The sequence below is a fragment of the Oryx dammah genome, unplaced genomic scaffold (assembly GCF_014754425.2).
Source record: "Oryx dammah isolate SB20612 unplaced genomic scaffold, SCBI_Odam_1.1 HiC_scaffold_17, whole genome shotgun sequence".
Taxonomy (NCBI): Eukaryota; Metazoa; Chordata; class Mammalia; order Artiodactyla; family Bovidae; genus Oryx; species Oryx dammah.
Genome location: NW_024070201.1, coordinates 65,830,398 through 66,118,755, shown reverse-complemented (window position 1 = coordinate 66,118,755; position 288,358 = coordinate 65,830,398). Strand labels below are relative to the sequence as shown.

The following is a 288,358-nucleotide window of genomic DNA, read 5'->3' as shown; positions in this document are numbered from 1 at the left end:
CCCATCACTTCATGGCAAGTAGATGGGGAAACAATGGAAACAGTGAGAGACTATTTTCTTGGGCTCCAAAATCACTGCAGATGTGACTGCAGCCATGAAATTAAAAGATACTTGACCTTGTAAGAAAAGCTATGACCAAGCTAGACAGCATATAAAAAAGCAGAGACATTACTTTACCAAAAAAGGTCCATCTAGTCAAAGCTATGGTTTTTCCAGTAATCATGTATGGATGTGAGAGTTGGACTATAAAGAAAGCTGAGTGCTGAAAAATTAATACTTTTGAACTGTGGTATTGGAGAAGACTCTTGAGAGTCCTTTGGACTCCAAGGAGATCCAATCAGTCAATCCTAAGGAAATCAGTCATGAATTTTCATTGGAAGGACTGATGCTGAGGCTGAAACTCCAACACTTTGACCACCTGATGAGTAGAACTGACTGATTGGAAAAGATTCTGATGCTGGGAAACAGTGAAGGCAGGAGGAGAAGGGGACAGAGGATGAGATTGTTGGATGTGATGGACTCATTTGAGTAGGCTCTTGGAATTGATGATGGATAGGGAAGCCTGGCATGCTGCAGTCCATGGGGTCACAAACAGTGGGACACAACCGAGCGACTGAACTGAACTCAGTATACTTTTCAAGGTACTTTACTGTAAGATTAAAAATGTTTTATTTTTTGTCTTTATTTTTATGTATGTATACATGTATCACTCATGCAAGAAGTATTGCAAACATATTGCAGTACACTGTGATATAGCTAGTTGTGTTAGTTGGGTACCTAGGCTAACTTTGTTGGACTTACAAACAAATTGGAGCTATGAATGCACTCTCGGAACAGGACTTGATCATGAGTACAAAACTTACTGTCCTTATCTTTGTATTCCCTTGGCTTAAAGTTTGTTCTGTCTCAGAGAAGATATTTGAGAAACAAAAATGTTGAAACAAATACCATGTCCAAGTAATTTCTCAGAACCAGGTGTATGCTTTCACTCCAATTAGAGAAAAACACTTGAAATATGTGCTTTGTTCACAGTTCTTTACCTTAATACACTGTGTCAGCTGAGAAGCACATAGCAAAACAGAGTTAGAAGAGCAGGAGGTTTATTGGGGTTAGTGGCTATGGCAGATAAAAGGGAGCAGGAATAGGAAGGGAAAGTCTTCAAACTATGATTCATGAAAGAAGAGAAGGAAGGATTAAAGAGGAATGCCCCAGGCTTTTATACAACTCAGAGAAAGAGAGAAGGTCTCAGCTAGTTCAAAAACGGCCTGAAGTAGAGACCTATGTTGAGTGAAACTGATGAGCTCCTAGTTCCTTGCCCACGAGCAATCATTGGTTTGGGCTGTCTTGAAAGAGTACCTCCTCAGCTCAAATACTACAGCAGAGACCACGTGGTAGCTGCATCTGGAAGCTCTGCTAACAACTCTACTTGTTACAAACTCTCTAGTCAAGAGAATTCTGAGTGGCACACCTCTATGCCCACAAAGTGTAACAACTTCAGTCTTTAAATGCAATATCAGAAATGCTCCTTGCTAAATTCTCTGCCTGGCAAACCCCTACTCTACCTACAAACTTATTTGCAATGTTACCTGTGTCTAGGGGCTTCCCAGGGGGCTCAGTGGTAAAGAATTGGCTTGTCAATGCAGGAGGTATGGTTTGATCCCTGGGTCAGGAGATCCCCTGGAGGAGAAAATGGCAACCCACTCCAGTATTCTTTTTGTTATTGTTATTATTATTATTTTACTTTACAATATTGTACTGGTTTTGCCATACATCAACATGAATCTGCCATGGGTGTATACATGTTCCCAATCCTGAACCCCCTTCCCACCTCCCTCCCCATACCATCCCTCTGGGTCATCCCAGTGCACCAGCCCCAAGCATCCTGTATCCTGCATCAAACCTAGACTCACAATTCGTTTGAAACCAGAATTGCAAGAGACACGTGTACCCCAGTGTTCATCGCAGCACTGTTTATAATAGCCAGGACATGGAAGCAACATAATAGATGTCTATCAGTAGATGAATGGATAAGAAAGCTGTGGTACATATACACAATGGACTATTACTCAGCCATTAAAAAGAATATATTTGAATCAGTTCTAATGAGGGGGATGAAATTGGAGCCAATTATACAGAGTGAAGTAAGCCAGAAAGAAAAATACCAATACAGTATACTAACGCATATATATGGAATTTAGAAAGATGGTAACGATAACCCTGTATGCGAGATAGCAAAAGACACAGATGTATCGAACACTCCAGTATTCTTGCCTGAAAAATCCCATGGACAGAGGAGCCTGGAGAGCTACAGTCCATGGGGTGGCAAAGAGTTGGATACGACTGAGTCTTCTGCTCTCTCCTGCGTCTATGTTCCTTTTCCTAAATTCACTAACATAATACGTCTTCTCTGCTTATCCTTTTCCATATCAATTTGTACTCATCATCAATAAGCCCTTGTTTATAGTGCATGGCATTTATAATTTAGAACATGATGCCAGTGCCAAACAACATCATACTGTAGAGTTTAAGACAAGGAAACTGTTTAGAAACTTATTTTAGCTATCCGAGTAAGGATAGCTTATTCAGGATTGAATGAACTGAATGACAAGAACAGTAATCACAGAAACATTAGAGAAAAGTATTAAAATGTCAAGTCAGTAGACTGCAAATCCCCCTAAGACCAAAGAATGTTTCCTCTTAATCACTTATATTCCTAGGAGCAATTGCACAGTATTTTTCACAAATGTATACTCATTAGGTATTAGATAGATGAAAATTATTATTTAAATAATGTATTATGTTTCTACTCATATGATCTCAAAGAAACATGTTTTGTGGAATGACTGCACACAGCACACTGAGTTTCTCATGGTCAGGGGTTATGCTGTCCCATTTTTCATTTTCCTTATGACTACGAACACTTCAAACAATGCTATTTTTGTTTGTTTTTTTTTGTTTTTTGCTCACATTATGTATGAAAGCAAACAACTTTATGAAGAAAAATATAACTAAAATGTGGTGAAACACAATATTGTATGGAATGTTGTTGTTCCATCACTCAGTTATTTCAGACTCTTTCCGACCCCATGGACTGCAGCACACCAAACTTCCCGTCCTTCACCATCTCGTGGAGCTTGCTCAAACTCATGTCCATTGAGTCGGTGATGCCATCCAACAATTCGTCCTCTGTCACCTCCTTCTCCTCCTTCCTTCAATCTTTCCCAGCATAAAGGTCTTTTCCAATGAGTCAGTTCTTTGCATCAGGTAGCCAAAATATTGGAGCTTCAACTTCAGCATCAGCCCTTCCAATGAATATTCAGGTTGATTTTCTTTAGGATTGACTGGTTTGATCTCCCTACAGATCAAGGGACTCTCAAGAGTCTTTTCTGACACCACTGTTCAAAAGCATCAATTTTTCAGTGCTCAGCCTTATTTATCATCCAATTCTCCCATCTATACGTGACTACAGGAAAAGCCATTGTTTTGACTATATATGGACCTTTGTCAGCAAAATAATATCTCTGCTTTTTAATACACTACCTAGGTTTGTCATAACTTTTCTTCCAAGGAGCAAGCATTTTTAATTTCATGGCTGCAGTCACCATCTGCAGTTGATTTTGGAGCCCCCCAAAATAAAGTCTGTCACTGTTTTCACTGTTTCCCCATCTATTTGCCATGAAGTGATGGGACTAGATGCCATGATCTTAGTTTTTTGAATGTTGAGTTTTAAGCCAGCTTTTTAACTCTTCTCTTTCACCTTCATCATTAACTAGAATGTATATAGGAAATTAAAGCTTCCCTGTTTGCTCAGATGGTAAAGAATCTACCTGCAATGCAGGAGGCCCAGGTACATCCTGGTTTGGGAAAATCCCCTGGAGAAGGGAATGGACCCACTCCACAAGTCTTGCCTGGAGAATTCCATGGACAGAGGAGCCTGGTGGGCTATAATCCATGGGGTGGCAATGAGTCAGACATGAATGAGAAATTAACATTTTCGTGTTCAGTTTTCTTCATATTGGAAATTATTTGGAAGTTCATAGACAATCATGTGGTTTGTATCCTGTGTGAAACATATGGGCCTGAAACTATTTCACTACTCTGAATATTATCTTCCTCATCTTTTAATCAAAAATAACTATAATACCAGCATTCATTCTAAATGAGTTAGTATGGATCTAAAAGGCATTATGGGGAAAGGAGGCTGCAGTAGCTGCTGGTTTGATTGGAGAACAGCATTCTTGGTTTACTGGTCTAGCAGAAAACATTTTCTTTTTGTCTTCATGGTAAAGAAACAAATGAAAATAATGAAATTAAGGTATTCAGTCATATAGTCATATGTCAAATACAGTATCTTTTAAAATTAGTATTTGGGGGATCTTACCATTCTATTGACTATGCCAAAGCCTTTGAATGTGTGGATCACAATAAACTGTGGAAAATTCTGAAAGAGATGGGAATACCAGACAACCTGACCTGCCTCTTGAGAAACCTATATGCAGGTCAGGAAGCAACAGTTAGAACTGGACATGGAACAGCAGACTGGTTCCAAATAGGAAAAGGAGTACGTCAAGGCTGTATATTGTCACTCTGCTTATTTAACTTACATGCAGAGTATATCATGAGAAACGCTGGCCTGGAAGAAGCACAAGCTGGAATCAAGATTGCCAGGAGCAATATCAATAACCTCAGATATGCAGATGATACCACCCTTATGGCAGAAAGTGAAGAGGAACTAAAGAGCCTCTTGATGAAAGTGAAAGAGGAGAGTGAAAAAGTTGGCTTAAAGCTCAACATTCATGTCCTGGCTATTATAAACAGTGCTGCAATGAACATTGGGGTACATGTGTCTCTTTCAATTCTGGTTTCCTCTGTGTGTATGCCCAACAGTGGGATTGCTGGGTCATAAGGCAGTTCTATTTGCAATTTTTTAAGGAATCTCCACACTGTTCTCCATAGTGGCTGTACTAGTTTGCATTCCCACCAACAGTGTAGGAGGGTTCCCTTCTCTCCACATCCTCTCCAGCATTTATTGCTTGCAGATTTTTGGATCGCAGACATTCTGACTGGTGTGAAGTGATACCTCATTGTGGTTTTGATTTGCATTTCTCTAATAATGAGTGATGTTGAGCATCTTTTCATGTGTTTGTTGGCCATCCGTATGTCTTCTTTGGAGAAATGTCTATTTAGTTCTTTGGCCCATTTTTTGATTGGGTCGTTTATTTTTCTGGAATTGAGCTGCAGGAGTTGCTTGTATATTTTTGAGATTAGTTGTTTGTCAGTTGCTTCATTTGCTATTATTTTCTCCCATTCGGAAGGCTGTCTTTTCACTTTGCTTATGTTTTCCTTTGTTGTGCAGAAGCTTTTAATTTTAATTAGATCCCATTTGTTTATTTTTGCTTTTATTTCCAGAATTCTGGGAGGTGGATCATAGAGGATCCTGCTGTGGTTTATGTCCATCAGTAGATGAATGGATAAGAAAGCTGTGGTACATATACACAATGGAATATTACTCAGCCATTAAAAAAATACATTTGAATCAGTTCTGCTGAGATGGATGAAACTGGAGCCGATTATACAGAGTGAAGTGAGCCAGAAAGAAAAACACCAATACAGTATACTAACACATATATATGGAATTTAGGAAGATGGCAATGATGACCCTGTGTGCAGGACAGCAAAAAAGACACAGATGTGTATAGCGGAATTTTGGACTCAGAGGGAGAGGGAGAGGGTGTGATGATTTGGGAGAATGGCATTGAAACATGTATAATATGTAAGAATCGAAATGCCAGTCTATGTCTGATGCAGGATATGACACGCTTGGGGCTGACGCGCGGGGATGACCCAGAGAGATGTTGTGGGGAGGGGGGTGGGAGGGGGGCTCATGTTTGGGAACGCATGTACACCTGTGGTGGATTCATGTCAATCTATGCCAAAACCAATACAGAATTGTAAAGTAAAAATTAAAAATAAATAAATAAATTAAAAAAAATTTAAGATTATGAAAAACTATGACTAAAAAAAAAAAAAAAAGCTCAACATTCAGAAAATGAAGATCATGGCATCTGGTCCCATCACTTCATGGGAAATAGATGGGAAACAGTGGAAACAGTGTCAGACTTTATTTTGGGGGGTTCCAAAATCACTGCAGATAGTGATTGCAGCCATGAAATTAAAAGATGCTTACTCCTTGGAAGAAAAGTTATGACCAACCTAGACAGCATATTCAAAAGCAGAGGCATTACTTTGCCAACAAAGGTCCATCTAGTCAAGGCTATGGTTTTTCCAGTGGTCATGTATGGATGTGAGAGTTGGACTGTGAAGAAAGCTGAGCACCAAAGAATTGATGCTTTTGAACTGTGGTGTTGGAGAAGACTCTTGATCATCTCTTGGACTGCAAGGAGATCCAACCAATCCATTCTAAAGATCAGTCCTGGGTGTTCTTTGGAAGGAATGTTGCTGAAGCTGAAACCCCAATACTTTGGTCACCTCATATGAAGAGTTGACTCATTGGAAAAGACTCTGATGATGGGAGCAACTGGGGGCAGGAGGAGAAGGGGACGACAGAGGATCAGATGGCTGGATGGCTTCACCAACTCGATGGACATGAGTTTGAGTGAACTCCGGGAGTTGGTGATGGACAGGGAGGCCTGGTGTGCTGCAATTCATGTCAGAAAGAATCAGACACGACTGAGTGACTGAACTGAACTGAAATGAACTATTCTATTTTCGTAAAAGTAGTGGTAGACTAACAATAATAACTTATAAATATATGACACACTGCAAGGAGATCCAACTAGTCAATAAGGAAATCAACCCTGAATATTCATTGGAAGGACTGATGTTGAAGCTAAAGCTCCAATATTTTGGCCATGTGATGAGAGAAGGTGACTCACTGGAAAATACCCTGATGCTGGGAAAGACAGAGGCAGGAGGAGAAGGAGGCAAGAGAGGATGAGATGGTTGGATGGCATTACCGTCAAATTCATGGACATGAATTTGAGCAAGTTCCAGGAGATAGTGAAGGACAGGGAAGCCTAACGTGCTGCAGTTCATGGTGTCTCAGAGTCAGATACGACTCAGCAACTGAACAACAACATGACACCTCACAGTTTGCATGTGTTTTCTTCCCCAGAGTCTCACTAAATCGTGTATACAATTTCTGTGATTTATATTATCTTCATTTTACAGAGGCCGTAACTGAGGACATGAGAGTTTAACTGAATCACTCCAGTTCACAGAGCAGCAAGTAGGCCTCAAATTAGCCAGGCCATTTGGCTTCAGTACCTTTGGTCTTCCCATTATTCCATGCTTTCCCCTCTCTTATCAGTAAAATTAATGATAAACATTCCTCAGGGGGAAAAAAAGATGTCAGCACATGTGAACAATTACATTTAACAGCTACTCCACCATAGTTATAGCAATACTAATGTCAGAAAATAAATTCTAAAAGACATATCTAAAATGAATCACCTGTTTCTTTCTCAGAAGATCACTTTTATGAATGTATGACACATTTATAATGCTTTATTTTTTTTAATGACCCAGCAGCTAGTTTAAATATCAGTATGATTTGAAATGAAGATTTATTACACACTGACGTTGTTAAAATATGATCCCTAGTTGCAGAAACCTCTATGTAAATCTTATTACCACTTGATCTAACTCGCGGGTTTTCCTAACAGGATATCATTAGAATTTGATTTGCCTGATTGGGAACTGCTTACAGATTAGTGGGTAGAATTACATGGTTGAGTAGCGAGTGATGCTAGAGAAAATGTATGGCTCCACTGGCTCTGGAACAGGGCTTACAAGTTATAAACAACTCCAGATAATAGTCTTACCAGCTGTGAGTGCTCTAAATCTTTGTTTTCTATCACAACATCAATGTTATCTCTAAGAAAAGCATGGCTTTACTTACCATTTGTGAGCTTCATAGCCAGAGGGATAAACAGCATAGACAAAAAAGTGTGAGAGAGAAGCTTGGCTGGATTTTAAAGAAGTAAATGCAGTATAATAAGTAAATTACAGAAATAACCAGAGGTCATAAAAATGGATGCCAAAATATTCCAAATCTGAGGATTACTGTCCTGCAAATGGATATGTTCCTTGATGAGTAATCAGAAGCCTTCTAAAACACTTATCTAACAGGCAAGATTGCACTTTCTTCTACCTTGCACCTGTAGTGACATGGAAAAACTGCCTAAATCAAGTTTCTATTTGTAGACATTAAACTGTTTTCAGAACTTCACCTTACAGGAAATGCTTTCAGGTTTTCACCATTAAGAATGGTGTTCGCTGTGGGTGTGTCATATATTGCCATTATTATGTTGAGGTTGACTCCCTCTCTGCCCACTTTCTGGAGAGGTTTTATCGCAAATGGGTGCTGAATTTTGTCAGCAGGTTTTTTCTGCATTGAGATGATCATATGGCTTTTATTCTTCTGTTTGTTAACATGGTATATCATATTGATTCGCCTATATTGAAGAAAATCTACTTTTGCTTTATTGACTATGCCAAAGCCTTTGATTGTGTGGACCACAACAAACTGTGGAAAATTCTTAAAGAGATAGGAATACCAGACCACCTGTCAAGAAACAACAGTTAGAACTGGACATGGAACAACAGACTGGTTCCAAATCGACAAAGGAGCATGTCAAGGTTGTATATTATCACCCTGCTTATTTTACTTACATTCAGAGTACATCATGTGAAATGCCAGGCTGGATGAAGCACAAAGTGGAATCAAGATTGCCAGGAGAAATATAAATAACCTCAGATAGACAGGTGACACCACCTTTATGGCAGAAAGTGAAGAAGAAATAAAGAGCGTCCTGATGAAACTGAAAGAGGAGAGTGAAAAAGTTGGGTTAAAACTCAATATTCACTTCATGGCAAATAGTTGGGGAAACAATGGAAACAGTGACAGAATTTATTTGGGGGGGCGGGGGCTCCAAAATCACTGCAGATGGTGGCTGCAGCCATGAAATTAAAAGATGCTTGTTCCTTGGAAGAAAAGCTATGACCAACCTAGACAGCATATTAAAAAGCAGAGACATTACTTTGCCAGCCAATACTATGGTTTGTCCAGTAGTCATGTATGGATGTGAGAGTTGGACTGTAAAGAAGGCTGAGCGCCGAAGAATTGATGCTTTTGAACTGTGGTGTTGGAGAAGACCCTTGAGAGTTCCTTGGACTGCAAGGAGATCCAACCAGTCAATCCTAAATGAAATCAGTCTTGAATATTCATTGGAGGGACTGATGCTGAAGCTGAAACTCCAAAACTTTTGTCACTTGATGCAAAGAACTGACTCACTGAAAAAGACCCTGATGCTGGGAAAGACTGAAGGCAGGAGGAGCAGGGGACACCAGAGGATGAGATGGTTGGATGGCATCACTGACTTGATGGACATGAGTTTGAGTAGGCTCCGGGAGTTGGTGATGGGCATGGAAGCCTGGCATGCTGCAGTGCATGGGGTTGCAAAGAGTAGGACATGACTGAGCTACAGGACTGAACTGATGCTAAAGGATCCTGCATCTCTGGAATAAATCCCATTTGTTCATGGTGGACATGATCCTTTTTTTGTCACCTAAGCTATGACAATGGAGGCAAGAACATGCAATTAAGAAAAGACAGTCTCTCCAATAAGTGGTGTCAGGAAAACTGGACAGCTACATGTGATAAAATGAAATAAGAACACTCCCTAACACCATACCTAAAAATGAACTCAAAATGGATTAAAGACTGGAATGTAAAGATGGAGACTCTTAGAGAAAAACATAGGTAGAACACTCCTTGATAAAAATCAAAGCAAGATCTTTTCTGACTCACCTCCTAAGGTAATGAAAATAAAAATAAATAAATGTAACCTACTTAAACTTAAAAGCTTTGCATAGCAAATTAAAATAAAAGCAAAAGTAACAGTCAGTCCTTATTATGCGGGAAAAATTGTAAACAAAGCAACTGATAAGGGAGTAATTGCCAAAATATTCAAACAGCTAATGCAGCTCAATTTAAAACAAACAAACCAATCGACAAATGAGCAGAAGACCTAAACAGACATTTCTCCAAAGAAGATATACAGATGACCACAAACACATGAAAATATGCTCAATATCACTAATTATTAGAGAAATGCAAATCAAAACTACACTGAGGTATCACCTCACAACAGTCTGGATGGCAATCATCAAAACATCTACAAATGCTGGAGGATGTAGAGAAAAGGGAACGCTTGGACCTGTTGGTAGGAATGTAAGTTGGTACAGACACTATTGAGAATAATATGGAGATTCTGTAAAAAACTAAAAATAGAGCTAGCATTTGTTGTTCAGTCGCTCAATCATGTCTGACTTTTTGCGACCCCATGGGCCTCAGCACGCCAGGCTTCCCTGTCCTTTACCATCTCCTGGAGCTTGGTCAAACTCATGTCCATTGAGTTGGTGTTGCCATCAAACCATCCCATCTTCTGTCATCAGCTTTTCTTCCTGCCTTCAATCTTTCCCAGCATAAGGGTCTTTTCCAATGAGCCAGCTCTTCACATCAGGTGGACAAAGTATTGGAGTTTCAGCCTCAGCACCACTCCTCCAATGAATATTCAGGATAGAGCTCTCTTTTTTTTGGGGGGATTGACTGCTTTCACCCCCTTGCACTCCAAGGGACTCTTAAGAGTCTTCTCCAACACCACAGTTCAAAAGTATCAATTCTTCAACTCCCAGCCTTCCTTATGGTCCAACTCTCCCATCCATACACGATTACTGTAAAAACCATTGCTTTGACTGGATGGATTTTTGTTGGCAAAGTAATGTCTCTGCTTTTTAATAAGCTGCCTAGTTTTGAAATAGCTTTTCTTCCTAGAAGCAAGAGTCTTAATTTCATGGCTGCAGTCACAGTCTGCAGTAATTTTGGAGCCCAAGAAAATAAAGTCTTTCACTGTTTCCATTGTTTCCCTATTTGCCATGAAGTGATGGGACCAGATGCCGTGATCTTAGTTTTCTGAATGTTGAGCTTTAAGCCAATTTTTCTCTCTCCTCTTTCACTTTCATCAAGAGGCTCTTTAGTTCCTCTTTACTTCCACCATAGGGTGGTGTCATCTGCATATCTGAGGTTATTAATATTTCTCCTGGCAATCTTGATTCTGGCTTGTGCTTCATCCAGTCTGGCATTTTGCATGATGTACTCTGCATATAAGTTAAGTAATCAAGGTGACAATATACAACCTTGACGTACTCCTTTCCCTATTTAGAACCATCCATTGTTTCATGTCTGGTCCTAACTGTTGTTTCTTGACCTGCATACAAGTTTCTCAGGAGGCAGGTAAGATGGTCTAGTATTCCCATCTCTTTAAGAATTTTCCACAGTTTGTTGTGATCCATATAGTCAAAGGCTTTAGTGTAGTCAATGACGCAGATTTTTTTTTTTTTTAATTCTTTGCTTTTTATATGATCCAACATATGTTGGCAATTTGATCTCTGGTCCCTCTGCCTTTTCTAAATCCAGTTTGAACATCTGGAAGCTCCAAGTTCAAGTACTGTTGAAGCCTCACTTGGAGAATTTTGAGCATTACTTTGCTAGCATGTGAAATTAGTGCAATTGTACGGTAGTTTGAACATTCTTTGGCATGTTTCAAAATTGCCATAGTTGGTAGTTCCTAAACTACCATATGACACAGTAATCCCACTCCTGGGCATGTACCCTGCTGCCGCTGCTAAGTTATTTTAGTCGTGTCCAACTCTGTGTGACCCCATAGATGGCAGCCCACCAGGCTCCTCTGTCCCTGGGATTCTCCAGGCAAGAATACTGGAGTGGGCTGCCATTTCCTTCTCCAGCATATACCCTGAGAAAACCATAATTCAAAAAGATACATGCACTCAAGTATTTTTTGCAGCACTGTTTACAAAAGCCAGGACATCAAATAAATCTAAATGTCCATCAACATAAGAATGTATAAAGAAGATGTGGTACATATATTCAGTGGAGCATTATTCAACTATAAAAAGGAACAAAATAGTGCCATATGCAGAGATGTGGGTGGGCCTAGAGATTGTCATACAAACTCAGTCAGTCAGAAAGAGAAAAAAACAAATATCATAAAATATTGCTTATATATGGAATCTAGAAAAATAGTACAGTTGAACTTATTCACAAAGCAAAAATAAAGACACAGATGTAGAAAACAAAGCTATGGATACCAAGGAGGGAAGAGGAGTTGGGAGGAATTTGAAGATTAGGATTGACATATATATAAATACTACAATGCATAAAATAAATAATTAATGAGAACCTACTGTACAACTCAGAGAACCCTACACAGTGCTCTGTAGTGACCTATATGAAAAGGAAATTTAAGAAAGAGGGAATGTACATATGTGTGTTTTATATATATATATATGTTATATACATGTATACATAATATATACATATAACTGAATCACTTTGCTGTACAGCAGAAGCTACCACAACATTGTAAAGCAACTATACTCCAATAAAAATTAATTTTAAAAAAGCACTGATAAACAAACAAAGCACTTCACTTTACAGACACCAAGGGCTTTTGCTTGAAGTTACTATAATTTAGATACTTTCTCGTGGATCTGTTTAATAGTTTATTTGTTTTTTCTCCCAAAGCAACTGTCTATCAAATATCAAACTCATAATAAGTAATAGTCTGAGTTTTCTTGTACACACAACATAAATTTTAGTCACTTTCTCTATGAAGAGTAAATTCATAGGAATTATTTTCTGCCTAATTAAATGTGGATTTCACTAATAATTCTTTTAAAAAGCAATCTTGTAAGATAAATAAAGGGAATGACTTTTGATGGTTCACTTATGTCTCTGAGGACAGAAGCAAACAAACAAAAAAACTCCATGGTGGCCTTTTTCTTCAAAACTCAAATTCAACTTCCAGAAAACTCTATTTAAAGTAAATTAAAATGGATAGTACATTATTTTGCAGAGATTCATAGTAGACCAACTACCTTTGTTCTGTGTGTCATGAAGCATTTTATCCTCCTGTTTGTAAATCTTACAGTCAATAAACCTGGAAGTGGAGAAATCGATTGTCCTTGCCTTTAAACTGTTTCCAGAATTATACCTCTCTGTGCAAGCTCCTTGTTTAGCAGTCCTTCTTCATTTGATTTTGTGAATTAAAAAATTATTAATTAGAAACTTGCAGTCCTTGGGTACAATTAGAAGCGGTGTTACATCTACAGCCTGATTCTCACTGCTGGTAAATAAGTTTTTGCCTAAATATGTGAATATAATGCCACACTGGGCACTTGTGGTGGGGGGAAAAGCATCTGTCCATACTTTGACCTTTATATAATATCATTATTTCCTGGGAAGAAATGAAATCAATATATTTTGAAACTCCAAGATAAATAATAATACGTGTGTGCGTAATCAGTTGTGACCCCACAGGCTACTCTGTCCATGGGATTGTCCAGGCAAGAATACTGGAGTGGGTTGCCATTTCCTCCTCTAGGGGATTTTTCCAACCCAGGGATCAAACCCAAGTCTTCTGCGTCTCCTGCATTGACAGAAGATTCAGGCATATTTTGCATACTTGTGTTAAATAATACTGGGGACAGTTAACAGAAATAGTTGGCCTAGTGCTCAAGAAAATACTTCTGGAAAATTAAAGTAGGAATCAACTAAAAGTCTTACTAATCAGGTCTAACATTCTGCGAATATTTAACATTAAATCTAGCTGTAAGCCTTTGCCTTATTGTACCAACGTCAATGCCCACATTTTTTTCCTTTCCATGACTGCAGTTACTCATGGTTATCTGCAGTCTGAAAATATTAAACAGAAAATTCCAGAAATAAACAATTTTTAAATTTTATATTACTCCCTTCTGAGTAGCATGATGAGATCTCTCTGTGTCCTGTTCCATCCTGCCCAGCATGTGAATCAACTCTTTCTCCAGGGTTCCTCCTGTTAGTCACTTATCAGCTGTCTCAGTTATCAGATTGGCTGTCTCAGTATTGTCATGCTTGTGTTCATGTCACACATTTTTACTTAATAATGACCCCAAAGCACAAAGGTAGTGATATTTGCAATACTAATGTCAAAGAGAAGCCATAAAGTGCTACCTGTAAGTGAAAAGTTAAAAATTCTCAATTTAATAAGGAAAGGGAAAAAACAAAGCAAAACACTGTATGTTGAGGCTGCTAAGCTTTATCGTAAGAACAAATCTTTCATAAAATTGTGAAGAAAGAAAAATAAATTTGTGATAGTTTCGCTGTCATCCCTCAAACTGCAAAAGTATGGCCACTGAGCATGATAAGCATTTAACTAAAATGGAAGAAACATTACATTTGTGCAGTAAAATATTTTGAGAGTGAGACCCATTCACATAACTTTTGTTACAGAAATTGTAATAATTGCTCTATTTTGTTTTAATTATTGTTAAACTCTCACTGTGCCTACTTTATAAATTTAACCTTACCATTAGTAAGTATTTATAGGGAAAAATATGTCAGTTCAGTTCAGTCACTCAGTCGTGTCTGACTCTTTGCGACCCCATGAATCGCAGCACGCCAGGCCTCCCTGTCCATCACCAACTCCCGGAGTTCACCCAGACTCACGTCTATCGAGTCTGTGATGCCATCCAGCCATCTCATCCTCGGTCATCCCCTTCTCCTCCTGCCCTCAATCTTTCCCAGCATCAGGGTCTTTTCAAATGAGTCAGCTCTTCACATCAGGTGGCCAAAGTATTGGAGTTTCAGCTTCAACATCAGTCCCTCCAATGAACACCCAGGACTGATCTCCTTTAGGATGGACTGGTTGGATCTCCTTGCAGTCCCAGGAACTCTCAAGAGTCTTCTCCAACACCACAGTTCAAAAGCATCAATTCTTTGGCACTCAGCCTTCTTTACAGTCCAACTCTCACATCCATACATGACTACTGGAAAAACCATAGCCTTGACTAGACAGACCTTTGTTGACAAAGTAATGTCTCTGCTTTTTAATATGCTGTCTAGATTGTCATAACTTTCTTTCCAAGGAGCAAGCATCTTCCAATTTCATGACTGCAGTCACCATCTGCAGTGATTTTGGAGTCCAGAAAAATGAAGTCAGCCACTGTTTCCACAGTTTCCCCATCTATTTCCCATCAAGTGATGGGACCAGATGCCATGATCTCAGTTTTCTGAATGTTGAGCTTGAAGCCAAAATTTTCACTCTCCACTTTCACTTTCATCAAGAGGCTTTTTAGTTCTTCTTCACTTTCTGCCATAAGGGTGGTGTCATCTGCTTATCTGAGGTGATTGATATTTCTCCTGGCAATCTTTGATTCCAGCTTGTGCTTCCTCCAGCCCAGCGTTTCTCATGATGTACTCTGCATGTAAGTTTAATAAGCAGGGTGACAATATACAGCTTTGTTGTACTCCTTTTCCTATTTGGAACCAGTCTGTTGTTCCATGTCCAGTTCTAACTGTTGCTTTCTGACTGGCATACATGTTTCTCAAGAGGCAGGTCAGGTTGTCTGGTATTCCCATGTCTTTCAGAATTTTCCACAGGAAAAAAATATATATACAGGGTTCAGTAACATGCACAATTTCAGGCATCATCTGGAAGTCTTGGAATTTATTCCCTGTGAAACTGGGGGAGGGGGATACTATAATCAAGAACACTTTTTCCTCAAAAAATTTTTTTTTTCATGTTAGTGAAAAGCCTGCCCCAGGATAGGTGATAGTGCCAGAATACTGTAATTTTTTCTCTGCAGTTTTTCTCCCCAGGGATTTGAACTCAGGCCTACTACTCTGTTGGCCTTTAAGCACAGGGTCACATGGAGTAGCCTTTCTGGAGGGTCTTATCAACATTTGTAGGGAGAAATTGTATATTTTGTCACTTGGCTTCTCTTTACCAATTTCTGGCTTTTGTTTTCAATATATTTTTGCTAAATGAATGATGCACTAAAAGCCAAGAACACGGTGCTGTCCAATATAGAACATATCTATGATTGCTACCACAGAGAATTTATATTCCAGGTGAAAAATCAGGTAAATAAGCATCATCTGTACAGGGACACTCATGGCATGGCAGAGGAAGTAGATTCAAATGTGAAAGTAGAGAACAAAAATCTGTAAATCACCTTGAAAACAAGAGTCCTTATTTTTATGTCATTACTAAAAATATACATGATCCCTGTGCTCATGTAGGGGCTTCCCTCGTGGCTCTGTTTGTAAACAATCTGTATTCAATGCAGGAGAACTCAGTTCAATTGCTGGGTAGGGAAGATCCGCTGGAGAAGGGATAGGCTTCCCACTCCAGTATTCTTCGGCTTCCATGGTGGCTCAGTTGGTAAAATATCCACCTGTAATGCCGGAGACCTGGGTTTGATTCCCAGTTTGGTACAATCCCCTGGAGGAGGGCATGGCAACTCACTCCAGTACTCTTGCCTGGAGAATCCCCATGGACAGAGGAGCCTGGCAGGCTACAGACCATGGGGTTGCAGGGTCAGACACAATTAAGGCACCGCATAGCACATGCTCACTTAGCTCAGCCCAGAGAAAAGGTTTAGGTGGGCAGCAGGTGACAGTTCTGTCTGAAGGAAATATTCAGTTCAGTTCAGTTCAGTTCAGTTCAGTCACTCAATCATGTCCAACTCTTTGCGACCCCATGAATCGCAGCACGCCAGGCCTCCCTGTCCATCACCAACTCCCGGAGTTTACCCAGACTCACGTCTATCGAGTCGGTGATGCCATCCAGCCATCTCATCCTCTGTTGACCCCTTCTCCTCCTGCCCCCAATCCCTCCCAGCATCAGAGTTTTTTCCAATGAGTCAACTCTTCTCATGAGGTGGCCAAAGTACTGGAGTTTCAGCTTTAGCATCATTCCCTCCAAAGAAATCCCAGGGTTGATCTCCTTCAGAATGGACTGGTTGGATCTCCTTGCAGTCCAAGGGACTCTCAAGAGTCTTCAACACCACAGTTCAAAAGCATCAATTCTTCGGCGCTCAGCCTTCTTCACAGTCCAACTCTCACATCCATACATGACCACAGGAAAAACCATAGCCTTGACTAGACGGACCTTAGTCGGCAAAGTAATGTCTCTGCTTTTGAATATGCTATCTAGGTTGATCATAACTTTTCTTCCAAGGAGTAAGCGTCTTTTAATTTCATGACTGCAGTCACCATCTGCAGTGATTCTGGAGCCCCCAAAAAATAAAGTCTGACACTGTTTCCACTGTTTCCCCGTCTATTTCCCATGAAGTGATGGGACCGGATGCCATGATCTTTGTTTTCTGAATGTTGAGCTTTAGGCCATTACCCTACCCAAAAGTGGCCTTTAGAAACAATAGGCTGTATTGCCACTGATCACAAAAGAATGCAAATAAGAGGACAGCCACCATCTACCCTGCAAACAGGCCCCTATACATCATGGTGACAAGCAAATGTGATTATGTGTTATCTTTGGATCTTGCAAGAAGGTCAAATTTATATTTTTAAAAAATGGAAAAGAAATGATATAGAATCCTTTTTCCACAAAAATCAGTAAAAAATGAACTCCTTGGAGAAAACTTTTGATATTTATAATATTAGCTAATGCTTACTATTTTTTTTTCCTTCAATGATTGTTCAGCATCATTGTCATTCATACCACCTTTCTTTCTGAACTATTGTTTCAGAGGCACTGCTTTTTTTTTTTTTTGTCATTTTTTGACAGGAAAGCAGTACTAACTGTGAACTGAAGGACTAACTAATACCAGTTTCTTATCTCCTACCTCTGGCTGTATTATTTATGAATTGCTAAAACTCTTTCCATGTAGGAGCTGTGCCTCTGTATTTTGTTAATAGCATTGCTTCTAGCAAAATAAAACAGAATTATTAGAATAAAATAGAATTTCTTATTCTAGCAATAAGAAATCAAATAAGATAATAAAAATTGTCTTTCTGGGTTATTGTCTTATTTTATATAGTAAAAGTGATGCTGAATCTAAAACTTTTCTATTTTGTCAATTCCAGACAAAGAGTTTACAAACCTGCTATATCATTTTACATGTTTTATTAAAAAATGAAATTTGCTAAGTATGATATTTATCAATTTCAACACTAGTTTTTTGAAATTAATCACTTTGAATTTGCAAATTTTTAAGAATCTGAACTTCATTGACAAAAATCTTTCAGATAGATGAGACAGAGAGATGATAGATGCACAAATGTGTTTACTCTTTCTCGATATGTTTGAAAAATAACAGTATTATAATATTATTGTACTATCTGATCATGTAGTACTTTTCCTGTCTCCTCTCATGCCATTAATAGTTATTATTATGAGGTGACAGGCTTCCCTTGACGCTCAGATGTTAAAGAATCTACCTGCAATGTGGGAGACCTGGATTCAACCCCTGGGTTGGGAAGATCCCCTGGAGAAGGGAAAGGCTACCCACTCCAGTATTCTGGCCTGGAGAATTCCATGGACTGTACATTCCATGGGGTTGCAAAGAGTCTGACACGCCTGAGTGACTTTCACTTTTCATGATGTGACAGCAGATTTTTGTCACTTCCTTATTTTTTCCCAATTTATTATCTTTAAAAACTAAGCTGATGCAGCACTCTATGGATCATGAATTCTAGGAGCAGATCACTTATTTTTGACACCATTAAGTAACTGGGTGAATTGGGGAAAATCACATTTTTCTTGTAACATTTTAAAGTTTGTTTCACTGCTTTTTAGCATACAGTTGAAATGTGCTATGCCAGTATGTGATTTTTTTTAAATATATACATGTAACTCATTTTTCCTTTTTTAGCTTTAAAATTATTTGTTGATAATTTTATTTTGTAATATTATTATATAGCAATTAATTTTTTTCTTATGTGAAATTTGCTTTTATATGTTTAATAGTCTAATGTGTGTAAAAATATCATTTGCAGTTTATATTAAAGCATTTTATGCTTTCTTTACAGGTATTACCTGTTTCCTCAAGGTATGTTATTTCTCTTTTTGAAAGTATTTCTCTCATAGTCCTTTTTCCTAAAATATGTTTTCATTCTTGCTTCTGATTCATTAGTATTTGCGATGGTTAATTTTATCCATCAGCTTGTTGGCCACAGGGTACCCAGATTAAGCATTATTTCTTGATGTGTCTGTGAGGGTGTCTCTGCGTGGGATTAGCATTTGAATCACTGGACTCAGTAAAATAAATTTCCCTCTCTAATGTGGGTGGGCATCATCCAGTCTGTTGAGGGCCTGAATAGAGCAAAAGGCAGTGGAAGGAAGAACTGGCTCCTTTGTCTACCTCACCGTTTGAACAGTGATATATAATTTCTTTGTCTTCTATTCCTGGACTGCCATGTATCTCATTAGCATCCCCTGCCGCCCTCCACCACACCCCCTGCCCTGCCTGCCACTGGTTCTCAGGCCTTTGGACTCAGGGCCTGTATTACACCCCTGGCTTTTCCGGGTCTCCAGGTTGTAGATGGCAGATCATGGGATTTCTGTGTCCACAGTTGAATGAGCCAGCTTCTCATGATTAATAAATACACACACACACACACACACGTATCAGTCGACCCTTTAACAATGGGGGGATTAGGAGCCCCGAGCCTCTGCACAGTGGAAAATTCTCATATAATTTATAGCTGGTCCTCCACATACACATTTCTTCTATATCTAGAGTTCCTCCGTATCTGTGGCTCTGCATCCTAATCAAGTGTGAATCGTGCCGTACTGCAGAATTTACTATTAAAACAAATCCTCATGTAAGTGTACCTGCAGAACTCAAACCTGTGTTGTTTAAGGCTCAACCGTACACACACATATTCCACTGGGGATTCTGCTCCTCAGTAGACCCCTAATACAGTATGATAGCTGGATTATATTTTGTTACTCCAAAAATTGACTATAAACCTTCTTATAGCTTCCTTGGTGGCTCAGATAGTAAAGAATCTGCCTGCAACGTGGAAGACTTGGGTTTGATGCCTGGGTGGGGAAAATCTCCTGGGGAAGGGCAAGGCTACCCACCCCAATATTATTCCCTGAAGAATCCTATGGACAGAGGAGCCTAGTGAGCCACAGTTCATGGGGTCCCAAAGAGTTGGACATGACTAAGTGACTAACACTTTCACTTCCTTATAGCCATCTCAATTTCTGATTTGAGAAGTCTGGCACTAGAGGTGGTGGCAAGGATTTGATGTGAAAAAGAAAAACATGGAAATGGGCTTTTACTCAAATGTAGTTGCCTATACTTTAATATGGTTTTTTCTTGTTTTTTTTTTGGGGGGGGGGGTGGTCTGGGGTGGGGTGGGGTGGGGTGGGTCTTTGGACTACTTTGGGCAACTTAATTCCAGGCATACAGTCTATGAATCTCCCACATCAACACATCAGTACTCCAAATTTTATTTGGACAATCACTTCACTTGGTTGCCTGTGCTAATCTGGCAGGCCATTGCTAACTTCTGTGCTTTAAAACAATATTTCATATAACTTCCATTCCTATGTGCTTCCCAGTCAGAATTTGCCAATGAGAGGAACTTGCTTAAGACTGAAAAGGCAGCTGGAAGCACATAGACTTAATTATTCTTTAGAGGTGGTGGCAGTCAGACACCTGGAAGACAGGCCCAGCAGCATCACAATAAGCCCTCAAGAAATAATCACAGGACAGAGTAAGATCTGGGAGCTTCTCAGAGATTCTTGAGATTTGCTGTACGTCCATGGCAAGCTTTTCAAGAATCATTCACTGTGATGATGCAAGCTGAGATCTTCAGTATCAAACATTGACTTTTGGAAGCACCTTTCAGGACCCTCATGTCCCTAGCTCTTCCAAAATCTTGTAAGTTCCCTCCTCTATTTTAAAGCATTTACATGCATAGTGGCGGTTACAAACATAGAGTGGTTTCTGTTTTCCTGACTATACCTTGATAAATTCAATCACAGTACTAGCTTGAAGGCAAATTCTTTATTTTTCCAATTGCTTCTTTAGAAACAAGAGACTTTTAATTAATTCTTAATTGACTACCTTAATGTTCAGACCATGCCGTGTACTCATACACCTGATCTTTCAACTATTTTAACTACCTACTGGGAAGGTAAAAAAGTATACATATACAATGTTTTTTTTTTTTTTTTCCTTAAAAAGTTTCTTTATTTGACTACATAAAATATCTCTTTCTATTTCCTTTGGATTTTTTTTAATGGGACCTTAACATATATTATCTAGGAAATCTCTATCATTCTCTTCTGTTCATGATGTTCTCCCCCAAAATTTGAAGCACGGTAACTGATAAATATTACTTTTATTAGATCATTTCAAATTAGAACATTTCAATCAGAGGGAGGAGCAATAAGGATGTGTTTAGTAAACCATTTTCAATGAGAAGGCAATCTTTTGGGGATAATCTTGCTTACTCCACAACTATTCAGAATATAAAAATATACAAAGGTGATTTAGTCAAATAAAGTTGGTAAATTTTCTGTCCTATTTCCTTTACTCTGAGAATTCAAGATGTACATTGGTATATTATAGACGATGAGAAGTCTTATAATTAAAAAAATCTATAAAATTTTATTTAATCCTCATTTGACTGCCTTATTTATCACAGATGGGGCATCCTACAAAATAACACAGTTCACAATATGTATTTTTAAGGTAGTATAGCATGACCAGCATTACAGCCCTCAGACTGACCAGTGTTAAAGCTCTTGGATGGGCCAGTGTTACAGCTCCGTGTGACAGCTCAGTTTTATTTAGAATGTAAAGGAAAATACATCCTTGAGGCATGAGGGAATGCTGACCCAAAAGACACAAAGATAAGAGAGGCCTCCAGCTCAATTTTGGCTCCTCTTTTTATTTATTTATTTTTTTCCTCCCCCTGGGCCTGCCCTGTGTAAATTGGACTAGCCAGGAGTGCTGTTTATTTTACCTGAGGTCCTCACTCACTATTTCCTTTGTTCTATTTTCTCCGGCTGTTCCCTTACTTATCTTTTAGCTACCGTCATTCTGAACTCTTTTTCCTATTCTAACTACCTAACAAAGATTACTTATGAATTGCTTCTTTTGTGTGAAGTCTGTATATAATGGAATTAACAGATTTTTTGCTTTAGTAATTTAGAAAGAACATTGGTACAACAAGACAATATAGCTGATGTATATCCATGTATACATGACAAGTTTTCACATAACGTATATGTTTATCCCCTGATTCTTAAAGAAACTGACATACTAATTACTAATGGAGAGAGAAGCACCAAAGAATTCTAAAAAAAAAAAAAGGAATGTTATTAAAGCACATCATCACATTCTTTTATTCTAGTAATTTTTGTTGTTGTTGTTCTGATTGTTTTTAACTGAATTTTTAGCTTTAATGATCCCAGGACACCAGTGCAGTTAATTATTAACTAAATTATGTAGAACCAACAGCTGTACCGATTAAAAAACATCAGAAGAAAACAACATGGAAATAGCAATAACTTCTCAATATTTTTAAGTTCCTACAATACATTAACAGAGTGAAAACTTATCAGTGTGACTAACTATGCCAAGTTCTGATATCCATGGGCTTCTCCCTGGTGGCTCAGATGGTAAACAATCCACCCGCAATGCAGGAAACCCTAGTTCGATCCTCCGGTGGGAAGATCCCCTGGAGAAGGCAATGGCTACCCACTCTACCCACTTCTGGCCTAGAGAAGTCCATGAACAGAGGAGTCTGACAGTCTACAGTCCATAGGGTCACAAAGAGTCGGACACAACTGAGAAATTTTCACTTTTATTTTTCTCTATACTATAAAATATATACATATTCTATACTATATAATATATATATATTTCATCTATACTCATAAAATATATAAAATATATATATTTTATATATTTATATATAAATATATTTAAATATATTTATATATATATTATATATATATATTCTATACTCTATACTATAAAACATATATATATTTCATCTATACTCATAAAATAACCTACCAACATGTACATAGATGAGCTTCCTATCAACTGTACTGCTATGTTTGACACTAAAACTACATATTTGCTTATAACTGAGTCACTAAGTAATATATGTATTCTATTTCTGTCCAACATTGCACCTTCTTAAGGTGTTGAAATTGGAGAATTATTTCATTTGTCCTTTCACTTAAAGAAAGTGTAACTTGTATATTCCTAGTCCATGAGACTCTTGTACAAGCAGTGTTTATTGACTGAAGATTCTCTTTATTTTTTCTTTTTCCATATCAAACAAATTATCATCTTGTTTAGAATTCCATCAAATATGTCCTGTTTTCTCATTTGCTCTGTTGCCTAGTTTCTGGGGCCCTTTTCTTTCAACTGCATAAATATAACATACTTTCTTGGTTCTCTTGGAGGTTATCTCTCATCATTAATGAGTATTCCATACTGTTAACAGGATTTTTTTTTTAAAGAAACTTTGTAAAACTGTCATTTTGCTGCCAAAATTTTGACTCTCTGTGAACTGATGTCAAACAGAAATACGGAGACAGATTTATGGAGGACAAAGAAAGAGTGGCTGTGTTTGTTTGCCAGCCAAAGGGGGAAGACAGTAGGCTCACAGGTCAAGAACTGTGCCCACCCCCCACCCCCTGCCGGGGAATAAGGTGGCCCAGTGTTAAGTAATCCACCTGCCAATGCAGGGGATGCAAGAGACACAGGTTTGATCCCTGGGTCAGGAAGATCTCCTGGAGTAGGAAATGACAACCCACTCCAGTATTTTGGCTTGGAAAATCCCATGGACAGTGGAGCCTGATGAGCAACTAAGGACACACACATACACATCTAGTCAGGCAGGGGCGCGTGACGAGTATCAAGGCAGTAACAGTCTTGCATTCCTCTTTCTTCTTTGTCATTTAGTCTCTGTCATGTCCAACACTTTCTTATGCAACGTTTGAAAAGGTTTCAAAAGGGTGGGGTTGCTGACAAGACTAAGGTATGTGTAGGGTCTTAGGTTCTCAGGTCTCCTAATCTTCACGAGCTTCTCTGGTCCCTTTAATTTTGTCTCAGGTGGTTTCTAGGCCACTCCTCTATTGATTAACAACTGTTCGAATCTGTCCCTTGGAACTCAGGAAAGGTCATAGGTGCTGGACTGTTGGCTACAAGAAATGAGGGACAAAAATGCCTCCATGCCCGGGAGCCCCACAGCCCCAGGGTCACACCCAATTTCAATTTGACCTAAAAATACTTTCTGATTTGCATTTGTTTACAGGCTATATTTCAAAGATCTCTGAAAAGCTTATAGGATGCCATATAGCATGACAGTTAAGTATTTATCTATTTAACAAATATTTTTGAGTTTCTGCTGTTGATTAAAAAAGATGCAAAATGTGAGAGTTGTGAGTTAAATTTTATTTGGGGCAAAATGAGGACTGCAGCTCTGGGAGACATCACCTCAGATAGCACTGAGGAATTAGCGCTCCAAAGAGGTAGTGGGGGAAAGTCAATATATACGATTTTGGCAAAGGAGGAAAAGCAATAGTTGCTTAGTCATGTCTACTCTTTGTGATCCCATGGACTGTAGCTGGCCAGGCTCCTCTGTCCATGGAATTTTCCATGCAAGAATACCGGGGTGTGTTGGTATTCCCTTTTCCAGGGGATCTTCCTAAGCCAGAGATTGAATCCAGGTCTCCTGCACTGTGGGCAGATTCTTTACCGTTTGAGCCAGCAGGGAAGCCCCAGTGAGGTTTTCTGCTAGTCACGAGACACTGATATCTCATTGAAGGGTTGGCATCAAGTGCCTAGAATGTCTGGAGATGAACAAATAGTCAGTTAGTGGAAGCAGCATAATAATTAAATTTTGGAACTCTCTCCATTACCCAGTTATGTGAAGTGCTTGAAAAAAGAAGAAAAATAAAGATTCTAGATTTATGTTGACCACTGCACATCTCCTAGGACTTGAGATTCTATGATGCTTATCATATTCTTCCTTCTTTTCCCTAAGGTTAAGCTGTTTTCCTGTATCTTCTAGACTAATGGCTATGGATTTTGATGGAGTTTCCTTCAATGTAAGTCTCTTTATGTCTCACAAAATATTAAACCTCTACTATCCCAAAGGCTGTGACCAAGGGCCAGGGAGTTTTCAATTTTTTGATTGTTAACACTGTGGGAGCATATTTATTTTCCAACCATGGCCATACAAATATATATTGTGATCCTGATGCTCGTTTTATACAGTGATACTGACATTCTTCAATGGAGAGATGGGAGTCCATGTTTAGCCCCCTTGGATCTCAGTGGAACGTTATAAATTTTTTTTGACTATTGGAATGTAATAGAAGTGACACTACATTACTTTGTGATTTTGGAGGCTAGGCTATTGAAAGCAATGCTGCTCGACTTCCTTGGTTGCCCTTGGAACTCAGCCACCAGCTTGGGAGGAAACCTCTGTCACATGGAGAGGTCACATCCAGGTGTTCTTACTGACAGCCCAAACTAGACTGTCAAGACATCCGAGCATCAAGGGCAAGACACGAGAGCGAGTGAGTCTTTAGGTGAGAGCCAATTTTAGTCTTCATGTCTTCCAGCTGAGGTCACAGACACTGTAGGGCAGAGATCATTTGTATTCTATCTGAATTTCTGACCATAGTAATTCTGAGAGATAATAAAAGATTACTGTTGCTCTAAGCCACTTAGTCTGAGTAGTGTATTAAAAGAATTGTAAGAAATATATTTTGCATCATGACCCAACACACACATACACGCACACACACACATATACACAAAAAAGCAAAACTAGTCACAACACAATCACTGTATGAAATGGATACTTTACTAGTGTTTTATTATATTGTATACATTATTATATAATTGTTATGTATACAATATAATAAAACAGTAGTAAAGTATCCATTACTTTATATTTTAATTTATTATGGCTATTTTGGATATTATTCCACTGAAAATATTGATTTCATGATACAATTCTGAGCTTCAACCTGCACCTTGAAAAATAGTTTTACTTAAAAAAAATGTTAACTTCTCTTTAAAGGAAAATTATAGATCAAGTAGTTTCAGGAAGGTGGAAAAATGGAGACACTTGCTATACTTCTATACCTTTCTCAAGAAAAAAAAATGTCTAAACTAGAACCATGATCAAAATATTCCTTCAGAAATATAAAAATAAACAGCTTGAGGTTTATGAACTCCAGGAGTTTAAAGACAAGCTTGGGTAGATTGGCTTTGACCTATGGATCATCTATTCTAGCTCTGAGTAAATTTACTTGAAGTAAGCATGAAAAAAATTGCCTTGTCTAATTCATTTTTAAGTGCAAACCCCGGTGCAAAATAAGGGATGACTTATAAGGAGGTTTATAAGACTAAGACCTTTTGCTCTCTAAGATTGACTCCTGTTATTGGTCAGGCACATCACAGCAAAAACATCACTAAATAGAATCAGGCCTCCAAGAATATTTTCAGCTTAGGGCCATTTATGGCTATCACTACCAAGCAGAAAAGGAAAAGCAATTGAATTTTTAATATAAGGTCTTATTACACTATTGAATAAAATGCTTTGAAAGAATGGAAGAAGGATTAAAAAAAGGAAAAAGAAAAAAGAAAAAAATCCTCTTCTTAAAGCTGCTGGAGACTTGAAAAGTTAGAAAACTTCTACTTAAAACATAAAGTCATGCAAGATCTTCTTATCTTGCCTTAAGAGGAAGCTATTTTGGCATTCTTCTTTTCCTTAAATTATCAGTGCTTAGTAAAAGTGAAAGGCAGAGACAATCAGTGGTAAATGTGCTATCTATCTGCTGGGTGTTACACAAATAGGAGAACTATTTGCATTGCAAATGAATGACTAATAATTTCATTCCTGACCAGGACCCTGTTTTCATTTCAACATTTTCCTTTACTTCTTAAGTTCTAGATATTTTTAATAAAGTCCTATCATCAAGATGATAATCATATACTTTTCAAGATATTTTTAGATGTGCTAATGAGGAAGCCTGGGATCAGTAAAACAGCAAGAATCATTAAAATTAGATTTATTTGGCAATATCCATGGTGTTTATTTAGATTTTTCATTCCATCAGTTTAAAAAATATTTTTTAAATGTTAATCAGTTTGCTTTGAGGATATCTGCACTTTCTTCCTCCATACATATTTTGTTGTTCAGTTACTCAGTTGTGTCCAACTGTGTGTGATCCCATGGATTGCAGCACGCTGGGTTTCCTTGTCCTTCACTATTTCCCGGAGTTTGTTCAAACTCCTGTCCATTGAGTCGATGATGCCATCCAGTCATCTCATCTTCTGTCACCTTTTTCTCCTCCTGCCTTCAATCTTTTCCAGCATACATAAACATGTACCCTTATACTTCTCTCTGTCTAATGCCAGAATAGCTGAGATCCTGGAATTTGGGGTAAATATGAAAACAAGTAAAATTTGATCACAGAAACACCAGGTTGAATTAAATGCCTCAAAAAAGTATTGACTTCTTATCCGCATAAATATGTAAGCTAATTGGGGGTGTGGGGAGTGATGGAAGCTAACACTTTTGGATAATTTTTAGGGAAGGAAATAAAGATAATAATTCATGAAGTGAGAGATTATTTAAATGCATAAAGTAGATACCAGAGCTGAGGTGGGGGTGGGGGTGGCAGAGAGAAACTGAGTTATCCATCATTCTCTTGCCCAACTCATTCCACCCATTAATGGTAGAGGGTGCTTCTGGGATTAAGGAATCACATAGTAGCAATATGGCTACCCAGGCCACCTCTACAGCAAAAGCTCCCAGATATATTAATATCTAGTACAGTAACAACAATACTTATGTCTCTATTATCACCAAGTATAGTGCTTAGGATATTTTGCATTCTCTGACCTCGTAAGACTCCTAGCAAGACAAGAAGGGGAATGTCACCCTCATTTTGTTAGGTGAGGGAATTGAGGTTAAATAAGGTTAAGGAATTTTTCAATGATATTATGGCTAACAAATATAGGGCTAACATTTCCTTTCATTTCTACACGGTAGCAAGTTTGCTTTTATATTAGGCCATAGCCAAGAAAGAATTTACTGGGTTTGGTAAGAAAGTATACTAAATAAATTCTAAGGTACTCTTCCTCTCAGGTTCTACAGATTCCCTGGATTCCTCTTGCATTAAAGATTTTTGGTTTCTTTTCCCAAGCCAGATCTATAAGAAGTTTTAAGACCTGTTTTCCATAGGATAAGTGAGAATTGGACAATCTGTATTTCTGTGTTTGATGCCTTCTGTTTTTTTTAATATGAGGTCTATATACTGACATTTATTTTATACCAGTATTATGGTTTATTCCTTCAGAAAGTTCACAGACCTTCTTGAATCCATATAATGACTCTGAAAGAAAGTGAAATCACTCAGTTGTGTCCGACTCTTTGTGACCCCATGGACTGTAGCCTACCAGGCTCCTCCCTCTATGGGATTCTCCAGGCAAGACTATTGGAGTGGGTTGCCATTTCCTTCTCCAGGGGGTCTTCCCGACCCAGGGATTGAACCCTGGTCTCCTGCATTCCAGGCAGACACTTTAACCTCTGAGCCACCAAGAACTCTAGGATCTTGTTATTTAGTTCAAAAACCTATTTGCAAAATGCTTTTGGATCTGTTTTGTTTGTTTTTTTCACAGTCATTTCCATGAAAAAACCTTCACTTCTTCCCTGGTCTATTGACTGATGTCTCATAACTCCTGGATCCTGCTGATCTTTCTAAACCATCCTTGCCACCACACCCTGACACAAACAAATGCTTAATAAATAGGCATTTGATGATGAGACATTCAAATTAAGTTTTAATTTCAAAATATTTTTGTTAAAAAAAGGCTCACAAATTTCACAAGTAGGCTCAAAACAACTGTGAGGTAGATTTTTTTTTTTTTTTTTTTTGTAGTTGTTCTTTAATCACTTAAGGGTGAAATGTAGGTTGAGCGGGCCCCATGGTCCTAGAAGAAATAGTGTGAATAAAGTTTGTGCTTAGTGACATCTTCATGAAGTTATTTAAGGACTTCTTTCAAAATTTTTCTTAAAGAGGAAATCTGGAGTAGGATTCTACCATTTTGAATTTGGCACATATTAATTCTTATGTAGAAATAATAAAATAAGATTGTAAATATAGAATATACAGGAGGAAGATTCAAAGAACTCTCAGCACATCTGGGAGTAGGATTATCTGCCAACAAATAAACATTGTAGCCTGAAGGAAGCTGGATGTGCCATCATATCAGTGGACATGCAAAGGAATTACATAGGATATAATTAAATAGTGACCTAAGGTACACCCAGGCTTCTTAGGTGGCACTAGTGGTAAAGAACATGCCTGTCAATGCAGGAGACATAAAAGATCCCTGGGTCAGTCCCTGGGTCGGGAAGATTCCCTGGGGAAGGAAATGGCAACCCACAGTATTCTTGGCTGGAGAATCCCATGAACAGAGGAGCCTGGGAGGGTACAGTCCATGGGGTCGCAAAGAATCAGACATGACTGAGCGACTAACACTAACGTGCTTTTGGCATTCGAAGAGGGGAGATGACTGCTTCAGACCGAATTAGTAGGTGCAAGGATAATTCTAGAGATGTCTATAGATGGCAGAAGATGATAGTCTTTTTGTTACTATGAACATAAGCAAAAATTTTAGAAAACTAGAAGATTGCTTCCTTTCAAGATTTGCACTTCAACGTCTGATATTACTTGTATAAATAAGTTTGAAAAGTCCAATATTTTATTTCTATCAGCAGTACCTATTGATCCTTTAATACTACAATGATTAATTATTTTATATTTCTTATACTTCTACCCAATATAAAACAAAAAACAATTTTAATTTTATATTATTTTTTAAACTTTTATATATAAAAATGCCTCATTATTTTTGCTAGCTTTATATTGTCTCCTTTGACATCAACCTAGAAAAGTTAAAAAAAAATCAGCAAATTTTCTCTGTATTCTATCTTTTAACTCTCTTTTAGTTACATAATTTCTAGAATATCACATAAAAATATTCATATTCTTTTCTGTCATATTTAATTACATTTATTTAAAAATTTTTACATTTTAACATTAACATTTAATGCTTTTATCCAAGATGAATGGATTCATTACTGACAGGCAAAACCTTTGCTTTATATATTACATCTGGGTTGGAAAAATTTAGTAAGTTCCTAAGATAGCACAATGTGAATAATTTTCCCTGAGTTCTTAAATACCAACTTTATTGTTCTTTTATTTATCTTATCTGTCTCACTGAAAAAATTGTGTAAGTATTGCACTATTGTCTTATACATTATAAAACATTGCAAATAAGTCTGAGACCAGCCTAATTTTTTATTCCACTTTAATGGTTTTGAAATTGGGGTATATCTCAGTGTCATCCATTTTGAATCAATATTTCTCAAACTAATTGCACCTTTTCAATTTATGTACTAAAGCCCTCTTTTAGTTTGTATTTTATTATTTTTTTCCCCTTGTGATGTTTCCTAAAACATTTGTTCTACTTTTTTCCCGCTTTTGTTGTTGCTCTATTGCTAAGTCGTGTCTGACTCTTTGCAACCCTATGGACTGCAGCACACCAGACTTCCCTGTCCTTCAGTGTCTCCTCGAGTCCAAGGGACTCTCAAGTGTCTTCTCCATTCAGTTCAGTTCAGTTGTCGCTCAGTTCAGTTGTCGCTCAGTTCTGTCCGACTCTTTGCGACCCCATGAACTGTAGCACACCAAGCCTCCCTGTCCATCACCAACTCCTGGAGTCCACCCAAACCCATGTCCATTGTGTCAATGATGTCATCCAATCATCTCATCCTCTGTCGTCCCCTCTCTTTCTACCCTCAATCTTTCCCAGCATCAGGGTCTTTTCAAATGAGTCAGCTTTTTGCATCAGGTGGCCAAAGTATTGGAGTTTCAGCTTCAATATCAGTCCTTCCGATGAACACCCAGGACTGATCTTCTTTAATTTGGACTGGTTTGATCTCCTTGCAGTCCAAGGGACTCTTGAGAGCCTTCTCCAACACCACAGTTTAAAAGCATCAATTCTTCAGCACTCAGCTTTCTTTATAGTACAACTCTCACATCCATACATGACCACTGGAAAAACCATATCCTTGACTAGATGGACCTTTGTTGGCAAAGTAATGTCTCTGCTGTTTAATATGTTGTCTAGGTTGGTCACAGCTTTCCTTTGAAGAAGTAAGCCTCTTTTAATTTCATGGCTGAAATTACCATCTGCAGTGATTTTTGGAGCCCAGAAAAATAAAGTCAGCCACTGTTTCCACAGTTTCCCCATCTATTTCCCATGAAGTGATGGGACCAGATGCCATGATGTTCGTTTTCTGAATGTTCAGCTTTAAGCCAACTTTTTCACTCTCCTCTTTCACTTTCATCAAGAGGCTTTTTAGTTTCTCTTCACTTTCTGCCATAAGGGTGGTGTCATCTGCATATCTGAGGTTATTGATATTTCTTCCAGTAATCTTGAATCCAGCTTGTGCTTTCTCTAGCCTGGCATTTCTCATGATGGACTCTGCATATAAGTTAAATAAGCAGGGTGACAATATACAGCCTTGACGTACTCCTTTTCCTATTTGGAACCAATCTGTTGTTCCATGTCTAGTTCTAACTGTTGCTTCCTGACCTGCATACAGGTTTCTCAAGAGGCAGGTCAAGTGGTCTGATATTCCCATCTCGTTCAGAATTTTCAAATGCATCAGTTCTTCAGTGTTAAGCCTTTACGGTCCAGCTCTCACATGCATACACGTTTCTCCCTCAGAAGTCTCATTTACATAAGATACTACCTTCACTTGTCTTATACTTCTGCCTTGTGCTTGTTCCAACGTCAACCTATTTTTCCACAAGTTTTATTTTTTCTCCCAAGTATTTCTTGTGCTTGGACAATTCATGTTTCATCTCTTTATATTGACTTCATCTTTTTTTTTTTAAATTCCCTTATCTCCTCTTTGAGCTTGTCTGTTTTTCCAGCTCATTTATAACATGTTTCTTTATTTGTTCATTAATTACATGGCCAAATATTCAGTCAAAATTTCCCTCTGTTCCATTATAATATCTTTCCTACTCATATTCTATATCTACCATCCTATATTTTTTCCATTTTGCTTGTACCATACATGTTAAATACTTTTAATTGCTCCTATTACTCATATTTTTCCTTAATTATACACTTATTTAAAAATCATTACTGACACATGATTACTAAAGTCCATCATTTACATTAAGGTTCACTCTTAGAGTGTACAATTCTACTGCTTTTGGTAATTGTACAATATCATATATCCACCATTACAGTATTAAACAAAATAATTTCACTGCCCTAAGCGTCCTTTATACTTTATCCATCCTCTGTCCCCTAACTACTGGAAATCAGTGATCTTTTCACTGTATCAATTTTGCCTTTTACAGAATGTCATGTAGTTGGAATCATTCAGTACACAGATTTCTAAGACTGCCTTCTTTCATTTAGTAATGTGAATTTAAGCTTCCTGCATGCTTTTTTTCATTGCTTGACAGCTCATTTCTTTTCAATGCTGAATACTATTCCGTTATGCAAATCTGCATGAGTTCGTGAGTCTGAAATCTAATTTTCCCTCCTATTGAACTGTTTTTGAAAAATTTCAAACTCTTTTTTATCCATTCACACATTAAAATACATCTTGGCTGTTTTCAATCCACTTTTTGGGCAATTTTGAATAAAGCTGATATATATGATTTTATATCAATTAGCTTTTTAAACAGAGAATAATAGTCTTCTACCAAGAAATGTCTATTAACCTAGATAATCCATGTAAAGTGGAATTGCAAGGATGAAACAAATATGTATTTTAATATTGCTCAATAAGCTCTTCACATATTTGAAATCATTTTTATTCCCATGGACAATACATGAAATATTTGCACAATATTTGAAACCTGTAAACATTATATTCTCATGTGTACATGAATGGCTAATTTGCTCAGTAAAAATATATCTTATTCCTAATTTAATTTGTGTTTACCCAACTACTAATCAGATCAGAAATCTTTAATGTGCTGATTATTCAAGAGGAATGTAAAAAACTGCAGCCCAGGTAGAGAGGATTGAGGTAACAATTCTCCCAATCCATGCTATTTTATAATTTTTGATCTATCTAAGGTCTTTCTGTACCTGGAACAACAGACTGGTTCTAAATAGGAAAAGGAGTATGTCAAGGCTGTGTAAATCCAAAAATCACTGCAGATGGTGATTTCAGCCGTGAAATTAAAAGAGGCTTACTCCTTGGAAGGAAAGCTATGACCAACCTAAACAGAATATTAAAAAGCAGAGACATTACTTTGTCAACTAGGTCCGTCTAGTCAAGGCTATTGTTTTTCCAGTGGTCATGTATAAATGTGAGTTGGACACTAAAGAAAGCTAAGCACAAAAGAATTGATGCTTTTGAACTGTGGTGTTGGAGAAGACTCTTGAGAGTCCCTTGGACTCAGGGAGATCCAACCAGTCCATTTTAAACAAGATCAGTCCTGGGTGTTCATTGGAAGGATTGATATTGAAGCTGAAACTCCAATACTTGGGCCACCTGATGCAAAGAGCTGACTCATTTGAAAAGACCCTGATGCTGGGAAAGATTAAGGGTGGGAGGAGGAGGGGACGACAGAGGATGAGATGGTTGGATGTCATCACTGACACAATGGACATGGTTTAGGTGGACTCCGGGAGTTGGTGATGGACAGGGAGCCCTAGCGTGCTGCAGTTCGTGGGGTCGCAAAGAGTGGGACATGACTGAACAACTGAACTAATGGCCTTTCTATTAGTTTATCTGCTAATTTACTCTTTTCTTTAATTTGGATTGCTACTGCCATTACTTTTTCTGAACACAGGCAGTCATTCAAGGTGTTTAGTGTATCTTTTTATTGTATTGCAAAATCTATATAGCTGCATTAAAAGCAATTTGATTTTAATTTTATGTAAAGGCTATTATGTTATATACCTAATCCTACTTCTTAATTGTCTCGTTTAGCACTTTATTTTTTATAACAGACATATATATTATGATCTACAAATCTTATTTTATACTGCATCTAGTTGAGAAGATTTTGATAATGATTTATTTAATACATCAACATTATTTAATTTTCATCTATTTATCTATTTCTCACATTAATATTAGAATTTTACGTTTTTCTATAAATTCACCAATTTGTGAATTCTTGATTTTGTATTCATTAAAAATACCTTCCTTAATCCAGGATTTAAAAGATAGATCTTTATATTTTATAACACTTTTAACACCCTCCATCCCAATTCATAGCAGATTGGCACAGGTGTGGATGGACCCCAAGATGCTTCCTTTTCCCTCTAGAAATGCTAGGTACCTGATAGGGTAAAGGTGGAGGAGATGGCTAGAGTACCTCACTAATTGTCTGCCACTCCAGAATGGGAAAAGCTGCAGATTTTCCCCATCAGCCACACCGTGGGGTTTGTGCCTGACTCCATCTTCCCTAACTATGCCCAGGTCTCCACAAGGCACAGCAGATGACAGCAGAATGGGGGCTTTCTTTCACCAGTACTACTAGGTCACTAGCCCAGCAGAGGTTAACATCAGTTCCCTGTTGGTGACAGCAGAGGGGAGGCTGGGTGAGCCCTGAAGTGCCAGGAGCCAGAGAGCTGAAAACCCATCTGTAGGAGCTGGGGAGGAGACAAGAGGTGGGATTCCGAGCGAACTGAAGCTCTACGCACTCCATCCCCAGAGCAACCTCCATGGTTCTAGAGGATGTTCCTTGTATGCACGTGTGCTCAGCCATGTCCTTCTCTTTGTGACCATATGGACTGTAGCCCAACAGGTTCCTACATCCAAGGGATTTTCCAGGCAAGAATACTGGAGTGGGTTGCCATTTCCTCCTCCAGGGGATCTTCCCAACCCAGGGATCAAACCTGTGTCTCCTGCAATGCAAGCATATTCTTTACTGCTGAGCCATTGGGGAAACCCACTTACAGAACACAAATTCAAAAATAAAATAATTATAAGTGCAAAAGAATGACTATATTAAACCTAACCGCAGAACCCTTCTGAATGTGGGGCATTGCAGGACTATACTGGTCACACACTCATGAAGCCATCCCTACTTAAAATCTTAGGATATTACTCAAAGTAAAAGCAGCATCTTCACAAGGCAAAACAGGGTATTGCACCTCCAGCACTTATTGATACACTTCTCTCACTCTACTCCAGCCACAGGAGTCCCGTGGGACTCCTGGAACACATCTAGCCCACTCATCGCTTAGGGCTCACACATTGGTCATCCTCTTCCTGAAATTCTCTTCCATTTTTCCCTGGGCTCACTTTCTCACCTCCACCAAGTCTCTCAAATCTCACTTTCTCAATGAGGTGTTTAGAAAGTTTAAGCTTTTTAAAGTGCCAAGATGTTTAAAAAGTTTAACACATAACCCTCTCTTTCTTGCTTTTTTTTCCTCTTTGGTTTTCACAGTCCTAAATATCTCTTTATTACACTAAATAATCGACTTCTTTATTTTTTTTTAAAGTGTTTATTGCCTATCTTCTGCTTCTAAAAAACAAGCTCTATAAGAGCAGAGCTTCTGATTTTCTTTTGTGGGTGTTACTGCCAGGTGTTTGCCTTCTGTTTCACTGTTGAAGTCCAGTCATCTACATATGTGCCTGGTACATAATAGTTACTGAAAAAATACTTGTTGAAATAATTAGTTGACATTATTATTTTCAAATATGTTTTTAAAAAACAGTCACAGTATGCTAAGTGAAAGATATAATAAAAAACTAGATACTGAATGATCTATATGATACAAATGATATTTGTATGTGTGCAGAAATAAATTTATACTTGTACATATGTGCTTGATGAGATGCATGTGCATGTGTGTGTATGTATATAAAAAACTGAAAAAGAACAATTAAAATATTTTTTTTCCTTTAGATGGTGAATTGATGGGTGATTTTATTGTCCTTTTAAATTTTTTTTTGCATTTTAATTACTCACAATAATATTAATTTAATGACTAAAGTAATAAACATTATTTTAAGTAATAAAATAGCAACACTTTCCAGAAACACTGATAATCTCTCTAATATTCATAGAATATTTCTTAACTTGTACCTGTAACTTTCTGAAATTGCTGAAAGTCAGTACATGGAAATGTAAATCACTTTCTTATGATAGCTATGACATGAGTGCACACTCAGTCGCTCAGTCATGTCCGACTCTTTGCAACCCCATAGATTGTAGCCCATCAGTTTCCTCTGTCCATGGAATTCTCCAGGCAAGAGTGCTGGAGTGGATCGTCATTTCCTTCTCCAGGGGATCTTCCTGACCCAGGATCTAACTCGTTTCTCCTGTGGCTCCTGCATTGCAAGCAGATTCTTTATCATTGAGCCACCTGGGAAGCCCAGCTAAGATGTGGGTCTCCTTATCTTCCCCCAATCAGCATAAAACATGTCATACATTTTATCATAACAAGATATGGATGCATTATCTTTGCTCTCTGTGGAGCTGCTGATTCTCTTTTCTCATTTATTAATAACAAATCTATTTTTGAATGATTGTTTTTCCAGTAACTATATATGGCACAATCAAGAATTGACAATAAAGGAAAAAGTCAGCTGAATTTACAGTGATAAAGTTGCTACAGTGATAAAGTTTCCTTACTGAAGATACAAGGAAATTCAGTGAAATAGAGAGTAATGTAGAGAACATGTGTATAAAGAATAAGAATGAACATAGATAGTATTTCCCATAACATTCAAGGCTAGGCACTGGGTGTTCCTTTTGGTCACCACCAACATTTTTACCTGGAAAAAGTCAGGTTACAATGAATATTATGGGAAGACTTGACGAGTGAACCAAGACATGAAATTGGTGAACATGGTGTAAAGGGAAATCTGATAGCTTGGTTATATAGAGCTGTATTAAGATCAAGGTTTTGCTTTTGCTTTAGTTTCAGCTCTCAGTTGGCAAATCCTTTTACTCACTCTTTTCCTATCAGCATATATTATGCCATACTAATTTTAAAACACATTTTAATAAACTCTCCCTTACTTTATATGAAGAAAAATGACATCAATTTGATTTTTCCTTTATTCCTCCCTAACTTTTTTTGAGTAAATTATCCAGCTTTTGTAATGTCAGAGGAAAACATAGCCCACAGTGCAGTATATTGAATTTAACTTAAATCACATGAGATGATATTCAGTACAATTCTCATTTCATCTCAATTGCACTTCTTCCTATTGGGTTTAAATTTCATTTACTTAGTAGCCCTTTCTCTTTTGTCTGAAATTAGCACTCTATTAAGAATATAGTAGCTCACTTTTGAATAAAATTGAAAGGAATAAGATATTTATTAAGGTCAAAGAAAATTGGACAGAAATTGCATATAAATCCACCTCCTCTCATGTTTTTAGCACATGTGCATTTCATATTTATTTAGTTCAAATTAAAGCTTCTCAGATTTTTATAATTTAATTAACCTCTTATCACTCTATGTTTCTATACAACTGCTTGATAAGATGATCTATTTCTTGCTCTATGAGAATAGAGAAGTCATGTTGATTAAGTTTCTATGTGCCAGTCACCGTGCTCCTTTCTTTTCAGAGGTGATCTGCATTTTCCCTTTGAACTAAAGCAGGAAAAATGTAGGGCTGATGCTAGTCATCTCCAGGTTATACTAAGTATCAGAGAAGTTAGGGAAGTTGTTTCTAAATCGCAGTCCAATGCGTAGCAGAGTTGACCTTAAAACCAGGCCTATCTAAATCCAAAATTCAACCTACAGGATCCATAATTATCCACTCCAGGCCTTCTCACTAGACTGTAAACTATTTAATCTCACCAGCATAGTTTTTTTTTTTTTTTGCTGAACACAGTATTGTCTTAGCAAATTGTAAATTCTGATATAAAATTAAAAAAAATAAATCAGACTGTACATTACCTCTATTAAAATGTATATAAATGACACATAGGTTTAAATAATATTCCACTTTTGTAATTTAAAAAATATTCATAGAAGGGGAAAATCATTTTACTTTCAGGGCTAACATGTGAGGCAAATAATAAATCAATAAATAAAAACAGCAAAGTGAAAGTGAAGGTCGCTCAGTCACGTCCGACTCTTTCTACCCCATGGACTATACAGTCCATGGAATTCTCCAGGCTAGAATACTGGAGTGGCTAGCCTTTCCCTTCTCCAGAGGATCTTCCCAACTCAGGGATCAAACTCAGGTCTCCCGTATTGTGGGAGGATTCTTTACTGAGTCACAAGGGAAGCTCAAGAATACTGGAATGGGTAGCCTATCCCTTCTCCAGGGGATCTTCCTGACCCAGGAATCAAATCTGGGTTTCCTGTATTGTAGGCAGATTCTTTACCAACTGAGCTATGAGCAAACAAACATCTAACCTAAACCACTTCCAATTTCTTAGGCAGAAATCTTATAGCAAAGAACACTGCTTCTTAGTCTATTCTTTTGTTCTCAAGTAAAATAACAATATATATTAGGAAAAAATCAACCAAAACAGATTAAAAAAAAAAAAAAAACAGATACTATACATAGAGAAAAAGTCAAAGCTTGATGCAAGTTATGGAAAAAAGTGATTTACTGAGACAAATTCCTGTTACTTATATTGATGTATTTAGATGTTCATTTTTCATAAAGTTAGATGAAGATTAAGAGTATAATTCTTATATCTTTTGTTATAATTCTTTAAAAATATTCTTTCTTTATTGCATTCAGTACAGAAACAATTTTTGTCATGGCAAAAACAAGCTGAAGTGAAATAAAACTCTAAATTGATTTCTTTAGAAACTTTAGAAAACTTTGAATAAACTTCAGAAAAATTTCATTCCTCTTAACCATGTTGCAAACTTTTAAAAAAATGTATTTTATCTAACTTTCATTAGAAAGGAAAAATCATTCTGTTTGTAAATCTACAAATACATCTTCCAGCAAATTAAGACGATATAACTTCTAATTTCCAAATACTCATTTAGAATTGATCATTAATTTTTATATAGGCATACATGATTGATAAAAGAGAGATGTATTTGAACATCAAATTAGCCATTTAAATGTAAGCTATTTCTTCATTCAGTCGATTTTAAAATCTGTGAATAAAAGTGACTGCAACTTCAGTTGATATTAATTGAATAACCTAATGACAGTAGGGAAAAATGAGCATGGGTTGTTTTTGACTGAGATGAATTTTAAAGTGAAGTTTTTCTCTCTACTTAGCTTTGCAGTTACCCTTAAGGCATTAATCTATTGAAAGGGATAAGATAGCATCTTTCAGAGGAAACATGTCATAAATATTTTGATAAAGTATTTGTAATCCTCAAAAACAGATGGCTGTTCTATAAAGATTGTCAGCTGAGAAGGTTTTGCTGACAGAATCGTATTAAACAACTGCAACTGGGTTCTGCAGTGCAAAATCATATGCATTCTTCTATTAATCAATCACAGCTGGCTGATTTTTCTGTCAGCTGGAAACTTGCAAGACCTCATTTGTACCCTTTGTGCCATTTCTGACTAATAAACCTTAAGTGAAGCAAAACAGGCTCTTGGCAGGGGGAGGGCATGCTTGTGTAAGGGGTATAATAACAGATTAATATGTCAAGAAGAGAAACATGAAGGTGATTTAACCTCATAAATATGGGGAAAAGGAACCATTACTAAGGACCTTAGGCAGGAAATTTATATCAGGGAAAGGACAGCCCATATCGATAATGATAATGTAATCAAGAGAAAGGTTCATTTCCCTCTGTAGCTTCCATTTGGCAATTGGCATACCATTCCCTAATTGATTTGGGGGTCTAGTTTTGTTTATTGACATTTGGATGATATAGTTGGGGAAGGATGTATCACTTTACCTTATTAAAACTCAAATTGTATTTTTTAAATGTTAGCATAATTTGTATGGAACATTAATATATTATTTGTAATTTTTTACTACTGAGAAGACAAGGAAAAGATATCTTTAACCAATTTCCCTAAAAATCAAAGGACCCAAGACACAGAAAGTATGATTACACATGACAGTAAATGGGTTTAAGTCACACTCTAGCCTATTACTGTGTGTTAAATTCCTTCCAGTGTTTATCACTATCTGAGTTTTCAGTTATTTCCTGACTCTTTGATTTTTATTTCCCCTCCAATACAATGTAAATCAATGAAAGCAAGGATTTGAGTTTCCATTGATCACCACTCCACTATATCCTCAGTGTAAAAAACAGGGCCTGCTACAGTGTGTGCTCTATAAATACATGTTGAAGAAATCTATAAATGACATTCAGTGGAACCATGAAGCTGTATTCACAGCATACATTCTGTGTTCTTGATTAGTTTACTTTTTTATTTACAAAAAATGATTCTTATCAAATATTCTGTACCTATTCCATCCGAGGTAGTATAGTAGGTATTTAAAAATAAATATGGATAGGATATCATCCCTGTCTATAAGGTTTTATAGACAGGTGGAAAAGGAAAAAGAAGTCAACCAAACATACGATAAACCTTTAGACATCTCTAGAACCATCATTTCTAAAATTCTGTTAAACACCTTATGCTGGATTGGGTGATCTATTTTCAATTATTACATTGTCTTATAAAGAATAAATTAATATTAATCTGATTTTTGGCCTCTCTTGAGGTTTTAAAAATTAGAGTTATTGGTCTTCAGAAGATTCTAGACTGCCTTCTCCAAACTGCACAAAAGTGGGCACATTTTCTCCTTTTTGTTCCTCTGAAAATAGTGCAGGCTGTTCACTGGTGGCTCCCTAGACCTGTGAAACACATGAGTTTGGGCTGGGGGAAATATGGTCTTGAGTTCTTAATTACAGTTCTATAAATTACTGTTGAGAAAAACCAGTGTCTCTTTGGTCTCAAATGAGTGGATTGAAATAAATAAAATTATAAAGAGCTTTTCATTCTCACACAATTTGGAATGCATACAGTTAATAACAGATGCAAATAACATATCTATAGTTAAAAAAAGAACACTAATAGAAATATTTTGAGGGATTGTTAATTAATTCTAATATTTCATTGTGAACTGTATGAAATACCCTCAAGATACCTTTTAAGTCATGGTATTATTTTGAATATGGGAAGAGAACATATGGTAAAGCTAGTACCTATAAGTTTTATGCAAGTGTACTCCACAGACTGCTCATATAAGATCAAAGGGTAATTTAAAAAATGATTTAGTGGAAAAAATGGAAATGAACAAGGAGGTTAGAATCATATATGTAAGATTAATTATTTTCATGGTATCACCCTGATAAGGCCCTGTGTGTATGCTCAGTCGTGCCCAACTCTTTGTGAGCCCATGGAATACAGCCCACTAGGCTTCCTTGTCCGTGGGATTATCCAGGCAAGAATAATGGAGTGGGTTGCCATTTCCTTCTCCAGGGGATCTTCCTGACCAGGGAGGGATTGAACTCGATTCTCCTGCATTTCTTGCATTGCAGGTGGACGCTTCACTGCTAGACCACCTGGGAAGCCCATGATATCACATCAGGTGCAAGACAATAGGAAGCCTCTGAGATAGTTTGGACTTCAAATTCCATGCCTTATAACTATGAGACATTGAACAGAAAACTATAAAAATATCCATTAAATAGAAACTGAAATATTAGTTCTTCTCCAGCTTCCTGTTTTTGTGTGCATGAAAGATTTCTCTCTATATGAAAGCTTAAATGGCTCAAGTCAGGGGGTTAAAACTAGCACCTCTATATATGCAGTGGATGTTTTGATAATTAAACCTTGAATATTATTGACATGGCTAGTAAAAGAATGAAACTATATTTTTGTGTGTGACAAAACTAAAGAGTTACATATTGCTTCCATCAAGAACATTACTCTTCTGTTATAGAAAGGTCATTTGAAATTATTTGTCATTTCTGCTTTTAATCATCAGTTTATAACTTGAATCAAATCTTCCCTGCAGGTTCTTTGGCAAAACTCACACTGGCCCCAGTATTAAATACTTATGCCTCATCAGCAAAGTTTGACCCATCCCCTGGTATTTTCATTCAATTTCAGTCTTCAGGTATCCCTGTAGTTAATCAGTTACTGTAAATGATTTTGGCAGAGATGCCCTGGAGTTGACTAATTATACAAAATGATTAGTTTTTCAGCCGTGAGGTCTGTTGCTAGAGACAGGAAAACTATAACATGATCTATAGTACAATGGCATATTACTGAATCATTGTACATAAATGTCCCCAGTGAACTCAATTATGTTAAAAAACAAGAAATGTAATTCTTTTGCAACTCACAAAGTGTAAAAAAAAAAGTAATATATATGAGAAAACAAAATGTTTGAACTTCAAAAAACGCCACCAGAGAATAATCAGGACCTCAGCATTCTAGTCCTGCCTCTTCAACTCATCAGCTACAGTTCTTCAGTCGCTCAGTTGTGTTGGATTTTGCAGCCCCATGGACTGCAGCATGCCAGGCTTCCCCATCCTCCACTATCTCCTGGAGTTTGTTTAAACACATGTCCATTGAGTTGGTGATCAGCTATAGAACCTTGTGTAAATAACTTCGTGGGAACATACTGATCACTGATAATCATTTCTTAATCTGCAAATTTCAGGGGGCAGACTAGGGGGGAAAAGGGAATTAAAAGAAGCTGAATATAACTTGGTTCTTTCTTATTGCATAAATAATTCATTCTCTGTATAGCATCACTGACTCTATGAACACAAATTTGATTGAACTCCAGGAGATACTGAAGGACAGGGAATCCTGGCACGCTGCAGTACATGGCATCACAAAGAATTAGACACAACTTAGCAACTGAATAACAACAACAAAGAAAAGTAGCCTCCAGTTGAAAGTTGGATTTCACTGTCCTCTATTTGTCTTCTGATTGCTTCTCTCTAATTCTACTCTTTATTTGGGATAATCATAGCATGGTGTGATTATATACCAGTTTAGATATATTTGGGTTACCTTGTGGCTCAGCTGGTAAACAAGCCCCCTGCGATGCAGGAGACCTGGGTTCGATCCTTGGGTTGGGAAAATGCCCTGGAGAAGGGAAAGGCTACCCACTCCAGTATTCTGGCCTGAAGAATTCCATGGACTGTACAGTCCATAGGTCTCAAAGTGTTGGACACGACTGAGAGACCTTCACTTAGATATATTTTACTCCTTACTTCTTTCATTTGGTTTCTAGACCAATTTTGCTCGACTGAATTCCCTTAGGCACCAAAAAGGTGACCTACAGATGACTGACTGTAATATATCTAACATTAGATCTGGGTATATCTACAGCTGTATCTATGTATAACTATATCTGTATCTATATCTGTATCATTTGTATCTGTATCTACCTTTATTCACAGCTATAGTTATCTCATCCTGCTCTTTGATTACAATGTTTAAACACAAGTAGTAAAAAGTAATATTATATCTTAGAAGGATTATGGGGTTAGACTAAAGTTTTGTGATACCTGAAAAAAAACTCATTTCAAGAGGCTGTCACAGTTTACGCTCCCACCAAAAGCTTTTGAATGTTCATTTCACTGCATCCTCATTAGCAATGTCTTTGCTTTAATTAAAATCTTAGTCATTTTGGTAGGTTTAAAAGAGAATACTTTAATTATACTAGGCTAATGAGAACTGAATCATTATTCAGTCTATTCAGACTTATGCAATGCACTTATAACAAAAGATGTGAAATATGGCACTCTGCTGTACTAATATTAATCTTAGTACCTAAAAGTAAGAGGAGATTTCAAAATATTTTAACAGAGATTATCAAAATGAGACTTGAGTAATCATAAGGGATTCAGTAAATCAGATATACCAAACTCAGATAAAAAAAGTCAAAAATCCTGATCTATAAGCCAGTAAGCCAGCTTATACAATGATAAACAATAAAAATGCCAAATGGAATGTATTATAGTCCACCTTATATGACTCATCACATTGGAAAGAAAACAGCATTTGGTATACATTATGTTTTATATATAAAGAAAAAAGTGATAATCAGAAGATTATATTTTCTTGTGTTAGTTATATCACTGTAAAGGCCAAAAAAAAGGTAATAATTTATTCCTATATCTCATATGAATATTTTCCTTTATTTGGATTTTGGAAGGCTAGTGGACTTTCTCCCTAAATGTTTTGAAATAGGCACAAAGTTTATCTTTGTGACTTTTTTTGTGTGTGTGTTTCTGACTTCATCTGCGTGGACTGCTACACCAGAATACCATAGATTGTGGGGTTTATAAACAACAAAAATTTATTTCTTATAGTTCTGGAGGCTGAAAAATACAAGATCAAGGCATCTGCCAATCTGGTGTACAGTGAAGGCTCACTTCCTGCTTCATAGATATCCATCCACTTTCTGTGTCCCCGCAAGGCAGAAGGGGTAAGTTAATTCTTTGAGCCTCTTTTACAAAAGCACTAGTCTCATTCACAGAGGTTCCACCCTCATAACCCATAACCCAAAGCCTGTCAGTGAAAAAATGTTGCCTACATATCAGTAAACAGAGGGTGTTGCAGGCATCAAATCATCACATTGCAAACCCCCCTACAGTGAACCCTGAGGGAACATGGATGCAAAGGAAATCCCTGCTGCCCTCAAGTCATCAGACACTGCAGTCACCCCTAAAAGATGCACCCTGAGGAGATTTAGGAAGAGAAAACATAAGATACTGGCCCCAGAGAGCTGACGTGCATACCAGAGAAATATCAGAGGAATGATTTCAGTGAACCCAGACTTTGGCATCTTCCCATACACAGAAAAGTGCCAAATGTATTAACTTGAGAGGTCTGGTTTTCTTTAATTAATAGTAATATTTTGATGTTCTGACTACCTGGTCTTTGTTGCAAAAATTCCTATATATTCTAGCCCCTCCCTTACCTATTCAGAGCAGTTCTTCAGGGTTATCTGAGAGGCTGCATCTTGGGCTTGTCTGCCAAATAAAACATAATTCTCAACTTTCATGCTGTGCATTTTTTTTCCATCCACCAGCCCTCCTCTCCCACCCCTACAAATTCTATCACAATGTACATTAGAATTAAACAACATTTTGGGAAAATACATATTAATCTATAGCAGTCTCTTTAAAAAAATATCTGCTGTAAAAAAATCCCCATTACTATTTCTTTATTATTATACTACTATTCTGTTAATTACTGGCTCAGTTATGTCCAGTTCTTTGAGACCCCATGGACTCTAGTCTGCCAGGCTCCTCTGTCTATGGGATTCTCCAGGCAAGAATATTGAAGTGGGTAGCCATTCCCTTCTCCAGGCTATCTTCTTAATCCAGGGATTGAAACCAGGCCTCTTGCACTGCAGGCATATTATTTACTGTCTGAGCCACCAGGAAAGCCATTTTTGGCTTTGAAGGCATTTTTTTCTTTTGGCTTTCTTTTAAAGGTATATTTGTCCATTGACTTATTTTGTATTTAATTTTCAGATAGTAATATACTTTTTATATTACTTCAAAGACAGTGTTTTTCCATTTTGCCCTAATATATGGAAAACAGTCTCCATTGGAGAGGTTCTGGAGTGAGAAAACTCTGAAAGCACTAGATTTACGTGACTTTGAGGAAGCCTCTTTCTTCTGACCTTTGTTTTCCTCATGTGAAAAGTGGATATAGTAAGAATGCCTTCCTAGGGTTATCAAGGTGGAAGGGGAGGGATAAACTGGAACATTGGGAATTGACATATACAAACTACTATATATAAAATAGATAACTAATCAGGACCTACAGTACAGCACAGGGTGCTGGGAGCCAGCGTGAGGAATCCCACCCATGACAAGGTCATGCGGAAGGAAGCCTGACAAAACGCAAGGATGTGATCAGACTTCAGGGGTTCCCCTGGAATTTCCTGAGCATCCACCCCTCAAAAAATAAGAATCTGCCTGCTTTTCCACTCTTCTGATATTCTCTGGAAAATGTCAAATCAGGGCTTTAGTCTTCTGCATTTGAAAGGGATGTTTCAGTTAAAACCCCTCTGATAACTCTCTAGCTTGCCTAACAGGTTCCCCCGGACCTCTTACAGCTTGTGAATTGTTTACAGCCCCCCAACCACGAGAGGCACAAAGCTTAAAGCATCTTAAAGATACAGAGCCTTTTCTAAAGAGTTAAAAATCATATTGGTAGAGAGTTTTCACTATTGACTCAATGACTGCTGCCAGGCCTCCATATTCTTTATCTATTAGGCACCTGGGAGGATGTTAATCAATGTAAATAGGATATGGAAAAAGATATATAGTAGTTTTGATGTTAGCAACACTAGACTCTTGAGTTAATTACTTTTCTTTGTTATAAATCACTGTACTCCTTTTACTTGTTATAAGTTGCTGTATCTTTGCTATGTAAGAAAGTAACTTTATTTAGTGCTTTCTGAGAGTGGCACCAGACTTTGGGAAGATCAACACAAATAAGTCTTCTAGTTAACAAACCTTTATCAGAAAAAAGGCTGTAAAATGTTAATTGGCCCTTTTTGGCCAGATGATGTAAATCACCTAAGACTTGTGTATACAATTAGGTATGCAGAGAGAAAAGCCTGGTTTTGATAACAGTCTGGACTGCTAACGCTGCATAACTTTGTGTTACCCATTGATCTCTATGTATAATCAAAAAGTATAAAAGGCCTTCTGAAGAATAGAGGACAGGCCCAGTCACCGGACTGATTTCCCCCTTGTATCCTCTCTAATTTCTGGCTGAATTCCCATCTGGGGCGTGGAGGCTCACCATGTCTACTTATTTGTCCTGGCTTTTAAGATCCATGCAAGGGGGAGCCCAAGGCGGGGCACCCCTTGATATTCAAGAGGATGCCGGTGGCCTAACGTAGATGGTGCAAGCTCCTTGTCTGGAACTTTATTGGCTTCCCACGTAAACCAAGTTATTCAGCCTTCTTTCTCCACTTAATTTTCCTAGTACACTATTTCTTCCTAATCTAATCCTATATTTCTAAATAAATAAATAAATAAGTCTTTCCTCGCCAACGCCATCCCCGCTCCGAATTCCCTGGATCCACCGGGGCTGGACCCCAGCAACAGGGAACTCTACACAATATTCCGTAATGACCTACATGGGAAAAGAATCTTAAAAAGGGTGGATATTTGTACATGTATAACAGATTCACTTTGCTGTACACTTGAAAATGACACATTATAAATCAACTATACCCCAATAAAAATTAAAAACACAGAATAAAAAATAAAGAAAGCATATCCTCACTGAATTTTGCTGAGAATAACTGATATGTTGTATGTCAGTGGTTTTCAAATTTCGAAGCATATTACAGTGATGAGATACAGGTGTTTTTATAACATCTTGTGTGTCTGTGCTAAGTCACTTCAGCCATGTTCTACTCTTGGTGACCCTAAGGACTGTAGCCCACCAGGCTCCTCTGTCCTTGAGATTTTCCAGGCAAGTGCTATTTCCTCCTCCAGGGAATCTTCCCACCCCAGGGATCAAACTCGCATCTCCTTCATTGCAGCCAGTTTCCTTACCACTAGCACCACCTGAGAAGCCCATTTTTTTATAATACCTTAGGTTATTTAATGCACTGCTAAGTTCCCTTTGAAGGACCATCTTGCAGAAAGATGTTAGCAAAACTTCTGGCTCTACCAGCAAATCAGATGAGATTTTGTCAGATCACCTATAAGTATTCAAATCATATATGCATATATTTTTGAATGCTGGATCTTTTATTTCTGGGGTAATTTGCATCTGGGGATCTTAATCAAGGCATTCTTCATTTTATGTCAAGATACAGATCATGTAATCATAGCCATTTAGCACAAAATGTGAAGTTCTACTCCTGGATGAGAGGAAATAGCTTTCATCGCCTGGAAGACTTGGTATACCCTGCTTAGCACTGCAGCTTAAACACAGAAGATGGTTGTTTCTAACTCAGGATTGAAATCAGGACTGGAGAAAAGCTTGGGCTATTCAGTTAGAATGGGCTACCTGATAGAAATGGCTTGATTTGTAAAGGAGATAGTGTCTGAATGGTATTGAGTGTTTAATGTATACAATGTAGCTCCCAAACCTAGCAAGTGGTATTATTATGATGATTTTATAAGATGGAGAAACTATTAATAAGTTTCAAAGAAGCGAGTATCGTACCTACATATGTGACAAATTTTTCAATTCTATCAGTTAACAGCTCTTTCCAATACCACATCATCCTATATTGAGTAATAAGGTAGAACTAGGGAGACAAAATTTACATAGAAAATAAAACATAGAACATGTTGTTAACGTTTCCAAAGGGAACAAACTACTTTAGCACGCATTAAGATTTATAAGATGAGTGATCCATAAACTGATGGTTGGGCTCACAAACAATTGTTTGGATCTCAGCAGATAAAAATTAGTGTTTTTAATAACCAAGCCCTGTGATAAAGAGAAGATACTATTTGCAATAAAAATTTATTCCAGTCTATATTGAGTATCAGAATTCCATCCAATGTATGAAATTTAATAACTGGTATTAAAGCAGCATCATTTCTCATGATAATTTAAGTAATACGCATGTCCCTCCATTACTTTAGGTAAAGAAAGGGTAACCTGTGCCACAAACTGTTGATTATAACCCTACTTTTAGGCTAATCACATTGAATTAGAATTTGAGTGTGATGATTAGAAAGCAGAAGCAACCATAACAAGCAAAAGTATTTCACAGACTAACAGTTACTGTAAAACCCTTTGAAAAGAAGCAGGAGACTTGGGTGTAGAAATCTGCAATCTGCCAGATAATATTTATCTCTTCCTTGAGCAACTGAATTTTGAAATTTGATCTCTGTTTGTAAGTAAGGATAAAAATCTCTGTTTCAGGGAACTATTTCATATCATATAAAGATTATACTTATTTACATAAATAAAGAACTTAATGCAAAGCTTTATATTATACCAAAATGATTAGCATACATAAAATTCTATTTTGAACATAGAGGATATACCTTCTTTTCAAGTATTGAAAGAATAATCCTCAAACTCATTTTGCTTTGAGTTTTAAAGAGAACATCAATGATTCTCATTCTGATAAAATATATAGTATAGAGGAAAATATAGTAAAACGAGGCTAATTCAAAATAACAACATACTGTTTTCAAGAAACAAACAGAACTTTAAACACCTTGAATATCTTAAACAATTATCATATCAAAAAGGAAATACAAACTAACCTAAGGATAATAAAAAACTATGCATCAAAACAAATTATATAGGGATAAAAATTTTTAAAGAAATTATGAATTTCATATTTTACATCATTAAAGTAATGAATATAAATTCAAGATATTATAAATAGAATGCAAATCTCTTACAGAAGTAGAAGAATCTGATTTTTAAAAAATTTAAAAGTGAGAATTTGTGAATAGAGAAACAAAAAGCAATAGAATTAAAAATAAACTTAAACATTTGTTTAGCAAAAAGGAAAATAAAACAGCTAAATCATTAAATAACTGACATAAAAGAAATAGTGCGGGGGGTGCTCCGCAGAAAGAGAGAGGCAGTGGAACTTCCCTCAGCAAAGCTAAGGGGTCCCGAGGAGAGGTGAGCCTGCTGTCCGCCAACCCAGCCCCTCAGCAAGCCAGAGACAATCAGACACGACAGGGGTTCCGTCTAAGCCGTTCTGCTTTATTGTTGCAAGCTCTTGGTTTATAAAGGCAAGCAGGGAGGGGTTTGCGAGGGACTTTCCATAGTTGCACCAATCACGTTAAAGGTCAAATAGTCATGTGCCATCATTATAACAGGAGTGTATGGTGATCATGCTGCTGTCTACATGCACAGAAATCAAGAGAGCCAATCAAAAGTTTTGACAGACAACTTAGGCCTCTTAGGCCATCTCTTCCGCCAGGCGCCATCTTAGCTCTAAACCTCAAAGCTAGCCCTTCTTTTTTAAGGTTTCCCATTTAGGGCCCCACAAAATAGGAGGAAAAAATTACACACACACCTTCAAGATAATGGGTAAACCAATCATAGAGAGGAAGATATTGTGTGGCACTGTTAACAATCAATTAACACAATAACTAATCACTATGACAAAGCAACACAATAAATCTTCAAATATAAATTTGGAGATACAAAATTTCTACAATCAATTAATGCAATAACTAATCACTATGACAAATTAAAGCAACACAATGAATCTTCAAATATAAATTTGGAGATACAAAATTTATACAGAAAAATAGTTAAAGACAAATAGTCCTTTCAAAAAGATTTCACGGGTGGTTTTTAACTAATTATTAAGAAAATAATTTGATGGTCCAGTGGCTTGACTCCTTGCTCTTAATGCAGGGGGCCTGAGTTTAGTCACTGGATGGGAAACTAAATCCCCCAAACTGCAACTAAGACTGCATGTTGCAACTAATGATTTCCAGTACCACAACTAAGACCTGGCCTAGACAAATAAATAAATAAATATTGTTAAAATAATAAAAATTTTAAAGTCACTTAAAGGGATCCAGAGCAAGTAGAAAGAGATGTTTCCAGTTATTTTATTCTGATGCTACTTCAGTACCAAAATCCCACCAGGATTGTGTATTCTCACACATAAACATTCACACAACACACAAACACTCACACACAGACACACCTATTTAAGCTTCCAGGTTCCAATTAGAGAATGGTTATATCATATGGAACAAAAATACAGAAAGCTCTATCACAATGGAACAGTACTCCTAGCTCAATAATAGTACATCTCTTACTTTCATGGCAGTATTTTACTCAGCAGGTAAGAGTGTGTTAGCAGGTTACCAAGGATACTTCCTCCATGAAGCCATCCAAAAATACAGGATATTGGTGACTTTGCCATTTCCAAAATTCATTTCTAAGGTCAGTCATCCAGAAGTGGAAAAGGTCCTAAGGCAATATCATGGAAAAGATTTGTACAGATCAAGCCTGGAATGGTTCCATATCCATCCCATTCACATTGAGTTGATTATGAAAATGCAGGCACATCACAAGCCCTGCCTGCAAGAGTGCCTGGGAAATGTAGCACCTTTATGGTCAGCCATTTTCCAGCAGTAACTTAATGCCAAGGGAAATTAAGCATATTTTTCTGGAGGAAATTTAGTATATTTCTCAGGGTAGTTGTGAGGGTTAAATAAATTAATACCTGCCAAATGCTCAAAATAACATCTGGTAGATGGAAAATTTCCAATCAAGTTAGGTTATCTTGCTACTTATTTCCAACCCCCCATTCCTACTCTTCTATATTGTCTTATTGCCTCACTTTGTGTTTCAGTTAGATTGTGTGCTATAAGGCAAAGATCTCAAATCCATCGATTTTAACAATATTAAAGTATTATAATGTCATTTAAATGAAGTCCTAAACTGTAGCAATTCCAAGGTTTTTGAATTCAACATCTCAGCAGCATCAATAAATGTGTAGTTCCTTATAGGTTTTATCTTCACAGCCCAATATGTATTAAGGTGCTGTCCCTAAGGTTTGGTCCCATCATAAATGAAAAATGGTCTGATATTCCAAGACATAAATCTATTCAGAAAAAGATTTGAGACAAGGTCATTTCTTTCTGTATCTTTAATCAAGACAGAAACATGAACTAGAAATCCTCAGGACATTTTTCTTAATTCCATTTGCCAGAACCAGTTCACATTTCTACTACTAAACTGGTTACAAGGCTTACCCAATTAAAATTTAAGCTTTAAGTTAGGGTTAGGCATCTTTTCTTCAACTATGGGATGGAGAACTATGGGAACTTCATAGTTAAGAACAACTTCAACTATGGGAAACACTCTATAAAGCTAGTTATCCCAGGAGGAAAAAGGGAAATAGAGCTCCTTGGACTCAACCACCCACAGTGTCTGCTACAATTTATCATCTATTGTCTAGGTTTCCATAAGGTCCTATTACTGTTTGTTTTTTTTTTTTTAATTCTACCTTTTTCTATTTTCACAACATTCCCTATGGTCCTGAAAGATACATTTTTCCAAATGAATAGTTTTCTTTATTCCATCTCAAAAAGCTTCAGTACATTGTATACCATTTGGGTCTCCAAGTACCTGCTGATTTTCTACTGACTTCTCACTGTAGAGCATAATTAATTTTGCATTCACTGAACCCTCTGCATTGCATTCTCTTTCCATAGCTATCTAAATAGCTGCCTTCATCACTTCATTCAGGTCTTTACTCAAATGTCAAATATTTCACTAAGTCCTTCTCTGTCTATTCTTATATAAACTCCAACTACCTCCAATCTTCTCTATCTCCTTTTATTGTTTATTTTCTTTTGTCAGCATTATCTGACATTTTGGGGGGACGTATAGTCATTTACCATTAAACTTTAAGCTATAACAATTTATCAAGTAGATTATAAACTATGAATGTGTGAAGGTCCTCATGACCTAAAAAAGTGAAAATGAAATCACTGATTAAACTTTGCTTTTAAATCTACTCTTTATATTTAAAATTTTATTATTGCCTGTCTCAATTGAATGCCCACATAGCTCAGCATAAATCCAAGGATAATTTTATTTAGCATTTCCAATTAAATCAATTTTTGCTTTGATTGTGCAAAATTTAAAAAAATTTTCATTGATCTTTTTATATTAATTTTATACAAAACTCTAAAAATAACAAATATTAAAATAATTGTTTAGGCAAATGCTATTAAACAAAGAAGGGAATGCCACTTAAAATTTGTTATTGGTTTAGTAGGCAGCACTTTCATCCAAAAAATTGAAAGTGTCTTCATCAGTAGGTGTTTTCTTTTTTTTCTTTACTTTGAAAGGGGGGATATGGGCAGTCAGTTACAAGGTAAAAATGTAAAAATGGTAAAAAGTAAAGACTCAAAATAACAAATCAAAATGAATACTTACAGATTTCTTTCAAATAGAAACATTCAGATCTTCATTTAGATCTATGCCCCATGGATTATCTATGACTGTTCTGAAACTTCCCCCAATATCTTCATTTCAAAATTTAGGGGATTGTCCTGTGGTTTCAAATAATTGTTTTTGATCAGTTATATGATATGTGAGTCGGCTTACAGACAACATCTGCGCCATTGTTTCAAAGAGGAGTCAAACATTTCTATCAGGTATCTTGCTCTTCACCTTCTACTATACAAAAGCTATCTTCCAAAGAAGGGCTGCCCATTAGCCTGGGTCCTAGGATGATAAGACATTGTAATAGCATCAGAACAGCTGTGGCAACCCCAAACTTGCAATACAGCAAATTAGTGAAATTAGGTCATGGTGGGGGGGATGCTTGTTACTAAGGCAAATAGATCCTAATGTGACCCACAGTGATTTCCCACTTCCTGGTGCCCACAACTCTGTGCAATCACCTGCTTTCAATGGAGGATGGACCCAATGACTTGCTTCTAATAAACAAAATATGGCAAAAAGAGATATGATATCATTCTTGTGATTATGTTATGTTATATAAACTGTGCCTTACCAGAAGAGGTCCAGAGATCTACTGTGAGCAACCTTGATGGAGAACTCCACATGTACAAGGAACTACAGGCAGTCTCCAGGGTCTTTAGACAGACCTTAAAATCTGAGAGCAGTCACCAGCCAAAAGCCAGCAGAAACTTGGGCTCTTAGGCATTCAACCACAAGGGAATGAGTTCTATTAATACCAACAGCCTAAGTGAGCTTGGAACTAGATCCTTTCCCAGTTGGCCCTCCAGACGAGAGTTCAACCAACCAATATCCTGACTATGCACGTGAGACAACAAGAAAAGGGTCTAGATGCACCTTGCCCAAACTCCCGACCTATTAAAAAAAAATGTGTGTGGTTTTAAGTTACTATATTTGGGATAAGTTTTTATAAGACAATAGAAAACTAAAACAGTTATTAGAGGTAATCCCCATCAATATCATATACTGAATCTCAAACTCCACTTTCAACAGGCAACCAGAAATGACTCCTCCCATTATTCACTTACTTAGCATTCTGTCCCATACTATGGCATGGAATACTTTTTAATCTATCCACTACTAACTGAGACAGTGCTTTTAATTTTTATTTTCTTCATCCTAATATATTACTTTTATATGAAATGTGTTAAAATTAAATAACTTGGTTAATTTAAAAACATGACAAATATTTTGAAAATAATAATTTTTGGCAGTCATTAATATGAAATAAGTATATCTTAAAGAAATAAAACCTTTTTAAAAAGATAATCCATATTTATTTTCATTATTTTAGACTGATCCCCTTTTAGGCTGAATTCGTAGAGTTTTCTTATAAATTAAATGAGACTATTTGCTTTTCTTATTGCACCTGAGTAAATGATTGATTGTGTAGCTTCCTTAAGGTGATTATGTATCAATCTATAAGTCCCTTCCACTTGGTTATAATTTCTCATTACGCATATATCTCCTTGTTACCATATATTTTCCACACTGTACAGACTAGTATTATTGAATATAGCCCACATAACTGTGGAGTAGGAAGACAATCAGGAACAGTACAGAAATATACACTTATAGGATATCCATGGGTACTGACAAGTAATCAATTATGATAAGTAATCAATTACCAGAATTACTCAATCTTGCAGTATGCTTGAGAGTAGATGTTTGCCAAGGTATACAAGTCCTCACAGATATATTAACTGACATCAGACCTTTGAGCTTGGATCCATTCCAAAAACTAAATTTAGGAATAGGCTAGAAGCATGGAAGTTTACAAACATTTTGTGTAATATTTCAGAGAACATGATAGATCTGATATACTCCATATATAAACATCAATTTCCTTATCATTCATCTCTGCATACTAGAAAGTAAGTTCCATGTGGATAGGAAATTTCATCTCCCATTATTCACCAATGGAAATCACAAGAACCTAGAATAGCACCTCATACTTAGTGTTTAATAAAAGTCAGTTGAATTAATGAATCATTTTATAGTATCTTGGCAATGAAAAAATAAGCTTATAATAAAGTTAATTTAGTAAACCTGACTTCTAGTAATGGTACTGTAATATTGTTCTGATGCTCTTGGCCTGCCCTCATCTTATATATAGAAAGTTCTTTTTACCCACATGTAGCACCAATTGGCATACTCAGTATCAATGTGGACAATATACAAATAATTACACACAATTGAACAGTTATTTTTTGTATAAGATAATTGGGCGTGCTCTTTATGATTTTGTGTTTTTCTCTGTTCTCAGAACACTTCTATTGTTGTTGATATGACAATCAGGGAACCTGAGTACTAAAAGGACCCTTATCTCTAGGAAATACAAATGATAACTTCCCTTTTTTGTGTATCCCTTCATGCCATGTCAAATGCAAAGTCTTTCTCCATGAGGGAAACACAAGAGAAAATTCACTGACATCCATTCAGCCATCATTACAGATACAGAAGGACTCAAGAGGAGAACAACTGTGCTTTTCTTATTTGTGACAGTCTCTCAAGACCGGAGGGAATCAGGGTGTGAGAGGTACACTTGTTATCATGTCTCGTGTTATATCAGTCTCTTATATCAAGGGCTTCAGTGTGGGAAATTGCAGTTCATTCTGCTTAAGTGTATTTAATACCCTCTAAAGGAGTCATCAGGGGTAAAGCAGCTAAAATGCCAGGAGTCTGTGACTTATAATCAATAGAATGTCACTCCAGTTCCTGGCAAGTTTAATAATGATAAGCAGGTAGTACTTTCCCAAAGTTTAACAAAATGCAAGGCAGACCATTGTTGAATGTGTAAGTAACACTCGGAAAATGCTATTTTCCTCTTAAAATAAATGGCTACTTCAATAATGAGCTCAGGAGAATGAGTGATGACCACTAGCTTTTGCTTTCCCCATTTAAAGTAAGCTATTCTTGAAGAAAAACATACTATCTATAGCTATTGTAGTAATCATGATTGATGTCTGAGTTATAAAGAAAAAATAATCCATTTTCTTCTAAGTGGCAAAACCAGAGCTCCCAGGAAAAAGTGGAAATACACAGGTATCATGAAGGAAAGATCAAGAAGAATAAAAACTGAATAACAGCTTAAGATATATCATTGAATATAGAGGAAGTCACTGTATAAAATATATTTTGATATGTCTTCTCTTTTTATTAATTAATCTTAAGAGCAAGATTAATTTAAAATTGATTTTAAATTATAGTAGGGCATTCTAAGCAATTCTAGCCCAATCTGCACCATTTCAATGTTTACAGATGTGAAATTAACAAGAGCATCACAGAAAAACATGTAAAGATCACATGAAAAGGTTACCACATTTGTAGGTGGACCCTGATCTCTTCTCAGCTTATATTAGTGAAGAATTAACCAGGAAATGGAGTGATCTTGGCAAACCTTAACTTGAGCTCAACAGACGGTGGTATATAGTATCACCTAAAGTCATATCCCACGTTGAAGGTCAGGAACGGTGGCGGTAAGGAGATACCCCTTGTCCAAGGTAAGGAGCAGTGGCTATGCTTTGCTGGAGCAGCAGTGAAGAGATACCCCATGCCCAAGGTAAGAGAAATCCAAGTTGATGGTAGGTGTTGCAAGAAGGCATCAGAGGGCAGACACACTGAAACCATACTCACAGAAAACTAGTCAATCTAATCACACTAGGACCACAGCCTTGTATAACTCAATGAAACTAAGCCATGCCTGCGGGGCAACCCAAGACGGGTGGGTCATGGTGGAGAGGTCTGACAGAATGTGGTCCACTGGAGAAGGGAATGGCAAACCACTTCAGTATTCTTGCCTTGAGAACCCCATGAACACTATGAAAAGGCAAAATGATAGGATACCAAAAGAGGAACTCCCCAGGTCATTAGGTGCCCAATATGCTACTGGAGATTGGTGGGGAAATAACTCCAGAAAGAATGAAGGGACGGAGCCAAAGTAAAAGCAATACCCAGCTGTGGATGTGACTGGTGATAGAAGCAAGATCCGATGCTGTAAAGAGCAATATTGCATAGGAATATTGGAATGTCAGGTCCATGAATCAAGGCAAGTTGGAAGTGGTCAAACAAGAGATGGTAAGGATGAACGTCAACATTCTAGGAATCAGCGAACTAAAATGGACTGGAATGGGTGAATTTAACTCAGATGACCATTATATCTACTACTGCAGGCAGGGATCCCTCAGAAGAAATGCAGTAGCGATCATGGTCAACAAAAGAATCCGAAATGCAGTACTTGGATGCAATCTCAAAAACAACAGAATGATCTCTGTTCGTCTCCAAGGCAAACCATTCAATATCACAGTTATCCAAGTCTATGCCCCAACCAGTAACGCTGAAAAAGCTAAGGTTGAACGGTTTTATGAAGACCTTCAAGACCTTTTAGAACTAACACCCAAAAAAGATGTCCTTTTCATTATAGGGGACTGGAATGCAACAGTAGGAAGTCAAGAAACACTTGGAGTAACAGGCAAATTTGGCCTTGGAATGCAGAATGAAGCAGGGCAAAGACTAATAGAGTTTTGCCAAGAAAATGCACTGGTCATAGCAAACACCCTCTTCCAACAACACAAGAGAAGACTCTACACATGGACATCACCAGATGGTCAACACTGAAATCAGATTGATTATATTCTTTGCAGCCAAAGATGGAGAAGCTCTATACAGTCAACAAAAACAAGACGAGGAGCTGACTGTGGCTCAGATCATGAACTCCTTATATCAAATTCAGACTCAAACTGAAGAAAGTAGGGAAAACCACAATAAATCAAATCCCTTATGATTATACAGTGAAAGTGAGAAATAGATTTAAGGGCCTAGATCTGATAGATAAAGTGCCTGATGAACTATAGAATGAGGTTTGTGACATTGTACAGGAGACAGGGATCAAGACCATCTCCAAGGAAAAGAAATGCAAAAAAAAGCAAAATGGCTGTCTGGGGAGGGCTTACAAATAGCTGTGAAAAGAAGAGAAGCGAAAAGCAAAGGAGAAAAGGAAAGATATAAGCATCTGAATGCAGAGTTCCAAAGAATAGCAAGAAGAGATAAGAAAGCCTTCTTTAGCGATCAATGCAAAGCAATAGAGGAAAACAACTGAATGGGAAAGACTAGAGATCTCTTCAAGAAAATTAGAGATACCAAAGGAACATTTCAGGCAAAGATGGGCTCGATAAAGGACAGAAATGGTATGGACCTAACAGAAGCAGAAGATATGAAGAGGTGACAAGAATACATGGAAGAACTGTACAAAAAAGATCTTCACGACCCAGATAATCATGATGATGTGATCACTCACCTAGAGCCAGACATCTTGGAATGTGAAGTCAAATGGGCTTTAGAAAGCATCACTACAAACAAAGCTAGTGGGGGTGATGGAATTCCAGCTGAGCTCTTCAAATCCTGAAAGATGAGGCGGTGAAAGTGCTGCACTCAATATGCCAGCAAATTTGGAAACTCGGCAGTGGCCACAGGACTGGAAAAGGTCAGTTTTCATTCCAATTCCAAAGAAAGGCAATGCAAAAGAATGCTCAAATTACGACACAACTGTACTCATCTCACATGGTAGTAAAGTAATGCTCCAAATTCTCCAAGCCAGGCTTCAGCAATACAAGAACCGTGAACTCCCTGATGTTCAAGCTGGTTTTAGAAAAGGCAGAGGAACCAGAGATCAAATTGCCAACATCCACTGGATCATGGAAAAAGCAAGAGAGTTCCAGAAAAACATCTATTTCTGCTTTATTGACTATGCCAAAGCCTTTGACTGTGTGGATCACAATAAACTGTGGAAAATTCTGAAAGAGATGGAAATACCAGACCACCTGACCTGCCTCTTGAGAAATATGTATGCAGGTGAGGAAGCAACAGTTAGAACTGGACATGGAACAACAGACTGGTTCCAAATAGGAAAAGGAGTGCGTCAAGGCTGTATATTGTCACCCTGCTTATTTAACTTCTATGCAGAGTACATCATGAGAAACACTAGACTGGAAGAAACACCAGCTGGAATGAAGATTGCTGGGAGAAATATCAATCACCTCAGATATGCAGATGACACCACCTTTATGGCAGAAAGTGAAAAGGAGCTAAAAAGCCTCTTGATGAAAGTGAAAGAGGAGAATGAAAAAGTTGGCTTAAAGCTCAACATTCAGAAAACGAAGATCATGGGATCTGGTCCCATCACTTCATGGGAAATAGATGGGGAAACAGTGGAAACAGTGTCAGACTTTATTTTTGGGGGGCTCCAAAATCACTGCAGATGGTGACTGCAGCCATGAAATTAAAAGACGCTTACTCCTTGGAAGAAAAGTTATGACCAACCTAGATAGTACATTCAAAGCAGAGACATTACTTTGCCGACTAAAGTCTGTCTAGTCAAGGCTATGGTTTTTCCATTGGTCATGTATGGATGTGAGAGTTGGACTGTGAAGAAGGCTGAGTGCCGAAGAATTGATGCTTTTGAACTGTGGTGTTGGAGAAGACTCTTGAGAGTCCCTTCTACTGCAAGGAGATCCAACCAGTCCATTCTGAAGGAGATCAACCCTGGGATTTCTTTGGAAGGAATGATGCTAAAGCTGAAACTCCAGTACTTTGGCCACCTCATGAGAAGAGTTGACTCATTGGAAAAGACTCTGATGCTGGGAAGGATTAGGGGCAGGAGGAGAAGGGGACAACAGAGGATGAGATGGCTGGATGGCATCACAGACTCGATGGACGTGAGTCTGAGTGAACTCCGGGAGATGGTGATGGACAAGGAGGCCTGGCGTGCTGCAATTCATGGGGTCGCAAAGAGTCGGACATGACTGAGTGACTGAACTGAACTGAACTGAAAGTCATATGCTTTTGGTTACATACTGAGGATGGATACTGTGTAGTTTTCCTTAGTATACCACTAGATCACAATTCTGAAAGGATACAATGTTTCCTTACAAGGATGTCAATAATCAGTATGTAAGGTTGGACCATGAAGAAGGCTGAGCACCGAAGAATTGATGCTTTTGAACTGTGGTGTTGGAGAAGACTCCTGAGAGTCTCTTGGACTGCAAGGAGATCCAACCAGTCCCTTCTGAAAGAGATCAGCCCTGGGATTTCTTTGGAAGGAATGATGCTAAAGCTTAAACTCCAGTACTTTGGCCACCTCATGCAAAGAGTTGACTCATTGGAAAAGACTCTGATTCTGGGAGGGTTGGGGGCAGGAGGAGAAGGAGACGACAGAGGATGCGATGGCTGGATGGCATCACTGACTCGATGGATTTGAGTCTGAGTGAACTCCAGGAGTTGGTGATGGACAGGGAGGCCTGGCGTGCTGCAATTCATGGGGCCGCAGAGTCGGACATGACTGAGCAACTGAACTGAACTGAACTGAAGGTTACTTACAAGGTTAAAAATTTGAAGCTTGGCACTTGCATACATTGGAGGAGAAAATGGCAACCCACTCCAGTGTTCTTGCCTGGAGAATCCCAGGGACGGAGGAGCCTGGTGGGCTGCCGTCTATGGGGTTGCACAGAGTCGGACACGACTGAAGCGACTTAACAGCAGCAGCAACAGACATGTCTTAGACTGGAGTAAGAAAAGAAAATGTTTTCTCTTTACCAGGGCACAGCGATCCTATGGGCTTGTTGCCCTAAGCATAAAAGTGTGTATGTATGTGCTTGGGTGTAGGGAGGTGATCTGTCTACAGCTGTGGAATTCCTTTGAAATTATTTTCTTTACAGTTTTTCTTATTTTACTTTTCAGTGTTCCATAGAAAGACAATTTGTAACATTCAACACTGAGGCAGCCTAAGTTGAATTCTGACCCCTAGTCAAGGGTAGAATGAAATGAGGACAACTGAGGTACTTCATGTACTTTGCTGAATGAAGAAAAGTATAAAAGTGAAGGCTTGCTGAATAATTCACTGTGAAACTATCACTGAGCACTGTGTCTACACAGACTGCCAATCAGCTCTTATTTCATACAGGTGCCCTCAGCTAACCATACCTATATATGGACTATATTATGCTATATTAGCATATGTAAAGCATAATTTATATATTAGAATATATAATTAGAAATCTATGGCCTCCAGTTGGTGCTGGTAATAAAGAAACTGCCTGCCAATGCAGGAAATGTGGGTTTGGTCCATGGTTGTCAAGATTCACTGAAGCAGGAAATGGCACTCCACTCCAGTATTCTTGCCTGGAAAATCCCATGGACAAAGGAGCCTGGCAGACTACAGTCCTTGGAGTCACAAAGAGTCAGACACAACAGAGCATCTGAACACATTGGAAACCTAAAGACAAGAAAATATGGACTATTACAGCTAGAAGGAACCTTAGAAATTATTTACTTTTAACCCTGGTTCACTGAACTGCTATGAGTCCAAAAGGCTGTGATGGTGATTCAAGAATTATTCTCAATATTTCAGGAAATCTAATGGAGGTCATAAATTACCATAATCAAAAAGTCTAACAGGATAAATATAATCATAAATGTCTTTGGGGGATGTTATGACTGGTTATTCCTTTCTTATCAAAGTTCTGAATGTATCAAGAATTAGTAAATGACAATTGTAAGTAATTAAAATGAAAATAAACTGTCTCCTAATCAATGTAATACAGCAGCTATATCTTTTAAATCATAAGCACACTAATGAAGAGGATATTTGGCTTGAAAAAACTACAGCCTTTAATCTGTCTGAACCATAGCCTCCTCCTACCTGTTTTCTCCACCATGCAACAGATCATAAATGTGAGGCTAGGAATAGTTGATCTACCCAAAATAATAGACTCATTAACATTAGAGGAGAGACGATATCATTTCTATTCCTCATTCATTTCAATAGTCTACAATATAATATGGGATATATGTGCACATTTGAGTTATAAAAAATCTACATTCAAAAAATAACACAAATTCTTATATATGTGTTCTCTCTTCATTAATTCAAAATTTAGCTTTAAACAAAGCAAAAATTATTGAAGAATAAAAACATACCTAATTACTGCTAATGGATAATGAAATAGATAAACTGGTGAGAAAGAGATAAGTAGATAGGAAGAAAGTAAACCATATTATCAATTAAATATACATGAAAGTGAAAGTGAAGTCACTCAGTCGTGTCCGACTCTTTGTGACCCTGTGGACTGTAGCCCACCAAGCTCCTCTGTCCATGGGATTCTCCAGGCAAGAATACTGGAGTGGGTTGCCATTTCCTTCTCGAGGGGATCTTCCCAACCCAGGGATTGAACCCGGGTTTCCCGCATTGGAGGCAGACGCTTTAACCTCTGAGCCATCAGGGAAGCATAATGTGTATAAACACACACATATTGCATATATACATACATACACATACATGGCTTACACAGATGTCCCATTATTCACTGAAGTGTAACATACTGTTTGATGCCAGATTTACAAAAATAATAAGCAGCAGATTGTGCTGTTTTAGACAGCTATTTTACACATTTCCCTCCCTAGCCCACTCACAGATTCCTTTTTTCTCGGTTTGATTTGTTTTGCATGTCTTTATTAAAGTTTTAAAGTTGACTGTAAAGGTAAAAATATGTCCGAATAATCATGTTTTTTTCTATTATGCATTTAGTTCTCCTCAGAGAAATATTTTTGAGTATTATTTACCTTCATCATGTACTTATTCAATCACCATTTTTCCTAAAGCAGAAGTGGATAACAACTTTTACTGGCAAAGCACTTAACATATATGTTTATTGGAGGTTTTGAAAAGCCTAAAGAGAGTTGACTACTTTCACACTGCAGGGCACAAATTAAATGGCCCCTTAACAGTACACCGGCCAATAAATAAATAAATAAATAAATAAATAAAATGATGATCAGGTATACTGATCTTGTTTTCATGTTTCCTTACGTTTTGCAATTGAGCAATTGTCTTTGTATCTTATTCAGAAACTGTTTGAATAAAGATATGGAAAATTTCAGATTTGCCTTTTCTAAAGTATCCAGGCCTTCGGTGATGCTTTTGGATTTCTCTTTCTCACGATCTCCTTACCAAGAGTAGCTTTTTCTACAGAGTAGGCCCGATGGCTTTAAATGACCCCAACCAAATCTACATCTATATCCTACTGGTTTATCAGTTTTAAAAGCATGTAGTCTTTACCATATGTTCAAGCAAGGAAATCTGTTTACAGCAAGGGGCATGGCCATCTGCCTCCACATTAAGTAGACGGATTTCCAAGAGTAGAGGTGTTATGGCATTAGGAAGAAGAATGTGGGCAGGGGCAGACAAGAGATAGGCTCTAAAGTACCCCGCACAGTAATAGGCATAATTTTGTGTCTCAGGGAGTCACATGTCTATTGAAATCATTTGCTACATAGTTTATATATCTATGCCACTTAGTTTACTAGGATTCTATGAAGCTTTTTTCAAAAAGAAAAACATATATAATTTGGACTTTCCAAAATTTAAGCCATTTTTATTTATTAAATGAATAATTACTGTACAAAATATTTAAATATATAAGCAAGTAAAATTATATGTTCAGCAAAATTAAATGATAATCATTGATGTGTTTCCAAAAAGGTTTATTCTTATAAATTTATCATGCCAAATTTATACATGTTAGTTTTTCCTCTTAAACAACCTTCACATTTTTTAAAATGTTGATGTATAGCAAAACCAATACAAGATTGCAAAGTAATTCACCTCCAATTAAAATAAATAAATTTATATTAAAAATTAAATGTTATCTTCCAGATAAATTTTTAAAACCATCTTTGGTCTCTTTGACATGTACCAGCTTAAATTATAATTTTAGTATATTTTGTTACCTTTAAAATCTTTGATTAATGTTAAATTGAGCTAACTAATAAATCAGAACAGGATTCCTGATAATGTCTGGTTAAGATAGAAATTGTAAAGCTCTGGAACATAAAAAATGGTGATCTATAGAGAGAGTATGATCATCAGTCAACAGGTTTAAAAGAAATAACCTGCATTTGCATATATTTAAGTTGAATTATTACACATGCTTCTTTAAAAAAAACTGAAGAGGTTGTATATAATGATGCAAGATGACTAATAAGTGAATGTGTATGATTTGTTGCTATTGTTTATCGGGGAAAAAGAGAGCAATCTTGTACAGCAAAATTACATGTTAACAGAATGTTAACAATTATAATGAAACACAAATTTTAGGATAGTAAAAGTAGATGTCTGAAAGATTTTTTTAACTTTTTTTTTTTTTTTTGCATAAACTAACTGAAAAAAATGAGTGGGAAAGAAAGAATAAAGTGTGTTGAACCTTTTCAGCAAGGTTGGTACTATAGTATGGGGTTATTCATATAAGGGACAGAAGCTGGTGATTCCTCTATTTCAAATAATTATAAGAATAGTAGTCATAGCAGATGCCTCTGGAAACTCCACACCACCTTCTCAATAGAAGCAGAAGCTAAGCTCCTGCTGAACCTGGGTACTGAAAAATCAGTGGGCCACCTAAGGACAATCCAACAGCAATGGAAAAGACCTAGTGGCTACACACTCCTCTCTCTCCTGTCAGCAGTGCATTCTGTATGTTTCCTGGAGGCTCTGATGACACTGAGTCCTTACTGCCTATGGCAGCAACCTTGATATTGGGTCCCTATTTTTTCCCTTGCTTCTCTCTCTGTTGCTCCCCAGTTCCTTGCTCCTGTTTCCTGAGATGTTCTCTCAGGAAAACTATCTATACCGAATCCTTGTGTTAGGCTCTGCTAGGAAAGAAAAAGAATACAATAATAATTGAGGACTTTTTAATAACAACGGGGCTTTCTTTGTGGCTCAGCTGGTAAAGAATCTGCCTGCAATGCAGGAGACCTGGGTTCAATCCTTGGGTTGGGAAGATCCCCTGGAGAAGGGAAAGGCTATCAACTCCAGTATTCTGGCTTGGAGAATTCCTTGGGGTTGCAAAGAGTTGGACACAACTGAGGGACTTTCACTTCACTTAATGACAAGAATAAATATCAATTTGTTAATATAAATATTAATAAAAATGATTATATATTTTGCTGAGATACTATAACTTTCTTCAACTACCAAATTTCATTGTACTGTTTATATTTTCCTATGACCTAGAAATTATGTTTTAATAAACAACTCTGATTTTAAAAGCAATAAGCTAGAAATCCCTAACAGTAAGTGCTGCTTATCATTGTATTTATCGTAAATAGTGCTTAGAGCCATTCTTATCCTTAGCCATTTTTCTCTGATGTTCATACCTTTTCTATGCTGATAAGTTTTTTTCAATATAAATCATTTTACATTCAGGACCTAGATTCATAACCATTAAAATGTTAAAATATCTTTTTACACTTAAACTCTGTGGGTTTTGTGAGAAAGCCACCAGGTCACACTGAATATGTGTTCCATCATCTTATAAAAAGAGGGATGCCTAATATGATTTTGTGGTATCAGGCACTTTCCAGATTAATAATTAGCTCAACAGTATGATGAGAGCTACTCTGTTTATCAGGCACATATTGTGAGAGATTATTTTGTCCCTAAAAGGGAAGCTCAATGTTCCTTGACTGATAATATATTAAAATGTTATTAGTATGAATGCATATATATTAATATTTTAGATTAGACAGGGAGACAATTATGTCTCTGTAAAAAGTCATATACACAAAACTTCTATATAGTATATTTTTATATCAAATATATTTTGCACAATATCTGTCAACAAGTCAATCCTATATTGGCATGCTTACAGATGATATAAATGGAAATAGCTACATAGCTTCAAATTTAAAATGCCTTCATGTATGTGTAAGTACATCTGGTCCAGAAACTCCATTAAATTAAAAATTCTTTTGCAGGAAAAACTCTAAATGTATTTGGTCAAATTCAAGCGTTAGGGGCAGATTCTTGGCCACAGAGAAAAGTCACACTCTGATCCTGCTGCTATGAATGAAAAGACATGGTTTATGACTCAGGGAATCCCACATTGTAGGTAGTATTGGATGTCACTTTATGGCAACCCAGAAAATTGATAAACAATAGGGATCTCAAAGAAAAGGATATTCTTACATTATAGGTGCTGCAGATGCAGATGAAGGCTGTTTCTGATTACTGTTTCACAGGGAGAAAAAGCTATTTTTTGCCCAGACATAAGCCAAAATTACAAGATCTAATTCTTTCCTAGTGTTCAGGATTCTTCAGTAAATGAACCTTGAGAAACTTCTGATGCTTTAGCAAAGTTCTAAAAGAATTGATCCTCCTTGTTAACAAATTTTATTTTGATAAATCAGACTTGTAAGTATTACCATGCTAGAAATATATCTTCTCTTAGTATGACAAAATCTCTACTAAGCAAAAGAGTATCTGTTACATGAACTGATAATTATAATAAAATATTTTTTAGCCCATAAAAGCAAAGTATACTCTTTGAAGACAGATCATGGCCTCTAAATAGCATTTCCCATTAAAGAAAGCTAAAGGGTTTCTAGAAGAAATAGACCAGTTTGGCTGTGAGATAGAATAGGATATACACAAGATGAGTCTTGTAATACCAGATAACAAAGACTTTTTCAAATATAATAAGGGTCAAATTAGGAGGTTTCAGGTAGACTTATAGAAGGTAACATGCAGAAGACAATTTCCTACAGATGTGATAATTTGAATATCAATAAAAATAGTAACTACAATGGATTAATACAAATCATAGTAACATAAAGATCATAGCTTAAATCATGAGATCAGGGAAGTCTCATCTTAATTGACTTAATAGTAGATTTATACATTTTCTCTGACTTGCGTGTTATTTAACATTATTAAAACCAAATCTTGGTCTTTCCACATGACTGTCCTCAAAGTGGTCTTGGAATTTCACATTTTCTAATGTTTAATTTTTTTAAATGAATGATCACTGTTACAGTGTATCTTGTCTTTTACCATTCTGCATTCTAGTGGTTTCAGCCTCTGTCTGATATCATTACTCTTATCTGAGGATGAGGCAATGAAAAGAAAGAATAAGTAAAAATCTATCATTTTTATGTTTCTAATCCTCAAAGAAAATATACCAGTGAGTCTAATCTGAGAGATCAGGGCTAAACAAATTAATAAAATAATAAAACTTTAGAAGTCAGTTTTCCTCTCACCACCAACATATAGGCAAATATTAATGATTAGGATGCAAATTATTAACTTCAGAAAATAAATGTTCCATTTTTTCCCCAAATTTCTATGACTGTGGGTGTATTTTTAAGCTTTCCTTCAGCAGCCTATATTTTATCTAGTCTTTTCTCATGACATCTCTTAAGAAAATAAGAGCTCTTCAAAGAGGAAATGAAATTATACTGAAACACTACTAAAGAAAAGGCTTTTTAAAGTACTAAACATAATCACATTTGACTAAGTCTTACAGAATCTAAAAGCAGATACTTCAAAGAGAACATATATTTGAGATAAAAATTTATCAAAATCCCTAAATTTATTTTTCTCCTTTTTTTTTTTTTTTGTCACCAGATTTGGATTGTGAAAAGTATCCCAAAACTTTAAATTAGGTAAAAATGGATATGTTCTTGCCCTTGTTGAGTACTAATAATTATCATCCTTCATTTAGTTTCTTTCTTTCTTTTCTCTCAATTAAACCATTAATCCTGATTTTCATAACAGTTCCTAGGTTTTCTCTCAGGAAGGAACTCTTCTCCACATATTACACATGGCTTGCTGGTAATACTGATTTTACTATCAGGATACAGAAGTTTAGCAACAAATGCCCTAGGCCAGGAGTCCCTAACCCCTGGGCCCCAGACCAGGACCAGAGCTTGGTCTGTTAGGAACAGGTCTGCACAATAGAAGGTGAATGGTGGGTGAGGTAAGCTTCATCTGTATCTACCGCCACTCCCCGTTGCTCACATTACTGCCTGAGCTCTGCCTCCTATCAGATCAGCAGTGGCATTAGATTCTCATAAAAGTGTGACCCCCTAACCCTAGAGTCAAGGTGGAATATCCTGAGATTGCCACAGAATAGATGATCCGGTATTCCCATCTCTTTAAGGATTTTCCCTAAAATTTGTTGTGATTCATACAGTCAATGGCTTTGCTGCTAAGTCACTTCAGTTGTGTCCAACTCTACACAACCCCATAGACGGCAGCTTACCAGGCTCCCCCGTCCCTGGGGTTTTCCAGGCAAGAACACTGGAGTGGGTTGCCATTGCCTTCTCCAATGCATGAAAGTGAAAAGTGAAAGTGAAGTTACTCAGTTGTGTTCAACTCTTAGCGAACCCATGGACTGCAGCCCACCAGGCTCCTCCATCCATGGGATTTGCCAGGCAAGAGTACTGGAGTGGGGTGCCATTGCCTTAGCATAGTCAATGAAGCAGACGTAGATGTTTTCCTGGAATTCTCTTGCTTTTTCAATGATCCAAAGGATGTTGGCAATTTGATTTCTGGTTCCTCTGCCTTTTCTAAATTCAGCTTGAACATCAGGAAGTTCTCAGTTCACCTACTGCTGAAGCCTAGCTGGGAGAATTTTGAGTATTACTTTGCTAGCATGTGAAGTGAAATAAAGTTGTTTAGTCGTGTCCAACTCTTTGCAACCCCATGGATAGTAGCCTGCATTAGGCTCCTCCATCCACGGGATTTTCTAGGCAAGAGTACTGGAGTGGGTTGCCATTTCCTTCTCCAGGGGATCTTCCCGACCCAGGGATTGAACCCAGGTCTCCTGCATTGTAGACAGACGCTTTACCCTCTGAGCCACCAGGGAAGACCTAGTGTGTGAGATGAGTGCAATTGTGCGGTAGTTTGAGTATTCTTTGGCATTGCCTTTCTTGGGGATTGGAATGAAAACTGACCTTTTCCAGTCCTGTGGCCACTGCTGAGTTTTCCAAATTTGCTGGCATATTGAGTGCAGCACTTTCACAGTATCATCTTTTAGGATTTGAAATAGCTTCACTGGAATTTCATCACCTCCACTAACTACTCCATGAAAAAACAGACTTCCATGAAACCTTCCCTGGTGTCAAAAATGTTGGGAACCACTGACCTAGCATAGCAAAAGACCAACAACAGAATTTCACACGTACCTTCCGCTAATGTGATATGTTAAGAAAAATCATCAAATCCACAAGTCAGGACAATCCACACCAATGCTGGAAACTTCTGTTTGCTAGTCAAGTTTATTAGTTTCAGCTCCATTCCCAATCCTGACCTACCACCTGCCTCAGAAAAAACAGGCATTTTTGATATTTGGCTATCAAACCATTATCAGATTTATCAAAGGTCTAATGTTCTTATAAGCCAGATGTTGAAGAGGAGGGAGCCAATTCACAGGAAAGAAAGCAGAGAGACCCCGGTATTACCATTGGGGTTCCTAAATCAAGGAGTTCCTAAATCAAGCTGTTTTTGAGGCCCAAAGCTCCAAGTAGCTCAAGATTATCATTCTTGCCTTGTTGCTGAGACTGTGAGAGTGTTATGAGTTGAATTGTGTCCCCACCCAAATTCATATATTGAAGTCCTAAGCCATGGTAACTCAGAACATGATCTTATTTGTAGTAATACCCTTGCAGAGGTACTTCAGTTAAGACAAGATGGTCAGGGTGATCCCAAGTGTACTACGACTGGGCTGCTCTTCAAAGGAGGGCATTCTGTACACAGAAACACACAGAGAGGGAAAGAGCCAGAGAGAGGGAAAGAGACAGAAAGAGACCTGGGATAGGTATTCTCCTCACAGCCCTCAGATGGAAACAACCTTACTGACTCCTTGATTTTGGATTTCTAACCTCCAGAACTGTGAAACCACACAGTCCCTTGTTTGAGCCTCACAATTTGTGGTATTTTGTTACAACAACACTAGAATACAAAAGAAAAGACAAAAATCTGTCATCTGCAGGTGTTACACCGTCAAATTAAGCATGCCATGTTTTTATACAGAGGAATCAAAAACAAATTATGTATGCTTCCATCACCACTATAGAGAGCAAAATTCCTATGACTTTAGCAATGACGGAATAACCAAAAAAAAAAAAAAAAAAAAACCCACAGTCTCCTCCTTCTTTCAATATGCTGTATTTACAGGTATGTTCTTCAGAAAGGGGGCCAATTGTGTTTACATCAGGTATTTGAGACTGGACTTTCTGTCAATGAACAACAACAACAACAATGTTTTGATCAAGACACACAAGTTCTGAATATAGTACTTTTTAATCACTTTGTTCCCTCAATTGTCTAAAATTGTCTAGATTTTCTTGCTTAGGAATGTATAAAATACATTACAACATATTCCATGACCTGAGCAGGAAACACTTTATGAGTGTGTTTCCATCACACAGGAAAAATCCAAAGTGATGAAAGAAACATGCAATGTAGCAGTACAGATCTTAACTTAATCACATACAGTTGTATCTTTAGTTTTCAATAACTCAGTTTTTCCCACAATGCCCCTGGCAGTCAAACCTGGTTGTTCTCGTCACTAGAACCTTTATGAAATGTTCACACTTACTGTCTGCCAGCTTGAGACTGTCAACTCTCCACTTAAGGAGGTGGAATTCTCACTCCACTTTTTGTTTAAATCCATCCAGTTCAAAACCAAATCGCTGCTGACTCTGGTGATGAATCACCATATTACAACAATCAGGTCATTTAATTTACACCTAAAATCAATTGAGACTTGGTGATGCCAAAAAGTAATATATTTTCAGTTAAAAAAACAACAAACCAAAAAAAACCCTGTATATAACATTTCAGTGCAAGGTGGATTGTCAGCCACCTTGATGACCCAACAACAATTTACAGTTCGCAAAAGCAAACAAACAAATTGTAAGAAAAATGCACTTTGAATTTAATCCTGACACTTGTGGAACTTGGCTGGAGTTAAAAAAAAAAAAAAAAATCAATGGCTTTTCCAGAAAATAGAGGGACAGTGCTGAGGCTTGTGACAGAAAAAAAGTGTGTTTGTTGAGGGTGGAAGGGGAGGTTGTGAAGAGGTTGAGGGGTGTAATTCTTTAACTAGAGATGTCTCATTAGAAAATAATATTTTATTAATATTAGCAAGTTATAGGGTATTAACTGCAACACGGGAGACCTGTGTTCAATCCCTGGGTTGGGAAGATCCCCAGAAGAGGGCATGACAATCCACTCCAGTATTCTTGCCTGGACAATCTCCACGGACAGAGGAGCCTGGTGGGCTGCAGTCCATGGGGTCGCAGAGTCAGACACGACTGAGGAACTATGCACAGCAGCACAGGGTATTAACTGATCCATCTATCCACGCATCAATTATTAGCACATTGACTACCACGAAGGAAAATGTTTCCACTATTTCCAGAGGCTGTGTATTAGTAAATGATGAACTACAGCAGTTCCTGGTACTCTTGCAGCCTGTGATAATGGAAACAATGTCGGCAGTACAGCTATGTGCTGCTGGCTAGAGAGATATGTGTCCAAAAAATGAGGGAAAGTTCTAGGTCTTCGCTTCTGCTAGAATTTATAGTATTAAAAAATGAATAATATTTTTTTCCATCACAATTAAGACCAGAAAGAGTGCAGAGAAGTGGTTTAAATAATAAAAAGACATTTACATCCACCATGATGAGGAAGACATCAGGCATTTAAATGTTTATTGTGTGGCTGGCACTGTAGGAGTAAATGACATTTTTACATTTCATTCTTCCTACACTTTGAGAGATTATTAAAATCAATTTTATTACTGAGAAAAATGAGGTGGTAGTTGAAGAATTGGCCTGAGGTTACACAACTATTCTGGAAGAAGAAATGGCAACGCAGTCCAGTACTCTTGATTGGAAAATCTCATGGACAGAGGATCCTGGTGGGTTACAGTTCATGGGGTCTCAAAGTGTTGTACACGACTGAGCACACGCACACACACACACACACACACACACACACACACACACACACACACATAACTATTAAGAGGAAACCTAGCCTTTGAAACTTGCTTTACTTTACTGAAAACTCTGCTCTTAACTTCCCTGATTTAGGAGAGAGAATAAAAAGGAGTGAAATGGATAGTGACTGCCAATGAACAAATCCAGCAAAAGAACTTTCTGCCATTAACAATTAAACTGCCACCAACACTGAAAATGGTTGTCCTGTTAATGTAGTGATATTTGAAATGCTGGGACTTTTGTTACTGTCCAATGGGCATGCTTGGAATTATATGTATTATATATGTGATTTTGGACAAGTTACCTAAGCCCTTGAACTCATGGATTTATTCTGAAAATATTAAGTAATATAAAAACACTAATGTTTATTAAGACATGCATGCATTATCCTCAAGCACAGAAAACACTGTGGTAATCAAGACACATGTGTCCTGGTATCAGGAAGCTAACACACTGATTGGGGCAGGGAGGGGGAGATAAACTAGTCAATTTCAAATTGTGTTAAATGCTAAAAAAAATTTATCATTTTGCTATTAAATATTATGTAAATAGATAACTAGAAGGAGAGGAACAAGTCCATTTGAAATAGAGTGTTCAGGAAATGCCTTGCAAAAGCAGTGATATTTGGTTGAGATCTGAATAATAAGCTGGCCAAATGATAATCTTAAGAAAATGGTTATACAGAAAGAATAATAAATGTCTTATGGTGGGAAATAACCTTCGTATGTTTGAGAAATGTTACAAAGGCAATGTTAATCAGAGTATAGTGAGACTAAGATGAAGTTAGAAAGGATATTTGAGGCCAAATCACACAGGGCCTTAAAAGTCATGACATGAAATTTGGAACTTCCTAGGAGTGCTATGACAAGCATAAGAATATGTTAAGATAATCATGATTTGACCTAGTTTATTTCTTTACTCTGATATCCCTCTGACTGCTGTTTAAAGCATGAACTAAACTCAGGAAAGTATAAAAGTAAGTTAGTGAACTGTGATGGTAGGGTTTGAAATATATCTGGGGGCAGACCCAACAAAGATTTGGTGATTGAATGTAGGTTGCAAGGAAAAAAGGAATTATGGATTATTTATAGGATTCTTTTTAAAATATATTTTTTAATGTGGACAATATTGAATTTGTTAACAATATTTCTTCTGTTTATATTTTGGATTTTTGGCCACGGGGCATGTAGGCTTTTAGCTCCTCAACCAGGAATACAACCAGTAACTTTTGCATTGGAAGGTGAAGTCTTAACCACTGGATCACCAAGGAAGTCCCATTCTGTAGGATTCTTTAAGGCAGAATAACTGTATGATTAGTAGGGCATAAACCAGAAAGAGGGAGACTGCAAGAGAAATATGGTTTCCGTTGGAATGGAGTGTGGCGGACATTAACAAATAATTTTGACCAAATTATTTTGGAAAGCTCATTAGATATTCAAATTGAGATGTGAGAAGACATGAGCACATGTGACAGTAGAAGGATGGAAGGAGCCTGAGACAAATAAATAGCAAGCGTTATCATATTTACAGCCATGGAACTGTGTGAAATGTTGTTCAGTTGCCCAGTTGGGTCTGAATCTTCGTGACCCCATGGACTGCAGCATGCCAGGCCCTACTGTGTGAAATAACTAGGAAAATAATGAAAACAGAGAAGAGATCAATATTTGAGCACCAGCCCCTACAAATATGTACACAGAAGAGGAAATATACTCCAAGGAAATCAAAAGACAGCAGCCTGAAAACGTGAAAAAGCTAGAGAAACGTAGTGTCATGGAAGACTGCAGAGGTAGAGAATGGACAGCTGTTGAAAATACTGCTGACAATTTAAGTAAAATGGGGGCAGGAAATTGACTGTATATCAAGAGACATTGTTGGTGATATCCATAAATTGTGGGCAACAGTAACACTCTAAGAAACTTATGTTTGGATTAATATAGAAAAATGGTTACCCTGTTTATCTAATGCTACATAACAAATAATCCCTGAGATTAATGGCATAAAACAATCACTTATTATGCTCACTGGGCCTGTGGGTCAGAAATTCAGGAAAGGCTCAGGTGGGCAATGTTTGCATGAGGTTTCTTACATGGTTCCACAGAGAATTCATTCAGACTGGGGTCAGCTAAAAGCCTGATAAGGCTGCGGGATTCAATGCCACAATGACCCAGTCACATTTTAGGAAGTGGGTTTGGCAACAAATATACTTCCTTTCCTGTGGGCTTCTCCATGAGGCTGCTTTAGTGCCTCCATGACATGACAAAAGGCTGTGCTCAGAATAAGCGATTTGAGAGACCAAGAGAGAAGTAGAAGCCTCAGAAGTTATACATCTTCACTTCTGCCATCCTTTACTGGACATAAAAATCAGTCTTATTGTGATATGGGAGGGGGCTACACAGTGAGGAAGTACTCAGAGGTAAGGATTATTGGAAGCCATATTGGTGACAGGTTACTACTGTAATATATCTCCTACATTATTAAATATGTTTCCTAGGATATAGCAGACATTCAGTAAGTGGTAACACTCAGAATCAACCAAACTTGAGGTAAAGTGTACAGTTCTTCAGACAACCAGTTGTGTAACAAGACTCCAGATATCAGCTGCAAGGTCAAGAATGCTCAGGGCCAGGCTCACTTCCAACCAGCTAACAACAAATTTGTGGGTTCCCAGGATCATCCGTAGGTTAGATACTTTGCTAGAAAGGCTTGCAGAACTCAGGAAAATATTATACTTTTGGTTATAGTTTTACTACAGCAGAAAGATACAAATCTGAACCCACCAAAGAAAGAGATGCATAGGGAAGAATCTAGAACTGGAAGAGTTCCAAATCTCAAGTGTCTATGTCCTCTAGGAAGGATCATCCTGTAGGAATCAATCTGTGGCAACATGCAGACACTTTAGTCAACCCAATATTGTTAACCCAGACACTCATCCAAGTTTCAGTGTCTGGTTTTCATAAAGACTTCATTATGTTGGCATGATTGACCCAATCTTCCTTCCCTTTTTGGGAAGGTCAAGCTGATTCCTCATGCTCCAGTCTCAACCCTCAACATATGGCAGGTTTTCCTTTCATGGCCAGATCCCACCTTGGCTCACCTTTGTTAGCATTAAACTACCAATTGTGATACAAAGGGCCTACCATGAATAACAAAGACACTCCTATCCCTCAAAAAATCCTAAGGATCTAGAGCTTATCCCCAAGAGCATGAACAAAAGCCAGATCTGGGTAAGCTAATTCTTCATTATACAGGTAGATATTTTTATTGCCACTCCAGCTATATTCCTAAATAGAATTATTTGGAAAAGTGAGACAGCATTTCAGAGTCCCAGAAATGACAGACACAGGGATAGAAATAAAAATCTAACATCTGCTCTTCTTGGTTTCTTACTGCTAATTTGTTACTTTTTACTGCTTTTCATTTTACTCTATGTTAATAATCATCACACACTGAGACTGAGCAACTTTTATCAAACAGGAAGCCAGAGCATAAGTGGGACCTGAGTAATTCTCCTTGCATCTCTGTACCTCAATCAAGATGACTGTCATCCTGACTTCAATGGCTTAGAATTATCACCACAGTCAACGTAGGAGATTAGAAACAGCAAACATGAAGGGTAAGAACTGAAGATTATAGATCTCCCAGTAACACTTAATATGTTTTCTATTTTCTGACCTTTGTGATGCCTGCCCTGCTGTTCATAGTTTCTCACTGTCCTTCCCTTTCTTGATTACATTTCCCTCTCTGTGTCAGTCAGCTGTTAAATTCTCCAGTCTGCTATGCTATATGTACCTTCATCCTGCTGCCTTTATCATGAGGCCAGGGTCTTACTTTCAGAAAATATTTTTCTAATTTTAGATCTAAATAGAATTGGTTGATATGGTAAATCCATTATATATGGCACTGAAAGAATCATAGGAAAGTCACACACCACCACTACGGCTCTTTAATGCCAATTTATTGGTGAGGCTGTGGATGAGTAAATAAAAATGAAGTAAGAAGCATGTAGCAATCAGTAAAAATTAAGGCAGCAGCTTGGGTCACCTTTTTCAGATGCCTTGTGAATTTATCATACATATATCACTTCTCACCCTTAATCTATTCTGAATCTTCTCATCTCAGCCTCATTATGAACCTTTTATTTAGCACCAACTACATTCAGAAAATGAAGATCATGGCATCTGGTCCCATCACTTCATGGGAAATAGATGGGGAAACAGTGGAAACAGTGTCAGACTTTATTTTAGGGGGCTCCAAAATCACTGCAAATGGTGACTGTAGCCATGAAATTAAAAGACGCTTACTCCTTGGAAGAAAAGTTATGACCAACCTAGATAGCATATTCAAAAGCAGAGACATTACTTTGCCAATAAAGGTCTGTCTAGTCAAGGCTGTGGTTTTTCCAGTAGTTATGTATGGATGTCAGAGTTGGACTGTGAAGAAGGCTGAGCGCAAAAGAATTGATGCTTTTGAACTATATTGTTGGAGAAGACTCTTGAGAGTCCCTTGGACTGCAAGGAGATCCAACCAGTCCATTCTGAAGGAGATCAGCCCTGGGATTTCTTTGGAGGGAATGATGCTAAAGCTGAAACTCCAGTACTTTGGCCACCTCATGCTGAGAGTTGACTCATTGGAAAAGACTCTGATGCTGGGAGGGATTGGGGGCAGGAGGAGAAGGGGACGACCGAGGATGAGATGGCTGGATGGCATCACAGACTCGATGGACGTGAGTCTGAGTGAACTCCGGGAGATGGTGATGGACAGGGAGGCCTGGCATGCTGCATGGGGTCACAAAGAGTCGGACACGACTGAGCAACTGAACTGAACTGACTGACATATTTACAAAACAAGAAGACACACCCTACAAAAGTCAATGTAAACACAATATAGACTTGGCCAAGAAAGGGCTGATTGTCTAAGCTGTTCAATCTTTCTCTCTCTAGAACTTTCTCCATATCTTTTCTTTAAAGTTGTGTTTCTCTCCAGAACCACATGTCCTCATTTCTGTTATTGAGCTCTAGTCATTCTAAATACACTAAGCTGCTAAGAGCTTAGTATATTCCAGTTTCCTGGATATTTGGATTTGAAAGAGAACACAAATTTCAGGTGTTTGTGAAAGATACTTTTAAACAAGTCCTTCCCTTGATGGTTTTCAAATTACAATATATAGTCTACCAGAACATAAGGCAAACTTGACCAACTGAATCCCAAAGACATTGAAACAACTTTGAAGATAAATGCAGTTAAAAGTAATAATGTCGTAATAGTAGTAGTCTAGTAACAGTAACAATAATAGTAGTCTTCATCTTTAGCCATTCTGACATAATCCCATGGTGAGGAGGCAGGGATATGGGGGAGAAATTCTAAATTCTGAGAACTTAGTAGAAGATGACGCAGAAAAATACAGAAGAAAATGAGACAATACAATGAAATCTTCACATTTCTTGATCTTGTAAATTTGGCCCAACCTTGATTCAAGCTGAGCAGATGCTACGGTAAATGACTAGCTCCATACTTTCTTCAAAGTTGCAGCAATTCTATTTAATTAATTATGGATATTTTAGGAAGCTACTTTAGTAGAGTAAGTTTTTTAGAATCTCCATATTAACTTATAGATATTAATCAAGGAAATACTGTGATACTTCAACTCAGTTTCAGGGCTAATCTACTAACAGGAAACAAAATATATATCTCACTAGCAATTTACTTTGCCTCTTGGTTATTTCATTTTTAACTTTTGTAACAAACAGATAAATGTTAAATTGTAGGAGGAAAATTGACTTCTGTCCATGGAAATAAGATATGAACTAAGATATATTTTTTCAATTTATATTGGGGTTTACATTCTTTATACAAACTCAAAATCATCATCATATGCCTTTGTTCACTTATTTTTCTGAAGCTTATAAAATGTGGAAATAAATGCAATGTCAAAGTAAAATATGTTTGGCATTATTTTATAATATCTTTGAACAGTTTTTGAATTCTAAAGGAAGAATAATAAGCTGGAAAAATATCTTGGTAAGGGTAATGATGTCTGAGTAGAGGTGTCTTATTACAGCCCTGCATTCAGCTATAATTCTTACTCAGGTTACATATTTACATATAAAATTTATTATTTTTCTGCCATCTATGATACTTTACATATTGAGTATTTGTTTTATTTCTGTGGCTGCAACAAACAATAGATACAAATGTTTTGAATCACAATTCATTTTTTAAATCTTCCTCTCTAATCTAAAAAAGATCCTTGCTTTTCTAGACAGGCAACTTCCTCCAAATAGGATACATCACTACTTATTTCATGCTTCCATTACAACACAATGCATTCCATTTTAATGTCTTTTGTATTTGCTTTTGGGACTATTAGTAGCAACATGATAGCACAGAGAGGAGTAAGTGTACATAATGGAAATACATAATTTTGGGGTTAGAGTGACTGGATACATTCTGGTTCTGACACCACTTTTGTGACCTAGGACATATTGCTTAACATTCTTGTTGCTCAGAAATCGCAGGTATAAAATTGGAAATACTTGTAAGTATGCTTTTGCAAAGACACATTTGTGAATGTTAACTATATTTGTAAAACATCTGTAATATTTTATTTATATCCAATTAATGATAGCTTCTATTATGAATATAACAAAAAAAATTCTTCTAGATATTCTTTTTGTTTAATTATCTAGTAGAGAAACTAACAAATAGAATGTACCCTGATATACATGAAGCTGAATTGAGTTGTCTTAGTTTCCAGAGTGTTCCAGGATCAGTACAATGCCTACTACTCATTAATGTCAATCTGTCTATTTCCTTATACTGTTAACAGACCCTCAGTCCTCAACCCTTGAGGCACAGGAGTGATTACCTGATCCATAATGGGCATTCACAGAATTGCAGGACCCTGGCCCTGATGACTGACCTTGAGATGGACTCATAATGCATCAAGTTTACAGACTTTCTGTGATTTCATATATTGGAGGAGGAAGGTGATGTTTGGATCTCTCCTCTTGCATTTCTAAATTTGATTTAAGTCACCTTTATGTTCCATCTAGCAGGAGATACTTGCTTATGAAATGTGTGAATATAGGCTAAATACATGGATGAAAGATGACTCAGTTTTGTGCCTGCATATTGCACTTGTGGAGAGGTAAGTTTAGGGGAAGAGAGGGGATGAGGGGAAAGGGAGAGAGAGAGAGAAAAAAAGAAATGGTAAATGGTAACATTGGTAATCTAGGTATCTGAGTTCCTAGATCTAGTCATCTCTAATTCTGTTAATGCTTCAACATTGTTACTTGATATTTAAAGATTCCTGAAGAACAGTTGTAGGAAAGAATGAACATTTTCAAACTGAGGAAAGCTGACCTTTACTTTGATTATTTTTAATATCTTGAATACATCTAAACTATCCATTATGGTAGAGCAATATTTTTCTGAAAAGTTTTTATTTGGGAGTAAAAGAGATAAGACATAGTCCATAGTCTGTTTCATACATTTATAAATGATTTTCTATATTTTTTATTTCACAATGCTCATACATTAAAAATATTGTAGGAATTTGCTATTTATTACTTTCTAATAAGTTTCCAAATTTAAATTAGACAAAATTTAATGAGACATGTAAACAAAAGTGTTATTCAAAATAAAGATAAGTTAGGAGTTTGGGATTAACATATACATACTCCTGTATATAAAATAGATAACTAATAAGGATCTATTGCAGAGCATAGGGAATTCTACTCAATACTCTGTAGTGATCTATAAAAAAAGAGTGGGTATATGTATATGTTTAACTGGTTCACTTTGTTGTACAGCAGAAACTAAAACAACATTGTAAATCAACTATATTCCAATATTTAAAAAATAAAATCATTTTCTAATTGCAGCTTAAACCAAAACAAAACAAAAAAAAACTTACCACATTCTAGACACTGAATTTAGCACTTATATAAAGCAATTTAATGAATCCACCTTCATAAAAACTCCTTTCTAAAGAACTTTTTATTTATATTGGAGCATAGCAGTATCACAATGTTGTAAGAGTTTCAAGTGGACTACAAAGGGACTCAGCCAGACTCTTTTGAGGTAAGTTCTTTACCATTGTCAGCCCCATTTCACAAATGAGAAAAATCAAGGTACTGAGAACTCGTCCAGAGAAACACATCTAGAGGCAGACAGGTCAAAGTCACACCCACGGAGTCAAGGTTCAGATCTGAGCTCCTAAACGCTAAGCAGACGGCATCTAACTTTAGTACACACAGATTCTACTCCATAGCATCTTGCACCCCACTCCAGGACTCTTGCCTGGAAAATCCCATGGATGGTGGAGCCTGGTGGGCTGCAGTCCATGGGGTCGCTAAGAATCGGACACGACTGAGCGACTTCACTTTGCCTTTTCACTTTCATGCATTGGAGAAGGAAATGGCAACCCACTCCAGTATTCTTGCCTAGAGAATCCCAGGGATCGGGGAGCCTGGTGGGCTGCCATCTATGGGGTCTCACAGCATCGGACACGACTGAAGCGACTTAGCAAACTCAGTTGATTATGAAAATATATATTTCTATTTTATTTTTTCCACTTTTATGGTTAATCTTTATACTATCATCAATCTATGCTTTGCTGGTACATTTCATGTAAAAAAAAAATTTTTTTTCCTACTCTGCTGTTTCTCTCTGTATTAGGCACAGTAATTTCACTTTGTGGATATAAAGCATTCTCTGTCTTCACTCTCACTAGTATAATCGATCCTGCACAACTGATTTTTAAAGACAGTTCAGATAAGAACACTTTTAAGTCCTTTGATGTCTTAACACTCCATTTAGAATAAAACCAACATGATTTAATATGGCCTATATTGATCTACCTAACCTGGTCTCCATTTACCCCATTAAACTTATCTCTATCACTCCCATCCTCTCTCGGCCTTGCTTTCTCAACTTCCTGTTCAACAACCCACCTTACAACACTCAAGTTCAAGTCAGGGAATTCTTTTTCGCTTTCTAGAATATTTGCCCTGCTTATTATTTTTTTACCCGGGGTTCTCCTTGTGTTCTTTGTACTGTGTGTTCCTTTTCATGCTTCAGTTCTGAATGATGTTTTAGAAACCCTCTAATCCAGTGGTTTTCAATTTTCAGTCCCCAGACCTGCAGCATCAGCATCTCCTGGGGACTTGTTAGAAATGCAGATTCTCAGGTGCCAATTGGGACCCATTGATTTGGAAAATCTGTGGTGCTTTCCAGGATTCTGCATGTTTATAAGTGCTCCAGATGATTTTGTTATATATTAAAATTTGTGAACCACTGACTATGCTCTGAGGTAACAAAATCCACTTATTTAATTTTTTACAAAGCCCTTAAAACTATCAACTTAAAACAGGACTTATTGGAAAGGACCATGATGCTGAGAAAGACAGGAGGAGAAGGGTACAACAGAGGACAAGATGTACATACACACAATGAGAAGCAAGGCACTTGCTCCTGGGAAGAAAAGCCATGACCAACCTAGACAGCATATTCAAGAGCAGAGACACTACTTTGCCAACAAAGGTCAGTCTAGTCAAGGCTATGGTTTTTCCAGTGGTCATGTATGGATGTGAGAGTTGGACTATAAAGAAGGCTGAGTGCCAAAGAATTGATGCTTTTGAACTGTGGTGTTGGAGAAGACTCTTGAGAATCCCTTGAACTGAAGGAGATCCAACCAGTCCATTCTGAAGGAGATCTGCCTTGGGATTTCTTTGGAGGGAATGATGCTAAAGCTGAAACTCCAGTACTTAGGCCACCTGATGCGAAGAACTGACTCATTTGAAAATACCCTGATGCTGGGAACGATTGAAGGCAGAAGGAGAAGGGGACAAGAAAGGATGAGATGGTTGGATGGCATCACTGACTCAATGGACAAGAGTTTGAGCAAGCTCTGGGAGTTGGTGATGGACAGGGAGGCCTGGCGTGCTGTAGTCCGTGGAGTCTCAAAGAGTCAGACACGACTGAGCAACTGAACTGAACTGAGTCAAGACCACCAGGATCATGCAGAGAGTAGAACAAAGTTAGTCTGGGAGACCCCACATCACTGAGAACCAGAAGGTAAGAGGGCACTAGGAGAAACTTCTTAGTATTTAGAATTTGGGCTTGTGATAACTGATTTTCAAGAGATGGTTCAAGGAAGCATGGGTTTTCTCTGTACTGGATGCTGTCAGAAAGGAAGATGTTTCTATTATCAGGTTATTTTAATTGTTCATTAAAGCTTTAGTTAGAAAATAAATAGTAGCCAGTTGCTCATGTTTTTGGTTTGCTCTATTATAATGAGTAAACTTGTATAGTGTTGGTGCCCTGTGAAAGTGTTTATAGTCAACAAAAGATGGAAACTTACTTAGCTGTGAGCCTTCTCTCTCTCCTTTTTCTCCCTAACATCCTCCCCAAATACACACAATTAAGCATCCATAAGAATATTTGTTTAACTGCATGATATAGGCCAGTATTCTTGCCTGGAGAATCCTGTGGACAGAGGATCCTGGTGGGCTACTGTCCATAGGGTCGCATAGAGTCGGACACGACTGAAGCAACTAACATGCATGTGTGCCTTGGAGAAGGAAATGGCAACACACTCCGGTATTCTTGCCTGGAGAATCCCAGGGACGGAGGAGCCTGATGGGCTGCCATCTATGGGGTTGCACAGAGTTGGACATGACTGAAGCAACTTAGCAGCAGCAGCAGCATAGGCCAACTTTACTCATGGTTTTGAGAATTCTTAACTATTTAAGGAAAAAAGAGAGAGATGGAGAGAAAAATGGTTGAGATAATTTATAATATAACCAAGAATAATCGATAAGATTAAGACTGGGGTTAAAAAGAATGGGTAAAGAAAAAGAGAGGAGCTATAGAGTGATGTTTAAGTTTTATGCATATAGGCTCATATGTTCAGATATACTTTGTTTATTAATCCTATCTCGTCCCACACTGTGTCTAGACAAATTAGGTAAATATGTCCTTCTCTTTCTGCTATTTAATGATCACACTATAATATCTTATTCTTTTATCCTCTTCAAACCTGTATCCTTTAATTAGACTACATGGTCTTTGGCATCCCGTGAATAACTCTGTCATTAAGGGTGCCCAAGTCTGACTTGTAAAACTCAGGCAGAGTTACTAAGCATCTAGCCAAACTGAGATAATATCTGGTCACCAGTACTATTTCTATTTTCTTTTGGACATCTTACCTCTTTTGTGGGATTTTTTGGGGCAAAATAATAAAATTGAAGTTAATCTTGAATTGAAGTTAATCTTCTCTGATTTATTTATAGAAATATATACAACTATATGGGCCTCCCAGGTGGAACTAGTGGTAAAGAATCCACCTGTCAATGCAGGAGACATGGGAGACATAGGAGACATGGGTCCAATCCCTGGTATGGGAAGATCTCCTGGAGAAGGAAATGGAAATTCACTTCAGTATTCTTGCCTGGGAAATCTCATGGACAGAGGAACCTGGCTGTTTAGAGTCCATGCAGTCACAGAGTCAGATGACTGAGCAACTGAACACCATATATACAAATACATAATCCAGGTGGCAACTGAATTATAAAATCAGATATCAAAACATGTGATGAGCAGAACTGTTCCAAAAGCCTAAATTTTCATTTTTATACCTAGAAAAGGCATGTATGGCTTCCCTGGTGGCTCAGATGGTAAAGAATCTGCCCGCAGTGCAGGAAACCTGGGTTTGATCCCTAGGTTGGGAAGATCTCCTGGAGAAGAAGTGGCAACCCACTCCAGTATTCTTGCCTGGAGAATTCCCTGGACAGAAGAGCCTGCGGGCTACAGACCATCAGGTTGCAAAGAGTCACACATGACTGAGCAACTAACACAGCACCACCACCATAATAAACAAGACAGTTAACAGCTAGTCAGAACTAGAGAACTTAGTGGAACAAATTCTTTTGGACAAGTATATTTCATTTGCATTTAGAGAAATTTCATTCATTTTTGATTCAAAATATTCCACATTGGAAAAGACTCTGATGCTGGGAGGGATTGGGGGCAGGAGGAAAAGGGGACGACAGAGGATGAGATGGCTAGATGGCAACACCAACTCAACAGACATGAATTTGAGTAAACTTCGGGAGTTGGTGATGAACAGGGACACCTGCCATGCTGCAATTCATGAGGTCGCAAAGAGTCGGACGTGGCTGAGCGAGTGAAATGAACTGAGCTGAACTGATTTCTTCTTGCACTTAAGATTTACTTTTAGCTAATTTTCTTCAAAGGAAACATAATTTTAAAATATTTTTTAGTTTTGTAAAGGTAATTTAGTTGCCCCAACGATGCAGACATCATAGGTTAAATAAACAATGACATTATGGGGAAAGAAAAAATTCTTACACAGAAATATTTCTTTGTTATTTGAATGCTCTACCAAGTAGTGACAATGATATCTCTATGCTACCCAAATTGTTTTATTTAATGGTTTTGACTGGATAACCTCACCACATGTAATCTCTACCTCACAGTACCTTTTCCCTTCCTCTGGTGATGAATGAATGAATAAATAAATGAATAAAATAACCTGTTCTTCAAATCAAGAATGTATTTCATTTAGTAGGATTTGAGAAAGGCTAAGTTTTCTATGCTAGCAAATGCAAAACTAGGAATGGAGATGCAAGCTTGAGTACAGAAAGAAAGCAGGATTTTAAAAAATGTGTTTGTTTTTAATTTTTCTGAAATGTGGCTGACATTCCTCACTTCATAAATAGGACTACCTCCTGAATTACTGGCCCTATATTGTCTATGTTAGTGATGAAATATTTCATTAAATTCCCTTAGCTACCTAGAAACTTCTGACTTCTAAGGTAAATGTCACACAGTGTAATATAAAAATGCATTTTCCTGTTAGAAATTCCACCAAAATCGAAAGCAGCTGTTGATCTTCCTGCTTGAAATAACTTCCTATACGTGGAGGCTTCTTGTATCCACGTGAAACAATATATGCTGTTGCCATCTTTCTTATAGATTCCGCTCCCAGATCTGTACTTCATTTCATAACTCCTCTCGGCCCAATCTTCAATTTCTGCACAATTCTCTGGAAATGAACAGCTTCAGCCTGCTCAAATGAATCTAATAAGGTCGTTAATCATTTCAAAAATAACTTGCTTATTATTCTCAGGTTGATCCATTTCAGTAACATGCTTGGATATTATATAAACACTGTATGTTAACTACTGTCTTTTCCAAGGTGATGCCAACTGTTTCATTCCAATGAATAACATAAAAATCTCCTCTTTTTTTCCCTCTAACAATTCCACAAACTTGTTAAAATCATTTGTCTCTAACTTGAAGATGCAGCAAGAAGCACCTGTCTGGGCAAAGCATCTGCCAAAGGAGGGAGAGGATGCCAGCATTTGAAAGCTCTGAATCTTTTATTTCCCAACACCATCCTAATGCAAAAATGTACACAATGCCTGCCTTATACACACACACATATGCCACTATACAGATAAAAAAGAAAAAAAGATAACTGAGATAATAGACAATTTTTGCAAGTGACAATCTTAAAAAATTCTCTTTTCCATAGATTGCTGTTCTGTTAACAATTATATGCTGAGATTATGGTGAAAATGATTTGAATGTGTGATTATTTTATCTTCATAGTGGGTGGAGTTTCAAAAAAAAATTATAGTAACTACTGAAAACATGGGACTTCTGAGATGGTGCTGCTGCTGCTGCTGCTAAGTCGCTTCAGTCGTGTCCGACTCTGTGTGACCTCGTAGACGGCAGCCCACCAGGCTCCCCTGTCCCCAGGATTCTCCAGGCAAGAACACTGGAGTGGGTTGCCATTTCCTTCTCCAATGCATGAAAGTGAAAAGTGAAAGTGAAGTTGCTCAGTCATGTCCGACTCTTAGAGATCCCATGGACTGCAGCCTACCAGGCTCCTCCGTCCATGGGATTTTCCAGGCAAGAGATGGTGCTAGTGGTAAAGAATAAGCCTGCCAGTGAATGAGACATAAGAGATATGGGTTTGATCCCTGGGTGAGGAAGACCCCCTGGAGGAGGGCATGGCAACCCATTCCAGTATTCTTGTCTGGAGAATCCCATGGACAAAGGAGCCTGGCCGGCAACAGTCCATGGGGTCGCAAAGGGTCAGACATGACTGGAGTGACTTAGCATGCACACACGCACATATGCACTGAAAATATAACATATATATATATATTTTCTCTGTCTGTGCCAAGCTAATATGAATGAAATATTCTGACCTTATTACAGTAATAATAATAAAGATTCTAGAAAAGGCAAATCTATAGAGACAGAAAGTAGACTGGTGGGTGCCTGGGGCTGGGAATGTGCATAGAATCAACTACACACAGGTATGAGAAATTCAAATGTGTGATGAAGATATTCAGGATTGTGCTGACAGTTGCACAGTAACTGGGTAAAATTACAAAACTAAATTCTGCACTAAACAAACAAGATACAACTTTTAATGTAGACTGACTACAAATAAATATAAATACACATTCTGAAAATATTCAAACTAGATGGGTATTTTTTAAAAAATGACCCTACTTGCTTTCCATTCAATTATCTTTTCTTCTAGTGTCTATAATAGTGATTTGTACATAGTAGGTAGAATTGCTAATGGCCCAAAATCTTCAAGAATGAATATTCAGGTCACCACTTCCCTCAAGAAAGGAGCCAGCTGAAGGAATGTACAGCAAAGGGAATATCGAACAGATAAAGAAGGATGTGATAAATGCCAGCTGTGTCCACACGACAAAGGACAGAAATCAGGACTGTAGTGATTATGAGGGCTTCTTTCTCACGATTAATAAATACATTAAATAGTTAGATTTCTCTTCTTTCTTACTTCTTTCTCATTTCCCTGTGATCTAACATAAAATATGTCAATATGGGTTAATTTTATATTTCACTATTTAAGTAACAGGAAAATAAAACCAGAGTGTGATTCAAGCACAAGTAGAAGGAAGAATGATTTTGCCATTTTCTTTATTTGGAAGTGAACTGTGGTCCAAAGAATGTGCACAGATGGCAAGGGGACATTGAGTGGACTGAGCTGACTAGTTGCTGTGCAAAAATCTGACATCTGGCTCATCAACGTGATTGTAGGCCTAGTATCACTGGATATACTGGAGAAGCAGAATCTACAGAGACAAGTCTCTATTGATTTATACCAACCCTACTTTAGGGTCTTACTTCACCTTCTGGATGCAACTAGTTTGAAGACTTGCTCAGAATTTCAAGATCATGAATCCATGCCAGTACTTCAGGAGACTTGCACAAGGAGGCAGAGATGAGTGATGAGGCTATAAACCAAGGAACCCCAAGGATGGTTCACAAATTTCGGAAGCCAGGAGAAATACTGTGAAACAACTTCCCTCAAACTTTCAGTAGGAAGAACCCTGGCAGGACTTTGATTTCAGTATTCTAGCCTCCAGAACTATAAGAACATACATTTCTGTTGTTCAAAACCACTCAGTTTATTGCCATTTGGTCAAGTAACCCTGGGAATCTAATACACTAATTCATACCAACTGTGTCATTTACAATTCTAAGGGTTTTATTTACTTTGTTTTGTCTATAGGTATCGGTGGCTTCTAAAAGTTAGAATTAAGTTGGAAACTATCAATTTCCTCCCAGAAACTCATTTTAAAATTAAACCAATCATATTCTGAAACATTTACTTGCAAGCAGTCATCAAAATAACTGACTGTCATTTTAATGTTCTATTTTAAACATATAATGAAATACCCGTTCTGTGTATTTTGAATGAAAAGTATACTTTAAACAGAGACAGTAATATTCTAAAACCAGAGTTTAGCACTAGGTGAGGACAAAGGACTCATATGTCCCTGAATTCATTGCTGATTATAATCCTACTTAGAGGGTGATAGTCCAGTGTGCATAAACTACTGGGATATTGTAAACATTCAGTGTAACTTGCCAATTTCACCCATGCCTTGTCTTTTTAAAATTCACCACTTTAATCAAAGAATAAGGAGTTAATACAGTATAAGGACTGTATTTTGGGGCTTCCCTGATAACTCAGTTGGTAAAGAATCCACCTGCAATGCAGGAGACCCCAGTTCAGTTTCTGGGTCAGGAAGATCCTCTGGAGAAGTGATAGGCTACCCATTCCAGTATTCTGGGGCTTCTCTTGTGGCTCAGCTAGTAAAGAATCTGGCCGTAATGCAGGAGACCTGGGTTTGATCCCTGAGTTGGGAAGATCCCCTGGAGAAGGGAAAGGTTACCTATGCCAGTATTCTGGCCTGGAAAATTCCATGGACTGTATAATCCATGGGGTTACAAAGAGTCAGACACAACTGAGCAACTTTCACTTTCACTTTCCAATTCGAGTCTTTCTTACTAATCACTCTAAATGTATATTCTTCATTAAGGGATCATGTATTTCACTAACTCTCTCTAACATAAAGAAAAAGTTAACAGATATGCTAGACTGTTTAGATCAAAGTAATTTAAATTATACATAATAAAATAACTTGCTTTAGAGCCCTGATTATTCTTAAGAAATTCTATTATTCAGGAGAAGTGGTCACCAAACCTAGACACGGACCATGTAACCCAGGCTAAACAGCCACAATGATGGCGTAAAGGAAGGATTATACATGTAAGTTTCCTATTATTGCTCTATCACTTATCACACTTAGGGATTAAAATACTACCAGTTAATTATCTTGCAGTTTTGGAGGTTATAAATGGGTTTACTTGGTTAAAACCAAGGTGTCCTCAGGGTTGCATGGCTTTCTGAATACTCTAAAGGAGAATCAGTTTCTTCTATTTTGAGCCTCTAACTGTCCACATTCCTTGACTCCTGGCCCTGAAAAGTTTGTGTTAGTGGCTAAGTCAAGTCTGACTCCTTGCAACGCCACAGACTGCAGCCTACCAAACTCCTCTGTCCATGGGATTCTCCAGGTAAGAATACTGCAGTGGATAGCATTCCCTTCTCCAGGGGAATCTTCCCAACCCAGGGATCAAACCTCGGTCTCCTACATTGCAGGCAAATTCTTTACCATCTGAACCACCAGGGCCCTGACTATCTTCAAATGATGTAATGGAATCTACTATATATTGCCCTACCCTGACAATGTCTCTGCTGACTTCCACTTCCATATTGAAGGACTCTTGGTGATTACAATGGACATCCCTCTGTAGTCAGGACACTCCCTATTTTCAGGTCAGATGCTTAGCTACCTTAATTCCATCTATTACCTTCACCTTTTCACCTTGTAACATTACAGATTCACAGGTTTCAGGGATGAGGATGTGGACATCATCCTGCCCACTGCAATGGATAATGGACCTAAATTAGAGCAACCAGACATTTGGTTGGAATGCTGAGAAAAAGGAATTTCTTTACTTCTGGACAGAAACAGAGAAACATTTAGCCCCAGAATTTGTTGACATTCACTGTGGTGGCGAAAGAGAAATTAAACTTAGGATCAAGATGCTATAATGGAAATTAAAGAGTAAAGAATGAACAATTTGTTAAGGCATTATCACCGAGTCACTGGGTTAAGTTTCATCTGAAGTTCATCTTAACTCTAATGTTTTCAGTTATTTTCAATAGTGATTTGTCCTTACAAATGAGGTACACAGCCAGGTTTTTGTGATCTGAAGGCCAAATTGTCCTAAGTGATAAATTTGCTATTTTTTTAGTTCTTACACTAATGGTTACTGAGATAGGAGTATTCTCAAATCATTTTTCCTATTTGCTCATTGCTGACATTTAGGTAACAAGTAATTTCTGAATGATTATTCTATTTAATTCTTCTTCTAATTCTAATAATATATTATTTTACTTTGAAATTTTTGGCAGAAAACTTTATAATCATTAAGAAGAAGTAATAATTCTGCTTCTTTCTTCTCAATATTTATATCTCACTTGTTTTTCTTATACTAGATAAGTCTGCAAGTCTTTATTTTAAATATAACATTTCATATTTAGTTCTGAGTCCACATGTTAAATGTGTACCATATCTCTGTACAAATAAAAATACTATTTTTTTAAATTTCTCTTTGAAAAGCAAAGGAAAATCTTTTATCAATTAACCATCTCTATTCTGTCACACAGAATAGAATGCTGATATTTTATTATCACTCCAAAATCTAAGAACTTTGGATTTTATACACAAAGCATTGAATTATCTGCCCTGAAAGCAACTTGTTTCATAATTAAATGGGTCAACAATCAGGTTGGAATAACTAAAAAGTCTATGCTGAATGTTGAATGAGGTAGTCAGAAAATGTGCTTACATACAGGTTTTTGTGGATGAACTAGAGCTTATGATGATAAATAATTACTGTGATGGGTAACCATGATATTTAACTCAACACCATTCATTATTGAATCTTTTAATTATGAAGGAAGAACTGTTATTGGGAGATTGCTAAATTTGTGATGAAGTTTGAGAGTGGTAGGATCCTGAGTTACCAGAGACACAGAAGACATTTCTTTTTGTCTTATAGCTTTATTCATTTTAGCACCTTATTTTTGCCTGATTTTGTCTTTAACCATAGACCCTCAGATCCTATATTTCTCACTTGTTCTTATTTAAACATTTTAAAGCCCATCCCATGATGTTTTAAAGCTAGCTGTCTTATTTAAAAACAAAACAAAACACAGATTTTAAATGGGAGATATTATGCTATTTATTTTCTTTTCTCTCTCTCTCTTTTTTTTTTTTTTTTCTCCTGAGCCCAAACAAAGAAAATGACTTCTCCCTGGGATATTGTACAAACTCTCAGATGAGTTTCTCTCTCAATTCATATTTCTTTCAGTTTAGTAGTGCACACATAGATAGACTCATATGGAGAATTCTACTTAACATCTTGTTCTGATTCCCCTGGTGAAGTGAAGCAGAACACCAAAGACTTGAAGACATTTTCTCTGTGAATAGCCAATCATGCCCGCCTGACTTCTGGTTGCTTCTTTGATTTCTCAGACAAATATTTCATTCCAGCACTGCTATGCATTCCATAAACCTGACCTAGCCATATTCTGATTTTCTGTCTGCTCTCCTGAAGGGCAATGCAGAACATCTTTCAAAATTACTCTGTAGAATGCCAGAAGTACCATCATTTCAAAGGCAAATCTGCCTTCTTTCCATAACTCTGAAAATCAGTTATGCTTCTTAGGAACTTCCATAGTCAGAGCTTTGTCCAAGAGTTAAGGTGAGGTACTGGGAAGTTACATTTATTTTATTAGTTACTAAAAATGCCGAAGGGTCCAAATATTATTTTCTCCACTATATTCTTTTTTATAATGTATTTATGTTTGTTTCTTTGTTTTGGCTCTGCTGGGTATTCATTGCTGTGTGCAAGCTTTTATCTAGTTGCAGCAAGCGTGGGCTACTCTCTGGCTGTGTGTGTGGCTCCTCATTGTGGTGGCTTCTCTTGTTGCAGAGCACAGCTCCAGGGCACTCAGGTTTCAGAAGCTGCAACCCCTGGGCTCAGTAGTTGTGGCTCCCAGGTTCTAGAGCACAGGCTTAATAGTTGTGGCACTTGGGCTTAATTGCTCTTCAGCATTTAGGATCGTTCTGGACCAGAGATGAAACCCATGTCTCACGCGTTGGCAGGCAGATTATTTACCATGGAGCTACCAGGGAAGTCCTCTCCATCATTTTAATTATGCTTGTTTAACAAAAAGTCATTGACATCTATAGAATTTGGAATCAGATATTGGAATCGGATGTTATGGAGTCTGTAGAGATCTGCTGAGGTCCACATGAAATATTTTATATTCTTACTTAAAATGAATAGAGCCATTGATTAATCCTTAAGCTCATTGCTCAATAAGTTTGTTGAGTCACTAGAAAAAGGACAGAACAAAACCTTGTTATATGGAGACTACTTTTTATGATTTATTTTTATAGGTTTCATCTTGATTGCTAAACATGATCAAGTGGAAATAATTGGTGGGGGGATTGTGGTAAGCATTCTGAGGCTGAGGACTTAAAGGCTAAAATTTAGTAGGAAAGAATGCTGTACATTTTCACTTTGGATCTGGGAGCAGCAGTAAAGACATGAGTGCTATTTATTTGCCAACCTTAGTAAGAGAAAGGGAATAAACACTGGGAGTCAGGGTAATAAATTAACTAGATGTGTACCCATGAATAAATGAATTTACCTTTGTTTTTTCATCTGTAAAATAAGGATATTGGAAGAGGCAATAGTTTAACTTTTCTCGCTGTTTAATACTCTTGCCTGGAAAATCCCATGGACAGAGGAGCCTGGTAGGCTGCGGTCCATGGGGTCACGAAGAGTCGGACACAACTGAGCGACTTCCCTTTCACTTTTCACTTTCATGCATTGGAGAAGGAAACGGCAACCCACTCCAGTGTTCTTGCCTGGAGAATCCCAGGGATGGTGGAGCCTGGTGGGCTGCTGTCTATGGGAACACGCAGAGTTGGACACGACTGAAGTGACTTAGCAGTAGCAATCCTCTAACTTCCAACATTTAGAGAAAAACACTTACTAAACTTAAGAGTACAGTGACACAGTTTCTTACATTCGTTTGAGTCATTTTATGCTTAGTTCAAATACTTGCTGCTATGTTATTTAAACAACATATTTATTTAATTATTTAACAGGTTTCAGCAATACGTGAACCGTGAACTTCCAGATGTTCAATCTGGTTTTAGAAAAGGCAGAGGAACCAGAGATCAAATTGCCAACATCCACTGGATCATCGAAAAAGCAAGAGAGTCCCAGAAAAACATCTGCTTCTGCTTTATTGACTATGCCAAAGCCTTTGACTGTGTGGATCACAATAAACTGTGGAAAATTCTAAAAGAGATGGGAATATCAGACCACCTGACCTGGCTCTTGAGAAACCTGTATGCAGGTCAGGAAGCAACACTTAGAATTGGACATGGAACAACAGACTGGTTCCAAATAGGAAAAGGAGTACATCAAGGCTGTTTCACCCTGCTTATTTAACTTCTGTGCAGAGTACATCATGAGACATGCTGTGTTGGAGGAAGCACACGCTGGAATCAATATTGCCAGCAGAAATATCAATAACCTCAGATATGCAGATGATACCACTAAATTGATAATGAAGCATGGTTTAGCTCTTAACTTGAAATTATTATGTTAACTATAGTTAGTTTTGTTCAGAAATTAGGTTTGTGGGTGAAGGCAAGAAAAGGCAGGTTTGTTGAGCATATTTGTTTAATTTTAGTGTTGGTGAGATAGGCTGTCCTTATTGTGTCAAAGTCAACTTATAACAACAAGGAAATCAGTATGATCTTGAAAATAAATTCAAAAACTTAAAACCACATGTTCTATTTATATTCTATTATTCTAATAATCTATTTTTACATGAATTTGGAGAATTTTCTGATATTGTACTACAGTATCACTAAGACTTTTCAGTGTTATTTACTAAGATATATCTAAGTAATTCATTGCCCACTTACATCACTATGATTTGTAGATTATGTTATTAACACTATAACATGAAAGGTCGATAATTTTCTCATTTTTATGTTAACTTGTGGTTTTGCTGGCAATCTCATTCATTGTTCGCCATGACAAAAGTATAAATCTGATCATATTACATTCTTTAAAAACAACAACCATGCCATCAAAAACTATCAACAAAACGTGAATTTACTTTTGGGGGAAGCTTATACTGACTGGAGAGTCTGCTTTAAGGAAAAGATTATAAAATATATAAATAAAAATCAGATACCAATGTGAATTACTTTAGAAAAGAAATAGGAAATTGTAATAAATTGACAACTCAAAAAACCTGAAAATTTCACAAAAATGTATATTTATTAATAAACTTATGCAAAGCTATAGTATTTATTTTCCTATTTTCCTAAACTAGAGACTCTGCTTGCATGTTCATATAACAAAGATTTTATTACATCATTTTCTATAGAGAGATTAGGAAAATATTTCACTTTGTCTTCTAATATATATTTTCATATGGATTGTGCAGAGGGAGATCACAGAGCATAACGGGAAATGTGATAGAAGAAAAATGGGCAAGAGTTCATTGCCCATTGCTCAGTGGGCAAGAGCTCACTATTTTACACATCTATTATTATATTTCATGTTCAGTTGCTTTGGTCTTGTCTGACTCTTTTGCAACTCCATGGACTGTAGCCCGCCAGGCTCCTTTGTTCATGGGATTTCCCAGGCAAGAATACCAGAGTGGGTGACCATTCTCTTCTCCAGGGGATCATCCTGACACAGGGATTGAACCAGCATCTCCTATGTCTCCTGCATTGCAGGTGGATTCTTTACTGCTGAGCCACCAGGGAAGTTCATTAAATATATGACCTTTGTAATTTATCAACAACAACAACCTACTTGATTGTGTGATTGTATCACTAGGTTCTTCTAGGCCTTAGAGGGTATCAAGGTGGATTAGCTGCCCTAAGTCTAAAACCTCATCCCCACTATGGAAAATTCACCTCTGAATGTCTATATTGTCAACATTACAAAGTCTTCTTTTCTTTCCAGCAGGAACTGACATAAAACCTTCCTGATTTTTCTGCCAATATTTCACTTCACACATTAATATTCCTTTACCTTCTCCCCACAAGAAACATTTATTGATCTTCAACTGTGCTAACTACTTTCAAATCTCTCTGCAATTGCCAGTGCTGTTTCCTTTAACTGATTCTGCTCTATTCTTCAAGGGCATTTTCTATAAAATCTAATTCATTCATTACAGTAGGAAATAATGACTTTATCCCTTTGACATACAGATTAAACCCTATGAAACATTTTATTGTCACTTAGACCACAATTATTAGAATGATTGTCATACAAATATTATTTAAACTCTCCAAGACCAGTTTTGAGGCTGATTTTTTCCTTAAAAGCTCTATTTTAAAGACTTAAGATACGGTGAGCAAAGTTTTGAATCAATTGAAAATAATAAATTCTTCAATAGAGTTGATCAGGGGTGAAAAATATTTTATGTCCCACAAATTTGGGTTTGAATGTATTATCTTTAACAGGAAAAGGATAAGTAGACAAATGGATATTATTTGTCTATATCCTGAACAAATATTCAAAATTTATTTTATTAGTGTGCACCTTCTCCTACTTGTCCTGGACTAGAAATAAGATCTTTATATAATCAAATGGGAAGAAGCATTTGTACTCTTCTGGGATTTCTAATGTATTTCACATATCTGTGCAATTACCAGTCATTCAAATAGAAAATAAAATGCAAACAGATGAGAGGAAAATTAACTTATGTGTGTTTCTAGTATTTTACAGAGCATGACATATCAGAAAGACCACATTTAGATTTTATGTCAATACTTTTCTGCACAATTTCTTCAGATCCCAAGAAAGTGATCTGCAGGGTGGAGAAGCAGATGGAAGGGAAAAACGGTGCTGCAGAGCGTGGTGGAGAGATGCGGCCACACAGAAAAATCAACTCTCCCCAGGGCCTCTTCTCCTAACATTTTCATTTTCACTTGAAGGATAGCAAATCCGAACAGGGACTTTATTCTAAGATGCCTTCAAACAAGATGCAGGAGTCTCTATTAGCATTTTTATAGCTGCCCACTATAAGTTTGCTTGAATATCAACTTAAAGAATGTTGAAGTCAAATTTTCTCCCAAGAAATCAGATACACATTTTGAACCAGTACCTTTACTGTGTAACCAGGAACATTTGACATTGTAAAGCATGTAAATTTACTTCTAGCTGAGTATCTGAACTGCAGTTGTTTTTTTGTTCCTAGTTTGGAAAAAAACCCATTTTATAAGGGCAAAGTGCATTTTAAAGGTGTTATCCTTTAACAAAATAGAGCCAGCATACTGTTTGACAAATTCATAGGATGACAGGACCCTGATATATATATCAGAGGCCCTAATATATATATGTATAACACAAGGAGCTCAGTTCAGTGCTCTGTGATGACCTAGAGGTGTGGAAGGCTCAAGAGAGACGGGTTGTATGTATACATGTAGCTGATTGATTTTGTTGTACAGCAGACACTAACAAAACATTGTAAATAATTATACTCCAATAAATAAATAAAATTTTAAAATAAAATACTTATCATCTTAAAAAAATCAGACATAAAGGAGAATGATTAGTTTCACTACTCTTCTCCCAGCTTTGGTAGATGGAGTCTGTTTGCAACACAAATTCTATTGTAAGTTAGTTTCTGTTCCTCCTTCCCTAATCACTGAAAATCCCTTTTTCTTTTAATTTTGTTACTGAGCACTACCCATTATGGCTTTTCCTGTAGACCTTTTATCTTTAGAGTCTTATTGTCTAATAATTTACTACTTCTAGCTTTACATTTTTACATTTTACATTAGAGTCACACAAACAGTTTAAGCACCTGTGTGGATGTGTAGATTCAGTCTTTTAGTCCACCCAGAAGGGAAGGAATTTCAGGCAACTCAGTAAACCTGGATGAAGATTTAAGGATTTTGGCAGTGGTGTTGGTTAAGGGAGTATGATGTGAAAGTTTCTAGCACATTAAGGGAAAAAGTGCAGAAGCAAGGGTAATTCACATATTTTGCCAGTACCAAACTCAGTCAATATAATGTTCACCACAATTCAGAATATGTTGAAATGTTTTTTAAATATTAGAGTTGTACATAACTTATTGACTAAACAATAACCAAAATAAGTCACTAAAACATAACAGGTGGTTCACATTTTTCTAGATTTTAAAGTGAAGTGAAGTGAAGTGAAAGTTGCTCAGTCACGTCCAACTCTTTGCAACTCCAATATGGACTATGCAGTCCATGGAATTCTCCAGGCCAGAATACTGGAATGGGTAGCCTTTTCCTTCTCCAGCGGATCTTCCCAACCCAGGAATTGAACCCAGATCTCCCACATTGCAGGCAGATTCTTTACCAGCTGAGCTACAAACGAAGCCTAAGAATATTGGAGTGGGTAGCCTATCCCTTCTCCACGGATCTTCCCAACCCAGGAATCAAATTGAAGTCTCTTGTATTGCTGGTGGATTCTTTACCAGCTGAGCTATCAAGGAAGCCCTGACTAAAAATATTAAAAATTTTAAGGGATAGTATAAATATGAAAATAATATTTCACAGGAAACAAATTAATTCTAGAAAATATCTGCTTTTTATTCTTATTATCATCTAGTAAAAAGTTATGTTTTGTGAAAAACTAATTATATAGGATGCTTAGGGTGTCTGAGTTAAATAAAAAGAAGAAGAAAAGTTTCTACGTTCTGGCAATGGTAGCAAGAAGAAATAAGTAAAGTCTTTCCCAAGATACAAGTATAAAACAGGACAAAGTATCAAGGACAGCAATTTTAGGGCTGTGGAAAACAACAATAGGAAAACAGCCAACTGCCATGTAATTAAATGAAAGTAAGAATGATTATTTTCACAAGTTTGGTTGTGATATCAAAACCCCTGCTGCCAGGGGTATAGACTAGGTTTAGTGAGAGAGAAAAGGGAAGAAAAACCCAGACATAATGACCAAGAACTTCCCAAATTTGAAGAAAAATAAGGTAAAACAGCATAAGGAATTCCAAAAAGAATAAACACAAAAAGAGACCCAACTAGACATATCATAATCAAAGTACTGAAAGACGAAGACAAGCAAAACAAAACAAAACCTGAAAGAAATGAGAGAAAAACAAATCATCAGTACAAGAAAATAACATGTTTAACAAGACTTCTCAACACAAACAAGTGGGGCTAGGCAGCAATAGAATGATATACTCAAACTGCTGAAAGACAAAAAAAAAAAAAAAACAAACACAAAAAACCTTGTCAATAAACCAGTCTGTATTTATCAAGACTACCCTTCAAAATCAAAGACCAAATGAAGACATCCCTAGAATAATAAAAACAGAGAATTTATTACTAGTATACATGCCCTACAAGCAATACTAAAGAAAGCCTTTAAGTAAAAATAAATTGATATCAGGTTATAATTTGAATGTATAGGAAAAAATGAAGAGTGGGAAAAATTATAAATATATGGGCTTAAATTTGTTCAGTCTCTCAGCTGTCCCATGGACTGTAACATGACAGGCTTCCCTGTCCTTCACCATCTCCTGGAGTTTGCTCAAATTCATGTCCAGTGAGTCAGTGATGTCATCCAACCATGTTATCCTCTGTTGTTCCCTTCTCCTCCTGCCCTCAATCTTTCCCAGCATCAGGGTCTTTTCCAATGGGTTGGCTCTTCACATCAAGCACCAAATATTGGAGCTTCCACTTCACATCAGTCCTTCCAATGAATATTCAAGATTGATTTCCTTTAGGATTGACTGGTTTGATCTCCTTTCAGTCCAAGGGACTCTCGAGAGTCTTTTCCAGCATCACAGTTCAAAAACATCAATTCTGCAGCACTCAGCCTTTTTTATGGTCCAACTCTCACATACAGGCTCAATGAGCCTGCATTAATATGTATTTATCTTTTCCCTAAATTTCTTTAAAGCCATAATTATGTATAAAATAGTAGTAAGACTATAACACTATAGTGTTTAGTTTTAACATAGTTGTGATATATAAGTCAATCAAGACATAAAGAATGAGAAAAAAACAGACATATGGAGTATATTTCCTATTATTTAGAGAATTTAAGTCAGTAGAAATTAAGGAGTAATTTATAATAGAATAAATCAGTACAAAATAATTAAAAATTTAAATTACAATAAAAAATTTAAGTCAGAAAGAGAAAAAGAAATATCATGTATTAACGCATATAAATAGAACCTAGAAAGATGGTACTGATGAACCTATTTGTAGGGCAGTGATGGAAATGAAGACATAGAGAACAGACTTATGGACATGGGGGTGGAAGGAAGGAGAGGGTGGGACAAATGGAGAGAGAACACGGAAACAAATACACTATCCTATGTAATATAGATAGCCAGCGGGAATTTGCTGTATGACTCAGGAAACCAAGCTGAGGCTCTGCAACAACCTAGAGTGGTGGGATGGGGTGGGATGTGGGAGAGAGGTTCAAGAGGAAGGGGACATATGTATACCTATGGCTGATTCAAGCTGATATATGGCAGAAAGCAATGCAATACTGTAAGTAACTATCACTCAATTAAAATTAAGTAATTTTTAAAAAAGAAACCATTTAAAATAGCAAACTGGCAAATGCAAATCCAACTATATAAATAATAACTTTAAGTGTAACTGGACTATACACTCCAATTAAAATGTAGATATTGTCAGACTAGATGAAAGAAAGAAATCCAACTTTATAATGGCTATAAGGAACATACTTTAGATCCAAAAGGATAAACAGATAGAAAGTTCTAGCACTGAAAGAAATACACCATGCAAGCAATAACCACAAACAACATGGATGACTTAACTAACTCAAATCTGTTGTTGAGCCTAGTTAGTTAATTTTTAATTTTTCATTTCAATAACTGTACTTTTCAACTTCAGAATTTCTATAGTGTTCAAGTGTCTATCTCTCTATTGATATTTCCTATGTGCTGTCATATTTCCCTTTAATTCCTTAAATACCATTTATTTTAGTCCTTTGAATATGTTTATAATAGGTACTTTGAAATATTTCACTGCCGAATCATGCTTTAACACTTGTTCAATGGGTGGGTTTAATTAGATTCAGTTTCCTTTACTGTAAAACAGAGAGAAAGTAGACATTTTCTCATGAAGTCACTGGCATAAAGTCAGTAAGTGAATGCAAAATGTCTGGCACATATTATCCTCAATAAGATGTTAACTATTAGCTATTATTTCTTATTATTAATACCTATACACTTAACATGTTCTTCTTAGGTGGCTGAAATGGTAAAAATCTGCCCGAAATGCAGGAGGCCCAGGTTCGGTCCCTGGATCCGGAAGATCCCCTGGAGAAAGAAATGGCAGCCCACTCCAGTATTCTTGCATGGAGAATCCCATAGACAGAGGAGCCTGGAGGACCACAGTCCATGGGGTCGCAAAAAGTCAGACATATCTGAGAGACTAACACACACATACACTTAACACAGATATTTGTCAATAACATTTAAGATTTCAAGAGTCTTTACATTATCAACTGAACTTTTAAGATGGATGAAACAAAAAGTAGTCCTGCTTCTCAGAAAACTTTCAGCAAATGTGTTTGCATTGCTCTACTTACTGAAAAAGCACATTGGCAAAATTAAGCTCAAAATCCTTTTACATTAAGCATTCAAGAAAGAAATTACTGAGTGGGAAGCCTGTTATTATCTCTCCTAAGAAAGCCACTTGAAATTTCTCTAACTGAAATTTTATTTCCCACTGTCAGCTTTAAAAATGTAGATGAAGAATTTTCATTTATTGGCAATATAACCCAATTAAGATATAACAGTAATAATTAAGAAAAATTGTCATAATTGGAAAAATTTCTTGTCTGAATGAAAAATAACTTCCTGAAATACGTCATTCCCTTTCCAGTATATAATACAGTGAAAAGTGAAGGATTTTTTGCTTTTGTGCTCTACATTAAATAAGAAGCACTAACTAAAGGAAGAGATCTTGAAAACTAGTGAGCTCACACAAACCAACATTTGGGGATAAGATAATAGAAATGTCCGCGTCTGATCCAGCCTGGTATTTATTTCCAACAGACCTTAAAGAAATGTGACGGCATCAAATTTGAAGAGGTCTCCCTCAAGTATCATATACTTCTTGTGTGTGAAAGAACATAGCGGGGACTTTTCATTTCCCAAAGGATGTTCTATTTCCAAAATGTATGTCACGTTTTTATCTCTCTCTCATACAAAGCAAAATGTAAAACATTGGTGTGTAAAGCAAAGGAAACTGAAATCAAGAGGCACCTTCTTCTTCATTTCTTTTATGGCCAGTATTAAAATGATCACAACATCAATTTCTCTCTACAAAATATATAAGGTGGGGGGCTGTTTTAGTGCAGATTTTGTGTTTGTCTGTCTTTGCTGTTATACTTTTATAATTATATTATTGAAAGCATAAGGGAATATTTTTAGTATATCAGTAGTATTTTAGGAAAATAGACATAGCCTTGGTAGGAGAGAAGGAAGGATGAACAGGTGGAGCGCCAGGGATTTTTATGGCAGTGAAACTCCTGTATATGATACTACAATGACGAGTACATATCATTAAACATCTTTCCTAACTCATAGAAGGCAAAACGTCAAGAGTGAACCTTGAAGTGAATTACGGACTTAGGGTGATGATGCTATGTTGCTGTAGGTTCATCAGTTGCAACAAAAGTACCACTCTGCTTCAGGAGGCTGATGGTGGAGAAGGCTGTTTGTTTACGAACATGGACTCCATGGGAACTCTCTATACTTTCTGCTCTATTTTGCTGTGAATGTAAAATTGCTCTAAAAAATAAAGTCTTTTTAAAAGGAAAAAAACACCTTAAAATTTAAAGCATGGTCAGAGATTTCAACCAATGCTAGTAAAAGGCACTGCTGATTTTTTTTTTTTTTTGGACTTTTTTCAAATGTACTTCACAGGCAGGCAAATACAGCAAATGCATTAGGTACAAAAACTAAAAGGAAAGAATAAAGACACACTGACATAATGAACCTTGAAAGAAGAAAGGCTGTTTGTTGTAAACAGTGTGCATTCTCCTGAGTTGTGTCCATGTTATACATATAGCAACATAAAAACAAACTGTGAACATGGATGAGGACCAGAAAAATAGAGAGATGCTACATGATTGGCTCATTTAGGTATACTGGACGTGAAGCATGCCGTTCTAATTTCTACTGTGCTGCTAGTATGCTGTATAGTCATGCAGGACTCTTTACTTCTTTGGGGCTCAATTTCCTTATCAGTAAAATGAGGGGAAAGCTCATTTTACTGAAGTTGAAAGCTTCAGTAAAATTAATGTTTCTTGCAAGGTTCAAAAAAAAAAAAAGAGTAAATACATATTTCCTCAGGCTTGGAACTGGACAGTTTGAAGCACCCATTATAAATCCAAACCTTTTTGAAGTATCAAACTTTTGTTTTAAAATTGCATGTCCTGGTGTATAAATTATATATCAATAAGGCTGTTTGGAGAAAACTAGTCCTGGTAGCTGGCTTCCCAGATGGCGCTAGTAGTCTCCAATGCAGGAGACATAAGAGACAAGTTTGATCCTTGGGTCGGGAAGATACCCTGAAGGAGGCAACCCACTTCAATATCCTTGCCTGGAGAATCCTACGGTCAGAGGAGCCTGGCAGGCTGTGGTCCATAGGGTCGCAAAGAGTCAGACGTGACTGAAGCGATTTAGCTTGTAACACACGCTGAGCCCTGGTAGCACTGTGAAGCTTGTTGTTCACCCTGCTCTGTCGTTAAAACATAGGTGACAGTGTCTTGGTTTCCACATTAGTAAAATACAACTCAGAGTAAGTGCAGAAATGATAATCGTTGTTATTGATTGTTATCAGTACTATGATAGATTATGATCTTTTCAGCTCTTACTATGAATTCTTATTTTCTCCTTGTTTTCAAGGCTCCTCAACAAAAGTGTTCACTGCTCTTGTTTGCTAAAACAATATTTAATAACATTCTGACAATAAATATTTGAAGACTGTTGTGTGTGTATTTATATCACTTATATACAAAATACACAAAAGATTTGTCATACTATAAACATATATTTTCTTCCAAAATAGCATTTTTGAGTTGGAGGCAAGATTAAATTTATTTTTCAGAGAAAATAATTTTAAATCATTTGGAGAAAATTATTAAAGCATAAATTTGGATTGACACATACAACCTACCATATATAAAATAGATAACTAATAAGGACCTACTGTATAGCATATGGTACTCTACTCAGTACTCTTTAGTGGAGTATATGGGAAAAAAAAATCTAAAAAGCTGTGGATATATCTATAACAGATTCACCTTGCTTTACACCTGAAACTAACATAACATTGTAAAATCAACTATACCCCAATAAAAAAATTTTAAACACTAGGTGATAAATTTTAAATTATATGGTCACTCCTCCAGTATGGAAATAAATTATGAAGGACAAAAAAAATGACAGAGAGGAAAATCAATTTTTATAGTAAAACCTCAGACTTCTTAGCTTACATATCAGTGTCAAATGTTTTATAAGCATTAAATACATAACATCATTTTTTTCTGGGTTACTGTATTGTGTTTACCCAGAAAATTAAAAAAAAAAAAATATATATATATATATATATTCACTATGTATATACAAGCAGATAGACTTACAACTAGTATATAATACTGGAATAATAGAAATGATTATAAATTTCATGAGGCTTTTGAAACACAACTTTTGCTGTGGCTTCTTTCCTCTTTTTGTCTTGTTTTTAAAGCTCATTTCACCTTATGGTTCAACTAGTCTCTTTATTCCAGAAAGCAGAGTCTACAAAGGGAAACATTTTTTTATTTTGACTTCTAATTTTTAGGGTTTCTGTACGATTAACTTACACCTGAAGATTGCCGACTAAGGTCTGTCTAGTCAAGGCTATGATTTATCCTGTGGTCGTGTATGGATGTGAGAGTAGGACTGTGAAGAAAGCTGAGCGCCGAAGAATTGATGCTTTTGAACTGTGGTGTTGGAGAAGACTCTTGAGAGTCCCTTGGACTGCAAGGAGATCCAACCAGTCCATTCTGAAGGAGATCAGCCCTGGGATTTCTTTGGAAGGACTGATGCTAAAGCTGAAACTCCAGTACTTTGGCCACCTCATGTGAAGAGTTGACTCATTGGAAAAGACTCTGATGCTGGGAGGGATTGGGGGCAGGAGGAGAAGGGGATGACCGAGGATGAGATGGCTGGATGGCATCACTGACTCGATGGACGTGAGTCTGAGTGAACTCCGGGAGTTGGTGATGGACAGGGAGGCCTGCTGCGATTCATGGGGTCGCAAAGAGTCGGACACGACTGAGCAACTGAACTAAACTGAAGATTTGAAAAAGTGATTAAGAGGGGAAAAAAGCATGAGATTTCTCGTAAGTTGATTATCACTCCATTTTGAAGGCTTTATAGAGAAAAATAACAAATCTTTTCAGTAAAAAAAATCAAATTACAGCCTCTTTAAATTAGCTATTTTTTTCTTTTTAAAGAATAGAGATGAAGCTAGAAAATAAAATTGAGAGTTTGGTATCACAATTCAGGAAAATGGGAAAATATATGCACTTATATATATATTTAAATTATCTATTTTCTTTTTGAACTGAATCATTACTTTATGAATTGGGCTACCCTTGTGGCTCAACTGGCAAGAATCTGCCTGTAACCCTCCTCTGTCCTTGATGAACAATTTTTATCTGATAACTACCACTTTGCATTTTTATTGCAAAGATTTTTCAATGATAATGTCTTTCAAAAATAAAGCTGAAATAAAAGTTATTAATTATATATAAAAGTTGAAATGATTCATTACAAAACACTCGTACTACAAAAATGTTAACAGAAGCTTTCAGTCTGTAAGAAAATTATACAGGAAGAAAATATGAATTTATACAAATGAATGAAGAATCCTTGTAAATATATGGGGAAATATATGAGAGTATTTTGCTTAATGTCTAAATTCTTGAAGATAATTCCACTTCTTAATGTGGGTTGCACATAGTGGCTTCTTTCCAAAGAATACAATATACATAGGAGTGGAAAGAAACTTATAGTTGAGAAATCTAACAAGCACTCCTTCAGCCAAGTGATCAAGTTCAACATATAGTCATAAGTCATGTTGATAGCATGCCTCCTTGCTATGGTTTGTGAAAATAATACTTCATATTTGTGATCAGAGTACATAAAATAAATAGAATCAAGTATATGGAGCCTAAAAATAAACACTTAAAAATAGGCACAATTCATTTAAATTTCAAAGAATGGAAAATATACACTTTTAAGCTAACCAAAGAAAGCTTGGACATCTATTGTAATATTAAAGCAAAAATATCACCAGAAATAAAGAAGGTCATTTTGTAACCCTACTGTATTTAATTCATCAAAAAGACACTGTGGCTTTAAATCTTTATGTACCTAACAGTGCATCAAAATAAATATGCCCCAAACTGATAGAACTAAAGAGAAATACACAAATATAGTATTATTCAAATATGTCATATATTTTATAAAGAAAGTAAATAGAAATTCAGTGAGAATATAGAAGATTTGACCATTGCCATCTGTATTAATTGGTGCTTATAGACTATTTCACTTAACAATAGTAGACTATAAATCAGTTCAGCTTAGTCGCTCAGTCGTGTCTGACTCTTTGCGACCCCATGAATCGCAGCACGCCAGGCCTCCCTGTCCATCACCAACTCCCGGAGTTCACTCAGACTCACGTCCATCGAGTCAGTGATGCCATCCAGCCATCTCATCCTCGGTCATCCCCTTCTCCTCCTGCCCCCAATCCCTCCCAGCACCAGAGTCTTTTCCAATGAGTCATCTCTTCGCATGAGGTGGCCAAAGTACTGGAGTTTCAGCTTTAGCATCATTCCTTCCAAAGAAATCCCAGGGCAGACTATAAACTCTTTTCAATGGTACAGAAAATATTCCCCAAGAATGACCTTACATGGGCCACTAAAGAAGTCTTAATAAATTTAAAAAGATTCAAAATATATCAATGGTATTCTCTGAAAATAGTGGAATTAAATGTCAATAATAATATAGGGATAAAAAAATAAATGGCAGCTAAACAGCACACTACTCAATTACACATGGATTAAAGATGAAACCAAAAAAGAAATTAGAAAGTATTTTGAACTAAAAGAAAATAATAACACAACACCTGAAATTATGCAGAGTTTAATTAATGCAATACAAAAAGGAAAATTTATAACACTTAGGACCTATAATAGAAAATAAAGCTTACTTTCTACTTTAATGAACTAGAAAACAAATAGCAAATTAAATCCAAAGAGCAGAAATATACAAAACAGCAAATAGGTCCAAGATGAAATGTTTAAAAATAATGGAGTATTTCCATTATCTGAATGGTGGAGAGTGTTTCAGAGTTTTTATATATGTCAAAACACGTTTAATTGTTCACTTAAAATATATGAATTGCATTTTATGTAAATTACCCATCAATAAAGCTCTGAAAACAATGCTAAGTGAAAGTGAAAATGTTCATTGCCAGCTGTGTCCAACTCTTTGCAAACTCATGGACTGTAGCCCACCAGGCTCCTCTGTCCATGGATTTCTCCAGCAAGAATACTGGAGTGGGTTGCAATTTCCTCCTTCATAATAAATAAACAATGTTATTTCAAGTTTAAAATTCTTTTTCTTCAATATTTTAGAATATATTTTTCCATATTATCATCTAATGTTTCCATGGAGAATTCTGAAGATAATTTAATTCTTGCTTATTTAGGTGACATTTTATATGATGGGAGATATTTCTCTATAGTTTTCTCACAATTCTATACATTCTGAATGTTCTCTGTGCCAGACTATCTTTTCAAGGATATTTCTATAGCAAAGAGCCTTGGAAGACAGATACAGTGCCTTCCTAAGGAACAAAAGGTGGGCATGCTTACTGTCCATTATAAGAGGTCCAAGTTCCCATTATCAGAGACCCGGGTTTCTCCAGAATAATGCATCTCACTGTGGGCAGGCATCCATCTGGGCCCAGCTGCATCACTCCTGTTGGACTGAGGGACAAGGAAAACTAACACAAAGTTGCTGATGTTCATGCTGTTTCTTTGATCCAGCCATCTCTATTGCCAGCCTTCATGGAAACTAACAAACTGACTTGTTAATGAAGGAATGTAGGAATTCAATAGTTCTTGAGGTAATCCACTTACTATAAAAAAATATAACAATGAGTCAGTAAATCTTTTGTGCTACAACTTGTGAGTTTTATCAATCTGGGGTTGTTCATCTTTCTTTATTCTATAAAATATACCTCCATTAAGCTTGGAAATACTTCCTTCTATCCACATTTATTTTTCATGTGTGCTAGAACTACTATTATTCAGATATTGGCAATCCTATGTCTCCTCTCCCTATTTACAAAATGTTTTTTCATTTTTTTCTATTCTTTTATCCTTCAGTGTTACCATATAGAACCTTTCAAAATAGTCTTCTAATCTCTTAATACATCCTTCAGTCACATCTTTTCTACTCTATATCTCATCTTTTGTGTTCTTTATATCAACCCAGCTTTCCATAAAAAATATTTCTATTTGATTTCTTTATAATGGCATCTTATTCTTGTTTCATATTTCAAATATCTTTCTTTATCTTTGTACAAGTTTTCTCCAAATATTTTGACTGGGTCTGGCAATTTCAAAATATGCAGGGCAGGGCAGTTCAGTTCAGTTCAGTCGCTCAGTCGTGTCCGACTCTTGCGACCCCATGAATCGCAGCACGCCAGGCCTCCCTGTCCATCACCATCTCCCGGAGTTCACTCAGACTCACATCCATCGAGTCCGTGATGCCATCCAGCCATCTCATCTTCAGTCGTCCCCTTCTCCTCCTGCCTCCAATCCCTCCCAGCATCAGAGTCTTTTCCAATGAGTCAACTCTTCACATAAGGTGGCCAAAGTACTGGAGCTTCAGCTTTAGCATCATTCCTTCCAAAGAAATTCCAGGGTTGATCTCCTTCAGAATGGACTAGTTCGATCTCCTTGCAGTCCAAGGCACTCTCAAGAGTCTTCTTCAACACCACAGTTCAAAAGCATCAATTCTTTGGTGCTCAGCCTTCTTCACAGTCCAACTCTCACATCCATACATGACCACAGGAAAAACCATAGCCTTGACTAGACGGACGTTAGTCAGCAAAGTAATGTCTCTGCTTTTGAATATACTATCTAGCTTGGTCATAACTTTTCTTCCAAGGAGTAAGCGTCTTTTAATTTCATGGCTGCAGTCACCATCTACAGTGATTTGGGAACCCCCCAAAAATAAAGTCTGACACTGTTTCCACTGTTTCCCCATCTATTTCCCATGAAGTGATGGGACCAGATGCCATGATCTTCTTTTTCTGAACGTTGAGCTTTAAGCCAACTTTTTCACTCTCCTCTTTCACTTTCATCAAGAGGCTTTTTAGCTCCTCTTCACTTTCTGCCATAAGGGTGGTGTCATCTGCATATCTGAGGTTATTGATATTTCTCCTGGCAATCTTGATTCCAGGTTGCGTTTTTTCCAGTCCAAAGCCTTTGACTGTGTGGATCACAATAAACTGTGGAAAATTCTGAGAGAGATGGGAATACCAGACCACCTAACCTGCCTCTTGAGAAATCTGTATGCAGGTCAGGAAGCAACAGTTAGAACTGGACATGGAACAACAGACTGGTTCCAAATAGGAAAAGGAGTATGTCAAGGCTGTATATTGTCACCCTGCTTATTTAACTTATGTGCAGAGTACATCATGAGAAACGCTCACTGGAAGAAACACAAGCAGGGCAGGGCAGGAGGTTGGAAACCTCCACAACAGTTGATGCTGCACTCCTGAGTCTAAAGGCAGAATTTTCTCCCTTTGAGGAACCCTGGTTGTTTCCCTTGACACTTTCCACTGATTGGATGAGACCCACTCAATTGTAAAGGTTCAGCAAAAACAAGACCTGGAGCTGACTGTGGCTTGGATCATGAACTCCTTATGGCCAAATTCAGATTTTAATTGAAGAAAGTAGGGAAAATGATTAAGCCATTCAGGTATCACTTAAATCAATTCCCTAACGATTATACAGTGGAAGTGACAAATAGAATCAAGCGATTAGATCTGATAGAGTGTCTGAGCAACTACGGAAAGAGGTTCATAACACTGTACAGGAGTTGGTGATCATAACCATCCCCAAAAAAGGAAATGGAAAAAGAAAGGCACAATGGTTGTCTGAGGAGGCCTTACAAATAGCTGAGAAAAGAAGAGGAGCAAAAGGCAAAGGAGAAAAGGAAAGGCATATCTATCTGAATGCAGAGTTCCAAAGAATAGCAAGGAGAGAAAAGAAAGCCTTCTTAAGTGAACAAAGGAAAGAAATAGAAGAAAAGAATAGAATGGAAAAGACTAGAGATATCTTTAAGAAACTCATAGAGACCAAGGGAACATTTCATGCAAAGATGGGCACAATAAAGGACAGAAATGATATGGACCAAGCAGAAGCAGAAAATATTAAGAAGAGGTAGCAAGAAAACACAGAAGAATTGTACAAAAAACATCTTAATGAGCATAATGATGTGATCACTCACTAAGAACCAGAAATCTTAGAATGTGAAGTCAAGTGGGCCTTAGGAAGCATCACTACAAACAAAGCTAGCGAAGATGATGGAATTACAGCTGAATTATCTCAAATCTTTAAAGATGATGCTGTGAAAGTGCTGCAATCAATATGCCAGCAAATTTGGAAAACTCAGCAGTGGCCACAGGACTGGAAAAGGTGAGTTTTCAATTCAATCCCAAAGAAAGGCAACGCCAAAGAATGTTCAAGCTACCACACAATTGTACTCATCTCACACGCTAGCAAAAAATGCTCAAAATTCTCCAAGCCAGGCTTCAACACTATGTGAACTGTGAACTTCCAGATGTTCAAGCTGGATTTAGAAAAGGCAGAGGAACCAGAGATCAAATGTAAACATCCATTGGATCACTGAAAAAGCAAGAGAAATCCAGAAAAGCATCTACTTCTGCTTCATTGACTACCCAAAAGCCTTTGATTGTGTGGATCACAACAAATTGTAGAAAATTCTTAAAGAGATGAGAGTACCAGATCACCTGACCTACCTCCTGAGAAATCTATATGCAGGTCAAGAAGCAACAGTTAGAATCAGACATGGAACAATGGGCTGGTTCCACACTGGGAAAGGAATATGTCAAGGGTGTATATTGTCACCCAGATTATTTAATTTATATGCAGGATACATCACGTGAAATGCCGGGCTGGATGAGGCACAAGCTGGAATCAAGATTGCCAAGAGAAATATAACTTCAGATATGCAGATGACACCACCCTTATGGCAGAAAGTGAAGAGGAACTTAAGAGCCTTTTGATGAAAGTGAAAGAGGAGAGTGAAAAAGTTGGCCTAAAACTCAACACATAGAAAATGAAGATCATGGAATCCAGTCCTATCACTTCATGGCAAACAGATGAGAAAACAATGGAAACTGTGACAGACCTTATTTTCTTGGGCTCCAAAATCACTGCAGATGGTGACTGCAGCCATGAAATTAAAAGACACTTGTTCCTTGGAAGAAAAAGTATGAGCAACCTAGACAGCATATTAAAAAGCAGAGACATTACTTTGCCGATGAAGGTCTGTCTAGTCAAAGAGCATGATTTTTCCAGATGTCAGGTATGTATGGCATAGTTGGACCATAAAGAAGACTGAGCATCAAAGAATTGATGCTTTCAAACTGTGGTGTTGGAGAAGATTCTTGAGAATCCCTTGATCTGCAAGAAGATCCAAGCAGTCCATCCTAAAGGAAATCATCCTGAATATTCATTGGAAGGACTGATGCTGAAGCTGAAGCTCCAATAGTTTAGACACCTGATGAGAAGAAGTGACTCATTAGGAAAGACCGCAATGCTGGGAAAGATCAAATGCAGGAGGAGAAGAGAATGACAGAGGATGAGATGGTTGGACAGGATCACCAACAGCATCACTGAGTCAATGAGTTTGAGCAAGCTCCAGGAAATGATGGACAGGGAAACTTTGCTTGCAGCAGCCCATTGGATCGCAAAGACTGGGACAAGACTGAGCAACTGAACAACAATGTGTATGGTTAAATCTTCTGGCTGAAATGCTAATCACATCTAAAAAATATATCATGGCATGTAGACTGCTTTTGACAAAACAAAGGGGGACCACAGCCTACCTATGTTCATGCATGAAATTAACCATCACAATCTCTTTATTATATTGTATATGTTCATTCATATGTCTTGTTGAAATTATTGACATACAGATAACATATTTTATACTTTGAATTGTTGGAGTAATACAAAGAAATCAGCCTAAGATATCTGTGCAATTGAATGAATTTTAAGATAAATAGTTTGTAACCTTCAAAATTGAAAGCAGACAGTTCCTTGTTAGTCAATCCATGAGTTCTCCATATGCCTCCTCTCAAATATCACTTATCTCACCCTTTGAAATTGAGGGCAAACCCATCATCACTCTTATTTTTACTGTAATAATCTCCCTACTTTCCTATATAGTTTTATAATTCAAGGTTGCATTTCTAAACATTATAGCTCAGGTTTCCCTAATTTTAAAGGTCATTATTACTTAGAAACTCTTTTTTTCTCTCTCTAGCTTAGTAAATTATTTTAAACCAGGATCTTATCTAGATACCTCTAAGTTAGGAAATTGAACTTTGCTGGGCAAACTAAAAGTACTCTATTTGCCTGATACCAATGACAATCACTTCTTTCTCTGCAAAATAACTCAGCATTGACTTTTATATTAATCATTTATTTTTATTTCCTTATAATTTTTTCATTCAAGTGGTGTGACGTGCATGCATGCTAAGTCACTTCAGTCATGTTTGACTTTGTGCAGCCCTATGGACTGTACTAGACAGTACAGTATAGACAGTTTCAGTTTATAAATTTTATACTATGTATATTTTAAACCATTAATATTCTCTGGATTTCTCCTTCATCTTTTTTGTGCTTTATTCAGATTTATTAATATATGATTAGGAATTTAGACCACTTATCTACAGCATTTGCCACAGTCTGAATTTTGTTGATTGCATCCTCATTTTGTGATAAAATTTTTGAAACAGCTTTTTTTGTTTGTTTTATTGTTTGTTATTTTTCTGATGAGCTTTCACTGCCTCCAGGAATATTTTCAACATTTTACTGTCTCTTTTGCTTATAATAATTTTGTGTGGGATTTGACCATGATTTTTTGGTATTTATTCTGGTTTATTTAAATTTGTTTTCCTGACATTTTAAAATGAATAGCTCAATTAGAAGCCACAGTTAAGAAGCTAGAGTAACTACCTTCAGAAAGCTTTTAAATTTTTGGTGTTTATATAGTATTAAAAAAAAAAACTACATTACCTTGCTTTCTGGAATTTCCTTCCTCACTTACATAAGCTCTTTCTTTGTCTTTTCCTCTCAATTTTGATTTTACTCTCTTCAATCTTAGTGCTAGGGGTTATCTTGAAAGGGAGCCCCATGGATGGTCAATTTTGAGAGTTCATATTTTGCATATTCCTTCAGTGGACATGAGTTTGAGCAAACTCCAGGAGATAGTGAAGGACAGGGAAGCCTGGCATGCTGCAGTCTCAGGGGTCACAAAGAGTCAGACACAGCTGAGCGGCTGAACAACAAACTATTGGACTGGGCAAAATTTTCCCCAAGTTCAACTGCTGTTCACATATTGGCCTGTGATATTTTTCTGTGAATTCTTTTTGTCTGGTATAGGGATTTTCTTTATCAAATCAAATCCAACTTTTCCCCCTCTGTTTCTTCTCACAAAAATGCTGACAAAATGCAGGTATTTGGGCTGTTTGTGGTTGATCCTTACTCATTTGCATTTTGAGTTTTGTGAGGATATCATGCCACCTAGTTTTATTAAAAATGCTTTGTGAGTATCTGTGTGTTTTACCATCTAGTTAAGCCATATTTTTCAACAAGATCAATTTGGGAAAATGTCCTGAATGGGGTGAAGAACAAAGTCAGAAATGGGAAAGAAAGAGCAGAAAGGAGAACATAAAATATACAGAATAATATTGAGATGAGCACTAATGCAGTGACAGATTTTCTGGAATAACCGGACATCATGTCTTGACTCAGACTGATGAAAACATTAGGTAATATGGACCTTTTTTTTTTAAATTAATCTCAAAACACAAGGTTACTAAACATTTCAGCCTGGCTCATTCAAGCCCAACTCTCTAGTGTGGTATTATGACAGCTTTGAGATTCAAAATAAAGACTTTGAGTCTATTTTTTATGGGCAATGTAATAAGAGAAAAGAAACCTAACTCCATATTAGATCTTCGTTTACTTTAACCTTTGTGCTTTGTTGCCTGTGCTCAGTCATGTGGGCTCTGCATCCTTTGTAAAAGAATGTTGTGTATAGCCTGAAATATGAAGAATAGGCTAGTCCCAAGACACAGACCTTTAAGAGCCAATTCATATGTAGATAGAAAGTTGCAGAACAGAGAATAACATTTGTTTTCTTGAAGGTTTACAGAGAAGTCTTGACCTGACCTATGCAGACAGCTGCTAGAACAAAGGATCCCACAGCAAGAAGTCTGCAACAACTAACCACGCCTTTCCCTCACTATGCCTTGAAAAAAGGCTTTGCTGAAAGCCTCCTAGGAGTTCAATATTTTTCCTGAGCATAAACCACCTATCTCCTTGCATCGATCTGTAATGAACCTTTCTTTGCTCCAAACTCCAGTGTTTCAGTATTGTTGATTGGCCTCACCGTGAGTCGGAGACATGGACTTGTGTCCGGTACCAACAATAGTCAGATACATCTGCAAATGTCAGAATCTTCACTGTTCATTCAGTCTAACAGAGGAATTCTTAAACTGTAGAGCTGTGAGGCGTGCACACGTGTTCTTTCTCTACACATTGTCCACAAAAGTGAATTCCCTCTTATGCAGCATCAACTACAAATTGGTGCTTGCCAAGGGCATTTGCCATCTGCCTCTGTGGAGACTGAACCGTGTGCTGCTGTACCTGTTGACATTACCACATCCTGAAGAGAGTTCAGAGTGGAGAGGGAGGCAATCTGTGCTCCAGGGAAACTAGTAGAACAGGCCTTAGAAAGTTAGATATTTTCAGGAACTTATTTCATGATCCCAATCCTTGCATTTCATCCTGTCTAGTTCAGTTCATTTCAGTTCATCTGCTCAGTCATGTCTGACTTTTGCGACCCCATGAACTGCAGCATGCCAGGCCTCCTAGTCCATCACCAACTCTCGGAGTTTACTCAAACTTATGTCCATTGAATCGGTGATGCCATCCAACCATCTCATCCTCTGTCATCCCCTTCTCCTCCCATCTTCAATCTTTCCCAGCATCAGGATCTTTTCAAATGAGTCAGTTCTTCTCATCAGATGGCCTAAGTATTGGAGTTTCAGCTTCAGCATCAGTCTTTCCAACGAATATTCAGGACTGACTTCCTTTAAGATGGACTGGTTGGATCTCCTTGCAGTCCAAGGGACTCTCAAGAGCCTTCTCCAACACCACAGTTCAAAAGCATCAATTCTTTGGAAAAGAGCTTTTTTTATAGTCACATCCATACATGACCACTGGAAAAACCATACCCTTGACTAGATGGACCTTTGTTGGTAAAGTAATGTCTCTGTTTTTTAACATACTGTCTAGGTTGCTCATCGGAGAAGGCAATGGCACCCCACTCCAGTACTCTTGCCTGGAAAATCCCATGGATGGAGGAGCCTGGTAGGCTGCAGTCCATGGGGTTGCTAAGAGTCAGACATGACTGAGTGACTTCACTTTGACTTTTCACTTTGATGCCTTGGAGAAGGAAATGGCAACCCACTCTAGTATTCTTGCCTGGAGAATCCTAGGGACGGGGAAGCCTGGTGGGCTGCCGTCTATGGGGTTGCACAGAGTCAGACACGACTGAAGCAACTTAGCAGCAGCAGCAGGTTGCTCATACTTTTTCTTCCAAGGAGGTAGTGTCTTTTAATTTCATGGCTTAAGTCACCATCTGCAGTGATTTTGGAGCCCCCTAAAATAAACTCTCTCACTGTTTCCATTGCTTCTCCATCTGTTTGCTATGAAGTGATGAGACCAGATGCCATGATCTTAGTTTTCTGAATGTGGGCTTTAAGCCAACTTTTTAACTCACCTCTTTCACCTTCATCAAGAGGCTCTTTAGTTCTTCTTCACTTTCTGCCATAAGGGTGGTGTCATCTGCATATCTGAGGTTACTGATATTTCTCCCAGCAATCTTGATTCCAGTGTGTGCTTCATCCAGCCCAGCATTTCTGGATGTATATAAGTTAAATACATATAACTCTGCATATAAGTTAAATAAGCAGGGTAACAATATACAGCCATAACATACTCCTTTCCTGATTTGGAACCAGTCTGTTGTTCCATGTCTGGTTCTAACTGTTACATCTTGACTTGCATACGGATTTCTCAGGAGGCAGGTCAGGTGGTCTGGTATTCCCATCTCCTTCAGAATTTTCCACAGTTTGTTGTAATCCACACAGTCAAAGGCTTTGGCATAGTCAATAAAGCAGAAGTAAATGTTTTTCTGGAACTTTCTTGATTTTATGAGGATCCAATGGATGTTGGCAATTTGATCTCTTGTTCCTCTGTCTTTTCTAAAACCAGCTTGAACATCTGGAAGTTCACATTTCACATACTGTTGAAGCCTGGCTTGGAGAATTTTGAGCATTACTTTACTAGCATGTGAGATGAGTGCAATTGTGCGGTAGTTTGAGCATTCTTTGGCATTGCCTTTCTTTGGGATTGGAATGAAAACTGACCTTTTCCAGACTGTAGCCACTGCTGAGTTTTCCAAATTTGCTGGCATATTGATTGCAGCACTTTCACAGCATCATCTTTTAGCATAGAAATAGTTCAGCTGGAACTCCATCAACTTCACTAGCTTTGTTCATACTGATCCTTCCTAAGGCCCACTTGACTTTGCATTCCTGGATGTCTGGCTCTAGATGAGTGATCACACCATCATGATTATTTGGTCATGAAGATCTTTTCTGTATAGTTCTTCTGTGTATTCTTGCCACCTCTTCTTAACATCTTCTGCTTCTGTTAGGTCCATACCATTTCTGTCCTTTATTGTGCCCATTTTTGCATGAAATGTTCCCTTGGTATCTTTAATTTTCTTGAAGAGATCTCTAGTCTTTCTCATTCTATTGGTTTCCTCTGTTTCTTTGCACTGATCACTAAGGAAGGCTTTCTTATCTCTCCTTGCTATTCTTTGGAACTCTGCATTCAGATGGGTATATCTTTCCTTTTCTCCTTTGCCTTTTGCTCCTCTTCTTTTCACAGCTATTTGTAAGGCCTCCTCAGACAACCATTTTTCCTTTTTTTATTTCCTTTTCTTGGGGATGGTCTTGATCCCTGCCTCCTGTACAATGCCACAAACCTCCATCCATAGTTCTTCAGGCACTCTCTCTATCAGATCTAATCCCTTGAATCTATTTGTCACTTCCACTGTATAATTGTGAGGGATTTGATTTAGGTCATACCTGAAACTCCAATACCTTTACCTGAAACTCCAATACTTTGGCCACCTCATCTGAAGAGTTGACTCACTGGAAAAGACTCTGATGCTGGAGGGATTGGGGGCAGGAAGAGAAGGGGATGACAGAGGATGAGATGGCTGGATGGCATCACCAACTCAGTGGAAAAGAGTTTAGGTGAACTCTGGGGGTTGGTGATGGACAGGGAGGCCTGGCGTGCTGTGATTCATGGGGTTGCAAAGAGTCAGACACAACTGAGCAACTGAACTGAACTGAACTGAACTGAATGGTCTAGTGGTTTTCCTTTACTTTCTTCAATTGAAGTCTGAATTTGGCAATAAGGAGTTCATGATCTGAACCACAGTCAGCTCCCAGTCTTGTTTTTGTTGACTGTATAGAGCTTCTCCATCTTTGGCTGCAAAGAATATAATCAATCTTATTTCAGTATTGACTATCTGATGATGTCCATGTGTTGAGTCTTCTCTTGTGTTGTTGGAAGAGGGTGTTTGCTATGACCAGCGTGTTATCTTGGCAAATCTCTAAAAGCACTAAAACCCTTCATGATGACATCAGCTCCTCATGACTAGCAGAAAACCTCTTGTAAAGTAAGCAATTGATTGCACTGAACTTCCACTTCACCACAATCTTATATATTGACCTTACCCCACTACCTCTTTGGAGCGGTTTCTCAGAGCGATCTGAGGTGCTGTCTCCCTGGATACAGTCCTCATTTTGCCCCAAATAAAACTTAACTTGCAACTCTCATGTTGTGCATCTTTTTTAGTCAATACAACTAAACCTTTACACACTTTAAAACTTACACAATTACTCATACAAAATAGGCTTCTGATGTAAATATTACACATTTTAAGTGTGAGTTTAAGAGTTTTAAATTCACTTTAAGTACTGGTATGTTATAAATCAATTTCCACATAAGCTTTGTTTGATTCTATAATTTTCTGTAAAAATGTAGACAATAATTCATTTAAGAAAATATTTTTCCTCTATTTTCCTGAATCTAATTCTCTTCTCCAGAAACCTGAGTTCTAGGTCCTGCACCCATTTTGCTTCCATGAACAATGTTTTCAACCTCAGTGCTAGAATGCAGTGGGGGAAATTATATATCCTATTCTTTTTGGCAAGAAGAGAACCTTCCTGACTGGAACCAGAATTTAACAGTGATATGACCTTTCTTTTATAATGGCATCAAATAACTCCAGTAGAATCTGTTCATGTACATGATGGTTTTTTTATTTAGTCTCTTCTCATTCAAGCAGGTAAGATACAAGAAGGCATTTCAAAGAACACTGTTAGTGATCAGGATGTATTATTTAGAGCTTAATGTTTCTCAAAATCCCAAATTTCTTTTAGAGTGTAGGATTATGAAGATTAAATTTGAACACTATTTTCAACAGTAAAGAAACATTTTTAGTCAACAAGACTGATTGGCAGAGATGATCTATATACCTCATGGGAAGAACAGTTTTGCAGCTATGTTTTCCTGGTATGAATCAGTATCTAATGCATATGTACATTTTTCTGTTTTGTTGTTGTTGTTGTTGTCAGTACTATTGTTTTTACCCCCTCTCCCTTGATTATTTGAAGAACAGAAAATATACCCATGTGCCAGCTTTCTTTGTCCATAACAGATTTATTGGTATTCATTTATCATTGCATTGCAACCATCAGCTGGTAGCATAAGACAAATGGAGCTAGTCAGCGGTTTTCTTTTCCGTACTTGCTTGTCAGCCACTCCCAGCTGAAGGAGTAGCGGTGGCGAAATCAAACAGTGGAACTCAATAACAAAAAGGCCTTTCAGGTGAAGTTCAAGTTGTAAAAATTTTATCGTTAATGAATTCTCACATATTCTGTTCTCTTGAAACATTAAATCCAAGTCAAATAACTAACTATAAATTCTCAGAGTACAACAGAGAGCCGAGTGAACTTTGGAATGCATATGCCTAGATTGAATTTAAGAACTTTTTGTTTTGTTTTATTTTATTTTTGCTCCCCTGAAGTGACTGCAACATGAATAAAATGGGGGGAAAAATTCTGCATGAGAAGAAAGGTTTCTACTTTTAATAGCTTATTTGCCTAATGTTGTATTGATGGTTATTAAAAACAGATTATACTAAGATGCCCACAAGTTGTATTAGAAATGTTAGATGCCAGAGAAAGGAAGTCTTTGCAGAAAATTAACTCTGATGAAGTCTAGTTACTTGCAGCTGAAGAAATTTTAATGACTTTTTTCATTGTCTAGTTTTTAAAGAAATAGAGACTGGAAATGGACCGAACTGTGAATGAACATTAAATCCTTCTCAAGTTTTATTTCAGTCTAAATCAGTCTAGGTGATCCTCAATTTGAATTTAAATAAGGGAAAATTAAGTCCCTTACATTAAACAGTTGACCCTTGGACAATGTAGGTGGTTGTGGTGCTGACCCTCTGTGCAGTTGGAAACTCATGTATAACTTGTAAGTTCCGTCCTTTGTAGGGACCTGCCTGCAATGCAGGAGACACAGGTTCGATCCCTGGCTTGGGAAGATACCCTGGAGAAGAAATGGCAACCCATTCTAGTATTCTTGCCCGGGAGATTCCATGGACAGAGGAGCCTGGCAGGCTATAGTCCATAGGGTCTCGAAAGAGCTGGATACAAGGTAGCAACTAAACAACAGCAATCCCTTCTTTGCAGATGTGATTCCTCAGTATCAACTGCTTCTGCATCCACAGATTCAATCATCTGGGTCCTGAAGTACTGCAGTAGGTTATTTACTGAAAAAGAAAGCATGTATAACTAGGTCCAGGTAATTCAAACCCTGTTATTCAAGGATCAACTATATTCTAATTTTTCCTTTTGCCTATGAATGTCCTCATCCTAATTTTCTTCCTCTACCCCAATAAAATCACAAAAATATGTATGTTTTTAGGAAAATATTTTGAGACTAAAAGCTTCATATAAGATCATAAAAACTGAAACTTTGAATGGATGTATAAGGGGCAAAAAATATAAATAGATTTCCTTTGCTTTCTTTCTCTGTCTTAATTACCTTTATTTCTTAAATAGGCAATAAGAATATGATTTATTAGGATTTCCTTGGTGGCTCAGATGGTAAAGAATCTGCCAGCCAATGCAGGAGACATAGGAAAGTGTTTTCAACCCCTGCATTGAGAAGATCCCCTGGAGAAAGGAATGGCTACCCACTCCAGTATTCTTGCCTGGAGAATCCCATGGACAGATGAGCCTGGTGGGCTACAGACCATGGGGTCACAAAGAGTCAGACACAACTGAGCAGCTAACACAACAACAACATATTATTTACTATCTTATCAAGCTCAACTGTTTCATGGTATGAATGAATCAAATGAGACCCACGGTCACAAAATCTATTAGTGGCAGACCTGAAAGATACTAGTAGTGCTTTGCATATTGCAAAGCTTTGTGTATCAAGGAGGTATGAGACCATTTGATATTACCACCACCAAATACCACATTGAATTGGACTGATGACACCAACAAAGCTAATTCATGGATGAATTAAGTAAATAAACTTTACGAACTCAAGAGTTTTCAGGATTCCAAAGACACTCTACTGCTTAACACCAGCACTGCATTCAAACAAATTGTATTTCATGCAAGTAAGAACTAAAATATAGCCTGTCATATCAGCAAACAAAGGATCTTGCAGCCATTAAGCCGCACTGCTTTATGGCTGCCTGGATTGTGCACCCTGAGGAAACGGGATGAGAAAACACAGGATTCTGGCCCCAGATAGCTAGGGTGCATATCGAAGGAATGGTTTCAGAGAGCCCGACTCTAGCATCTTCACATATATAAAAATTTCTTAACTAGAGATATCTGGTTTTCGTTAATTAACAGTAACCCTTTGATGTTCTGACTACTTGGTCAGTTTTTATTACAAAAACTTGTATATATCCTGGCTTTCTCCCTTGCCTCTTCTGAGCAGTCTCTCAGAATTAGCTGTGATGCTGTCTTCCAGGTTTGAAGTCCTAAGAATGTCCACTGAATAAAGCATAACTCTCAGGTTTTGGATTGTGCGTTTTTTTTTCAGCACACAATCAATTCCCCAAAGTTACATGGGTTATTTATTATTGCATTAAAAGAAAGTATACTTTTGTCTTTTGTTTGCAAATAGTTATTTTCATGTGAAATAATGATAGCCCTCAGAGAATAGCATGGAACTTAATATAATGTAGATTCTAAAATAGAATAAACATTGTTAATGCAGTGTTATATTTATTTAGGAAAAAAGCTATGTATTATCATAAAGAACAGATGATACTATAACTCTGTTATGATTTATTGTGACATTAGCCAAATAAGTATATATAAAGTTAGCTTGTATCAAGCATTTAATGAACATAGACTGATGTCAATTAATTACTTATCTCTAAAGGAGAACTGATAAGAAATCAGGAGACACTTTTTTAATCCTTTCAGTACTGCTAAATGTATTTTGTAGCCTCAGCTGTCCTCCACTTGCCTGTTTTCCAGTATGATAAATATAGATATGATGGAATTCTATATATGACAAATTATCTAGAAAATTCACAGAGCTTAATTATTTTTCACATTAAAAGAAATGGGATCTTTTACAAACTACTTTAAGAAATGGATAGAGGAATAATTATAAGGATTCGAGGACCTGGACAGTCACTGGGAAGTTAGTTCAATGTAATAATAGCCATTATTTCCATTCTGTCTTAACTTCATGATTTTCTCATGTTCCATGACGCAACATCTCAGATAATGTGATGGGCAGATACCAACTGCAATCTGTAAGAAAAGTCTTGTACCAATCACAAATATTATGTTGATTAGCTCTGATATTCTCAGGTAGAAGAGAGGGAGGGATTTTGAAGTTTTTGAGCAATTTCAATACATTTCTAGAAGGTAACTAAAAGGCTTAAGCTCCTTTATTTGCCTCTCCTCCACCTTAGCTCTCACTGTCTGCCACATCGTCTGATACATAGTTTACACTGAAGAAATATTTAATATTTGCTTTAATGTTAAACCCTTCAAGCATGATTCTTTATTTCCTTTTTAAATAATGGAACTTTGAAATTCTATTTATTTTCCTACCTGGTCAATAAAAAGAATGGTGAAAATCTGAGGAAGAATTTAGGAAAAAAAAAATCTATATTTAGCTTTTTCTCCCAGAAGTCTCCAATCTGCAGAGCCTAAGATACATATCAATTGATCAAAGTATTATTTATAAATATTTTCATGGAATCAAATACCCAAAACTAAGCCAAAAAAAAAAAAAAAACATTCTTCAAGCCTTGAACCAACCCATCCTTATCGGGAGAGGATGAATTATATAAAGACTTCCTGAAGAGATCATTAGAAGATTTCTGGATCTCATTTCCCCAGAGTTTCTCTCCTTCTACATATTCTAATGTTTAATATCTGAGGGCTGAAAGTGACTTTTTTCTTTTGTTAATGCAACTTTTCTTTTATATGAAGTGTGAATGCAAACTGACCACTTTCAGGTCAACTTATTTTCTTTCTTAACCCGTAGCCTATGTTTGAATGGAATTTCTATATTTCTAGAGATATTTCTATATCTCTAGAGATATTCAGGAGGTAGGTATTCTTAATTGCTTTTCACTTGGAATTGTCTCCTAAAAAGAACTAAATATATGATGGCTTTGGAGGACCTGCAATTGAAAATCACTTAGATCATATTAGAGTTTACTTAGATGCCAATTGAAAGCCTCTTGGACTGCAAGGAGATCCAACAAGTCCAATCTAAAGGAGATAGCCCTGAGATTTCTTTGGAAGGAATAATGCTAAAGCTGAAACTCCAGTACTCGGGCCACCTCATGTGAAGAGTTGACTCATTGGAAAAGACTCTGATGCTGGGAGGGATTGGGGGCAGGAGGAGAAGGGGATGACAGAGGATGAGATGCCTGGATGGCATCACCGACTCAACAAACATGAGTTTGAGTGAACTCCAGGAGTTGGTGATGGACAGGGAGGCCTGGCATGCTGCAATTCATGGGGTCACAAAGAGTTGGACACAACTGAGCGACTGAACTGAACTGAACGGACTGAGATGCCAATGTCATCAATGTTTTTTGAAGACTCATTTTTAGTTGGATCCAGGAACCTCAGCAAAAATATCAGAGTCATAATAAATCAAAATCAATTTATATACCAGCCATTGTTTTTAAAAGCACTACATATGCTTTGAAAGTGTTAGTCATTCAGTTGTGTCTCACTCTGTGTGACCTCATAGACTCCAGCCTGCCAGGCTCCTCTGTCCTTGAAATTCTCCAGACAAGAATACTGGAGTGGGTGGCCATTCCATTTTCTAGTGGATCTTCCCAACATATACTTTACTATCTTAAAGGAGAAAACTGACTTTTCACAAATTTGCAGTGTAAACATCAACAATTATGCAAAATTCAACAAAATCTAGGATAAAGTGATCATGTTAAGATAATCAATGTGAATGAGAACCTTTTTACCACAAATATCCCAGAATTTGTTATTTATTAAAAAGATATTGAAGTCTAAAAGTCTGTCTAAAATTGACTCTATATAATATCTGAGGAACATATAATTAAGACAATACTTCAAGAATAACTGGGACAATTCATAATTCAGCTATCAAACAATAGAATTGCCAGATGCCTATTTTATCACAGTGTGTGCCTGAAGTAGCAGCAGTTTAAATTTGAATATTAATGGCTACAATTTTCTGAGCCCTCATCATGTGTAAAATTGGATTAAGTGCTCTATATTGTGTCCTGCTTTGAATTATCATAAAAGTTCTAAAAACTAGATGTATTGATCATTTGGGTTAAAATTTATAGTATCCAGTCTATCTACAGTACCAGGAAGGGATGTGTTAAACAGTAGTTGAAGGCTCATAGAATTGCTGGAAATGCTGAACTTACAGAGGAAACTCACAAGCTCTGGGGGACCCACTTACTAAGTGGAGTTCTATAACTGACCCCAGAACAAGTGTGCCTCTGACACCAAAGTTGCCAGCACAATGGATGTATGTTCCATCAATAGCTCCAATAATTTCCAAATCAGTGTCCCATTAATTCATGTTCAGCATTTAGGTTACTCTAGCTGCAAGGAAAGCTAAATGACATTTTTATTTGTTTAAAGTTCACTTTATTATTTGTTTTAAATCTCACCTTAGTAAGATTCATAAAGGCAAAAAAATGCTGAAATTGTTAGTATGGAGATTTTTGATCAGCCAAAAATCACTGATGCTTTTTCTGAAGAGAATTAAAAGCATTAATCAAACCAGCTAAAAGTCAATCTGCCTTTGAATATGTTCTATCCCCTGTCTTAAATATCTTTTTCCTGGCTTTCTCCTGTGTCTGTTTTCTACTTTTTCAAGATTAATTTCAAGTGTTACTTTTCCTTTTAAGTCTACCTAACTTCAGTGGGCAGGCACAGTTCCCGCTTTCTCGCTGCCATCATATAGGTATATATCTTGTGCTACCTTTCTTTAAGAGGAATCTTCCCTGGTGGCTCAGAGGGTAAAGCGTCTGCCCGCAATGTGGGAGACCCAGGTTTGATCCATCTTTCTTTAAAAGTGTTTAGCATATTGCCTTGAAATTACTTCACTGTTTACTTAGTTAACAGCAAGGCAATGGTACCTAGAATTTTTGTGAATATATCCTTACTCTTAGCATACTTCCTGGCACTTGTAAGTGCTGAACAAATGACTGTTGTTGCTGTTGACAGAACAAGTGAACTCAATCAGTGATTTAATCTCAAGTTATAACCTGAGCTTCATCTCCTATATAAGATAGATAATAGTATGTTATAATGGAAATAAATAGCCAGAGGTCTGATTTGTGACATCTAGTCAAATGATTACAAGGAATTTATTTAGTCTTTTGAATTGTCTTTTTCCTCGTCTACAAACAAAAGAAAAAAAATTATCACCTCAAAATGTTATGAGAAGTAAAAAGGATAAAATACAGTTATGACTTGGTAGCCTATAAAGTACTTTGCACCTGTTAGTTGTTCCACTGAAACTGAGTAAATTATAAAAGAATTCACTATATGGGTTACTGGTAACTACAAATAGTACATAACATTATCATATTGTGAGCCTCTGAGATATATTAAGTAAAATTAGTTAAAAGATATCTGAAGTCAAGAAATAACTCTTGGGGTGAGAAAATATTTATCATGAATTTGATTCTAATTGAAATTTACCAAAGTGACAAATACAATTTCTTTTTCTCTCGTGTAGTTTTTTATGTAAAATATTCTTTTTTCTTGAAGAATAGTTGACATACTATATAACATTAGTTTCAAGTGTAAGTAACCATAGTGATCTGATATTTTTATAAGTTACACAATATATAAAGCTATTATAATGTCACTGATGATATATCCTGTGTTGTACACTACATCCTTGTGACTAATTTTATAACTGGAAATTTGTTCTTTTGACCTATAATTGGTAAGTTTCTTTTTTTAAAAAAAGAGAATAGAAAGTAATATCTTCTTTATCACACAATTCTGTGTGTGTGTGCTCACATGTGTATTCATGAAGACACTGGTTCCAATGACATACATTTCTACCATTTATTTCTAGTGCACAATTGTTTCAAATGGAATTTTCCTTATTATAAGAGACAGGTTACTTTTATTAATGGAGCAAGAAAAATTAAAAGAGTTTCTTGAATCCAATTAGATCTGTTTTCTATTATGCTTCTAATGGTGAATACATACTGGTCCTGTTCTTGAAATATCTTCCAAAGACTTCAAAAAACAATCCAAAATGTGTTTGATATTTCACACCTTTCCTCTTCATTGGTTCATATATATGGGTTTCCTTAACATATCTAGAATCTTAGGGAAAAAAATTAAAGAAGCTAAAATGACAGGTTTATGGGACATTTTCATGGTTCTACCTCTTCTAATTCTTTCACAGCACAATGGGCTTTATGTCTGACCTTGGGTGTTTAGTTAATGGATTCAAATCCAATAACTCAATTATATATTGCTCAGTCTTTACAACCAGGAAAATCTAAGGAAGAGTCTCATTTTTTTTCTTATATAAATGAAAAAAGAACATAGCTGGCATTGTCTTTTGAAGGGTTCCAGTATTTAGTAATAGTTTGCTCAGAAGAAGTGGACAAAAAGGTAGGGAAGTAGGCTGTTTCACACTTCTAATGCCAGTCCCTCAAGGAAAACAGAACTGCCTGAATGTCTGCGTTCTTCTGTGAAAATGTGCCTTATCCAACTTAATGAAATTGAAGAAACATATATTAAATGACTGTGATAAATTTGCTACTTACAGCACCTGTATGCGTGCATATTAAGTTACTTCAGTCATGTCTGACTCTTTGTGACCCTATAGACCATGCCTGCCAGGTTCCTCAGCCCATGGGATTCTCCAAGCAAACAGAGAGGGGAATTAAAAAGAATCTGTCTTCCCATGGGTAATTCAGAATTTGTAGATTAATTATGCTGCTTCTCTTTATGAAAATTCCTACTCAAATAAGGAGGCAAATTTACTGCATCTGCACATTGATTACCACAGCTTGACTGGTTACTGTACAACAAAATAAACACTAGAGAACATCCACAATAATTGAAAGATCAAGGGCATGAAATGGTTTCCAAGAAATAGAATCTTAGCATTACTGGAAAGTTGACAATTATATATCTCAGACAAAGTTTTATGGAATCAACCATGTTAGAAGAATCTGCCCATTTTTAGCCACTACTTAGCACTAGGTATTACATATTCCTGCTTTAAATAAGTTTCTTAGCAGGATAGTGACTATTACTAAGTAAGTAGTTGAATATACAACATGACATGCAAATATAAAATATTGCAGTAAACCTTATTATTCTTTTCTAAATTCACATCCTCATAGTGGTTACTACAGAGATGATAGAAATTTTAGTTTCCTCAAAAGCTTTGAGGTTGGGTTTCTGGAGGGAAATCTGCCTAGCACATTCTCTCTCTCTCTCCCCTCTCTCTCTCTCAAAATGTTCTTAATGCCACAATCTGAAAAAACACTTAAATATAGGATCACTCTCTCACCTAGCTGAATATATCTTCTGCCCTTATTGTGGTCCAGTCTATCATTTTACCTCTTCTATACAGAAGAGATTGGAAGTGATAAAGATGACAGGTGATTCAATCATCTTATCTTCAAGTCATGCTGGCACACTTATTAATCCACTTAGAGATCTTAGGCAATATCAATATCTAAGTTTATGTAAAACTCTTTTAACTGAAAGACTTTGAAGTGTCATGAAAATGGACTCGTCTATTTTGGAAAATTAATGAAAGGTTTTGAGTATGTGCAGTGTGTCTTAAAGACCCAGCTCCTTTATTATATTAAGAATTTCTCTGAAGTCCAAGATTCAAATCTGGGATAATTTGTCTCATTTATTCCTCTTCTCTTCCTCTTTTCTATACTATAGTACAGTATTTCAATCTTATCACTGTTTAACATTTTACTATAGGGAAATGTCCCCTCCCTTAATTTCTGTTTTCCAAAAGTAATTTGGCAAACAGATAAATTCATAAATTTTCAAAGAGAGATAAAAATTCATTGTAACATTCTGAATAAGAACAGGCACATTTTCCAAAAATATGTCATCTGATTTTTAATACAAATACATTCTCAATGAAACCAGGAAATCTCAGCCAAAGATAGGAATTTAGGGTTTGAAGACAAACATGTAGAGCATTCTACATACTGATACTAACATCATGGAATTAAAAAGGAACTGTTTCCTTTATATTAAAATATGGAAATTGCATTTTTTCATATCAGTTTTTATCAGGCCGTTTACTTGTAGTTAGTTATACTGTGAGGTTTGAAGGCACAGTTCTCCAGACTTCCAAGCCTATCCAAGAGTTCAGACACTTACTGATGGTTTGAGGGTCTTCAAAAATGACTTTCAGGTTTGACACTTTGTTAGAAAGGCTCACAGAACTCCCTGAAAGCTATTATACTCACAGTATGGTTTAACATAGGAAAAAGGTACTTTCAAATCACCCACAGCAAGAGATACAAAGGCAAATCTGGGAAGACTGCAAATGAGAAGCTTCCATTGTCCTCAGGATGTGTGACCCTCTGGGCATCGGTGTCTGACAACAGTAAGAACAGAGTTGACTTGTGAAGCTCATATAAACTTCTGTGTCTAGAGTTTTTATCAAGGCTTCATTACACAGGTATGAAATCAATTGATATCCCCTGTTTGATCTCAGTCTCCAGTACCCGCCCTTTCTTCAAAAGTCTGGGTGATATTTCATGACTCAAAGGGTCCATTATGAATCACCGCATTAGCATAAACTTTCTAAAGTGTGGACCAATGAATAACAAAGATACTCTGATCACTCAGTAAAGGATTTAGAGGATTTAGAAAGAATATCTCAGGAATCAATGATAAAGGATAGGCCTCACCTGGATGAGGTCAAATTCGTCATGACACACTATCTCTAAAAAATATCAACTGATTTTATGTCAACCTGGATTTAACTTACTAAGAGTAGAGGTGGGGAGGCAGGTGGTTGTTATTTAAACCAGAAGTCAACGTTTTTGTGCTGGACAATATTTCTCAGTGACATCTGTGTGTGTGTGTTGAGTGAGGATAGTACAAGTAGGATTGTATCGCTCTCTCAACAAACTGAATGTCCAAATGTCAGATCTCTGCTAATATCACTCACCCAGTATCTGGCCAGAAAAACTCATGGGGTACTTGAAAACACAAATGAACTCTGAGGAGATTTTGTGTACTGTAGAGAACTTACAGAATTCAGAAGACATTCTGTGAAGATTTATCCTAAGTTTTTGATTCTTGGCAATATTGGACCTAAAATAAATAAATAAATAAATTGAAAGGAAGGCAGTAGAACTGCGCATGCCTGTTCCTCCCCGATACACTTATTAGTATTAAGTGGACAGATCTTACACATATAAATTAAGCCTCCTAATCCCACTAAAAATAAAATCATTGACTTTCTATCCTTTTCACTTATGACTCCCCCACTTTCATGAGTCCTTCATTAGCATGCAAATACCTTTAAATGCATTTGCAACTGAGAAGGCTAACCAGGAATGAAGATGGAAGACATGAGCTGGGCAAAGTTAGGCAACTTAAAGCCTAATGAATGAGATGCAGCGGTGAGAGTAAAGAGAAGTGGGGAGCCACAGGAAATAAGTGCTTCAGAGCAGTTGAAGAGGAAGATTTTAGAAACTGAGTCAAAGGCAGATTCTGCTTATTTTCAAACGTTCCCTTAGTGGCATTGGTTTTGCCAACTGAAAGTCCATAGGCTTTATTCTATTTTGGGTTGTTTACTCTTTGTTTTGGGGGAAAATGGCTGTCAGTTCTAAAATAAAACAACAGATCTAAAACAAAGAAACATGTCCTATCTAAATATAGTAGTCATGGTTGTGAGATGCCGCAACAAGAGAAAACACATTTTTCTTTTCCCGATATGATGTTTGTGGATTGAGAAGAAATAGAGAACTTTTGGTTTGACAGTCAATATGAAGTTCTGAGAGTGAAGAATAAAAATATATTCATATTATCAAATTATTTAAGTGTCTCAAGATAACACCTTCCTTGCCCAGAATTTTCTGCTGAGATGTTGGAAAATATTTCGTGGTTGTTGTTGCTCTCCTCATCTTGAAGTCGAAGCATCTGGAATCAAGTCCTGGCTCTGTCACTATTTCTTTTATTAGAGGCAAATTGCTATCTCAAATTAGAGGCAATTACTCATCTCAATTGACCCACGGCTTCCCCATCTATACAGCCAAAATGGTCATTTGTTTAAACAGATTATGAGAGGATACATAATTATGAGATAATAAATGTCTAGAAAGAACTACTAGGGAACCACTGACTGAAACCACCTGCCTTGGCCAGGCATGAGAATAACTACTTGCATGAGTTGCCTCACAACAGTAAGTCTGAATAAGTAACATGGTACTGCCACCAAAAATAAACCAGGAGTATTCAGGAGGGGCCACAAGGAGGGAGGAGATGCCAGTATACCATATGTTCTACCAACCTCCCAGAATCCTTTGCACTGGAATCCATCTTGGCTGAGAGATGCGTGTGCCACTAGAAAGGACCCTGAGTGAGACCAAATATGACCCAAGTAAGATGACTGGCCAGATCCAGAAACTAACCCCATTACCATAAAACCTGACACCCTGAGACATGTGACAGAGCAGTTTTCCTGGGTTCCCTTACCCTGCTGCTGGTGTGCCCCCTCCCAATAAATTGTTTTGCTTTGTCAGTACACGTGTCTCCTCAGACAATTCATTTCTGAGTGTTGGACAAAAGCCGACTCTCAAGCCCTGGGATGGGTCCCCCTTCCTTCGACAGAACTACCATTTCTGCAGGATCAAATTACAAGATCTAAAGGATGGGGCACTTGCTCACATTTATCCTCATCTATCCCAGTAAATTAGAAGAAGACATTACAGAAATTTCTAATATGATTTTTATACACTATAGGTGTCAAATAGAGTATTATTAAAAAGATATGAAAGAGTCACGGATTTTGAAATATCATTTATACTCAAGGTTCTTATAATTATCATTTTGAGGTAGCAGGCCCTATTTTCTGCAGTCAGTTGGTATTAGTGAATGAGAGCTGACTGTGAACATCTTTTTTCTATTACCCATTCAGTAAAGTCCTATCAAGAGCTTGAAATCAGCCATAGTCAGAATTTTTACAACACAGCAATCTGTAAGCTTTGAAAATAAATTTCTTGGTGGTTACAATTCATCAACATACCTCTGCATATATAAAAAATGATGGGAAGATGTTACTTCTGAGTGTCAAATGAGAGAAAAGAGGTTCTATTGTGTGTCCATGACAATCAAGCCTTCCTTGGGACTTTATGAGATTTGAAAAAGCCTTATTCCCTAGGAAAAAATTGATATAATTGAAGAGAAGGAAGCTGAGAAATCTAGTTATAATGAATAATGTGAAATAAAGTGTATCAGCTAGAAAATTGCAGATACTTTCAAGTGACAGTGATTAGAATATTTGACTGTAGTGGAGGGGACAATTAATGTTCACTCTATTTATAGTAAAACTGTATGTGCATGTGAGGTAAATCAAGGACAGCATGAGTAAAGCCTTGATTCCCAGGCTGACTTTTAAATAAATTTGTGGAAGGTGTGAGAACATGTAATACCATCAAAGAATTTTAGGAGAAACATTAAATGGTCTATCTGCTCAATTATGAAGAAAATAATTTCAGTGAATGCAATATTCCAAGCTGATAACTAGTTGACAGACTACTGTGATAATTTGGTTTTGAAGCCACATCAAGTCATTTGTAAATTCAGATAAAAATACACAAGGAAGGGAAGAGAGGAAGGAAAAAATAAAAATTTAAATGAGAAGTGCCTAAATTAGCTATGCCTACAGAAATCAAATAGAGCACCACCTTTCTCCCCACCTCAGAAATACCAATTATCTTTAAAACAATCATTTTTAGTAGAAGATCTTAATGTTTTTCTGTCAAGTAAATAATATGTTGATGAAGGAAATGGTTCCAAAGAAGAAGCTGTTAGTTTGAGAAAAAGTACCCGCTAGTGATGAAAGTACAAGCATGTTGGCTCTTCTGGTTTCCTCTTTAGAAAGTAACAATGATATCACTCATTTAGAGGCCAATAAGAACCAGGCAGAATTTTGGTTTTTCAAACTCAACCGTTTCCTTCTTCCTTAACTCACTAGTTTTTCAGTTCACTTTTATTTTCTAAAATGCTAGATTTCAAACATTATATTTTGTTGCCATTGCTCTCATTCTTCACTTGCCGTTTATTGATTGATCACTGTCATTTGTCACTTTTGTATAAATGTTTTTCTAGAATCTGCAGAACAATCTTTCCTATTTATGATAAATTCTGTTTTCTAGAGAAACTTCATTTCTCATAGAATTGTGATATTTTGATACTTTATTCCCTATTTAACATGAAGCATAATATTATAAAAATAGGAAAAAATATCGTTGCAGATGCTCTAATTCTACCTTGCTTTATAAATGTAGAAAAAATAAAAAAAGATGTTAGCTGACATGCTGGAGTCATGCAGCTCATTAGTAAAAATTCTAGATTCTTTTTTCGTTCACAGTTAATCAAAGAACTTAGTTTATTTTCAGTTTTTTGTTGTTTGTGTATGTGTGCAATCTCTATTTCTTTTCATGCAGATTTCAAATTGGAGAGTTTAGTTTTCAATCCCCGAAAAGAAATCATCTTTGTTGAAAGTCAACATGTAGTCAGAATATAAGGTAATCAAAACTTTTCATTTTAAATTGACTCTATTTCTAACTATAACCTGAAATTTCAAAACATCGTCAAGCAGTGATCTTTGCCACTCACATCTGAGCTCCAAATGGCCCTGCAGATGTGAAATTGTCTGCTGCTAGGGGAAGAACAGCTGGATTCAGTTAATGAGTCAAGTCAGCATGAGCTCAAGCACTAGAGACAAGAAAGCTTCATTTCCGTAGCAGAGAACTCTCGGAATGGAAACAGAGAGCCAGATTGTGGCAGCAGTGGTCCCACCAGTCACACAGCTGTGAGCGTAATTATGCTTCTCTCCTACCGGCAAATGGAAGTATTGTTTACCCTTGTACAGAGGAAAGCTAGCCATCAGCAGACCAATTTTTAATCCTGTCCCTAGTGAAAGAGAGCACCAAACTGTTTAGGTCAGATATCCTCAAAAGACTATAAAAAAATGGCCTCTATCTAGAGAATGCAAGAAGCAAGGATATTAATTATCCTGAGACTTGAGAGAGACAAGGAAATTTTCTTGGTGATCTTGTTTATTTGTTTGTTTTTTAAAATGGTCAGTAGTTGTCTATACTTTGACAGATGTAGAATGAGAAGCACTGATCACCTTACACTAATTTCTGATTAAAAACAAACAAAAAAAGCAATTCCAGGTTAAACTGAGGAGTGTGACATCATAGTTTAGTCACAAGACACAAATGAGACAAGACATTTAATGAAATGGGACCACAAGTTTCATATTAATCTATGAGTTTAAAATATTTATCTTAGACACAAACATGTTGCTCTAGCTACTATACAGCAACAACCATAGAGAGGATCTAGAAAATAAAATTCATTCTTAGAACTGCTTCAGAATCTCATCAATTAAACCTACTAGTTTTCCCTATAATTCAGACAGTAAAGGATCTGTCTATAATGCAGGAGACCCGGGTTCAATCCCTGGGTGGGGAAGATCCCCTAGATGGCACTCCAGCATTCTTGCCTGGAGAATCCCATGGACAGAGAAGCCTGGTAGGCTACAGTCAGTCCACGGGGTCTCAAAGAGTTGGACGTGACTGAGCGCCTAACCCTAACTCTAGTAGGTGTCATTATTCAAAGGGGAGATTGTTATTTCCCAGAATCATTCATTTGGCCAGGTTCTCACTGTTACCTGAGAGATAAGTAAAAATGTCGTAATGTAGTTGATCATTCTCTTCCTAGAACACGAAGCAGTGGCACGAGGCAATAAACACATCCACAGAACAGTGAAGGAGATAACAGCATATATATATTTCTTTGACAATTATTTGCTGAATATCTACTCTGTTCAGGCACTCTTACTGGTGCTAAGAGACATAAAGATGAGTAACAGATAATGTCTCTCTGCACTTACTTAACAATAATGATTTTTTTCTCCCCATCTCTTTCTCTCTCTTTTTATTTCTCTGATCTACATATATCTACATACACATATAGGATTAAAGATGCACAGGAAAAAATTACAGATAATAACACAGCTGACATCATAGGAAACTAACACTCTTGAGAAAATAGAAAGTTATTCTTGTCTTTCTCATACTGAGCCTTACACAGAAACATGGGCACTGTCACCATTACTGCTACAACTGTAAACATATAAACAAGCTTTTCCATATGTGCCAGGTGCCCAGCAAATAAAGCACACTGGATCCAAACCATAACCAGAAAATCGTTACTATTAATATAATCATTTTACAGATAGAAAATAAAGGCACAGAGAAATGAAGTCACTTATCCAAAGATACATATCTAAGATGTGCAAAGCTATAAACAAAACATAAACAGCCCAATTCCAGAGTCTATGTTCCTTCCTCTTCACTGCCCTCTGTTGAGTTAACCTATATAGGCTGACATTTTTAAAAGAAGGAAAGACAAAGAGAGGGAGAGGGAGGGAGGAAGGGAAAGAAAAGGAAAGAGGAAAGGGCGAGAGGAAGGAAGGGAGAAAGAAAGAAAAGGAGGGAGGAAGAAAACTAGATATTTGATCCAAACTAAGTATCCCACTTTAAATGTGAATCAAATGCTTCATTTCATAAGTTAGAAAACATTATTATGTTTAGACATCTTCAAATCTTTAGATAAAAGTCTCAATTTGAAACCACCTTTTGAGCAGGCTCAAGATACAGTAGCATTAAGGCATTTAAGCCTCTGAAGACAGATTTTAATTCTGGAATAAAACTAAGAACAAATGGAATCATCATTAGGTTCAAAGAAGCTGTCAAAGGTACTTCTCCATAGAGACTGTCCAAACATATTCAAGAGTGCCCCCTGTGTCCCATTTCTTGCAGGTATGAATTTTGTAATCCAGGTATCCTTCTCAAGAGAACAGACTAAATAGTGTCACAGAATAAAAGTGTTGGGTAAATAAAAACAAAGTAAACAAATGGGACCTAATTAAACTTAAAAGTTTTTGCACAACAAAGGAAGCCATCAGCAAAACAGATAACTCACAGAATGGGAGAAAATATTTGCAAATGAAGCAACCAATAAGGGATTAATCTGCAAAATGTAGGAACAGCTCCTGCAGCTCAATTTCAAGAAAACAAAGAACCCAATTAAAAAATGGGTGGAAGATCTAAATAGACATTTCTCCAAAGAAGATAAATAAAATAGATAGCCCAAGAGGCATATGCAAAGTTTCTCAACATCATTAATTATTCAGTTCAGTTCAGTTCATTTCAGTCGCTCAGTCGTGTCCGACTCTTTGCGACCCCATGAATCTCACCACGCCAGACCTCCCTGTCCATCACCAACTCCCAGAGTCTACTCAAACTCATATCTATCGAGTCAGTGATGCCATCCAGCCATCTCATCCTCTGTCATCCCCTTTTCCTCCTTCCCCCAATCCCTCCCAGCATCGAGGTCTTTTCCAATGAGTCAGCTCTTCACATGAGGTGGCCAAAGTACTGGAGTTTCAGCTTTAGCATCAGTCCTTCCCATGAACACCCAGGACTGATCTCCTTTAGGATGGACTGGTTGGATCTCCTATTAGAGCAATGCAAATCAAAACTACAACGAGGTATCACCTCACATTGGCTAGAATGTGGTTGCTCTTCAGTCGCCAAATTGTGTCTGATTCTTTGTGACCCCATGGACTGAAGCATGCCAGGCTTCCCTGTTCCTCACCATCTCCCCAAATTTGTCCAAGTTCACGTCCATTGAATTGGTAATGCTATCCATCCATCTCATCCTTTATTGCCCTCTTCTCCTTCTGCCTTCGATTTTTCCCAGGATCGGGGCTCTGGTTAGAATGCTATGTGTTATGCTTAGTAGCTCGGTTTTGTCCGACTCTTTGTGACTCCATGGATTGTAGCAAGCCGGGCTTCTCTGTCCATGGGGTTCCCCAGGCAAGAATACTGGAGTGAATTTCCATGCCCTCATCCAGGAGATCACCTCAACCCAGGGATCAAACCCAGGTTTTCACGCATTGCAGGTTGATTCTTTACTGTCTGAGCCACCAGGGAAGTCCTTGGTTAGAAACGTCATCATCAAAAAATCTACAAACAATAAATGCTAGAGAGGATTTAGAGAAAGGGGAACTCTCCCACACTTTGATAGGAATCCAAATTGGTACAGCCAATATGGAGAACAGTGTGAAGAGTGCTTAAAAAGCTAAATACAGAGCTACCATATGATCCAGCATTACTACTCCTGGGCATATATCCAAAGAAAACCATTAAGGAGAAATGGATAAAGAAGATATTGTACATATATACAATGGAATATTACTCAGCCATAAAAACGAATGAAAGAATGTTATTTGCAGCAGCATGGATGGACCTAGAGATTGTTATTCTGAGTGAATTAAGTCAGAAAAAGCAAAACAAATATCATATGGTATCACTTACATGTGGAATCTAAAAAAAAAAGTTATACAAATGAGCCTATTAACAAACAGAAATAGAGTTACATATTTAGAAAACAAATTTATGGTTACCAAGGGGGAAAGGGCTGGTTCAGTTCAGTCGCTCAGTCGTGTCCGCCTCTTTGCGACTCCACGAATCGCAGTACACCAGGCCTCCCTGTCCATCACCAACTCCCAGAGTTCACTCAAACTCATGTCCATCGAGTCGGTGATGTCAACCCTTCTCCTCCTGCCCCCAATCCCTCCCAGTATCAGAGTCATTTCCAATGAGTCAACTCTTTGTATGAGGTGGCCAAAGTACTGGAGTTTCAGCTTTAGCATCATTCCCTCCAAAGAACACCCAGGGCTGATCTCCTTTAGAATGGACTGATTGGATCTCCTTGCAGTCCAAAGGACTCTTAGGAGTATTCTCCAACACCACAGTTCAAAAGCAGCAATTCTTTGGCGCTCAGCTTTCTTCACAGTCCAACTCTCACATCCATACATGACCACTGGAAAAACCATAGCCTTGACTAGACAGACATTTGTTGGCAAAGTAATGTCTCTGCTTTTCAATATGCTATCTAGGTTGGTCATAACTTTCCTTCCAAGGAGTAAATGTCTTTTAATTTCATGGCTGCAGTCACCATCTGCAGTGATTTTGGAGCCCCCAAAAATAAAGTCTGACACTGTTTCCACTGTCTCCCCATCTATTTCCCATCAAGTGATGGGACCGGATGCCATGATCTTCGTTTTCTGAATGTTGAGCTTTAAGCCAACTTTTTCACTCTCCTCTTTCATTTTCATCAAGAGGCTTTTCAGTTCCTCTTTACTTTCTGCCATAAGGGTGGTGTTATCTGCATATCTGAGGTTATTGATATTTCTCCCGGCAATCTTGATTCCAAAGGGCTGGTGTGGAGGGGACAAATTGGGAGATGGGACTGACATTTGTACATGACTGTATACAAAATAGATAACTAATAAGAAACTACTATATAGCACAGGAACTCTATTCAATATTTGTGTAATGATCTATATGGGAATAGAATCTAAAAAAGTAAATAAATATAAAACATTCATTTGCTGTATAGTGGAAACTAAAATAACATTGTAAATCAACCATATTCAATAAAAAATTAATTTTTAAAGGTTTGTTCCACTGGAACAATGCCTCATTTTGCTCAAAAAATATGAAAAATCTATGGCTTGGTGTTTCTTCCTTCATCTTCAGTGAAGATAAGACCAAAGCTGACATTGGGTGGATAAGTGACTATCCATCTGGGCTAACTTTCAACCAGATTCATACTCACTGTAAAAAGGAAAAAGTAATCATGTACTTGAATGAGTATGTTGACATGCCTGAACCAACATAGGGAAGCAGTTTAAAAGAAAATTTTGCAAAATACAATAGAAAATTTCAATTCAAAATATTTCAAGAAAGGCTTGTTAATATTGTGCAGCTAAAGGCTGGTTCCATTTGTTTTCTCTGCCCAGAATGTACTCTTTAACTTCAAGTATACTTAAAAAAAAAAAAGATTTAATCTTATTTTCACTGATTGTGGCCCCTTTGGCATTTTGGATATTTTACATGGAGATTTTCTTCATAATGCTTTGAAACTTCATGGAAAATAAAAGTTGGCACTGAGATTTCCTGCTTATTAGGAGTTTCTATCATGAGATGTACAATCATCCCCTCCATAATTTCAATTATTATTGTTTAGTCATGAAGTTGTGCCCAAGTCTTTTGCAATCCCATGGACTGTAGCCTCCCAGGCACCTTTTTTCATGAGATTTCCCATGCAGCAATACTGGAATGGGTTGCCATTTCCTTTTCCATGAGATCTTCCTGACCCAGGGATTGAACCCGCATGTCCTACATGGGCAGGTGGATTCTTTACCACTGAGCTACCAAGGAAGCCCATAATTTCAATTACTGTTCATGATTTATGAGTACATTACAGTTACATGCCTATTTTGACCTTTATCTTCTATCCGCATTAAAATTGTGTACATCTTATCAGAAGTTTGTCTTTTTTCTATGAGGGACTACACATATATAAGGACATTTTATGTTTTACACAGCAATAGTTAGTTATAGAACACAATCCCTAAAACAGAATACATGATTGAGTGACTGGAATAAAGAAGACAACTGAAAATTATATTTCACACATCCAAAGACTGACCAGAAAATAATAGCACAGTTTGTTTCAAAAGGAAACTAAGAAAAAAACAACTGAATAACTTTTAGTCTCTGAATCTAGAATTTCTGCCTCTGTATTAAGTCACCTCTAATTTTTCACATTTTATTTCCAGTGCATTATTAAATGATGTTTGAGAAAAAAAATATACTTCCATAATTATTAGCACTTTCATATCTTAACAAATATCAGTTCATTACTTAAAGGTATAAAATTAGCAACTTTATCCTGGGAAAGTTTTTTAATTCTGATATATGATCAGAAAAGGCAGCATGCAAATAGGCTTCTACAGGAGGAAAAAATAAATAAACTGTGCATGTAAATCCAAATGCACTAAGACAGGTTGCCAGTACATAAATAACAACTTCTTCCAAAGGAATGAAAAATATTAAGAACAAGTATTTTAAAATTGGTATCTGAGTGCTGCTTTACTTGGCAAGTGAGCACACATAGTTCAAAGCAGAAAGGAAATGGGCTTGCCAAACTTAACTAGACATGGAAATGAAGATGTAAGATATAATAGTTCTATATTGTAAAGAAAATACAAGAGAAAGGGGTGTTTACTTACACTTACATGACATTTTTTATATTAACAAGCTAATCCCACATGCATTAGCTTATCTGATGCTAAGAACATGTTTTTGATGTAGCCTACCAAATCACTATTCCTAAGATACCAATGAGAAAAATGCAGTTTATGGAGGCTGTGACTTGCCAAAGGTGGCACAAGTAGTGGTGATGTGAAGACTTGAATTTAGCTTTTCTGATCCATGACCAATGTACCTTTAGGACATATGGGTTTGAATTCTGGGTTGGAAAGATCCCCCAGAGAAGGAAATGGCAATCCACTCCAATATTCTTGCATGGGAAATCACATAGACAGAGGAACCTGGCAAGCTACAGCCCATGGGTCACAGAGAGTTGGATATGACTCAGCAACTAAACAATGCTTGGGATTCTGGGTGCAAAGGAGTTTGAGACCCTATATGTTCTGAGTGAAAAAGGGTACTATGATTAATACAGATGTCAGCATGAATTCGGAGTTTAAATAGCAGCATAAATATGCATTTTCTGCTGCTTTTATATGGTTCCTTCTTTCACATTAGTTTGAAAACAACTGCAGTGAAATCTCTCTGAAACTCTGTTGCCTATTAATACATATGCATTTCTCACACCCTTCTATTTGTATTTATACTAATGAGACCCATCATCATGATTTGCCATCAGTACATCACAGTTTTGTTTTGATTTTGTATTTTATACATTTTCTTCCCACCAAGGTTGCCTCTTTATCCTTTCTGATTATAACACACATGTCCACTTCTCAAAATCCGGACTGGATCCTATCTTCCCATGAAGCACTTTCATTTTTTCTCTTTAACACATGGAGTCCTCTCTCCCTTTCCCCTTTCTCCTTGTCTTTCTTTCTCCCCTGATAATCCTAGCATTATCATCCCATAGTATCTGCTCTTCGGTGTACATGTAACTCTTGACTTACTGATTAGATTTAAGGATGTTGAGGATAACTTTTGTATTTCTGTATTATCTGTGATAGCCAGAATAATGGTGAAATAATCATTGGTAACAAGTAACCCAAAACTCAAAATTATTCAAGAGATACTAATTTCTTTTTAAACTTTGAAGAAAAAAAGTTGAATTTGGGGGAATTATAAAATCATGAAAATTTATCCTATGTCATCATAGATATTCTGAGAAATATTTAGAGAACAGGTTTGGTCATGAATAAAAACTTAAAATTTAGAGTTAAGAAGAAATTATTGTGAAAATTAAAATGATATATAGGGTACCAACCATATGTGGAGATGGACAAAAGCCATAAGGTAAAAATTACAATTGGCCAGATCCTATAGATTCTTTGAGATTGGCAACTGTAAAACAGAAGTGACAATAAAGAGTTTTATGGAGAAAATGAATTTGTTTGTGCTTACCCAGCAGACTGGTTATCTTCATACCACAGGATAGAGATGAAATAGAAAGGTCTGTCTAGATCAAAAGAGTCCTATAAATTAGATGTTCTGCCTACATATGAATAGAGCTATGAGATCAGTTAATTGACATATTTAATCATTTAAGTTAAGGAAAAAATTACTATCAATTATTCAGTGATGACTGATTAACTTACTGAAAGAAACTAAAAGTGAATGAAGTTAATATACATCCTTTTAATCAAATTTTTTTTTTCTTTTTTTTTTTTTGGTGGTGTGGCATGTGGAATCTTAGTTCCCTGACCAGAGCTAGAACTGGATTCCTCTGAAGGAAAAGTACAGATTCTTAACCACTGGACCACCAGGAAAGTCCCCCATTTTTGATGAATATATTGCTTTGTGAATTATAAATGTCATTATATATGTTTCCTCCAGAGAAAACAAATTTTATGTATTTAATAAATGTTAACATATTTATTTGGGTCTGAAATGCATATTTTATGTTAAAGTCAGGTGTATCTCCTAATCAATGGCATGTTGTAATCTGTAGTATTTTTAAATTTCTTAATTTTATATTAAAGAGTTGCTTGACTTACAATGGTGTCTCTAATGTAATGAATTATGATACATCATGATTATCCTACCATAAGCCAGGCACTGAGTACTTTAAAACAATGTATTATATTTAATACATTGCAATATATATTTTAATATATTAGGTAATACATGTTGACTTCCCAGGTGGCACAATGGTAAACAATCTCCTTACACAAGAGATGCAAGAGAGAACCCTGGATCAGGAAGATCCCTGGAGTAGGAAATGGCATCCCACTCCAATATTCTTGCCTGAAAAATGCCATGGACAAAGGAGCCTGATGGGTTACAGTCCATGGGGTCGCAAAGAGCTGGACACGACTGAACGTGTGAGCACACACATGCACATAACAAATGATATATTATTATATAAGATTATATATGAAAGTGCTGCACTCAATATGCCAGCAAATTTGGAAAACTCAGCAGTGGCCACAGGACTGGAAAAGGTCAGTTTTCATTCCAATCCCAAAGAAAGGCAAGGCCAAAGAATTCTCAAAATACCGCACAATTGCACTCATCTCACACGCTAGTAAACTAATGCGTAAAATCCTCCAAGTCAGGCTTCAGCAATACGTAAATAGTGAATTTCCAGATGTTCAAGCTGGTTTTAGAAAAGGGAGAGGAACGAGAGATCAAATTGCCAACATCTGCTGGATCACTGAAAAGCAAGAGAGTTCCAGAAAAACATCTATTTCTGCTTTATTGACTATGCCAAAGCCTTTGACTCTGTGGATCACAATAAACTGTGGAAAATTCTGAAAGAGATGGGAATACCAGACCACCTGACCTGCCTCTTGAGAAACCTATATGTAAGTCAGGAAGCAACAGTGAGAAATGGACATGAAACAACAGACTAGTTCTAAATAGGAAAAGGAGTATGTCAAGGCTGTATATTGTCACCCTGCTTATTTAACTTATATGCAGAGTACATCATGAGAAACGCTGGGCTGGAAGAAGCACAAGCTGGAATCAAGATTGCCGGGAGAAATATCAATAACCTCAGATATGCAGATGACACCACTCATGGCAGAAAGTGAAGAAGAACTAAAAAGCCTCTTGATGAAAGTGAAAGTGGAGAGTGAAAAAGTTGGCTTAAATCTCAACATTCAGAAAATGAAGATCATGGCATCTGGTCCCATCACTTGATGGGAAATAGATGGGGAAACAGTGGAAACAGTAGTCAGACTTTATTTTTGGGGGCTCACTGCAGATGGTGACTGCAGTCATGAACCTTGGAAGGAAAGTTATGACCAACCTAGATAGCATATTGAAAAGCAGAGACATTACTTTGCCAACAAATGTCTGTCTAGTCAAGGCTATGGTTTTTCCAGTGGTCATATATGGATGTGAGAGTTGGACTGTGAACAAAGCTGAGCGTCGAAGAATTGGTGCTTTTGAAATGTGGTGTTGGAGAAGACTCTTGAGAGTCCCTTGGACTGCAAGGAGATCCAACCAGTCCATTCTAAAGGAGATCAGTCCTGGGTGTTCTTTGGAAGGACTGATGCTCAAGCTGAAACTCTAATACTTTGGCCACCTCATGAGAAGAGCTGACTCATTGGAAAAGACTCTGATGATGGAAGGGATTGGGGCAGGAGGAGAAGGGGACGACAGAGGATGAGATGGCTGGATGGTATCACTGATTTGATGGACATGGATTTGAGTGAATTCTGGGAGTTGGTGATGGACAGGCAGGCCTGGTGTGCTGCAATTCATGCGGTCGCAAAGAGTGGGACGCCACTGAGCGACTGAACTGAACTGATATATTATAGCAATCTTCATAAAGGCCACATGGGAGAAACTAGTAGTGTTCCCGTTGTGCAGACGGGGAATCGAAGCAGAGAAAGATTAAGCAACTTGTCCAAATTTACATAACTGGTAAGTGGATTTGGCCAGATGTCAAATTCTGACATTTTGGCTCCTGTGTTTATACATTTAATCATTATGAAATGCTAAGTTTCTACTACATCACTGAATGTCTTAATTTTCTTCCAAGGGTATATCTTTGACTTACTTCCTTCTAAGGAAAAATTTAAGCTTTTTTAATTCTAGATTTTTTTTCAAAATATTTTTCAGACTTGATAAATCTAGTGAATACTATAAATACATCAGTTCAGTTCAGTTCAGTCGCTCAGTGATGTCTGACTCTTTGTGACCCCACGAATCACAGCATGCCAGGCCTTCCTGTCCATCACCAACTCCTGGAATCTACCCAAACTCATGTCCATCGAGTCAGTAATGCCATCCTGCCATCTCATCCTCTGTCGTCCCCTTCTCTTTGCCCCCAATCCCTCCCAGCATCACGGTCTTTTCCAGTGAGTCAACTCTTCACGTGAGGTGGCCAAAGTATTGGAGTTTCAGCTTCAGCATCAGTCCTTCCAATGAACACCCAGGACTGATCTCCTTCAGGATTTCAAATTAAATTAAATTTTCCAGTGGTGTAATTTTAAATATCTTCCATGTTGCTAATGAAAAACAAGTAATTCTCAGACACAAAATGAAATTTTCATCCTAAAACATACTGGAAAATAACTCTAAGAAGCCTTTGAACAGTGAAAATATTAAAAGAAAAAAAATACCTAAATGTACAAAGCTTTTGTTTTTATAACAGTAGAAATTGCACCTGAATCTGAAAAAAATTAGAACTACACTTAATAAAGTCTGAAACTAAATGCATATTTCAAAGTGAGTATTACAGTCATAGATTCACTCATGCATTCAAGCATAAAACCACACAACACAGAGCAAAAGGGTTCTAGGAAGCATTGCATCATTCATTTTGCACAGAAAAAAGCTGAAATTCAGAAGGAGACTTAGGAAATATCACATGCCCCCCCGCTTTTTTTTTTAAGTCACCAACTCAGGAAGTATGTGGTGATGCTCAAAATTAATATTCACATAGTATCAGAATTTCAATATCAGGAACCCACATTTGAGGAAATACAAGCCTTGGGATTTGGGATACAGAAAATAAAAGTGGGCTCTGGGCCATTTATCAGCTTGGTTAAATCAGTTTTGTACTGAAAATACTGAAGTTTTCTGTTTCTCTAATGTTTCCCTAAGAGTTATATCACAGAGGAATTTCAAGACATCAAGTTCATACCAATCCCTAGAGGTGATGGTTGAGAAAATCTTAATTAGTAAGATAAAACTATAAGACATAAAGAAAAAAGAATTCACAGGTTTAATATAATGAAAATAATGTTTGATTAGGATATCATAAAGTAAACAAAAAAACAGGGAGAGAATATTTGCAGCATGTTGGATTTATCTGGGTATACATGAGTTTGAGCAAACTCGGAGATGGTGAAGGACAGGGAAACCTGGCATGCTGCAATCCATGGGGTCACAAAGAGTCAACATGACTGAGCAACTGAACAACAATACTCCCTGAGTATTGAACAACAATATTACAGTCTCAATAGCTTGGTATTCAACACAATGACATCTCCCTTCTTGCTCAGGTAAGTATCCAGTCACCTCCAATTAGGAGAGTGCTACTTCATGCAGCCATTCAAAAGCAAATTCTTTCCAACAAATGGCTTTGGTATCTTTCAGTGCCCTGGAGTCCTACACTAGATTTTCTGCATGTATTGGTTGCTTCTTCTCAAGTGTCATCTATAAAATCCTCATTTTATGACAAGACAAGAAAAGTGTAAAGAAAAATTTTCTATGCCCTTGGGCCTCCTCTCTTCTCTGTACTGAACACTGTATGTCTGCATTATGCATTGATCAAACCTCCCCCATCAGCAGAAATACCTGCTCAGTCATAAAGAACAACATTCTCCTAGCACCAGCAAGACAACTCCTTAAAAGATACCATTATTCTTCATCTTGTGAAGGGCCACAATGGCACTTAGATCTGGATTGCGTAAACTGTCACTAACACGTCATTTAATGTACAATCTTCTGTCTCAAAAAACATATGACTGTGCCTTGACTTCTAAGGGGCAGACCAGTTCTTAGAGCTTTCTGAGATGCTAGTCCCTGGTTATAATCCTCAATATGGCTCAAATAAAATTCTCCATTTCTTTCTTAAATTGACTGATTAATTTCTCATTGACGTTCTGAGGACTTCTTCCTAAGCTGTGAATTTCATTTGGGATTTTGATCACAGTAACTGGGATTTTGTCCATCATCAGTGGTAATGACCCTCTTGGAAGTCCCTGTCCTTTGGCCAAAACGTCTAAATGGACCATATTTACCCCCAGGAATTGTTTTTTGTTTGTGTGTGTATTTTGCCAGCCTTATTGAGAAAGACTGTCTCTTATTCCTGCGGCCCCAAACCAAAGCTGAAAACATGTCAAGTAAGAGATTCTTGAGAGCCTCATGTCTTCCTGAATGATCAACTTGCCTGCAGTAGGAGATGGTGAATCCAAGTGTAAAAATAAGAGAGACTATCAGATACAGAGATGGAGATGGAGAAAAAAAGGATTCCTGACAACAAAGAAAATTATTTCTGACCATACAGCTTGAGCTGCTGAATTCAGTCAGTTTCACCTCTGGCTTTTTAGCTGATGCTCTTCTTTTTTCCCCCTTAAATCATTTAAAATTAAGTCTCAGCAGCAACTACATAGATCTTTCCTACGCTGTCTCCTTCTATATAAGTAGTTCTTCTGTGACCTCCCCTAAGTTTGTAGTCTTTTACTAATGACCTAATTCTGGTAGATGAATCAATTTCCTAACATTTCTAGAACAATCAGAATGTATGTCCAACAACTCAAAGCTATCTATTTTATTTTTTTATAAGCTTTAAAGAGTCTTGTGCTTTTTTTGTAATGTTAAGAAAAAAAATGATGCTTTAAAAGACTTATTATCTAATGGCTTCATTAGCCACATGATTTGATCCATTCAAATGTGTCAAAATCAGGTTTTTCTTAAGTAAATGCTGTGTTTCTTAATCATTTAATGTGACTTATGTGTATATGAGAAGTTAAAATATTATGTTGTCTATTTTTGATTTAGAGACAGAGACAGAGGATTTGAGATAGAGATTGATCGAAACTGAAGGAAGGTCTAAATTTCCAGGACAATGTCATTTCCTTCTGTTCATACACAACATGAATTCTAGTATTTTCGAAGTAAATAACTTGTCTGGTTTCACATGTTCATAGCTGAAGAGGGATTTTGCCTCAGGACGAATCACACCTCAAGTCTCGGCAATACCTGACATAGATGATATTAGAATGTTTTAGAGTTGATGCTGGGATTAGTTAAAGCTTTTAGGGCTATTGGGATGAGGTGGAGATCTTTTGAATGTGAGAAGGACATCATTTTGGGGAGACCAGAGGAAGGGTCGAATTATGTCCCCTTCAAAATATATATGTTGAAATCCTAATCCCCAATACCATAGAATGTGACCATGTTTGAAAATAGGCCTTTCCAGGAATAATTAAATTAAAATAAGTTCCCTAAGGTGAGTCTTGCTCCTTATAACAAGAGGAAATTGGACAGATACATTCAGAAGGAAGACATGATAGAGAACAATCAGTATTCACAAGGAATGGTGCAGACATGGTCCTGCTTTCAGAGAACATTCCATCTAGTCTGAAAGAAAAACAAATAAGCCTATTGAGTGATGAGACAGGGGAAGTAAGCAAGGTGATAGGAATAATACTGATGGAAGCCTAATTAGCTCTAGAAAAACAGACATTACTGCTGATACTCCAGTGGAGGAGTGTGATTTTATTAATCTGAAAAATTTATGCTTAAGGAGACACAGAAATGTTCACTATATTCCTTCAAAGAAAAGACAAAATGTATCCACCCCCTTGAATTGTGGCTGGCTTTCTGGCCTGTTTTGACCAATGGTTGGGAGAAATTGATGCTATGCTAGTTCCGAGCCAACCCCACGAAGACTTTTGGCTTCAATTCTTGTTTCCCATATGATCAAACCCTGGTGGGATAACCAGTTAAAGGACCAAAGACCACATGAAACGAGAAGAAATGTTCCACCTGACAGCCAGCAAACCCCAGAAACTCTGTTCCCTTCAGACTGTGAATTGAATCCAGGACTCATAAGTGAGCTCAACCCGAACAAAAAAAAGGGCTATGAGGCTAAGTCCAGCCCAAACTACCGATCATGAGCTGAGCAAGCAGCTGTTTATTTTAACCTCAAATTTGGGGGTATTCTATTATGTCGCAAAAACTAACTCATAACATTTCCCCAGCATAAAAGACAATCCTTAAATAAATTGAATACAGTGTGACTTTTAATATTTTTAACTGAAATATATTTGACATATAGCATTTGTGTACATTTAAGGTGTACATGTTGATCTGACACATTTATATAGTGTAACATGGTTGCCATTGTAGTCATCATTAGCACTTCTATAACATCAGATAATTATCATTTCTTTTTTGTGGTGGAGATAAACGCCAATATTTTATATATTTTTTCTCTAATTCTTTTTTTTTGTTGTTAAATAATTACTTTATTTATTTATTTTTAATTTTTACTTTACAATTCTGTATTGGTTTTGGCATAGATTGACATGAATCCACCACAGGTGTACATGCATTCCCAAACATGAACCCCCCTCCCACCCCCCTCCCCACAACATCTCTCTGGGTCATCCCCGTGCGTCAGGCCCAAGCGTGTCATATCCTGCATCAGACATAGACTGGCTCTTAAAAAAATAGTACATGAAGTTGTAAGGTTACCAATCAACTTTATACACAGTATGGGCAAAACAGAGATTATGGCTATTATATCTAACTTTCTAACAAAAAAGCCTTTTTTGATTCAATATTTCTCAAGAGGCATCATGAAGATAACATAACCTCATCTGATGGATTTTTTTATATTGCCTCAAAAGGTTTCTCAAGAAGAGTCTATGCAGCATTGCATTTTTGCAACCCTGACATGAAGCAGTAAACATTTTCTAATTTTTTTTAAGGAATTTGAATTAATAGCTTTAACTACTTGGCAGAGAATTTAGTAGAGTATGAAATTGGAAACAAAGCAGATGAAAAAGGAAAAGGGTAAACCTCAGTCAAAAGAAGATGTTAGAATTCCTATTTCAAGACTAGATGTGTGACTTCAGAGTTTTTTTCCCTTTTCCCTGAACCTTAGTTTCCTCATCTTTAAATTCAAATATTAATATTATATCTGAATAAAGTTCTTTTAGGATTAAATGAAATGATACACATGAATGCTTAATAAAATATCTTATATATTGACAATTATTTCTGAAGAATAATCATGGCACTGATCATGAATAATATCATTGTAAATAAGTGGTAAAATAGGATTAGTATTCCATTTAGTAATAGTGTGTATTTAGGCAAAGCTGCCAAAAAAATATGAAGAGTGGATGTATACGCATTAGTTCTATATTAAAGTATAACTCCTTAATTTTAGTGCGGTAATACTTCAGAAGCACTGATATTGTATTAGGACTCAGTGATAAAGGGGTCTATTGTCAAATATGGTAGTGCGTTTGTGGCCTTGGGGGTGTCTTAGTATTTTTATGACCAAGACTTAATCTTCTTTCCTATAGCGTGAAGCAGTTAGGTAGTTGTTAGAACTATTAAAGTTCTTGTCAGAGCTAACATTCTATGAATCTGGTCAACTTTGAAGTTAGTATTCAGAAAGAATACCAGTCATCCTAGTTTTTATTCAGAGGAGGAATAAAAAGGAATGCATGATTTAAAGGATCTAAGGTACCTCCCTCTGACATTGTCAGCCCCATTGGCTCTGGTTTGGTTCAGATGTTCCTTGATGTATAGCCAAGGCAATATCAGAACTCTAAGAAAGAAACTGCAGATTTTCCAAGGATTGTTCCTGAGTGCCCCAGTTATTTCCAAATCTATTATAAGAAGAGAAATAAAGCATGAAAATGGGCAACTTCTCATGGTTCTCAAATAGAAAAATGTGGAAGCTTTCAAAAGGCCCCAGGCTCTTCTGTTCCACAGATTGCATTCTGCAAGTTAATGCAGCACCAACAGAATGAGCGGGTGGGGGTGGCGTGAAGGCTGAAGGGCTGTGCCAGCAGTACTCCTATAATCTGCTGCCAAGAGATCTGCACACAGGGATCTTCTTCCAGCCCCAGGCCATTTCTGAACTGAAGTTCTGTCCAACTGGCAATAAGGACTTCAGTGGAGATGGACTAAGCTTGCAAGAATTCAAAAAGTAACCCTCTGTGACCTCCTCTCCTCTGGACAAGTACATCATGTTCTTAAATAAAGTCCATAGGTAAATTAGCAGGATGATGGTGTCTTCCTGAAGGGCTCAGAAGTGATTTAAAAAATCTGCCTTCTGTGTGTGTGTGTAAAACCTGCATACTCAACAAATTTCCATTTTTATTTGGGCATATTATACATACATGCACACTCACATAAATTGGTGAGACAATGATTATGAATTTGTAATAACAATAAAAATATTACTCTATTGCAAAAAAAATAAAAAAGTATAAAAACTTACTATTTAGGCTGCATCACAGATTCTAACTGGCCAGCTAAAGAAGGTGACATTGTAAAGACTTGAATGGCACATATACAAGTAGAGATGGTTGGGAATCACATAATGTTCAAGAGGGACTCTTTGTTACCAACAATGTTTCATGGTCATGGATTTTAGCTGTAGTTCCCCTTCTTTTAAAGGATATATTCTTTAAAATACTCTTAGGTTTGTCAATCATTTGCTCTTTCTTGTGTGATTATCATTTCTGATGTTACTTTATTCCACTCCATTCCTCTTTAACTCCCTTTTCCCTAAAAGTGACAATCGTAGTGGTAGGTAAGTCTTGTGTCTCCATTCAGTTTAGTTCAGTTCAGTCGCTGAGTCCTGTTTGACTCTTTGCGACCCCTTGATCCCAGCATGCCAGGCCTCCCTGTCCATAACCAACTCCCAGAGTTCACTCAGACTCACGTCCATTGAGTCGGTGATGCCATCCAGCTATCTCATCCTCTGGCGTCCCCTTCTCCTCCTGCCCCAAATCCCTCCCAGCATCAGGGTCTTTTCCAATGAGTCAACTCTTCGCATGAGGTGGCCAAAGTACTGGAGTTTTATCATCATTCTTTCCAAAGAACACCAGGACTGATCTCCTTTAGAATAGACTGGTTGGATCTCCCTGCAGTTCAAGGGACCCTCAAGAGTCTTCTCCAACACCACAGTTCAAAAGCATCAATTCTTTGGCGTTCAGCTTTCTTCACAGTGTCTCCATTAAGTGGGTCTATATCTTCTAAATTTTCAGAATCACTGTTTTAGCAATATATTTAAGCTCAATTCCCTTCTTCAAGCCTAGGTGCCTTTCACAATGTCACTGTGAGGAAAATATTTTCCTGATACTTTATGGGGTCATTCTTGACATGTAACTGTTTTTTGGTTACATTACAGAATTCTTTGGATTGGTGGTTGCTTCAGTTACTACTGCTGCATAACAAAGTTCCTTAAACTTAGCGGCATAAACAGCAATCATTTTGCTCATAGATTCTTATGGATCCAAGACTTCAGAAGGGTGCATCAGAGTTGCTGTCTCTCTTCCTGGCATATGGAGACTTAACTGAGAAAATTCATCAGTTAAGAATGTAAATGCACAGCATGGGGCCACTGAAATGATCTGAAAGCTCATTTATTCACAATTCTATAGACTATGCTTTGTGTTTTTATCTCTAATTTATAATTTTCTCTTCTGTAAAAATAAGTGGGTAATTTTAGTATCTAATTCATAGGTCAGTTGTAAATATTATATTTTATGTAAGTAGGTAGGTATGTGTAAGTGTGTTTCATTCTACAAATTTGTTTGAACAAGTAGACAGTTTATTTTATTCACTTACATAACCATTAAAGATCTCGGCATGTAGAAGGTGTCTTTTGAATATTTCATGTAAAAGAAGGCATATAAAGTTCTTATTAAAATTTTCCACAATAAAATAAAAGCTCTAGTATATATATTTATACAAAAAAAATATTTATTAGGCTCCATTCATTAAGCATAATGGTTTTGAGCACTGGCACTGAAAACAATCTGTCTAAATTCTTAGCTCTACTATACTACTTACAGAGAATAAGCCTGGTCTCAGTTTATTCATAAAATAGTAATGGTGAAAAAAAAATACTTCCCAAGTTATAGGGCTTTAGTGAGGTATAAATGCATCCAGCAAGTTGACAATGACCGCAGAATGAAACCATCTCTAAATGTCCTGGGTGTCCTTGTATTGTGGATCAGGGATCAGGAAAAGGGATTCTATGTGAAAAGAACCAAATTCTGGTAGCACAAGAGAGCAAGGAAGATAAGGTTGTACTGGTGCCTAGAAGATTATAAATGATTAGAAACATTTAAACCCATGTTAAAAATACTCATTTATCTCTTCTTTGTGCACATTGCTCTTAAATTCTTCCATTGTGTTACCAAGAGAATCTTTTGAAGGCTCGCCTCTCCCAACTCTACTCTCAATAATGAAAAAGAGATTCTTCAAGTGTTTTAAGGAGAAATGCCCTCCACACTTCTTCCCTTTCACTCCTTCTATATTAAACATGTCAGGATAAGAAGAAAACCCCAGGAAATGAAAACCCAAGCAGAACAGAACTGGAGGTAAACAGGTCAGCTACTAACCCTCACTTGAAAATTCTCTTTTCAGTGTTAACCTTGAAAGTTCTGAATTCTTTTAAGCTAGATACAATTCTGTCTCAATCTGTACATTGAAGTCATACCTCTCACATTTCTATCATCCCTATAAAAACTCTGATTTCCATAATGTAGTCGATTTTGGAGATTGAGTTTAGATAGAGGCATAAAGTAATCTAATTAAGCTAATTGAAAATAAGATAGAAAAATCTTAACCTTCCCAGAGATATTTCAATTTTAAATGAGGTGGTTTATTAATAGCAATGAAGTTATAGTTGATGAAATGCCAGGCTGGGAAACATAAGAAAAATGGAGAGCTAGCGACTTAGCAGCAGCAGCAGCATTTATTGAGAGTCCACTATGTACCCAATATTTTGTGTATGATTTTGGTTTCAAAAAGGTTTTTTAAAGGCCCAGAGAAGTGAAAAAATTTGTGTAAGTCATACAGTTAATACAGCAACACATTTAGAATGAAACCTTCATTTGAACAAATGATTAATTTGCTACCAAGTACCAATAGCGTTCTCTCTCTCTCTCTCTCGCTCAGTACTGTCTGACTCTTCGTTATCCTATGGACTATAGCCCAGTAGGCTCCTCTGTCCATATAATTCTCCAGGCAAGAATACTGGAATGGGTTGCCATTTCCTGCTCCAGGGGACATTCCTGACCCAGGGACTGAATTCTCATATCCTGTGTCTCCTTCAGTGCAGGCAGGTTTTTTTGTTTTGTTTTGTTTTTACCACTTGAACCATCTGGGAAGCCCTGATAACACCAGCTACTGGTTGCTTAGCCTGGGCCTCATGATAATGAACTGGAATAATGTCAAGTAAAGATGAGTTTGGGCCTCCCCAGTGGTTCCGTGGTAAAGAATCTGCCTGCAATGCAGGAGGTGCAGGGGACTCAGGTTCAATCACGGAGTTGGGAAGATCCCCTGGAGGAGGAAATGGCAACCCACTCCAATATCCTTGCCTGGAGAATTCCATGGACAGAGGAGCCTGGCAGTTTACAGTTCACAGTATTGCAGAGTCAGACACAACTGAAGTGATTAAGCATGCATGCATGCATGCAAAGATGAGTATATCTCAAATCATTATATGAGAATATATTTTAATTGATAGAAGGCTAATACCAGTTTCATAAATGTGAGATATATAAAATTTTTAATAATGTGAGTATGCTAAATGGCAGAAGATTGAACCATTTCCACTGGTTCATAGAACAACTTCCATGTTCTTGTTCTTCTAGTCATGAGTAGGTCTCTTTTTATTTTGGGGGGTGGGGGAGGGGGAGGGCAAGTTGTTAACTTTTCTTCAAAGTTAGTGACTAGTACATGTATTTTCTTATCTCTGGAAACCTGTTGCCATAGTCATATTCTATAATTATGTGGCAGGACGTGCGTGGTAATATTCATTCTCAGGATTTTCAGAGGTATCTTTGTACTACTGCCTTTGTTGCTATGGAAATAATTTCTTAAGTTATCAACATTTCTCTTTGTGCTTCTTGGAATCCAAATATATTTCCATTGACAGCCTCCTTCAGCATCAACATGTGATTTCTGCAACCACAATACATTTCCACATTTACAATATGTAACAGTCAAATACCTGGACACACAATTGTATAAGATACTATGGAATGTTTAGCTTCATGTCATCTGATAGACATTTATTTTCTGGTTGTCAGAAACTTTCATTTTCATTCCAAATATTGTGGCATCCAGTGTTAGAAGCCAAATAAAAAACAAAGTTCTTTCCTGAAGAATGTTTTCTTGTTAAGAACAAGGTCTTTCAGAAAACTTCTCTGACAAGGAGAAGTCAAGAAAGCTCAATAGTATATTAAACAATCATAGGCATTCTGTAAAAAAAAAAAAAAAAAAAAAGATACTGTATAATACTAATCATTATTAAGATACCAAACTGAAAGTTTTCATTTATCTTTCACTCAATCAATACAATGTGGAAATTTCTGGAAAACACTATGTTCTTGAGCTTCCAAGGTTTTTAAGAAGGTGCACAGCCCTTTGCAGAATGTGAGATCCATAGCTAATATTTTCTGTTTCTGGTGTTTGGCATTTCCTTAAAAGGAAATCTCATTAACATTTACCACATCTAAGGCAATGCTCGACATACTTGGTTCTCTTTCATATGGACTTGTTTACTTTGTGATAACAGCTGTATAAATACAACATTGCTTCATTGATCTTCTGCATCAATATGATGAAATTCCACTGGATGGGGCAATTTCAAAAGACAATTTAAAGTACTTGAACTCAATTTCAGATGCAGTACTTTTTGCCAATTTACAGAAAGCATGGGAAAATAAAACTTGTTCCTTTCAGAGGTTTCTCTTCCTCATTCAGTGTTCATGTTCAACATTATTCCAACATGCAATGAGTAAGTTATTTTTGCCTCCCAAATAACCTATTTCATTACATTTATTATTATTTCTACTTGGGAAGAGGTCTTGGCTCTTTTATGCATCTGAGGTCAGACTGGTACATTTTTCAGACTCCAAATCTTAAATGTAACAAATCACCCTTCAGCAGCATCCACGTGTTAGCATCTGTGTTTATCACCTGAAATCTGTACTTTCTATGCCATCTACTCTCAAAGAGAATTTCTCAAACACCTGTCTTGTTTTTATTGATTTTATGGAACTCAAGGGAGAAACCAAGTATTGCTTTGTGTGGCCTCTACCAGAAATTAATTTATGGTATTGCTCAGAGCAAAGAGACCCAGGCAGCTGAATTTTTCAATTTAGTTGTATTTTTTCTGGGTTTTATTAATTTTAAAATTTCTTATGGAAGCAAGCTTTTTTTTTTTTTTTTTCCAGTAGAGTTACTTGATCTGCCTAAAGACATCAAATTCTAAAGCACAGTTCTCTGACCCCTTGTCAATAGATGGGGACCATATTTTTTGTCTTGATAGTGAGATTGAGTCAAACATAAAGATCTTCCCCTTTAGACTAACATTATGTTGATTGATTGGTTTGTTCAATTCTATTAAAATCAGCCAAGCAGTCAAATGTCTAAAGACATAAAAGCACGGGGTAATTCTAAAACTCTGACATCTGTAATAACAGCCTATTGAATTTAAAAGTGAAATACTATAGACACCTAAAGACTGACATATTCTCAAGATAATAACGTCAATTATCTAATGAATTACATTTGTTAGAATAGGCATTTCTTGATTATTCTTTATATACTTGCTAATAAATGACTACAAAGGTCATCACTTATGATGATAGCTGTCTAACAAGAAAGCTGAAGTGAGATTGTCATACTGTTAAGTAAGAAAGGGGACTGATGTCTATATGTTGTTGGTGCTATTAAGCATGGATATCACCTTTAACTAAGAGCACTAAAAGTGTTATACCTTCTCCCTTCTTGAATATTCACTGAAAAGCTCATGCTATAATATGACTTCTAAATTCTTTATAATATAGATGTTTCAAGTTTAAAAATTTTTGTCATTATTTTGAATCACTGATTGGAAGGTAAAAATATATAATAATGAACAATAATGCATGGGAATTACTTTTCTAACTTTTTATTGTGTTTAGTTGTATTTTTGGCATAGAATGACATTAATAAAAAGAATAGAGCAAGGAAAAGTTTAAATTTTGGAAAGCAGCATAATTTTGCCTCCACATTTCTAAGATTTCTCTTTTTTTTTTTTTTTTTTTTCCTATCATATACCCTGAAAGCTATTCTGTCTGTGATTTACTCAAAATTACACATCATTTGAAGTGACTTTCATTCAGGCATCTTAAATACAGCACTATACGCCAATGAAAATATCAGATAATGCATATCTAGTTTAATTTAAATACTTTTTCAGCTATTCTTTTATATTTAATGACTTTTGCATATACAATGGAAATCAATGAATTGACTTTAATAGACTATATTTATTGTAAGTATTATTTCATTTCCTTTCTTTGTGTCTAGCTCTGTTAGCTGGACAGAATAGAGTGGTATCTATGAATAACAGATAAAGAGTAAATTATAAATATATCTTAGAAGAGTGAATACTAAGTCTTTGCTTCTGTTTATGCCTTAGAACAAATAACAGTCAATATTTTTGAGCACTATTTTTGTGCCATGCACTTTCTGAAGCATTTTATAGTATTCATAAAAAAGAGTAGATTATACAGACATACATCACATATCAATATCTATCTACCCATCTATCATCCACCCATCATTGTCTCCACCAGGAAGTCTCTGTACTCACATATTTGGATATTATTTCTTGGATATATCTTATCTACCTGAAACACATATGGTTTTACCAGTAGTCATGTATGGATGTGAGAGTTGGACTGTGAAGAAAGCTGAAGCATTTAACTGACTAACTCAAGAAGAAAAGATATTTGTTTGAATAATAGCAAGTACTCATAAAACTGAAGAATTGATGCTTTTGAACTGTGGTGTTGGAGAAGACTCTTGAGAGTCCCTTGAACTGCAAGAAGATCCAACCAGTTCATTCTAAAGGAGATCAGTTCTGGGTGTTCATTGGAAGGACTGATGCTAAAGCTGAAACTCCAATACTTTGGCCACCTCATGCAAAGAGTTGACTCATTGGAAAAGATCCTGATGCTGGGAGGTATTGGGGGCAGGAGGAGAAGGGGATGACAGAGGATAAGATGGCTGGATGGCATCACTGACTCAATAGACATGAGTTTGAGTAAACTCCAGGATTTGGTGATAGACAGGGAGGCCTGGCGTGCTACAATTCATGGGGTCACAAAGAGTCGAAGACAACTGAGCAACTGAACTGGCTGAACTGAATCTTGCCAAAGAGTTATGACTATAAGAGATTGTACATCTTGGACAATTGACTCAGAGAATTAGGGAGGTTGAAAATTCACTCTAATAGTGGTGATTGTTGTTTAGTCGCTAAGTCGTGTCTGACTTTTTGAGACCCTATGGACTGCAGCACACCAGGCTTCCCTGTCCTTCACTGTCTCCAAAAGTTTGCTCAAACTCATGTCCCTTGAGTCAGTGATGCCATCCAACCACTTCATCCTCCTGCCCACAATCTGACACTGACATTCATTCCAAATGAAGTTAGTGGCTTTGGAGTGCCCATTCTAGAGTGCCCATTGACATAGCAGCAGATACTCTTTTATAACATTTGTATTGGTACAAAATATATGGTAACAACAATGCTTCTATGGTGCAGTGTGTTTTTTTTCTAGACTTCCTTGTCTCCTTATCCCCCTGGTTTTCTTTCTTTTTTTTTTAAATCTCCCTGTTTTATCTTTTTCTTTTTTTTTAACTCTCATTTGTCAGATGTCCAAGCAGTTTTATGAGTACTTGCTATTATTCAAACAAGTATCTTTTCTTCTTGAGTTAGTCAGTTAAATGCTGTAGTCTGCAATCAAGAACCTAAATGGCACTATGGATGGGGCTTGAGAGTGAGTGGCAGCAACACAGTCCAGAGGAATTAAGAACTTGTAAGACAGTGAACATCCTATACATATCCATACATATTCAGAAATAGGAACATGGAGACATATGGCACACAGAGGAGAAACTACTAGTTAATGTTTTAATATGTTAGAAGAAAGGCAAAGTTGTACCTGAGTGACTTATAATGGAAAATAATAAGAAAGGTATGAGAAATTCAACAAACCTTATATGTAATAGCTACATCTAAGAGTGCAGGCAACTTAAATAAGATACTTCAATCATGGATCCCTAAATGCTTGGGTCAAGTCACACACTGAAACCCAGGCAGAGTGTACGTACATGGTAAAAACCCTTTCATAACTTAGAAGCACAGGGTTGGAGGAGATAGAGAGAAAAAATAGAAATTCAATGACGTAAATCAAAGGAAGGTCTTCTATGATCCACCTCCTAGAATAATGGAAATAAAAACAAAAGTAAACAAGTGGTACCTGATTAAACTTAAAAGATTTAGCACAGCAAATGAAACTGTAAGCAAGGTGAAAAAACAACTCTCAGAATGGAAGAAAATAACAGCAAATGAAACAACTGCAAAGGATTAATTTCCAAAATATATAAGCAGCTTATATAACTCAATACCAGAAAAAGAAACAAACCAATCAAAAAGTGGGGAAAAGACCTAAACAGACATTTCTCTAAAAAAGACATACAGATGGCTAACAAACACATGAAAAGATGCTCAGCATTACTCATTATTAGAGAAATGCAAACCAAAACTACAATGAGATATCACCTCACACCAGTCAGAATGGCCATCATCAAAAAGTCTACAAACAATAAATGCTGGAGAGGGTATGGAGAAAAGGGAACTCTTTTGCACTGTTGGTGGGAATGTAATTGATACAGCCACTGTGGAAGATGGTATGGGGATTCCTTTAAAAACTAGGAATAAAACCCCTATATTGTTGGGGGCCAGCGTGAGGAACTCCGCCCATGGCAAAGGTCATGAGGAAGGAGGCTTGGCATACGCAAAGGCGTGATCAAGCATATAGGAGAGATAGGTATTAACCTTTAAGATTAATCCTGTTAACCTTGGGTTAAATAAATTCCTTTCTTGATTGTAACTCACTACACCCGCACCCTATAGGAATGCAACTTTATCTGGAGGGTGGTGCCTGGTTTAAGATATAAGGTTTTTGGTTATCAGAAAGAAAGGATCATAGAATATCAGCAGGTCTCACTCATGGCCAGAAGATGATGTAATATCCCTAAGACCCCTGCGTGACTCTGTATTCATCCTTATGTGTAACAAAAGGTATATAAGCAAACCCCAAAATAAAGAAATCGGATCAGTTTCTGGAAAGACTGATTCCACCATGTCACTTCTTTCTTGCTCCCATTTCTCTGGCTGAATTCAGCCTCTTTTCTCCACTAATTCTCCTACTACACTATCCGTTTCTAATCTCTCTCTATATTTGTAATTAAATATGTATTTTTCCAAAGACGCCGACGCCGTCCCCACCTTCGAATTCCCTGGATCCACCGGGGCTGGACCCCGGCACTATATGACCCAGCAGTCCCACTCCTAGGCATATGCCCTGAGGAAACCAAAATTGAAAAAGATACATGTACCCCAATGTTCAAAATAGCTAGAACATGGAAGAAAGCTAGATGTCCATTGACAGATGAATGGATAAAGAAGTTGTGGTACATATACACAGTGGAATATTGCTCAGCCATAAAAGGAACACATTTGAGTCCATTCTAATGAGGTGGATGAACCTAGAACCTATTATTATATAGAGTGAAGTAAGTCAGAAAGAGAAAGATAAATATATACTAATATATTTATATACTAATGCATATATACAGAATCTAGAAAAATGGTACTGAAGAATTTATTTGCAGGGCAGCAATGGAGAAACAGACATAGAGAATAGACTTATGGGCATGGGGAGAGGGAGGAGAGGGTGAGATGTATGGAAAGAGTAACATGGAAACTTATATTACCATATGTAAAATAGATAGCCAACGGGAATTTGCTGTAGGGCTCAGGAAACTCAAACAGGGGCTCTGTATCAACTTAGAAGAGTGGGATGGGGAGAGAGATGGGAGGGAGGTTCAAGAAGAAGATATATATACATACACCTATGGCTGATGCATGTTGATGTTTGAGAGAAAACAACAAAATTCTGTAAAGCAATTACCCTTCAATTAAAAAATAAGTAAATTTTTTAAATAGCATTTAATTCTGCAAGTTGCCAAATTATAACATCAACTGAATTTAGTATCACCAGATCTTTAATACAAAAATTAAGATACCTGACATTCACAAATAGGACTTGGAATATTTTGTATTTAATATATGTGCTCAGTCACTTAGTAGTGTCTGACTCTTTAAGACTCCTTGGACTGTAGCTGCCAGGTTCTTCTGTACATGAAACTTTTCAGGTCAGAATACTGGAGTGGATTGCCATTTCCTATTCCAGGGGATCTTCCTGACTCAGGGATCAAACCTGTCTCTCTTGCACCTCCTGCACTGGTAGGCAGATTCTTCACCACCACACCACATAGGAAACCCCTATCTAATAGAGGAATTAAACACCACAAAGAGCAAATCCCCTTCATAATGTCAACATTATGAAGAGTGCTTATGAGAATGGATTCTGAGATAGTCCAATCAAAATGAAAAAATATAATTTTAAGATTATGTGGAATTAATATAGATGAACTCAATATTTCAGTTTTAATCTTTCCAACTACTCTCTATATGTTTCCCTGAGATCTCAATTCACAACTCATCAATAGTCCATGGTATACTGATGTCACATGCCAAATTCTTTAGAAAAAGATGAGAGAACCTACATTTTTGTAATGGATATATTTGCAGATTTTGTCTTTCCTTTGTAACTTACTAAAAGTCACAATTTTCATGCCAAGGACTTGAAATGTTTGCTGATGAGTGGAACAACATATCCTTTTAAAAGGAAATAATCACCAAAATGAAAAAGAAACCTGCATAATGAGAGAAAATATTTGCAAATCATGTATCAGATAATGAATTAGTAACCAAAATATATAACGAATTCATAAAACCCAATAGTAGATAAAACAAAATAATCTGATTAAAAATGGGAAAAGGATATGAATAGACATTTCTCAAAGCACAACATACAAATTAAAACATCATTAATTTTCAGGGAAATGCAAGTCAAAACCACAGTGAGATATCCCAATAACTGTTGGTATTGTTATTATCAAAAAGTCAAAAGATAATAATTGTTGATGAGGTGGGGAGAAAAGAGAACCCTTATATATTGTTGGTAGGAATGCAAATTGGTATAGCCATTATGGAAATAATACTGAGGTACCTCAAAACATTAAAAATAGAACTATCTTATAATCCAGCAATGCCATTTCTGGGTGTATATCCAAAGGAAGTAAAGTCATTATTTAAAAAAGATATCTGCACTCCCATATTTATCATTAATCACAATAGACAAATACAGAAGCAACCTAAATGTTCAGTGATGGATCAGTATATTTAAAAAATGGTGATAAACACACACAGTGTACCCTTAAAAAAGGAGACACCGCCATTTGTATCAATATGGATGAATCTGAAGGACATTGTGGTAAAATAAGCTCTAAAAAAGAGAACAGTATATAATTCATAACATCACTTATATGAGAAATCTAAAATATTCTCATACAACCAGAGAGTCAAAGGGTGGTTCAGAAGGGCTACGGGGTGGGAGAAAAGAGATTTTGGTCAAAGATACAAACTTTCAGTTATGACTACATTCTGAAGATCTAATGTACATCATGGTGACTATAGCTGATAACAATGCATTGTATACTTGTGATTTGCTAAGAAAATAGATCTCTATATTATAATCAATGAATATATTAATGACCTTGATTTCAGTATCATTTCACAATGTTGTATACCTTAAATATATACATTCTTTAATTTGTTGATAATACTTCAATAAAACTAGAAAAAAAAGTACCAAAGAAGAATTTTATTTTATCCCTAAACACCAGTATACAAGAAAAATGATTTTATTGATCAGAATTCTCAAAGACAATGGGTAATTAAATAGCATAGTTGGCTAAAGCATAATGAATAGAGAAAATGAATTCAAATATGGAACAACTGTTCTAATTAAGGACAAACTGTTGCATTTTTTTAACCCTTATTTCCTGCTCTGGAATTAACTATTTACCATAAAAATTTATATAGACAACTTTCATTTGTTTCAAGAGAAACTGTACCTCAACTCATGGCATTGTAACTTGGCTCCTGTGCATCACAAGATAATCAAACAGTAGTCTAATTCCAGTACACTTGCAGTGTCCAGGACATTCAGTCTTAAAAACCACTACACTACACTGCTGCTGCTGCTGCTAAATTGCTTCAGTCATGCCCCACTCTGTGTGACCCCATAGACGGCAGCCCCCCAGGCTCTGCTGTCCCTGGGATTCTCCAGGCAAGAATACTGGAGTGGGTTGCCATTTCCTTCTCCAATGCATGAAAGTGAAAAGTGAAAGTGAAGTCGCTCAGTCGTTACACTATACTACACTATATTAATAACCCTGATCAGAATTGGGCCACACTGAGATTAGGTGACTGTCTTGTCAATCTCACCTAACCAAAGTTCAAAAGATCTTGAGGAACTGGATTTATTAAGATGATCTTGTTTAACTTACAGATTAAAGCTAAATGTTACATGTAAATATATATATAATTATGTAAAATATGTATATGCATATTATACATATTGGAGAAGGAAATGGCAACCCACTTCAGTACTCTTGCCTGGAAAATACCATAGATAGAGGAGCCTGCTGGGCTATAGTCCATGGGGTCGCAAAGAGTCAGACACAACTGAGTGACTTCACTTTCACTTTCTTTATACACATGGGCTTCCCAGGTGGCACTAGTGGTAAAGAATCCATCTGCCAAAGTAGGAGACATAAGAGACCCGGATTAGATCCCTGGGTTGGGAAGCTCCCCTGGAGGAGGCCATGGCAACCCACTCCAGTATTCTTGCCTGGTGTATCCCATGGACAGAGGAGCCTGGTGGGCTACTGTCCATAGGTTCACACAGAGTCAGACACAACCGAAGTGACTTAGCACATACATTATACATATGTTTACATAAAAAATTTTATACAAAATACTATATATACTCTTTATGCATTACAGTACATTGGAAATACAGTGTAATATATGTGTACTGTATGTTGCAATGTCATATAAAATATATGTATATAATAAATTGAAACTTCATTATTATATATATGAGTATATATTAATTTTATATTAAGTACTATATATATTTAAATATATGCATATATGACACATATGGCGGTACTGAAATTATTAAAACTGTATATAAATAACATAAAAAACATATATATAAATATATATGTTTTCATAGCTTATGATTAATCATTTATTTCTTTCACTTAATTTATCCCTTGACCTTGATCAGAAATGCAAACCTGTAATGTATTTTTGAAAATAGAAACTCTTATAACAGGGATTTCCCTAGAAGCCCAGTAGTTAAGACTCTGTATGTCTTACTGCAGGAGGCACAGGTTTGATCCTTGGTCTTGGAACTAAGATCTCACAAGCTATGGGGCACGGCCAAAAAAAAAAAAAAAACTCTTAAGACAATCTATTTCATGGTATATATTTTAGAAACAAATTTTAATTCTTTGATGTATTCTTTAAAATATTTTTCTAATACCTAGACAATCACTATCACCATGTAACTGAGAGTGTGAGTGTGTGTGTGTGTGTGTGTGTAAAGGACATACATAAAATTTAAGTGGAAGAATAATATGATGTGCTGAAAATGGACTGAAAAGGGTGTAAAGCTTGACAAGTTTCAGAAATACGAAACTTGCTAATCATCCCTTAGTTCAGAAGATGTAAATCATGAGCAGGCATTTGCAAAGTCAATACTGAATTTACTCAATATATAAAATGAAGGATGGAAATATTTTATGTATATGTATGTATATCACTTTTTTAGTTAGTGTAATTGTTTCTCCTCTGGATAAAGCCAATTAGCTAGCACAGATGGTTACTCCAATTCCCAGGTAAACTTAGGAAGGTGCTGACGTCTTTTTTCTTTAGGACGATCATTTATCTTGAAAACATGTTATGGAAAAGATTGTCTTTGCCAGACTATATAAAAGGGTGAGCTTTCCATTTGTTTTTGTAATCTCTTGGTAGATTGCCTGTTATTTGTATCACATTGTGGTTTAATGTTTATACAATAACATAACTGTTTTCTTTCTCTCTTACCTTTGTGGAAATGACTTCTAAGTTGGGAGATGGTTTTGTTTTTATTCATATATTCCCTGGATTACTATCTTACTATCTGCACTTAACCAACACTGGATTTCATTTCTCACAAAAAGGTTACTTAATTACTGTCCTTATTGAAGACACAAGTCTTTGCCATTATTCCATTTGATTTTTTGTTTGTTTGTTTTTCAGGACAGATTCAAAGGTTCTCAAATAATACAACAAAAGCAATTTATATCTCTCACTTCTGAAAAGAGTGGTAGCAACTAGATAGACTAGGACTAAGGAGGACATGGTGATGTCATATCTTTAGTCCAGCTATTTTGAGAGCAGGAATTGAAAAATTAAGGCTCAAGGGACACACCTGTGTTCTCTCTCCATCTTCAGGATGAAAAGCTTTTAACCAGGACTGAATATATAAAAACATAATCCTTCTTGGTTAATTCCAGACATAGGCAGAGGGGACCTTTGGGAATGTCCTTCAGTAGACCAAAATGCAGCTTGTAGACATTATACTATGTTCCAAAATGTTAAGGCAATTTAATCTGTATACTAATACAGTAGCCAATAAAATAAAGATAAATGCTTCATTTTGGAAATGCAATCCTAATGGAAAGGTGTTGGAAAGGCTCTGGCTCTCACCATGACACTGTCATTTAAATTTATCTTGAAGTGGAATCACTTTAATTCAATGAATTTTTAGGCTGTTCGATATGTAGCTGGTAATAGGACCATTTTCATAGATTTTTATTGATGCTATTTAAATGCCTTGTCATACTCTCACAAAATCTATATTTCCTGAATAGTATAGTTTATACGACTAGAAAAAAAAAGCAGAGAGATTCACAGAAAAGACTGTAATAAGCAGCTATTTTCATTCCTTTTTGTGATGCAGATTCAAAGAATAATCAGAAAAGTACAGAATCTGAGAGAAGACAGAGAACTAGAGCACTTTAGCTAGAGGTATTAAGTGAATCTACATAACAGAGGGATGAGCCCATTAGACAAGCAGGAATCCTGGGAAGTTACATTTCATATGGAATGCAGAGATTGGGGTAAAGGAGGTGGTCAGAACTAGTAAAGAGAATCACTAAATTAAAATGTTAAAGGAAACTGAGATAGGAAAAAATGTTAGCATTAACTCTAGGATGCTTCCTGGAATGCTGTTTATAAAACACAAATCCTTGTAGAATTTTTTTTGTTTTTGAAAACTATTTGGTGAACATGATAACATGTAGAGATTAAGCCATATTGGCCCAGCTTGAATAGGTTTACAGTTGAGGAGGCCAGGAGGCTTCTCAGAGGAAATTAATGGTTGGGTGCATCTCCTCTACATGAACCTGTACTGAACTATGGGACACAGGAGAGGCTTTAATTGTGAGACATGTGATTATTGGAATAATTCAATATCTTTGTGGTTTTCTAGAATATGAATTATTCAAAGTTGCAAATTATGAACTATGACTTATATGAAACTGGGTGTTCCAAATAGATGATGTGTTCAGTGATGCATGGGTTCACTACATTTAGGAAAAAACATTGCAAAGAAGTAGATTTGAAAATAATTTTCACTCCCTGTTTATTTTACAGGGAGTGAAAAACTTTTAACTTTTTATTAACAAATTAAAGTGTCTTCAAACAACTATAAATGTGGGAGCCAGATTTACCAAAGCTAATTCAAGGCCAACACTGGGTTCTCTAATTGCAAATACAATAATAGTCTGGGGGACAAGAACAATGTTAACAGACCAATGAGCAAGCAAACTGTGGAACTGCTGGCATAGAAATCACCATTAGAAAAACTTGACAAGTTGGAGGTACTTAATGATCTAGGATTCAAATGAAATGATTTTGAATTATGATTAGACTATGCCTCAGAAATCACAGGAGGAAAGACAGGCTCAGAGACAAAAGCCACTGCCTGCTTGTAAGAGTTTACGATGACTGCCTTAAGGTCAATTTTGACTAAAATCCATAAAGTCTGACATTTATGTATAGGAATGGAACAAGTATTTGACAGAATGGACAGTGACTAGAATTCATATTCTGAATTCTATATAGCATGTCAGTGACCCAGGGAAAATTGTGCTGTCTTTGTGCTCCAAAAGGGAAGAACTATACTAGTCGGCAATCTGCCAGCAAGCCAGGGAATGAAGCTTCGAAGCTTGGAAACACTTAAGCTAAAATTACATAGGGATAATATAAAGTAAGAAATAATAAATAATATTGTCATAAATGGTAATTTCTGCTGTGAAAGTAACCAAATTCTGTCAGTAAATGTAACTGTGGGAATAGGAAAATGACAGGCAAAAATGGTGGTCAATCAAAGATCAGAAGCAAATAATATAACGCAGATCAGACACCTGTGGGACTCAAGGAGTTGAAAGTTTCCATTTGCTAATTATATCTCAAAACATCAGGGGGAAAAAAGAAGAAATTTCTAGACAGGGCTCTACACGCACGATCAGCCTACTTCCTCAAAATAGAGGAAAAAAGACAACAAAAACCAGTATGCACATGCCCCAAACACAACTGCGCAATCTCAAATAATTTCAGAGGCAACTTTAAAGCTCAGGGTGGGAGTTGCACCCATGATCTATTCATCATCAGAAATTTGAGCCAATATTATCAGAAAGTTCAGTTCAGTCCCTCAGTCATGTCTGACTCTTTGCGACTGCACGGACTGCAGCATGCCAGGCTTTCCTGTCCATAACCAACTCCTGGGACTTACTCAAGCTCATGTCCATCAAGTTGGTGATACCATCCAACCATCTCATCCTCTGTCATCCTCTTCTCCTCCCATCTTCAATCTTTCCCAGCATCAGGGTCTTTTCTAATGAGTCATTTTTTTGCATCAAGTGGCCAAAGTACAGGAGTTTCAGCTTCAACATCAGTCCTTCCAATGAATATTCAGGCCTGATTTCCTTTAGGATGGATTGGTTGAATCTCTTGCTGCCCAAGAGACTCTCAAGAGTCTTCTCCAACACCACAGTTCAAAAGCATCAATTCTTCAGTGCTCAGCTTTCTTTATAGCCCAACTCTCACATCCATACATGACTACTGGAAAAAAATGGAGCTTTGACTAGATGGATCTTTGTTGGCAAAATAATGTCTCTGCTTTTTAAAATGCTGTCTAGGTTGCTCATAACTTTTCCTCCAAGAAGAAAGAGTCTTCTCATTTCATGGCTGCAGTCACCATCTGCAGTGATTTTGGAGCCCAAGAAAATATAGTATGTCACTGTTTCCATTGTTTCCCCAATATCTGAGGTTATTGATATCTCTCCTGACAATCTTAATTCTAGTTTGGGCTTCATCTAGCCCAGCATTTCACATGATGTACTTTGCATATAAGTTAAATAAACAGGGTAACAATATACAGCCCTGATGTATTCTTTTCCTGATTTGGAACCAGTCTGTTGTTCCATGTCCAGTTCTAACTGTTGCTTCCTGACCTGCATACAGATTTCTCAAGAGGCAGGTCATGTGCTCTGGTATGCCCACCTCTTTTAGAATTTTCAACAGTTTGTTGTGATCCACACAAAGTCTTTGGCATAGTCAATAAAGCAAAAGTAGATTTTTCTGGAACTCTCTTGCTGTTTTGATGATGCAACAGATGTTGGGAATTTGATCTCTGGTTCTTCTGCCTTTTCTAAATCCAGCTTTAACATCTGCAAGTTTCACATATTCTTGAAGCAGGCTTGGAGAATTTTGAGCATTGATTTACTAGCAAGTGAGATGAGTGCAATTGTGCGGTAGTTTGAGCATTCTTTGGCATTGCCTTTCTTTGGGATTGGAATGAAAACTGACCTTTTCCAGTCCTGTGGCCACTGCTGAGTTTCCCAAATTTGCTGGCATATTGAGTTCAGCACTTCCATAGCATCGTCTTTTAGGATTTGAAACAGCTCAACTGGAATTTTATCACCTCCACTTGCTTTGTTCATAGCAATGCTTCCTAATGCCCACTAGACTTTGCTTTCTAGGATGTCTGACTTTAGGTGAGTGATCACACCATTGTGGTTAAATGGGTCATGAAGATCTTTCTTGTATAGTGCTTCTGTGTATTTTTGCCACCTCTTCTTAATGTCTACTGCTTCTGTTAGGTCCATATCATTTCTGTTCTTCATCGAGCCCATCTTTGCATGAAATGTTCCCTTGGTATCTCTAATTTTCTTGAAGAGATCTCTAGTCTTTCCCATTCTATTGTCTTCTTCTATTTCTTTGCACTGATCACTGAGGAAGGCTTTCTTATCTCTCCTTGGTATTCTTTGGAACTCTGCATTCAAATGGGTATACCTTTCCTTTTCTCCTTTGTCTTTAGCTTCTCTACTTTTCTCAGCTATTTGTAAGGCCTCCTCAGACAACCATTTTGCCTTTCTGCATTTCTTTTTCTTGGGGAAGGTTTTGATCACTGTCTCCTGTACAATGTCACGAACCTCCATCCACAGTTCTTCAGGCAACCCATCTGTCAGCTCTAATCCCATGAATATGTTTGTCATTTCCACTGTATAATCATAACCAATTTGATTTAAGCCATACCTGAATGATCTAGTGGTTTTCCTTACGTTCTTCAATTTAAGTCTGAATTTGGCAATAAGGAGTTCATGATCTGAGCCACAGTCAGTTCCCGGACTTGTTTTTGCTGACTGTATAGCGCTTCTCCATCTTTGGCTGCAAAGAATATAATCAATCTGGTTTTGGTATTGACCATCTGGTGATGTCCATGTGTAGAGTCTTCTCTTGTGTTGTTGGAAGAGGGTGTTTGCTATGATCAGTGTGTTCTCTTGGCAGAACTCTATTAGTCTTTGCCCTGCTTCATTTCATACTCCAAGGCCAAATTTCGCTGTTACTTCAGGTATCTCTTGACTTCCTACTTTTGCATTCCAGTCCCCTATAATGAAAAGGATATCTTTTTTGGGTGTTAGTTCTAGCAGGTCTTGTAAGTCTTCATAGGACCATTTAACTTCAGCTTCTTCAGCATTATTAGTTGGGGCATAGAGTTGGATTACTGTGATATTGAATGGCTTGCATTGGACATGAATAGAGATAATTGTGTTGTTGTGAGAACAGTGGGACATAAAGTCCTTTGTAGTCATTCAGTTACTTATATCCTGATTCTTTTCTGACCAATGGGTAGGTAAAACCTTAAATTTTGAAGGTCAGTCTCAAACTTACTTTGACTATGCTGAATATAGTCATTGGAAATCTGCTTATTCCTCATTCCTTTTTGTTAACAAAGGTACCAGATGGCATGAAATCTGCAGACTACTTCTGTTTCTCAAAGGAAAGTTGTTTATTCTTGTATCACATGATTTATTAGAGGAGACTAAAATGGAAATAGCCAGTTTCTACCTGATAGCACCAAAGGAGAGAAGCAGGAGGAGAAGAAGGAGGCAGAGGAATAGTAGGGAAAAAAAGAAAGAAAGAAAGGAAAGAACAGAAAGAAAAAATGGAGGAAAAAATGCTGTAGAGGAAGCAGGGAAGAGGGAATCCTCTTACACTATTGGTGGGAATGTAAGTTGACAAAGCCACTATGAAAAATAGTATGGAGATTCCCTAAAAAACTTAAAATAGAACTACCATATGGCCCAACAATCCCATTCCTGGGGATATACCTGGAGAAAACCATAACATAAAAAGATACATGCACCTCAGTCTACAATAGCACTGTTTATAATAGCCAGGACATGGGAGCAACCAAAATGTCTATCAACAGAGGAAGAGATAAAGATGTTGTACATACACACAATGAGAAGCAAGGAGCTTGCTCCTTGGAAGAAAAGCCCTGACCAACCTAGACAGCATATTAAAAAGCAGAGACATTACTTTGCCTACAATGGTCTGTCTAGTCAAAGCTATAGTTTTTCCAGTAGTCGTGTATGGATGTGAGAGTTGGAATATAAAGAAAGCTGAGTGCTAAAGAATTGATGCTGAACTGTAGTGTTGGAGAAGACTCTTCAGAGTCCCTTGGACTGCAAGGAGATCAAACCAGTCAATCCCAAAGGAAATTGGCCCTGAATATCCATTGGAAGGACTGATGCTGAAGCTGAAACTCCAATACTCTGGCCACCTGATGCGAAGAACTGCCTCATTGGAAAAGGCCCTGATGCTGAGAAAGATTAAAGGCGGGAGGAGAAGGGGATGGCAGAGGATGAGATGGTTGTATGGCATCACTTACTTGATGGGCATAAGTTTGAGCAAGCTCCGGGAGTTGGTGATGGACAGGGAAGCCTGGTGTGCTGCAGTTCATGGGGTCGCAAAGCGTCAGACACGACTCAGCGACTGAACTGACTGACATACATACAATGGAATACTACAACCATAAAAAGGAACAAAGTTGGGTCATTTGTAGAGATGTGGATGGACCTTGAGACCTTCACACAGAGTAAAGTAAGTCAGAAAAACAAATATCATATATTAATGCATATTTGTGGAATCTAAAAAAAATTGTATATTTTTTTACATATAGATGAACTTATTTGCAAAGCATAAACAGAGACAAAGATGTAGAGAACAAACATACTGACACCACGGGAGTAAGGGATGGTGGGATGGGCCAGGAGATTGGGACTGACGTATATATACTACTGTGCATAAAATAGATTACTGAATGAGAACAGACTATATAGCACAGGTAACTGTACTCAGTCAATAGTCTGTGGTGACATAAATGGGAAGGAAATCCAAAGAAGAGGGGATATATGTATATGTGTAGCTAATTCACTGTGCTGTACAGCAGAAGTCAATATAATATAGAAAAGCAACTGTACTCCAATTTAAAAAAAAAAAATGAAGGAATAAGAGGAAAAGGGATAAAGACACTTAGAAGATAGTATCTTGATAGTGGTAGTTGGAGAGTCTGTGTGTATTGAGTACAATAAAGCCTAATGGTGGGACTATGTGATAAGATACAATCAATACAATTATCACTGGATATGTTAAAAGACAAGAATGATCTCATGCCAGAAATCAAAGGTAACATTATAATGCAAGCACATATCTCCTCCTATTCCAAGAGTCTGTGGATAATGTAATAAACACATTGGAAAATAAACGGAAAATATGACATGAGAGAACTAATAAAACACTGTGCTGAAGGCAGAGAGATGAGCTTTGAAGGGTAATAGATTAGTGATTAAGAGGGTCTGGGAAGCATGGATGGTGAGAAAAATAGAAAAAGATTAATGTGGTTAGGGAAAGAGAGAAAAGACTGAGTGTTATTGTGAAGCTTCAAATTTGAATCTCATTTAAGAGCAGGAATAAAGACTTGCTCTTTATTTCATCATATCAGAAATGCTGTGCACAAACATGACTCATGGCACAGTCAAAATGCAACTTCACTCTTCCGGCTTCCACTCTTTCCATTCAACTTCATTTAGCAAGGGAAGGTTTTCCCCTGACATCAGATGAAAACTTGGAAAAGTCCATGCAACTCATGCAGGAAAATGGCAATGTAATAATCACTTGTCACAGATACAGTCTCTATTCAGTAGAGATAGCATGAAATATAAGATATGAATTATAAAATATAAGCTGATTTGACATTAAGCAAGATGAGGACTAACAGCTGACCAACAATTCTTTACAGAAGGAGGATACTTTCAGCTCAAATCATTTTTTGAGGCTTACTTTGTCTGAGCGTCAAAAAGTAATGCCACCAATTTTGACTAGTATTTTTTGTAATTTTACATATGATGATTTGCGGGGGTGGGGGGAGTTTTTCTATTCTGGAGATCTGTTCAATATTTCAATTTAACATTTGGTTACACATTTTAATTTTATATCTCATAAATAACAAAAGCTGTGAATAATTCAAGTCATGTTTGCTTAAATATTTCATATTTCAGAGAGCTATACCTGTCGAGCAGGTTGATCTTTATAGAACACCTTCCACTTATAAAGAACTTCTATAGAGTGAAACAGGGAAGTATTATTATATCTTATTATAAATATAAAATATATGATTATATTTCCAGACAAGGAAACTGGAGTCAAAGGAAATAAAATGATTTGGCCAAAGTCAAGCAGCTAGTACGTTCTAGGTATAAAATTTAATAATACAAAACAATGGTACAAGATCCTATTAGTAAAGTGGTATTTTTATTATACCACACAAAAATGTGGGAGAATTTCAGAAGTTATCCTGTTTCTGTGAAGAAACATGGGTTTGGGTGGACTCTGGGAGTCAGTAATGGTCAGGGAGGCCCGATGTGCTGTGGTTCATGGGGTCGCAAAGAGTCGGACATGACTGAGTGACTGAACTGAACTGAACTGTGAAGAATAGATCAATAAAAGAAAAAGAATTGGGGAAATAAGGTAATGTGTAGAGTCTTGATCTTTCCAGAACCTTACATTTTTCCAACCTCACCAATTAGCCACCTTTAATTTGACAGTTGATCAGAATTTTTCCCAGGGATATACTGATAAGTAAGTATTGAGGGGAATTCTCAGTCTTTTTTTAGTTTGCTTTAAGAATGAGAGCAAAGAAAAAAAATACTCAGGAGAAAAGCAAATGCTTACCTCAAAAAGCTGGTCTTTTAGGTAAACATGTCTTTATTCCTCTACCCTATGCTTTAAAATTAAATGATTTGGAGGAAGAGTTGCAGAAGAGTGTCAGCTCCTTGTTCAACATAAATAATAAATTTCTACAAGAGACTAAGTAGGACGATGACGGATTCACAGAAATGTAGATGGAAGAAGCCAAATAAATTAAAAAGTTGACAGCATTTACCTGAGTCAGAAATTCATTTCCCTATGAAGGTTAAGAAAATCAGGGCCTTCATATTCTCACAACCCAAATATATTTCTTGCATGAGAAAACAGCAGAAGAAATGGAGTTGGTGAGCCTGCAAACAATCTCTGTGTGAAGTTACTGCTTCTATTCATCCTTTGTTCTCAGTAAACTAGTCTATAGATTTTAATCTTAGGAGACAGTAAGTTGTCAAAGGAATGTATTTAACCAATGGGGGGTGAGAAAGGAGAAGGAGATACACTGATATAAAAAGTCTTTGAAGATGTCTTAGTGGGGCAGTAGGATCCTGCCATAGACTTTGATTTTAAACAGTGGCTAAATTAAGTTCAAATAAAAAAGGTCCATGTATTTTAAAATCATATTCTGTGAAAGGAGAGACTAGGATACCAACAAAATGCATTCATACTTACCTTTTATAAAAGGCAAAGCCATTTTATTATAAACTATAAAACCCTGCATGGGGTTTTTAATGTTACTCTGATTAGTTGGACATATAGTACATGGCATTTGAGAAATAATGTCCCCATAGAGTGTAATCCTTCATTTCCCAAGGAACAAAGAAAGCTATTTTCAACTTATTTCTATGATACAAAGATAGTGTTTTGTTTTTTTTTTAATCTAAGTCTTATATGTTTGGAGATGGGTAAACATCTATGGATCCTTAGAGACATATGTTTGGTATATATGTAAATTAACACATAAAATATGAACATACAAGCAATTGATCCTCATGAATTTCTCATTTGTTGAATTCACCTACTAGCTATAGTTTACTGTTAACTCCTAAATTAACACTCACTGTGATTTTGAGTTAATTTATGGATATATCTGTAAGCATATCCCCCAAAATTAAGTTGAATCAGGCACACATTACCAGTTAAGGTCAAACAAGACATTTATTATTAAAAAGTATCCTATTTTTGTCTATTTAGTGCCATGTTTTTGCATTTATGTCCTTCTTGTTGGTAATTTCACTTCTTAAAATGGCCCTTAAATATATTTAGTATTAAAAAGTTTATTAGCATTCTTAAGCACAAGTGTGATGTGCCTTCCAGAAAAAGTTCTGTGTTAGATAAGCTACGTTCAGGCACAAGGTATAGTGCTATTGGCTATGAAAGTGTTAGAAGCTCAGTTGTGTCTGACTCTTTGTGACCCCATGAAATGTAGCCCACCAGCTCCAGGCTCCTCTATCCATGGAATTTTCCAGGCAAGAATACTGGAGTGGGTAGCCATTCTCTTCTCTGGGGGATCTTACCAACCCAGGGCTTGATGGGAAAGAATCAGCCTGCAAAGTAGGAGACCCAGGTTCAATTCCTAGGTCCGAAAGATCCCCTGAGAAGGAAATGGCTACTCACTCCAGTATTCTTGCCTCGAGAATTGGCTATAAGTTCAATGTTAATGGATTAATAAAATAATATTAAAGTCTCTTTAAATAGAAAACACATACACACAAAACAAGGTTATGTATGATCTGCTGATAAAATGTGACCACAGGCTCACAGATACTCAACCCTGTATTTTTTCTAGGTAAATGGCTCAATATTACCATTTCACTGTTGATGTCAACTTTATGGAACAAAATCATCATAGTCAGTTTGGGCTGCTGTAACAGAATGCCATAGACTAGGTGGCTTATAAACAACAGACATGTATTCCTCAGAGTTCTGGAGGCTTAGAGTCAAATATTAGGACACACACACAGTCAGGCCCTGGTGAGGGCCACTGTCTGAATTGCAGACAGCAACCTCTCTGTGTCCTCACAAGGTGGAAGAGGAGAGTGGAATCTCTGGCTCTTTTTTATAAGAAGACCTGTTAGGCCTGCTCATGAGGCCTTCAGTCTCATGACCTAATTACATCCTAAATACTCCACCTCCTAATACATGGGGGTTAGGATAGGATTTCAATATGTGAATTTTGAGGGGACACAAACATTAAATCCATAACAATACCTAGCCTGAGAAACAACCAACTGAATGTATACGTATAAATGTGTGTGACTGTGTGTGTGTGAATGGTGAGATAGCCTGTCACTAAGCTGTTGCCTCCTCCTCTGTGTGATACCTCATGATAAAAAGATTTCTAAGATCTGAGATAAAGTCCTGAGTTCTAAGTTGGGAACTGGATAGAAACATAGCATACATATTCTGTGGAATGCTGTTAGCATGAATCTGAAATTGCACAGAACTGCAACCTTTCTGTGTCTAAAATCAGAGATGAGACACGGGATACCAGAGGCATTTGAAATCTCATGTAAATTGAGACCTTACATGAGAATATGGGGCATGAGAGGTATTTTATTTCCTACCAACATAATGAGTGGAGGATCGAGGCAGAAAAATATGATTTCAAGTATGAAATCAATGAAAGAAACTGTTGTGTGGTTTTTCTTTTTCCATGTTGGGTCATATTTCTACTATAAGGATAATATTTCAAATATAAAGCACTATTCTGAGCACATACTTATGTCTTAATGTAGTTAGTTTCCATTTTCTATATTATTTTTTCTGCTTATTATGCAAGGTCATTCTTTAACTTCAACCTAAAGACACGCAGAAACTTGGAGATAGTGAAGGACAGAGAAGCCTGGCAGGCTGCAGTTCATGGGGCTGTAGAGTTGGATATGATTTAGTGACTGAACAACCAAAATATAAGAGAGTCTATTGACTTTTAAGACGATGACAGATCTAGAGATTACAGTACTAATGAAGTCACCACCATGTATTGAGTGCTACTATGATCCAAGCATGGTTGTTGCTGTTCAGTCGCTCAGTTGTGTCCGACTCTTTGCGACCCCATGGACTGCAGCACGCCAGGCTTTCCTGTCCTTCACCATCTCTAGGAGCTTGCTCAAACTCATGTCCATTGAGTCAGTGATGCCATCCAACCATCTCACCCTCTGTCATCCCCTTCTCCTCCTGCCTTCAGTCTTTCCCAGAATCAGGGTCTTTGCTAATGAGTCAGCTCTTTGCACCAGGGGCCAAAGTACTGGAGCTTCAGCTTCAGCATTAGTCCTTCCAATGAATATTCAGGATTGATTTCCTTTAGGATTGACTGGTTTGATCTCCTTGCAGTCTAAGAGATTCTCAAGAGTCTTTTCAAACACTACAGTTCAAAAGCATCAGTTTTTTGGCACTCAGCCTTCTTTATAGTCCAACTCTCACATCCATAGATGACTACTGGAAAAAACACAGCTTTGACTAGATGGACCTTTGTCTGGAAAGTAATGTCTCTGCTTTTTAATATGCTCTCTAGGTTGGTCATAGCTTTTCTTCCAAGGAGCAAGCATCTTTTAACTTCATGGCTGTATTCATCATCTGCAGTGATCATGGAGTCCAAAAAAAATAAAATCTGCCACCATTTCCACTGTTTCCCCATCTATTTACCATGAAGTGATAGGACTGGATGCCATGATCTCAGTTTTTTGAATGTTGTTTTAAGCTAGCTTTTTAACTCTCCTCTTTCACCTTCATCAAGAGGCTCTTTAGTTCCTCTTCACTTTCTGCCATAAGGGTGGTGCCATTTTCATATCTGAGGTTATTGATATTTCTCCCAGCAATCTTGATTCCAGCTTGTGCTTTATCCAGCCTGACATTTTGCATGATGTACTCTGCATAGTATTTAAATAAGCAGGGTGGCAGTATACAGCCTTGACTTATTCCTTTCCCAATTTAGAACCAGTCCATTGTTCCATATTCAGTTCTGGCTGTTGCTTCTTGACCTGCAGACAGGTTTCTCAGGAGGCAGGTAAGGTGGTTTGGTATTCCCATATCTTTAAGAATTTTCAATAATTTGTTGTGATACCCACAGTCAAAAGTTTTAGCATATTCAATGAAGCAGAAGTAGATGTTTTTTTTTTCTGGGATTCTCTTGTTTTTCTATGATCCAATGGATGTTGGTAATTTGATTCCTGGTTCCTCTGTCTTTAAATTTGGCTTGTCCATCTGGAAGTTCTCAGTTCATCTACTGTTGAAGCCTAACTTGGAGAATTTTGAGCATTACTTTCCTAGCATGTGAAATGGTTACAGTTGTGTTGTTGTTTGAACATTCTTTGGCATTACCTTTCTTTGGTATTGGAATGTTCAGGGGATTGGGTAGGGTTTTTTGTTTTGTTATTTTCTTGAAATCATTTTGAGGTTCAGTGCAAAATTGAGGGAAAGTACAGAGATTTCCCATATACACCCTGTCCCACACATTTATAGCCTCTCCCATTATCAAAACCCTCACCAGCATAATACATTTGTTACAACTGGTGAGTCTACATTGACACATCATAATCACCTGAAGCCCATAGTTTATGCCATTCACTCTTGGTATTGTACATTCTGTGGATTTGATAAATGGATAATGATATGTCCATCATTATAGTATGAGACAGCTTGTGTAGACTGACCAAACAATCCTCTGTGCTCTGTCTATTTACTCTTCACCTACTTGCACAAACTCTGGAAACAACTGATCTCATTATAAAAGTTGCCTACATAGTTTTGCTTTTTCCAAAATGTTAAAGGTTGGGATAATATAGTATAGAACCTTTTCAGATTTGCTTTTTTCACTTAGCAATATTCATTTAAAATTTCTCTCTGTTTTTTATAGTTCAAAAGCTCACTTCATTTAATTACTGAATCATAATCTGTTGTCTGTTGTTCCATGTCCAGTTCTAACTGTTGTTAAAAATCTGTATGCAGGTCAGGAAGAAACAGTTAGAACTGGACATGGAACAACAGACTGGTTCCAAATAGGAAAAGGAGTATGTCGCCCTGCTTATTTAACTTATATGCAGAGTAAATCCTGAGAAATGCTGGGCTGGATGAAGCATAAGCTGGAATCATGTATATTGTCACCAAGCACAAGCTGGAATCCCTGTTTATTTTGGGGGGCTCTAAAATCACTGCAGATGGTGACTGCAGCCATGAAATTAAAAGACACTTACTCCTTGGAAGGAAAGTTATAACCAACCTAGATAGCATATTGAAAAGCAAAGACATTACTTTGCCAACAAAGGCCTGTCTAGTCAATGGCTATGGTTTTTCCTGTGGTTATGTATGGATGTGAGAGTTGAACTGTGAAGAAAGCTGAGCACCAAATAATTGATGTTTTTGAACTGCGGTGTTGGGGAAGACTGTTGAGAGTCCCATGGACTGCAAGGAGATCCAACCAGTCCATTTTAAAGGAGATCAGTCCTGGGTGTTCATTGGAAGAACTGATGCTGAAGCTGAAACTCTCATACTTTGGCCAACTCATGTGAAGAGTTGACTCATTGGAAAAGACCCTGATGCTGGGAGGTATTGGAGGCAGGAAGAGAAGGGGACGACAGAGGATTAGTTGGCTGGATGGCATCACTGACTCAATGGATGTGAGTTTGAGTGAACTCTGGGAGTTGGTGATGGACAGGGAGGCCTGGCATGCTGTGATTCATGGGGTTGCAAAGAGTCAGACATGACTGAGCAATTGAACTGAACTGAACTTAACTGAACTACTCCTTGGAAGGAAAGTTATGACCAACCTAGACAACATATTAAAAAGCAGAGACATTACTTTGCCAAAAAGGTCTGTCTTGTCAAGGCTATGGTATTTCCAGTAGTCATGTATAAATGTGAAATTTGGAGTATAAAGAAAGCTGAGTGCTGTAGAATTGATGCTTTTGAACTGTGGTGTTGGAGAAGATTCTTGAAAGTTCCTTGGACTGCAAGGAGATCCAACCAGTCCATCCTAAAAGAAACCAATCCTAAGGAAGGATTGATGCTGAAGGTGAAACTCCAATATTTTGGCCACCTGATGCAAAGAACTGACTCATTTGAAAAGATCTGATGCTGGGAAAGATTGAAGGTGGGAGGAGAAGCGGATGACAGAGCATGAGATGGTTGGATGGCATCACCGACTCAATGGACATGAGTTTGAGTAAACTCTGGGAGTTAGTGATGGACAGGGAAGCCTGGGATGCTCCAGTCGGACACAACCGAGTGAACTGAACTGATCAATAGCCAAACATGGTGTGCCAGATAAGAGGAACTGCTGTAAATATGCCTTTAATAATGTGGTGATGAAGTATTTTGAGAAAAACAAAAAACAAAAAACTCTACAGTGCCATGGTTAGATCTCAATCTTTTAGAGGGCCTACACCTCTGGACTGTGAACTTCACACTCATTTCTCAGTTCTTTTTTGGGACAGGATAGTAGAGTGGGCTGGTGATCGGGTTTTCTCTTCTCCCATATAAAATACTAGAACTGGCTGGAGTTGGGTACTGACCTTCTGTCACATCAGTTAGGCTATCATTATACCCCAGTGGGTTAAGCTCTAGTTAAGTAACTTCCACTGAGGGTAGGTCTTATTAAGAACAGAATTCTCTGGCGTGTTTCACAAGGGTTTCTTTTCCCCCTCCTTATTAGAAGCTGGGAGAAACTTTTCTCCAGTTCTCACTGTAAGAACCTGGTTGAGCTTCTAGAGACTGTCACCTAAAAAAAGATGTACAACTTGAGAGTTGTGAGTTAAGTTTTATTTGGGGCAAAATGAAGACTGCAGCCTAGGAAGCAGCAGATCATAAAACCTGTTCCTAAAAATATCCAAATATCTAAAGACCTGTCCCACCAGATTCCCTGGAGCACAGAGTACCTCACTCCACCCTGAAATCCCTTAGGGGTTGTGGAAGGTCAACAGCTGCAGCAGCATGGGGTTCAATCTCTGTAGAGGCTGATGGCAAATACCTTTGCCGTTCACTCCTTGGCAATGCCCTTGGTAAGTGGCAATTTGTACTTGACAAGGTAAAAGTCATGAACGTGTGGGGGCTCCCCTTAGCTGGGTCTGCTTGGAGTTTTTGTCCACACAAGCCTCCAGCAATTCATCTATTACAGATGAGGTTTCCCTGCCCTGTCACAGGCTCTCACAGCCAGTTATTGCCCGTGGGTCTCTGGACTTGCAGTCATGACTCCCTGTATCTGCCTGTCTCTCCAGTCTTGGGGGAAGCTTTTTCTTTGTGTCCCCTCCTTATCTTACAGATGTAAGAAGAACTGTTGATTTTTCACACTGTTTAGCTTTTTACTTGTCAAGGCAGAGCAGTGACATCCAAGTTCCTCACATACAGAACCAGAAAAATGGAAGTTCTGTAGAGTTCTTTTTACATAATTGTCTCTATCTCTGCCTCCCTCTCCCTCTCCATCACCATTCAGTGCAGAAAGTCCATGTGAGTGGATGCTGGCTGTCTACAAACCAGGAAGGGTGCTTGAGCTGGAAAACAAACCTGGCTGGACCTTAATCTTAAAATTTTAGCCTCCAAAACTGAAAATCTCTGTTGCTTAAGTCATTCACCTGTGATATTATTTTATGTCAACCCAAGTAGGCTAAGATGGTATATTCATAAGTAGCATAGTTCATGACATACAGTAAGGAAATAAATAGTAAGAATATCATTTTGACTAATAAGCAAAGCAATAATGATTATGAATTTAATATTCAAAATTGAGAACCAGCATTATGATTTTCTGCAGTGAATAGTAAATTTTTATATACATCACAAAGAGTGTAAAATACTTGGTATCAGAATTAGCTTTTTAGTAAATAGTACATCCCATTAAGAAACATTTTTGTTTTTTTCTAATGTAAAAACATTGCATTATTTCTGAAATGCAGCAATTTTGCTTTCTTGTTTCAGAATAAGAAACTGCACCATCTGTTTCAAAAGATCTATAGCTTATTTTATTTGAACAAACAGACTGAATCAAAATTTGGTGCTGGAGCCTGGGGAAATGGATATTACAATGGTTTCACAATGTTATTGTAACAAAATTTGTAAATCCCCATTATTACAAAATAAATGGTACCCAAATTGTCCAAATATTTAAGGTAAATGGAGAAGAGGCATTTTCTCTGGGGTTATTTATCTGTATCTATGGAATTCAGTTCAGTTCAGTTCAGTCACTCAGTCGTGTCCGACTCTTTGCGACCCTATGAATCACAGCACGCCAGGCCTCCTTGTCCATCACCAACTCCCGGAGTTCACTCAGATTCACGTCCATCGAGTCAGTGATGCCATCCAGCCATCTCATCCTCTGGCGTCCCCTTCTCCTCCTGCTCCCAATCCCTCCCAGCATCAGAGTCTTTTCCAATGAGTCAACTCTTCACATGAGGTGGCCAAAGTACTGGAGTTTCAGCTTTAGCATCATTCCTTCCAGAGAAATCCCAGGGCTGATCTCCTTCAAAATGGACTGGTTGGGTCTCCTTGCGTCCAAGGGACTCTCAAGAGTCTTCTCCAACACCACAGTTCAAAAGCATCAATTCTTCGGCGCTTAGCCTTCTTCACAGTTCAACTCTCACATCCATACATGACCACAGGAAAAACCATAGCCTTAACTAGACAGATCTTTATTGGCAAAGCAATGTCTCTGCTTTTTAATATGCTATCTAGGTTGGTCATAACTTTCCTTCCAAGGAGTAAGCATCTTTTAATTTCATGGCTGCAGTCACCATCTGCAGTGATTTTGGAGCCCCCCAAAATAAAGTCTGACACTGTTTCCACTGTTTCCCCATCTCTTTCCCATGAAGTGATGGGACCAGATGCCATGATCTTAGTTTTCTGAATGTTGAGCTTTGACATAAACACAGTAGATTCCCAATTATATATTCTTTGTTCATTCTTCCATCATCAGGTATAAGCACATTTTAACACTAAGGTGGACATTTCAGGAAAGCAAGTGCACTAAAAAATAAACATCATTGATGGAATTATGAAATCATATAAAATGGTATTTCCAATTTGTAAGCCCTTCCTTCTGCCTAACTACTGCCCAATTACTCTTGGGATGAAGGCTGAAGAGGTTCACAATTTGTAACTGTGTATATACACAAAATGGCCTGAATATTCATATTTAGTTTTTAGGCATATATGACAGAATTTGATGTCTTCTCACTGTAGTTCAAAGTGACAATATTATCCTTAAATGTAGTTCTAATAGAGTGATGTTTCTTTTCTTGAAACATGAGTAAGGTAAATCTGAAAAAGAGTACAGACAGCATTTAGCTGTGAGGCTTCTCTTACAAATTATGTGAAACAAAACCAATAATAATGAACCTGGCTAGGTATTTAGAGATTCACATTTTATATAAGGGCTTTCCTGGTCACTCAGATGGTAAAGAATCTTCCTGTAATGCATGAGACCCAGTTCAGATCCCTGGGTCAGGAAGATCCCTTGGAGAAGGAAATGGCTACCCACTCCAGTATTATATATTTTATATAAACATTTATCAAAAAATAAGAAAAAAGTAAGTGGAATAATATTCACCTGAATAAAGCATGAAATTACATTTTGCTTAATTTACAAAGGAGAAAATTTCTTTAATGTATATTGTTACAGTGTGTTAGTTGCACGGCTGTGTCCAACTCTGCAACTGCATGGATTATAGCCCTCCAGATTCCTCTCTCCATGGAATTCTCCAGGTAAGAATACTGAAGCAGGTAGCCATTTCCTTCTCCAGGGGATCTTCCTGACCAGGGATTGAAACCGGGTCTCATGCATTACGGGAAGATTCTTTACCATCTGAGTGACCAGGGAAGCCCTTATATAAAATTCCCTGGGTCAGGAAGATCCCCTGGAGAAGGAAATAGCAACCCACCCCAGTGGTGGCCTTGAAAATGCCTGCCTCCATTCTTGCCTGGAAAATCCCATGGACGGAAGAGACTGGCAGGCTACAGTCCACAGGGTCACAAAGAGTCAGACATGACTGCGTGGCTTCACTTCACTTAATAATCTAAAATAAAATATTTGTGGAAGTGTTCCTGCTTGGGAATATTATTTGTTTTATTTTCCTTTGGAGAATTGTTTTGAAATGCATAGAAATTCACACTGATGAGAGAACTGAAATTTGACTTATTTGTCAACTGTGGGTGGTAGTTGGAGGATGCTGGAACTTAATTCCATAACTTCCACACTAGATGGGTAAAAAGATACTCTTATTTATTGTAGGAACTAGTGTTACTGAATTAGGTTATATGGACCTATGTTCCCCCTGCTCAGGCCCTAGTCCATTCAAGGTCCTCTGCTTCGGAGGGGAAAGTTCCTTTTACTTTTGTGTTCATGCATCTCTCCCCACCAAAAAAAAAAATAAAGTGCAAACTTTATTCAATGGCCAAAGAATGGACAATTGGGCACTCAGTTCACAGATTAGATTTTAAACAGTGAGGACAATGAGAGGAAGAGTGTGGCTAATGACAGGAAGGCAATTGCATTAGCTACAAGGGAAGGTACAGGGCTTTCTGGAAGGATGAGGTGCCACCCATGACTTAAAGTTATATGTTGGTGAATTTTGAACAAGGATATTGTGCCAACTCTGACCAAAAAAAAAAAAAAAAACAAACCTCATTACCTTTAACACATTCAAAGTTAATGCTACTTTTTAAAGACTTAAATAATTATTTTATGATATTATATTCTCTTTTCAGTTAGGTAAGATACTTCTTAAGTATTATAAGTCAATTATTAGAGATATAAAAATACAAGTTTTCCAATTAAGATTGACTACTTCATGGATCATGGTCGTGGCAAAGGGGCTTATATAATTCAATGAAGCTATGACCCATGCCTTGCAGGGCCACACAAGAAGGAGGGGTCACAGTGATGCATTCTGACAAAATGGTCCACTGGAGGAGGAAACATCTATTCCTGCTTCACTGACTATGCTAAAGCCTTTAACTGTGTGGATCACAACAAACTGTAGAAAATTCTTAAAGAGATGGGAGTACCAGACTAACTTATCTGTCCCCTAAGAAACCTGTATGCAGGTCAAAAGCAACAATTAGAACTGGACATGGAACAACAGACTGGTTCAAAATTTGAAAAGGAGTACAACAAGGCTTGAGTTTAATTTTTTAGGCTCCAAATCACTGCAGATGGTGACTGCAGCCATGAAAGTAAAAGACGCTTACTCCTTGGAAGGAAGGTTATGACCAACCTAGATAACATATTGAAAAGCAGAGATATTACTTTGCCAACAAAGGTCCATCTAGTCAAGGCTATGGTTTTTGTAGTGGTCATGTATGGATGTGAGAGTTGGACTGTGAAGAAAGCTGAGCACCGAAGAATTGATGCTTTTGAACTGTGGTGTTGGACAAGACTCTTGAGAGTCCCTTGGACTACAAGGAGATCCAACCAGTCCATTCTGAAGGAGATCAGCCCTGGGATTTCTTTCTTTTTGTTGTTGTTGTTGTTGTTATAATAGTTACTTTTATTTATTTATTTTTATTTTTATTTTATTTTACTTTACAATACTGTATTGGTTTTGCCATACATTGACATGAATCCACCACGGGTGTACATGAGCAACTTATGCAGCTCAATTCGAGAAAAATAAATTACCCAATCAAAAAATGGGATTTCTTTGCAGGGAATGATGCTAAAGCTGAAACTCCAATACTTTGGCCACCTCATGTGAAGAGTTGACTCATTGGAAAATACCCTGAGGGAGGGATTGGGGGCAGGAGGAGAAGGGGACAACAGAGGACGAGATGGCTGGATGGCATCACCAATTTGATGGAGATGAGTTTGAGTGAACTCTGGGAGTTGGTGATGGTAGGGAGGACTGGCGTGTTGTGATTCATGGGGTCTCAAAGAGTTGGACACAACTGAGCGACTGAACTGAACAACAAGGCTGCATATCGTCACCCTGCTTATTTAACTTATATGCAAAGTACATCATGCAAAATGACAGGCTGGATGAATCACAAGCTGGAAGCAAGAATGCTGGGAGAAATACCAATGACCAGAGATGCAGATGATGCCTCTTTAACAGCAGAAAGGGAAAAGGAACTAAAGAGACTCTTGATGAGGGTAAAAGAAGAGAGTGAAAAAACTGTCTTAAAATTCAGCATTCAGAAAATGAAGATCATGGCATCTGGTCCCATCACTTCATGGCAAATAGATCAAGAAATTGGAAAAAGTGACAGTTTTTATTTTCTTTGGCTCCAAAGTCACTGTGGACAGTGACTGCAGCAATGAAATTAAAATATGCTTGCTCCTTGGATGGAAAACTATGACAAACCCAGACAGTGTATTAAAAAGCAGAGACATTACTTTGCCCACAAAAGTTCCTATAGTCAAAGCTATGTTTTGTTTTGTTTTGTTTTCTAGTAGTCATGTATTGATGTGAGAGTTGGACCATAGAGAAGGCTGAGTGCTAAAGAATTGATGCTTTTAGACTGTGATGTTGGTGACTCTTGAGAGTCCCTTGAACTGTAAGGACATCAACCCAGTCAATCCTAAAGGAAATCCACCCTGAATATTCATTGGAAGAACTGATGCTGAAGCAGAAGCTGCAATGCTTTGGCCAGCTGATGCAAATAGCTGACTCACTGGAAAAGACCTTCATGCTGGGAGAGATTGAAGGCAAAAGAAACAGGGGGTGGCAGAGGATGAGATGGTTAGATAGCATCACCAACTCAATGGACATGAATTTGAGCAAATTCTGGGAGACTGGAGAGGACAGAGGGGCCTGGCGTGCTACAGTGCATGGGGTTGCAAAGAGGCAGACATGACTTAGCAACTGAACAACAATAATTATTATGTTTGAAGATAGTATCATCATTTGAGATAGGTTTTAGTGACAAGAGTTTATAGGTTGAAATGATTTATAGCAACATTTGTCGAAGAAGGCTTTTAATACACTACCATACACACTGGAATTCTCTGAAATAGGAAACTTCACTTTATGTAGAAAGCTCAGAGTGGTCAAGAGAGCTGCCGTGGCAGCTGGGTGGCAGAGCTGAGAACAGAGCCTGAATTTTTATACTTTGAAGAGACAGCTATTACAGACGTACTGGCTCTGCTGAGAAGCTTCATATGCATGCAGTGTCGTGTTTAAATACATGAGGTTTCACAAGACACGCTTGTCATACAATCATATCCCTTTCTCTATTTGTTGAATGTGGTGACATTAAATAGAATCTTTGCAAGCATTTTTAGAACATGCTTTATTCTGCTATAAGATACCTGTAATTCCTCATGAAAATTGGAACTGAGATATATAAATAGGATAGAAAATCTACAGAGCAATTTGGAAGCTTATATGTTTATGTCCATTTGTATGGATATTGCCTGTTGCCCTGTTGTTGATGTTCAGTAGCTAAATTGTGTCCGACTCTTTGCAAACCCATGAACTGCAGCGTGCCAGGCTTACCTGTCTTTCACTATCTCCCAGAATTTTCTCAGGTTCATGTCCATTGAGATGGTTATACCATCCAACCATGTCATCCTGTTACCCTCTTCTCTTTTTGTCTTCAATCTCTCCTAGCATCAGCATCTTTTCCAATGAGTGAGCTTTTCGTATCAGATGGCCAATGTATTGGAGCCTCAGCTTCAGCATCAGTTCTCCCAGTGAATATTCAGGGTTGATTCCCTTTAGGTTGCCTGGGTTGATGTCCTAAAATTCCCATACATAAGCTCTCTTTCTCCAAGCCAAGCTTCAGCAATACGTGAACCGTGAACTTCCTGACATTCAAGCTGGTTTTAGAAAAGGCAGAGGAACCAAAGATCAAATTGCCAACATCTGCTGGATTATGGAAAAAGCAAGAGAGTTCCAGAAAAACATCTATTTCTGCTTTATTGACTATGCCAAAGCCTTTGACTGTGTGGATCACAATAAACTGTGACAAATTCTGAAAGAAATGGGAATACCAGACCATCTGACCTGACTCTTGAGAAACCTGTATGCAGGTCAGGAAGCAACACTTAGAATTTGACATGTAACAACAGACTGACTCCAAATAGGAAAAGGAGTACATCAAGGCTGTATATTGTCACCCTGCTTATTTAACTTACATGCAGAGTACATCATGAGAAATGCTGGGCTAGATGAAGCACACGCTGGAATCAAGATTGCCAGGAGAAATATCAATAACCTCAGATATGCAGATGACACCACCCTTATGGCAGAAAGTGAAGAAGAACTAAAGAGCCTCTTGATGAAAGTGAAAGAGAAGAGTGAACAAGTTGGCTTAAAGCTCAACATTCAGAAAACTAAGATCATGGCATCCGGTCCATCATTTCATGGGAAATAGGTGGGGAAACAGTGGAAACAGTGTCAGACTTTATTTATGGGGGCTCCAAAATCACTGCAGATGGTGATTGCAGCCATGAAATTAAAAGATGCTTACTCCTTGGAAGGAAAGTTATGACCAACCTAGATGGCATATTAAAAAACAGAGACATTACTTTGTCAACAAAAGTCTGTCTGGTCAATGGCTATGGTTTTTCCAGTGGTCATGTATGGATGTGAGAACTGGACTATAAAGAAGGCTGAGCACCAAAGAATTGATGTTTTTGAACTATGGTGTTGGAGAAGACTCTTGAGAGTCCCTTGGACTGCAAGGAGATCCAACCAGTCCATCGTAAAGGAGATCAGTCCTGGTGTTCCTTGGAAGGACTGATGTTGAGGCTGAAACTCCAATACGTTGGCCACCTGATCAGAAGAGCTGACTCATTTGAAAAGACTCTGATGCTGGGAAAGATTGAGGGCAGGAGGAGAAGGGGATGACAGAGGAAGAGATGGTTGGATGGCATCACCGACTCAATTGACATGGGTTTGGGTGGACTCCGGGAGTTGGTGCTGGACAGGGAGGCCTGGTGTGCTGCGGTTCATGGGGCACGAAGAGTCAGACACGACTGAGCGACTGACCTGAACTGAAGCTCTCTTTACTTTGACACATTTATATAAACCGTAGTCAGGATATGATTTGCCTACCTGTCTGTAATTCTTCTTTATTGGAAAGGATCACATTATCTAAAAATGGGAGCAGAAACAATCCAGAACTCTTCATGTCATCTCATGTGGCATTGATCAGATACAGAAGGGTCAATGGAGATCTAACTGACTTGGTAGGTGCAATCAAAAGGAAAACCTTATTTTTTTATTATGACTTCCCTAGTTGAAATCCCAGGCAGTTCTCATAGCTTTTCTTATCACTTCTGAATTGTTCGGTAATTAAAAAGTCCACCCCCATGTAAAATGAATCTTGTCTCTTCATCCAGTATTAAGTTCCCCCCTCCAACAATGTGTTACTTGTTCAAGATGGAAAGCCAATAGGGATACAGAGGAAGTGGTCCGTCTCCACTTTTCTGGGTCTCCTCTCACCCACACCCTGGTTGCAGCTTGCGACTTATCAGAGTTCAAGTTTCACAGAAAGGAGGGAAAAAGAGAAGCAATTTTCTTAAGTAGACTACATCTGTATTTAGTTTTGGTACTCTCTACTTATGTGGGATGCAGAATAGCTGGCCCTTTTCTGAGTTCCTCCAAGATTGTCATGTGTGATCTCAGTAGCAATTCCTTTAATGATGACAATTTTTGCCCGTGTTTAGTTGCCCAGTCATGTACACCTCTTTGCAACCCCATGGACTCTGTAGCCTGCCAGGCTCCTCTGTCCATGGGAATTCTCCAGACAAGAATACTGAGGTGGGTTGCCTTGATTTCCTTCAGGGGATCTTCCTAACCCAGGGATTGAAACAAGGTCTCCTGTCTTACAGATGGATTCTTTACCACCTGAGTTACCTGGAAAGCCCAAGAATACTGGAGTGGAAGGTTGCTTTTCATCTGATCTTCAGTGGTTGCCTCTTTCCATGCTGTACCACATCCAGCTCATACTGGCTAGACAGCTGACTGTACCCATCTCTTCCCTATGCTGTGTTCCCCACCATCATATTCACAGCTTAGAATTGGCCACAATGGGATTATTTATATCACAGAAATTGGAAAATGCCACAGATTAGTGTTCCTTTTTCTTTTTCAAACAATCAATTTACCAGCACATCACTGCAAGTGGGTCCACTGGGATGGATTTCTTTCTAAAATGACTCCAGGCTGATCTCCTTTTGTAAAATTCATGTCAGGTTACAAAAATCATACTCTTATTTCACCTTCTGTGAAAACATAGATTGTTCTTCCCAACATATCTCTTTCACTTGTCCTCACTCTTGCTCTGTCTCCTGACCCTCCCTCCCTCCCTTACTCACTTCTTCTCATTCATTTTCTCTTTCGCCTCTGCCAGGTAGAGTCAGCCTTTTTCTTTCACCAGGGTATGCTCCCACCAGGCTTCCTTTGTGGCTCAGATGGTAAAGAATCCACCTACAATGCAGGAGGTACAGGTTCGATTCCTGGGTTGGGAAGATCTGCTGGAGAAGAGAATGGCAACCCACTCCAGTATTCTTTCCTGGAGAATTCTATAGACAGAGGAGTCTGGCAGGCTGCAGTCCATGGGATCACAAAGAGTTGGACATGACTGAGGAACTTTCTCTCAGGAGTGGTAAGACCTCTTCCACTGGTAAAGAAGACTCATCAGAATTTAGGGGCTCAGTGTCCCCATCTTCATTAGAGTCTTCCTGAACATCCTCATCCCAATTTAGAGAAAATCATTCTTTCTCAACCAGTAACCAAAGAATATCAAGAAGAGATAAGAAAGCCTTCTTCAGCGATCAAGGCAAAGAAATAGAGGAAAAGAACAGAAGGAAAGACTAGAGATCTCTCCAAGAAAATTAGAGATACCAAGGGAACATTTCATGCAAAAATGGGCTTGATAAAGGACAGAAATGGTATGGACCTAACAGAAGCAGAAGATATTATGAAGAGATGGCAAAAATACACAGAAGAACTGTACAAAAAAGATCTTCATGACCCGGATAATCACAATGGAGTGATCACTCACCTAGAGCCAGACATCCTGGAATGTGAAGTCAAGTGGGCCTTAGAAAGCATCACTACGAACAAAGCTAGTGGAGGTGATGGAATTCCAGTTGAGCTATTTCAAATCCTGAAATATGATGCTGTGAAAGTGCTGTACTCAATATGCCAACAAATTTGGAAAACTCAGCAGTGGCCACAGGACTGGAAAAGGTCAGTTTTCATTCCAATCCCAAAAAAAGGCAATGCCAAAGAATGCTCAAACTATTGCACAATTGCACTCATCTCACACGTTAGTAAAGTAATGTTCAAAATTCTCCAAGCCAGGCTTCAGCAATACGTGCACCATGAAATTCCTGATGTTCAAGCTGGTTTTAGAAAAGGCAGAGGAACCAGAGATCAAATTGCCAACATCTGCTGGATCACTGAAAAGCAAGAGAGTTCCAGAAAAACATCTATTTCTGCTTTATTGACTATGCCAAAGCCTTTGACTGTGTGGATCGCAATAAACTGTGGAAAATTCTGAAAGAGATGGGAATACCAGAACACCTGACCTGCCTCTTGAGGAACCTATATGCAGGTCAGGAAATAACAGTTAGACCTGGACATGGAACAACAGACTGGTTCCAAATAGGAAAAGGAGTTCGTCAAGGCTCTATATTGTCACCCTGCTTATTTAACTTCTATGCAGAGTACATCATGAGAAATGCTGGACTGGAAGAAGCACAAGCTGGAATCAAGATTGCCGGGAGGAATATCAATAACCTCAGATATGCAGATGACACCACCCTTATGGCAGAAAGTGAAGAGGAACTAAAAAGCCTCTTGATGAAACTGAAAGAGGAGAGTGAACAAGTTGGCTTAAAGCTCAGCATTCAGAAAATGAAGATCATGGCATCTGGTCCCATCACTTGATGGGAAATAGATGGGGAAACAGTGGAAACAGTGTCAGACTTTATTTTGGGGGGCTCCAAAATCACTGCAGATGGTGACTGCAGCCATGAAATTAAAAGACGCTTACTCCTTGGAAGGAAAGTTATGACCAACCTAGATAGCATATTCAAAAGCAGAGACATTACTTTGCTGACTAAGGCCCATCTAGTCAAGGCTATGGTTTTTCCTGTGGTCATGTATAGATGTGAGAGTTGGACTGTGAAGAAGGCTGAGCACCAAAGAATTGATGCTTTTCAACTGCGGTGTTGGAGAAGACTCTTGAGAGTCCCTTGGACTGCAAGGAGATCCAACCAGTCTATTCTGAAGGAGATCAGCCCTGGGTGTTCTTTGGAAGGAATGATGCTAAAGCTGAAACTCCAGTACTTTGGCCACCTCATGTGAAGAGTTGACTCATTGGAAAAGACTTTGATGGTGGGAGGGATTGGGGGCAGGAGAAGAAGGGGACGACAGAGGATGAGATGGCTTAATGGCATCACTGACTCGATGGACGTGAGTCTGAGTGAACTCCGGGAGTTGGTGATGGACAGTGAGACCTGGCGTGCTGCGATTCATGGGGTCACAAAGAGTCGGACACGACCGAGCAACTGAACTGAACTGAACTGATCCTTACTTCAAGAGTAGATACCCTGCAAGACTGGGATTTTAATTTGCATTGTAATTCAGCCAGTCACTGGATGATGTTCTGCATTTGATTTCCATCAACTTCAGCCCTGAAGCTACAGGAGATACTCTTTCCTTCAGAGTACACACAGTAGCTCTGAGTTCAGCTATGAGTGCTTGACCTGGGAACTGGTATTCCTGAGCGCATCCTTTTCTTTCACCACTCTGTGAAGCAACGTTAAGAACAACCAACCATCATTTTCCAAAAGTGTTTGAAAATATCATATACAAAGTCACATAGTTTTTACTTGGGATTGCTCCAATGCAGGTATTTTGCACACCTCTGTAAAGAGATCACACCATGGACTCTAAGTGCTCTCTTTATTACTGGAAATGAGGCCATTAGAGTCTTTATTTAATGAGACAAGACAGCCAATTCCAGAAGCCCCAGAACCAATTCAAAAAATTCATCTTTAATATTCTTTCCCTGGAGAAAAACTCTCAGTACCAAAATCTGTATGAGGAAATGGCTCAATGGACAGTGAATCTAAGAAGTCCTACCATCTGCCATGTGTGAGCTGGAGACTCAGGAAAGGCAGTGGTATAATTCAGTCCAAGTTCAAATGCTTGAGAACCAGGAGAGCTGATGGTGTAAGTCCAAGGGCAGGAGAAGAGATTAGATGTCCCAGCTCAACAGTGAGGCAGGAAAAAGGAGCAAATTCTTAATTCCTCTTCTTTTTCCTCTATTTAGGCCTTCAGTGGATTGGATGATGACCACCTACACTAAGGAGGGCAATCTCTTTTACTGAGTCTACCAATTCAATTGCTAATCTCTTCTGGAAATACCTTCAGGAACACATCCAGAAATAATGTTGAATCTAGGTACCCCCTGGCCAGTCAAAGTGACATATAAAATTAACCATCACAGTCAGCAAATATCAGATACGAGTAACTGCATGACCCAAACCACAGGGGATATAGGCATAGCTCATAGATAAATCTTCAATGAAGTCTTTATTAACAAACTTGTCAGCTGCCTTCACAGAGTGGCTCATGGAATAATTAATGGTAGCAAAAATAAGCCTTATATTCTCTTTGTATGTTTTATACATATAAGAAAGTTTTTATGTGATAATGGCAGTACAAGGTGCTTAGAACTGTTCCCAAGTCCCCTGCAAACACACATGTATTTAGAGTAGAATTAGAAATATTAAAAAGCCACATAATCAAGCTGTCAAATGCATCATTTCTTGTATTACACAGAGCAAGATAATAACTAACATCTATTCTATACCGTGAGTTTCCCTGGTGGCTCAGATGGTAAAGAATTCACTTAACAATACAGGAGACCCAGGTTTGATCCCTTGGTTGGGAAGATCCACTGGAGAAGGGAATGGCAACCCACTCCAATCAGTATTCTTGCCTGGAGAATTCCATGGACAGAGGAGGTTGGCAGGCTACAGTCCATGGGGTCACAAAGAGTCAGAAAGACTGAGTGACTACCACACACACACACACACACACACACACACACACACACACACACACACACACACAGAGTACTATAAGTCCCCTATATATAAATGAGTTCTGTTCTGAGAACACGTTCATAAGTCTAATTTGTTCTTAAGTCTAAAAAAGTTAGCCTAGGTACCTAATTAACACAATCAGCAATAAAGAACTGTACTGTATTAGGTTTGTAATACTTTTCACACAAATATTAATAATACAGAAAAACAAACACAAAAAATAAAGAAACATTTTTAGCCTTATAGCATGATACCTTGAAAAGTACAGTAGGTACAGTATAACCACTAGCACACAGGAACTGGCATTGCGTGAATCTGCAAGAAGAGCTACTGACAGGAGGTGGGAGATGGCAGAGCTGAAGGGTCGTCAGCAATGGCAGATGGAGGGCAGGCTGCAATTTCATTCACACCTGACCCTGATGGCATTTACCGTCACATCTTTGAAAGTTTCAAACTTGTAGTTCTGTGTGTAGCTTTGTATGTATGTATGTATGTACAGTGCTTGCTATATCCCAGACACAACCTATGAAGAAGGTACTATTAATCTCCCATTTTTATTGATAAGGCAACTGATATATAGAGATGTCAAATAATTCACTCCAAATTATGAGTAGAAGGGGTCATATTCATACAGAGTGGTTAAGAACAGAACAAAAGTACTTCAGCCAGTGTGCTTGCCTTCAAATCCTAGTTCTGACATTTACTAGTTATATGTCTTGGGAAAGTTACTTGACTTTATTTTAAAATACAGGATACAAAATAGCACTTCGCTTATACCATAGATTATAAAGAGAAAGAGATGATATCTATAACATGGTGAATATGCAACAAATGTTTCCTTACATACTGGAGGTTAGGAAGAGATACATGATAATACACTAATCACATTTCTGGTCAGTTCAACTAAAATCCAACACGGCATTTTGTAACAGAATTCATGGATTATGGATTCCAAAGAGATCAGGCGTTGATTCTGTTTTTGGCTTGAATTCTTCCCTAGAAAATCTTCATATATGAAAACCAAGTGTGATTTGGAAAAGATTTAGAAGATGCAGTAATCCTGAATAAGATGATCACACCAATTTGTAACCAAATGTATAAAGAAATGTTCTCTTATAGCTGTTTGTTATTTACGGTCAATTCAAATATGTTTTTTCCTTAAAATATGGTCCATTACTCACAAAAATGAAATCTAATCCTTTTAATATCATAAATTTGTTTTTACTGAGTTAAACCACAGGCAAAATAATTTTCAGTCATTGTGGTTTTCTCCTAGTATTTAGAAAAGAGATTTCTGATTAATTACAAGCGCCATCTCAGGCATCATGGCCAAAAAATGAGTCTTTTATTTAGGCTGTATTTATCTTTATTGTATTATTAGAGTTCAGCTGTGGAAATAAACTACATGACTCATGAAAACAAATATCATATCATTTTAAATTAACATTTAGCTAGACTACGACTAAAAAAATAGTCAAGTATTCTTATAGTAAAATATAGGCAAACTATTTTGCACTTTATTATCTTCTCTAGGAATAAGGCAAGCCTAATATATTTCTGTCTAGACCTTCTAAATTTTGCAAAAAGCAATTTTTAAAAAATAATTATTTTGCTTTGATCATCTATGTATGCTAGAGACACAAACACAAATTAAAGCTGTTTGGCCTTAAAATGCATGCCAGCTATGGACACAGTTTTGGGGCTTATAATAGTTAGATAGGCTGAACAATTATCAGCCTGGAAAATCTCCAAGGAAATAAGTTTTTAACTTTCACAATGGTAATTTAGAAATTGGCTCACTTCTTGTGCCTGTGCTGAATTGATATTGAATTCTGATTTACATTACTTTATTCTCATCACTAGTGACTGAGTTTTTAAGGACACAGAATATCTTCATGTTGAAAATTCAATGACAAACATGAATAACTACCATTATCATACACTGAGTATATTATTTAAATCTTGCCATAATCTTATTAAAAAGTTCTTTCAAACAAAATAACTAAAGCTAAGAAAATTTAATATGATTTGGTAAAGGTTACAGAGCTATAAATTGCAGAAAATGCTAAATCTCAGATCCATTTGATTACAAATTTCTAGTCTTTCACCTACCTTTTACTGACCAACATATAGACTGCACTCAGCGTGTACATATTGAATAGATTAATATATTCCTAAGGAAATGATAATCAAAACCATGCCTAAAAACATCCTGATGTGAAATAAAATCAGTTTCTTTTAATATAGCCACGCAGTGCTGAGTCACTCAGTTGTGTCCAACTCTTGGTGACCCCATGGACTGTAGCCTGCCAGGCTCCTCTGTCCATGGGGATTCTCCAGGCAAGAATACTGAAGTGGATTGCCATGCCCCTCCTCCAGGGGATCTTCCCAACCCAGGGATCAAACCTAGGTCTCCCACATTGCAGGGGGATTCTTTACCATCTGAGCCACCAGGGAAGCCCATGACTACTGGAGTAGGTAACCTATCCCTTCTCCAGGGCATCTTTCTGACCCAGAGATCGAACTGGCATCTCCAGCATTGCAGGTGGATTCTAAACTACCAGGGAAGCCCTTTAATATAGACAGCCAAGTAAAACACCTACTCAAGCATACATTAATGCTTTTTCAATCAAAGCCTATAATCATAGAAATAGTCTACAAATCTAAATATGTTTTGTATAAATATACTATGTATGTGTACAATTAAGAGAGATTCTGTTGTATATCTCTCAATTGTACTGAAGAGGAAAATAGTCTAAAACAGAGATTAATGTGCTGTGCATGTTACATGGCACTAAGTGTTACAACGGCACTTAGGGGTGGACATTTTATAACAAGATCTAGATTTGTTTTTCTGACAACTAAGAATTATTTAATGTGGGCAATTATTTATAAAACACATAAAATGTTAACATTCTTTTATATATCTTGATGAAATCTTCTTTTTGCATTTCTCCAAAGAAGGATTTATAGTTGTTCTATTTAAAGAGAATTTTGCCAAAATGGACACCAATTTAAAAAAAAAAAAGCAGAAATTAATATCCAAACAGATTCAAATAACCTGGAATTCTTCCATGCTGTATTTAACACTGTTCTTTGGTAAAACATTAAATGGCACATAATTATAATACTGGACTTCCCAAGTGGCACAGTAGTAAAAAATCTGCCTGCCCATGCAGGAGACGGAGGAGACATGGGTTCAATCCCTGGGTCGGTAAGATCCCCTGGAGGAGGACATGGAAACCAACTCAAGTATATTTGCTTGGGGAATTCCATGGACAGAGGAGCCTGGCTGCAGTCCATGGGGTCACAAAGAGTTGGACACAACCGAACATACACACATGTAATTATAATATTAAATCGTGGATATCATGTTTTATAGATGGATATCAAAATTCCATGTGATACATCTTCTGTTGATCTCTTTTTTCTCATCTGAAACTTGAACTTGGCTCGCATGAACCCTAAGCACTCTTTAAGCTCATATTTTCATGATGTCATTGTCCTTATAATACACTCCTGGATCAAATAATATTAATTATCAGTTAAATATGTGGTTATCTTCCTACAGTATTTAGTGAAGTGTGACAGACTAATTGCATCACTACCATTTTTCTGATCCTTTTATATTCCCCTTGTTCCTGTGGTACCTTTGAAAAACTGACAATATCCTTAGCTTCATTCTTTAAAGATTTTACCCCGAAAAGAGTTTCAAAAAGAAAGAAGCTGAAAAAAAATTGTTTCTACATAGTAAATACTTACTTGAATTTGTCTATTTTTTCAACTGCTTTCCTTTCCTACCACCCCACTCCTGCATACAGACAAAAGCAAAAGAGTAGGCTACTGAAGTGTGGAATCGTGGATCAAAATCTAACGTTCTTTTCTTTTTCCTCTTTGTTTCTTTGTACAAGTTTGAAGATGTTGTTCCCTTCTTCTATTTTATTTTCTTAGCTAGAGCTAGTGAGACGTTATCTTTATTGAATAATTAATCATCGTCAAACTGGTCTAATTCTCTTTTACTACTGCATCCAGTTAGTAATGAGACCTGGAGGAAAATTTCACTCATTGTCAGCTTCCTCATCTGTAAGATACTAAGGTTAGACTGAATAATCTATTCCATTTCCAGAATAGAGTAAAATTAAGACAAACTGTATGCAGGTCAGGAAGCAACAGTTAGAACTGGACATGGAACAACAGACTGGTTCCATATAGGAAAAGGAGTACATCAAGGCTGTATATTGTCACCCTGCTTATTTAACTTATATGCAGAGTACATCATGAGAAACGCTGGACTGGAAGAAGCACAAGCTGGAATCAAGATTGCCGAGAGAAATATCAGTAACCTCAGATATGCAGATGACACCACCCTTATGGCAGAAAGTGAAGAGGAACTAAAGAGCCTCTTGATGAAAGTGAAAGAGGAGAGTGAAAAAGTTGGCTTAAAGCTCAACATTAAGAAAATGGAGACCATGGCATCTGGTCCCATCACTTCATGGGAAATAGATGGGGAAACAGTGGAAACAGTGTCAGACTTTATTTTTGGGGGGCTCCAAAATCACTGCAGATGGTGACTGCAGCCATGAAATTAAAAGACGCTTACTCCTTGGAAGGAAAGTTATGACCAACCTAGATAGCATATTCAAAAGCAGAGACATTACTTTGCCAACTAAGGTCCGTCTAGTCAAGGCTATGGTTTTTCCAGTGGTCATGTATGGATATGAGAGTTGGACTGTGAAGAAGGCTGAGCACCAAAGAATTGGTGCTTTTGAACTGTGGTGTTGGAGAAGACTCTTGAGAGTCCCTTGAACTGCAAGGAGATCCAACCAGTCCATTCTGAAGGAGATCAACCCTGGAATTTCTTTGGAAGGAATGATGCTAAAGCTGAAGCTCCAGTACTTTGGCCACCTCACGTGAAGAGTTGACTCATTTGAAAAGACTTTGATGCTGGGAGGGATTAGCAGCAGGAGGAGAAGGGGACGACAGAGGATGAGATGGCTGAATGGCATCACTGACTCGATGAAGGTGAATCTGATTTAACTTTGGGAGTTAGTGATGGACAGGGAGGCCTGGTGTGCTGTGATTCATGGGGTCACAAAGAGTCAGACATGACTGAGCGACTGAACTGAACTGATAGTACGAGTATAAAAATATATTTGGTAAATAAGTATTTATTGAATAACTATTGTGAGCTGGATACATAGAAGATCAGCTAGTTCCTGAGATAATACTTGATAGATATTAGATAATACCTTACAGATATCCTTTAAGAATTCAGTTTATTGAAGAAGACAGGAGCACAGAGAAATACTTAGAGTTGAATGGAATAGTATTCTTATGGAAGTGTATAAATAATACTAGAGCCCATTATAGCGTAGTGCTTAATAGACGCTAAGGATATAATGGTAAATGAGGTATCTCAGCTCTGTCTGGAAAGATAAGAGGAAACTCTGAGCAGGGAAGACATGGAATAGCGTTTTGGGAAAAGATCAAGGAACTAAAAAAGTAAAATTCATACCGAAGAATGCTTATGTTTCCAGGGAGAAGACAGAAAAGAAATGGCCAATGAGACTAAACAAATAGGTTAAGCTAATATTGAAAGTGACTTTGTAATCCTGCTAAGGTATATGAGCTTCCTAGGAAGTGAGAATTTGAAAACAAGAGAATGATGTCATTCTTTTAGACTGCCTTTAGAACAACTTTTCCAGTGATGTGAAAGTGATTTGGAGCATGAAACATCAAAGAAAATAATTTTCAATATTGGACATCTATAAAACTTTAATTATTATCTGATACATATTACTTTGCAGATGGCTCAGGTAGAAGTACTGACCTTTAGTAGACAATGAGTATGACATTCAGAGCTTAGGTTTCATCAGAATGAAGAATCGCTGCATGTGAAATCTGATGATTAGATGTTTTCTCTGAAGAGCAATAAATCTCAGAGCTCTGGACATTATGGGGAATTCTCAAGAAATGAGCCTCAGGGAATTTCTTACAGAAGATTTATTATATCAGCAGTCATTATGCAACCATTTCTTAAAACCAAATTTTTAACTTTAGAGCATGTTTGTTTCCCTTCAATTTTTTAAAAATAATTTTCTTTGTGCTTTCCAATGGAATCTCCATGCTTATAGAATGTTATACACATGGTATGGTATCCAGTGTGATAACTACTAGTAACATATGACTACTGAAAATTTGAAATGTGGCGCTTGTGACTAAGAATTTGAAATTTTAATGTTATTTAATTGTAATTATACTAATAATTAAACTACAGACTTTATTCCAGTCTCCTCAGTTTTCTTATATATCTGCTACTTATCTGTTCCAGGATTCAATCTAAGATCAAATACTGCAGTTGGTCATTATGCCTTCTTGATCTCCTCCAATCTATGACAGTTCTCCAATCTTATCTTTCATGACGTTGAAGCTCTGCAGAATAGTGATAGGTGTTTTCTACACTGCCTGCCTCATGTTTTCTCATAATTATTTGAGGTTATGAATTTAGGGAAATATACTCTAGAGATGGTAAGCCCTACTTGTTGTATCTACCGAAGGGCATAAAGCCTCAAAATGAGTTGTTATTGATGACCTTCACCTTGATTACTTGATTAAGGTAGTATCTGCTAGTTTTTTCCCTGTAAGGGTATTGTTTTTCCTCTTTTACAATCTATTCATTAGAAGTCATTATCATAGACCAACCTCACTCAAGAAGCACTGCATTAAACTGTATCTCTTAGAGGAAGAGGCATCAGGAATTTGTGGCCATATATTAAAATCAGCAGAAAAATTAGTGAATGTTGGGGGAGATGATTTGTGTCTATGCCAGTATCCTCTTTCACCTTGATGCCAACTAATTTTAGCATCCATCTATGTATCTCGTTGGGACAAGGAAATGGCAACTCACTCCAGTATTCTTGCCTGGAGAATCCCAGGGATAGAGGAGCCTGATAGACTGCCGTCTATGGGGTCTCAAAGAGTCGAACATGACTGAAGCAACTTAGCAGCAGCAGCAGCATACATCTTGCTTTCAGTAATTATTAGTGCTTGCTTGCTTGCTTGCTTTTCTTAACAAAAAATATTTTACAGGTTTTGGAGGGATTTCATTAGTGTATAATATTTTTCAACTTTTATATTTGAAATTATTTGCTTGCATGGCTAAATAAATATCACTATAGGTTAAATAGGTGCCAGGCAGAATAAAAAGATTTTGCCAAATTATCTAATTGTTTGTTGTTCTTGAGGTCTAATTACATACAAGTACTTATCAAGTAATATATACTTTATGGAGAAAAAAAATATCTAAACATATTTAAGGTAACATTCAAACCTTTCCCCAGGAAAGAACCTGAATGATTCAAATATGATGAAGTCATATTTGGGAAGTGAAAAGATGGGAGTCCAGTGTTGAGTTCATTTAAATAAGCATTCAACCATTTTTATTTCCCCAAAATTATCTGACTGGGCAGGGAAAGTACAATTGAAATAACATATCTCAATAACTTAGTCATAAATTCACTGGTCTTTTTTTGTTGCTATTCCTTTGAACAGTGAAAATTACAGGTAAGTAAAGAGCCTCTTGATGAAAGGAAAAGAGGGGAGTGAAAAAGTTGGCTTAAAGCTCAACATTCAGAAAACGAAGATCATGGCATCCGGTCCCATCACTTCATGGGAGATAGATGGGGCAACAGTAGAAACAGTGGCTGACTTTATTTTTCTGGGCTCCAAAATCACTGCAGATGGCGATTGCAGCCATTAAATTAAAAGACACTTACTCCTTGGAAGGAAAGTTATGACCAACCTAGACAATGTATTAAAAAGCAGAGATATTACTTTGCCAACAAAGGTCCATCTAGTCAAGCCTATGGTTTTTCCAGTGGTCATGTATGGATATGAGGGTTGGACTATAAAGAAAGCTGAGCACTGAAGAATTGATGCTTTTGAACTGTGGTGTTGGAGAAGACTCTTGAGAGTCCCTTGGACTGCAAGGAGATCCAACCAGTCCATTCTAAAGGAGATCAGTGCTGGTTGTTCCTTGGAAGGACTGATGTTGACGCTGAAACTCCAATACTTTGGCCACCTGATGCGAAGAGCTGACCTATTGGAAAGACCCTGATGCTGGGAAAGATTGAGGGCAGGAGGAGAAGGGGACGACAGAGGATGAGATGGTTGGATGGCATCATCGACTCGATGGACATGGGTTTGGGTGTACTCTGGGAGTTGGTGATGGACAGGGAGGCCTGGTGTGCTGCGATTCATGGGGTAGCGAAGAGTCGGACATGACTGAGTGACTGAACTGAACTGAACTGAAATGCACCAGGAAAATTAAAGAAGGTTGACCTGAACTTATTTCTAGGAGCCCATTGATCAGATCAATTGCCTAATTTCATTAATCTTTGTAGAACATAGCCTGTAATTTTGCACATACAATCTTTGCCAGAATTTTTATATTCTCGAAAGCTGTCAAAGTAATTAGAGGAGTTCTGAAATACTCCACTAAATTTTAGTCTCTTGAACAATATTCCAACACCTGCTTCATTATAAGTTATCAATGTGTAAATCATTTTACTAGACTATTTCTGTTTCTGTTGGTTGAAAATTTAAATATAAATGTCATAGTTTCTCCGGACTTGAGGATAAAACACTGTACAAAGTTAGCCATGAAGTCATTCTAAGTATAGTTCTTTTTGATGTGCAAACTATCAGTGTACCAAACCCCAAGGCTTTTTGGATTGGTATCATTGATACTAAATAGGCTTTTAACATGCAGATTCATTTATTAAGCAAATACTCACAGAGCATATTGCTCAGTCATGTCTGACTCTTTGTGACCCCATGGACTGCAACATACCAGGCCTCCCTGTCTATCACCACTCCTGGAGCTTACTCAAACTCATTTCCATCGAGTAAATGATGCCATCCAACCATTTCATCCTCTGTCATCCCCTCCTCCCTCCAGCCTTCTATCTTTCCTAGCATCAGGGTCTTTTCAAATGAGTCAGTTCTTCACATCAGGTGGCCAAACTTTTTCAGCATTCCTTCCAGTGAATATTCAGGACCAATTTCCTTTAGGATGGACTGGTTGGATCTCCATGCTGTCCAAGGGACTCTCAAGAGTCTTCTCCAACATCACAGTTCAAAAGCATCAATTTTTCAGTGCTCAGCATTCTTTATAGTCCAACTCTCACATCCATATATGACTACTGGAAAAACCATAGCTTTGACTGGTGGTGGTGGTTGAGTCACTAAGTCATGCGACTCTTGCAACCCCATGGACTGTAGCTCACCAGGCTCCTCCATCCATGGGATTCTCCAGGCAAGAATACTGGAGTGGGTCGCCATTCCCTTCTCCAGAGGATCTTCTTGACCCAGGAATTGACCCCAGGTCTCCTACACTGCAGGCAGTTTCTTAACCAACTGAGCTATGAAGGAAGCCCATAGATTTGACTAGATGGACCTTTTTTGGCAAAGTTATGTCTCTGCTTTTTAATATACTCTCTAGGTTTGTCATAATTTTTCTTTCAAGGAGCAAATGTCTTTTACTTTCATGGCTGCAGTCACCATCTCCGTTGATTTTGGAGAACTGTGGTGTTGGAGAAGACTCTTGAGAGTCCCTTGAACTGCAAGGAGATCCAACCAGTCCATTCTAAAGGAGATCAGCCCTGGGATTTCTTTGGAAGGAATAATGCTAAAGCTGAAACTCAAGTACTTTGGCCACCTCATGCGGAGAGTTGACTCATTGGAAAAGACTCTGATGCTGGGAGGGATTGGAGGCAGGAGGAGAAGGGGATGACCGAGGATGAGTTGGCTGGATGGCATCACTGACTCGATGGACGTGAGTCTGAGTGAACTCCGGGAGTTGGTGATGGACAGGGAGGCCTAGCGTGCTGTGATTCATGGGGCTGCAAAGAGTCGGACACGACTGAGCAACTGAACTGAACTGATACTAGAATAATAAATACATTTCAATTTTACTGACTATAGATGATTATGTGTGCTAAGGTGCTTCAGTCGTGTCTGACTCTTGGTGACCCTATGGACTGTAGCCCTGGGAATCCTCTGTCTGACTGAATCCTCTGTCCATAGCATTCTCGAGGAAATGATACTTGAGTAGGCTGCCATGACTTCCTCCTGGGAATCTTCCCAACCCAGAGATTAAACCCATGTCCCTTACATCTCCTGCATTGGCAGATGGGTTCTTTACCACTAGCTCCACCTGGGAAGCCCAGAGATAATAATATATCATTTTTAATATGGATTGTACATAAAATACTAAGTGTTTTAAAAGATATTAATAATAGTACAAGAGAACTCCATATATTCACCACTTAGCTAAGGAAGGCTTAAGTATTTCTCCTAGATTATACCTCTTTCTTTCAACCAAACCACACAAAGCAACTATTTCATTTCAAAAAAAATCCTATTTTTGTTTTTCTCTATATTATTACTATATATATATGTATCCCTAAAAACTATGTTGCATTTTCTGCCTGCCTTTAAAATTCACATAGCTGTAATTTATTACATTTTATTTTAACATGGTTACTTTTCTCAAAAATGTATTTTAAAGATTCATCTATATGGATTCATGAAGTTTTAGTTCACTCATTTCTCACCACTGATTTATATTTAATTGTTTAGATTATTTGAGGGATTTTCAGATTTTTAAAAATCATTGTTTTTGATGTTTGTATGTACATTTGCTTGTGAGTGTGTGTGTGTCTATTTATTATGCTGCAATGAATAGCTTTGTTCACAACTTTTATGCAACTGAGAGCAGAATTGATGGGCTTGTCACTTACACACATATTTCATCTATCCAGGTAATGACAAAAGATACCATTTTATTACCCCAAAGAGATCTTTACATTTTTTAAATATGGTGGTAGTAAAATGGTATCTCATGGGCTTTAATCTAATTTATAATGTGGTTTACATCTTCTATGTTTATACAAAATTCTTTTTATTTTTCTCATTTTCTGATGGTTTTTCATTTTATATTAAATTGCAGAGTATACTTTATATTCAGGAAATTATATCTTCGCTGAAAATATATGACATTTTCATACATTTGTGAGTTACATTTTAACTCTCTTCTTGATGCTTGCTGTATGGAAGTTATTAATAGTAATATCATCAAATATATTGAGGTCTAGCTTTATGATTGCACATTTTATGTCTTATTTAAAAGACCATTTCCTAACATAAAACCATAAAATAATATTTTCTTATATTAATTCTAAAATGTTTCATTTCACTGATAATCCATTCGTCTATACAGATTTTTTTTTCCTTCATTACAGTGTGAAGTAGTGATTAAATTTCAGTTTTAAAAAATTTTTTTCTGTATAAACAGTTCTCTCAGAACTAAGTATAAGCAGCACATCCTTCTTCACATATATGTAAAGGCTATTTTACTATAAACAACTTTCAACACACATGGGTCAATTATTGGGCTTCATATACTGCTTCACTTGGCAGTTCCTGCATCTGTGTGCCAATATCTGTGTGCCAATACTGTGTCTACAGTATTTAGCAAACTATGATTGGTGCATCAAATATGGGACACCTATTTTTACTCAATCTGTGAACAATGTTGTTGTTTAGTCACTAAGTCATGTCCAATGCTTTCGGGACCCCATGGATTGTAGCCCACCAGGCTCCTCTGTCCATAGTGTTTCCCAGATGAGAATACTGGACTGGGTTGCCATTTTCTTCTCCAGGGCATCATCATGACCCAAGAATCAAACCCAATGTCTCCTGCATGGCCAGGCTCATTCTTTACCACTGAGCCAGCAGAGAAGTAGCTAATAATAGTTTGTACAATTTTAAATGGTCAAAAATTCTAATGAATGATAATATTCCTTGGCAAGTGAAAATTATAAAACATTTAAATTGTGGTGTCTATCGATACCACTTTTTTGGAACACTCCAATTATCTGCATGTTGACTATGGCTGCTTTAGTGTTGCAGTGGTAGAGGTGAACAGTTAGGAGAAACACTAGACCTAAAATATTCACTCCCTGCCCCTTTACAGAAAAAGTCTGCCAACCCCTGTCCAACTTAAAGACAGACAAGTCTCTTTGCAGTCTCCCCTTTCCTGGAAATTTACTTCTACTTCACCTTTACAACAAAGACATCACGCAGTCCTATTGAGGTCAGTTTTATGCACATGTTTCCTGTTAGACTCCCACATCAGTTTGGTTCTGACTTTTTGTACTCCTCCCTAAAACCCGTGCAGTCATCAAAACAGAACTCAAATTAAACCTGGACACACTGGAAACCCTACAGACAAAAACTGGTTTGTTAGCATGGTCTTACTTGCACATCATTTTTGTCTCAGTATATTTCTTCCCTTCTTTGTGCCAACTCAAGCATTTGCAAGCAACAAAGTTTTCTTTGTTGTTTTGTTGGGTTTAATACATATTTTCAGCCGTATAATCAGCAGGACTGTTCACATTATCTCATATGACATGCTGCCCAAAACAGAAGTCTATATTATGTTATCTAAGTTTTTTTTTTTTTAAGGTTTCTTAAAGATTAAGTTAAGAACTGAAAAAAATTGTATATCTTCATGAAATTAATGCTGTCATAACATTTATTAAAAGGTATGAAACACTGTGAATGGAAATAAGATTAGGATTGGCATAAAAGTGCCAAGCCAGAGACCAGACTGCTACTTGGAAGGAATGAGATATGAATAATTTACAAAAGTGGAAATTCCTGAGTGTTTTCTGCTATTGTTTTTATTTTAACTATAAAGTTCAATAACTGTATTTCTTTGGAACTACATCCCTCTGGAAATACACTGTATAATTTGTTTAGCATATTTGAGTACCATAACTCTCTCTGAGGTTGTAGATATAACATAGAGATCCATGAAAAATTATTTGTGCCTAATATTTCCTTATATCCAGGAAATAACTTCCACATAATAAATCATATTTAGAAAATGTGGCTTATAAAAATAGCATTTGTTTTAAACATTTTACAGCATGGACCCTGTTTTATTTCCTGTGAAAAAGTGTATCTACCACTTACTCAGTTCACACATGGGAATGTGAGCCCACAGACCATCTTTGTTATATTCATATGGAAAAGAAACCAGTGAGATATTATGAATCAAAGGATATTAAAGATAGTATACATTATTATCATTTTGCAAATAACAGTTACAGTGTTGATACTAGTTACTGTGATAATTAAAGGTGATTTATATAACTTCATATTAAAGTTGCACGATAGCTCAACATCTATAGAAAAATATAAAATAAAATGTAAATAAACTATTGGGCATTTGAGCTGGGTTCCAGTGGCTCAAACAGTAAAGAGTATGCCTGTACTGTGGGAGACCTGGGTTCAATCCCTGAGTTGGGAAGATCCCCTGGAGAAGGAAATGGCTACCCACTCCAGTATTCTTGCCTGGAGAATTCCATGGACAGAGGAGCCTGGAGAGCCCCAGTCTTTGGGGTCACAAAGAGTCGGACATGATTGAGCAACTAACTTTTCACTTCTACCCCAACTCCTTCAGTGTCAGAAGAAAATGCTTCATATAAAACTTCTGTAGGTCACAGGTCGCCCAGAGTCTACTTCAGACATGAGACCTGTTGCTTCCCCATCTCCTGGAGTGATTAATTTATAATCAGGTGATCTCGACCTCTGGATTGCCCCCGGAATGCCTCGTATATACAGTGAGCCTTTATTGTCATCGCAGTCAACTCTGTACACAAGCGTATTGTCCCGTCTCACTCCCACAGCTGGAATTCCTCCTAACCATGAAGACACTGTACCAAAACAAGGAAAAGAAAAATATTTAGTGACTTCCCTGGTGGTTCAGGACATCTTTTTTGGGTGCTACTTCTAGAAGGTCTTGTAGGTCTTCATAGAACCATTCAACTTGAACTTCTTCACCATTACTGGTAGGGGCATAGACTTGGATTACTGTGATACTGAATAGTTAGCCTTAGAAACGAACAGAGATCATTCTGTTGTTTTTGAGATTGCATCCAAGTACTGCATTTTGCACTCTTTGGTTGACTATGATGGTTACTCCATTTCTTCTAAGGGAGTCTTGCCCACAGTAGTTATAATGGTCATCTGATTTAACCCATTCCAGTCTATTTTACTTCACTGATTCCAAAAATTTCAATGTTCACTCTTGCCATCTCCTGTTTGACCACTTTTCATTATAGGAGACTGGAATGAAAAAGCAGAAAGTCAAGAGATACCTGGAGCAACATGCAATTTTCGCCTTGGAGTACAAAACGAAGCAGGTCAAAGGGTAACAGAGTTTTGCCAAGAGAACACTCTGTTTATAGACAACACCCTCTTCCAACAACACAAGAGAAGCCTCTACACATGGACATCGCCAGATGGAGAATACCAAAATCAGGTTGATTATATTCTTCACAGCCAAAGATGGGAGATGCCATATACAGTCAGCCAAAACAAGACTGGGAGCTGACTGTGGCTCGGATCATGAACTCCTTACTGCCAAATTCAGACTTAAATTGAAGAAAGTAGGAAAAACCACTAGACTATTCAGGTATGACCTAAATCAATCCCTTATGATTATACAGAAGAAGTGACCAATAGATTCAAGGGGTTAGATCTGAGAGACAGTGCCTGAAGAGCTATGGACAGAGGTTCCTGACACTGTATAGGAGGCAGTTATCAAGATCATCCCCGAGAAAAAGAAATGCAGAAAGGCAAAATGTTGACCGAGAAAGCCCTTACAAATAGCTGAGAAAAGAAAAGATGCAAAAGGCAAAGGAGAAAAGGAAAGATATACCCATCTGAATGTAGAGTTCAAGAACTCTGAATAGCAAGAAGAGATAAGAAAGCCTTCCTCGTGATCAGTGCAAAGAAATAGAGGAAAACAATAGAACGGGAAAGACTAGAGATCTCTTCAAGAAAATTAGAGATACCAAGGGAACATTTCATGCAAAGATGAGCACAAAGAGGACAGAAATGGTATGGACCTAATAGAAGCAGAAGATATTAAGAAGAGGTGGCAAGAATACACAGAAGAACTGTACAAAAAGATCTTCATGAGCCAGATAACCACGATGGTGTGATCACTAACCTAGAACCAGACATCCTGGAATGCGAAGTCAAGTGGGCCTTAGGAAGTATCACTATGAACAAAGCTAGTGGGGATGATGGAATTCCAGTTGAGCTATTTCAAATTCTAAAAGATGATGTTGTGAAAGTGCTGCACTCAATATGCCAGAAAATCTGGAAAACTCACCAGTGGCCACAGGACTGGAAAAGGTCAGTTTTCATTCCAATCCCAAACAAAGTCAATGCCAAAGAATGTTCAAACTACTGCACAACTGCACTCATCTCACATGCCAGCAAAGTAATACTCAAAGTTTTCCAAGCCAGGCTTCAACAGTATGTGAATGGTGAACTTCCAGATGTTCAAGCTGGATTTGGAAAAGACAGAGGAACCAGAGGTCAAATTGTCAGCATCTGCTGGATCATGGAAAAAGCAAGAGAGTTCCAGAAAAACATCTATTTCTGCTTTATTGACTATGCCAAAGCCTTTGACTATATGGATCACAACAAACCATGGAAAATTCTTCAACAGGTGGGAATACCAGACCACCTTACCTACCTCCTGAGAAATCTGTATGCAGGTCAGGAAGCAACACTTAGAACTGGACATGGAACAAAAGATTGGTTCCAAATCAGGAAAGGGGTACGTCAAAGCTGTACGTTGTCATCTTGCTTATTTAAATTATATGCAGAGTACATTATGAGAAATGCTGGACTGGAAGAAACACAAGCTAGAATCAAGATTGCTAGGAGAAATATCAATAACCTCAGATATGCAGATGACACTACTCTTATGGGAGAAAGTGAAGAAGATCTAAAGAGTCTCTTGATGCAAATAAAAAAGGAAAGTGAAAAAATTGGCTTAAAACTCAACATTCAGAAAACTAAGATCATGGCATCTGGTCCCGTCACTTCATGGGAAATAGATGGGGAAACAGTGGGAACAGTGTCAGACTTTATTTTTGGGGGGCTCCAAAATCGCTGCAGATGGTGACCACAGCCATGAAATTAAAAGATGCTTGTTCCCTGGAAGAAAAACTATCGCCAACCTAGACAGCATAATAAAAAGCAGAGACATTGCTTTGCCAACAAAGGTCCATCTAGTCAAAGCTATGGTTTTTCCAGTAGTTACATATGGATGTGAGAGTTGGACCATAAAGAACGCTGAGTGCCAGAGAATTGAGCTTTTGAACTGTGATGTTAGAGAAGACTCTTGAGACTCCCTTGGACTGCAAAGAGATCCAACCAGCCAATCCTAAGGAAATCAATCCTGAATGTTCATTGGAAGGACTGATGCTGAAGCTGAAACTACAGTACTTTGGCCACCTGATGAGAAGAACTCAGTCATTTGAAAAGATCCTGATGCTGGGAAAGATTGTAGGCAGGAGGAGAAGGGAATGACAGAGGATGAGATGTTTGGATGGCATCACTTACTCGATGGACATGAGTTTGAGTAAGCTCCGGGAGTGGTGATGGACAGGGAGGCCTGGTGTGCTACAGTCTATGGGGTCGCAAGACTCGAACATGCCTGAGTGATTTAACTGAACAAGTGGTTCAGTGGCTAAGACTCCATGCCCTCAATGTCGGGGGTCTGGGTTCAATCCCTGGTCAAGGAACTAGAACCCACATGCCTCAACTAAGAGTTCACATGCCACAAATAACTGCATGCTGCAGCTAAGTGCCAGGGCATCCATAAAGCAGTAAATAAATAAAATTAAGTATTAAATATATTTAACTTACAATTTAGAATACTTAACTAGCTTTAAAATTTACCATTGTGGCTTTAAATTAGGCATCATTTTAAGCTACCAGTTAAGCAAGTGCTGACTAAGCAAGCATCTCCATACACACACACACACACACACACACGCACACACACATACATAGCAGTAAGTATGATAGTTTATAGGTAATACATATTTATAGTACTACATCAAGAAAACTATAGTGTCGTATCAAAATTCCTTTCCTTCTTCTCGTTTGGTGGATCTCAAATTGCTATCCTAGAGTAGCAGCATCAATATCATCTTGGAAATTGTTAGAAATGCTATTTTTCAGCCTTCTCCCCCACAGTTCTGCTAAATTGGTAATCTGGGGGCACAAGATCAATAGTCTGAGTTTTAATAAGCCCCCCAAGTGATTGTAATACATGTTAACACATGAGAACTGATAGCTTACAGTGAATGATGTATGATTTTTGATCTCTGAAGAAGATTTAGCTTCAGGATCAGGGACCAGGCTTGACCACTCAGAGTTTTTGTGCGGCAGAAGTTTTATTGCCGTGAAAAAGGATGAAGAAAGCTTCCGACAGAGACATCAGCACAGGGAAGGAAAGTGCCCCGCTCGCTAGTCTTAGAGAAGGGGCTGTATACTTTTGCAGCTGGTTATTAACAATAAATGAAAAGGATGTCTCAATGTTGTAAAGGTCTTACCACATCCACTCTCACAATTCAAATTTTAACGTAACAAGATTAGTCAGAAGGTTCCTGGTAAGAAAGAGAAACATGTCCTCGAACAGGACACATTGTTGTTATACAATCATTGGTACAGAGTTTAAGGAAAAAATACCTTTGAGCAAGATGAGTTGTTTTGTTGTATAATCATTAGCTCTGGGATTAAAGGGAAAAAAAATGTTTGATGTGACTAAGAGAAAGGAATATAGAAAAAAAAAGTTTGTCCTTTTCTCCTCCTCTAGAGCTCCAGACCCCTTTCTCCTCCCTCTGGACCCAGGACTTCTTATCAACCTATCTAAGAGTTAACTCTCTTAAACCATTGCTCTTACTCCAAGATCTTCACCTGATATGCTGCTTTTAATATCATTCACATTACATAATATTTACCACAAGTCAAAGTTCTAGACAGAGAGTTACTGCATTAATAAGAAAATATAAGCTAGAAGAGAATATAATGACTATGAAAAAAAAATAACATGTCCTTAATTCTAAAAAAAAAAAAAATCTATTTTCTGAACAACTTAAATAAGCTCTACACAAAGAACTAAATTATTCAATTTTGAAATGTCTAATAGGAATGGTAAATGATTTGGTATGTAATATGTACTCAAAAAGCCTTATTGCAATGATCACTGAAGGTTGTGTACATAGGCAAAAAATTTCCTTTAGCAGCTATTTAAATGCATATTAGTTCTTTATTCATCTGTGTTAACGACAAAAATCCAAGAGAAAAGCCACTCAAAGGGAACGAGAAATGTGGCAAATAATTTTAATTCATGAAAATCACTCAGAAAGTACTCAATTGAAGGTCTACTGCTTATTCATTATGAGATACATGTATTAGTCCCCATCTCTTTATTAGAATCCTAAAATAATTCATTTTCTATATTTATGATATTTGAGCTAATTCTATTCAAGTTGATGTTTTATTTTTCTTACAAAGATTAGAATACATTCTACTTATTTATACTGGACAAAGACATATTATTTGTAAGCATTTCAAAGCATGTGTGAAATGTACTTCTGACTGCTCCTTTTCCTCAGTTTAAATATAACCAGTCTGTGTTTCCCAACTTTCTCTAATTTTCATTGGCTAGTCCATGTTCTTCCTAAATTGAATACTTGATTATGAATTTTCCCACATGGAACACACCAAAACAGATTATCAATAGAGCTCAAAACTGATTCTGTTTCTACATCTCTGGCAATGAGATTTTTAGAAACCAATTCTGTTTTTAAATCACAAGAAATGTAAATTCAATGTTTGCAAAATATTTTGCTGTGATTGACTTACTTTGATCACTTCTTGGATTAAAATCGTCCAAAATCATTAAAGATGAGTCATTTCTATCCATGCTAATTTATTCAACATTTAATTCTCTAGACTACCTCAAGCCAAACGCGGATGAGAGGTAAATACAGGTGAAATTGGAGTTTTAATACAAGCAAATAAAACACTTAATGAGATAGAAATGCCAAAATAATATATAAAACTAGAGGTATCAATTCTATATATTCTATGATATAATATAGAATTATAATGGTATAAGTCTATACTTTTAGGCTTATATTGTACTTAAGAAATTACCAAGCATATTCACATAACTTCAATAGATATTTTTATTAGTGTGTCTCTCAAACTTAACATATTAATAGCTATTCCCTAGATCTTCCCAAGAAAACAACATATTCTCTCTTTAGACTTCCTTATGCCAGATAATGGCAACTGCATTCCTCTAAATGCTTATGCTCAAATTGTTTTTATTTATTCTTTTCTCTTTCACCACACAATTAATTTGTAGGCAATCACAAACTTAAGTTCTATTTCCAAAAATATGCCCAGAATCTGATGTTTAATGAAATTCATCATTTCCGTATTGCTCAAGCTACCATTATTTCTCAAATAGATACTATCACAGCCTCCTAATAGGTTCCCATTTACAGTTTTTAACTTTCAGCTTAATTTCAACACTTTTTCTAGATAGATTTTTTTTTTTTTTTTTCAAAAATAAGTTAGATCATGGAAGTCCTCCACTTTGTAACATGAATAAAAGGTAAAGTCCTTACAAAGGTCTACTTGACATTAAGGGTCTTTTTCCTCACCTGTCCCATCTATTCCACTCACTTGGCCACAAAATCTCTGGTCTCCTTGTTATTCCTGACTATGCTAGGCAGGTCCTAACACAGAGCTTGTGCGCCTGCGGGTCTCTTTCACCACGTATCCCTGTGGTTCATTCCTTCACCTCCTTCCAGTCAGTACTTCATGTTACTCTTTTAGTTCAGTCTTTCCTGGTGATCCTACCCTAATGATTTCAGTCTACACCCCACTATTCTCTATTCCTTTCTCGGATTTATATACCTTCCTGATATTTGTTTTCATCTAGCAAAAGAAAAATGATGGTAAATTTTACATGTCAATATGGCTAGACCAGGATACCCAGATATTTGGTCAAACCTTATTCAGATGCTTCTATGAAGTTCTTTACGGAGAAGACAATGGCACCCCACTCCAGTACTCTTGCCTGGAAAATCCCATGGATGGAGGAACCTAGTGGGCTGCAGTCCATGAGGTCGTGAAGAGTCGGATACGACTGAGTGACTTCACTTTCACTTTTCACTTTCATGCATTGGAGAAGGAAATGGCAGCCCACTCCAGTGTTCTTGCCTAGAGAATCCCAGGGACAGGGGAGCCTGGTGGGCTGCCATCTGTGGGGTCGCAAGAGTCAGACACGACTGAGTGACTCACACACACATATCTATTTGTCTGCCTATCTATCTGTCTATAAGACTATTGCAATAGAGACTCCAGTCCACAATTGGACACGACTGAAGCGACTTAGCAGCAGCAGCATGAAGTTCTTTAAGACAAAATATATCTATCTATCCTGTTCCCTGGTGGCTCAGATCGTAATCTGCTTCAATGCAGGAGACCTGGTTTCAATCCCCGGGTTCAGGAAGATCCCCTGGAGAAAGGAATGGCTACCCACTCCAGTATTCTTGCTTGGAGAATTCCAAGAACAGAGAAGCCTGGGGTTGCAGAGTCAGACACGACTGAGTGACTCACGCACACATATCTATTTGTCTGCCTATCTATCTGTCTATAAGACTATTGCAATAGAGACTCCAGTCCACAATTGGACTAAATCATGAATATAACCAAAAGAAGTGGGGATTTACAGTCAAGGAGCAATTTTGGAGGAAGGGACATTGGTGAATGGAAAACTACGAAGAGGAAACATAAAATCTGAGGGATTCTGGCTCAGACTTGTTGATTCTCACACAACATATTGGTTGATTTTCAGGAGAATCCTCATTAACACAATATCATACTTATTTATCTTATTTATTGCCTAACTGGGTTTGCACTGAGTAGAATGTAAACTCCATGTGGGTAGGGAGTCTTGTCTTTTCCATTAGTTTGTCCAGAATAAAAGTATTATCTGAAAGAATAAACAAAAAATGTTGATTTGTTTCTTGTCAAAGTCTCTTTTAGTCAGGCAGATCAGGTATTATTATTCTCATTTTAAATTTGAGGAAATAGGTCCCAGTATGCTAGCAGCTTGACTCACTCATTCATATAACTTGTGAAAGAGCTCTGCCACTTTGGGTATATTGCTAATGCTAAGCTATTTTGTTGCATATATGTAGCAGGAAATTAGTAACAAAATACACATCACTTCTGGCATGGAGTGAATTAAATATTTCTACCTCTGCTCCCTACAGTTTGGTCATCCTGTCATAATCCCAAATTGGTACACTTTGGCTTATCAGAATACCTTCTTCCTGAGCGTGATGCCCTATTCTACTTTCTATAAAATGAACTCAAGTCATCCTACCCTCAGTCTCTTTTGTAAAGCTTTTTCTCAACTTCAATGAAATAAAGAACTCTAGAAGTGAAAGAAGAGGTTAATGTTGGAGGTATAAATTGAAGGTCATAGAATATAGGAATCATTTAAGGCTCTGCAGCGGAGGTCATTTACAAGTGAATGCAGCAATAAGGGTGTGCAAGGACGAAGCTCTGGGGTACTCTTACATTTAGAGGTCAGAAAGAAGACGCAGGTAAAATGTTATACTGTTAAAATGTTTATACTGGTAAAATGTTTAACTGCCAGTTCTCAGGAGCAGGGTGGAGGTTGACGTCTATTGTTTTATTTCCAGGTGCAGACACTCTTACAGTGACTGCTTCTCGGTTTCAATGTCACATCCGTCTGCCAGCTTGCAAAATTCATCAGAATTTGGCAATTATCTCTTGCCAACTGGTGTGAGTGGTTCTAGGTCACCACTCAAAGAGGAGAATCCAGCTATATAAACAAACAGAAAGAGCCTCTGGTGAGGTATAAGAAATGTGTGATATGTCAGAAGTTAAGGCAATAAAGTGTTTCGAGAGGGTGGAAGTGGTCAGCCATATCAAAGGCTGCTGAGAGTTCTAATACAATGAGGACAGAATACTGCTCACTGGAATTGCCAATGTGGAGATAGTTGTTGATCATTATAGAAGGGATTTCCAGGGAGTGGTGGCTCTCCAAATATGATGAGCGGAAGTTCAAAGTGTGGGGAATTATAGTACAGAGTGTTTACAATTCTTTTGAGAAGTTATGTCTAACTTCTAAATAACTTCCCCTAAAGGGGAACAGAGAATTTAGAATGCCCTGAATTAATTTATTTGGCAAAGTGACAGTAAAATTTCACTCTGATATTCAGCTTCTTTCAGCTGGGAAAAAAAAAAAAAAAGTTCAAAATTGTTTTGGTAATTCAGCAAAGTCCAGAAAATTATTTAGGGCAAGTAACGTCAGCATCTAAAATAAACTAACTCCAAAATATTAGTGGCTTGATGACAACTACTGTGGTGGTGATTTGAGGAAGACATATAGTCCTACTCCACACAAGAATTCAGGAAACCAAAAGATGCAAACTTAGCCTTCTTGGTTACCATTTTTATCATGTCCTAGGGCCTTCAAGTCCTGTTCTGGATACTATGCAGTGAGAAATACTGTCTATGTGCCAGAGAGAAAGAAGATAGTTCATTAAGCAATGAGTTAGTCATTCTATGTCATATTTTGTTTAAATCACTGAACTCATGGCATTATAGGTTGTTAATAATAAAATCAATTTCTGATATATATGAAGAAACTTAAGGTGTTCGATCTTTGCCAAAAAAAATTGCCTAGCTCAGGCATTAACCAAGTATGTAATCTTGGGTTATTAATCTTTGTGAGATTCAGTTTCCTCATTAATAAAATGATGGGGGCCAAATAAGTCACTTCAGACATTTCATATGAATTAGGTATACTAAAAGTAAAAGAAGACATTACATCTCCTATTTTATTTCAATTATTTTATTTAAATCATCCCTGATTAATAAGGTTAATGGACATTTGGTAGATCCATTAAATCCACTTTAGCTTGCAGTACATTAACAAGCAGAGATTGAAAGTTTTGGTTACTTTATGTCAGATTGTCCTTTAAATGCCAGCAAAATCCCATCAGAGAAAATCCCATCCATCTCTAGAGCTTTGACTGTGATCCAATGAAAGTAAAGAAAGTGAAGTCACTCAGTTGTGGCCGACTCTTTGCGACCCTATGGACTGTAGCCTACCAGGCTCCTCTGTCCATGGGATTTTCCAGGCAATAGTCCTGGAGTGGATTGCCATTTCCTTCTCCAGGGAATCTTCCCAACCCAGGGATCGAACCCGGGTCTCCCGCATTGTAGACAGACGCTTTACCGTCTGAGCCCCCAGGGAAGTCCTTCTGGCATTGTAGGGGGATGCTTTAGCGTCTGAGCTACCGGTGAAGAGATCCAATGAAGACTTGGTCATTTTTTAAACTTAATAATTAAGCACTGCTTGCTAAACCTTGGGCTATCTAAAATCATTATGAATTCTAAAATAGACCTAATATTTATAAGAAATATAATCTTATACTCCATTCTGGTAGCATCTATCTCCCATGGATGACCCACAGTATTCATGATACCTACCATTTTCCAGAAATGCAACAACTCAACTCTCTCAATCTTAAAGCAAGGCTTCTGTCTAGTACACACTCTCACCAAGCAGACACAGAATATTTTCTCCCAAAATTGTTTATCACTATTTATATTCATTAATCAGGTGAAAAAATGAAAACTTAAAGAATGATTTATACTCTTCTCGGCCAAAGATACTTATTGGGACATCAAGATTATGCCAAGCACAATACATCATGAGCTACTCCATCACCAAGGTGTTAGCTTAGCAGCAAGGTGCCAACGTGATTATGCAAATCGCAATGCTATCTGCTTATCAGTCAAACCCACTGCCTGGGAGGTATGTTTCAATAAATGGAGACAGAATGTACCTCAGTCCTGTGGACATTAATAATTTATGATTAATCAGTTTATGAAGACTTGCAACAGCAAAGGAAACAGAGAGGAAGATGGATTTAACCTTACTCTTCTCTCAGGCAAAATCTAATCATTTTGTTTCTGGAGACCAGATAACTGACTAGCCACTTACTTAAACTTCCTTCAAGGGCAACAATAATTCTCCCAGAGATCCATCTTTGATCAGAGAAGGTTAAGTTACATTGACTCCTGACCATGCAATTTAGGGAGCAGCAACCAGGATGCAGCCACCCAGAAATGAGCTGGCCTCATTCAACTGAGCAAGCTCTGACAGCTTTGTGAAGGGAATTTAGGAGAGACGGATGTGGCACCATTAATTTGCACAGTCATAAACTTGATGGAATAGGAATGGCAGTAGATAGAGGGAATAGCTGTGACAGTATTTTGATTTGCAGTAATGATAAACTGAACATTTTTTTATCCTTAAAGTCTTAACATATTATTCTAAATTTTTCATGATTGAATTCTATTTTCATTTTCAAATACAGCCAATACTGTGAAAAAGAGTCTGCATAGTTGGAAACATTTTAATTTTTATTATGCTTTTCTATGATGGTGATAAGATAAAATTACAGTATGAATTTTTACAAAGAGAGAAATCATTATCCAAAAAGTTTACTTATCAGTCATTATTTTCATTTAGTATGTTTCTCATCATCTTTTATTCAGAATTATTTTTGGAGGAGGAACTACTTACAAGGTCTAACCATGAACAAAATATATATCCTCTCTGACCTCAGTTCCTTTTTCTGTTAAACAGAGATTGTATGGATTTTTATAAAATAGTAGTTGACTAAATTAAGTAAAAACACATAAATCAATGCCTTCTAGGCGGCTCACTTCAATTAATTGTTTCAGTTTTTTATATCAAATTTAATGAAATATATATTTAATTAATTGCTATTCCAAACATTTTTAATGTTATAATGTAGGTCTCAGAGCTGTATCTTCTAATGCTGCATGGCATTCAATCTGGTGGCTTAATTAATCAGTGCCCAGTATACTACGGAGGACTTTTATCAGTCTTGAAATATATCTTCATTTGTCGAAGGAAAGGGTAGAGCTTCCTAAATCTCCACCTTTAAAAGAATTATTGAAGACAACTTAACTACACATGAATCAGACTGTTTAATTTCATTCCAGTAGGATAATTACAATCTTCACAGTAACAACACATACATGAAATAAAATTTGCCTTTTGACATTTTAACCAAGCAAAATGACTCTGATACAAGAGGAAAATGTACAGAAAAAATCCAAGAGTATCTCAGTAGAACTCAGCAGGAAGTGGATAGTGATCCTATTAGAGGCTTAAATAAATAAATGGTTCAGGTTAAGATTCTCTCCATCTCATTCTCTCTGAGACACATGGACTCTGACCAGGTACAGTTTTCTAATTTTTTATGGAATAGGTTTTCTGCATCATTTACATATGTTTCAAATTTACTCCCTCTCAGTTCAGTCAGTTCAGTTCTGTCACTCAGTCGTGTGACTCTGAGACCCCATGAATCGTAGCACGCCAGGCCTCCCTGTACATCACCAACTCCCAGAGTCTACTCAAACTCATGTCCATCGAGTCAGTGATGCCATCCAGCCATCTCATCCTCTGTCGTCCCCTTCTCTTCCTGCCCCTACTCCCTCCCAGCATCAGGGTCTTTTCCAATGAGTCAACTCTTCGCATGAGGTGGCCAAAGTATTGGAGTTTCAGCTTTAGCATCATTCCTTCCAAAGAACACCCAGGACTGATCTCCTTTAGAATGGACTGGTTGGACCTACTTGCAGTCCAAGGGACTCTCAAGTATCTTCTCCAACACCACTTAGCTCATGCTTAACATTATTTTTGAGTTCAAGAGCTTGGCAGCGATGTACTGGAAACTTTCTTTCTCTAAGTAGAAAACCTAGGTGGCTTAACTAGGGAATGATAATAACCTGTATTCAAGCAGGTTGGAACAGAGAGGACCAGTCCCATGATCCAGTATCCTGATTGAAAGGACCACGAAAGGATCCTCTCTGAAAAGGGATGAGAGAAGGAAGCAAAACATACTTAATGTTGATGCATAATAGTAGGTCTGATTGTTCTAGACTGTTCTCTAGAACACTGATACTTCAAGGGGCTTAGGAAGAAAACTAGAAAGGAATGTTTAAAGAATGCTTTGACTCTATTTTGGGGCAAAGGGCAATGTCCAAATTATAAGCTGCTGATTTATATTTAGCTCTGTTAAAGAAAAGAATAGCCCAACCTGGACCACCAAGCAGAGAAGAATTAGATATCTAGGGGAAAGAATCCTTTTACTGAGCTATGTTGGACTTCTAATACCAAGGAGAAAAGAAAGAGAATTGCTCTTTTGGGGTCCACTTTCTTAAATCTCAGAGATTTGATACAATACCAGAAGAGTCTAAACTATTCTTATTAATGATTTTGTGCATTAGGTATTTTGTTCATATTGTGCATCTCACTGATGTCTGTGTGTATGTGTGTTCAAATAAATCATCAGCCAAAACTGCCCTAATATTATTTCCTTACTTTAAAAAGAAAACAAATCACTTAAGTCAGAGGAGCATGACTTCATACACTTTTTTTTTTTTTTTTGGTGTGTTTCTCTTGTCAGCCCAGTTCCAAACAGTTCATCCCTATTAATTATCAAGATGAATGGGGTTCATTTTTTCTACTGTGATAGTAGATGCTTCTAAGAAACAGTATAAAATTGGAATTTAGCTGATTGTAAAGGAAATACATATTAGAGTACCTTACAGATTACCTTACCATCCAGACTTGATTCTCACCTCAAAATATACCCTTCTCTAATACAAAACTTAAAGACAAAAGAATCCACTTTCCTTGTTTTTTAAGAGGGTACAGCAAAGTGGTAAGTTCAGCTGATCTCTTCTGCAAGATCCGAGTTTAACAAATGAATTAATGCAGACAAGCTCTCTTGTGTTGCATCCAATTAGATTTCTAGACACTTTAATTTAGCTGTGCTCCTTGATTCTCTGTTGCTTGTCTGACTGGTTCTCTGTCCTGGAAGGGCACTGAAAACGTGATGCCTGAATTTCTGGTTTCACTGGTACAGGGTGGGCTGGACATTAAGGGTTTCAAAAGCTGCCTTTGTGTTTCTAGTCTGCAGAGCAGTTTAATAACGCTGACTTAGACTTTCTTCACTGATAATTTATTCTGGATTCACTGTTCTGATACTGACCCTAATAACCACTCTTGAATTTGACCTTTCATATTATCCATTTGGGATCCTGCTCATTATTCTTTCAATCACATAGTCAATCATTCAACACATAAGTATGAGTGTTGCATATAGGAAGTGGTAAGTCCATAGTAAATACTGTATCTTCCTTCAGAGAATTTCTAGGCTAGTATCGGTGACTGTTGTTGTTTAGTCACTAAGTCGTGGCTGATTCTGCGACCCCGTGCACTGTAGCCCACCAAGCTCCTCTGCCCATGGGATTCTCCAGGCAAGAATACTGGAGTGGGTTGCCATTTCCTTTTCCAGGGAATCTTCCCAACACCAGGATCAGACCCATGACTCCTGCATTGTCAGGGAAGTGTCAGTGATAGGTATTACAAAATTACATAACAGTCATTGAAATTATTCTATTCTGCTTTTACTCAAAAGTCTTTAACATTTTTTTCTTGATCTCATCACCACTATACTTTTCCCTCTTGATAATGGTCCCTTGTCACGCTAATCTTGAAGTTCTACCAAAAAATGAGCCATTTCTGTATTTAGTCAGGGTTTCCCCCAAATTATGTTTTCTCCATATAGGACACTATCTTCTCCCGCCTCTATAAATTGTACGGCTCTAATTCCTATTAGTGTGATTAGCTCAGCTATGACATGCCACAGAATCTCCACTCTTAGCTCACGCTGCAACCCTGTAATACAATCATACACTACTCTGAAAGTGATTTTTTTCACTTTTTAAAAATTTGAGTATAACTATTTTACAATGCTGTGTTAGTTTCTGCTGTACAACAATGTGAATCAGCTATATGTATACATATACACTCTCCCTCCTGAGCTTCTTAAGCCTCCCTCCCACCCCCTAACCCCACCCCACTAAGTCATTGCTGAACTGAGCTCCCTGTGCAGTAGAGAGCTTCCACTAGCTGTTTTACAAGTGGTAATGTATATATGTTAATGCAATTGACTTTTAAGCCTGAATATCCAAAAAGATTCTAGTACAGGAAAGATACACTTTCTATTGATTGTTTCAAAACAACTGAACCACCAACATGTTCTGTGGATAGAATGTTTATTTTATAGTCTCTCTCTTCATAGATCTGGAGATGAGAAGGCATGACATTTGTACATTAATTTATGAGATAAATCATAAAGTAAGTATATAAAGCCCATGTGTCTTAGTTAGCTCAGTCTGTCATAACAAAATGCCATAAATTGGGTGGTTTAAACAACATACATTTTTTTTCTCACAGTGCTGGGGGCTGGAAGTCTGACATCAGCGTGTCAGCATAGTCAAGTTCTGGTAAAGATATTATTGCTGGTCTGTAAATGGCCATCTTCTTGCTGTTGTGGTAGAGAGACAGCAAGGTCCCTGGTCTCATTCTTATAAGGAAACTAATTCCATCATGGGGACTCACCCATGTTGTATGTGTGCCCAGTCATGTCTGACTCTTTGTGGCCCTATGGACTGTGGCCCACCAGGCTCCTTTGCCCATGGATCTTCCAGGCAAGAATACTGGAGTGAGTTGCCATTTGCTATTCTATGCGATCCTATGGACCCAGGGGTCAAATCAGTGTCTCTAGCCTCTCCTATAGCAGCAGGTAGATTCTTTACCACCAGTGCCACCTGGGAAGCTCCATGACATCATCTAAACCTACTTACTTCCAAAGGCTCTGCTGCCAAATACTATAACATTGTGGGTTAACACTTCAACATGTGACTTTTAGAGGAAAACAAACATTCAACCCATGACACCATGTATGTGGAACAGTGTTATCTAATTGGTGTAACCACAAGAATTCAGAGGTTAAAATCATCATGTGCTGGGATTTCAAGAAATACATCAAAATGAACCTAAATCCTAAGAAAGAACTTGAAGACCAGGTAGGTATTCCCCCAACACCCTTCTTTGTAAACTATACCAAGATTCCCCTTGATGTAAACTGCACTGAATATTTCCTACCAATTGTATCATTTGATATTAGGTTCTGAAGACAAAATCTATATCTTGTTAACCCGACTAATGCCAGAAAAATCAACAAGGAAATACACAATAGTATAAGCAAAAAATGATATTTGGTTTAGGGGGGTTAAGCAAGAATGAAGGGGCAAAATTTACATCAATGGATGTTTCAGGAGCAGAATTAACAAGACCTGATAACAAACTAAATATGGGGAATAATGGACAGGAAGAGATAAGCAGACGGCAAAATACTCAGAAATAGTGCTTGGCTCATTTACAATAAGCAAACATCAAAATTGTATCCCCTAAATATGAATAAGATACCCACATATTTCTTAATGTCCTGAAGCTACAGTTTTAAAAGTACAATGAACAGATAACATAAAATGGTAATTTCAGCCAATCACTCATTGCTGAATTTATCAGACTTTATGAAAGACTGACATTAGAGTCATTTATTATGATGCTTGCTGTAATTGGAGCTCCATACTTACAGAAATTGAGCCAATAGTCCTGACACATTGCATGCGTGTGTGCAAATCACTTCAGTCCTGTCCAACTCTTTGCAGCCCTAGGGACTGCAAGCCTTCAAGCTCCTCTGTCCATGGGATTCTGCAGGCATGGATACTGGAGTGGGTTGCCATGCCATTCTCCAGGGGATTGGCCTGACCCAGGGACCAAACCTATGTCTCTTGCATCCCCTGCATTGGTGGGCAGGTTCTTTACCACTAACACAACCTGGGAAGCCCCCTGGCACATTGGATAGATTGAGTTTGAAACTTCTGAGGAAATTCTTAATGTTGTAGATGGAATGACTGTAATGAACTAGTCACTCTCACTCTGATGAAAAAAATTATATTTTCCAAATCAAGTCTTAGCTTGATTGACAAAGCTTTATCATGTGTAAGCTTGTTACCTAAAGAGTAATTGGTCACAAAATATTATGCCAAGTGTATGGTTTGAAAAGAAGCATAAAGAATCACTGAGACGAGTCTCTGCTTTTTGGAAGTCACCCCCTTGCTTCGGTTCCTCAATCTGCATGTAAACATCTAAACCATGACCTCCTCAATGAAGAGTGTCTTCAAGCCATCTCTCCTAGGCTATCCTTTCCCCAGAATTATCTGCACTTATGTCTACACCCATATCTATTTATAAATGTAACTGAAAATCCACTGGGATAAGTAATCAAGATACCTTACTACTCCAGAGTTTAAGGAAAAACAAATAAAAACAAACAAACAAAAAAAGTGTTTACAGTGTCCCACTGTAAAAAGGAGGCATTATTCCTCACAGCATTGTTTGCAGAAGCATCATTTGCAGATGACGATATATACCATCTGTTTATCTGCAATGCAGATTTTCTTTTTTTAATAAGATAAAAAAATAAAATTTCTCAGAATATTTTTTTCAGGTGTTTGGGGTGTAATAAGCTGAGTGGCAAAGAATTGATGCTTTTGAACTGTGGTGTTGGAGAGGACTCTTGAGAGTCTTTTGGACTGCAAGGAGGTCCAACCAGTCCATCCTAAAGGAGATCAGTCCTGGGTGTTCATTGGAAGGACTGATGCTGAAGCTGAAACTCCAATACTTTGGCCACCTCATGCGAAGAGTTGACTCATTGGAAAAGACCCTGATGCTGGGAGGGATTGGGGGCAGGAAGAGAAGGGGATGACAGAGGATGAGATGGCTGGATGGCATCACCGACTCAATGGACATGAGTTTGGGTAAACTCCAGGAGTTGGTGATGGACAGGGAGGCCTGGCATGCTGCGATTCATGGGGTCGCAGAGTCGGACACGACTGAGAGACTGAACTGAACTGAACTGAATCACTCAAAGCACTGCAAGGAGAAAGTATCTTTGGTTTATATGTTCTATTTATGTTTTTATCATCAGAAGCAACTCAACAATGCCACAGGAATTTAGGGGAAAATATGATCGTCAAAGAGTTGAGAGACTATCTGCATTGATCAGACCATTTTTCCTGTAAATATGAACAATCCTGCTGCTTTGGCACCATTAAATTAATGCTAAAAGCGTCATAATAGTTAACTACTAAGATGTTTTATTATTATTTAACCCTCTAGCATTTTTAGAGTGCTTCTAATAGCCCATACTGTAATTCAATTTTGCCACATTACGATGTATAGTGATTCCAGAAATATCAGTTGTACAGTTAACTGATAAATCAAAGCCTAATTGAGATAATGAAGCTGGTCTTGGCCATCAGTGAGATGGCCACTTGATTAGTTTTTTTTTTTTTAATATCTGTTTGCTAGTTAAGTGGACAGTAGACCCAGGGTGATGACGGTGAAGTAAAATTAATACGAGAGGAAATAACAGGGGTGAATTGGATAAGAGTGTGGTTTCCTACTAATAAGCCTCATAGGGTTTGATCTGAACTAGGGGATACAGGCTGAAGGGAAATGCCATTACTAAACTTTATGTGCTGGGGTTTACACAAGCAATCTCATTATATTCTTACATGATGTTGCCACTTTGGGCTTTGCATGTATAAGACATGACTTTTTTACTGCCTTTACTGATGATTATGAGAATAATTATTATGATAATAATGATAGCAGCTGACTATTCATAAGCATCTTCTACTTGTCAAACACTGAGCTAAGTGCTTGATATACAGTACTATTAAAGTCTTACAACAACCAGATTCGTTGGCACTGTGAATGCATAAATGAGGTATACAAAGAGGTTAAATAACTTGTCTAGGTTCACAGAGCTGGAAAGTAAGAGAGCTGGCAATGAAACTACAGCTTTTATGCTAAATGTGATACAATGACAATACTCTGCTGCCACTATATTTGGAGATGGACCATAAGCAGAACACTGACTTAACCAGCTTACTACATGAAGACAATTTAGCACAACAAAATAAGCTTCCGTAACAGGAGACAGCTCATATTGACCACAGTTTTGTTTGAACTCAGGTCTGTCAAACCATAAGGCCCGGTGACAAAGTGACATTTTCAGAATAATGTGAGTAAAATGAAAAAGATAGCCAGATATTTTCTGAGGAAAGAACATGTCAGACAAAAGGAACAGCAATTTTAACAGCCCTAGTTAGAAGTATGCTTGATGCATCCTAGAAATTGGAAGGAGGCCAGTGTGACTGAGGCTGAGTAACCAAGGAGAATAGCACGAGCTGAGTTTAGAGATGTGCTGACATAAAGGTCCTGTCAGTTTCGTAGGATGTATAAGTCAGGATGGGAAGTCCAGCTGCTATAACAAGAGCTACATCTTAACAGTTGCTTGAATAAAATAGGAGTGTATTTGTCTTTCCTTTGAAAGTCTAAGTTTAAACCCTGGGGAAACAGAATGTTAGTTTCACAATGCAGGGTTACTGGATTATCTCATCTTGTTGCTTTGTATTCTTAAACACAGTGCTTTCAAAAATGCATCAGAGATGGGTATTTCATCATCCTGCCAGATGTCCCTACTGTAGCTGGTTAGTAAGACAGAAGGTAGAAAGTGAAAGCAGATGTTTTTACTTTGAAAGCATGGTGAAGAGGTTAAACATAGCGCTTTTATTAGTGTTGTTCCCGCCAGAGCCAAATCACATCATCAAAGTTAAAGCCAAGAGAGGTGGGAAACTTTTAACTGTATGTTCATGCCACCAGCTAAAATTTCTATTAGTACAGAAGAAATAGGGGACAAACTATCCTTTCTCCACTGAATTACCCTTTTTTCTTTGTGAAAAATTAGCTAACTGTATTTGAATGGATCTAATTCTGGCCTCTATTCTGTTTCATTGATCTAAGTGCATATTCCTTGACCACTATCACCCTAGTGGTTTTGACAGTTATAGCTTTATGGTTAGTATTGACGTCAGGTATTGCCAATTGTCTACTTTTGTTCTTCTTTAATACTGTATTGGTCATTCCATGTCTTCTGCATCTCTGTATAAACTTTAAAATCATTGTGTCAATATCCATAAACTAGCTTACCAGGATTTTGATGTGGATCCCATTGAATCTATCATACAGCCTTTCATCTCTTTAGTAAATCTGATTTCCCTTAATGTTTGCTACTGTTACCGCTGTTTCCTCTATTCAGGCCTTTATTGTGTCTTTTTAGAGTAACAAGTTTCCTGATGAATCTCCTGTCTGCAGTCCTGCCCTCTTCGGTTATATTCTTCATGTGCTGTGCTAAGTTGCTTAAGTCGTGTCCAACTCTGTGTGACCCTATGGTCTGTAGCCCATCAGGCCCCTCTGTCCATGGGATTCTGCAGGCAAGAATATTGGAGTGGGTTGCCACACCCTACTCCAGGGTATCATCCCAGTGCAGGGATCGAACCCAAGTCTTTTACGTCTTCTGCACTGGCAGGCAGGTTCTTTACCACCACGCCTGGCTGCGAAGCCATATTCTTCATAGAGGAGTATAATGAAAATAAACACTGGCTCATTTAAAGCTCTGTAGCAACTTTTCACTTGTAGGGTAAATTACATATCCCTTAGCATGGGGCTTCCCTTGTGGCTCAGAGGTTAAAGCCTCTGCCTGCAATGTGGGAGACCTGGGTTTGATCCCTGGGTCGGGAAGATCCCCTGGAGAAGGAAAGGGCAACCCACTCCGGTATTCTCGCCTGGAGAATCCCATGGATGGAGGAGCCTGGTGGGCTGCAGTCCACGGGGTCGCAAAGGGTTGGACATGACTGAGCGACTTCACTTTCACTTTCTAGCGTGTGTGACAGCATGTTCTGTGGTTAGTTTGCTCCTCTTCACTTTCTATGTGTTAACAACTATGAACTTTTCAAAGTTCTCCACGGTTTATGTGGATTGTGAACTGCTACCCTATGTGTATACTATTACTGCTTCCCTTTTATGAAATTCCCTTCTCTTCTCCCTTAGCTTAAAAGAAATTTAGTCTTCATTTCCTCTAGGACTGTTGATTATTTTCTGAGCACATACAGGCTCACCACATACATCTCTTTCTTAATTGTCTGTACATTCTTGTATTCCTATGTTTAACAGGCCATCAGAAGTGTCTGCTCACATGTCTGTGTCCTCCTTGAGAATAAAGATTGGTTTTTATTAAACAATGTTTCTGGTGCCCTTAGAATAGGGGTTGGCACATTCTGCATACTTAGCATATGCTTCAAAGTGAAAAATGGAACAAATACATGAGTAAAGATATGACTTCACTGTTCAAGAACCAGCAGAATTTCCACTACACATCATTTTTCTTGATCATAGATTATCAAAGTCGCTTTTCAGAAACCAACTCAGATGATAAAAATCACTGGCCCTGTATACAGCTGTTCACTTATTTGGGGTTAAGGTCTGTTGTGAGTCATCTTTCTTCTTCTGTGTTAATTACAGGGTTTGTTTCTCTCCTTATGCCAATTGTCTTCTACCACACATCTACATTCAGTCTAATTCACTTTATCTCTGTGAGTGTTTTCCTAAGTTTCACTTTCAAACATTTTAATTAATGAATTACATATTTATTTTTAACTTCAATTTGACTCTTATCTAAAAATCTTCTGCATTCCTTTCTCTGGCTTTTATTCTGCATTTCTGATTAGGGATATGTAAAGGTAAAGTATGCTTTAGAGCAGTAAATAAAACATCTTAGAATAAACATAAAATAACTGATTATTATACAGCCAAATAAATAATATTTGTCTTCTCCTTTGATTGTTAATTTGGGAATTTAGTTGAAGGGGTCTATTTCTGTGAAATCTAAAACATAGTGGAAAGAGACTAAAATAAATGCTGAAAATAGTTTATTTCAGCATTTCCAAAACGTCTCATCTCAAACTGTTCCTGTGAGATATCTATTTCTACTCTGAGTAACTTGTTTGGAATATACCTGAATATATTTCTTCTTGCTTTTATTTTTAAAATAATTTTAAAATTTTTCTATTCATAATTTAAATTGATAAAGAGAGAAATGTGACCATTAATCCCATCACAATATCTACCTTACTGGGATGAAAGGAAACTGCCTTAGCTTTTCATTCCTTAAACTAAGTATCACAGAAAACTTAGAAAATAACAACTGGTAACATTTGTTTAAATGTTATAATTATTGAGATGGCAGGATCATCTGTGTTATTATCAATGGCAATTTCTGGTTCCTAGACCCAGAGCGCCTAATTCAGAAAGACCATATTCTATTTTAAAAAAAAGAAGAAGAGGAAGAAATGAGCCAAGAGAAAACCCCAAGATGGTTTTCTATATTCATGAGTATTAAGGGATATATATAGGTGTATATATATATATATATATAATTATAGATTGTTATGCATATATAACTCTATATAGTACCACTATATATAAAAATAACATAATGTTAATGTTATTATATTAACTGATGTTGAAGCTGAAACTCCAATACTTTGGCCACCTGAGGTTAAGAACTGACTCATTGGAAAAGATCCTGATACAGGGAAAGATTGAAGGCAGGAGGAAAAGGGGATGACAGAGGATGAGATGGTTGGATGGCATCACCGACTTGATGGCCATGAGTTTGAGTAAGCTGTGGGAGCTGGTGATGGCCAGGAAAGCCTGGCATGCTGCAGTCCATGGGGTCGCAAAGAGTCACACACAACTGAGTGACTGAACTGAACTGGCTGAATGCTATTAACTGATGAAGTAATAGTTTTGAATGTCCAGGTAGCTCATTATTGGTTTACAAACGCATTTTCTATGTGTGAATATGTGTGCGTCTGCATATTTATAGATTTATAATTAAACTGTCTAACGTTAATTAAATTTTTGCTTAGTGATATATTTTACATAACACCATCACTCACTTAGAAACCAATTAGTTTCTATGTCATTCAGTGTGTTTTTTCCCCCAAGAGAAAGAACATTTTAATTTGAGTTTGAGATATGAAAATGGGCAGAGTGGTAAAATATAGACATATCATTATTGTATTTAATGGGCAAAATATTTGGGGGAAAAGCGTTTTAGACATATAAGAACTTAAAATCAATAAAATGGTTTTCTGCATGGAAGACTTCAGGGGGAGACTATTTCCAAAAATGCTCAAAAGTATTGCATTGAAAGTTGACATATGTAACACTGTAATAAAATCTTGCAAAATATCTATTCATAAACCTTGTTAAGTTTTATTTTTGAAAATAAGTTACTCAATACACAGCTGAAAGAACTGTAGACCTTTCAAGTACGAGGACAGATTATATTCAGAAGTAACTTGTAATTTTATGTCCCAGAAAGCTAAAACCTCTTATAATAGATTGTGTTTTGTATTAGACTTAACCAATACAGTCAAGTCTATTTGTTTATTCAGAACTACAGAACTGTCCTGAATAGGCAATTGAGTACACTGTGTCATTCTAAACTTAGGTGAAGTTAAGTGAAGTGAAATGAAGGCACTCAGTCATGTCCAGCTCTTTGCAATCCTATGGACTGTAGCCTACCAGGCTGCTCCATACATGGGATTCTCTAGGCAAGAATACTGGAGTGGGTTGCCATTTCCTTTCCCAGGGAATCTTCCCAACCCAAGGATCAAACCTGGGTCTCTCACATTGCAGGCAGACGCTTTACTCTCTGAGCCACCAGGGAAGCCCCAATACTTAGGTAAAAAGAATCAGTTTATCACATTGTATAACTGAACTGATACATGTTGTCATTTTTTCTATATCATATATAAGCAATATGTTGCTTAGACAGAGATTCTTATTGATTTGAAGGCTAATTCAGTTCAGTTCAGACACTCAGTCGTGTTCAACTCTTTGTGACCCCATGGATTGAAGCACGCCAGGCCTCCCCTCCTCCCAGGGGGCGTGCATCACCAACTCCCGGACTTTACTCAAACTCATGCCCATGGAGTCAGTGATACCATCCAACCATCTCATCCTCTGTTGTCCCCTTCTCCTCCCACCTTCAATCTTTCCCAGCATCAGGGTCTTTTCAAATGAATCAGTTCTTCACATCAGGTGGCCAAAGTATTGGAGTTTCAGCTTCAGCTATTTGAAGAATATACACAAATGAAATGGAGAGAAACCACTGACAGCTGAGAATGGTCACCTAGAGGAACTTTTGATGAAAAACTAGATTAAATCTCACATTGATGACCCAATTAAGAAGGACTTCACCCTAAAAAAAGAAAGTAGAGTGGAAATTCTGGGAAGATGGTGGAGTAGGAAGCATGAGATAACTCTCTCTTTACCAAGACAAAAAAAAAAAATTGCAATAGCACCATATGTCTGCTTTATTTCAGAACTCTTGAGTCTACTGAAAGCTTGCAACTTCTGAGGAAATAATTGTATGCTAAAATGTGGTTATTTCAGCCAGTTTCAGGTCTTAGCCAATTTCGGCTCTTCGAAAAGTAGTAGCTACCTACCCCACATCCCTCAGCCCTGTGGCATGAAGCTTTGTACAGGTTCCTAAGGCGGCTTGCACACAGCTTGCAGGAGCTTCTGTTGCTGTTTATTTGCTAAATCATGTCCAGCTCTTTGTGACCCACTGGACTGTAGCCCACTAGGCTCCTCTGTCCATGGGATTTCCTAGGCAAGGATACTGGAGGGGTTGTCATTTCCATCTCCAAGGGATCTTCCCTACCAAGGGATCCAACCAGCATCTCCTGCATTTCAGGCAAATTCTTCACTACTGAGCCATCAGGGAAGCTTTTGTGGGAGGTAGACAGGGACAAAAAGGACACCATCCTCTAAATTTTGAGGCTCTGTACTGAAATCCTATTGTTGCTTCTGATCACAGAGGTGTAGTTCCTCAAAAAATTAAAAAGAAAATTACCATATAATCCAGAAATTCACTTTTGGGTATAGTCAGTCAATATTGGATTGAAAATATTCTGAAAAAAAAAAAAAAAATTCCAGAAAGTTCCAAAACCAAAATTTGAATTTGCCCCATACTGGCAATTATTTACATAACAGTTACATTTTATTCCATCTTGCACATAACCTAGAGATAATTTAAAGTATGCCAGAGGATGTGGATAGGTTAAATGCAAATACTATGCCATTTTATATAAGGAGCTTAAACTTCTGAGGATTTTGGTATCTACACGGGGCCTTGGAACATGCATATACACCAAATAAAGCAAGGTCTCAAAAGAGATACTTATTTGTAAATCATGTTCATAGCAGCATTATCCACAAAAGCTAAAATGTGGAAGCAATCCAAGTATCCATCAACTGATGCCTGGATAAGCAAAATTGGTATATACATACAATCCCTGTAGAAGAAAATGGCAACCCGCTCCAGTATTCTTGCCAGGAAAACCCCACAGACAGCGGAGCCTGGCAGGCTACAGTTCATGGGGTCACAGAGAGTAGGACATGACTGAATGCTGAGCACATACAATGGAACATGCTGTACTGTGCTGCGTTTAGTCACTCAGTCAAGTACGACTCTTTGCTTAGCCCTCCAGGCATCTCTGCCCATGGGGATTCTCCAGGCAAGAATACGGGAGGGGAGTGGGTTGCCATGCCTTCCTCCAGGGGATCTTCCCAACCCAGGGATCAAACCCAAGTCTCCCACATTGCAGGCAGATTCTTTACTGTCTGAGCCACCAAGGAAGTCCATGAAAACTGGAGTCAGTAGTGCCCCTTTTCCAGAGGATCTTCCTGACTCAGGAATGAACTGGGGTCTTGTGCATTCCAGGCAGATATTTTACCAGCTGAGCTACCAGGGAAGCCTACAGTGGGGTGTGAGTGAGTGAAATCTGCTCAGTCGTATCCGACTCTTTGTGACCCCATGGACTGTAGCCCACCAGGCCCTCCTCTGTCCATGGGTTTCCCCAGGCAAGAATACCGGAGTGGGTTGCCGATCCCTTCTCCAAAAATGGAGTACATACAGCTTTAAAAAGGAAGGGAATTTTGACACTCCCCATGACATTGATAAACTTTGAGGGCAAATATCTGAGAAGTTTAGATTAACAAAATAACGAGACAGAAAGTAGAAATCTTGTTATCAGGGGCTTGGAGGGGAGAAAATGGGGAGTTAGTGTTTAATGGGTATAGTTTCAGGTTTGCAATATAAAAACGAGTTCTAGAGATGGATGGTGGCAATGGTTACACAATTATGAGTGTACTTACTACCATTGAACTGTGTACTTAAAAATGGCTAAGGCAGTAAATTTTGTTATGTGTATTTTAACTAAATAAACAAAAATGGGGAAAATTAACATGAAAAGAGAATATTATTTTTAAAGTTCCAGCATAATCCTAGATTTTGATTAAATTGATCATTCTTAATCTGGTGTGTGCATCAGATTCACCAGTGAAATTTGCTTACAACTTACTCTAAAGATTCTGATTTAGTAGGTTATAATAGAGTTCGACATATGCATTTGAATCATGCACTCCAAAGATAATATTTAAGTATATTCAGGGCTGCTGTTCTTCAGCCGCTAAGTCATGTTGGACTCTGTGATCCTATGGGCTGCAGCACAGCAGGCTTTCCTGTTCTTCCTACCTCCCAGAGTTTACTCAAACTCATGTCCATACTGCTCATGAGGTTCTCAAGGCAAGAATGTTGAAGTGGTTTGTCATTCCCTTCTCCAGTGGACCACATCTGATCAAAACTCTCTACAATGACCCATCCATCTTGGGTGGCCCTGCCCCCGGTATGGCTCATAGCTTCACTGAGTTATGCAAGCCCCTTTACTATGACAAGGACAAGGCTATAATCCATGAAGGGGATAGGAATATATATACATATGCATATATATATAAGTAATAATATATATAATATATATGCTTTTTTATCATAATATATATGCTTTTTATCATTATATATATATAATATATATATGCTTATATATATAAGTTTTATATATATATATATATATAAAATGTATTCCCTCATAGCTCAGTTGGTAAAGAATCTGCCTGCAATGTGGGAGACCTGAGTTTGATTCCTGGGTCAGGAAGAGCTGCTGGAGAAGGAAATGGCAATCCACTCCAGTATTCTTGCCTGGAAAATTCCATGGACAGAGGAGCCTTGCAGGCTACAGTCCATGGGGTTGCAAGAGTCGGACACGACTTAGCAACTAAACCACCATGTGTATTTTTAACTTCATTTTGCTTTTCTCACTAGGATATATTCTCTTTTTCTCTTCATTGGTCAAAATCTCATCTTTGCCGGAACTCTCCTTTGAATACTTATCTTTATGCAGTCTTTCCTAGAAACACTTTATGGATATCACTTCTATGGTATTAATATTTCCTTGTTCTATGGTTATTCTTGAAAGTTATGGGGACTCTTTTAACTAGTAGCAAGCAACAGAAGTCCAACTCAAACTTACTTAAGGAAGAAAATGAATTTTCAGTAAGAAAATATCCAAAGGGAAGTAGATCCAGGGGTTCTCACAAGGTCAGAAGGATTTTCTTTTTCCTCTATTTCCTTCTATCTCTTGAGTGTTTTCTTCAGTAAGGGTTGACTTCATCCTTGGACCTGCAGCATTCTTATTCAATCCCCAGCAACTGCAGGGGTTATGTAATTCTTAGAGTTAGGAAAGCTAGTAGGAAGAGAGATTACTTTTCCTAATAATTACAAAATGTCACTGAATTGATTTGAAAGATCTGAATATGGTGATGAGCTCATTTATGACTTAGTCACTAAGTTAAAGAGAACTGAATAAACTGCGCAAACAAATCTAGATAAAATGACCAATCTTGGAATTTAAGGTTACTGTCCATTCTACTTAAAGCACGGGGACAGGAAACAGATGAGTGTATATATCAGTTCTTACTGCCCAAACTCTGTAACTCAATGCATAACTGTAAATATTAATCCTTCGTTATCTACAGGGTTAAGCTGATCTTGACAAGGTTGATCCTTATTCTTTAGATTAGCGCTGCTGCACATATTTCTCATTCTCCTCCTGGGACTAGTAGACTAATCAAGCAGCATGCAAGGCTCAAGAGACCAAGTCTTCCTGTACAAGACAACTGCAAGCTTCTGTGTGTTTCATGCCTATAATATAAATCAGGCTAAACAAATCAAGTGGCGGGATCAAGGAACACAAAGATTACTCTGCTTATGGTATTAGGCACTTCAATGTTATGTTACAAAAAAGGATGAAGAATTGCAGCCAGAAATTCAATTGACCCCAGAGAGAATTCTTCTCAGAGGAAAACACAAGATTCTCATTAAAATTAAAGTAAATGGATTCAGGGAAGCAAAAATAACAGTAATAAAAATCATCAATTTTTATCTTAATCAGTCTTTAATGTGTTACAAGAATCTTAATGGTGCAGATTTTATCTAATTTAATTTTGAAAACTCTGTGTTTCCAAAAAGAGTGTATTCATTCAGTTAGTATATATCAAGTGTAAAATTTCCAATTCCTTTTTTGTGGCAAATATTGTAATATTTCCTACAGGGATTTATAGAATTTTCAGTTCTTGTCATATCAATTAGGAACATTTTCAGCTTCAATTAACACATTACCTGATTAACAGTAGATTTAATCAAATGAGAGTTTAGCTTTTTTTTTTTTCTGTTTAAGAATGTGGAGCTGAGCTGCTGCTTTTTTCAACAGTTCATTATTTTCTGAGACTGCCTCCTTAATATTTTCTTTGCCTTTACATAATGACTGTAAGATGACTACCACAGTTCCAAGTATCACATCAGCATTCCTGGTAAAAAAAAACAGAGCAAAGGATTGGTGCCAGCTATCTCTATATCTACAGCAAAAAGAATTTTCCCCCCCAAGTTTCCCAGGATGCCTTTGGTTATATTTCATTGGCTAAAACTGTATCACCTACCCAACTTTTGTTGCAGGAGATACTAAGAAAGTGAATATGCCTCTTACATGTTCTATGGTAAAGGGACAGAATCAAGGGACAGAGAATCAAGAGAATCAAGAAATTAGGAATGTTTTACGGTCTAGCCAAACTACAACCTCAACCCTACTACTCCTATGAAAAATCATATTTAGATAACATGACGACCAAGGATGAGATGGCTGGATGGCATCACTGGCTTGATGGACGTGAATCTGAGTGAACTCCGGGAATTGATGATGGACAAGGAGGCCTGGCGTGCTGCGATTCATGGGGTCGCAAAGAGTCGGACACGACTGAGTGACTGAACTGAACTGAAACACTTCTTAATATTCAGCAAGATTCAATAGCCAATCAAATGTGTAAGTGAATATCGATTTTAGAGTAAAAACTTAGGTGTGAAAAAATGGCTAATTAATAGTTCTGTGAGTTTGGAAAATTTATTTAACTTCTCTGAGCCTCTGTTTTCTGATAGCCATCATAGGGACAACGACAACTACTTTTAAAGTTATGATGAAAATTCACTGAGCTAATAAAACTGAAGGGCATCATATAACATCCAACACAACAATGATTCTCTAAAATGCGGTTATTGCATGATAAAGACTGACAAGTCCAGAATATTTTACTTTGGCACAGGACAAGATGCTAGAAAAACAAAGTTCCAATTGTGAACATTTTGTGTTTTGCTTTGCTGTGCGCTCAGTCACTCAGTCACGTCCAACTCTTTGCAACTCCAATGACTGCAGCCCTCTAGGACCCTCTGTCATGGAAATTTTCAGGCAAGGATACTGGAGCAGGTTGCCATTTCTTCCTTCAGGGGATCTTCCCAACCAACCCAGGGATTGAACCCATGTCTCTTGCATCTCCTGCCCTGGCAGGTGGATTCTTTACCATTGCGCCACATAATTGCTTTACCTAAGTAATTAACAAATTTTTCCAGGTGAGAAAAGGAGAAGAGGCAACATGCCTTTTTTTTTCTTTTTCTGAAAATATTAATTATCAGTGCTGAGTATCACTTTGCTGTTCACATTTTTAGGATTCTATTAAGGATGATGAGTTCTACAGTATTTTAATAATAATATAAAAATTAACCAAAAGGAGATTACTACCATAGTTATATAAAAAAAAAAGAGGAGGGTGTTTTGTACTTATTCTGAAAAATCACATGCTGTATAATGCTTGAAATGAAATTTCCAACATTTAAAAATACTATAATTTTAAATTAGAAAATTGTTAAAAATAGGTATGTAGTGGGCCTGAGCCTCCATTGGAAAGCTGCGGGTGGCTGAAGGAATTCTGGTATGGTATTAATGGCAACACTGAACATATACAGTGCTTTAAAGTTTACACAGTCACTTCATGTCAGATTTCATTTGATTATCATAGAAGAATCAGGAAGTAGATAATACACATTTAATTTTGCCAATGAGAAATACAAAGTTCAGAAAGTTTAAACAATGTCTTAAAATTCACATAAAGACTTCGGATGTATGAAAGCGGCCAAAAAGTATGAATTTCTTTTTTAAGATAGTTCAGTTCAGTTCAGTCACTCAGTCGTGTCCGACTCTTTGCGACCTCATGAATCACAGGATGCCAGGCCTCCCTGTCCATCACCAACTCCTGGAGTTCACTCAAACTCATGTCCATCAAGTCGGTGATGCCATCCAGCCATCACATCCTCTATCGTCCGCTTCTCCTCCTGCCCCCAATCCCTCCCAGGATCAGGTCTTTCAAATGAGTCAACTCTTTGCATGAGGTGGCCAAAGTACTGGAGTTTCAGCTTCAGCATCAGTCCTTCCAATGAACACTCAGGACTGATCTTTGGGATGGACTGGCTGGATCTCCTTGCAGTCCAAGGGACTCTCAAGAGTCTTCACCAACACCACAGTTCAAAAGCATTGATTCTTCAGAGCTCAGCCTTCTTCACAGTCCAACTCTCACAGCCATACATGACCACAGGAAAAACCATAGCCTTGACTAGATGGACCTTTGTTGGCAAAGTAATGTCTCTGCTTTTGAATATGCTATCTAGGTTGGTCATAACTTTCCTTCCAAGGAGTAAGCGTCTTTTAATTTCATGGCTGCAGTCACCATCTGCAGTGATTTTGGAGCCCAAAAAAATAAAGTCTGACACTGTTTCCACTGTTTCCCCATCTATTTCCCATCAAGTGATGGAACCAGAGGCCATGATCTTCGTTTTCTGAACGTTGAGCTTTAAGCCAACTTTTTCACTCTCCTCTTTCACTTTCATCAAGTGGCTTTCTAGCTCCTCTTCACTTTCTGCCATAAGGGTGGTGTCATCTGCATATCTGAGGTTACTGATATTTCTCCCGGCAATCTTGATTCCAGCGTGTGCTTCTTCAAGCCCAGCGTTTCTCATGATGTACTCTGCATATAAGTTAAATAAGCAGGGTGACAATATACAGCCTTGGTGTATTCCTTTTCCTATTTGGAACCAGTCTGTTATTCCATGTCCAGTTCTAATTGTTGCTTCCTGGCCTGCATATAGGTTTCTCAAGAGGCAGGTTAGGTGGTCTGGTATTCCCATTTCTTTCAGAATTTTCCACAGTTTATTGTGATCCACCCAGTCAAAGGTTTCAGCATAGTCAATAAAGCAGAAATAGATATTTTTCTGGAACTGGCTTGCTTTTTGATGATCCAGCGGATGCTGGCAATTTGATCTCTGGTTCTGCTTTTTCTAAAACCAGCTTGAACATCTGGAAGTTCATGGTTCACGAATTGCTGAAGCCTGACTTGAAGAATTTTGAGCATTACTTTAGTAGCATGTGAGATGAGTGCAATTGTGTCATAGTCTGAGCATGCTTTGGCATTGCCTTTCTTTGGGATTGGAATGAAAACTGACCTTTTCCAGTCCTGTGGCCACTGCTGAGTTTTCCAAATTTGCTGGCATATTGAGTGCAGCACTTTCACAGCATCATCTTTCAGGATCTGAAATAGCTCAACTGGAATTGCATCAAATCCACTAGCTTTGTTTGTAGTGATGCTTTCTAAGGCCCACTTGACTTCAGATTCCAGGATGTCTGGCTCTAGGTGAGTGATCACACCATTGTGATTATCTGGGTCATGAAGCTCTTTTTTGTACAGTTCTTCTGTATATTCTTGCCATCTCTTCTTAATATCTTGTGCTTCATGTTCCCTTGGTATCTCTAATTTTCTTGCAGGGATTTCTAGTCTTTCCCATTCTGTTGTTTTCTTCTATTTCTTTGCATTGTTTGCTGAGGAAGCCTTTCTTATCTCTCCTTGCTATTCTTTGGAACTCTGCATTCAGAGGCTTATATCTTTCCTTTTCTCCTTTGCTTTTCGCCTCTCTTCTTTTCACAGCTATTGGTAAGGCCTCCTCAGCAGCCATTTTGCTTCTTTGCATTTCTTTTCCATGAGGATGGTCCTGATCCCTGTCTCCTGTACAATGTCACGAATCTCATTCCATAGTTCATCAGGCACTGTGTCTATCAGATCTAGTCCCTTAAATCTATTTCTCACTTCCACTGTATAATCATAAGGGATTTGATTTAGGTCATACCTGAATGGTCTAGTGGTTTTCCCCACTTTCTTCAATTTAAGTCTGAATTTGGCAATAAGGAGTTCATGATCTGAGCCATAGTCAGCTCCTGGTCTTGTTTTTGTTGACTGTATAGAGCTTCTCCATCTTTGGCTGCAAAGAATATAATCAATCTGATTTCCGTGTTGACCATCTGGTGATGTCCATGTGTAGAGTCTTCTTTTGTGTTGTTGGAAGAGGGTGTTATGACCAGTGCATTCTCTTGGCAAAACTCTATTAGCCTTTGCCCTGCTTCATTCTGTATTCCAAGGCCAAATTTGCCTGTTACTCCAGGTGTTTCTTGACTTCCTACTTTTGCATTCCAGTCCCCTATAATGAAAAAGACATCTTTTTGGGTGTTGGTTCTAAAAGGTCTTGTAGGTCTTTAGCTTCTTCAGTGTTACTGGTTGGGGACTAGGCTTGGATTACCGTGATATTGAATGGTTTGCCTTGGAAACGAACAGAGATCATTCTGTCATTTTTGAGATTGCATCCAAGTACTGTATTTTGGACTCTTTTGTTGACTATAATGGCTACTCCATTTCTTCTAAAGGATTCCTGCCCACAATAGTATATATAATGGTCATCTGAGTTAAATTCACCCATTCCAGCCCATTTTAGTTCGCTGATTCCTAGAATGTCAACATTCACTCTTGCCATATCCTGTTTGACCACTTCCAATTTGCCTTGATTCCTGGACCTGACATTCCAGGCCCATGCAGGAGACCCAGGTTCAATCCCTGGGTTGCCATATTTACTTATTATAAGTAAATAGTAAAGATGTAACGTATAACATAACAAATATAATGAACACAGCTGTATGCTATATATGAAAGCTGTTAAGAGAGTAAATCCAAAGGGTTTCCATGACAAGGAATTTTTTCAATTTCATTCCTATAAGAGATGAATGAATGTTCACTAAAATTTACTGTGATATTCATTAAATGATATATGTAAGTCAAATCATTATGATGTACATTTTAAACTTACACAGTGCTTTATGTCAATTATATCTCAATACACCTGGAAGAAACAACAAAAAAAAAGTAGGGTAAAAATGATACTAAAATCCAGAATTTCAGATCCTAACTTCAGAACCCTGAGCACCACAGGTAGAGTTATTCAATCTATGATCAATCAGCTATGTGACTTACAGCACTGTGTCTTAGTCTCCTTGATAAGATGAAGATTCTATAAGCTCCTACTTCATAAGGTTGTCAAGGGCTTCCCAGGCGTGCAGTGATATAGAATCTGCCAGCCAATGCAAGAAACGCAAGAGGCATGGGTTCGATCCCTGGGTATGGAAGACCTCCTGGGGTAGGAAATGCAACCCCCTTCAGTATCCCTACCTGAAAAATTCCATGGACAGAGGAGTCAGGTTGGCTACAGTCCATGGGGTTCACAAAGAGTCAGACATGACTGAGCATGCACACACGCACATATATGAGGTTGTCATGAGGATCCAGGGAGACCTGAAGTAGAATCAGACCTGATAGAATGAATAAGGAAAGTTAAGGGAGATTTCAGATTTCTAAGTCTGGAGAAAAATTGGGAAGATCCTGGCACTTAATAAGCAGGCTTAAAAAACATTAGGTATTATGATTATTAGCATCCTGAGTATGTTTCGTTTTCTAGTATCACCTAAGCAGCACAGAGAAAAGTAAAGTAGAAATGATCTGAATGTTTCCAATAAACCAAATATTCTCAGTGTCAAAGCAACTTCCTGGTACTAGATTAGACATCTTGGAAGAAGTCAAATCCTGTGGACTCATTCTCCAATTACTGCTCCAGAAGACACATTTTATATGGGAGACTCAAGAGTAAGGCAAGTGTCAACTAATATCTAAGTATCAATTAGCAAAAAGCTTCTTTCCTGGTAGATTTCTTCCGAATTTTTCTCCAGTAACACAGAAATCTAAAATCTCCCTTAACTTTCATCCTTCATTCTATCAGGTCTGATTCTGCTTAAGGATCCTACTTGCCTCCCATGTTACCTCAAGAGAATGATTTTTTACAACACAATCTTGAAGTTGAAACCACATTTTTAAGATTAAAATACAATTTACTAGTGTATTTATGAGCCAAGGAGGTATTAGGTACTCAGTCTATAAAGATGAACCTGGAGAGTTCCATTTCTTAGGAAACTGTATAGAATAAACAGAGGCAGGCATGAAAATAAGTATGTTTAATACAATTTTATGAGTACAGCAATGAAAAATGTGCATAAATGCTGCTGATTACAGATGAAGTGACCAGCAGGCTAGGGAGAGTGGGTTAAGAGTTTCCGTCCCAGGAGTCATAGACCGGCAGCTTCTGACTGAGTTTAGTGACAGAACAGATGAAATCTGAATAACTTAAATAGGCATAAGCTCTCTGTTTAGCATAAGCTCCCCATGTAAGTTTCTATAAATTTGACTTTTGACTTTAAGCAAAAATGATAACAAATGTACATACACCTCACATTGTCCTTATCATGGAGCAGACAAGTAGTACACATGGCTTAACTATAAGAGATATGGTTCCCAAGTGTTACTAAAGTGCAAAGAAAATTACTCAGTGGGAGAGACAGATGAAAGCATAGACACATTCTATTCTGCCATTTGAAGTTAGAAATAATGTCTTAATGAACAAGACATCACTAGATGCAACATGTCTTAATATTTCTTGAAGATAAGCAATGTGAAGATAATAGACATGAAGGATTTTCCTTAAATAGTCAAAGCATTACAATTTTTACCAGGGTCACCTTTTCAGTACACAGAGCGCTGGACAAAATGTTTCTTCAGGGCCCCATTACTCTACATACAAATTGATTTTTAAAGTTATTCCAAAATACATTGGCCCCTGTGAAGTTTTTTTTTTTTTTGTTCATTTTAAAAAATGTATTTATTTTTTTAATTTTACTTTATTTCACTTTACAATACTGTATTGGTTTTGCCATATATCAACATGAATCCACCACGGGTGTACACGTATTCCCAACCCTGAACCCCCCTCCCACCTCCCTCTGCATACCATCTCTCTGGGTCATCCCAGTGCACCAGCCCCAAGCATCCTGTATCCTGCATTGAACCTAGACTGGTGATTCTTTTTTTATATGATAGTATACATGTTTCAATGCCACTCTCCCAAATCATCCCACCCTCTCTCTCTCCCACAGAGTCCAAAAGACTTTTCTATACATCTGTGTCTCTTTTGCTGTCTCGCATACAGGGTTATTGTTACCATCTTTCTGAATTCCATATATGTGCATTAGTATACTATACTGGTGTTTTTCTGTCTGGCTTACTTCACTCTGTATAATCGGCTCCAGTTTCATCCACCTCATTAGAAGTGATTCAAATGTATTCTTTTTAATGGCTGAGTAATACTCCATTGTGTATATGTACCACAGCTTTCTTATCCATTCATCTGCTGATGGACATCTAGGTTGCTTCCATGTCCTGGCTATTATCAACAGTGCTGTGATGAACACTGGGGTACACGTGTCTCTTTCAATTCTGATTTCCTCGGTGTGTATGCCCAGCAGTGGGATTGCTGGGTCATAAGGCAGTTCTATTTCCAGTTTTTTTAAGGAATCTCCACACTGTTCTCCATAGTTGCTGTACTAGTTTGCATTCTCACCAACAGTGTAAGACGGTTCCCTTTTCTCCACACCCTCTCCAGCATTTATTGCTTGTAGACTTTTGGATCACAGCCATTCTGACTGGTGTGAAATGGTACCTCATTGTGGTTTTGATTTGCATTTCTCTGATAATGAGTGATGTTGAGCATCTTTTCATGTGTTTGTTAGCCATCCATATGTCTTCTTTGGAGAAATGTCTAGTTCTTTGGCCCATTTTTTGTTTTTTGTTTTTTTTTCTAATTTTTATTTTTACTTTATTTTACTTTATAATACTGTATTGGTTTTGGCATACATTGACATGAATCCACCACAGGTGTACATGAGTTCCCAAACATGAACCCCCCTCCCACTTCCCACCCCATATCATCTCTCTGGATACTCCCCGTGCACCAGCCCCAAGCATCCTGTATCCTGCATCGAACATAGACTGGCAATTCGTTTCTTACATGATAGTATACATGTTCCAATGCCATTCTCCCAAATCATCCCACCCTCGCCCTCTCCCTCAGAGTCCAAAAGTCCGCTCTACACATCTGTGTCTCTTTTGCTATCTCGCATACAGGGTCATCATTACCATCTTTCTAAATGAGATGGATGAAACTGGAGCCGATTATAAAGAGTGAAGTAAGCCAGAAAGAAAAACACCAATACAGTATACTAACACATATATACGGAATTTAGAAAGATGGTAATGATGACCCTGTATGCGAGATAGCAAAAGAGACACAGATGTGTAGAGTGGACTTTTGGCCCATTTTTTGATTGGGTCATTTATTTTTCTGGAATTGAGCTGAAGGAGTTGCTTGTATATTTTTGAGATTAGTTGTTTGTCAGTTGCTTCATTTGCTATTATTTTCTCCCATTCCGAAGGCGGTCTTTTCACCTTGCTTATAGTTTCCTTTGTTGTGCAGAAGCTTTTAATTTTAATTAGATCTCATTTGTTTATTTTTTCATTTATTTTCAATATTCTGGGAGGTGGGTCATAGAGGATCCTGCTGTGATTTATGTCGGAGAGTGTTTTGCCTATGTCCTCCTCTAGGAGTTTTATAGTTTCTGGTCTTACGTTTAGATCTTTAATCCATTTTGAGTTTATTTTTGTGTATGGTGTTAGAAAGTGTTCTAGTTTCATTCTTTTACAAGTGGTTGACCAGTTTTCCCAGGTTTAGTAATTTGTTGATGGATACTTGTGAAAATTGGTAGTGAAGAGATGCTAACATATTTGTTGATTGCATTAATAAGTGTATGAGAAGATTCTTTGCAGATTCTAAGCACCATTTTTTTGTTTCAGGCCAGGATCCATCTCTGTGTTCCTTAATATCATGTGCATTATTCCTGGATAATTTTACATCTGTCACCATAAAAAGGCAGAAATGCTGTTATTTCTTACAAAGCTATGGCTTTGGCACCTATTTATATTGAACCAACTTAGATCTTCCTGCCTCTGCAGTTGCCTAATTCACATCTATTTAGTGCTGATTAAATCAGTACTCATGCTATGTCCGGAGACGGCAATGGCACCCCACTCCAGTACTCTTGCCTGGAAAATCCCATGGACAGAGGAGCCTGGAAGGCTGCAATCCATGGGGTCGCTGAGGGTCGGACACGACTGAGCAACTTCACTTTCACTTTTCATTTTCATGCATTGGAGAAGGAAATGGCAACCCACTCCAGTGTTCTTGCCTGGAGAATCCCAGGGACGGGGGAGCCTGGTGGGCTGCCGTCTATGGGGTCACACAGAGTTGGACACGACTGAAGCGACTTAGCAGCAGCAGCATGCTATGTCATCATCTGTACATGAATGCTAACTCCTGATACCTCTCTCAAAGTTTTTTATCATGCTTTATTGATGCTGAACACAAATGCATATCTTATCCAAAGTATGCTAGAAAATGGGAATGAGCTTTCATTTTCTAGTCATGTTAAATTTGCTCTTTGAATTTTATAATATAAGTTGAAAATCATGTTCCCTCTTGAACTATTTAAGTTACGATCACTGCATTCCTACAACAATGTTTCTTTTAATGTTGATGGCACAGCTGTCTTCTACATGTAGCCATGAGAAGAAAGCCTGGGAAATATTCCTGTGGCCCCAGAAAGAAGAACAGTTTTACCTGCAAATATTCTGTCTCTAGCATTTCCAGATTTGACTGTGTGGATCATAAAAAACTGTGGAAAATTCTGAAAGAGATGAGAATACCCAGACTACATGACCTGCCTCTTGAGAAATCTATATGCAGGTCAGGAAGCAACAGTTAGAACTGGACATGGAACAACAGACTGGTTCCTACCTGGGAAAGGAGTACATTGAGGCTATATATTGTCACCCTGCTTATTTAACTTATATGCAGAGTACATCATGAGAAATGCTGAGCTGGATAAAGCACAAGCTGGAATCAAGATTTCTGGGAGAAATATCAATACCCTCAGATATGCAGATGATACCACCCTTATCACAGAAGGCGAGGAGGAACTAAAAAGCCTCTTGATGAAAGTGAAAGAGGAGAGTGAAAAAGTTGGCTTAGAGCTCAACATTCAGGAAACTAAAATCATGGCATCTGGTCCCATCACTTCATGGGAAATAGATGGGGAAACAGTGACAGACTTTATTTTCGGGGCTCCAAAATCACTGCAGATGGTTACTGAAGCCATGAGAAAATATGCTTACTCCTTGGAAGGAAAGTTATTACCAACCTAGATAGCATATTAAAAAGCAGAGACATGATTTTGCCAACAAAGGTTCGTCTAGTCAAGGCTATGGTTTTTCCAGTAGTCATGTATGGATGTGAAATTTGGACTATAAAGAAAGCTGAGCAGTGAAGAATTGATGCTTTTGAACTGTGGTGTTGGAGAAAACTCTTGAGAGTCCCTTGGACTGCAGGGAGATCCAACCAGTCCATCCTAAAGGAGATCAGTCCTGAGTGTTCACTGGAAGGATTATGTTGAAGCTGAAACTCCAGTCCTTTGGCCACCTGATGAGAAGAGCTGACTCACTGGAAAAAACCCTGATGCTGGGAATGATTGAAGGCGAGTGGAGAAGGGGATGACAGAGGATGAGATGGTTGGATGGCATCACCGACTCAATGGACATGAGATTGGGTAAACTCTGGGAGTTGGTGATGAGCAGGGAACCCTGGCATGGTACAGTCCTTGGGGTCCCAGGGAGTCAGACATGACTGAGTGACTGGACTGAACTGAGCATTCCCGGCAAGCCTAAGGCTATTCTAAGATAGGACGCCATCACCACATTAATCAGTGTTGGCAGCTGTGTTAGGCATTACTGACAAAATGGAGGCACGGTCCCCAGCCCCCTCTGCTCATTCTGCAGGCACAGATCCCAGGATGAAGGAGTTAGGCCTTGTAATTCTGACTTGTCTTTTCCTCTCCTTGGCTGAGTTGACTAAAAAGGAATATTAAATTGCTTATTGTTCTTGAGAGGAGCATAAGGTACAAAGCCTTCTGAAGCATTGATCAGAAAATAATTCATAAAGTTAATCATTGACATTTGTTCAAGGACTTTTACAAAAGAGTGTTCCAGGATGAGCACATAGGCCGTTGCTTGAGGCCATGGGAGGGATTGATATCTGAAGCCTATTTGCGAGGAGAATGTTTATGGCAAAGTAGTTTACTGAATTTAGGGCTTAGAAATAATTAAAATAGCTAGAAGTCATAGATTTAAGGAATGTTGTAAAATTATCATAATTTACTATAGCTTATAGAAGTTAGGAATTTTTAGAGACACTATAGCTAGAAGCCTTTTTAAGAGATAGTGAGCTCAGGATGTTGGGGGCAAACAGGACTTAGGAAGATAAGTAGTAAACTGAGGAATGTAGCATGAGTTACAATGTAATCACAAGTTAACTATAGGACACATTAGAAGAGGTAGATAACAGATGGTAAGGCCAATTCCCAGAGAATCACTGAAGCAGGAACTCTGAAGAGCAACAATGATTTATGGAGACAATCAGTCTGGAGAGGGGGACCTGAAAATGTCAAACCTCTGGCCTAATGCTTTTGTAAAAGTATAAAAGAGACTCTTAAACTTGGAATAAACAGGCAGTCCAAAAGAAAACTGAGAGGCTGCCTCATCGCCGACACCGTTCATCTCTTCGGGTTGAATCCCTGGTTGCTGGAGTTGGACTCCGGCAAATCAGGCATGAGAAAAACAGGTCTAAAAAGTCCCTTGGGGCAAAGATTGCTCTTGAAATCCTTCCCAGGAGATAGGTGTGGCAGCCTCATAGAACTTTGTGACTTGTGACATGAAGCCTGTCCAGGGGTTGGAGTGACTGTTCTGGGTACTAATGCAAGGGACACATAGCATGGAGGCCCCTTGCCACTGCCTTTGGCTAAACTAGGGAAGGAGAGTGGTCAGAGGACAAATGGGTGAGAACTGACACACCAGCCCATACATGTATCTCAAATTAACAGTGTTGTTACAGACCAGAGGCCTGCATTGATCCTCTGTCTACTGGGAGTGGGTGTCCCCTTCAGTCAGCATGTCAGTGCCCTTCTGGAGTCCCAACCTAACTCAATTTCATGAAATCAGTGGTATGCTAACTCACCAGGCTACTCATTTTGATCCCAACCCACCCCTGAAGCACTGAGGCAATATTCACAAGCACAAGACCTGGTGTTCTTCAGGAAATCTGACCAAGGGATGGAAAGTGTCAAAGCCCACTCTAAAGGGGAGAAACAGAGACGTATCCACAGAGACTACACTGACAGCTGCAGTTAATCCCCATCTCCAGAGGGCACCTAACTACTTGGAGGGAGGCCCTTCAAAGAAAACAAAGGGCTCCATGAAAAGTGCCCCTTGCCTGGTCTAAAGGTTTTACTAAGTTGTATCATTTCTATTGAATATGTCCTCTTCTATAGTCTATTTTTATATCATATTAATAGGTACTGTAGACAGAATGGCATCCTTGGAAAAATAAAGATTGAAAACATGATTAAACATGCTGCTGCTACTGCTAAGTCATTTCAGTCGTGTCCGACTCTGTGCGACCCCATAGTCGGCAGCCCACCAGGCTCCCCTGTCTCTGGGATTCTCCAGGCAAGAACACTGGAGTGGGTTGCCATTTCCTTCTCCAATGCATGAAAGTGAAAAGTGAAAGGGAAGTTGCTCAGTCATACCCGACTCTTAGTGACCCCATGGATTGCAGCCCACCAGGCTCCTTCATTCATAGGATTTTCCAGGCAAGAGTACGGGAGTGGGGTGCCATTTAAATACAATTTATTTAACTCTAGGTTAAATAAAGTTTAGAATGTTTCTGTAAGGGTGGAATTCTCTGCATGTGCTTGCGATGGTAAATCACAAGGGAAGTGTGTTCAAATGAACACAATATAAGGCAGTAAAGAAATGAAAAAGCATTTAGACTGTTGGTATAGCAGGTGATGGAGACTTTCCTAATGGTTCAGAAGGTAAAGAAGCAGCATACAATGAAGGAGACCCTGTTTCGATCCCTGGGTCGGGAAGATCCCTTGGAGTAGGACGTGGCAACCCATTCCAGTGTTCTTACCTGGGTAATCCCAATGGACAGAGGAGCCTGGCTGGCTACAGTCCATGGGGTCACAAAGAGTTAGACAAGACTGAGCGACTAACATACATACCAGGTAAGGAAGAGCTCGAGCTTGGGGGTTATATTATATGGCACAATCCTGGCTTCATACTTATTTGACAAATGCCAGTGAGCCAGGTAGTAAATTTCTCTGTCGCTCAGTTTCCTCATTTTCAAAATGAGAATAATAATCCAGCTGTCATGAATGCTGTTATGAAATTATGGATAATATAGCATATAAAACAATTATCACAATGTCTGGTCCATAGTCGAGTGTCAATACATTTTCCTTATATCATCTCCTTCATGAGATTGTTGTATGAATAAAGACAGTATACAATGTGTAAAGAACTTTTAAAAAGGCTGGCATTTACAAAATGCTCAAAGATGCTATTATTACCACCTCTATATCTATACCTTCATTCAGTATTTAAATGGCTTCAAAAGTCATATGTATAAGTTCAGTTTGACTATTTCTATTTATTAGAAATTTCATTCTCTGTTTTGTTTCTTGTATCAGTTTTTGCAGTTTAGCTTTTCTCTAGTTTTATCTGTCATTGTTGCCAAATGTAGATTTTTTGGAGCAATAGCACTATCTTAGGCAAGATCACTATTTCCCGCTTTTTTTTTTTTTTAATTAGAGTTCAAAATGCTTGGCAGGCACCCCATTGTAACTACCAGTATATATATACCACTCTCAGGAAAACTACAAATAATTAAGATGCCAGCTTTCCCAAATGAACTAAAGAACAGCTGAAGCACTGTATAGATACCCACTAGCTTTAAGTGACTGTAATATTTGCCCACATTTTGCCAGTATATACAGTATAAAAAGCCTGGTGTCCTGTGAAAGTGTTACCTCCTTTGTGAGGCCCACTTTTTTTTAAAGGAAGTAATCATAATCTTACTTCCATCATCCACATATATTTTTATGACTGAGTTGATACAAAAAAGTATCAAATTGAAAGTTTATCCCCTATTTCTAGATGATTCTTCATATCTCATTTCTTATAGCTAAAATTTTAGAAAAAAATTAATAAAATTCAAAAGATTAATCTTAATTCCAATTCAAGAAGTTTCATACATGTGTATTCTGTTATTTATATGGTTCCATGAGAGAAGATTAAGGCAAGCTCCTTTTTATGCACAGGACATTGAAAGCTGAAGAATTATTTTATAATCACTCACTTGAGACAAATCCTTATATTGAACTCCAACTCAAAATTCTATCAGAGTATTCCTATTCTTATTGTTTCATCAAATGATTTTCAAACCATCTTGATTATTTCTTTTTTTTCCAAATAACTCTCAATATTGAGAGATCACCTGGGTAATATTTTCCTTAATGGTGAATTATTATTAGAAATCAAATGACAGCAGGAGGAGGCAAATCATTTTGTATATTCTGGGATGGAAATTGACATGGATTTAAAAAAGAAATTCTTTTTATCAACCACAGTTATAAACCCATATAGGTGTGGGAATAGGTTAAAGACAAACCCTATTCCATGTACACACAACATAAAATGAAGATACTGATGTTAACATGGCTGGCAGGTAATGTGCTCTCTGCATTCTAGGGTATTTAGAGGATCTAGACATTACACATGGCCAGATTCACTCTGTGCCAACAGAAGTAACTAAGATGGCCTAAATGTTAACTAAGTTTTACTCTGGTTCCCTGAGAGTTGGATCATACAGAAAGCTGAGCACCGATAAGTTGATGCTTTTGAGCTGTGGTGTTGAAGACTCTTGAGAGTCCCTTGGACTGCAAGGAGATCCAACCAGTCCATCCTAAAGGAAATCAGTCCTGAATATTCATTGGAAAGACTGATGCTGAAGCTGAAGCTCCAATACTTTGGCCACCTGATGCGAAGAACTGACTCATTTGAAAAGACCCTGATTCTGGGAAAGATTGAAGGCAGGAGGAAAAGGGGATGAGAGAGGATGAGATAGTTGGATGGTATCACTGACGTGATGGACATGAATTTGAGCAAGCTGCGGGAGTTGGTGATTGACAGGGAAGCCTGGCGTGCTGCAGTCCATGGGGTCCCAAAGAGTCAGACACTATTGAGCTAATGAACTGAACTGATGGGTCCCTGATTTCTCTCTTCTTGAAACAGATACTTAAGAAAACCCATAATTATAAATTCTTTCTCTGCCTCTATAAATGGGCAGAAAACAAAAAATGGAATCCAAGAAACAACTGAGAAAAAAGACTTTTTTATTCTCCCCTGGCTTCCTAGAATTAACTTGCAGTGAAAAGACTGTGTGTTCAGTCGCTTCAGTCGTGTCCAACTTTTTGCAACCCTACGGACTCCAGCCCTCCAGGCTCCTCTGTCCATGGGATTCTCCAGGCAAGAATACTGGAGTGGGTTGCCATGCCCTCCCCCAGGGGATCCGCCCAACCTGGGGACTGAACTCAGGTCGGCCTGTATCTCCTGCATTGTAGGCAGATTCCTACCTAGTGAGCCACCTGGGAAGCTGCAGTAAAGAGAATAATACCTCCCTCTAGATCTCTTTATTCGTTGATACATTTTTCAGTTTAGCATAATTGGTCATCTTTTGCAATACAATTATAAAATAAAAACCTAATCAAGCCCCTAAAATTGTATGTAAATATTGGTATTTTCTCACATATATATATTTCTCATATATGAACCATATCTTTCACAAAACTGGTTCAGAGTAGACCTGCTTATTATACTTACATAGCAAATAAAGGTTTAAAGCATCTTCATATACTGAGTCTCATTTGATGATTCTGTAAGTTTTGTGAAGCAGTAAGATATAGCTAACTGCAACTTGGAAGGAAAAATAATAATAAATTATAAAACATAAAATGAAAGGTGATTTATTTATGGACAGAAGCTAGTCTGTGGAAAAATTAAACATAAAGTTTTGTTCCCAAGTTATTTATACTATCTGTAATACCATTTATCATTAAGGATTTGAAATTCTTTTAGAAAACACTGTAGTATGGGATTGGAAATTTACATTTCATCAGAGTGAAATTGAGATGAAATCTAACTACAAATCAGATGAAATTCTAACTATTAAGTGAAGCTGTGAGCAAAATGGCAAAGTTTGTCAATGATTTCTGAAGCTGGCAATTCAGAATGCTTTTCTTTAAACCTTCCATAACATCTTTAAAATAGATAAGAATGTGTCTTTGATATGAAGTAAGCACATCTTGGCCAACACCTTGGATACATGGAAAGGTGGTTAGAACAGAAAACATCTAAGTATTCGTTTGTCCTTGTTGATAAATTAGGTACTGTCTTTTAAGGGCAGTTAAATACAGTAGTTGAAGTTCAAAACAGCAAAATTGGAGGCACAAACCATATTTCTGCCCATTGTTCCTTTCAAAACGTATCTTCAATCACTTTTATTTTTAGCTTTATAAAAACTCTTCATAATGTTGTAGATTTCTGTTCTACAGTAGGAAGAATTTCCTGAGAATTAATGAAAAGATGAAAGTGGTTTAGGCTTTGTAGCATACTCAGGAATGGTTTTCATTCTTATCCCAGAATCAGAACACATACCTGAAGAGCAGACCTTTACAAGATGAGAACTCCAACTGAGTCCTTGCAAAAATACTGAGGCAAGAATAAGAACTTCAAAACAAAGGATATGCTTAATTTGAGATAGTGTAATCTTGGTTAAAAGAAATTCATTGATAGACTTGCAAGCTAAAATACTGCCCTAGGCTTGAAAGTGAAAGTGAAAGTGAAGTCGCTCAGTCATGTCGGACACTTTGTGACCTCGTGGACTGTAGCCCATCAAGCTCCTCTATCCATGGGAATTCTCCAGGCAAGAATACTGGAGTGGGCTGCCATTTCCTTCTCCAGGAGATCTTCTCAACCCAGAGACTGAACCCAGTCTTCCGCATTGCGGGCAGACACTTTAACCTCTGAGCCGCCAGGGAAGCCCTGGGCTTAACAGGAATCATTTCAAGAGGATAAAGTTGTGATTAAAATCTAAATTGATTGCTTAGCATTGATTATATTAGTCCAAGGTTACTTTCACTATCAGCTTTGATTAGAGGGGGGAAAAAGAAGGAGAAAGATGGGGTGAAGATAAAATCAATGGAATGGCAGGATGGGGGAAAAGTGAGCATTTTCCATTAGTTTCGAAAACCAAAAATGATAAATTGGTCTGTTTGAGAAAAATCAGAGACAAAAATCAAGTCTGACTTTATTTCTACTCTTACTTGTCCCATCTGCTCGTGTCTCAAACCCCCAGACACATACATGCAGGGAGAGGATGAGATCCAAGATAATGTGACCAGAAGGTATGGTTCAGGTTTCAGAGGTAATGGAAGACAAAAATAGCTTTGGTTCTGAAAGGACGCCTTCAGAAAAATGCAGTAACCATGATTATAACTAACATCTACAAACGTTTTGGTAAATGGCACATAGTGGGCTGAGTTACAGTCGTCAGATGATTGCTTCTCCTTTTTTTTTTTTTTTATTAATATTTATTTATTTAGTTCATGGGCTTTCTAGTTGCTGACATGCAGGCTTAGTTGCCTCGCAGCATGTGGGATCTCAGTTCCCTGGTCAAGGATCCAATCCATGTCTCTTGCATTGCAAGGCAGATGTTAAAGCACTGAACAGTTTAAGTAATTGCTCTTTGCAATCCCATCCCATGGACTATACTGTCCATGGAATTATCCAGGCCAGAGTACTGCAGTGGATAGCCTTTCCCTTCTCCAGCAGATCTTCCCAACCCAGGAATTGAACTCAGGTCTCACGCATTGCGGGTGGATACTTTACCAGCTGAGCCACAAGAGAAGCCCGAGAATACTGAAGTGAGTAGATTATCCCTTCTGCAGGGGATCTTCCCAACTCAGGAATCGAACCAGGGTCTCCTGCATTGCAGGAAGATTCTTTACCAACTGAGCGCTCAGAGAAACCCCAACCACTGAACTACCAGGGAAGCTCACAATTGTCCTATGACATAGATGTGGCTATTGCCCCTTTTCTCTAGGTGAAAATAAAATGCTCAATGAGTATAACCTGTTTCTTTCATAGATTTATTCAGTGGCATAGCAGAAAATCCAAATTAGGCCTATTCAAAACTAGAGTTAGGGATATTAAGCCCAATACTGTAGTAATATATTTTGGGTATGACTGAATTCTTTGAAAAATAGAGTGTTTTTTAAAAAAGTTAACATTATTGTTCAAAGCTAGGTGTTTTCTAAAATTAAATATATGTTTAGAAACTTTTATTCTCTATGACCTTCAAAGTTTTATTATTTTTTCCTGATTACATAGTTAATACAGGCTTGTTATAGCAGACATCTCAGAAATATCTTCTACTGAAAATAAACATTTTCAGTAACCCTTAAATCATGGAAAATATTCATCTCTACCTGATTACTAAATATTTTCCCTGAAACTTTTAAAACCAGATATATTTGCAGAAGCTTTTTAAAAATAGATTTTAGAAATGTAATAAAATACATACCTGATAAAAAATGTGGATTGGGGTACCACCCTATTATCCATTACAGTAATATTTTTCAGCAAATCATAATGCATATTTGTAATAATTAGAATAAATTTGCAACACAAATCACCTCTTGACAGTTTAGGTCACGATATGCTGCCAAATAATTTCAAGCCAATTAGTTTTTATCACAAATATGTCATGAAAAAAATTAGAGCTCTATGTGTTTTAGAACTGCAGATAGGTGATTATGGACTTTTATGACATATTTTTCCCTTCAACTTGATCTTTTTCACTTAATGATCTTTACTTTTTCTTTCAAAACTATATTTTATTGGCATCATAAATACATTTCCCGTGTATATTAAGATGGCTTACACAGATCCACTTGAACTTTTTGTTCCAGGATTTATTGATGGTCTTTTGCTACAATAAAAATGATAAAATATTTTTCAATCTCTAACTCTAAGAAGTCACAAGCCATGCTTGGAAATGACAGAAAGAGCAGTGTGGACATAATTCTTGGAATGTGCTTTCATTATGCTCATAGGAAAGAATGTCATCAAAATAAATCCCAAGGTCTTCATTCAGCAATTCTGGGCTATTGCACTTTGACCTGAAAAGCATGCTGGTTCTGGAGGAAAAGCTTGGTACTGGATTGGATTATGTCCTGATTGCAAAATAATTAACCACCCAGAAATGATAAGAACACAAGACATAAACTGTATTTGAAGATAAGCCTGTGATAGCAAATCAAATCTTGGATCACTCTCCCAAAACACTTTTCACCTCTAGGCTAAAATCAGTTGGAAACTCTGGCCATATTGACAGAGTAAAGTTTAACCATCTTTCTTAAGATCCACTTTTGTGTGATTATGTAAATATATAGAGAGAGATCCATATTACTCATTTTAATAGCTGCATATTATTTCATTTTATGGATGTACCATAGTTTATTGCTGGTGATAAAAATTCATTTTGGTTATTTGTCAGACTAATTTTGACTCCATTCATCTTTCACATGGCTTTCATCACTTGTCATGATCTGAATGGCCCATGATTCAAATTATTTTTATTAGGTCACTTTCCTGGATATGCTTCTTGTATAATAATTCAAAAAGTAACATTCATCCTGGAAAGTGCTAAGTGATTTCACACCTTTGTGGTCAAAATGCAAGCCATTTTATGAAGGAGCATACTATATTGCAAAAAACTTAAGGAGATCTTGAATATTGACTGATTTTCTTTCTAGACTAAAATAGATGTGTCTGCTGCTGCTGCTAAGTCACATCAGTCATGTCCGACTCTGTGCAACCCCATAGATGGCAGCCCACTAGGCTCCCTTGTCCCTGGGATTCTCCAGGCAAGAACACTGGAGTGGGTTGCCATTTCCTTCTCCAATGCATGAAAGTGGAAAGTGAAAGTGAAGTCATTCAGTCATGTCCGACTCTTAGCAACCCCATGGACTGCAGCCTACCAGGCTCCTCCATCCATGGGAATTTCCAGACAAGAGTACTGGAGTGGGTCGCCAGTTCATTCTCCGAAAATAGGTGTATGACTTTGGGCAATTTCTTAGGCTATCTGGGACTAAATAATTTCCTCTTTATAATACTACAAGTTGAAATAAATGGTTTCTAAAAGTGTATGACTACAAGGCAATTTTCTCTGAACATTTTTAGAATATAGGGCACAGAGAAAACAACATATTATCTTTGAGGCATATTAGGATAAATGGTAACCAACAAAGGTCCGTCTAGTCAAGGCTATGGTTTTCCCTGTGGTCAGTGGATATGAGAGTTGGACTGTAAAGAAAGCTGAGTGCTGAAGAATTGATGCTTTGAACGGTGGTCTTGGAGAAGACTCTTGAGAGTCCCTTGGACTACAAGGAGGTCCAACCAGTCTATCCTAAAGGAGATCAGTCCTGGGTGTTCATTGGAAGGACTGATGCTAAAGCTGAAACTCCAATACTTTGGCCATTCATGCGAACAGTTGACTCATTGAAAAAGACCCTGATGCTGGGAGGGATTGGGGGCAGGAGGAGAAGGGGATGACAGAGGATGAGATGGCTGGATGGCATCACCGACTCGATAGATATGAGTTTGAGTAGACTCTGGGTGTTGGTGATGGACAGGGAGGCCTGGCGTACTGTGATTCATGGGGTCACAAAGAGTCAGACACGACTGAGTGACTGAACTGAACTGACCTGGACAAGCCTGGTACCTTTAGCTGCCTCAGGACCCACATGAACACCCTTAAAACTTTAGAGGATCCATATTCCTGGAACAACAATTGAGAAGTTTTGCTACAAAGTATTGATGGAATTTTTTGCTAGGCCAGTGAGTTCACTATTGGAGCCCTGTTACAGGCTTCTAGAATCAAACAGCTTTCTATTTCCCCAGGAGAATGTGATCTTTGAAAGCTGATTTTTCAAATTAGAAAACTTGAAGTAGGTAGAACCAAAGCCCATGATGGGTCAACAAACTCACTTAGTATCTATGCTGTCATGTTGCTCGCTCCTTCTCAACCTGTAGCTTTAGCATGTTGTCCCAGAGGTTCTACTTTCAGTTACTTTGCCCAAACTCCAGCCAGAGGAGCTAAAGAGCGGAGAAAGGATACATCTGTCTCCTTTAAAGGACACATTTTAGAATTCACAAGTAAAACTGCTTGCATCTCATTAGTTAGAAGGTACTCATGACCACACTCTATAAGAAAGGCTAGGAAATGCAGTTTTTATTCCAAATGGCCAGGAGCCCAGTTAAAATTTATAGATTTTACTTTTAAGAAAATTGGGAGAGCAGATAATAAGGAACAACTAAAAGGTTGTTATTATGTATATCATTAGCATGTACAGCTCTAAAATAAATAGAATGGATTTTTAACCATTCTTCAATACCAACTGACTTACAGATTTTACTGCATTCAATATAATTTAATTCAGGCATCTATGCACTGGACATAGACAAGGCATTTATATTTAAACCATCACTCTTATACTCAAGTGCTAAATGAACTTCATTTACTTTCTCTGAACCTCTATTAAGGTGAATGGATTAAACAAAAAAAACTTTATTGAATTCACTAACTCTAGAATACTGGAGTTTAGGCAACAGAATATGGATTTTATTAACTTTATAAAATAAAATATAAGTAAATTATGTTTTATGATTTTTTTTCTCCAATTGTAATTTACATTGCAGAGTTAGTTAGGAAAATTGTCTCCAAAATGGTATTTGAAAGAAAGACATTATTTTGAATGTTCTGTAAGTAGAGGAAATAGCTTTATGGTTTTCTATAAGCAACTTGAAAATACAATTTCAAAAGGTTGAAATTTTTTAAAAGGCAATGTGAAAAAATTAATGCCAAAAGATAGCAATTCTAATTTAGCATTCAGAAATATCACTTTGCATCTCATCTCAAATATTCAGCACCAGATACACTTAATAGTAGTTATGCAAGAAAGTTAAAATCTATATAAAAACAAAAATGTTACATGCTAAATTCAAAATTATTTGAGACACAGACTTAACACTCTTCACAAAAATAACTCCAAATGGATCATAGACCTAAGTGTAAAATGAAAATAAATAAATAAACTTCCTAAACAATTACATAGGAAGTAAACTAAATGACTAGGAATATGGTAGTGACTTTTTAGACATAATACCAAATACACAATCCATGAAATAAACATTTGATAAGCTGTACTTTATTACAGGAGAAGGCAATGGCACCCCACTCCAGTACTCTCGCCTGGAAAATCCCATGGATGGAGGAACCTGGTAGGCTATAGTCCATGGGGTCGCTAGGAGTCGGACACAACTTTATTACAATGAAAAATTCTGTGTTGCAAAAGACAATGTCAGGAGAATAAGACAAAGCACTGAATGAGAGAAATCATTTTCAAAAGACGTATCTGATAAAGGACTGTTATTAATAGTATACAAAACATTGTTATACCTCAACAAAAAGAAGACAAACTATCCAGTTAAAAAATGGGCCAAATACCTTAACAAACACCTCATCAAAGATGATATATTGGTGGAAAAACAAGCTCATGGAAGATGCTCCTATCCTATCATCAGGGAAATGCAAATCCAATAAGATACCACTCTACAAACATTAGAATCATCAAATCCCCAATACTGACAACACCAAATGCTGGCCAGGACATGGGGCGACAGGAACTCTCATTTGTTGCTGCTCAGAATGCAAAATGGTATATTTTAGAAGCAGTTTGGCAATTTCATATGAAACTAAATACATTCACAATACAATCTAGCAATCACTCTCCCTGATATTTACCCACAGGAACTGAAGACTTATGACCACATGAGAACCTACATACTGATGTTTATAAAGATGCATTCATAATTGCCAAAATTTGGAAGCAACGGAGATGTCATTTTATAAATTAAAGGATAAAACTTGAGACGATAATGTTAACCCCACTGCTAAAAAGAAAAGGTAATAATAAGCCTCAAAAATACATGGAGAAATCTTAAATGCATGTTACTAGGTGAAAGAAGCCAAGCTGAAAAAGCTTCAGACTGTATGATTCCAAATATATGACAATCCAGAAAAGGCGAAACTATGGAGACAGTAAAAAGCTTAGGGGTTACAGAGGAGGGAGAGCTGACGAGGCAGAGCACAGGGGATTTTTAGGACAATGAAGCTCTTATCTATGACACCATAACAGTGAGTTCAAGTTTTTACACCTCTGTCTAAACATGCAGAATGTACACCACCAAGTGTGAACCCTAATGTAAACTATGGAATTGGGTCACAATGATGTGTCAACCCGTAATGAAGTAGGTTCATGTACTGCAGCAAAACTACCATATGGAGACTGATGCTGATAGTTGGGGAGGCCGTGCATGTGTGAGGACAGGAAGTGTATGGAATATCTCCGTGTCCTAAATCTAAAATTATTTTTTTAAATGAAGTCTATTCCAAAAGGAAAAAAAAGTTAAGCATAAATTATGTAACATGTTGACATTAGGGAACACTGGGCTTTGAGTTTACTGGAATTCTTTGGACTATGTTTCTAAATCTTGATTAAATAACTAAAACCACTCTTTTCAAATAAAATGTTAAAAAAAAGGAAACATACGGAGACCATATGATCTCTAGTTATTTGCACATGAAAAATAAATGAATATAATCATACAAAGACGTTAGTATACAAATACTCTTATAATCTTATATATATATGTACTTATATAAATATAAATATTATAAGTACTTATATAAGTATAAATATTATAAGTACTTTCTATAAGTATTATAAGTACTTATATAAATATAAATACTCTTATAATCATTATGATCTAGAAATAACCCAAATGTCCATCACTGCTACTGCTGCTAAGTCACTTCAGTCATGTCCGACTCTTTGTGACCCCATAGGCGGCTGCCCACCAGGCTCCCCCGTCCCTGGGATTCTCCAGGCAAGAACACTGGAGTGGGTTGCCATTTCCTTCTCCAATGCATGAAAGTGAAAAGTGAAAGTGAAGTCACTCAGTTGTGTCTGATTCTTAGCGACCCAATGGACTGCAGCCTACCAGGCTCCTCTGTCCATGGGATTTTCCAGACAAGAGTACTGGAGTGGGGTGCCATTGCATTCTCCAATGTCCATCACAGGTTAGTAAAATAATTCTGGTATATATATTTAATATAATACTATTCAGCAGTAAGAAAGAACAAACTATTGATACACACAAAAATATTTTGAATAAATCTCAAAATAATAATGAGTGCAAGAATAAAAGTATACATTCTATGATTTCATTTGTATAATATTCTAGTAAATACAATCTAATTTATAGTTAGATTAGATTGATTAGATTAATTAGTTAATCTCCAGGCCAGAATATTGGAGTGGGTAGCCTTTCCCTTCTCCAGGGGATCTTCCCAACCCAGGGATCAAAACCAGGTCTCATGCATTGCAGGCAGATTATTAGCTGAGCCACCAGGGAAGCCTCAATCTATAGTTACAGAAATCATTTGCCTAGGTATACAAGAGGCCTGGTAGAGAAGATGGGAGAGAAGAATTACAAAAGAATAGGAGAAAACTTTCTCAAATGATGTATATGTTAATTATATTGATATGAAAATGACTTCAAATATATATTTTTCATACATATAGTTGGTAAGTTATATATATACATATATTTTATATTATATGTTAATGTATTTTGTATACTTTATGTTATGTATAAATATGTATTTGACAATTGGATGGTCTTATACATCAAATCCAGAGAAGGCAATGGCACCCCACTCCAGTACTCTTGCCTGGAAAATCCCATGGACGGAGGAGCCTGGTAGGCTGCAGTCCATGGGGTCGCTACTAGTTGGACATGACTGAGCAACTTCACTTTCACTTTTCACTTTCATGCATTGGAGAAGGAAATGGCAACCCACTCCAGTGTTCTTGCCTGGAGAATCCCAGGGACGGGGGAGCCTGGTGGGCCATGGTCTATGGGATCGCACAGAGTCAGACACGACTGAAGCGACTTAGCAGCAGCAGCAGCATACATCAAATCTATATGAAAACTTATTAAATTATATACTTCACACGCATCTGGTTTATTATATGGCAATTAACTAAATTATCAAAAATAAATTGAGAAAACATTCACTTAAGTGCCATTTGGAAAGATTTCATTCCTACCTTTTACATATTTCAAATTTGGTAAACATAGATCTACCATGTATATCTGAGACGAGAATGGGCAGTGTATTATTCACATGAATCAGTCATTATCTTTTCAAAAATAGAGTAGTTTAGGAGTAGCAAGAGTTCTTACTTCAGTTTCCCCTAATGAATCTGAGGTAGAGCTCAGAGGTTTCAGCTCTTTTCACAATTTAACAAACTGCTTTCAAACTCTGATGTTTTTATTTTTTGTTCATAATTTTCTTTAATTGTTATTGGAGTATGTGCTGTGCTAAGTCGCTTCGGTCATGTCCGATTCTGTGAGACCCTATGAACTGTAGCCCACCAGGCTCCTCTGTCCATGGGATTCTCCAGGCAAGAATATTGGAGTGGGTTGCCATGCCTTTCTCCATTATTGGACTATAGTTGTAATGTTGTGTTAGTTTCTGCTGTACAGCAAAGTGAAGAGTCAGTTATATGTATACATACATCTTCTCTTTTTTTAGACTTCCTGCCCGTTAGGTCACCACAGAGCACTGAATAGAGTTCCTTGTCGTATACAGTAGGTTTTCATTAGTTACTTATTTTACACAAGGAAATGGCAACCCACTCCAGTGTTCTTGCCTGGAGAATCCCAGGGACGGGGGAGCCTGGTGGGCTGCTGTCTATGGGGTCACACAGAGTCGGACACGACTGAAGCGACTTAGCAGTAGCAGTAGCAGTGTATATATGTCGATTCCAATCTCCCAATTTATCCCACTCCCTCTTCCCCCCTTGGTATCCATAAATTTGTTCTCTATGTCTGTGTCTGTTTTTCTGCTTTGCAAACAAGTTTATCTGTACCATTTCTCTAGATTTCACATATAAGCAGTATTACACAGTACCTGTTTTTTTCTTTCTGACTTACTTCACTCTGTATGATAGTCTCTAGGTCTATCCGTGTTTTGGCAAATGGCACTATTTTATTTCTTTTTATGCCTGGATAATATCCATTGTTACCATATAAGATCTTCCCAAGAATCACCTGGGTACAAAATTTATAGATGTTCTGACTTTTATCAGCCACTAGCAATGCACTGTTCCCTGATTGCTCAGTTGGTAAAGAATCCGCCTGCAATGTGGGAGACCTGGGTTTGATCCCGGGGTTGGGAAGATCCCCTGGAGAAGGGACTGGCTACCCACTCCAGTATACTGGCCTGGAGAACTCCATGGACAGTCCATGGGGTCGCAAAGAGGCGGAGACAACTGAGCGACTTTCACTTTCAGTAATGCATTGATTTAGTCAGCATTTTAGAAAAGTGTCAAAATGTATTCGATGAATATTTCAAGTATATATAATTTTGCTTAACAAAGTGCTATGTGCATATTCTTAATTTTTAGAGAAGTGAATTTCTACTATAACCTATGATTTCCTGAAAGTGAAAGTGAAGTCATTCAGTTGTGTCCGACTTCTTGTGACCCCATGGACTGTAGTCTACAAGGCTCCTCTGTCCATAGGATTTTCCAGGCAAGAGTACTGGAGTGAGTTGCCATTTCCTTCTCCAGGAGATCTTCCCAACCCAGGGATTGAACCCAGGTCTCCCACACTGTAGGCAGACACTTTACCATCTGAGCCACCGGGGAAGTCCTAGGTCTTTGCAATGTTTGCAAAATATAGGAAGTCCTACAATTTCCTAGGTCTTTGCAAAGAGGGCTGCTGGCCCAAATCAGATCATCAGATTAAGTGATTTTACAAATGTTTATTTATTTTTTTCTGGTAATGCAAAATGAAAATAATGACCAGAGTAAACAGGTATTTGTGTTTACTATACTCTTTTATTCTAATTTATTTTCAATAAATCAAAATGAGAGTACACAGAAAATGTCCCTTAGAATTTGATTTTGATACACAAAGAAGATTATTCATCACTAAATAAGTGAACATTTGTAAAGTGCTTAGAAAATTTATTGGCAAAAAGAACACTCTATATAAATGTCTGGTAAAAATTAATAAATACTTTTTTAAAGGCATTATGATTAATCATATTTCCCATGTGTCATAAAATTATATAATGTTGGTCCTCTAAATACAGCAATTCTTCAGGCTCTGTTCTTTATATGCATAACTAGATTGAATTTCAAGAACTGAATTTTATCCTCCTCACCACTGGCTTCTTTACTTCACCTCAGCCTTCTACTCCTCCTCTACCCCTCACCAGGCTATTCATGGCTCAGCCTTCACCAAAGAGAATGTGGTATGGAAGATGCAAAAAAAAAAGATTTGGTAGATATAGTTAATCTGGTGTTGGCACCTTTTGGTATTGAAAGGCGCTCACAGATGCTCCTTTCTCTCAAGGGTTGAATTTTTGGGTTACCCTTGCCCATCTCCTTCATCATCATTCATTCCTGGTGTTGACTCATTTGTTACATATTTTGGGGGGTATGGAGGATTCAATCTCTGGAAAGAAGAAAAAATGTTAGAAGTCCAAATCTTGTCTAGGAGAGATTTAATTCTCCATCTCCTTTGGGGACAAGTTATTGGCACATGATAAAATGCTTCAGTGATTGTCTGATGAACTTTCTTTGAATTAGTGCTTATTCTAGGAAACTAGGTACTTATCTGCCCCTATGAACGTCAATGGACATTAGTCTATTGTCATTCGAGTCTAGTGCTTTAACTAGGTACTCTATCCATTTGTTTTAAATAATTACTGTCTTACAATTCTCTTTTTCTCAGTAAACGATGCCACCAAGACAGAATCTTCCAAGAAGCCTAGTAGAGGTCTTTTCTACTGACTTAACATTGCCATTGAAACAGACTTGTAACTAACTAAATTACCTAAAATGTTTTCTTCAGCATATGATTCCACCACTCCATGTGTATTTCTGCCCCTAAATTCCACGCAGATTCTTTCAGTTGAGGTCCCCAGGCAGAATTCCCGAGGAGACTCCCTCCATGAGATTATGTGCTGTGCTGTACCTAGTCGCTCAGTCATGTCTGAATCTTTGCTTACCCCATGGACTATGGCCTACCAGACTCCTTTGTCCATGGGATTCTCCAGGCAAGCATACTGGAGTGGGTTGCCATGCCCTCCTCCAGGGGATCTTCCCAACCCAGGGATCAAACCCAGATCTCCCACATTGCAGGTGGATTCCATACCATCTGAGCCACCAGGGAAGCCCAAGGATACTGGAGTGGTTAGCCTATCCCTTCACCAGGGGAACTTCCTGACCCTGCAATCGAACCGGGGTCTCCTGCATTGCAGGCAGATTCTTTACCAGCTGAGCTACCTAGGAGCCCTCATGAGATTATACCTTTGGTCATCTTTTGCAGAGTCCACTCTGGACAAAGAAGTATTTGCTTTGTCTTATGACTATAAGTGAATGTGTAGTTCACACCCAAACGTAGTTCAGACCCAGTATCACCTTTGGAGTGTTCCAGGCAAAAGGTATATACTTGATTCTCCTTCACACCCCAGATGACACATGACAAGTTTTATAAAGGGGTATATTAAAGGCTCATTTCTTGTTCCCTGACAGAAAACAGAACTTGTCAGTCATTCAGTATTTCCCTCCCAGGAAATACTCAACATGGGTGTTGCTAATAATCAGTCTTGCCCCAACTCTTCCACCATGTTTGGCTTCAGTCTGAGTAAAGACCCAGATGTCCAAACAGACAAGAGTCACCATGATGGCAAGTTTAAACAATCAAACACAGCTATTTAAAAGAAAACATATTAACACTTAATTGTATTTAATTTGAACACTTCAATTGTATTTAGTTTGAAGCCCAAACCAAGACATCAAAACAGTCTTTTTAACATTCAATTAAATGCAAAAGTAACACAATGTCTTCCATGTTACACAAGGATGCTCCTTGCAGATATCCCAGAAGAAAATTCAATGGATTCTTTGCTTCAGTGGTTCTTATAAATGACTTTAAAGTAAAAGTTACTGATAAAGTTTGCTCATCAAAGAACAAAACATCTTGCTATTTATCATCAAAAAATAAAAAGAATGAAAACTTGTTATTTTTATATAGGGCACACTAAGATGAAACCATTCTTTATCATGAAAAAATTAAAAAATGTCAGCCAGAGTTTATAAACAAAGAGTCTGAAAGACAAATGTTTAGAATTAAAAATGCATCCTTTTTTTGTCATAAGAAACTTAAAGTTACTGAATTTGCACTGAATCACACTTAGTTTATTATTTCTAAGCATCTTTTATGACTAGCCCTGGAACTTTTTATGAGAAGTAACTTACAAGTAAGGGAAACAAGCATCTTTTACTTTTGAGAGTTCTTTTGTTGTCCTCATAAACTGCCTCAAGGTGTCCTGAAAATTAAAACATTTTCACATTTGAACTAGAGCTCCTACCTGAATCCTTTACTAAAATCCTTTTTCAGATTTCCTCTGACTGTTTATTGTAATACAGAATACCTGCATTAATAATTCATTCTTATTTTGAGTGGCACCTACAGAGCAAACCTTCAGTTTTTTTTGCTGTATCTTAACAATTAACATAATTATTATATTTTTATATTAGACATGAGCACAGATTTTTCTTGCCTATTTTCTGAAAGATTTTATGTTATTTAATTCATTTCAAGAGTTCACAGTGTTTCACATTCTAGAATCTAGTAACAGTGTGTAAGTTTTAAAGCATTTTTATAATCTTTACAAACAAAAAAGGTAATGCGTTAGTTCAGGATTAATCTTTCTTACTTTTCCCCATGAACTTATTTGACTACTGAAATCCATGTTAGCTTAAGTTAGGCCTTACCATTCTATTTTAGAAAAAAAGACTGTCCATAGTATTGCCTTGAGTAGTGAATGAATGGAAGCATGAAATCATCTTTACACACATAAAATGAAGTTTGTGAGACACGTGAGTTCTCAATTATGGAGAACATGCTTTAGTGCCTGTGGCGTTAGTTCTACATTTAACTTTCTTATCAAACATTTTACTCACTGGAGGAAGTTGAAAATTTCTGTTTCTCCAGTTATAAGAGCTCCAGATTAATCTCTTGAAAACATCCAAAAATGCAGAGAGCATTTGTATCAGATATAGCAAAGGTTACTGTATTAAAAAAAAAAAACGTGAAGATCAGGTTCTTTCACAGGCTTTGGTCAGACATATCTGGGTTCAAATTCTGACAAATTCTTTTCCACATTTCATCCAAATTTACTTGTGTCATGACCTTGAGAAATTTTAAGTTAAAAAATTTCTGAGCCAGCTTTCTCAGTCTAGAATGGGATTAATAATATTGGCTTAGCCAAAAGGCTCATTTGGGTTTTTTTCTATAAGATGTTATGGAAAACCTGAACTTTTTAGCCAAACCAATATTTATTTACTTTGAAATGCTGTGTAGAGGATTATATAAAATAAAGTAGCTAAAGTTCACTATGGGTTCCAGAACAGTTTTTCTCAGACTTCAATATGTATTCAAATCATCTGGGGATAATGGTTAACTGTAGCTTCTGATTCAGTGGGTTTAAGTTGGGAACCAAGATTCTGCATTTCTAAGAAGACCCTGGTGGTCCGAGAACTCCACACTTGAGTACCAAGGTCCTAGAAGGTCCCCATTAAGTATTATCCATTCTACCTTTATAATAATTGCTTTCCAAACAGGCCAAAATATTCTCATTCTATACAGAAAATGACAAATCCCTCCATTTTTATATTAGTAATCAATTACTCTCAGTCATGCATTTTAGATTTCACAAACCAGTTGACATGGGCCAAGAATTAAATAGGGGTTTCTCTATTTAAGAATCCACCTGCCACTGCAGGAGACATGGGTTCAATTCCTGGGTCAGGACGATCCCCTGGAGAAGGAAATGGCAACCCACTCCAGCATTCTTGCCTGGGAAATCCTATGGACAGAGGAGTCTTGAGTCTACAGTGCATGGGGTCTCAAAGAGTGAGACACGACTCACCCACGAAACCACCAGCACAAAGGATAACAAAAGTTAGTCAGAAATTTTGCTACCAGTAACTCCAGTTTTAAACAAAAGAGAAACTATCATTTTTTTAAAAAGAATTTAAATAAGGTTTACAAAAGTATGAGGCGCAAACACAAATACCTCATTCTGTTCTGTCATCAATTGCTGGTGGTTTTATAGATCTTGGGAAATTCTACGAAGAGGCAAAGACAGAATGACATTGTTTTGTTGTTCAGTTTTTTGTTTATTTTAAGATACTATTGGCACAAAAGAGTGCCATAAGCAATAAGGAAATTGACAGAACATCGAATCCTCTTTAGAGGAAAAGTGATAAGCTACAGGCAAAGGAGTGCTGAGACACAGACGAAAAGAACTTAGGTAATCAGAGTAAAAATTGCTGTCTGATGGAATCCAAGCAGCAAGAACCTCATTTTGTAAAATACTTGATGACTTTTTATAGCGTTATAGCATTTGGGCTTTATGTTGCATGATATCCACCCAGTGACAGGCTGACCCCCTTCTTTCCCAAGAAGTTATCAGTTTTCTGTAGAAAAGTAATTCTGTGGCTGTCTTGCCAAAGATGAACTCATGAATCAGTGATGTGGGCAGAGGTAGCATCCCAGATAGCATTCTGAAAAATCCATAAATTCTTTAAGAAAGACTTTTCTCTGCTGCTGTCAAGTGCTATTATGCCTAAATCATGCAATTCTGTTTGGAAACTTGAGGTGGTCTGGAAAAGTGCCCTAAGGAGCTAAGAGAAGAGAAAAGTATGAAAGTAAAAATGCCAGGGAGACACGATATTTTATTTTTGCACAAAGGTCACGAAGAAAGATGTAGGATATGTCACTGTTCAGCAACAGTTTAAAACACTACGATTTAATTTAGACCTGATCTGTATTCACTGTCAATGAGATATGAAATTTTAGGATCAATAAGCAATATGCTCTAAGTTAAACTTTAAGAATCAACAAACAAAAGGCCTCAAAGTGGAAAAAAAAATGGTGTCTAAGAGTTTCAGCTTTTGAAGAACAGAACAGCATGCATATATAAGCTATCTTATCGGGTAGCTTGTTGTGTGTGTGTGCTCAATTGTGTCATTCATGTTCTTTTACGCCATAAGGAATGTAGCTTGCCAGTTTCCCCTGTCCATGCAATCTTCCAGACAGGAATATGGGAGTGGGTGGCTACTTCCTGCTCTGGGAATCTTTCTGACGTGGGGTTGAATCCACCTCTCTTGCATCTCTTGCATTGGCGGGTGGATATTTAACCACTGGTGCCACTTAGGAAGCTGTATTACTTAGAGATTCATTCATAAGTCTGTTACATCTAATATACATTTAAGGGTAGGAATTTACTTACATATAAAACCTTGCATGCTTGGTACTTAGTTTAGTTCACAGCATATAAAGGGCTTCCCAGGTGGTGCTAGGGGTAAATAACTCACTTGCCAATGCAGGAGAGATAAGAGATGTGGGTTTGATCCCTGGGTCTGCAAGATTCCCTGGAGTAGGAAATGGCAACGCACTCCAGTATTCTTGCCTGGAGAATCCCCATGGACAGAGGAGCCTGGCGGGCTACAGTCCATAGGGTTACAAAGTGTTGGACATGACTGAAACGACTTAGCATGCATTCATGCACAGTATGTAATAGTTGGTTAATAGTTGGAATATATTTCAAATATATTAGGAAGAAAGAATCAATGATTTTAAGCATGGAGTTGGTTGTATCAATTTATCGTTGGTAAGATAAATCTTGAGGAGAATTAAAAAGAAATACTATTTAGATGGAGTACGTGAGGATGACTTATCTCTGGTCCACAATATCTGGAGCCTCAGTTACAACAAGGAGAAGGCAATGGCACCCCACTCCAGTCCTCTTGCCTGGAAAATCCCATGGGAGGAGGAGGCTGGAAGGCTGCAGTCCATGGGGTGGCAAAAGTTGGACACCACTGAGTGACTTCACTTTCACTTTTCCCTTTCATGCATTGGAGAAGGAAGTGGCAACCCACTCCAGTGTTCTCGCCTGGAGAATCCCAGGGAAGGGGGAGCCTGGTGGGCTGCCATCTATGGGGTCGCACAGGGTCGGACACGACTGAAGCGACTTAGCAGCAGCAGCTACAACACTCAAAGGTTAGAGTGACTCAATAAGATGGGGGCTTAAGTCATCTGAAGGTTTATTCATTCATTTTTGTGTTATATGCCTGGGACCTGGGATGAAATAATTCCAAGGTTACGCTCATCTCGAGCCTGTCAGCAAAAGCACAAACTTGTGGCTTTTTCACATGACTTGGGCTTCCCAGTGGTTTGCTGGGTCCCAAGAGGAAACACACTTCTAGGAGAGGCTGATCTGAGAGGAAGAGGTCCGAGGTAGGAGCTGCATAGACTTCTCGGAACCAGTCTACAGGTGCCATATAGTATCACATCTGACTCCTCCTCCCTGATATAGACAAATCACCAAGTCCAGCCTCAATTCTATGGGGGTGAAATGAAGCCCCACCTCTCGAAAGGAGAGTGGCAAGCTCACACTGTAGAACAGCATGTGGCATGGGAGAGGCAACTGTGGCCATCTTTAGAATCTGCAATCTGCTACACGTATATCATGCTCCTAAACTGAATGTGATACCAAAGGAAAGATAATGCTAATAATGGGGGTTTTAAGATACAAGTATTAAATTCATAGGTATGTTATCAATTTAGTACCGATTTTTCTAGAGAACAGTCATTTTAATAATGATATATTGCCCACCTTCAGCAAAGTTAAATTTAGATATTTGTTCCTGTAAAATTTATTCCATGACCAGAAAAGTCAGCTACTACCTTAGAAGTATAATTTGATTGGAGTTTTATAGACAGACAAGGAGTAAACATTAATACCTTGATTTTTACAAATGAGAAAACTGAGGGTACACAGTCAGATAGCAAAATGTATGGTAAAGTTATAGAAATAAAAATAGCATATTAGCTCAAAGAAGATTGATTATACTAATAGGGTTGTATGCAAACAAATTAAAGTCTAAAAGGAGATGGTTCGGTTTATTTATCAAATGGGGCTATAAAATTCACTTACTACTTAATCTAGGTGAAAATTACTGTCAGTACAGTTATATTTTTTAGTAAACTTTTAATTTTAGAACAATTGTAAATTTAAGGAAAAATTGTGATGATCGTATGGAGATGTATATCATACCCAGTTTTTCTTATAATTAATGTCCACACTGGTGTGGAACATTTGTCACCATTAAGGAACCAATATTACCACATCATTATGAAGGGAAAATCTATACTTATGTTTTCTTGGTTTTTACCTAAATGTCCTTTTTATCTTCCAGGATCCACCCAGGGTACCAATTCACATGTAGTCACTCCATCACTTTAGCCCCCTCTTGCCTGGGATAATGCCTTAGACTTCCCTTGTTCCTAAGGACCTTGACAGTTTTGAAGATGGTAGTTCGTATATTTTGCAGTAGGTCTTTAAATGCAGAATTATCTGACATTTCTCTCATTTGTGAACTGGGGTTATGGGATTTTGAGAAGAAGACCACAGCAGTGAAGTGGAATTTTCATCAGCTCAGGGCACCTAGCTAAGCTAGTGCTGTGGGGATATTCTACTGTAGAATGACTCTTTTTCTCACCTTTGAGGATCCATATGAACAGCTCATATTTGAGGAGTGAGGATTTATGTTCCATCCCATTGAGGGCAAGTATCTACATAGATTATTTGGATTTCTTTGGCATAAAAGACTTTTCTATTATCTCCTACTTATTTACCCAATCATTTATTTAGAAGTATTGAGTCATGGATACTTATTTCACTACTTTATCTTGTTCCAGTTTTCTCTGTTTTGGGCACTGTGAGTTCTTTCATTGGCTTCTGGGTCCCTTTAGCATTTCTCTAATACTGTAAAGCTTTTTTGAACACTTTTCTATTTCCTAGCACTGTAAGATACTACAGATTGTCATGTATATTTCGTCTCAGTCCTAGATTCAGCCATTTATCTAAGGAGTCCTTTACTCTTTTATTGGAGAATCACACTAGAAACCAGGATCTGAATGCTAGGTCTTTGCCTACATAAGAAAGTGTAAAAATTACATACCTACATACATTTTACAAAGCTTCCCTCAATAGTAACATATTAGAAAACTATGGGACATTATTGTATCCAGAAAACTATACTGCCAATACTTTTTATTTTCATTATATAAAAATTAATTCTACTTGGATTATTTAATATTCTGTTTATGTTCACTTGATAAAGAATAAGCTGAAATATGAATAGATATAGAAACATCTTTTGGAACTCAGGGTAGATAGAGCTTGGTCATCCAGATGAGTACCAGTCACTAGGATGCTCTGAGGAACTAAGGATGCTATCGGAGCTCCCATCTTTTATGGAGTTACCCTCTCCACTTTTTTCTCTATATCTGCCCCAATTTTCCTTCTTTTCTCTCTTTTACTTCTCTCCATCTCAATATATACATAAATATAAATGTGTATATACATATATTCTACATAAATATATATATATCTCTTCCCCCGGATGGCTGATTGAATTCACATATTTCAGATTTTCTTGTTATTCATCAATATTCCTTGATACTGATGATACTGATTGCCCTCATACTTGCAGATAAGTTTTCTTAACTGTGAACATCAAAGAAGAATTGGAGATTTAAGAACCTTCCTTTCCAATATGTCCTTATGACTCTTTTATTAAATTTCCTATTATTTGCGTAGAAATTTTTGAAATCTTCATGTTAACAGCTTATTCTATAATAATACAAAGCAAATAAAAAACTAAAATGCATAAAACTGTGTCTCCATGTGCCCTGTCTGTACCTATGAGACAATGCCCATCCTACACTGAGGCTGTTACTTTACTCAGTTCTAATTTTCTACTTCATGAACACTCATCCTCCTCAAGTAAGTAGCAAGGTTGTGATGATATCTTTCAAGTTCTCTCTGTATACAGATCCTCAGCTTGATTATAAGACTACATTAATCAAGTAGTAATCACCTAGACAATAAAAATTGCACATGAACACTAAAAAAAAAAAAACAACCACAACAGTCAAGGGAGAGAAACTTTCACCAGATTGATTATATTTCACAGATCGATTACATTTTTGCAGCTGAAGATGTAGAAGTTCTATACAGTTAGTATAAACAAGACCAGGAGCTGACTGTGGCTCAGATCATGAACTCCTTATTGCCAAATTCAGACTTAAATTGAAGAAAGTAGGGAAAACCACTAGACCATTCAGTAATGACCTAAATTAAATCCCTCACAATTACACAGTGGAAGGGAGAAATAGATTCAAGGGATTAGATCTGACAGATGGAATGCGTGAAGAACTATTGACAGAGGTTCATGACATTGTACAGGAGGCAGGGATCAAGAACATCCCCACGGAAAAGAAATGCAAAGGACAAAATGGTTGTCTGGGAGGCTTTACAAATAGTTGTGAAAAGAAGAGAAGCAAAAGGCAAAGGAAAGATATACCCATTTGAATGAAGAGTTCCAAAGAATAGCAAGGAGAGATAAGAAAGCCTTCCTCACTGATCAATGCAAAGAAACAGAGGAAAACAATAGAATGGGAAAGACTAGAGGTCACTTCAAGAAAATTAGAGACACCAAGGGAACATTTCCTGCAGAGATGGGCACAATAAAGGACAGAAATAGTATGGACCTAACAGAAGCAGAAGATATTAAGAAGAGGTGGCAAGAATACACAGAACTGTACAAAAAAGATCTTCATGACCCAGACAATCATGATGATGTGATCACTCATCTAGAGCCAGACATCCTGGAATGTGAAGTCAAGTGGGCCTTAGGAAGCATCACTAAGAACAAAGTTGTGGAGGTGATGGAATTCCAGTTGAGCTATTTCAAATTCTGAAAGATGATGCTGTGAAAGTGCTGCACTCAGTATGCCAGCAAATCTGGAAAACTCAGCAGTGGCCACAGGATTGGAAAAGGTCAGCTTTCATTCCAATCCCAAAGAAAGGTAATGTCAAAGAATGCTCAAACTACTGCACAATTGCACTCATCTCACATGCTAGTAAAGTAATGCTCAAAATTCTTCAAGCCAGGCTTCAACAGTACATGAATCGTGAATTTCCAGATGTTCAAGTTGGATTATAAAAGTCAGAGGAGCCAGAGATCAAACTGCCAACATCCGCTGGATCATGGAAAAAGCAAGAGAGTTCCAGAAAAACATCTATTTCTGCTTTATTGACTATGCCAAAGCCTTTGACTGTGTGGATCACAACAAACTATGGAAAATTCTTAGAGATGGGAATACCAGACCACCTGACCTGCCTCATGAGAAATCTGTATGCAAGTCAGGAAGCAACATTTAGAACTGGACATGGAACAACAGACTGATTCCAAATCAGGAGAGGAGTATGTCAAGGCTGTGTATTATCACCCTGCTTATTTAACTTATATGCAGAGTACATCATGAGAAATGCTGGTCTGGATGAAGCACAAGCTGGAATCAAGATTGCCAGGAGAAATATCAATAACCTCAGATATGCAGATGACACCACCCTTATGGCAGAAAATGAAGAAGAACTAAAGAGCCTCTTGATGAAAGTGAAAGAGCAGAGTGAAGAAGTTGGCTTAAAACTCATAATTCAGAAAACTAAGATCATGGCCTCTGGTTCCATCAATTCATGGTAAATAGATGGGTAAAATGACAGACTTTATTTGGGGGGGAGGGCTCCAAAATCACTGCAGATGGTGACTGCCGCCATAAAATTAAAAGGTGCTTACTCCTTGGAAGAAATGTTATGACCAACCTAGACAGCATATTAAAAAGCAGAGACATCCTTTGCCAACAAAGGTCCATCTAGTCAGAGCTGTGGTTTCTCCAGTAGTCATGTATGAATGTGAGAGTTTGGCTACAAAGAAAGCTGAGCATCAAAGAGCTGATGCTTTTGAACTGTGATGTTGGAGAAGACTCTTGAGAGTCCCTTGGACTGCAAGGAGATCCACCTGTCCATCCTAAATGAAATCAGTCCTGAATATTCATTGGAAGGACTGATACTGAAGCTGAAACTCCAATACTTTGGCCACCTGATGTGAAGAACAGACTCATTTGAAAAGGCCCTGATGCTGGGAAAGAAGGTGGGAGGAGAAGGGGACAACAGAGGAATGAGATGGTTGGATGAGATGGCCCACTGACTCAATGGACATGAGTTTGAATAATCTCTGAGAGTTGTTGATGGACAGGGATGCCTGGCTTGCTGCAATCCATGGGGTTGCAAAGAGTCAGACACGACTTAGCAACTGAACTTTCACCAGTTTTAAAACTTACAGAAATGGGTAGTATCATATTTCTAACCGATCAAATCCTTCACTTGAATTATTTAGTGAACAAGAACAATGTTAAAATTATAAACATAAAAGTATAATTAATACCAGCGTTTTCACTTTCCAAATTTATTCAAAGCTATGAAATAAAAGGTATTCTTGTATAAATTTAGATGCATCTTTTCTTAAGACAGTTTGGCATTTGACAGATTTGAAATCAACTCTTTATCACTGCCTAGGGTTAGGAAGTTACAAATAGCTAGTGATGGAGTTAGAAAAGATAATGGAACTCACATATTTCCATTTTAATTAGATTTTAACTTAGTCATTCTTTGTATTCTTTGGGCACAATATTTAGAATTTGAAAAGCAGTCCTGCTAAATAAATGAAGAATAAAATCCAAAGCCTTATGTTCCCATCCCTGGCTGTGAAATGTCAACATGCATTACAATCATGATTTATAAATAAATATTAAATTAAATGCTAGAGAATAAAAATATTATGGTTTATTAATGACTTACAATATTTATCAGATAGACTCAAAAGCTTCTAAAGCAAGGTATTTTATGTAAAAATCTCTTTTTCTACTGACAACAATAAGCAAATCGAGTAAAGGAGGAAGACACTAATAACTGCACACCCTTTTCATTTGTGATGCGATCAGTTCTGAAGATGTACTTAACAGAGATAAGAAATGATAAATAATGACGAAGTAGATACTGTTTCTCTAAAAAGAAAGGTTTAATAGTGATCTGGATCTCATGAAAAATGAAATGCTGCATTTAAGGATGAGTTTTGTGACTGAAAAAAAAGGAAAGCAAACAAACAGTTAGTTGGTTTCTTTTTTTAAATGTCACTGTGATAGATTTCTACCAGTTAGTTCTGTAGTTTTATCACTTCTAGTCTATCCCTAAAGATAGGCACAGCAAAGAGCTTTCATTTCTTAATATCAATCAATCTGGTTATTTGAAATAGAGTCACTAAAACAGTTGCAAAAGATGGGAAAATCTTATGAATCAATTAAAACAACACCCTTGACAAGAGCCCAGACTTTCACACTGCAAAAGGACCCATTCTCTTTCCTTTTCTTTGGCTCTTGTATTCGAGCATGTGCAATTCTGTGTTGATGCTCTATGTAATTCTCTGCAGAATGAAAATCAAAAGATTTAAGTATTAGCTTCCTAACACTCTGGTGTTTTTATTGGGCAGTCTTTTGTCCTTTTGCTTAAATGTTTCTCCTTGTCAAACTACTTTGTCTCTATTATCTGTTCTACATCAATAAAACATAAACAGTCCATCTAGCCATTAGTTATAATTTCTCCAAAAAAGCAAACAAATGCTTCCAAGCATATGGAAGAGCAGGTGGGAGATAGTGGGCTATTTTTCTCTTTGGTTATAGAAAGTGTACATTTCAAAAACTTTGCAAGAAGGTATGGATATTGTCTCCAACCACAACCATGACATATTAAATTTCAATCAGAGAATAAGGGTAACAAGTAAAAGCACAGTAAAAGGAAACTTTAAATTCTCCTCCTGAATACTACCTTCCACTTCTCTATTTCTACATTTTTATCTCTTCCTATAAAGACAGAAGTTGTTCTCAATCTATAACTTAAGATTTATCCACTGAAGCACCAAAGACATTCCATTTCTCTTCAAAACACTAAAAATGCAGTTTAGATAGTTTGCCACAAATTGATAGTACCATCTGAAATGAGTTGAAATGGTTGAAATGAGAAAGCATCAGTTTGGCCAAACAGCTAAAAAGAATGCTATATAAAACTTAAAATATTTATAATTGTAAATTATCTATGAATCAAAACACAGAACACGTTATATACTCATTACAGAGCAACTCTCTGACTTGGAGAGAAATTTGGTAGTTCTTCCATTTCTCCAATACCTCATGGACTTAATTTTTTCAATTCATGGAGTGTGTTCCTCTCTCCTGGAGATAAAGTCACACCATTCTTGCTCACAGGAGCCTGATGTGTAAAGTCCTGTCTGAACAAGCCTGGCAGTCACAGTCTCTTCATGTAGCCAAAACTCCATGGAAAGCAGAGGCTAGAGCAACTATTTCTTAGTCATAAATATGAACATATTTATGAGCACTAGCTGGTCATAGAAATAGCCCTGTCACCACAAGGATAGACACAAGCCAGTCTTATAAGTGACAGAGAGAAGCGATGATAATCTCCAACTATCTAGAGGTTACAAAAAATAAAACCGAGATTAATTCAGAGCTTTCAATATCTGACATAGATCCTATTTTGGCTTCTATCTTCATAATGATAATCATTTAAACATAGTGTGAAAGGGGCTTCCCTGGTGACTCAGGGTAAGGAATCCGCCTACCAATGCAGGAGAGATGGGTTTGATCCTTGGTCTCGGAAGATTCTATATGTGACAGAGCAACTATAGCCCGTGCGCCACAAGTGCTGAGTCTGTGCTCTTAAGCCCAGGAGCTGCAACTACTGAGCCCGTGTGTGGCAACTACTGAGGCCGGCATGCCCTGGAGCCTGTCCTCCACGGCAAGAGAAGCCACTGCAACAAGAACCTGTGCATTGCAACCAGAGAGTATCCCCCACTCGGCCCATCAGAGAAAAGCTGGCACAGCAACGAAGCTCCAGCATAGCCAAAATAAATAAATAAGAAAACAAAATTGTGGAGTGTGAAAGCAAAAGACACAATGAGTTAATTCATGCCAAATTGGAATAATGTATGGACCATCAGTTCAGTTCAGTCGCTCAGTCCTGTCCGACTCTTTGCGACCCCATGAATTGCAGCACACCAGGCCTCCCTGTCCATCACCAACTCCCGGGGTTCACTCAGACTCATGTCCATCGAGTCAGTAATGCCATCCAGCCATCTCATCCTTGGTCATCCCCTTCTCCTCCTGCCCCCAATCCCTCCCAGCATCAGAGTCTTTTCCAATGAGTCAGTTCTTCGCATGAGGTGGCCAAAGTACTGGAGTTTCAGCTTCAGCATCATTCCCTCCAAAGAAACCCCAGGGCTGATCTCCTTCAGAATGGACTGGTTGGATCTCCTTGCAGTCCAAGGGACTCTCAAGAGTCTTCTCCAACACCACAGTTCAAAAGCATCAATTCTTCAGCGTGGACCATAGAAAACCCTTAGTAAGTGTTATATATAATTCTACAACTCTTTTTATGCCAGAGCAAACACGTATAGATAATACACACTATAGCTATCTTCAGGTTTCAATTCATGAAAAGGTGAGTGTTTGCCTGCTCTAATTTGCATGTATTCAACATTTCATAGAACATGAAGAGAATAACTGCAGGTACCCTCTGCAAAATGCCCCACAATTACTTTGACAATATCAGGAAGAAAGTGAGATTAGGCAAAACGCAGTGAAAATAATATCCAGTGAAACTGATTATTTGAAAATACTGATTCCAGCAGTGGAAGTCAGACACTGATAGTGATAGTATTCATTTTGATGGTACAATGTGTTTGCTAAGGAGATGAGTACATCATAAACCCATTTCCTTAATGCATACAAATTCCACTCTGAGTTAAATGTGTTCATATGTATCCTGCTTTATTCACAAATATAAAGAGGAGTTCTTGTTTAGAAGCCGAATGTCTCTCTCTCTTAAAATGATTCCATTCCACGTTGCCAATAGAAAAGTTATGTACAAATGCTTTCCAGAAGTCACTAAGTGACTTAAAAAAAAAAATCAACTTTCTTTTAGGGGAAAAAAGTCTTTCAAGTGTAATGAACATATATAGAAACTTAGCATGTAGCTGCTGCAAGACAGAGTCAAGGATCCCTGTTTTGCTGAAGGAAGCGCACAGAGACCCCAGAGATAGTCTTAGAAGTCACAGCAGATGGCCCTGTTAAGCCAGAGCAAGCCAATTATGGTTGTATCTGGAGCATTCGGTTACCCCTGGAGGATAGAAAAAGAAAGTAGGAGGTCCTGCATTTAGTAGCTGTTCAGATTGCAAATCCATGAGAAGTATGTCCCTGGGAATGACATGCTTTTCATTTGGACTGTGCCTTTTCTTGTATGCATTGTGATCAGCAGCCAGGGATTCTTAACTGTGCAGGGTGTTATTTTTACGTTTCAAAGGAGCACAAATGAAGCCTGGTTCCCTGTTGCTGTGTTTTTATTTAGTTCACATTTACCCTCTAGGACACATGTCTTTTTAGCAGTCCTATTATGAGAACTCCTCCAGATCAACTCCACAGGAAAGGGACAGAGCAAGTCACCAAAGAGCTTTCAGATTCTTCTTAGATTTGGGTTGACTTGATCTTGGGAATAAGCATTGTTTCCAAATATCAACTGCTTCTTTAAGCTACCTAGGGAGCTCTATCTGCTTCCTAAAAGTAATTGTATATGAGGAAAAGGAAAGAATTCAACAACATATTTGGAAATTATTTTGAGTATGGCCTACATGCAATTATGGACAGATGCAAATAATCTGATTTTACCTGGTAAGAGAGAGAGAGTACTATTTTGCAGATATTGCTAAATCACTGAATTTAAGACCCTGCTCAGGTACCCTGGTGGCTCAGATGTTAAAGCGTCTGCCTGTAATGTGGGAGACCTGAGTTCAATCCCTGGGTCAAGAAGATCCCCCAGAGAAGGAAATGGCAACCCACTCCAAGAATCCCATGGAGGGAGGACCTGGTTGGCTCCACTCCATGGGTTGCAAAGAGTCGGACCTGGTAGGCTTCAGTTTGAGGGTTGCAAAGAGCTGGACATGACTGAGCGACTTCACTTGTTACTTGTCAGGTACAACTGCAGAGAAAACAAAATGTTCTTACTATTATTATCAATAACTTCGCCCATCTAATTCTTTGACAGTGACTAAAATTCTCAGACACTTAGTCCCATGACTTACGCATTAAGCGCCACTACTAAAATTCAAAAGTCATTGGAGAAGGATATTTCAAATTGACTAGTTAATTATTTGGGGAGAAGGGATAATATTTGTTCACCTTTATTTGTCAGACAGCATGTCAGATAATTTCAAAGCTATCTTCTTTAATTCTAGTGATTCATATAAAAGACAGTATTATTTCTATTTTAATAATGTGCTTAAGTTGTACAACTAGGAGATTTCTTGAAGGTCTAGTGATTAATATGTTGCCTTCCAATGCAGGCAGTGAAGGTTTGATCCCTGGTTGGGGAGCTAAGATCTCCCTGCCTCATAGCCAAAAAAAAAAAAAACCTAAAATGTAAACAACAGAAGTAATATTGTAACAAATTCAATAAAGACTTTAAAAATGGTTCACATCAAAAAAATCTTTTAAATAAATGCAGTGCTAGCAGATTGATCTAAACATTACTTATTTTATAATATGTCCAAACACATATCCTTTTCACTGCTTTGTCTCCCAATAGTGAACTTGGGAAAAATGATTGGGGTCACTGTTTTAATAGTAATAGAGTTGCAGCTGTCAAGAATATACTGAAAAGCACTGTTGTGGGGAAAACTTTCAGCAGTCTTTAGTTAGTGAGGAAATCTTTAGTAGCCTTCATGGAGGAAGTAAGAATATTTAGCAGAGACATGTGCTTGAGGTATGGGGTGGGCTATGGTTTCACAGACATTTTTAGTCCCCAAATATTGATACTCTTGAATAAGCTTGGAGTATAGCAATGAAATCAAGTCTTCATACTTCCAGCTGAGAGCCATTAGCCCATCAGCCCAAACTCCTAAAGTCTGGCTGAAGGATATAGCCTCAGAAAATTTGTTCTAAATATATGTAAAAAATACTTGGTTCCTGATTTCTGGTTATAGGAAAGAATCTAATCCCTCTAAATAAATTCTTTTTATAAATTCCTAGAGGATTTAGGGCAAATATTTTTAGCTTGTGTGTCCTCCTCTACAAAGTGAGCTGATTTATGTTTAAAGCAATCCTTGACATAATTTTCTGTTTTACAAGAGTAAAAGCTTTAACATATGTGAATATTTGCCACATGGAAAACATGTACATAGCTGAAATAGTTCTGACTGAAGAAGGGGTTTAGATAGAGTGATAGAGCCACTTACATAAATGCCAAGGACAAGATATATAAGATCACTTTCAATTCTAGAAAAATATCCTAACAACCACAGAATTCCTTTGCAGTCCAATAACTCATTATTCTCCAAAACAGAAATGATCTTGGTCTAGCCTGACCTGTTCTTTTATAATTATAATAGGCTGTAAGTGATCACATATTCTCTGACTTAAGATTAAAAATTGGTCTGAACATAACAGAAAAAGGCAAGTGAGACACTCTCCACTGGTGCTTGACAGTAATGGGGAGCTTAGCTTTGTGATTTTTCCAGATGTTTCTATGAAGTCTCCTTATTTTTAAATACTGATAACTCATTAATTATTTTTCCAAGTCTCTCTGCAGCAAACAAAAGCTGTCTGGAACCTAGATTCAATCTTAGGGTTTCCAGTTTGAGGCTTGTTACAAACAACCGAAGTATGGTAGAAAATAGGAGAAAGTAGCATGACTATTTTCAAAGGTTAAGTCAAGTCAAGTCACTCAGTCGTGTCCAACTCTTTGCGACCCCATGGACTGTAGCTTACCAGTCCATGGAATTTTCCAGGCAAGAATACTGGAGTGGGTTGCCATTTCCTTCTCCAGGGGATCTTCCCTATCCAGGGATCGAACCCAGGTCTCCTGTATTGCAGGCAGACGCTTTACCATCTGAGCCACCAGGGAAGCCCATTTTCAAAGGTGGTCATACATAAATCCCACCTCAGCCCTGGGTAGCAGGTAGAACAGACCTCTGTCTCCTTGTCAGTCGGTATGAATGCCATAGAGTATTCAGATGGGGATTGGGAAAGGTGTCTTTTGAGATTTAAGTTTTAATGGGGTCCCGAGGGATCTCAACTCCTTCCACCTGGTGATGGATGCTCCATTCTAAGTCACCTGTGCACCCCAGCAGCTGCTGCTGGAGGAAATGTCATGAGAAAACAAGTTTTCTCTCCTCCTCTCTTCCCTCCCCTCTTTGCTAGTTCTGCAAATCCACTCTATGCTGTGCCAAGAAACTGCCATCTGCCTCCCACACAAAAGGCAACACTTTCCAACAGAAGTAAGCAGTTTTACAACTGTGTAGGAATTTGTGGAAGTGAAACTGCAGTTAGAGGGAAAAGATTCCACAGCTTGCATCCTGACATACCTTTTTAATTGATGCTTTGGTGTATCCTTGCTTTCTTAAAACCAGTTCTCACTAAGCAAATGGGAACTTTAAGTTCATCATCTCTCCATGAGAGTGAAAATGAGTCCTTTATATTAAATTGGTCATAAGCACTTATATTCATTTTAAATGACCAGGGCAAGACAAATGGGCTCATAAAACAAGAAACCTCTTCAAATTTCAGGTTCTTAATTAGATGTTAAAAGAAGAGTATTTTTGTAATGAGAATTAACTTCTCACAGAAATTTGCAAGGAATAATTCTAAACTTCTCTGAGTGATTCGTAAGTGAGCTAAAGCTTTTGTGGAGTTTGAAAAGCAGATGGCATCAGTTAGCAGTAATGTCATCTTGTGTACATTATATAATCTCAATGAGTCTCATCCATAAAATGAGTGGTTTTGCCAATGAGATAATACAATTTCTATCACAGGGTGATTCAATCATAAGGTAGTTTAGCAGATTAGATGATATAACACAAGTAAAGGTCTAGGTGCATAATAAATATACAGTTTCCTATATTTTACCATTTACCCAGGTGCCATTGACCTGGTTTGTCATTCCAAATTAAACAGTGTATTTTCCATACTTTTCTCATCTATGAAATGATGACTGTAATGACATATACCTTTCCCATGTAATGGGGTACCTTTAAGAGCTCAGATGTGAAAGCATTATGAAAGTTGTAAACCAATCTACAAATGTAGGGTATAATTATTACTTGTCATAATTGAATAAATGTTTGAAAATTGGCTAAGTGGAAGATAATGATGGCGGTGTTAGGCAGAGGCCACATCATGAGAGTTTCTAAAATTGTAAGGTCAGTGGATAGTAGCAATATCAATTGTCTGATTGTGATGGTATGATATATAGTAAGTTGTAACTGGAGAAAATTTGAATAAAAGATCACAGGTTCTCGCTATATTATTTCTTGTAACTATATGTGAATCTGTAATTACCTTAATTCTTTTAAAAATAGGCATAGAAAACTATATGCTTTATACTAAAATAAATGAATAACCATTTGTGGGTTTTATACAGGTGATTGAAAATATCAGATTCTTGTTTCAGAAAGATTCTTTTGGAGGCTAAATAAAGGGGAGAGAGAAAAGAAGGAATCAAAGGGGGATTTTCAAGTGCTTTAATTAAGTTATTAATATGAAAGGAGAAACGATAGAGTGAAGGAAAAGAATCGTTTGGTCACATGTAGGTTAAGGAATGCATAAGAATTTACAGTTTACTAGACTTGATTATGGGAGAAGGCAATGCCACCCCACTCCAGTACTTTTGCCTGGAAAATCCCATGGACGGAGAAACCTAATAGGCTGCAGTCCATGGGGCCGCTAAGAGTCGGACATGACTGAGCGACTTCACTTTCACTTTTCACTTTCATGCATTGGAGAAGGAAACGGCAACCCACTCCAGTGTTCTTGCCTGGAGAATCCCAGGAACAGGGGAGCCTGGTGGGCTACCATCTATCTATGGAGTCGCACAGAGTCGGACACGACTGAAGCGACTTAGCAGCAGCAGCAGCGGCAGACTTGATTATGGACTTCCCAGGTGGTTCAGTGGTCAAGAATCTGCCTGCAGTGCAGGAGATGTGTTTCTGATCTCTGGGATGGAAGATCCCCTGGAGAAGGAAATGGCAACCTACTCCAGTATTCTTGCCTGAAATCCCATGAACAGAGGAGCCTGGTGGGCTACAGCCCATAGGGTTGCAAAAGAGCCCGACGCGACTTAGTTACTAAACAGCAAGACTTGATTGGTTCCGTGTACTCAGATAACAGTGAAGAAGAAGGTAGACAGGGGCGAGAGCCATGGCGGCCTCTGAGTCGGCGGGGGCGGATCCCGCAGCCCTCGCCTCGGGCGCCCCGGCCGTCCCTGCGGCCGCGAGGGGAGCCGCCGCCGCCTCGGGCCCGTGGGTGCCCCCCGGGCGGCTGAGAGGCAGCCGGCCGCGACCGCCGCCGGCGAGGCAGCGGCAGCCTGAGGGTTCGGCGACGCCAGCCGGGAGCTCATCCAGCCGTCGGTGAGCGAGCTGTCCTGGGCCATGCGGACCAACATCCTGTGCACGGTGGTGCGCGGCTGCAGCAAGATCCTGCCCAACAGCCCCGCGCTCAACATGCACCTAGTCAAGAGCCACCGCCTGCAGGATGGCAGAGTAAATCCAACAGTAAAAAAAGATTTGAAAACTGGACCGAAAATCTACTGTTGTCCAATTGAAGGATGCCCTAGAGGCCCTGACAGACCCTTTTCTTAATTTTCTCTCGTAAAACAGCACTTTATGAAAATGCATGCTGAAAAGAAGCATAAATGTAGTAAGTGCAGCAATTCGTATGGCACGGAGTGGGACTTGAAAAGACATGCAGAGGACTGTGGCAGGACCTTCCAGTGCACGTGTGGCCGTCCCTATGGCAGCAGGACTGCGTTACAGTCGCACATCTACCCAACCTAGTAAGGAAAGGAAAATGGAAAGGAGGAAGACCGTTGAATCACTGAGCAACTAACCAACTCCCCGACCAGACGCTCCAGAACTAGAAACTTCAGAAATAAAGCCAGTGGCTTCGTCTGAAGACTCTTGCAGCTCTAATGCCAAACAACAGACTCTTCCAGCAGCTCCAAGGTACCCTCAGAAGTTGCTTTTACTGAAGCCCAAAGTGGCTTTGGTTAAACTCCCCGTCATGCAGTTTTCTCCTGTGCCTGTCTTTGTGCCTACAGCCGACTCCTCGGCCCAGCCTGTGGTGTTGGGGGTCGATCATCAGGGCTCAGCTCCCTGTGCCGTGCCCTTACTGCCCTTGTCCATTGGAACCCTGATCCTTGGCCTGGATTCGGAGGCCTGCTCTCTCAAGGAGAGCCTCCCTCTTTCAAAAGTTGTAAATCCTGCTGCTATTGAGCCAATTAGCACAGGTATTCAAGTGAACTTGGGTAAAAGTCCATTTAGCCCGTTACAAGAACTGGGGAACACATGTCAGAAGAACAGCATTTCTTCCATCAATGTGCAGACAGACCTGTCCTGCACCACACCACAGTTCATGCCGTCTGCACAGTGGGCCAACCCTGACTCCTCTGTGGCGTCCTGTTCACAAACCGATTTGACCTTTGGTTCCCAGGTTTCCCTTCCCATTAGTGTTTAAACTCAAACTTTTTTGCCCATTTCTAAGGTTACCTCATCCATCACTGCTCAGACTGATGCATTTATAGATGCCAGTTTCCAGCCAGGGGGGATCTCCAGAGAAACTCAGACCAGCGGAATGCAAAGTCCAGCAGATGACCGAGTACACATGGACCAAGCTGTAATGTGTGGAGACATTTTTGAAAGTGTCCATTCATCATATGGGGTGTCTACAGACAATATTATAAGCAGCAGCTTAGAAGCAGAGACTGTAACTCATGACTTGTTACCTCAGAACCATCCTAAAACTTTAACTCAAGATATTGAGAAATCCATACCAATTATAAACTTCAGTGCACCAAATAGTATGCTTTCGTCACAGAACACGACAGATAATCAGACCCAAACCATGGATTTACTAAGTGATCTAGAAAACCTGTAACCTACCTGGTCAGACGCTGGACAATCATACGCTTTTGTCGGACACAAACCCTGGACCTGACACCCAGCTCCCATCTGGCCCAACCCAGAACCCTGCAATTGATTTTGATATCGAAGAGTTCTTTTCAGCCTCAAATATACAGACGCGAACCAAAGAGAGTGAGCTTAGCACCATGACCACTGAGCCAGTCTTGGAGTCGCTGGACATAGAAACCCAAACTGACTTCTTCTTTCCAGACCCTTCTGCCCAGGCCTACAGTTGTAGAGGGAATTCTAGCTTCTTAGGCCTTGAGATGTTTGACATGCAGACACAGATAGACCTGAACTTCTTTTTAGACAGTAGCCCTTGTCTGCCCCTGGGAAGTATCCTGAAACACTCCATCTGTTCCATGAGTACTGACTCATCTGACACAGAGACCCAGACTGACGGAATCTCCACTGCTAAAAACCTGCCTGCCTTGGAAAGCAAAGTTCAGTTGAACAGTGCCGAAACACAGACCATAAACTCTGGCTTCGAAACTTTGGGGAGCTTATTCTTCACCAGCAATGAAACTCAGACAGCAATGGATGACTTTCTTCTGGCTGATCTGGCCTGGACCACGATGGAATCTCAGCTCAGCTCTGTTGAAACCCAAACGTGTGCAGAACTACAGCCAGTCTCCAACTTCTGAAAGCGGAGTCCACATTGGGGGTGGATTCACAGTTCCCTTCTCGATTTAGAAGATGAACAGGGGCCACAGTATCAACTCTGTTGAATGTAGTCGACGGTACAGTTACTTCGATTCTTTGAGATTCTTTGCCTTTTTGTACTTGTAAACATGAAATTTGTATAAAAATTTGTGAGTGTATTATAAAGTGTAAGATGTTGATCTGAAAAAAAAAAGGTAGAGAGGGAAAGGGAAAGGATACTGGGTTAGGGAGCATTGGGCTTAAATGTGTGGGAGATAAAATCAGATATTCAGTTGGCAGCTGGATATATATTTCTGAAATAATTCCAAAAGAGAGGGCCAGGGTAGTTTCATATGCACATACATAGCAAATAGATCCTGGGAGTGGATAACTCACAAAGACATGCATGTGCAGTAATAAAGGAAAGAAATCAAGGAAAGACTGATGAATTTGTGTCCCCTTATTTGGGACAAGTAATAAATGAACTTGTATTAAAAGACATTTATAATGCCTCAGTCACTACATGTACTTAATGATTCCAGAGGGGTCACAGATACCAAAAGAGTGTACTGTATATACTAGTACAAAGTCTCCACCAGTAATATAAATTGTTATACAATGTGGTTGGAAGAATTAAATAGGATACACTTAATGTAGCTTAAAAAATTGTTTCTCCCAGGCATTTGGTTTTAGTGTTATGATCCTTATTCTTGATATCCTGAGTGCTCACCTCTTTCCTTCATTTCAAAACTTTAAGTTCTATCACACAGGTCAGGAAATGAGGCACATTTGACTGTGAAATGTTGAATTCATAATGTGCTACATTAATGCTGATTACTATTTTTTTCACTCACACCTTTCTTGTCATTAATTTTCCTTTTCCATCTAACTCATATTTTTGTTTATCATTACTTTGAAATTCATTAACAACTTTTCTGAAAACATCTTGGATTTTGTTTTTTTCTTTATAGTTCTGATTTGTTGCAAATAATTTTATTATTATTCATCCAAATGCAGTCTTTAAGAATTTATCTTTTTTAAAGCAGTTTAAGATTCATATGCAGTCATTTCACATGCTAGTAAAGTAATGCTCAAAATTCTCCAAGCCAGGCTTTAGCAATACGTGAACTGTGAACTTCCTGATGTTCAAGCTGGTTTTAGAAAAGGCAGAGGAACCAGAGATCAAATTGCCAACATTCGCTGCATCATCAAAAAAGCAAGAGAGTTCCAGAAAAACATCTATTTCTGCTTTATTGACTATGCCAAAGCCTTTGACTATGTGGATCACAATAAACTGTGGAAAATTCTGAAAGAGATGGGAATACCAGACCACCTGACCTGCCTCTTGAGAAATCTGTATGCAGGTCAGGAAGCAACAGTTAGAACTGGACATGGAACAACAGACTGGTTCCAAATAGGAAAAGGAGTATGTGAAGGCTGTATATTGTCACCCTGCTTATTTAACTTCTATGCAGAGTACATCATGAGAAACGCTGGGCTGGAAGAAGCACACACTGGAATCAGTATTGCTGGGAGAAATATCAATCACCTCAGATATGCAGATGACACCACCCTTATGGCAGAAAGTGAAGAGGAGCTAAAAAGCCTCTTGATGAAAGTGAAAGAGGAGAGTGAAAAAGTTGGCTTAAAGCTCAACATTCAAAAAACAAAAATAATGGCATCTGGTCCCATCACTTCATGGGAAATAGATGGGGAAACAGTGGAAACAGTGGCAGACTTTATTTTGGGGGGATCCAAAATCACTGCAGATGGTGACTGCAGCCATGAAATTAAAAGATGCCTACTCCTTGGAAGAAAAGTTATGACCAACCTAGATAACATATTCAAAAGCAGAAACATTACTTTGCTGACTAAGGTCTATCTAGTCAAGGCTATGGTTTCTCCAGTAGTCCTGTATGGATGTGAGAGTTGGAGTGTGAAGAAGGCTGAACACCAAAGAATTGATGCTTTTGAACTGTGGTGTTGGAGAAGACTCTTGAAAGTCCCTTGGACTGCAAGGAGATCCAACCAATCCATTCTAAAGGAGATCAGCCCTGGGTGTTCTTTGGAAGGACTGATGCTAAAGCTGAAACTCCAGTACTTTGGCCAGCTCATGTGAAGAGTTGACTCATTGGAAAAGACTGTGATGCTGGGAGGGATTGAGGGCGGGAGGAGAAGGGGACGACGGAGGATGAGATGGCTAGATGGTATCACTGATTTGATGGACATGAGTTTGAGTGAACTCTCGGAGTTGGTGATGGACAGGGAGGCCTGGCATGCTGCAATTCATGGGGTCGCAAAGAGTTGGACACGACTGAGCGACTGAACTGAAACGAACCGAAGATTCATAGAAAGATCCAGAGGAAGGTACAGAGATTTCCCTGCCTTAAGCTTATATAGCATCCCCCATCGTCAACATCTTCCCATCAAAGTGGTACATGTGTTACAGTTTTTGTTGCAGTTGATGAACCTTCAGTTACAGTTACAGTTCATTCTTCCTGTTGTACATTCTGTGAGTTTGGACAAATGTTTAATGGGATGTATCCATCATTATCATATCATACAATGAATTTTCACTGCTCGTTGAGAAAAAAAACACTGTCTATTCTAGTTTAGAAATTACTGTCAGATAGACAAAAATTATACATGCTTATTCATACATTCATTTACTCAATAAGTTGCTATTGCATCTCAGGAACTATGCTTCCCATTGGATATAAAATAATGAATAAATGATAAAGTTCTTGATTCCATGGAGCTTATTTAGTGGAGGAAGAGAGATAAATATCAAAACATCTAATTGGTTACATGTGATAAAGAGAAAAACAATGGAATAAGCAAGTAATATTTCTAGGACCAAATGGTTGGAAGTACTATTTTATGAATGATTAAGAAATATTCTTCTTATGAGTTGACATTTGAGTATTCCATCAAGGTAACACTTGAGTGGGCCCCATAGGAGAAGCCATATCAATTACATGAATCCATAAGAATAAATAAGATTAAAAAATTATCCTATGTATAGAATCAAAAAGATGAGAAAACAGTCTCCTGTAGGCAAAAGCTTTCACTTCCACATAGTGATAGGAAAATTTCTCCCTTGGGTCCTTAAAAATATGATACTAAATAGTACAGAAGAAAATATCTTTCCATAGATTATTTTAATAAAAATGTTTCTTGCAAAACACCTCATTGTAAGACAATAGTGCAACACCATTGTTTTTACTATCTGTGTCAAAACTATATGGTTCAAATGCATAGTTTGTGTTACTTTAACTTGATCCAAGGCAAAACTGAGAGATGTGGAGAAATGTATGTATAATAATCATCAGTCATGACACTAGCAATGCTTCTGGACCATTATCCTAATCAGAGAATCAGAGAAACATTGTGAGCAATTCCTCAGTCCAGATTGGCATCTTAACCTGGTAGAATATTTCTGTGCAGCATGTCTGGATTAGATGATAGTGCATGGGCAGTTAGGATTACTCAAGACATTATTTTTTAAAAGAAAATAAAAAGCAATTTAGATTTTACTCCTAGAATGGGCCAAAGTAAATTATAAATCCACTCCAACCAAAAGGAACATTGTTCTTTCCTTTGATGTAGTGCTATTTTTATATTTCTTTATTTTAAAAAAGCTTGGCTTCCTATTAGTGAGTAGAATATATTACAGCTGATACTAGAAAAATGTTTGAAGTCAACTCCATCTGATGTCACTAATCTCTCACTGTAATTATCCTTTGACCTAAAGATGCTGTCAGTTTTTAACATTTTCACCCTAAAACTTATCAAACAAATTGGTTTGAATAAGAACTAAATATTACAATTCTTTCCATTGTACTGAATATATGAAAACACATGCATGTGCATGCACACACACACACACACACACAGTGCTTAAGAGACAAGGGCAGTGGTCTGTGGGTATAAATGTGTATTGAGGAAAGCATAGACAAGATGTTACTTGCAATTGCCACCACTTCACCTGGTTAATGAAAAGACCACAGAGCAGTTTATAGATTAAGGCTGCACTGGTTAGAGCCCTGGTCCTGCCACTTAAAGTTACATGAACTTGAGCAAAGCCTTCATCTTTTCCAAACCTATTTCTTCACTTGCTAAATGATATTACTAATGATACTTTTCTCCTAGGACAGACAAGGATAGACATGCAAGAATCCAAACTGATGCAAATTTTCTGACTTTTATAGGAAATGTATGATGATTTTCTTTTCTCATCTAATTTACTTCAACAGTCATGTGAATTAAAATTGATCCAAAAATGCATAAAAATACAATGTGACTAGGAAAATATTTTTCATGAGAAATTAAGTCAGATACCTATGTTTTCTATATTCTAAAACTTTCCTTATATCTAAAAATACAGCATTTTAGAATTTCCTGAATTCATTGTTTTCTATAAATCCACTTAATATAAACTGCTTCTTTTTGTAAACTATTTAAAAAATAGTATATCGCAAAACAGTGGCATCTTAGAATAAAGGAAATACTGTACTTAGAATGCATCATAATCTCCCTGCAGTAGTCTAACTATATTATAATTATATAATAGTATAGCATAAGTATGCTATATTATATTGATTTCATAACAGAATTGTATACAATAGGACTTTCTAACTTCCCGTTCCTTTCAGTTCAGTTCAGTTGCTCAGTCGTGTCCAACTCTTTGCTACCCCATGAATTGCAGCACACCAGGCCTCCCTGTCCATCACCAACTCCCAGAGTCTACTCAAACTCATGTCCATTGAGTCCGTGATGCCATCCAGCCATCTCATCCTCGGTTGTCCCCTTCTTCTCCTGCCCCCAATCCCTCCCAGCATCAGAGTCTTTTCCAATGAGTCAACTCTTTGCATGAGGTGTCCAAAGTACTGGAGCTTCAACTTTAGCATCATTCCTTCCAAAGAAATCCCAGGGTTGATCTCCTTCAGAATGGACTGGTTGGATCTCCTTGCAGTCCAAGGGACTCTCAAGAATCTTCTCCAACACTACAGTTCAAACGCATCAATTCTTCGGTGCTCAGCCTTTTTCACAGTCCAACTCTCACATCCATACATGACCACAGGAAAAACCATAGCCTTGACTAGATGGACCTTAGTTGGCAAAGTAATGTCTCTGCTTTTGAATATACTGTCTAGGTTGGTCATAACTTTTCTTCCAAGGAGTAAGCGTCTTTTAATTTCATGGCTGCAGTCACCATCTGCAGTGATTTTGGAGCCCCCAAAAATAAAGTCTGACACTGTCTCTACTATTTCCCCATCTATTTCCCATGAAGTGATGGGACCAGATGCCATGATCTTCGTTTTCTGAATGTTAAGCGTTAAGCCAACTTTTTCACTCTCCTCTTTCACTTTCATCAAGAGGCTTTTGAGTTCCTCTTCACTTTCTGCCATAAGGGTGGTATCATCTGCATATCTGAGGTGATTGATATTTCTCCCGGCAATCTTGATTCCAGCTTGTGTTTCTTCCAGTCCAGCATTTCTCATGATGTAGTCTGCATAGAAGTTAAATAAGCAGGGTAACAATATACAGCCTTGACGTACTCCTTTTCCTTTTTGGAACCAGTCTGTTGTTCCATGTCCAGTTCTAACTGTTGCTTCCTGGCCTGCATACAGATTTCTCAAGAGGCAGGTTAGGTGGTCTGGTATTCCCATCTCTCTCAGAATTTTCCACAGTTTATTGTGATCCACACAGTCAAAGGCTTTGGCATAGTCAATAAACCAGAAATAGATGTTTTTCTGGAACTCTCTTGCTTTTTTGATGATGCAGCGAATGTTGGCAATTTGATCTCTGGTTCCTCTGCCTTTTCTAAAACCAGCTTGAACATCAGGGAGTTCACGGTTCACGTATTGCTGAAGTTTGGCTTGGAGAATTTTGAGCATTACTTTACTAGCATGTGAGATGAGTGCAGTTGTGCAGTAGTTTGAGCTGGCTCCCAGCAAATATCTTTCCTTTTCTCCCTTGCTTTTTGCTTCTCTTCTTTTCAAAGCTATTTGTAAGGCATCCTCAAACAGCCATTTTGCTTTTTTCCATTTCTTTTCCATGGGAATGGTCTTGATCTCTGTCTCCTGTAAAATGTCATGAACCTCCATCCATAGTTCATCAGGTACTCTGTCTATCAGATCTAGTCCCTTAAATCTATTTCTAGATTCAATATCTCCCCTCAAATAGAATCTGGTTACTGATTCTTTTAATGGCCATGTCTTATTTCCATTATCAGATTGGATATATAACACCTTGCTTATTAATCCATCATACATACACACATACACGTGTCCTAGAATGTTTACAAATGTAATTGATGAAATACAAATATGAATTAATCCTTGAACATAAGCTTCCAGATAATGTTGTGATATGGGAAACAGAAGTGGAAAAAAAATAGGCAAGATAGCATAACAAATGATTGAAGAAACAGAAAGTCTCTGAGATTATAGTGAAAGAGGTTATCTTCCATTATTAAATCAACTCACTCATACATTTACTAAGTTCCTCCCCCTCCCCCCCACTTTTCCTCTGCCTTTTTCAAGACACTGAATTCTTTGCAGTTGTTATCTCTTATGGTAATAAGGTACAAAGTTTATGAGAAGTTTGCGATTTGACAGAGGAAAATGACTTTGCCAATCCTGAATACCAATTCAGAGGTCTAATGATCGGTAACTCCCTATCAACCACTAAGGTTAT

General features: G+C 37.7%; 1 pseudogene; it reads left to right on the top strand.

Moving 5' to 3' along the window:
• Positions 1-279,254: 279,254 nt before the first annotated feature.
• Positions 279,255-281,658, top strand: LOC120876891 (annotated as a pseudogene).
• The last annotated feature ends 6,700 nt before the right edge of the window (positions 281,659-288,358 follow it).